The sequence below is a fragment of the Eptesicus fuscus genome, chromosome 11 (genome assembly GCF_027574615.1).
Source record: "Eptesicus fuscus isolate TK198812 chromosome 11, DD_ASM_mEF_20220401, whole genome shotgun sequence".
Classification (NCBI taxonomy): domain Eukaryota; kingdom Metazoa; phylum Chordata; class Mammalia; order Chiroptera; family Vespertilionidae; genus Eptesicus; species Eptesicus fuscus.
The window spans coordinates 36,963,297-37,251,654 of NC_072483.1; the positions used below are offsets into that span (position 1 = coordinate 36,963,297).

General features: G+C 42.1%; 1 protein-coding gene across 3 annotated transcripts; it reads right to left on the reverse strand.

Annotated features, from left to right (window-relative positions):
- Positions 1–75,886: 75,886 nt before the first annotated feature.
- Positions 75,887–204,556, reverse strand: ACVR1 (activin A receptor type 1). 3 transcript variants are annotated; one of them, XM_054723076.1, is made up of 11 exons: positions 204,360–204,556; positions 150,190–150,269; positions 130,936–131,009; positions 110,575–110,838; positions 108,200–108,411; positions 104,085–104,184; positions 100,268–100,414; positions 91,153–91,428; positions 88,272–88,469; positions 77,919–78,049; positions 75,887–76,910 (listed from the first exon to the last, which is right to left on the reverse strand). In XM_054723076.1, exons 3-11 carry the CDS (start codon positions 131,000–131,002, stop codon positions 76,776–76,778), a joined length of 1,530 nt encoding a protein of 509 aa, XP_054579051.1. In that variant the 5' UTR covers positions 131,003–131,009; positions 150,190–150,269; positions 204,360–204,556; the 3' UTR covers positions 75,887–76,775. The 3 variants fall into 3 exon arrangements, with proteins under 3 accessions (XP_054579051.1, XP_027996998.1, XP_054579050.1); XM_028141197.2 differs by having other exon boundaries at positions 149,994–150,269; XM_054723075.1 differs by lacking the exons at positions 130,936–131,009; positions 150,190–150,269; positions 204,360–204,556 and adding an exon at positions 112,069–112,117.
- Positions 204,557–288,358: the final 83,802 nt, after the last annotated feature.

The window sequence follows — 288,358 nt, forward strand, 5'->3', positions numbered from 1 at the left end:
CCCCCTGGACTGGAGATGAGAGTCAGGACGGGAGGGAAAGCCCTGCTAAGACTTTAGGAAAACTTAAGCCCTGCAGCAATGGCTTTCTGCTGGTCCGCTCTGCAGTTGGCTACAGAAAACCCACCCGTCCAGGTCTCTTGGCATTCGTTGGTAGCCCGGTGCCCTAGGGGTTTTCCAACTAGACTGAGCCTGAGACACCCCCGTGTATTCCCGCCCGGCTCGTCCCACCACCGGTCCGGCTGTGCACAGGTCTGTGGAAGGGCGCCCTCTCTGTTCAGTCCCGGAAATAACCTATGGTTCCACTGCATTGGCTACCCTTTGCTTTAGTTTCACAAACTTCATCTCTTGTCGGATGATTTCTTGCGACCCTCCCCTGTATAAAATGGCGACTCAAGCTAGATCTCCTGCGCCAGGTGATGAGGTTGAGGACTCATCCTATAGAATACTAATCTCCAGCAGCTACAATTTTCAGCAATTAAAAAATTGAGGGTAGGGGAACATTATACACAAGGATTAAGGGGAGGTGAAGAATGATTTAAAGTAATATATTAGGAACTTGTTTAAGTGCTGTTTAAATCCCTGGAGCTTATTCTGGAACTAGTGGCCCGGTGCACAGAATTCGTGTATTGGGGGTGGAGGGGGCGGTCTGTCCCTCAGCCCGACCTGCACCTTCTCGCAATCCGGGACTGCTGGCTCCTAACTGCTCACCTGCTTGCCTGCCTGATCACCCCTAACCACTCTGCCTGCCGGCCTTCTCGCCCCCAACTGCCCCCCCCCCCTTGCCGGCCTGCTCGCCCCCAACTGCCTCCCCTGACAGCCTGCTTGCCCCCAACTGCCCCCCTGTCAGCCTGCTCGCTCCCAACTGCCCTCCCCTGCTGGCCTGATTGCCCCCAACTGCCCTCCCCTCCTGGCCTGATCGCCCCTAACTGCCTCTGCCTCGGCACCGCCACCATGGCTTTGTCCAGAAGGAAGTCTGGAAGGTCTCCCAGAAGGTATCCCCGTCTAATTAGCATATTACCCTTTTATTAGTATAGATGTGTGTGCTTTCCATGTGGATTGATTGAAAATACAAAGGCAACATTACCAATTAATAAAAATTAGCCTAAATTTAATCCTATACATACATTGACGTGAATGGTATTATTTTAACCTCAACAACAACAACCAAAAACCAAGAATCCAGTACCGGTGTTATTTCTACTGTTACGGGGCAACCTTGAAAAGTGATTGTCATATAAATGAGTTGCTTCAAAGTAAGAGAGATTACTTGCTTCTTCACCTAGCTCAGCTCGAAATAACCAAGTGTTCTTTCTGAGGTCTATGAAAGACCTATGGTGGAGGGATCTATACAACTGACTTTACCATCCACGGACCCCGCAGTGTCGGGGTGGGATGATTGTTGGGCTTTGATGCCTGATGGTGACAGTCCTGAGGATGTCAACCACCACCACCACCACCTTGGCTAAATCAAAACATTCCTAAGCATTAAGAGACTTTGTTCTCATTTTATTCTGGATCCAAGTAAACAGCAAAAAAAAAAAGGAGATGTGGGACAAGCCTGAGCCCTTTCAGACACCCACAAAACAGATGCTTTAAAAAAAAAAAAAAAAGGCAACAAATTGCTAGGACACATGTTTAGTCTGACTTGGCTTGCTCATTATTTGGTAACTGTACCCTAGGTTGTAATCTATGGTTGGATGGAGAGATTTGGAGCTCAAAGAGCTGGAGGTAGAGTCCTCTATGGGCCTGCTTCCTGAAAAGTAAATGGAGCTTGCATCCCCCACCTTCTATTTCTCAGACCCATGACAGGGATTGACAAGGGCGGTGAATGTGACCACAGTGCCAAGCCATAAGGCATCAATAAACACTAATGCCAGGTATTTACTCCCCACATATTTATGTTGTCTCTTGAAAACAGTAACACCCCTGCAAGTTGGCAAGTTCTGGTCTTCCAAGAAAGCAAGGTTATTATCCAGAGAATTCTGGTGTTGAAAAACTTCAATATGTTAACAAATCCAACACTTTCCTCTTAGACTAATGGTGAATCGTGCCTATGGTATCTGCTAGCCACACGGTGTGGTCTTCAGTAGCCACATGTGGATAGTGAGCACTAGAAACATGTTAGTTCAAACTGACATGTGCTGTAAGTATGAAATACATGCTGTAATTTAAAAGCATAATACAAAATTAGAATGTAAAATATATCATTAATAATTTATATATTTTACATGTTGAATAAAAAATATTTTGAACATATTGGGTTAAATAGTGTATATTACTAAAATGAATTTCACCTATTTCTTTTTACTTTTAATATGGCTATTAGAAAAGTTTAAATTACATATGTGGTTTATATAGTATCTCAATTGGGCTGTGCTGGTCTAATGAATCCTCATTAGATAGCAAAGATCTTTGTCTTAAGCACAGTATAAAACACCAAAAGAATCATTAAGTGCCTTGACAGTCAGTATATGGCCAGCCAATGAAAGAATCATGAATTCTGGGTACGAAATTCAGTGACACAACAACAACAAAAGGTTAATATGTCAAAAATCCAAGTTCTTAATTTGTAGGAGTATTTTAAACTAGGTCTTCAAAAACAATTTCCCTCTGTCCTCTTGTGCATGTTCTTCTTCCAACATCAATACCACAGAAGCTTGGAAGATAAAGGACATTCTTGGGCAATTATAAATATTTCTCTATTCTTGAGTCCTTAAGGCCACCTTTATGGCAACCAAGAAAAGATCTTCATCCTTATAACATGTCCCAATTTTTACTTAAAAGTATAATTTATTTATACATACACACATAAATCCATGGAAATTAACTTAATCCAATATATTTTAAATGAAATATTATTAAGAAAATATTCTTTAGAGTATATTGACTAACTTCTGTTATTTAATACTAGAGGCCCGGTGCAAGAAATTCATGCATGGGGGGGGCATGTCCCTCAGCCTAGCCTGCACCCTCTCCAATCTGGGACCCTGGCTCCCAACTGCTCGCCTGCCTGCCTTCCTGATTGCCCCTAACTACTTCTGCCTGCCAGCCTGATCACCCCCTAACCACTCCCCTGCCAGCCTGATTGATGTCTAACTGCTCCCCTGCCAGCCTGTTTGCCCCCAACTTCCCTCCCCTGCAGGCCTGGTCACCCCTAACTGCCCTCCCCTGCTGGCCATCTTGTGGTGGCCATCTTGTGTCCACATGGGGGTGACCTTTGACCACATGGGGGCAGCCATCTTGTGTGTTGGAGTGATGGTCAATATGCATATTACTCTTTTATTAGGTAGGATAGAGGCCTGGTGCACGGGTGGGGGCCAGCTGGTTTGCCCTGAAGGGTGTCCCGGATCAGGGTGGGGGTTCCCTTGGGGCGTGGGGCAGCCTGGGCAAGGGGCCTGTGGTGGTTTGCAGGCCAGCCATGCCCCCCGGCGACCCAAGCGGAGGCCCTGGGATCTGGGATTTATTTATCTTCTACAATTGAAAACTTTGTAGCCTGGAGCGGAGCCAAGCCTTCTGCCCCCTCTGTGGCGGCAGCCATTTCTTTTGGGATTTATTTATCCTCTATAATTGAAACTTTGTAGCCTTAAGCGGAGGCCTGGGCCGGGCAGGGTGTGCGGAAAGCTTGGCTTCCTCCATTGCCGGGAAAACCCAAGCCTCCCTCCTGCTCTCTCCGTGGCCACAGCCATCTTGGTTGGGTTAATTTGAATACTCGCTCCTGATTGGCTGGTGGGTGTGGCTGGTGGGCATGGCTGGTGGGTGTAGCGGGTGGTGGTTAATTTGCATATTACTCTTTTATTAGATAGGATAAACAATACAAATGCATGGTTCGAGATGTGATATAACATCTTTCATATTTTGTATATGTAACAGGAAAAATTTACATTTGAGACTTTTTATTTCACTGAAAAGAAATTTACATGCTAATGTGTCACAAGATTTAACCTCCCCCCACCCTGAATCATCTATTTATACATATTCATTACCATAGCAACAATACATCATGACTCCTGGATTCTCATAATCAAAAGAAAGCTTCAACAACAAATAATCGAGGAGTTCATAACCCATCAGCAAAACAGACTTTGGGTGAGTAACTCTTACATAAGCAAGGGAATCAAAAATAGGGACCTGAGATTAAAAAGATCTGATACATTTGCAGAACAGCATTCCAAAACAATAAGGCAAATAAGTGTGTGTGATAACTGAACTTTGAAAATGACTAATCTTTGGATGTGGTTGTTTGGAAATTATTTTATCATGCAGGTTTCTTTTATTATTCATTTTTAACTTTATTTTTCAACTAGAGGCCCGGTGCACAGATTCGTGCACTAGTGGGGTCCCTAGGCCTGGCCTGCACCCTCTCACAATCTGAGGTTTGGCCCAATCCTCGCAGGCCATATAAGATCTTTGGTTAATCTCTTCCCACCCTCTCCTCTCCTCCCTTCCCTCTAAGATTCATCAGTCTGTTCCTTGTTTCTATGCCTATTCATTGAGCATCTGCCCCCTGGTGGTCAATGCATGTCATAGCTACCAGTCAATGGTCGAATGGTTGAATGATCACTTAGGCTTTTATATATAGAGATTACAGTACATTCAATATCATTTTGTATTAATTTCAGTGTACAGCATAGTGGTTGGATAATCATATATGTTACAAAGCGATCCTTCCAATATTTCCAGTACCCACCTGGGACCATACATAGTTATTAAAATATTATTGACTATTTTCCCTAAGCTGTACATTACATCCTTGTGACCATTTTGTAGCTACTAATTTGTACTTCTTAATTCCTTCAGCTTTTTCACCTAGCCCCTCTGCCTCCCTCACCTCTGGGCAACCATTGATCTATTTTCTGTATCTATGAGTCTGTTTCTATTTTGTTTGTTCATTTATTTATCATTATTCTTTCCAAAAACCCAAATGTCATGCATCTTACTTTCTTATTTAACTTTGGCATATAAACTTACCATGGAATGAGCATATGGTGAGGAGGCATACTATGATAATTTTCTATATACAATCAAGGTCTAATCTTTCATGTTACTGCATTTTTCCTTCTCTAGACTACAGCCTCCCTGAAGAAGTGCATGACACATTCATCTCCACCCAGCTCATTAGGAAATCTTGGCCTCTTCTTTTCCTTCTCCTTCTTCTTCTTTTGATTGTTAATTCTTTTTCATAAACATAGTCACATGTTCAGGGACCTTTATTGAGATTCTACCATATGTGCCTTCAATGTGCCTATATTATGGGACAGCTCAGGTCTCACATAGGGGAAAATAATGATCGCTCTGTGGACATGAATAATGGTAAATATCAAAACAGTTTCTTAGCTCATCTTAGCTTAAAGTCTTTTTTCAGTACTTAATTATCTGTTTTCCCTACCTTCCAAACTGGCTACCCCCTTCATTGATTGTCATATTCTTTTAAAACTATTAATATGGTCTTTTCACATTATTCAAACTTTATGTTTTCCCTTCCACTAACCAATGTTAGTGTGCTGGGCTGATTAGCTGCATTCAATAGGGGCTCTCCCTGTAAAAGACTGGTCAGAGAATCAGTTCCAAGTAAGCAAGCCACCACTATTGAGTCATCCCCTTAGAAGGCGCCTTTAATTATGCTGTACCAGAGGGAGGTCACAAAGAGGTGAGAGAGTTAGATGATCCAATACAAAGCCATCCCTTTCTGGATAAGTAACTCAAAAAGGATTTTTTTCAACCACAGACAAATTGACATTAGGGTTCTGATCATCTTGACTCAAGCAAAAGAGTAGTCTAAAGCTGCTGTGTCTAAAACTAGCCACTTGTGGCTATTGAGGACTTGAAATGTGACTAGTCTGATTTGATATGTACTGTAAGTGTAAGATATGCACTGGATTTCAGACTTAGTAGTCCCCTCAAAAAAAAAAGTCTATTTTTACATTAATTACATATTGAAATTATAATATTTAGATATATTGGGTTAAATAAAATATTTAATTTCACCTTTTTACATTTTTAATGCAGCTAGTAGTAAATTTAGAATTACATATGTAGCTCTTATTATATTTCTGTTGGACAATGCTCATCTCATGAATCCTCATCAGATGTTAGGAATCATTTTTCCTGGGCTTAAAACTGTAGGAAAATCAAGACCTTTCTTCCCTCACATATGTCCAACTTCAGTTATCTTTACTCTTTTCACCTCTTCAATAGCAACCATATTCAGTTCATAATAAAGTCAGATTACTTTCCTTTTGTGCTGTCCATTGTCATTTATACTCTTATTTCCATAGTCCAGGTCCATAATAACTTCATACCTGAGGTGTAATTCCAACTAACCAAATCACCTCCACAACTTGATGTTATCCCTATCATAATGTATCCTCAAGGCTGCCATCAGAACAATTTTCTACTAACATAACGCTGATTATGTTCTCCCTGCTCACACATCTTTAATGATCACCCTTTTCTGTAGAATCAACACTAAATTCTCTAACACACGGGTTCTCAAATTTTCTGATAGCATGACCCCTTTATACTTCACAAATTCTGAGGACCCTAAAGAGTTTATGTTCAGGTGGGTTATATCTATCAACATTTACCCTATTAGAAATATAAATTGAGAAATCCGTAAAACACAGGAATACACAAGCACACAATCCATTAGCCTTCAAAGTGATCAAATGACACCTCATGTTGCCTCTGAAAAACTCCATTGGACATTTGTACCAGAATGAGAGTGGAAAGACAAATTACATCGTAGTATTACTTATGGAAGTGCTTTTCACCTTTTTGACCCCTGAAAAGGTCTTGAGCACCCACAGGTTCCCTGAACCACACCTTGAGAACTACTACACTATCTCATTTCTCTACATTATTCCCAGGTGTTCTCATCCATGCCCATGATTTTTGTTTATTTCTGTGTTATGTGCTCAAGACACCTAAACCTTTGTCTATAGCCCTGACCTTGCTCCTGAACTCTGGATTCATATGCCCTACTGTCATCTCTACCTATGTAACCTGCTCCCCAATCCTGCTTCTCCTCCTGTCTCACTTATCTCAGTAATTGTCACCACTCAAGCCAGATGCTTTGTTTCTCCCCACCCTTCATCTCTTCTCTTTCCCTTATCCGTCACATCCAATTAAGCAGCATTTTTCTATAGATTCCAACTTTTATAAAAATTGCTCATTTTTTTCACTTCTTCTACCTTACTGCCACTCTTCTATTCTGATCACCATCTTCTTCTATTTGAAACTAGAGGCCTGGTGATGAGATTCATGCACTCGGGAGGGTCCCTCAGCCCAGCCTGGGCCCTCTCACAGTCTGGGAGCCCTCAGCAGGGAGCCAGCCTAAGCTGTCAGTCAGACATCCTTAGTGCTGCCCTGGAGTCAGGAGAGGCTCCCACCACCGCCGCTGTGCTCACCAGCCCTGACTTCTGGCTGAGGGGCGCTCTGCCTGTGGGAGTGCACTGACCATCAGGGACAGCTCCTACGTTGAGTGTCTTCCCCCTGGTGGTCAGTGTGCATCATAGCGACTGGTCATTCTGCTGTTTGGTCAATTTGCATATCAGCCTTTTATTATATAGGATGTCAAAAGGTGCATAACTGGTCTCCTTCTCTTGAGATTCACTCCTCTCAACCTTTGCCCTGGCCTTTCAGCCAGAAGGATCTTTTTATAGCACAAATGTGGTCCTATCACTGAAAGCTATCTAAGACATATTGCCAGTTCTAGCACTGGCAGTTCTAACATCAGCATCTGAAATCAGCTTGGCACATAATAGGCACTCAATAAATACTTGTTGAATAAATGACATTTAAGACCCTCGATCAGAGGAGGAACCAAGATGGCGGCATAGTTAAACAAGTAATCTGCTGCCTCACACAACAATTTCAAAAACACAACTAAAAGACAAAAACGTCTACCACCCAGAACCACGGGAAAGCTGGCTGAGTGGAAGATTTACAGCTGAGAAGAGAAAGGAGCACAAACGCTGAAAAGCTGAGGTACGGAGGCACGCGAATCGCGCCGGCAGCGGGCGGCTGGGTGCGCGGCTTTTCTTCAACCCGCAGGGAGACAAGCTCCTGATCACTCTGAAATCCAGTTTCTGGGGACACTCGGGGGACCCAGACGCCTACGGGGAGAAGCTGGACTCTCGGCCATCGGGTCGGAAAGTGAGAGTGACTTTTTTGCAGAGGTGCGCCCAGCAATCATTGTTTACTGCGCTGGTGCGCGGGGCGCAGGGACTTGGAAACGGGAAAGGCAAAGACGGCTGATGGCAGCCATTGCCGTTGGCCACGCCCCAGCCTAGTGACGCCCTGAGACCCCGCCCAGCCCTGAGGCCCCGCCCCGCACATTCTACAAACCCGCCCAGGCTCCACACAGCGGCTTTTGCATATAAATGGCCTGTTCTGTGGCAGCTTAACCAACTACAGCTCCAGACTGCTCCAAAACCGCCCAAGCAAAGGAGGAGAAAACTAGTTCTTGCTGTAGCTCCTGCTGGGGAACACACAGTACACAAGGGTACACCAAGAGTGTCCACCTCAAGTAACTGGGAGGCTGACCCGTTGAACCAATAGGACACCTAGTAGACAAAACTACCCTACCAACTCAGGGAAGCAGAGAATATGAGAAGGCAAGGAAACAGATCACAAACCAAAGAAATGGAGGAGAATAAGTGACTGGACATAGAGTTCAAAACCACGGTTATAAGGTTTTTCAAGAATTTCATGGAAAAGGCCGATAAATTCAATGAGACCCTTGAGGATATGAAAAAGGACCAACTAGAAATTAAACATACACTGACTGAGATAAAAAATATTATACAGAGACCCAAAAGCAGACTAGAGGATTGCAAGAATCAACTCAAAGATTTGGAATACAAAGAGGCCAAGGACACTCCTCCAGAGAAGCATGAAGAGAAGAGAATTCAGAAAGTTGAAGATAGTGTAAGAAGTCTCTGGGACAACTTCAAGCGAACCAACATCAGAATTATGGGGGTACCAGAAGAAGAGAGAGAGCAAGATGCTGAAAACCTATTTGAAGAAATAATGAACGAAAACTTCCCCCACCTGATGAAAGAAATAGACTTACGAGTCCAGGAAGCGCACAGAACCCCAAACAAAAGGGATCCAAAGAGGACCACACCAAGACACATCATAATTAAAATGCCAAGAGCAAAAGACAAAGAGAGAATCTTACGAGCAGCAAGAGAAAAACAGTTAGTTACCTACAAGGGAGCTCCCATACGATTATCAGCTAATTTCTCAACAGAAACCATGCAGGCCAGACGGGAGTGGCAAGAAATATTCAAAGTGATGAATAGCAGGAACCTACAACCAAGACTACTCTACCCAGCAAAGTTATCATTTAGAATTGAAGGGCAGATAAAGAGCTTCACAGATAAGAAAAAGCTAAAGGAGTTCATCACCACCAAACCAGCATTATATGAAATGCTGAAAGGTATTCTTTAAAAAGAGGAAAAAGAAGAAGAAAGATAAAAATTATGAACAACAAATACATATATATCAACAAGTGAATCTAAAAGTCAAGGGAATTAAAAATCTGAGGAAGAGAATAAACTGGTGAACTTAATAGAATCAGAGGCATAGAATGGGAGTGGATTGATAATTCTCAGGGGGAAAGGGGTGTCTGTGTGGGGAGTATGGGAAGAGACTGGACAAAAATCATACACCTATGGATAAGGACAGCGCGGGGGGAGGTAAGGGAAGAGGGGAGGTAGGAACTGGGTGGTGGGGAGATATGTGGGGGAAAAGGAGAAACAATTGTAATCTGAACAATAAAGATTCATTAAAAAATTAAAAAAAAAAAAAAGACCCTCGATCACATGGCCCCAATTCTGCTTTTCCTAGCATTAAATTTGTTGAATAAATGAGTTAGCTCAACACAGCAGCATTTTTATAACTAAAAATTCACACCCCACACCCCTACTTTGTATTCACATTGCTAAACCAGAGACAGTGGTTTGGGTAGAAAGTGAATGATAAGAGAGAGAATAAACCTTAAAAGCGACCAAACAATGTTTGTTAAGGAACTGTCTGGCTGGACAGTGGATGATTCTGCTAGAACCTCCCAACTGCTGCATCTAAACACTAGCTCTGGCTCTCTTCACTTTAACTGCAGCTTCCAGGGAGGCTTGGGAGCTGAGCATCAGGCTTTTCTAGAGAGAGGTAGGGATTCATAAAGTAGGTAATTCTCTCCAAATGGGATCAATGTTCAAAGTGTGGGTGGTCAAAAGGAATGACAGGCTTGGATACAGAAGCCCAGGATTCTATTCAGTTTCCAGAATTTAAGCAAGTTGATTAATTTTTCTAAAGTTACAATTAGAAAGTGAGGTTTCAGACCTCCTCCAAGCCCAATTTAGCTACAACTTCACCACATTTTATGTTCTTTTGATGAAGATTGTGCAAATATAATGTTAACACTATTATTATCACAAAATGGAAATAATAATATTTTGCCATGCACAAAATCTTTGATAATATGAAATATGATAAAGATGATATAAAAGTCCTTTTAATTTTTAAAAAAGTAGAACAAATATAAGGAGCAGAGTTTAATCACTTGTATGAGAAAGAAAGAAGTTGAATGCTTAAATATAATTACAATTTACAAGGATTTACTATTGCTGATGAAATTCTTTGGAGAATACAGGATCTTTGTTTTCCTCTTCTGTCATGATGATGAATGAAGTTTATGTACGGATGTTGGTTGCCATGAGTGACCTGTTTCGTACTGGAAGAGACCACATGATTATGTTTGTTTCTTTCTATTTGCCTGTTTATTTGTCTGGCCGGGCCTTGGTTCTCCAAGTTTTTCAAAAGCAAAACATAAAACATAAAATGTACAAAATCAAAAAGATTGCAAATGACAAAGCCCTGAAAAGTGTTTATCAAAAAGTATTACTTTTGCTCACTGGCATGGCTCAGTGGCTGAGTGTCGACCTATGAACCAGGAGGTCATGGTTGGATTCCCAGTCAGGGCACATGCCCCAGTTTCAGGCTCAATCCCCAGTGGGGCGTGTGCAGGAGGCAGCCAATCAATGATGCTCTCTCATCATTGATGTTTTTAGCTCTTCCTCCCTTTCCCTTCCTCTGTAAAATCCATAAAAACATTTTTTAAAAGTCTTACTTTCTACCCCTCAGAACGAGCCACCTGTTCCTAAACTCAGAAGTCGGGGGTTCTTCTAGAACATCACAAGACAAGAAACTGAAGGGAACAATGATGAAAGCACTGCTGCCAGAAGCTCCAGAGGTACCCATTGGAAAGTGAAGACGTATGCTGGAAGATCTCAATAAAACCCAAACTCAGTTATTTCCTGCCGGATTGTCTGTGACCCAATAGCTTTGACTATCCTGTTGCCAGGTGAGGTACATATGATAAGGGTCCCCTAATAGGTCTCTGCTCTTAAAAGTTCATAATCAGTCATATAAAACCTCCCATTTTCTTTGAGATGACCTCCACATTAGAATTATTAACTATATAGCAAACCACAACATTTTGGAAGATGTGGTAAATTATTTCCTATCTACTGTGTCAAGAGAGGTAAAAGCCACAGATACCTCTACTTACAAATTCTCTGAGTTCAAATTCTTCCTAAGAAACTTTCCTCTTGTTGGAGGAAAAAGTCACCCAATACTTGATCCATCACTCAAGACCAACAGCTTATCACTTCCCACACACAGCAAACGGACTCAGAGCAGGGCCCGTTGGCCCACATTCAGCTGAAAGTAAACATGCTTTGCTCCAGGAAAAAAAGGCAAAGTGACCTCAGATCATCTTTGATATTTCTATTCTCTCTTATTTCCCACCCTTTTGCTCCCTGTCTCCTACACAAAAGTGTTCCTTGTCTCTCACCCATTCCTCCCATTCCAGTAAGAAAGGTTATGAAATCATAGCTTTATTTGTTGATAAATTATATTTCATACTGAATAAAAGTCTATCAGGTTACTTACTACAATAGCTGGCTATTTATATATTGTGGCAACTAATTATATATTGTACCATTAAGGTGTGTTTTTTTCTTTTGGAAGAAAAACTTTTTCATCTTAAATGACTTTCAGATAACAGCAATATGATTAGAAAGAAATCTGAAAACTGTGGAGAAACTCAATTTCTCAAAAGAAGATCCTACAGCTATTCCTCTAAGACAACCGGAGCCTGGCTTTGTCAATCAAGTCTGATATTTTCTGAGGTTTCAATGGAGAGAATATTGTCATGAGGGAAAGAAGTGAACAGATAATCTCCTCAATAATTAATTCTGACACCACCACATGGGAGTGGAGACATGAGAAGCACATAGAAGAAAATGTTCATCCTATAATATTCCAGTTCAAATGTAAAGCACAACTGTCCTCTAAATTCCTAGAACTGGTGTTGACACAGGGCTGGAGCATTGAAACAAACTCCATTTAAAGCTCAGATATAATGAAAAAGGAAACAAAACCAAATAAGAACATACAACTGAGCAACGTAGTTCATAAAATATCATTTGCTCATTTTATCTTGTGGTCTCCTAAAGGGCAGAAATTATCTTAACAATGGTAGTGGGGCTGACCCTGGAGAACAGTAGACATTTGCTCTTAGACCTTTTTAAAGCCCACCTTCTAAGTGTTCTATTTTTCCTCAAGAATCTTCCTCTTCTACCATGTTATTGTGAGACCCCTCTTCCCACCCATATAGATGTGGATTTACCACTTCACAAGAGAGTCATATCAGAATCCAAAGCAAAAAACAAAGACATGCACAAACACGTGCATATACATGCACACACACACACACACACACACACATACACAGAGTAGTGAGGAACCCAATCACTGCACTACCAGGTTTATCTTCATGGATGACTGACAGTCAAGTCTTCAATTAAAAGCACCAAAGGTGAATTTCTCTGAAGAGATTGTCCTGTCCCATTACCCTGGTGCCGCTATGTCTTACAAGACAAAACCCAGAAAATAAGATAGAAACAGAGAAGTGAACAACCAGTGGTCATCTCCTCTTCAAGGTCCTGGAACATGTCATGCTATAGTACAGACACTCCAGCAAGCTCTTATGTCTTTAGGAGAACAAGGGCTTTTTTTATACTCTTTCATAAACTTCAAAGGTCAAAGTAGCTGATGGCACAAGGCATAGAAGCAGATAGAAAACTTGCATTTTCTATCTTGATTGATAAGACTACTTCCACAAAGCCCCAAAGTTTCACTTAAATTTTATATTTTCTGAGTCATTAATATATCCTTAGTTTGTGTGTCAAAACACTACTACTAACAGCTGTCTTTTCTTCATTCATTCTTTCAATGGAGTGACCATTATGTGAAGAAAATGGTTCCAAACAGACCTAGATCTCGGCATCTCTTTTTTTTTTTTTTTTTTTTTTTTTTTTTTTTTTTTCAATTTAGCATTCACTTTTATTTCTGTGTTCACCTTTGCTGTGCCGCTATGGTTCTTTTTTTTTTTTTTTTTTTTAATTTCTTTATTGATTAAGGTGTCACATATTTGTCCTCATCCCCCCATTCCCATCCCACCCCTCTCCCCACGCATGCCCCAATCCCCTGTTGAACTTAACCGTTGGATAGGCTTCTATGCATGCATACAGGTCCTTTGGTTGAACTCTCCCCCTCCCTCTCCCTCCCCCTACCCTCTTCTATCTTCCCTCTGAGGCCCTATAGTCCGATCGATGCCTCCTTGCTTCTGGTTCTGTTCTTGTTCCTCAGTCTATGTTGTTCATCATTTCCTCTAGATGAACGAGATCATATGTCACTAGATATATACTAATAAGAACTGAATGTGAGACGAGCAATAATATTTATGCTGACAGGCAAATGAATCAATCTGTAGTGAGCTTCCCCCTGGACCAACAGTTCTTTTGAGACCCAATTTCGATGTCCAGTAGTTCCTTATGTGTACATGTCAGCACTGACCCCTCAGCTCTGGATGGTGGACAAATGGTGGTAACGGAGGTCCGACTCCCTCTGGTTTGGTCTCGGCCGAACCCAGGGGAACGGCGTCACCCGGACTAAGGGGCACGTGGCCTCACCCATACCCAAGGGGCGCGTGTTCTCACCCGGGCCTGGGACCCAGCCTCACCCGGATGGATCCAGGGGCGCACGGCCTCACCCGGACCCAGGATCTGGCTTCACCCGTACCCAGGGACGCTTGGCCTCTCCCAGACCCAGGGCCACTTGGGCTCACCCGGGCCTAGGTGCACGAGGCCTCACCCAGATCCAGGGACACATGGTCTCACCCGGACCCAGGATCTGGCTTCACCCGTACCCAGGGACGCTTGGCCTCTCCCAGACCCAGGGCCACTTGGGCTCACCCGGGCCTAGGTGCACGAGGCCTCACCCAGATCCAGGGACACATGGTCTCACCCGGACCCAGGGACGCTTAGCCTCTCCCAGACCCAGGGGCACGTGGCCTCACTCGGGCCTAGGTGCACGAGGCCTCACCCAGATCCAGGGACACATGGTCTCACCCGGACCCAGGGGTGCTTAGCCTCTCCCAGACCCAGGGGCACGTGGCCTCACCCGGGCCTAGGTGCATGAGGCCTCATCCGGATCCAGGGACACATGGTCTCACCCGGACCCAGGGACGCTTGGCCTCTCCCAGACCCAGGGCCACTTGGGATCACCCGGGCCTAGGTGCACGAGGCCTCATCCGGATCCAGGGACGCATGGTCTCACCCGGACCCAGGGACGCTTGGCCTCTCCCAGACCCAGGGCCACTTGGGCTCACCCGGGCCTAGGTGCACGAGGCCTCACCCGGATACTGGGACACCTGGTCTCACCCGGACCCAGGGACGCTTGGCCTCTCCCAGACCCAGGGCCACTTGGGCTCACCCGGGCCTAGGTGCACGAGGCCTCACCCGGGTCCAGGGACGCATGGTCTCACCCGGACCCAGGGACGCTTGGCCTCTCCCCGACCCAGGGCCACTTGGGCTCACCCGGGCCTAGGTGCACGAGGCCTCACCCGGATCCAGGGACACACGGTCTCACCCAGACCCAGGAACGTTTGGCCACTCCCAGACCCAGGGCCACTTGGGCTCACCCGGGCCTAGGTGCACGAGGCCTCACCCAGATCCAGGGACACATGGTCTCACCCGGACCCAGGGACGCGTGGCCTCTCCCAGACCCAGGGCCACTTGGGCTCACCCGGGCCTAGGTGCACGAGGCCTCATCCGGATCCAGGGACGCATGGTCTCACCCGGACCCAGGGGCGCTTGGCCTCCCCCAGACCCAGGGCCACTTGGGCTCACCCGGGCCTAGGTGCACGAGGCCTCACCCAGATCCAGGGACACATGGTCTCACCCGGACCCAGGGACGCTTAGCCTCTCCCAGACCCAGGGCCACTTGGGCTCGCCCGGGCCTAGGTGCACGCGGCCTCACCCGGATCCAGGGACACATGGTCTCGCCTGGACCCAGGGGTGTGTGGGCTCTCCCAGACCCAGGGGCGCTTGGCCTCGCCCGGGCACGGGATCCAGCGTCATCCGGATCCAGGGGCACTTGGCCTCACCCGGACCCGGAGTCCGGCCTCACCTGGACCCAGGGGCATGTGGCCTCACCTAGACCCAGGGACGTGAGGCCTCACTTATACCCAGAGGCTTGTGACCACACCCGAGCCCAGAGGCGCGCAACCCCGCCCGCACCCGGGTCTCAGCGGGGCCCCGTCTTCCCGATCCCAATTCCTGCCGGTCAATCCCCCCTCAGCAATTCCCCTGGCCATCCTTCCAGAGCTCCAGTATGGCTGCTTCAGAACTCGTCGGGCGGCGGCTCGGCGAAGCTCCGGTGCACCCGGTGCATGGCGGTGGGCCAGTCTGGCGTCGCTGCGTCGGCCCTTGGGTCTGCATCGGTGGCTGGTCGCCGAGCATGCGCACCTGGCCGCTTCCGGGGCGTTGAGATTCTTGACGGACTCAGAGGTCAGCAAGCGCGGAGTCTCCCACCCCATGTCTCATAGGGGTTCGTCTGTCCGTGCTTGGCTGCCAGTGGAGCCGTCCCCTCAGCCGGAGACCGCCGGGGGATCTGCGCCGATCACGTTCCAGGCCGCTGTTGTATCGCCTGAGCCTTAGTTCTTTTGTGTCGTCTGAGCCGTAGTTCTTAAAGTGTGGTCTTTGGGTCACCGGCATCAGCATCATCCCACATACCCCTCTTTTATTCTAGTTGTAGAGCATCTACTCAGCCAGCCCTATGGTGGTCTTGGATGGTGTCTGCTCTGCTCTCTTGTCGTAGTCTCAAAGTTGTTGTGGTAGGCAACAATCAGGCTTCCGCCCTATGCCTCCATCTTGGTCCTCCTTTGTATAGTTAAGTCTTGATTGTTGTTGGTGTCACTGGGGGGGCTCTCTTTGTCTATAAAGGAAGAGTTGCTGTGTAGGAGACACGTTTATGGACCGGGTCTTGGTGCAGCAAAGCTTTGGCGCTCACTGAATATTCCCGTTGAATGTGTCCCTTATGCACGTGGTTGAAATCTGGTGTCATCTCCCACAGACCACCAGATGCCCTCGTTTCTGGGTCTCCAATGGGGTGTAGATCAGCTACTGCCTTAGGCACTCAGCAAGGGTTACAGCAAAAACTGTAGTTTCTTCCTCCTGTCTGAGTGGCCCTGGAGCAGTCCGACTAGAACAGCAGATCATCTGGTCCGCTGCCAGAGGGCAGGCCACCCACATGCATAAGCCATTGCTTGGGGCGCAGGTGTGCCTGCAAGATTTGCGGGGCAGGTCTTCAAAACGTGCGGGGTGGGTCCCAGGGCGGGGCGGGGTCTCAGGGTGCCCACAGGCCATGGTGCGGCGAGCCAAGATGGCTGTGAGTCTGGTCCTTCTGCCTTCCACGTATCTAAGTCCCCTCGTTCCGCACTCCAGCGCAGCAAACACTGATTGCTGGGCGCACCTCCGCAAGAGTCCCGCCTCTCCCCGCAGGCATCTGGGTCTCCCGGGGTTCGCCAGAAGATGGGTTTCAGGGTGATGGAGAGCCAATCTCCCCTAGGTTTGGAACAAAAGCCCCTCTCCCCCGCCACCAGCCAGACCCACGCACCTCCACACCTCATCCCCTCCGATTTCGCTGGGTGCGAGGCAACAAAACAGCCCCTAACCTCCGCCGCCATCTTTTTCATACTTCCCAATCTGTACCTCTTAATCCCTTCATTTCAGTCAACTCTACTGAAGTCTAGCGCCGCTGGGAGGTGCACGGAAAGGGCGCCCGGGCCTCCATCCAGTGCGCGGTGCGCGCGTCCCGCGGAACCAGGCGCGCGAGGGCCACGCGGCTGGGACGGGCGCTGGGCGGCCGCCGAGCTCCAGGCACCGCCATCGCCGCGTTCCGGACGTCGCCGCCGCAGCGTCCCCCCAATTTATACTTCTTAATCCCTTGAAATCAGTCAACTCTACTGAAGTCTAGCGCCGCAGGGAGGTGCACGGAGAGGGCGCCCGGGCTTCCGTCCGGTGCGCGGTGCGCGCGTCCCGCGGAACCAGGCGCGCGAGGGTCGCGCGGCTGGGACGGGCGCTGGGCGGCCGCCGAGCTCCAGGCACCGCCATCACCGCGTTCCGGACGTCGCCGCTGCGGCGTCCCCCCAATTTATACTTCTTAATCCCTTGAATTCAGTCAACTCTACTGAAGTCTAGCGCCGCCGGGAGGTGCACGGAGAGGGCGCCCGGGCCTCCGTCCGGTGCGCGGGGGCTGCGCGGCGGGGACGGGTGCTGGGAGGCCGCCGGGCTCCGGGCACCGCCGCTGCGGCGGCGTCCCCAGCGTCCCGGGCCGGGTGGCCTGCGGGGGCGGCAGAGTTGCGAAAGTGAGTGAGTTTCCCAGGGTTTCGCCCGGAATGGGGTTCAGTGCAATCGGAGCCGGTGCTCAGTGCACTCCGGAGCCTTTATCTCCTTCCTGCCAGTGAACTCCGGCCAGGTCATCAGCCGCCCCCTCCTCTCCGGTTCCGTCCTCCCCGCAGGCGCGTGTGCTCGTGTCTCCGCCCGTTTCTCCATACCTCAGGTTTTTACGGCTTCCCCGACTGTCCCCGTGGCCTTCTCCTTCCCCCCAGCTGTGGGTATTTCAGTCCGCCAGCTCTCCTGTGGTTCTGGACGATGTCCGTTCTGACCTCTAGTTGTATTTTTGAAATTGTTGTGCCCGGCTGCAGGTTAGGTGTTTAACCTATGCCGCCATCTTGGTTTCTCCTCGGCATCTCTTTTTGTTAACAAAAATATAAATAAATCAACATAATTATTCAGAAATATTTACTAAATGCCTACAACATGGAATGTATTATTCCACAGTCCTATAATACACAAAAAGTTAAATTTGTTCCTGTTGTTTCAAAAAAGTGGACTTATTTTGTTGAGACCTTTGAATTATTGTCATCTTGACCATTTGATAACTGTGTAACCATGGTCAAGTTAGTCCTTGGTTCTCCATTTCCTTTCTAATGAATTCTTACTGTGAGGATTACACAAGAATTAATGTCATTTGGTGATTTAAAGTACTTGTACATTGTAAACATTTTATCAATGTAAACCCATCCTCTGCTACAGATGAGTCCAAAGTCTTCAGATCAGGACAGTGCCTTTTAGGCCACATTAAGGATTTGGGTCCTAATTTTTAAAGTAATGGGAAATCACTGAAAATTTTCAGTAAAGGGAATGGCATAATCAGACTGAAGTGTTAAAATATCACTGGAGCATCTAATGTGGAGAAAGGGCTGTGCCTAGGCACGAGTGAAATCTAGGTCAGTAGCTGGGAGAATTATTCAGTCAGCTGGGTGATGAAAATATTTTTGGCAGAAACCAATTTTGGTGGGGAAGATGGAAGGGAGAGTACTGTATTGAGAGAGAAGGGTACAGGAAAGGAGAGAAATCATTCATGGTGTTACCCAGGCTTCTGAGGTCAGCACCGGGTGGCCAAAGACGCCATTCACTCAGAGGGAACACTGAGAAGAGTCAGGTTGTATGTGTAGGAATTCCATCTCAGATATTGAGTTTGAAATGACTGAAACACCAAGTAGAGCTGAGGAGCCTGCAGTTAGAGATATAGGTCTAGGGTTTATAAGATTGATCTTGACTAGAAGAAAAAAAATGAGTTTTCTTGGTGTGCATAAGGTAATTAAAACCAAGGCTGTGGGTAAGATGTTATGGATACATGCTTTCAGAGCAGACATCCACTGCAGCTGTCTTCAGGTCTTTCCGGATGTTTTTATAGTCTGCCAGCAAAACTCACAATAGGTTCAACTGACTTAAATGTTCTTAAGAACCATGCTCAAGGGCACGGGGGCTCTTACCAATCACTTACTGTAAGTGCTTAAGAAAATCCCAAGTTCTTTCCTGAGAAATAGTTGACTCTATGTATGAATTTTACCCTGCTATATTCCCCTAACTGGAAACCATTTCCTTGTATCTTAGAAGGTGAAGGTATTAAAGAACAAATTATGCAAGATTTCAAGGCTCCGCCTCTTTTTAAGCATAGAGTGATTAAAAGAAGGAAGAAGAGAAAGTTAAGTTTTTATTTATATTCTTCTGTGTTCCATAAAACATCTTGAGATACCTTATAAGAATACATGGGAATATATACAGATATATTCAAAACAAGGGGAAATACAAGTTAGAGTAAATGGCTATAATTTAGGAAAAGGTAAAATGCAAATATGTAGCCCAAAACCCCCTACACAGATACTAAAGTTGGTGTAGATTTGAATCTGACATTTTTCAGTAAAGGGATACACTATTATGTTCTTTATTACACATAAGGAACATATTTTTTCTTCTAAAAGCAATTTATTGCCTGGGGTTTTGTTTAGAAGACACTGAAAGAGAAATTTAAAAAACACACTTAAAATATTCCTAAAGTAAATGCAGTAGTAGATTTTATACAGCTATTTTTGCTAGCATTCTTCAATTTAAGACTAGGACATAATTCCAAAAACAACTCAATAGCAGCAATTTTGTGGGGTGACAGAAGTGGAGGAAAGACGGACAGTGTGGCCCAAATATGTGGCTCTGTGATGGCCTGACTTAATCCTTTACTAAAATCTGGCAAAGTTAAATGACACTTTAGTTTTAAATGAGATAGCCTGAAGGAATCAGAGTAAAGCTCTGGATCTCCAGGATAAACAAATATTGTATGCACACACACTCTCTCACACACACACAAGGTAGCATATGAATTCAGAATGTTGTTCACTAATCCTTCAGAGCCTATGTTGAGATATGGGATCTTAAATGCTTGTTAAAATTATATGCATAAATTAGAGGTGGTACAAAGGATTGCTTAAGAATATATGCTCTGGCATCAAACAGACCTAAGTCTGATTCCAGCTGTAGAGCTTTAAGCAAGCTACTTAACTCCCCTAAAGCCTCAGTTTTCTCATCTATAAAATGGGGTCAATATTATTGTTTATTTCATAGGGTCAAAGTGAAGATTAAATGATATAAAGGGCTTAACACAATGTCTTCAACATAATAAAGAATTAATAATAGCTACTAGCCAATATTAGCTTAATTAAAAAAATAAATAATTGAAACTATTATTACCAGATATGTTGTTTCCATTTCCCATGAACAAGAACATTAGAAAAGTCATGATCAATCCACAAAATACTATGCTTATATGTGAATGCAAACTATTTCTCTAGGAAGAGTATATATAATCTTTTTCAGATTTTTAATGAAGTCCATGAATGAAAAATGTAAAGACCACTACAAAAAGGCAAACATAAGTTGGCTCTGTCCTTTGTGAAGGTACTGATTCCCAGACAGTTCCTCACACTCCATTTTGAGAGAATACTCAGGAGCTAAGAACACATATATACACTGAGTGGCCAGATTATTATGATCTCTGAACACATAATAATCTGGCCACTCAGTGTATGTCCTATATAATAAAAGACTAATATGCAAATTGTCCCCTCGACCAGGAGTTCGACCAGCAGGCAGGCTGGCCAATGGCCCAAGTCCCCTCCCCCTGGCCAGGCTGGCCTGACCCCACCCATGCACAAATTCATGCACCGGGCCTCTAACATACATACACACACACACACACACACACACACACACACACACACACTGAGTGGCCAGATTATTATGCGTTCAGAGATCATAATAATCTGGCCACTCAGTGTATGTTATATGTTGTTTTTCTAAGAATAATAATGGGTCACTAAATGTCAGTAAGCTCTTTTATTGATCTGAAACTATTCCTGACACTTCACCATTGATCTTAATGCTCCAGACCCACCCCCCTCCCCTTCCCCACACCCCACCTCCTTAGCCCTATTCCCCCACCTCCACCTCCGGATCCTTGGATGCATTAACATAAGAACTAATAGAAAACCTTCCAGGTAAATTAGCTTAAAAATCCCTCCCAAAATGCCAGCAGGCATCACTACTTCCCCAGTTTTGGGCCACTCTCTCCTTTTCCATTCCCTGAGTTATTTCACTTAATGCCTTTACTATTGTTTTTGCTTTGTTTGTTTGTTTGTTTTTTGGGGGTGTTTTTTGTTTTTTTTTTTCCTAAGCCAGACTCCCTATTTTGTCCTTTTCAAAGCTAGCATTTGCAATAAGAATTTTTGTTGTTCACCAAATAAAACAGGGTAAATATCCAATCTTAACTCTTCTCTATGATGCCTATTGCATCATGTTCAAAGAATCCTTTTTGTTTATTGCTACACATAAGACACTGTTTTATCCTTTTCCCAATTCAGGACTATGTTGGACTCGAAATAGTCTCTTTCCACACCAACAAGAATTTATTGATTGGCATGGAAATGTAAAAGCTTTAGGAATTGGAAACCTTCCAAAAGCCTTAGAAAATTGGGGCTAAAGATGAGACCTGTGGATATCAGGGTCAGTGAGCTTTGTTTTCTGAAGGTTTGGCTTGCTAATGTGTTTGTACATTTTGTGCTTCAAATAAGAGCCATCTCTAGCTCATGTCATTGCTATTTTATCTTTATTTTAGTATCATAATTTCTGTTTTTAACATTTCATGTAAATATTATAACCATGAATTTCTTAGTTCAAATAGCTATTGAATATTTGGAAAATATTCACATTGCAAACAAATCAAGCCTCCTCTGAGTGCCTACCATAAAGCACAGACGTTGATGTCGATGGTGCTTACCATCTGCTAGGGATGGGCTCTGATGCTGCTGTACATTATCTCATTTTATCCTTACCACACTCTTATAGGAACAGCTACGCTTCCCATTTTAAATGTGTGGTAAACTAAGGCTCAGAGATTTTAAGTGACTTGCCCCTGCTCCTGAGTGTAAAATTTTGATTTTTAACTCAAGTTTGTCTGACTCTCAAGCCCTTGTTTCTCTGACTAATCAAGAGGGGTTCAATTAATTTCATCAGAAACAACAATGGAACTTTATAAAATTGTGTGTTTGTGAGCCCCCGAAGCTTCTAATTCAGTAGTTTCAAGTGGAACTTGGAAAACTGGCAAGGACTCCATTAACGGTATCTATTGTTAGTTATTAGTTATGCTGCTTCAGTTTTTCTAATAGGACCAAGAACATTAGAGAACAAGTTATTGATATTCAAAACATTGTGTGAATATGCAAATGTGCATCTCTCTGGGAAATGTTCCATAACCTTGTTTAGATTCTCAATGAGGCCCTCGAATCAAGAAAGTTAAAAAACACCGGATAGAGGCAAACACAAGTCGGTGTGTTCAGTTTTTTGTTTTTTGGTTTTTTTTGATGAAGGTTTCCACGCACACCTGACTACATTTCCCCCCATTTAAGAACACCAGTGTGCTCAGAGCAGGTGCGTCTACTTTATATATTGTTACTCTAAACTCCATAGGTCACAAAATGTCTCTAAGATTTATTATTGTTCAAATTATAAATACTTGGAACCATTCATTCCATTTTTCACACAAATGCTCTTCAACTATCCCATAGCCCCTTGGAATTTCAAAGCCCATGTGATACAGATTTATAGCCAGGTTTGGGAACAACTAGTATTACTAAACTTCTTGTTGTAACATTTGTCTTACTGATTAATTCAAACCTCTTTATTAACGAGCACCAGTTAATAAAAGTTTTCCTAAAGACATATCATATGTGTATAGATACTAAAGCGGTAACAACAAATCTCAGAGGGAATTGGGGCGGGGTGTGTGTGTGTGTGTGTGTGTGGTGAAGTGGTGAAGAGATTAACCCGGGAACTTATACGCATATATGCATACCCATGGACACAGATAATAGTTTGGTGAAGACCTGGGGGGGAGTTGGGGAGAGGAGAAGCAATGGGAAAAAAAGGGGGCACCTGTAATCCTTTCAACAATAAAGATAAATTTTTAAAAAAGAACACATTTTTACAGCCATTCAAAACAGCTGAAGTTATGATGGCATAGAATTTGTAAATGAATCCCTCTATCAATTTCATTAATTTAGTAATTATTTTCTTGGAAAGTATGGCATTAACACCCACCTTCAGAGAGAGTTCTGGAATCGCTGCACCATATAGTTCACCACTCCTTCCAACAACAAAAAATAAAATTAAATAAATAGGATACAGCTTACTACCACAACTAAATTCACAACAGTTACTGCCTTTGTGCACCTTCTATCCTCTTGGCTGTCTATGAACATGAATGCCTGATCATTGGGAATGCCATCCTTAGTGTGAGATAACACATCATATAAGTACTAAGTCTTTCTTTAGATGTGATATAGCATAGACTGTTGATTACTTCTCCATCACTCATTGTCTCCTTCCTTCTGATTTGTTGGTTGCAATGAGTCTGACCCCACAGGATGAATTCTCATTGGTCTAAGTCACTCCACTTTGCCAATGATTGGTCAGCCAGTGGCATATGGCATAGCTCTTACTCATTAACAAGGAAATTGCAGGTGAGCAGTCTCGGTTTGGGGTTTGATAGATCACATTGTCATACAGAACCGAGGTCTCATGCTAGTTTAAACTCTATAAATAACATATACCCCTTCTTTTTGTTTCTTTTTTGTACCCCTTCTTAAAAAGGACTTAGTTTCCTACCATACACTAATCTGAATCTATAATTTAGCATTATTGTTTTCAGTAAAAACAGAGTTATTTGTGTCTTCTTCAAAGCTGGAATTATTCAGACATTTGATGATACCTAGTAAAACTGGTTAACTTTTTAAAATAGCTTTTAAAAACTGGTAATTTTAGCCGAAACCGGTTTGGCTCGGTGGATAGAGCATCGATCTGGGGACTGAAAGGTCCCAGGTTCGATTCCGGTCAAGGGCATGTACATTGGTTGTGGGCACATCCCCGGTAGGGGGTGTGCAGGAGGCAGCTGGTCGATGTTTCTCTCTGATCGATGTTTCTAGCTCTCTATCCCTCTCCCTTCCTCTCTGTAAAAAAATCAATAAAATATATTTTTTAAAAAAAACACCTGGTAATTTAAAAAACTGATTAATTTGATCATATACACATTATCAGTTTTTAGTGAGTATGGTTAATATGAAATAATATCTGGAAGCCTTAATAGAGGTTATTGTAGGCAAGGCAAGGTAATAGGTGTTCTGTTACATCAAACAGAACATTCTACATAGAGCTGAAGGGATGCACAATTGGTTGCCCCACAGCAATGGTACAATATTTTTTTATTTCTCCAGATTCATGAGAATCCTAAACAATCAATTTAAAAACAAGAACTTCAACAAAATGAAATGCTGCAAACAATGTTTAGAAGAATAATGTATTCACACTCTTCAGAGTGGTTATTGTTCAAATGGTGATTTTAGCAATGACTTGCAGAAGCTTGCCATTTTATACACACAAAGTCATTGAGAAGACACAGCCAGGCATGTTCCCCATGATTCACGCTGGATGATTTTTTTTTAAATGACTGTAAGCAAACTTGACTCAAAATGTATTCAATGACTAATAAAAATGCTTTACATAATCTGTCACATGTGAGGAATAGAATTTGTCTATTCACTTAGTCCAAAATATTTTGTTATTGTTCTCATTTTGTTTTGGAGCACATTCCCTTTATCTAACACATATTTTTTTACTTTAATTTTATTTTTTCAGATGTCCCCCCTCCCCTTTGCCCACCTCCACCCAGCCCCCACCTCCTCTTCCCTCTGGCAATCACCTCACTGTTGTCTGTGTTTATGGGTTATGCATATATGTTCTTTGGGCTAATCTCTTCACCTAACACTTACTTTTAAAGGCTCGAGCAAAAAGCCCTCATCTGAGAAAACATGCTATGTATTAGGTATTTGGGGGCTGAGCCAATTTGAGAACTAGGAACACCTAACCCGCAATAGAAATTGAACAATTAAACTCTTCAAGTATCTGGAATGGAAGTCAATCAGAAAACAGATTCTCTTTCTGGCTCTTGCACTAACTCCTGTGTTTAGGGGAAAACTGCTTAAACTATTACAGCAGCTAACATTTATTTACTCGTTGCAACATGATAGGAAATTTACCAAGCATTAAAAAGGGGTTTTCTCACTGAACAAACATACATATAGTTCCTATTAGGGACCTAACATTATTGACCTCATTCTTGCATCAGAAAACTGAAGCTCATAATTTACATCTACTGTAAGTTCACACAGCTAGCAAGCGTGGAGCCAGGCTTTGAACCCAGACAGTCTGATTCCAGAAATTAAGCTTAACCACACAATCTTCCCTCCTCTCCTAACCACATTTTCCTCTTATATATAATTGGAAGAGAAATATAGGGTGTCCCAAAAAAGGCATACATTTCATTTTCAAAATTGAACTACCAGCTGTTAATACAGTTTTTGGGACACTCTGTATATTAACAAGATAATTTCTAAGGCACTTTTATGCTTTAACTTATTTTTTTATCCTCGAGTGAGGATATGTTTATTAATTTTAGAGAGAAAAGGAGAGAGATAGAAACATCAAGATAGGTTGCCTCCCATATGCACACTGACTGGGGGTCGAACCTACAACCTAGGTATATGCCCCAATGGGGAATCAAACCCACAACATTTTTGGTGTATGGAACAACACTCCAACCAACTGAGCCACGTGGCCGGGGCAGCTTTAACTCATTTTTAATATCTATGTTTCCAGGTACCTTGCCCTTAAGCAAGATATAATTCAGCCAGAAAGTTGTCTTCAATACAAATATATATACTACAAGGTTATACATAATTAAAATGACAAAGTTCAACTAAATATTAATTCAGCACCATGGATGTACCAGATGCAGTTTAGTTAAATAATCGATAATATATTGTATATTTATATGTACATGAATAAAATATTCAAAATGGGAAAGCCTCTCATTTAGAGAGGAAATGGCAAGTGCAAACTGATCATTTTAATAACAGGAAACAAATGTTATGATGGAGATATTCTTAGGACACTTTGAGGAGGAAGCACAAGGCACCGAATCCATCCTGAAATAACAAGGGGAGAGAGAAAAGGTCAGACAAATCACCCTCTAGAAGATGTCCAGGCTGAGCCTTAAACAGCAAGTAGGAGGCAGCCAGCAAGGGAGCGGGCGGGGGTGAAACTGCCACAGAACACGGAACAGAATGGCCTGTGTGGGAAGCAACAAATACTTTGACGTCGCTGAAGCCTCACATATGAAGTAGAACATCGTGGAACACGAGACTAGAGAAGGGGAGGTATCACATCATGGAGAGATTTAAATACCTATTACTTTCTAAAACATAGATCCTACCCAATGGTTCATGGTCAGCAAAGAAACAATCCATGTATCACATTTCCCCTGGCCTATGCCCAAGGTAGGCATCACTCACTCATCACTAAAAGATCACCGATCTCTTCCTGCCAAATCTCATCACAATCTCATAGTCTCCTCAAACCAGTGCTCTAGGCATTCACCATTATGGGTTGGAATTTGGGTCCAAGTTGGATTCCATCTGTCCTTCCAGTTGTAGCTGATGGACAACTGGCCAGAAGCTCTTGCTGGACTCGCTGTAGATTGGAACCTTGCCATTGTCAAAAACAGGAAAACAATGAACAGAAGGCCAGTCTTAGAGGCAGATAATTCAGGAAGATTAGGGCACAAATCTCCTTTTCATGAAATTTCAAGGAAGATTAATGATGTCCTTGTGCAATGGCTTTGCCAAACAACTGCTAGTCGGTTTCCCAATCCTAATGATACCAGGGACATTTTATTCTGCCATTGTTTTTCTTATATGCTAAAGAGTCAAAGTTCAGCAGGATTGCAGCAGGGAAAGTCCATCCCAGAGGCTGACAGTACTTGCTGCAGTGCAGAATTTAGTAGGATGAGGCTGGGCGCAGTTTGTCAGCAAAATCACCTCATTATAACCCAGCTCCAGTTCTAATGAGGACCATGGCATTATCTTAAAACACGTGCTGTGGTGAAGCCAGTCTTAAACTTTGTGGTTTGTGAACAATCCTGTTACATGTCCTGATTATTTGTGATCTCATAAATAGAGAGATCCTACTATATTCTGAAAATATAAATTTTCTTAAGTGAGGTTTTTGAAGTAATCATTTCATTAAGTTTCACCATTAAATGTGACATAGTTTATAAAAATTTTTAGTTACACCATTACTCAAATACATTCTAATCATAAACCTTTTAAACAACAAAGAGGCCGAGACACACCTCGTTCTATTGCACTTCACTTTATGGTGCCTCACAGATGTTGCATTTTTTACACATTGCAAAAAGATTGTGACTGGCTTTGCTGCAATGCTCGCTTTATTGCGTGGTCTGGAAAGAAACCTGCAGTATCTCCGAGGCATGCCTGTGGGGAGAATGAGAAGTGAAAATGTCTCATACTCTCTCTCCTACCTACCGCCCACTGTGGCCACCTTCTCAAAGGATCCCATTCTTCTTATCAGAAGCTCTCTAAATTAATATTTAGATGTGCATACTTCCGGATGTTTTTTCTACATAGTTGTATTTACACTACATATTTTTGTCTGGAGGATTTCTTATCACTATATAACTTGTTCTACAACTTGCTTTTCCATATAATATGTTTGGAAAATCTTTCCTTGTCAAAATTTATGTGATGTTAGGAGCTGGGAGGCTGGGTGAAAAAGCTGAAGGTATTAGGAAGTACAAATTGGTAGGCACAAAATAGTCACAGGGATGTAAAGTACAGCATAGGAAATATAATTAACTAGAGGCGTGGTGCATGAAATTTGTGCATGGAGGGGTGATGTCCCTGAGCCCAGCCTGCACCCTCTCACAATCTGGGACCCCTCTTGGGATCGGGCCTAAACTGGCAGTTGGACATGCATCTCACAATCCAGGACTGCTAGCTCCTAACCGCTAGCCTGCCTGCCTGCCTGATCACCCCTAACCACTCTGCCTGCCTGCCTAATCACCCCTTACCACTCTGCCTGCCTGCCCAATCGCCCCTAACCACTCATGTGCCTGCCTGATCGCCCCTAACCACTCATGTGCCTGCCTGATAGCCCCTAAACGCCTCTGCCTGCCTGATCACCCCTAACCACTCTGCCTGCCTGCCTAATCGCCCCTAACCACTCATGTGCCTGCCTGATCGCCCCTAACCACTCATGTGCCTGCCTGATAGCCCCTAAACGCCTCTGCCTGCCTGCCTGATCACCCCTTACCACTCGCCTGCCTGCCTAATAGCCCCTAACCACCTCTCCCTTGGCCCCTGCCGCTGTGGCTTCATCCGGAAGGATGTTCGGAAAGTCGTTTGGCTGCCCAGTCTAATTAGCATATTATGCTTTTATTATTATAGATAATATTGTAATAACTATTACAGTGCCAAGTGGAGGGATCACTTCATAAATTATATAAATGTCTAACCACTATGCTGCACACCTGAAACTAATATAAAAGAATATGAAATGTTAGCTGTAATTGAAAAATAAAAATAAACAATGTATATGATTTTAACCATTATTTAGGATTCCATATTCACATTCCTCTACTAATGGATATTTAGGATATTTTCACTTTTTCTTTATGATGTGACAACTGATTCCCTTAATCATATATCTCAGTGCACACATGTATGTAGAAAAGGTATTTAGACATGGCATTTGCCTGTTCAAAGTGTAGGTAGAGTATCATTTTTAGATATTCCCAAATTGCATTCTACCTTGCTTTTGGCTATTATAAATATTATAATGTTTGTCTAGCTGAAGGGCAAAAATATGTCTGTTTCAATATGCATTTGAACATTTTCACATGTTTATTAACTATTTGTAACTTTTGAATTTCTATTAGGCTTTCTTCCTTTTTAATTTTTATGAAGTCTTTATGCATATAAATATTTTTTGTCAGGTTGACTATTGTCTTTTAACTTTGCCTTTGACATCCATTGTACAGAAATTCTGGAACTTTTAAACACTAAAATCAATCAATGCTTTCCTTTATGACTTCTAAAGTTTCTGAATCCCCAGGGTAATAAATATGCTCACTTTCATTTTTTATACCTGTTACTCACCAGGCCTAATGGCCTGCATTTCAATCTCATAATTAGATAAGTGTGGGTCTGCAGTCTTCTTGAAAAGCTTGGTGGACACAAGCAAGGCTCTTTAGGGCGCAGATAGCAATGTACGGTGCACAATCAGGGGACAGGCTCTTTTCTGACCTTTCAACATAATCCAGCTCTAAAATCTTGTGGCTTTGGGAGTGTGGCCTGGCCAGAAACAGCCCCTTAGACAGTGACATTTCCACTAGGTGTACCTTTGGCATCACTTAGGCTCCTCTTGACATCAGCCGAAGAAGCTATCTCAATGGGACTCTACCTTCCCAATGGACTTTGATAATAATAATAATCACAACATTATTATTCAATATTAACATCTACATAATAATGATGGTGATAAACATGCCTAACATTGGCAAGAACTTACTGTGTACCAGGATGACATGTACCATCTCACTTAATAACCCCACCAACCTTAAGATGTAGGCATTATTGCTACTATGACCATCAGCTACTCACATCTTCTGAAGGTGCCACAGCTAATAAATAGCAGAACCAGGATTTAAATCAAAGTCTGTCTCATTCCAGAAACTATGATTATAGCCAAGGAATTATCCTGCCTCATACTCAGATGGTTATGAAATAAGCCTTTGAGAATATCCAAAAAACAACTGGGGGAGACGAGTGAAGTGAGTGAGGCCCTCAAATCTGTAAATCTGTAGGGGTTTGTATCATGTAAATTGAGTGTTAAATCACTATACAGAGAGTCAAAAATTGATGCAGAAAAAGAAATAGAATAATTTCAAGATGAATATAAGATTAAAATGTGAAAAAAAATTAATCCATAAAAGTACTAAAAAGATCAAATGATCTTTTTTAAACAACTTAGAAAAGGAAATAAACTTTCTAAATGTCAAATAAAACTCAGAAACCATTAAAAATAGATGATAAATTCTACTATCTACCTAATAAAAGACTAACATGCTAATTGACTGTACCTTCCTGATGCCCACCAGCCAATCAAGAGTGATTATGCAAATTAACCCAACAAAGATGGCAGGTTAATTTGCATACGCAGGCGCCGAGCGGCCGGGGGCAGGGCGGGATGCTTGTGTCATCACCATGGAGATGATGCAGGTGTTCCACACCACCCCAGCCGCTCCGGGCCTCTGGGCAGCGTGGGAAGGCGGAAAGGCGACTCCGGCCAGAGCGAAGGCGGTGCTGGCAGCCAGGGAAAGGAAGGCCCGTTCTTGCACGAATCTTCATGCGTTGGGCTTCTAGTATAAAAATAAAAACTTTTAGCAATGCCAAAAAGACCAAAAGTCAAATGACAAATGACAACTTTGAGGAGGAGAGGGGTGGAAATTTTCAACCAACTTCACTAATTTAAAAAAATGCTAATAAATAGCATTTAATGTAAATTGTTCACATAACTCAGTAAGAAAAGTCCAAGAGTCAAATTGAGAAAAATGAAAAATAGATATTAATAGAAACTATAATACAAATGGTTCTTAAACACATGAATATGCCTCACTGATAATCTTTTAAAATAGTAAACATAATCCTAATGAGATGACAGTTTCATCTACCACTTTGCCATGATAAAAACGAGAGAGAAAGAGGGACAAAGTTAGAGTTGAAGAGAAAATGCATTATGTAAAGTAAATTATAAAAAGGTGTATTCCTTATACATTGCTGGTTGAAAAGTATATTGGTACAACCTCTCTAAAAAAAAAGGCTTGGAATTAAAAGTTTTTCAAAATAAAATTTCACATACTCTTTGTTCCAACAATTCCACACTTAAGATGCTACAGATATATGATCACCTATGAAAATGATATGCATATAAAGATATTCACTTTATTGCAATAATCAAAATGGGAAACAAGTTAATGGGAATTATTTACCACGCAATAGGGTAAATAAATTACAGTACACCAATACAGAGGAATACTCCAAAGTCAATAAAAAGAAATAGGCAGCTTGAATAGACTGACCTATTATTAAGTTAAAAAGCAAGGTACAGAAAAGCATATAGATTATGGCAGCATATGTGGGGCAAATTTTTAAAAATAAATTTTTAGTTTTCAATTGCAGTTGACATTCAATATTATATTAGTTTCATGTGTGCAACTCAGTGATTAGACATTTATATTACTTACAAAGTGGTCACCTCAATAAATCTAGTAGTCATCTGACACTATACATAGTTATTACAATCTTGTTGATTATATTCTCTATGCTGTACTTTATAACCCTATGACTATTTTGTAACTACCAATCTGTACTTCTTAATCCCTTCACCTTTATCACCCATCCCTCCCAATGCCCCTTCCATCTGGCAACTGTCAGAATGGGAAATTTTATACACACACATACACACAGAAAAATCTCTGGAAGGATTTACAATTAAAGGAAAGAAACTGAATGATCCTGAAATAGGGGTGAGAGCGATATTTATCTTTACCATATATTTATGTATCTTTTTGAGTCAAGTCTAAATGTAACCTATTAAAATAGCAATAATTAATGTTATTGGAAAATTTACAAGTATGTCTTCAATAGGAAGTACGATTATTTTAATAAGCATAAACGACGCAAAACTCTGGGGGGGGGAGGGCATGTGTGGGTGTGGGGTGGGGGGAGGTAATAGTAAGATATGTACACATATAATACCTCAATAAAAATAGTAAAAAAAAAAAAAAATGAAGATAACTTCAATGTCTATCAACAAGGAAATGCTTTTTTTTAAAGGGGATACATGGCCTAATGTGCTGCTGTTAGAAATTAATGTATTCTTTATACATGGTTGTTAACTTTTAAGGTTAAAAACATGAGTTATCATAGAATAAGTGTAATCTGGTGTCAATGTTTTTAAAACAAAAAATTACATACATGTATGTATATGCACACATATAGGTATGTTTGTGAAAGGGCCTAGAAGTTTATACTCTATGAATATCCAAAAAATAGGAGGAAGCAGTAGGTAATCATCCTTGTTTTTTATTCACTCTGTGTTTTTTGAATTGTGCAATGTCGTGTTATACTTATCATTAAATATACTAATATACTCTTCAGAATTAAAGTCATTGGTACCTTATTTGTATTTGGAGAATGGAGAAGTCAGAAACCTTGTGGTTATATAATATTGTTACTTTATTATTTTTCTCTGAGTTTCCCAGATATGTATGTTGTCTATTTGATATACTCAATATACTCAAACATTAAGAAATGTATGCAAAATAAATGAAAAATCTTTACTGACTTACCCTATGTTAACGTTGATATGCTGAAATTAACCTACAGTCCACTCTTAGACTTTAATGAAATGTTTTATATAAAGAGCTTCAAACAAAAGCTACTTGACTGAGTTAAAAATAAAAACACTAAAGCACTTTTCAAATTAAATTAAGAAAACAACCTCAATTCTAACTCAGAATTTTTTACTATGTATTTATTCTTTTGAAGCCCGGTGGCAGGCCAACTTACAGATGGTCTGGTGAGCCACAGGAAAATAACCTCGCTTAGCTCATGAATCATAAACAGTTACTCTAAATAGTTATTAATGCAACTTTTCAAGGCATCTGCCTCACCCCAAGGGATATTTTACCTAAGTTTGCATCTTGCTCAAAAGCAAAATAGGTGGATTGATGCCCTGTTTATAAATGAAGCTGCCTCATAATGAAGTCCTTTGGGTACTTCATAATCTAAATTCCTCACCACAAAGGATTAAAATTAATTCAATTTCATACAGAAATTCTGTTCTGCAATTAACAGAGTTTATAAGAAGGATCATGTTTAGTTTTTACAATTAAATACCATTGAGCTCCCTAAAATACTAGAAGACCCATACAGTCATATTTTTTACAATACCAGCCATTAATGGGCAGAAAGCATGTTTTCTACACATTTCTTAGTGTACTTGAATCTTTAATTGTATTTAACACTTATTAATCAACAATGAATTTTCCATTTTTAAGCCATGCATTTTTTAATTGACTTTATTGGGGTGACATTGGTACACAAAAACCATACAGGTTTCAATTGTACAACTCAATAAAACATCATCTGCACACTGCATCATGAGCCCATCACCCTTTGCCCATCTCCACCTACTCCCCACCCCCTTTTCCCTCAAAAGAAGTCACTTACCTTACATTGGCCTGAAGAACTAGGCCTGGGTAGGAATAAAATTCTCTAAGGACTGAAGAGGTGAATAAAGTAATATTCAAAGTTACTCAAGTATTGTTCAACTTTGTTCTAAGGATGTGATATTTAACTTTATTGTCTTAGATATAAGGAATGTATACTATATGTTTTTGCAATATAACTCATTTATATTTTGCAATATAATGTGACTCATTTATAAATAATATTAAAGAGAGTTAGTGTAATAATACTAGACTATATCCCTTCATAATTAAAGACATTGATAATGAAGTGGCTTCCATAAAGGTTAAAAATGGTTGCTATTCTATGCTACCCATGAAATATCCAGTTTAATGGGGCCTGGCAGGTAGCAATGAATATAAAAATATTCTAACAATCCTATTTTAATCTATAGGCTATCTCCATTCCTACCAAATATTTGATGGAAGAGTAAAAAGCTTTGATTTCTGCATTTTTTTCTCCTATGAAGTGGACATTCTAGAGAAGATTGCAATATGTAGAAAATAATGGCCATGCATACTATTAGAAAGATCAATGTACTGGAAATCAGGAAATATGAGTTCTAATCAAAGCTCTGTCAAGTATTGGCTGAGTGTCAAAGGAGTGTCATTTCTTCTCTGTGGTCCTTAGCTTCCTCATTTTGCAAAATAAAGGGCTAAAATTAAAAATTCCCCTAAGGTCTCACCAGGTCCAAGGCAATGGAAAAAAATGTGTAAGAGACTGTCCTCTTCAGTGATATGAACAAGTTGAGAAAATGTAGGCAAATTGTGAACTTTTTGTGCCCCGGTTTCCACCTCAGGATAATAATAAGATCTACCTCATTGGATAATTGGGAGTTATCAGGGAGTTCATATGTGTCAAGTGCTTAACACATTCTCAATAATAATGATGAAAATTCCGAAGTGATGTTAGTAGCAGTAGTTAGTGATGATGAGTTTATGAACTGAACGTTATGAGATAAGAAGGTAAGATAAAAATATTTGGATCATCTAAAAACTGTGTATAAAACCTAGAGAATACAAAAATGTGACTATATAGTAGTCAAAGGAGAAATTCAGTTGAGAAATTTTTATAATGTGTCATTTATGTTTATCCTTTTTAGGTGCCTTAGATACTTGATCACTGGGAAAATAAATCTCAAATTCTTTTAATTGCTTTAAACACAAAATTACATTAAACCTAAGCATTTGATTTCAAGTATAGGCATTAAAAAAACATCAAATGTAAGGTTTTGCAAAATTGGGCAAAAGGACTTACTGAGAGTGATACCAAATTATTCCTTGTCTTGTTCTCATCCAGGGATTTCCTTCACAGCATGCTTCTCTCACCATCATGACCCAGAGACAGATATTTTTCAGTCATTTGGCTATAAAATATTAATCTTTGAAGAGTGGGCACCTTATCCAAATGAGTTATAAAAACATGAGACGAGCATGTAGAACATGTAAGTTCAAGACATCTGCATTGTATTTCTAACTCTTCCTAATCTGTCTTACTCTGCTACCCCTGGTTCAGATTCTGAATTGCTCTGTGTCCACATATGTGACTCTTTAAAATGACTCTACAACCCTATAAATCTCCTTCGTACCTCATTCAAAGAAAAAGAGAAATTTAGAGTTGCTATCTCATCTTCAGATTCAAAGATCAACTTTTTCCTGAGGTAACTAACATATTACAGTTCTTCAAAATATTGAACTAAAGTCCTCCTAGTGCCTTTTTTTTACTTCTTCTTTTTCCCCCTCAAGACAAAAGCCATCATTGCATACAATTTTATAAATCTACTCTCAGAAATAGTCACATGCTCCTACAAAAAAAAAAAAAAAAGACTCTTTACAGGTTAACAAAGTAACCCATGTGCCAACTGGAAATGGAAGTTCTTAAGCAAAGATCCACAGTCCCCCTGACAAGATGGCAATTTCACACTGGAATTCAGTGTGCCCACTGGTTCCCCTTCTGATTCATAGGGCCTCCTTTATCATTAGTGTGGCTGTTCCCTGGAGAAGCTTCATCTGGTGACTGACAGCATGAAGCAACTTAGGAAGGCTTCCAGAGAGTACTGTTTTGCCCAAAGATAACGAAACTCTAGCTTGATGTTTTCCAACTCAAGTCCATGTCCTATTATACTGTGAGGGTGGGAGACGGAAAGCCACTCTCTTTTGGTTTGCAGAAACTTTATAGTAATTGACTGGTATAATCAACCCACTAGAGCCAATGAGAGACTAGTGGAGATGGAGCAAAAGGGTAAAGGATACAATTACTTTCAATAAAATGTATGGTGGTTCTGAAAACAGACTGTTAAACTCAATCGCTCTCTTTCGGGGAGAGTCAAATCTGATGCACAGGATTTAAACTCTCCTGTGTTGCTAAAAACACTTTTTGCACTATCCCCCAGATCAGGTGGACAAAATCAGCCCTCAGCAAAATTAGTATGGATGTGGTTGTTTTGTTTGTTTGTTTGTTTGTTTGTTTTGTCCACCTAATGGCCAAGAATTAATTTCTTTCTTTTTTTTTTTTTTAAATTACTGTTGGCTGCAAGTAGATAACCAATCATGTTAAAATTCTGTGAGATAAAAGTAAATTGGCTCAAAGTGAGGGCGTGAATGTTTCTCCTGCAAATAAGGTAAATAGACTTGGTGTATTTTGGGTACTCAAAGGTTCATTTTTACTTATTGGATGAATATTATTTTTCAAAATTTGAGATTCTCGGATCCATGCGCTGTTGTAGCTCATGAGCACGACTGCCATTGCCTGACCATTGTTCTGTGATGGCCATGTCTGCATGTCTGTCATGGGCAAAGCCCATCCCCACAGGTCCTGCTCTGCCTGGGCCATACAGCATGTATGCTCTTAAAGCCAAGTACGAACAATACAGGATATTTAAAATGACAAAAAACACAACAACTCAAATTTATAATGAAAAATAAAATCCACATCGTCCTATTTGGCATAAAGCCCCACGAGGGCAAAAACCGTGACTCCTCTACCACACTGAATACAGTGTCTGGCATTTTATATATTAGTTGCCTGAATCATTACTTGTTAACATTGGATAAATAAAGGAGATCTTTCCAACTCACCCATAACACCATGCAGCTAGGTGCAGCGGCTACAACAGCCTCTGCGAGTCTGTGTCCTGATGCATCAGTAAATTGATGGATAATATCTATCCTGCAGGGTGGCTGGAAGGAGTAACTGAAAGAAAAGGTGCTGACACAGAGCCTGGCCCAGAGCAGGTACTATTTGCTGAACTAGGATCTAGGATACTTTTTTAAAAATATGTATTTTATTGATTTTTTACAGAGAGGAAGGGAAAGGGATAGAGAGCTAGAAACATCGATGAGAGAGAAACATCGATCAGCTGCCTCCTGCACACCCCCTACTGGGGATGTGCCCGCAACCAAGGTACATGCCTCTGACCGGAATCGAACCTGGGACCCTTCAATCCATAGGCCAACGCTCTATCCACTGAGCCAAACCAGTTTCGACAGAATCTCGGATACTTTTAAATGAATTAATAGGCAAGGAAAGAGCATCAATCCCACTCATTCACAGTTTATTTGGATAAGGAAGAGAAAGTGGGCATATAGTCTCCATTCCCTAGATATAGAAACTGCAATTATAACAGCAAAGGATTTCAGGAGAACAACTTGCAACAGTCCAGAATCTTACATCTATGTATATGCTCCCTGAGCTACTGGGCACTGAGTCATTCAAGGGAACTAGGGAACATGACTGAAATCTAAGTCTGTAAACCCCCGTGGGCAGCGTCACCAACTCTGTCCAGCTCAGAGACTACTTCAAAGAGTCTATACAGACAGCTTCATGTTTCAAGGGCCTGAATATCCATCTTGAGTACCCAAGTCTCATCTGTTTCTCTTTTTTCTTTTATACACTATTTTTACTTGAACTAACTCATCCCAATCTGCATTGGGGAAATGGTAAAGTGAGATAAAGAAAAGTTTATCGAAATTAGTTGAATTTATTAACTATAGAAATGGGTTTAATCAAGGCAGAAAACCATGGTTGTTAAACCATCTCTGTCCCCTGTTAGAGCTGGGCATTGAGAGTGCCTAGGACTATTCTTCTCAGGGTGCAAAAAATACAAAGTGTACTTTTATCCAAATGAATAAGCTAATCAATTTAGAGTGTTCTTTCCTCTTTGATAAAGGAATCTGAGGCCAAGGTTAGTAAAATAAAAAATCTTGAGCAAAGCAACAACAACGAAAACAGACAAACAAAATCAGGACAATGTGTGACAGTGATGGACCCACTGATGAGATTTATTAAATTTCCCACGTTGACACACTGGAACTGCTCATTTACCACAAAAGAGAGCACACTGTGTCCATGGCTCCAGATTCTATTTTGGATTGTTTGGGGAGGGAAAACACATCTCCTGCTCTGAAGAGGAACACCATGTGCTATTGGAGACATTCACTGCCTTCCCACCTAAGTAGCTTACAGTAGGTTCTTGCTGGTATTCACATAAAAGCATTGTTTGATGGCAATCAACTTATTTCTGGTGTTGGAACAGGCACTCTCACACTGTCCCACTGCTCAATATGATTCTTACAGGGTTCCGGGAACTGTCCCCACTGTGATGTCTCAAGAGCAATAGGAAAATAGCCTTGGTTTGCATCACAATTTTTTCTCCATTGTAGAGCCATCAAAACAAATTATGGATTGCAAATAACTTTCCTTTAATTAACCGAACTTATCCCCCTGTAAACTATTAGTACCAACTGCAGACACAGGAGGAACAACTCAGAAACAGTGAGGTGGACAAAAAGAGAGTGGGTATTTTTGTCATTGCCATAAAACGGAGCACGACACATAATGGAGCACGGCAGGTAATAAAAGAGCAACTGCTTCTGACCAGCAGCACTAACCCCCATAGCTATCCTTGGGCTAAAATAATGTTCAAAGTTGGCTTCCTTCATAGTCAAAGTATGTGTATACCTAATAGTGTGATTTGCACAGAATTTGGAGTGTCCCTGATCCCAAAATATTCACCTTGTCCTAAAATATTCTCCATAGTCCTAAAATTCACTTGTTAAGGTTCTACTCCTTGAGGTTAAGAAGTATGGTTTGCCCAGTATGGTACACTAAAAGTTTGTGGGTTTGAGTCCTGGTCAGGGCACATGCCTGAGTTGTGGGTTCAATGCCAGTTAGGGTGTGTGTGGGAGGCAACCAATTGATGTTTCTTTTCTTTTTTTTTTTTTTTTACAGAGAAGAAGAGAGAGGGATAGAAAGCTAGAAACATCGATGAGAGAGAAACATCGACCAGCTGCCTCCTGCACACCCCCTACCAGGGATGTGCCCGCAACCAAGGTACATGCCCTTGACCGGAATCAAACCTGGGACCTTTCAGTCCGCAGACCGACGCTCTATCCACTGAGCCAAACCGGTTTTGGCACCAATTGATGTTTCTCTCTCTTTCTCTCTCTCTCTTCCCTGTCTCTCTAAAATCAATAAAAACATATCCTCAGGTGAGGATAAAAAAATTTAAAAAAAAAGAAGTATGGCTTGTTTTCATAGTGATACCCCTGAAATGCATAAATCTCAGGCCACCAACAAACTTTGTATACATCTTAGAGGCAATGCTTTCTCAAGAGTGAGTTCTTTGGTGAGGGTTCCCCTCAGTCTCCTGAGGCTCCTAGGTCAGCACTCCCGACTTTGACATGCATACATATCACCTGGAGATCTTGTTAAGGTACAGTTTCTGATTCAGTACCTTAACTGCAGTTGGGCCCAAGTGTTCTAATGAGTTCCTTGAGGCTGTTGCTGCTGGTGTACAGACCACACTGAAGTAGCAAACTCCTAGACCCGTGGTCGGCAAACTGCGGCTCGCGAGCCACATGCGGCTCTTTGGCCCCTTGAGTGTGACTCTTCCACAAAATACCACGGCCTGGGCGAGTCTATTTTGAAGAAGTGGCGTTAGAAGAAGTTTAAGTTTAAAAAATTTGTCTCTCAAAAGAAATTTCAATAGTTGTACTGTTGATATTTGGCTCTGTTGACTAATGAGTTTGCTGACCACTGTCCTAGACTCTTCCCAAGGTCTCCTAGGTTGGGACACAAGACCAAGGGTCAGCAAACTTTTACTGTAAAAGGTCAGATTGTCAATATTTTAGGTTTTGCAGGCCACAGGGTCTTCACTGCAAGCATTCAACTCTGCCATCACAGAAGGAGAGTTTCCACAGACGTATGTAAGCAAATAGTCATGGCTGTGTTCCAATAAAACTTTTACAAAATCAGGCAGCAGACTAGATTTGGCCCACAGGCCACAGTTCGTGAATCCCTGCGCTTCTTTCACCTAATCAAGGCAAAGAAAAATATGTTCAGGTCCTAGCTGGTTTGACTCAGTGGATAGAACATCGGCCTACAGACCAAATGATCCAGGGTTTAATTCCAGTCAAGGGAATATGCCTTGGTTGCAGGCTCCTCCCTGGCCCAGGCCCTGATCAGGGCTCATGCAGAAGGCAACCAATCAATGTGTTTCTCTCACATTGATGTTTCCCTCTCTTTCCCACTCTCCCTAAAATATCAATGAAAAAATATCTTCAGGTGAGGATTACCAAAAAGAAAGAAAGAAAGAAAGAAAGAAAGAAAGAAAGAAAGAAAGAAAGAAAGAAAGAAAGAAAGAAAGAAAGAAAGAAAGAAAAGAAAAATATGTTCGGAATGTAACCAAGAGAGCAACTGGGAAGCAAAACTATAGGTTTGGATATCCTCCTGGAAGATTTGGAATTCCCTTTAGAAGCCTTGCTAGTGTCCTAGAGAGACATGAGAAGCGGAGGTGCAAGAGCACTTACCTCCTTGCAACTTGCCATGAGCTCATTCTAGGTTTTGCTAGCAGAGTAAGGGACCTAGGGATTGGAGGGAACAAGGCAAGTTTACATCCTGAGATCTCATGCCTCAACCGCCAGCCTTTTGCAAGTACAGGTAAAATCGCACTTGAACAATTTACTGTGGCTGCCAGGAGGAGAATAGTTATTCCTGGCAGGCACTGTGATGTCCATTGCACAGATAACACAGATGGCCCTCCCCTTCGTCTTCCCATTACGCTCCTTGTACCTATCTACTCTACACGTGAGAGCCTAGATATGTGTTCCCAGAGCGATGCAAATTTAATTCCATCCTGGCACTGGCCACTTTGTACTGTACCATCTGTTTCCTTGCCTCCTTCTCCACTGGATTGGAAGCCTTTGGTGACAGGGACTAGATCTTGCTCACTGCTGTGGCTCAGGACCACACGTATAGTGCCTGATAGGTAATAGACTTCTTAAATATTTATTGACTAAAAAGAGTATGGACGGAAGAAAAGGAGATGTTTAAGGTATTTTCCTCTTCACTGTTCTTCCCGGTATGCTTTTAACACTGTATTTACTGCTTTTAGTAAAGAACAACTCTGAAAAAGTTTTTTGAAGAGGAGAAACCAAGATGGTGGCATAGGTAAACACCTAAACTGCTGCCTTGCACAACAATATCAAAACTACAACTAAAAGACAAAACAGACACCATCCAGAACCACAGGAAAGCTGGCTGAGTGGAAATTCTACAACTAGAAGGAAAGAGGAAAGCACATTGAAACTCAGAGGAGCTGCAAAAGGCTGAGGTACGAAGATGCACGCGCGGAGAGGACGGGCAGCTGACTGCACGGGCAGCTGAGTAAGCGGCTGGCTTTCTAAAGTGGGAGGGAGATGGAAGCTCCCGGCTGTGCTGGACTCCAGTCCCGGGCGAGACTCTGGGAACCCAAACTCATTCGGGGGGAATCTAGATTGTCAGGAAAAGAGAAAGCACACTGAGACTCAGGGAAACTGTGGAAGGCAGAGGTCCAGAGGCACGCGTGCGCAGAGAGGATTGACTGCTGATTGCACGGGCAGCTGAGTGTGCAGCTGGCTTTCTCAAGCGGGAGGGAGACGGAAGCTCCTGACTGTGCTGAACTCCAGTTCTGGGCGAGTTTCTGGGAAATCAAACTCATTCGGGGAGAAACTGGACTGTTTGGCAGTGGGCAAAACTCAAGGGCAGCTTTCTCTCAGAGGTGCTTGCAGCGATTACCAAGGGACACTGAGACCCAGGGGCCTCATAGGGCAGGGCTGACAGGAAGCCAAGGCTGTCTGCTCCACCCTGAGACTCTGCCCCATCCAAGCTGAGCACAGAGGCTTTTGCAAGTCTTCTCCCATAAGGGTGTCTCCAGCACAGAAGTTCTCCCAGCGTAGACACAGCTGATCTTCACAGCCAATTGACCTGGAGGTCAATTCCTCCCAGTGATATCAACAACAATCAAGACTTAACTATAACAAGGCTGTGCACACAGTCCACAAAGGGGTGCACCAAAGTGTCCACCTCAGGTAACTGGGGGAGGCTGAGCCACTGGGCCATATAGGACACCTACCACACAAAGCTATTCTACCAACTCAGGGAAGCAGAGAAAATGCGGAGACAAAGAAACAGATCACAAATGAAAGAAATGGAGGAAAGCAAATGACTGGATATAGAGTTCAAAACCACGGTTATAAGGTTTTCAAGAATTTCCTAGAAAAAGGCCGATAAATTTAGCGAGACCCTCAAGGATATAAAAAAGGACCAACTAGAAATTAAGCATACACTGACTGAAATAAAAAATATTATACAGAGACCTAACAGCAGACTAGAGGACCGCAAGAATCAAGTCAAAGATTTGAAATACAAAGAAGCAAAAAACACTTAACTGGAAAAGCAAAAAGAAAAAAGAATCCAAAAATTTGAAGATAGTGTAAGGAGCCTCTGGGACAACCTCAAGTGTACCAACATCAGAATTATGGGGGTGCCAGAAGAAGAGAGAGATCAATATACTGAAAACCTATTTGAAGAAGTAATGACTGAAAACTTCCCCCACCTGGTGAAAGAAATAGACTTACAAGTCCAGGAAGTGCACAGAACCCCAAACAAAAGGAATCCAAAGAGGACCACACCAAGACACATCACAATTAAAATGCCAAGAGCAAAAGACAAAGAGAGAATATTAAAAGCAGCAAGAGAAAAACAGTTAATTACCTACAAGGGAGCACTCATACGATTGTCAGCTGATTTCTCAACAGAAACTTTCCAGGCCAGATGGGAGTGGCAAGAAATATTCAAAGTGATGAATAGCAAGAACCTACAACCAAGATTACTCTACCCAGCAAAGCTATCATTCAGAATTGAAAGTCAGATAAAGAGCTTCACAGACAAGAAAAAGCTAAAGGAGTTCATTAACACCAAACATGTATTATATGAAATGCTGAAAGGTATCCTTTAAGAAGAGGAAGAAGAAGAAAAAGGTAAAGATAAAAATTATGAACAACAAATACATGTCTATCAGCAAGTGAATCTAAAAATCAAGTGAATAAAAAAATCTGAATAACAGAATAAACTGGTGAATATAATAGAATCAGGGGCATAGAAAGGGAGTGGACTGACAATTCTTGGGGGGAAAGGGATTTGGGGGGTGCGGGAAGAGACTGGACAAAAATCATACACCTATGGATGAGGACAGTGGGGGGGAGGTAAGGGCAGAGGGTGTGGTGGGAACTGGGTGGAGGAGAGCTAAGGGGGAGGGGGAAAGAGGAACAATTGTAATAATCTGAACAATAAAGATTTATTAAATTTAAAAAAAAGAAAGAAAAGAACAACTCTGCTAAGTGAAAGGAACCTTTGGATTCCGAGTACTGTGCTGATATTCTGTATAGGTCGTAGTATCTGGTATCAGGAACTCTGAAACCTTTTAATTGGCCAAAAAATTAACTTAGAAGAGAAGCCCAGTGGAAACTGAATATTAAATGCTACTCAGAAAGAAATACCTCAAGCAACAAAACTACTCCTTTGGTATCAGATATCATAAGCAAGGACACTCAGGCATGTTTCTAGCTTATAACCTTGGCACATTGAATCACCTCTCAATGCCTCAATTTCCTTAATTATAAAATAAAAAATTTTAATCGTGGTAGGAATGGCTAGAAGAGATTTGTGTAAAGTAACATCACATGATGACATAGTCTTCCTCTGTGTCACATCATGGCAATACCCAGTGTAAATAAGGTACCTAATAAATGGTAATTAATAATGTGGATTATGCTTTTTAAATGTGAGCATTACACCCAATGCTCATGTTTTATTTGTTTAGGAAATAATGGCTAGTTGCTCAGTGCTGATAAAATGTGGCATGGACTTTGCAAAGAAAGGAATAAGAGAAGAGAGGAAATAGAAGTAAAAGAGAAAAAAAGAGAGTGTGCTCAAAGTATATTACTACCGTCATAAAATGAATTATTGGTGGCTCTCCAATGCAGACATGTATATCCCAAGAGGTTGGCAGATTTTCTAGAGGCTACCAAGGCATCCTAGAGAATGAGGAACTCAAGAGTAGAATGTGAGCTTTCATCCTTTCTGCATGCAAAGGTTCTCATCGAGAATGGACAGGATAAGACTGCTACGTTTGACAAGGAAACATCTGGGTGTTTGTTTTAACAGATCTGTTGTGTTACTTCATGTGTAGCTATTGAGCAGCTCCCCAGAGCCTAGGCATTAGATGACAGATACTAGAGGCAATTAAAGTAGTAATTTACTAGGTAAAGTGCTGGGGCTGACCAGCAGACCCTGAGAGACGAATGAATAGATTACTCTGACACATGTTTCTGTGAAAGAGAGGCTAAGGGGCTGTTTTGCTTTAAAAGCAAACAACCTCAACTACCTGCCTCCTTAGGCTTTTATTGTCACAACAGCTTGAACTAAAATTAACTATTAGATATTATTAGTAGGGTAAGCATCCTTAAGAAAGCACATGCATCCTTTAAGCAAGGACATGTCTAAGTAATACTTGGGGCTCAGACTTATTTGGAAAAGTCAAAGCAGGGGCAGCCACCTTCAGCAAGGTCCCCCCAGAGGCCCCTGACCTTTTGGAGAATCCTCCTTACAGACATCCTAACTAAATCCCGTGCTTCCCCACAGTAAGGGATATTAGAACAGGAAATGGGAACTTTTTATAAAGCATTTTTAAAATATGTTTACTAATTTTTTAAGAAGAGGAGAAAAGGAAAAGGAAAAGGGAGAGAGAGAGGGAGAGGGAGAGGGAAAAGGAGAGGGAAAAGGAGAGAAACATCAATGTGAGAGTGCAACATTGATCAGTTGCCTCCTGCAACCCTCTACCAGGGTTTGAGCCCCCAATCTGGGTATGTGCCCTGACCAGAATGGAACCAGCAACCTTTCAATGCACAGAACAATGCCCAACCAACTGAGCCACACCAGCCAGGGTTAGAACTTGGCCTAGTGTTTTCTTCTAATTACTCATATTTTAGAAGGAAAGAGAGGTTGCATCTGAAGTACTTCAATCTACCAATTCAGCAAGCTCCAGTCCGAACAACCTTTTTTCAGCCACTAGAATAGCCGCCTTTGACATATAGGAAGGGTGAGTACTCCCACAGAGGTAACCTCACTCATAAGAAAGATTAAGAAGCCCCCAATTCCAAGAATATGTCCTTCAAATTTTAGGGGGCTTAGACACCCCCCATCTATTAAATTTATAAAGATGTTTTTCAGAAAACAGAATAACATAGGATAGGTACTTAAACATATATTCACTGAATAAACAAATATAATATGTAACAGACTGATTGAATAAATAAATGAAGAGATAAATGAATGAATAAAAGTTTAAAATATTCTGTGACCAAAGTGCAGATAGTATAACAGAATATTAGTTGTCCCAAGCTCCATTTACTCCTCTTCCTGCATACATAGCCAAGAAGCTAGGCAATATATTTCCCAGCCTTCTTGGTCACAGCTACATGTGACCATGTGACCAAGTTTGGGCCAACTTCTGTGACCTGTGCCACTTCCAAGTCATCTTTAATTTGAAGAAAAACTGTTTTCTTCGTTTTTGGCTTTTCCTCTTCCCATGAAGACACAACGTGTGACTCATCTTCAACCTCCCAGATGAGGACCACACCCAGGGGCTGGTGGAGAAGAAACATGAATCCCTGAATATCTTTGCAAACCATAACTGCCCAGCCAACCAAAACTGACCAGCTTGTCACATGAGAGAGGAATAAACTAACATCTTATTTAACCCACGGTATTCCTGGGGTCTCCTTGTTATACTAAGCTTTAACTGTAGCTAATACAACTAGCAGCAGCAGCAGTTAATGTATGGAAGTTGCTGAGGAGCATTGATGATAACCTTGACCTTCACAAGTAAAGCATCTTTCTAAGGTTCAAGGGAGACCCAAAATTAATTTATTGCAGTCTTTTCCTTCAAGTCCTCTAAAGCTTCTATGGGAAATAGAGGAAATGGATGAGGACATAAAACATGTTGAGGAATTTTGAAGAATCAGTAGCAATTTTGTAAGAGACTTTATATAAGTAATGAACATGAGAACTGAGAAAGCAATTTTGTCATATTGGGAAACTTAGGGAAGGAAGCCAGTTTGTGGAACAAAGTAATGAGTTCGATTTTCCAAATGTTAAGGTGGAAATGAGTGTTTAAGAAATGAACACATTCTAGGGTTAAGTTCCTTTGGGTAACATGTGGTTAATAGGTTTCTTAACACAGGACTTCTCAGTACCTTTAATACACTTACGTGCAAAGGGAATCCCAAGAGGGAAGACATAGCATATTATCCAAACTTAGTGATGGCAAATCATCTTCTAAGAGAAACTGTGTTGGTTCTCTTATTCTATGTTACAGTCTCTACTCAGGTTCAAATTTCAGATGCTATGGCAGTGCCATTCAAAAGGAGTGGAGCCTGGCTTTGCAAGTGATTTGATTAATTTCAATGTAGTCATATGATGGAGATTATTCTAAGATTCCAGAATCTCAGTCCTGACTGAGAGAGACCTACCACTTTGTAAAGATCAGTCCTGACATAAAGATAGCCACACTCCAGTGTTCATTGCATCTTTGTTCACAGTAGCCAAGCTCTGGCAACAATGTGAATGTACATTGATGGATGACTGGATAAAGAAAATGTGGCAAATACATACAATAGAATACAATTCAGCCTTTAAAGAGAATGCAATCCTGCCATATGCAACAACATGGGTAAACCTGAACAACATTATGCTAAGTGACATGTCAGTCATAGAAGGACAGTTATTTCATGATTCCATTTATATGAAGTATATAAAATAGTTAAACTCATAGAAACAGAGGGTAGAATGATAGCTGCTGGGGTCTCAGGGGAAAAGAAAATAAGGAGTTGCTGTACAAAGTGTAAAAGTTTTAATTATGCAAACGAGTAAGTTCTTGAAATCTGCTGTACAACATTATGCCTATAGTCAACAATGCTGTATTGTACAGTTAAAACATGTTAAGAGGAGAGATTTCTTCTGTGTTCTTTCTTTAGTAATTAAAAAAAGAAAGAAAGAAAAGAGGAGCTGTCACCACATAATAAATAATTAGATTATTTCATTTACTCAAAGTTTCATAACTCTTTCTTTGATGTTCAAAACTCTGTTAAATTAGGCAAATTCTCTTTTTATCCCATTCTTCCTTGGCTTGGCTTCTTGCTATACCTTATCTATAAAAATCTCAAAATTAAAAGAAAAATAATTTAAAGCCCACAGGTGAATCCGGGAAAATATGGAGTCAACAGCATTTAGTCAACCCTTATAAGCCAATCTCAAATATTACCTTCTCTATGAAGTTTTCCCAAGGCAGAGTAAGTCTCTCCTTCCTCTCTGTTCTTATAGTTCTGTGGCCATGAGTTATGTTAGCATTTACTACACTGAAATATTAAATTTGCAACTCCACATAGGGAGAAAATGTGTCATAACCAACCTTGTTTTCCAGAGCCTAGCACACTTGGCATATAGTAGGAGCTCAATAAATATTTGATTGCTGAAGGAAGGAAAATACTTTTAGAGGTGCTTGGAAACTTTGTGTTATTTCATATACTAGAGGCCCAGTGCACAAATTCATGCACCAGTGGAGTCCCTCAGCCTGGCCTGCAGGATCGGGCTGAAACCGGCTCTCCAACATCCCCTCGAGGGGTCCCGGATTATGAGAGGGTGCAGGCCAAGCCGAGGGACCCCACTGGTGTACGATCAGGGCTAGGGAGGGATGCAGGAGGTTGGCCAGAGAGGGACCGTGGGAGGGACCGCAGGAGGGCTCCAGGGCGTGTCTGGCCCATCTCGCTCAGTCTGGATCAGCTGGAACCCAGCAGCAAGCTAAACTACCATTCGGAGTGTCTGCCTCCTGGTGGTCAGTGCACGTCATAGCTACTGGTCGACCAGTCGACTGTCTGCCCCCTGGTGGTCAGTGCACATCATAGCAAGCCGTTTAGCGGCCTTAGCATATATGTTTTCATTGGTTGAACAGATGACTGAACAACCAGACACTTAGCATATTAGGTTTTTATTATTAGAATAAAGTAGCATCCTTAAGTTGATTGAGTGGCAACTGAAACTGACAAATATATTAAGGATTAGGCAATGGCTTATTGCTAAAGAGCAATCTGCTTTAATAGTCCTTGTATTTGTTTGGTTACCAAGCACAAATTCTTTCCAAAAAACTCACAAGTGATTTTTGAACTCATTGACATAACCCTTTTAATGTATTTCTTCATGGGTTCCCCCAAGTCCCACCCCCAACGAAAATACTTGAGGAATCTACTAATGTGCTTCTCATTTTATTTCCTACAGTACTTGACAGATTAAAGCATTTTATAATTCTGATTTCCTGTTCCATGAAGCAACCCAAATATTTGTGTTTAGCTTTGGGTTCTGAATATTTCCTTAGACCATTCTATCAAATGCCCTTCAGAGAATCATTGGGCTGTACATCTGCTACGATGCTCAAGCTCCTGGATGATCTTCTGAGCTAATTACAGCATCCTTCTCTCAGGCTTCTGAAACCTTCTCAACACATTGCTCACTACTAAATAGCCAGAGGAAGCCTAAGCAATATTTCTAATGCTGGAGATTTACATCGGTCTACCTTCCAAGTCATGTTTTCCCAATCACTACTTCTCTCATTGTTTTACATATGCCTGAGCCACAAACAAACAAAAAACCTGTATCTGGTTATCAAGGTTTTACTTGTTCTGGAATCTTCACCTTTTCCCTGCTCTTTTATCTCTTGAAAGTTTCAATGTCTCTGTTTTTTGCCTGGACTTTGAAACATTTGCATTCCTCTCTCCATGAATATGTTTTTCCTCCTGACATGAGATTCAGAATATTTTATTCTTCAACTCAGGCTTCCAGATTGGACTTCAGTATCATCGTGAGTCCCAATATATCAATGGTCATGATAGGAGCTGGGTCCCTGAGGTGTAATATATTAAGAGACACAAATTCTATTATGCAACGAACACATTGAGGAAACCTAAATTTTCCAAGACACAAAGAATAGTAGAATTACCCCTAGACTCAATTTGGTCAGCATCTCTATTTGTTAGAGTTGGGGGAAGAACAGATCTTCAAGTGTACATTTATCTTCCTTGATAAAGATATTTGGAAAAGAATACCACAAAGAGAACATTTCAGTCAAAATATTTTGGAAGCTTGAAAATGATGGACGATGTAGTAGGCCCAAGAAGCAAAATCCTGCCAAAACCGGTTTGGCTCAGTGGATAGAGCGTCGGCCTGCGGACTCAAGGGTCCCGGGTTCGATTCCGGTCAAGGCATGTACCTTGGTTGCGGGCATATCCCCAGTGGGGGGTGTGCAGGAGGCAGCTGATCGATGTTTCTCTCTCATCGATGTTTCTGGCTCTCTATCCCTCTCTCTTCCTCTCTGTAAAAAAGCCAATAAAATATATTTTTTAAAAAAGAAGCAAAATCCTAAATTTGCAGTGAGGAGAGTTGAGAAGGGATTCATTTCACACTGCAGAACCCCCAATGACTCAAGAATTAATGGTGCTAGGTATTTCCAGAGATGGTGTGTAGGTGGGGTTAAAATCAGGATGGTTGTTTCCAACTCTGTTTAAGAAACAGTCTCCAAGTTCCCCTCTTCAGCTCGGGAGAAGACCAAATGACATTATATAACAAATTCATTTCAGAAATGCATACCATTTTAAATATCAATTGATACAGATCATTATCTTAACAGAATAAGAAAAAAAACATATGATCATATTAATGGATATAAAAACAAACATTTGACAAATGTTAATATTTATCACAATAAAAATTCAGCAACAGAAAGGTACTTTTTCAGTCAAATTAAAGGCATTTCCAAACAACATACAGCTAACTTAACAGTAAGATACTAAATGCTTTTTCTCTAAGATTGGTAATAAGATAGTAGCACCTTACCAATTCTCGTTAATTGTTGTACTAGAGGTCATAGTCACTGCAATAGGCAAGAAAAACAAATAAAAGCATACATATTAGAAAATGAAAAGTAAAATTGCCTTTGTAGATTAATCATTGTCTATGTACACATACTGAAAAATCCACATAAAAAAATCTCCTGGGAGCAATAAGTGAAGTTAGCAAGGTCTCAGGAAACAATACTAATACACAAAAAACAATTGTATTCAAACATTCTAGCAATCAGCAATTAGGAGGGGAAATTCTAACAAAAATTTAAAGTAACATATAAAACATTTAGGAACAAATCTTTCATGAGTTATATGTCACTTATATATCTACACTAAAAACTAAATTTTATCACTAAGGACATTAATAAGGTCTAAATAAATGAAGAGATATGTCATGCTTGGATAGGAAAACAATATTTTTAAGATGCCAATTTTCCCCAAATAGATTCAATGTAATCCCAATGAAGATCACAGCAAGCATTTTTGTAGAAATTGGCAAGCAGATTCTAAAATTCATATAGAAATACAATGGACTTAAAGCAGCCAAAAGATTATACTGGATGAAGAAAAAAAGTCTGAGGTCTTACACACAACTGATTTTAAGAATTATTATACAGTCACAATAATTAAGAGAGTATGTTATTGGCATAACATACAGATAATGGAACAGACATAGAGCATATATATATATATATATATATATATATATATATCGTCATACAATTTTTTACAAAGGAATTCAATGGGGAAAAGAAAGACTTCCTAACAGATGGTACTAGAACTTGGTATCTATATGGGGGGAAATGAGACTTATATCTTACATTATGTGAAAGAATTAACTTGACATGGACTACAATCCTAAATGTGAAACAAAAAATATGAGAAAATCTTTGCAACCTTGGAGTTGGCAAAACTTTCTTAGGTAGGACCCAAAACGCATCATAAATAATAATTATTATAATAATAATAGATTTGCCTTCATCAAAATTTAAAACTTCTCTTTGAAAAATCATCTAAAGAAAACTTATTGCAAGATACAAATTGGGAGAAAACATTCATAATTGATATATCTAAGAAAAAGCTTACATCCAAAATACACACCAAACTTATAAAATTCAGTAATAGAAAAACAAACAACACAATTAAAAATGGCCAAAATAATGTTACACCTCTGTGTGATCTCTGCTAATGAAACTGAATTGTTTTAGTTAAGTCATTTTAGACATAACATTTATTATCACTGCGGATCCAGTTGTTGGGTATTGAGTTATCAGTCTTTGAAGAAATCAATTTTGAGCAGGTGTGGGAGGAAGGAATACATTTTCTAAAATCTTACAATGAAGCTCACAGCTAACCTTTGAATAGTAGGAGTTTTGGGTATGATATTAAAAACCTGTAATGGACTGTTAAGGGAATTACCAGACAGAGAAAGAAACATGTGAGCTTGCCAAGCAAGGCTTTTGACTTTATTCAATGATCTTAAAGGAACAAGTTACAGTTAAAGATCAAGTGGAAGATCCTGGCATTGTTGTTCCACGATTGGTGGTTGCTGCTTAGATTGCTTTGTTGAGCTATATTTTCATAAGCTTTTTAGCAGGTACATGTCAAACACTTCTCTTTCATGGTCAAGACAATGGTTACCGACAACTGATTCGTCTGTTTTATTCTGTCTTTTTTTCATGACCATATCTACTGTCTCATCTTGATTTATAAGCACAACCTAAAAAATGTACAAAAATGTGTTTTGTGGTTGTCTAGGACTAATACAGAAAATAGTGCTGTTATTTTTGGTGAAGAAAGTCAATTTTATATAGTTTATTTCAACATAAATAAAATGTGAATTTTGTTTTTAAAAATGGGCAAAATATTTTAACAAAATATTTTTACCAAAAAAAATGCAAAAGGCCATTAAAGCATGAGACAATGCTTAACAAGTTAGTCATTGGGGAAATGCAAATTAAATCACAATGAGACTTTTTCTTCACACCTTCTAGGATAGCTAAAACAAAATACTGGCAATGCCCAGTGTTGCAGAAAATGTGGGACAGCTGAAACTTGCATACTTTTTAGGTGGAATACAACATGATACTGGCATTATCTTATAAACCTAAATATACACTTAACATCTGACTCAGCGGTTCTTCTGCAGAATAAATGAAGGCATATATCCATACACAGACTTGTACATAAATGTTCATAGCAGACTTATTCACAATAGCTGACATTTAGAAACAACCAATGTCCGACACCTGGTAAGTAGAGAAACAAATTGTAATACATTCATACATAGAATACTGCATAGCAATGAAAGTACTGCACACGACATAGATAATCTCAGAAATATACAATGAGAGAGAAAAAGCCAGATCCAGAAAAGTACATACTGTAGGATTAAACTCATATGAAATTCTAGAAAAACACATACAATCAAATCTATGGTGATACAGAAAGCAGACCAATGGAGTGCTAGGAGTGCAGGGTGAGGATTCACTGGGAAGAAACACAAGGCTATCTTTTGTGGTGATGAAAATGTCCTATATCTTGATTGTAGTGGTGGATCCACATGTGTATACATTTTTCAGAACCCATCTCCTGCACAGTTAAAGTGCATCCACTTAATTACATATGAGTTATACTTTAACAACTTTGATTAAAGGACTACATTAAAATTAAAAGGGGGTGACAAATGGAGAGACAGAAAAGGAAGAGGGAAAGGAATATGTGAAATGAAAGAAAAGACCATTAAAACCAACTTAGGAAGATGAAGAAGAAAAAGAAATGGAAGGAAAGAAAAAGGTAACAGAGAGAGAACCTTAAATGAACTCTGACAGGGATCATTGCTATGGGGTTAGCACTTCACTGTTTCCCTTACTCCTAACAGCAAACTTGCACGTTAAAGATAATTGCCCTTATTTTATTGTTATGGAAACTGAGACCCTTAGAGATCAAATGCTTTTCCAAATGTTTATATTTGTCAATGGCTCCCAAACTCTTTCTACTACATGTTACTAACTTCTTTTGGAAGTCAATTTTCCTACGGTGGCTTCTCTAGATGCTGAGGTGGAGTTTACATGTGGAGTATTTATCAGAGATCAACCTCTACAGGAGGGAGAAGGAAGAAGCAGGAATAGGCAGAGGCAGAAGTCAAACTAAAGTTCTAGCCCAACAAAGTTTCTGCCAACACCAGGGGGTCACGAAAGAGTATATGACCCTCAGAGCATTCCATGGGGCATCGGCTGCCGTGCAGGTCCATGTGGGGAAAATTCTCTCCAGAGGTCACCCACCTTTCACTGAAATCATTCTGAAAGGAAAGGAGAAGGAATCCTATCGATAACTACAGTAACAAAACAGTCACTGATATGTCTTATGTGCCAGGAATGGTCCAAAGCACCGTACATGTTTTAACTCATTTAAAACTCACAACAGAAAAAAAACAAGATGGCGGCATAAGTATACACCTGTACGTGCTGCCTCTCACAACCACACCAAAACTACAACTAAAAGACAAAACGTCTATCACCCAGAACCACTGGAAAGCTGGCTGAGTAGAAGTTCTACAACTAGAAGGAAAGAGAAAAGAGCATCGAGACGTGCACAAGCGCAGAAAAGCTGAGGTACGGAGGAGCGCGAATTGGGATGGCATCTGGCGACTGGGTGCACTGTTTCTTTTTCAACCCGAAGGGAGACAAGCTCCCGATTACTCTAAACTCCAGTTTCCGGCAAGACTCTGGGGACCCAGACTCCTACAGGGAGAAGCTGGACTGTCTGCCATTGGGTCAGAAAGTGAGGGTGGCTTTCTTGCAGAGGTACGCACAGGAATCATTGTTTACTGTGCTGGGGTGTGGGACGCGGGGATGCGGAAACTCAGAGATGCAGAGACGGCTGACTGGCAGCCATCGCTGTTTGCCACGCCCTAGCCTAGTGATTCCCTGAGACCCCGCCCCGCACAATTTACAAACCCACCCAAGCTCTGCGCAGCAGCTTTTGCATATAAATGGCCTGCCCTATCGCAGCTTAACCTAACAAACTGCAGCTCTGGTCAGACAGCTCCAAAACCTCCAAACTCCAAGCAAAGAGGAGAAATCTGCAGATCTCACTGTAGCTCCTGCTGGGTGGCCTCAGACAGTAGCTGACCTGCACCCCATTGGAGATCCAGAAGCCAGTGTACCTAGTGGTCAATGTGAGACTACACCAGATTTCAACTCCTCACATCCATAAATGACACATTCAAGAGGCAGACTCGGTGAGCACCAAAGCCCCACTGAAACAAGTCCTGCCCCATAACCTAACAAACTGCAGCTCTGGTCAGACAGTTCCAAAACCTCCAAACTCAGTTCTTCCATTATAGACACAGCAGGTCCTCACAGCCAATTGGCCTGGAGGTCAATTCCTCCCAGTGTGCCAACAGCAATCAAGACTTAACTACAACAAGACTTTGCACTCAGCCCACAAAGGGGTGCACCAAGAGTGTCCACCTCAGGTGATAGGGGAGGCTGAACCACTGGTCCCTATAGGTCACCTACCACAGAAAACCATCCCATCAACACAGGGAAGCAGCCAAAATGCAGAGACAAAGAAACATGTCACGAATGAAAGAAATGGAGGAAAGCAAACTACTGGACATAGAGTTCAAAACCACATTTATAAGGTTACTCAAGAATCTTCTAAAAACCTCTGAGGAACTTAGTGAGACCTTTAAGGATCTTAATGAGAATGCCAAAAAAATGGAAAAGGACCAGTCAGAAATTAAGCATACACTGTCTGAAATAAAGAATATACAGAAATTCAACAGTAGACCAAAGGATCCCAAGAATCAAACCAAAGATTTGAAATATGAGGAAACAAAAAACACCCAATCAGAAAAACAAAAAGAAAAAAGAATCCAAAAATATGAAGGTAGTGTAAGGAGCCTCTAGGACAACTTTAAGCGTACCAACATCAGAATTATTTGGGTGCCAGAAGAAGAGAGAAAGCAAAATACTGAAAACCTATTAGAAGAAATAATGACAGAAAACTTTCCCTACCTGGTGAAAGAAATAGACTTATAAGTCCAGGAAGCACAGAGAACCCCAAACAAAAGGAATCCAAAGAGGACCACACCAAGACACATCATAATTAAAATGCCAAGGGCAAAAGACAAAGAGAGAATCTTGAAAGCAGCAAGAGAAAAACAGTTACCTACAAGGGAGTACCCATATGACTGTCAGCTGATTTCTCAACAGAAACTATGCAGGCCAGAAGGGAATGGCAAGAAATATTCAAAGTGATGAACAGCAAGAACCTACAACCAAGATTACTCTACCCAGCAAAGCTATCATTTAGAATTGAAGGTCAGATAAAGAGCTTCACAGACAAGAAAAAGCTAAAGGAGTTCATCACCACCAAACCAGGATTATATGAAATGCTGAAGGGTATTCTTTAAGAAGAGGAAGAAGAAGAAAAAGGTAAGGATAAAAATTATGAACAACAAAATGAAAACAAATACTTACCTATCAACAAGTGAATCTAAAAATCAAGTGAATAAAAAAATCTGATGAACAGAATAAACTGATGAGTATAATAGAATCAGGGACATAGAAAGGGAGTGGACTGACAATTCTCAGGGGAAGGGGGTGTGAGGGGTGCAGGAAGAGATTGGACAAAAATCTTACACTTATGGATGAAGACAGTGGCAGGGGGTAAGGGCATGGGGTGGGGTGGGGAATCAGGTGGAGGGGAGCTATGAGGGGAAAAAAGAGGAACAATTGTAATAATCTGAACAATAAAGATTTATTTAAAAAAATAAAATTAAAAAAAAACTCACAACAACCCTCTTAGGTAGACATTATTTATTATTATCTCCACTTGACATCATAGAAACCGAGGCAAAGAGAGATTGAGCTTCTAAACCAAGGCCACATAGCTGGAAACTAGAGATACTCGGACAGGATTCCACAGTCTGGTTCTAGATTATGCTTTCCCAGCATCAAAAAACACCTAGCCCTTTTATTGACATACTCGAGATATGCCTGATCAAGTGCCACATGGACTCCCACAGCTCCCTTTCAAAGAAAAGCCACCCACCAAAGTCCTCAGGTTGTTCCTCCATTTGAAATAAGAACCTTCTAATTTAACGTATCTTCCTCCTCAGGCAGTTGGTTCTGACATACTTGGCCTTGAAGACAACAGTAAGGGTTTTGCACGTAGTAGCCTCCTACAGTAGTTTAAGTTGTGAAGGAGGAGCTCTAGCTAAGCAAAGAGCCACCTTGAGGAAACTAGAGTGAATTTACTTTGAATTTGAAATGAAGGATTTGGGGTGCTGATACCCTGCTTTCACCAAGCCCAGATTGGCCTGGAACACAATCTGACTCTTGAATACTTAAAAATAGAGATAATTGAACCCCCCACGCCGTGATGTGGGGCCTTGAAATTCAGTGCTAAATTCAGTGGTGGGAGTGCTGATTTGCATTAATGTAGTCATGCCTACTTCATCAACTTAGGTAACTGATGATCATCTTAGGTACCTAAGTGTTCCTCGTAACACAATAGACTAGGAACCAAGCCAGGATCTTATTCCTAGCTCTGAGTTTAACTAGATTTATAACCTTAGACGATGTACCCAGTTTCTCTGGGCTTCAGTTCCTCATCCACGGACTTTGTGGCTTGGATTGAGTAACATCTCTTACAGTGATCCTGCAATTCTCAGAAATCAGTTAGGAAACTTAAAGAAGACTTGAATAGAAGCTAACAGGCTTCCATTGGAAAACTGTTCTTCCCTAAAATGTTTTTCTGGGGCTTGATTTATAGTTACAGGGACACAATTCACTCTTCCCACTCCATAATAAGCCTCTTACAGCAAGCAGTGTCAACATTCCTATGTGAAGACAAATGACAAGCCCCAAAGAGTCAACGTGTGGTAGGTAGAGAGGCAGCATGGGTTTTAGGAAGAGGCAGGGTTGGAAGAGAACGCTGACATAATTCTGCCGTAACTCAACTTAGTCCCCTCATTATTAAACGGGCTTGAAGGTAGCTGTCCTCCAAGTAGAAAGGGTCACAGAACAAAAAGAAAGAAGAGATGAAGAACTCTTAGAAAATACATTTTGACTATGAAATGATTTGAGTTCCAGAACAAGGTTAGGGAAGTCCAACAAGGTCCAGAGAGACCCCTCCCCCCTCTGCCTTAATGTAGCAATTAGGAGAATGCCTTCAAAAACATACCTCCTGGAGTGAGGAGGGGGAAGGAGGGAAAGGAGTGCTCGGTTCCTATTTCGTTACCTAGAGCACTCCAAACAGCAGGAAGGAACTCCAAAAACTGGCAATAGGGCTGGAAAGAAACCCTTCCAAAATGATAGAAACCACCTCTTCAATGTTCAATAATAGAGACGTGGCAGAAGAAAAGAAAAAAAAGATCCAAAGATGAAGAAGCAGGCAGCTTTGTTGGTGGTAACCCTTCCTTCAGGACTGGGTAATCCTGGAAAAGAGAAGATGCCTCAGGTGAGTAATCCCAGCCCCCAAAGGTTCACAGGCCCTTAAGCCAGGGCAGGGCCAATGTCATACATCAACCAGCCAGGGCACTGGAAGAGGAAATGCCCCAATGGCCCCCAAAGATGGAAGACGGGAGGCAACACCAGTCTCCAAATGTGCCCTGAAGATGAAAATTGATGGGACCAGGGGACACCAGAAAGGCTCTGGGGAACAAGGAGCCTCCAGTTACAGATATTGAGAGAATCAATAGAATTTCTGCTGGATATTGGAGTCAGTTATTCTGTATTGACCACTCACCCAGTCTTTCCTATATGTCCCAGAATATCCTGTCTCTTTACTTGGAAGAGACTTACTAAGTTAGGAGCATCAGTCAGTCTATTTGGACATATCATTAAGGAGGAAGTCCCTAGAAACAAGGGAGTAGATCTCCTGATGCTCCTTCAGAATGACCCAAAAGCTGCAGAAAAGTCAGAGGCTTGGGCAAGCCAACAACCAGGAGGGGAGGCTCTGGTCCGGCCCCTCTCAGTTACTTCTACCTACTTGCACTGGCATTGAGAAACAGCCCTTCAACCCCGCCACCCCTACCCCCAACGGGCAACAGATCTACAGTTTCACTTGGCATTTCCCTTTTTTCCAAACAACTCCTAAAGCTGGTGGAATCCTATCTGTCACAATCTCTGTTTCCAATAAAACTTCGAGAAAGTATGGGTCAGCAGGAGGTTGGGGCCAGCACAGGCCTCCATCCTTCCTCTGGAAGTTGACTTTGGAGGAACACTACACCGTGTCTCCACTCCACTGGGAAGTACCCAACAGCGCTTGAGCCAGCCAGATGCAATGTCCTTCCTCTTTGACTTTTAACTCCAAGAAGCAAGAGTCAGCCCTTATTAAATTTACCTTCAGGAAAAAAAACAAAAAGCCACCCTCATAAGTGATCAATTACTATTGTAGAGCAAATGCTACCACACCTGAGTATACAATTAGGAATGAATGTGTTCCAATATATCTTCATAAAAACAGACAGTGCACCATATTTGGCTTGAAGACTATAGTTTGTTTGCCTTCCCTTTATCTAAACCTTTCCTGGCCTCACAGCAGCTCTGTGACCCTAGGGGAAGTCATTTAAACATTATGAACCCCACTTGCTTCATCAGTAAATATGAAGATACTGCTACCGTCTCCACTTGTAAATATGATAAGGAAGAATCAAATTAAATAATTTACATGAAATCACTTCGTGAACTGCCTAGTGCCAGAGTAATCTTACCTTATAATAGACAAATATGCAAATTGACCGCACCTTCGCTACGCCCAAGCCACGCCCACCAACCAAGCCACGCCCATCAACCATGCCCACCAGGAAACCGTTACAGGGACGCTGGGGCCGGTGGCTTTCCGGGCGCCTGCTCCGATCGCAGGGACCGGCTGGGGTGCGGTGCGGCGGAGCCCAAGGACCGGAAAGCCGCCCGGGGCTTTCCGGGCCTTGGGCGCCAGCCGCCAGCCGGGTGCGTGCTCCGATCGGAGCAGGGACCCGGCTGGGGTGTGGTGCGGCAGAGCCCAAGGACCGGAAAGCCGCCCGGGGCTTTCCGGGCCTTGGGCGCCAGCCGCCAGCCGGGTGCGTGCTCCGATCGGAGCAGGGACCCGGCTGGGGTGCGGTGCGGCCGAGCCCAAGGACCGGAAAGCCGCCCGGGGCTTTCCGGGCCTTGGGCGCCAGCTGGGTGCGTGCTCCGATCGGAGCAGGGACCCGGCTGGGGTGCGGTGCGGCCGAGCCCAAGGACCGGAAAGCCGCCCGGGGCTTTCCGGGCCTTGGGCGCCAGCCGCCAGCCCGGTGCGTGCTCCGATCGGAGCAGGGACCCGGCTGGGGTGCGGTGCGGCCGAGCCCAAGGACCGGAAAGCCGCCCGGGGCTTTCCGGGCCTTGGGCGCCAGCCGGGTGCCTGCTCCGATGGCAGGAGCGAGCCGACCTGGGGTCTGCTTCTGCAATCGGGTTGCAGGGACGCTGGGTGCAGCTGAGCCCAAGGCCACCGCCCAGGGCCAAGCCCGGACCCTGAAAGAAGGTAGACGGCAGTGGCCACAGCCAAGGCCTGGGTCCCCGGTGCCGGCAGAAAACTGGTGCAGGCAGCCAGGTGAATGAAGGTCTATTGCACGAATCTTCGTGCAAACGGGCTACTAGTTATTTAATAATTAGTACACAAACGTTAAGGCTTAACTAACTAATATTGGGCATTTTTTCAAACTATCACCTTTGTTTTCTTTTCTTCTACCCCTCAACCCAATTAATCCCTATTCACAATCCCTCCTACACACACACACACACACACACACACACACACACACACACTGAAGCACCACATGTATAGCACAATTTTCTTATCTGCTTGGCCCTCTTTTCCCACCCACACCCACCAGGCTTGATCTTTGCTCCCTCTCAGCTGTCCCTCTTCAGATTAGACCACTAATGACAGAATAAACATCATGACTGGCCCAACTTTCTTCCTTGAAGGAGTGAAGTGTTGAGAAATGGCTCGTTCCAAGATGTCCTTGAAGCATCTTACAAAGTCCAAAAATTCAAGTGAAGTATGTGATTCTTTGTAGGGCACATTAAATTATTTCCGAGAAACTCATAGCCCAAAATAACAACCCAGATCTAGGAAACCAAGACAAGTTTGTGTTCAGAGGATGCCATGTGAAGCTACTTGTACACATTATAGTTGCATTTACAGAGTGGGAGCCATTGACAGTGCGTGAAGGCTGAGTCTGGGCCCAGAATACCACCTGTCAGTTGCTGAAATGAACAAATTAAAAGAAACAGTGGGTTTGTGGCTGGCAAACTGGCTCCCTAGGGGAAAGCAAGAAAGCAAGCCAGCCCTGTCGGTAGCATTTATCCATCTCCATGTGTAACTACTCCAACCACAGATGATATCAAGCTCCTAATGATTTAATAACCAGCTCACAAAATTGGTGATAACTTTCTAATCACTTGTTCCTGCTAGGTCTGATACATCACTGGCTCCTTGGCAATGTGGATAGGTTTACCTCTAATAGTTCCTAGAGGAATAAAGCCCCCCAATTTTCCAACAAAGGCCAGAGAAGTTCACAGGCAGTCTTTGTTCCATTTCTGGATCCTTGGTTCCAAGAAAATACACAAATATTAAGCTCTTTATTCTTCTGAATGAACTAGTTAATAAACTATTTCATCTACACACACACACATGCACACACACACACACACACACACACCTTACTACATTCTTCATGAGCTAATGACTTGCTTCTTCCCTAAGTTACACACTCCTTCTGTTCTTTTGTGCATTCCAGGAAGATTTTTGCAAAAATCTTGGTCCTTGCTATTCAGTGGGTAACCCTCAGATAAGCACCACATCACCAGAGAGCAGATTAGAACTCAGAACTTCAGAATGTCCCATAATCTAATAAATCAGAATCTTTATTTTAACTAGATTTGTCACACATCTTAAAGTTTGGAAAGTGCTGCTCTATGCTCTATCAATTTACACTTAGGAGATAGACAAAAGCCCAGAAGAGATTTGCTATTTCCCATGCCACAAAAACAAATAACTATCTTGTCCCTTTGCAGTGATAATTTGAAAAATTATACGTAGATTTTTTTTTCATTTAAGACATAAAAAGATTCCAGAATTAGTCTGACTTAAAACACGAAAACAAACGGCCCTTTGCGGAGTTGTGACAGTGTACTTTCTCTTGGGGAACTACCGAAAATAAGGCAAGCTAGAAAGATGCTCTAGTCTTGGTTCCAACCTTCCTCTTCAATCTTATGATCATCATTTAATTACATGCTGTGATAGAAAGAATAGTGCCCCTTCTCTATGACCACGTCCTAATCCCCCAAACCTGTGAATATGTAGCCTTATATTTAAAAAAAAAAGAACTTTACAGATTAAGTTAATCAAGGATTTTGAGATGGAGAGAGTACGCAGGTGTGCCCAGTAGAATCACTAGTTTCTTAAAAGAGAAAAAGGAAGGCAGGAGAGTCAGAGATGTGAACATGGGAGCAGGGGTGAGAGCAATTCAGGAGCGCAAACTTAGGAATGTGGTCTCTTAAACACTGAAAGATGGAAAAACAGCAATTCTTCCTTACGATCCTGCCAGCACCTTGATTTTGGCCCAGTGAAACCTGTTTCAGACTTCTGACCTCCAGAACTGTAAGTTAACAGATTTATGTTGTTTTAAACCCTAAACTTGTGGTCCTTTGTTAGACTAACACCCATGGCCTTCTCCTCAATTAGACTGTGAGCATGTCAAGGGCATGACTCTTTCTTCTATATTGTGGTTGACTGCAGTGCCTGGCCATTAGATTCTTCATAAAGATTTGGAGAAGAAATAAGTGAATGAGGTAGTAATCCACTCTCCTGTGGATTACTAGTGCAGCTAAACCTGACCTTGTTTTTCAGTATCTGAAACCCAGTACTGGAAGGCTATGACTTCCAGGACCATGTTGAATCGGAGTCGTCTTGTTTCTAGTCTTGGAAGAAAAGCTTTTAACCTTTCGTCATTAAGTGGGGTGCTGACAGTAAGATTGTCATAAATGACCATTATCATGTTGAGGTATATTTCTTCTATACCTAATTTAGGAATTTTTATCATGAATGGATTTGAAGTTTTGTCAAATGATTTTTCTGCATCTCTTGAGATGTTTTCTTTATTCTATTAAGATAATGTATTGTGTTAATTTTTTGCATGTTGCACCATCCTTGCATGCCAAGGATAAGTCTCACTTCATTGTGGCAAATGATCCTATCAATGTGCTGCTGCATTCTGTTTGCTAGTATTTTATTGATAATTTTTGCTTCTATTGTTATCAGGAATATTGCTCTGTAGTTTTCTTGTCTTGTGGTGTCCTTTACTGGCTTTGGTATTGCAGAATTGTTGACCTTGTGAAATAAATATTGGAGTGTTTTCCCCTCTTATATTTTATTTGAAGAGTGTGCAAAGGACTGGTGCTATTCTTTAAGTGTTTGGTAAAATTTGCCAATGAAAACATCTAGTCCTGTTTTGGTTTTTTTTTATTGGAAAAGTTTTGATTGCTCATTCAGTTTTATTACTGGTAATTAGTTGGTACAGATTTTTATTTATTTATTCCTGGTTGAGTCTTGGTAGGTTGTATGTTTTAAGAATTTATCCATTTCTCAAAGGTTACCCAGTTTGTTGGCATATAGTTGTTCATAGCATCCTCTTATAATTCTTTGCATATCTGTGGCATTGGCTGTAATGTCTCCTTTCACATTTACTAGTATAATCTGGTTGATTTGGGTCCTCTCTCTTTTTTCCTTGATTAGTCTAGCTAAAGATTTGTCAATTTTCAAAAATATTTTCAAAGAAACAACTCAGGTTTATTGATTTTTTTTTTTTCAGTTTTCCTGTTCTCTGCTTCATTTATTTCTGTACTAATCTTTATCTTCTTCCTTCTGCTAACATTACAGGGCATACTCTGTTTTTGTTCTTTATCTAGTTCCTTGAGGTGTACAGTTAAAATATTTTTGTTTTTAATGTAGGTATTTATTCCTATAAAATTCCCTCTTAGAACCATAAGTTTTATGTTGTGTTTCCATGCTCATTTGTTTTAAGATACTAGTACATTTTTATTTTCCCTTTAATTTCTTCTTTGATCCATTGGTTGTTCATGAGGGTATTGTTTAATTTCCATGTGTTTGTGAATTTTCCAGTTTTCTTTCTGTTATTGATGTCTATTTTCATACCATTGTGGTCAGAGAAGATACTTGGAACAATTTCACTTTTTGAAATTGCTAAGACTTGTTCTGTGGTCTAATATATGGTCTATCCTAGAAAAAGTTCCATGTGCACTTGAGAAAATGTATTCTGCTGTTGTGGGATAGAATGTTCTGCACATGTCTGTTAGGCCCATTTCATCTATAGTGTTGTTTAAATCATCTGCTTCTTATTGATTCTGTCTATCCATTGTTGAGAATAGAGTGTTAAAGTCCCCAGCTATTATTGTATTGCTGTTTAATTCTCCTTTTAATTCTGTTGGTTTTTGCTTTATATATTTACTTGCTTTGATACTGTGCATAAATATTTACAGTATATGTGTGTGTGTGTGTGTGTGTATTGGAGGCCCAATGCATAAAATATGTGCAAGGGGCTCCGCCCTTGCAGCAGCCCCGGCTGCCTCATGGCCCCACCCCTCTGCCCACTGGTCATTAAGGAAGGTTGTCCCAGAAGGTCATTCCGAAGGTCGTTCCACCTTTCGGTCTAATTAGCATATTAGCTCTTTATTATATAGGATATATTATATATATAATTTTCTTGAAATAATGTTTCCATCCCTTTACTCCTGGTCTATGTGTGCTATTAAGGCTAATGTGAATCTCTTGTAGGTATCATAATGTTGGATCTTGTTCTTTCATTACTCAGCCAACTATGTCTTTTGACTGGAGAATTTAATCTATTTACAGTCTCTCTTGGCTTGAAACATTTCTATTGATAAATCCTCTGATATTCGTGGTTTTTTTAAAATATATGATTTCAGAGAGGAAGGGAGAGGGAAAGAGAGATAGAAACATCAACGATGAGAGAGAATAATTGATCAGCTGCTTCCTGCACACCCCCTACTGGAGATTGATCCCACAACCCGGGCATGTTCCCTGACCAGGAATCGAACCATGACCTCCTGGTTCTTAGGTCAATGCTCAACCACTGAGCAACACTGGCCAGACTCCTCTGTTATTCTTATGTGAGTTCCCATCTGTGGAATTTCTCTCTCTTGCTGCTTTCAAAATTTGTCTTTGACTTTGGACAACTTAATTACAATGCATCTCAGTGTAGTCCTACTCAGATTTAACCTATTTGGGTCTTTGGGTTTCATGGTTTGGGGTATCCATTTTTCTCCCCAGGTTTGGGAAATGTTTAGTTATTATTGCTTTGACTATACCTTCTGTCCTTTTCTCTTTCTATTCTCTTTCTGGATTTCTACATTGTGGATATTGTTTCTTTTGATTATCACTCATAACATTTTTAGGCTTTCTTCATGGTTTTTCTTTTTTCCTTTTTATTTCTCTGACTGGGTAACTTCAAATGTCCTGTTTTCTGGGTCACTGATTCTTACTAATGCATGGTCAAGTCTTCTTTTGAAGCTCTCTATTGAGTTATTCAATTCAGTCATTGTATTTTTTAGCTCTAGAATTTGTTTCTTTTTCTTTGACTTTTTCATTTTGTTCATTCATTTTTTAGTAATTTTGTTTAGTTGTTTGTGTATTCTTGTCATTCACTAAACTTCAAGATGGTTATTCTAAATTCTTTGACATTTTATAGGCCATTTATTGGAGCTTTATTAGTTTTCTTTGCTGTCATGTATACCTGATTTTTTATGATCTGTGATTCCTTATATTGGTATCTGTGAATTTGAGTAATCAGTTTACTCTTCTAGACTTTAAAGGTTCAATCTAGCAGAGATAATTCTGAACCAATAAGCTCAGTTTGGTCTGGACATGTCCAATGATAACATCCTTGGGGGCATATGGGGCTTTATCGGGGTCTGCTATTGGATAAAGCCACTGCCCGAGCTCTTAGGTTGGGTCAGGTGCTGCTGGGAAATATTGGATAAAACTGCTTTCTTGATTCTGTGACCAAACCAGGCTGTAGAATGGAATCCCTGTCTGCTTGGATTTTCTGGTTATAACCAGGTAATATACTCAGTAGTAGGTGGGGCTATGAATTAGCTTCCTTGCCCTGGCATATGCCCCAGGGCCTGCATAATTTGTTGCTGAGGAACCACATCAGGCAAGAATATACACCGAATTCATTGGACAGATGGGGCCACTGGTTTTGTTCTGTTGATGGGGAAAGCAACAGGCTTTGCTATCTTTTCAAGTGCCACTGTGTAGGGCCATTTGATAGGCTAAACAGCTTTCTGTGTGCTGTGCTCTGGTCCCCTTGCTGGGCGGTGGAAGGCTGTATTCCACAATGGGTAAGTCTAAAAATTGTTTGCCTGTCCAGGCAGAGCAGGATAACCAACCCTAAGCCTGGAATGGCATTTTTTTTTAATGGGCTTGATTCAAGCTGACCCGTGCCCCAATGTCCCTGGCTGAACAAGTCCACTGGCTTTGCTCTGTGCATGATCAGCTGTGCCTGCCAGATTGTTCAAGTGCTGCCAGGCTATGCAACTTTTAGATGTTCTGGCCAGCCTTTCTGGTCAGGAAGGGCTAAGAGCAATACTAAGCAGTGGGCCAGGCTATCACTCAGCTTTCCAGAGACATAGAAGCATCGAACAGACTGTACAACCTCAGAGGGAAGGGAGTGGGGGTAAGAGAGCAACCAAAGGACTTTTATGCATGCATATAAGCATAACCCATGGAAACAGACAGTAGGGCATGTGCTGAGAGGGGAGGGGTCGGGGGACAGCCAGGGAGAGGTTAATGGGGGGAAAAGAAGACATATATAATACTTTAAACAATAAAGAATTTTTAAAAAAGAAAGCAGATTAAACCTAAATAAATAAATAAATAAATAAATAAAAAGGAAAAAAATCTGACTTTGTTTTGAAATATTGCAAGAGTATATAAAGTAAATAACAAGTCTTGGTGTGTGAGGAGAAATTGGCAGAGAGACTCTCAGTCAAAAGTCAGAATGTTTGTTTTCTCCTGATTCTCTCCCCTCCTTCTTCTCATTTTGCAACTCCCTTAAACATATTCCCCTGTGGCTGGCACCATTTTCTTTCCAAGCCAATTGTACATTTCTGAAAAGATAGGCATCACAGCTTGTATTCATTGTTACCCATTATTTCTCAGTGAAAGTTGCTTTACAACTACACCTGCTGCATAACAGACATTGAAGACACATTCACAAAATCAGAAAATGTTTCTGACCCTACTAAAGATGGGGGGTCATCTTCCATGAAATACTTAACACATTCCATATGAACCTATGATATTTTTTAAATCATGTGGGTTTTGTGTGAGAAAAATTATGCTCTCAGACCTTGTGTTGTTATGGGGCTTGCTGATAGCCTAAATTAATAATGATTATGGGTATGACTGCAGGCAAAAGGAGTTTCTAGAAAACTCTTCCACAAAGCAACAGGTTCTCAAACAAGCAATGCAGCAAAGACATTCCCCAGAAATCCAAAACAGATTTAGTCACCACCCTGTCTCATCGATACCACAATGACAAAGCATCACAACGCTTTACCTATATCCTATGAACTGCAACTTTATTGAGAACAGATTTACTCAAAACCCTGTTTGGACCAGTGATTAGATTTTCTACATTTTGCCTTTATCCCAAAGCTGTTCCCATTGGTTTCCATGATTCCCCACCTTGGTTGTCTCTCCTTTTGCAGTCTTTACCTTTACCTACTAGCTTCATGACTGCTTCACCTGGTTTGGTTCTATTTCTGGATATGTTCATAAACTACCATCTTCTGAGTGTTCATATTGAGTGTCTGAGTCTTACTATGCTAAGCAAGTCATTTGAAAAGCAATTATTTAGCTTCTTACAAAAGAAAAACATGTAGAACTCCTGTAGACAATTTGGACCTCTGAGAGATTTTCTTGATTTGGCAGTATTTTGTAAAAATTAGCAAATCTTTATATAACAATTCAGTATTCTGACTTACCTTGAAAAACTGGAAAATGCCGCTACACAAGTCATCATTCTTGCGTGGCAGCAATTAGCTGGACGTGAATAACAGTTGCCTCCATTGATTGGACCCATGCTTCCCCATGTGTCTCGGTCCCCCATTACTCTCTCTTGTGCTACCCTCAACCTACCTAATGCATTTAAATAAGAGCCCTGCACTATACAAAGCTGCCAAGCAAGGCAGGCACTATACAAAGATCCAGCATCACTTACCGCACACCTCCTTTGAAAGAAGGAGGGAAAATAACATTTATTACGTATCAAGCATGTTCCCAGTGATCCCTGTCATCAAATAGCTCACATTTGAGAAGAGAGACGGCCCAGGAAACAAAGAGCCCAAGTACAACAAGATGCACGCAGCCTTAGTAAAAAAATGGCTTCTTCTTTGCAATGAGCATCCCCCTAGGCACACAGTGACAGAGTGATTGCGGCAGCAAGTCTAAACGCAGACACCAGAATCTGTATTCAGGACAAACTCCAGAAACTAGAGGAAACTGTCACTGCAAGGCAGGAATGAAAACGACCTCATTTCCCCACACCTCAATGTCCTCATGTTTAAATGGGGGTCATAATGTCCTCTCATTAGATTGCTTAGCTGATATATTAGACGAGTTAGTGGTAAGCCCTTAGAGAGAGTGTTGGCACATATTAAATGGCTTACAATACTAGTCATTGTTGCGACACTTGTAACTTTTATAACTTTTATGACAAGGCTCTGAAGTAGGAGCTTGATAATGGTGGTGATGGTGAGGTGAAGGAGTGTGGGGACAGGAGACCAAGGCAGGTTTAATGACGGGAAACATATACAGGGCTCAGTGACTTCACCCGGCCTGAAGGAATTATACAGACCCTGCAGCAATGAAAAGCCCTGGCGCAGGGCTCCTGATACACTGAGAGTGCCCACCGCATGTTTGCATGGCTGTCTACATAGAACGCACAATGGCACCTGTTGTTTGATGCTTCCTAGACTGGTTCCAGGTTGCCTCTTGTTAGATGATCAGTAAACGATTATCAAAATAAGTATATATTTTTAAAGTATATGAATAATTCAGGAAGCCTTGACCTGGACTGATACCAGAGCTTTGGGACTGGCAGGGCTGAGCCTAGAGGTAAGGGGAAAGCAGCCCAGCTGGAGACCCGAATAGGTCTGTGGGCAAAGGAAATGTGGTGCCAACGGAAACAATTCCTTACTACTCACCATTGTGGGGCCATTGTGTCAACTGTGTATATTGTCCAGCCGTTAGCAATATCGACATCTTTTTCCTTAATAGATATGATCACTTTTTCACACAACCCAAGGGGCTGCTCAGGCTAACGAACCATCTTTCCTCCTAAAATTACGATCTGGGTAGGAACCTGAACATTTAAATATGAATGCATTTACTCTATGGCAAAGAAGAGACAAACCCCTTACAGAAACAAAGAGAGCAGCAAGTTTTGTCTCCTCTTCTTTGTCCTTGTCCCATTTTTGACGGGCAGAGAGGAGAGGCAGGGCCATCATGTGGCCGAGAGAGACAGAGTGAGAGGCCAGAGCGAGTCTTCAGGACAAACAACTGTGCCTGTCTGGGAACCTAGCCCACTGCTGTCAAAAGGCCATTTTTCTCCATATAAATGCTTTTGCTCAACATTGCTGCAACTCTTCTCCAATACACGCTGCCCTGTGGCATGAACTCCTCTCCCCTATTTTGAGGCTGCCAACTTCCCCTCTGGAGCCAAGAGCCTATTTGCCAGACCTGGCATCAGAGGCCAAGAAATCCTAAAAGCTGGTGGCATGGTCTCTGTGCACAGTCACGTTTCCCTTAAAAACTTTATGTATACAATAGGATTACTTACTGCCAGCGCCCGGTCTCTGCCAGGGCCCAACCCGCTCATCTTCCAAACTCCCTCTGCTATGAGGGAAGAGGGAATTTGAAACAAATTTTCTTCAAGGACATTTCTAAGAGGAAATGTCAGATACAGGTATTGGCATAAAACCAGACACATAGAGCATTGGGACAAAATAGCCCAGATATAACCCTTGTATAAACAGTATAGTCGATTAACTTATAACAAAAGAACCAAGAATATACAATGGGGAAAGGACAGTCTCTTTAATAAATGGTGTGGGGAAAAGTGGATAGGCACATGCAAAAATATTACATACATAAAAATTAACTCAAAATGGGTTAAATATTTGAATGTAAGACTTGAAACCATAAAAGAAATCATAGAGGGTAAGCTCCTTGTTATTGGTCTTGGCTATGCTTTTTTTGGATTCAACATCAAAAACAAAGGCAACAAAAGCAAAAATAAATGAGTGGGACTACACCGAGTGGCCAGATTATTATGATCTCTGAACGCATAATAATCTGGCCACTCAGTGTATATACTATATAATAAAAGGCTAATATGCAAATTGTCCCCTCGACCAGGAGTTTGACAAGCAGGCAGGCCAGCCAACCGCCCATGTCCCCTGCCCCTGGCCAGGCTGGCCGGACCCCACCCATGCACAAATTCATGCACCAGGCCTTTAATATATACATATATATATATATATATATATATATATATATATATATATATCATAATAACCTGGCCACTCAGTGTATATCAAATTAAAAAGCTTCTATATGGCAAAAGAAACCATCAACAAAATGAAAAGGCAACATTCTAAATGGGAGAAAATATTTGTATATTATATATCTGATAAGGGATAAATATATAAAATACATAAAGTAGCCAAAAACAATCCTATTAAAAAATACGCAGAGGATCTGAATAGACATTTTTCCAAAGAAGGCATAGGTATGACCAATAGATACATGAAAAGGTGCTCAACATCACTATCTGGGAAATGCAAATCAATACCATTATGAAATATCCTGTTAGATATACCCTGTTAGAATGGCTGTTTTCCAAAAGATAAGAAATGCGTTGGTGAGGATGTAGAGAAAATGGAACCCTTGTGCACTGTTGATGAGGCTATAAATTGGTACAGCCACTATGGGAAAGTGTGAAAGCACTTCAAAAACTTAAAGATTCAACTACCATATGATCCAAAAATTTTACTTCTGGGTATTTATCTAAAGAAAATGAAAACACGATCTTGAAATGTACCTCCATTTTCATTTTAGCACTATTCACAATAGTCAAGATATGGTAACAACCTAAGGAACATCCCATCCTATCCATGAATGAATGAATAAAGGAATTGTGAGATTATATATATCCTGCTGAGGATTTTTGTGTCTGTTTGCTAATTTTTTGTTGAGGATTTTTGTAATATATATATATATGTAATTCAGCCATAAACAAGAAGGAATTCCTGTCATTTGCAACAATATGAATGAACTTTGACTGTATCATGCTAAGTGAATTAAGTCAGAGAAAGACAAATATATGATCTCAATTATATGTAGAATCTAAAAAATCGCAAAACAAAAACCATACAAATGAGCTAAGAGATACAGAAAAGAGATTGGTGGTTGCCAGAGGTGGGGGATGAAGGGTGGGTGAAATGGATGAAGGGGTCAAAAGGTACAAATTTCCAATTATAAATCATGGGGATATATTGTATAGCATGGTGGTATTGTATATTTGAAAATTGCTGAGAGTAGACTATGTTGAATAAAACATATTTTTACCATTGAGTATGTTAGTTATGGGTTTGTCATATATGGTTTTTATTATGTTGAGGTATGTTCCCTCTATTCCCACTTCACTGAGTTTTTGTCATAAATGGATGCTGGATTTTGTCAAATGCTGTTTCCACATCTATTGATATGATCGTATGATTTTTATCCTTCATTTTGTTTATGTGATGTATCATAGCAATTGATTTGTGGATATTGTACCAACTTTGCATCCCAGGAATAACTCTTACTTATTCACAGTGTATGATCTTTTTAATGTATTGCTGAATTGTTTGCTAATTTTTTTGTTGAGGTTTTTTGCATCTGTGTTCATCAGGGATATTGGCCTATAATTTTCTTTTTTGTGTGTTTTTATGTCTGATTTTGGTATCAGGGTAATGCTGGCCTCATAAAATGAGTTTGGGAGTCTTTTCTCCTTATAAGTTTTTGGAAAAGTTCGAGGGTAGGTATTAATTCTTTTTTGAATGTTTGGTAAAACTCACCTGTGAAGCCATCTGGTCCAGGACTTTGTTTATTTATTTTTTATTACTGATTTAATTTTGTTAGTAATTATCAGTCTGTTCAGATTGTTTCTTCCTGAGTTAGTCTTGGAAGATTGTATGTTTCTAGAAATTCATCCATTTCTTACAAATTATATAATTGCTCTTAGCATTTTCTTATATTTCTGTTGTGTCTGTATTGTCATTTTTACTAAAGTTTGGGACTCTGCAATTCTAGGACTTGTATGTCTATTTCCTTCACCAAATTAGGGGAGTTTTCAGTCATTATTTCTTAAATAGGTTTTCAATTCCTTACTTTCTTTCTTCTTCTTCTAGGACCCTTATGATGCTAATGTTACACCTAGTGTTATCCCAGACTATCATCATCATCATCATCATCATCATCATCATCATTATTTTGCTTTCCGATAGTATATTTTCCACTACTTTGTCTTTCACATTGCTAATTCGATCCTCTGCTTCATCTAATATGCTATTCATTCCCTCTAATGTATTCTTCATCCCAGTTATTGTTCTTCATTTCTGACTAGTTGTTTTTTGTTTTGTCTTTGTTGAAGTTCTCAGTGAGTTCCTCTCTTCTTCTCCTAAGTTCATGAGTATCCTTAAAACCAGGATTTTGAACTCGTATCTGGTTGACTGCTTCTCTGCATTTCATTTACTTCTTTTCCTGGAGCTTTGTCATGTTCTTTCATTGGGGACATGTTTAACTCCTTGTTTTGGCTGAATCCCTGTGTGTGTTGTTTCTATGTATTAGGCAGATCTACTCTATCTCCCACCCTTGTCTTAGTGATCTGAGGTAGTAGGTGTTCTGTGAGGCCGGGTGGTGCAGTCTCCCATGTCACCTGAGCCAGGCTCCGGAGGTGTCCTTTGTGTGGGGGTAAGTGGACTGACCCTCAGGCTGACTGGCTGTGAGGACTTGCTGTGACTACAGCAGAAGAGCTCTCTGGTGCCAACCTAGTCTACCCTCGAGTGTGTCATTTATGGTTTGTTGGGTGGTGCTCTTATTTGGTATAAGGCTACCCACTAGGTGTGTTGGTTCTGGAGCCTCTTTGGAGGGGCTCCAGAGCAGGTCAAGATCAGCCACAGCTTTTAACTAGTTTGGGGCTACCTGGTAGTAGATACAAAGTGATATGTAATTTATTGCTGCTTATGCTGGGCTTGGAGGCACTAAGGAGAGGCTATGCTGCAAACCAAGGCTGGCTGCTACTAGTGCTAGGCTTGGGACCCTTTGGTAGGCATCACAACGTGAGCTGAGGCCAGCTGCAACTTGGGCCGAGCTTTGGCCAGTTATTTGAAGCTACGTCCCAAGTCAAGACTGACTGCCGTTTATGCCAGCCTTGTGACCAACTGATGGGAGTTACGATGTAAGTTAAGATGGGTCGCCACTTGTGCCAGGGTTGGGACCACTTAGAAAGAGGTACAGGGGATGCTGAGGCCAGCCACTACTTGTTTGGGGCTTGTTGGCCTTTGAGATATTTTGAGATAGTCCACAGCATGAAGCAAGGCAGGCAGCTTTTGTGGAGCTGCTACCAGAAGAGGTTTGGGCCAGGTGCACAAGTTGGGCGGGGTGGGATCTCAGAGAATACCAGGTGAGAAAGTGTTAGCCAGGTTAATGAAGAGCTCAGATTTGGCACCAGCTGGGCCTGCAGGGGGAGTGGAAGGAGCATTCAACAAGGGAACAATGATGCCTGCCAGCACTTCCATCCCAGAGAGCTGCCTTGATCCCTGTCCCCCCAGCCCTTGTCTTGTAGCCCTTGTCAGTCCCCATACATCCCTGGTACCTTCTGAGATGTTGCTCCTGTGATGGAGCCCAGAGGGAGTGAGTTCATGTGCGAGTCCACGAATGGGCCCTCAAGAGGATCCCTAGGTGTCCAGCAGCCCTCTGTCTCCCAGACGCAATTCCCACTGGTTTTCACATCCAAACGTTATGAGGACTCCTCTTCCTAGCACTGGTGTTCCAGCCTGGGGCTGGGACCCCTCAGTCCTCAGGGGAGACCTCTGTAGCCAAGACATCCCTCCAGATTCTTAATTGCCACACTATGATTGTGAGACCTGCCCATTCTGCATCTGCTCCCCTACCAATCTGGACATGGCTTCTTTATATCCTTAGTTACAGTGCTCTGTTCAGCTTGTCTTCATGTGGTTCTCAGTGGTAGTTGTTCTATAATGTAGCTGAGATTTCGATGTGGTTGTGGGAAGAGGCGAGCACAATGTTTACCTACCCTGCCACCTAGACCGAAAGTCATGCTTTGATATTTTTCATAGTGTTAGAGGAGATGCACTTCTGCGTTCACATGTGAAGCAGCATGCATTTTCCTTAGTGAAGGATTTGTTTACTTTGGCTGTTACAGTTCAACAGGTTGGCAATTAAAAACCGCTTTTTGTATTCCAGAAGGTGGTGCTGTAACTCAAGGTTTTGGTTTCTCTTACCTGAGCAGGCTCTCAGGGCTTCCCTCCTCTGCCAGGGCACAAAGAGAGCTGGCAGCAGCATGTTGGGAGGTGTAGACTTTGCTTCTGAGGCTTGGGAGTTCCCATAGCCCAACAGAATGATCCATGAGTTGGGGAGTCCCAGAAGTCTGTGGGTGGACCCCCTGCTGAAGTCCCAAATCTCCCTTCACCTGCCCCCGGCCCCGAGAGCCCTCCTCAGTAATTTAGGTATTGCTAGAGAGAAACAGGTCCTTCCAGCTGTAACCCATGCAGACAAGCAGTCTGTCACCTGCTACTTTCACTCTCCACCTCCTATGGCAGAGAGGTGGATGGTGTGCTTTGCAATGTCTCCTTGGGGAGGGGGGCACCTCAGTGAGCTCCCCCACCTCCAGGCTAATTTCCATCTCCCTCCTATGGCATGCCGGACTCTCCCGCCAGGTTGGTAGATCTCTACAAAATTTTTCTTGCCCGAGTGTCTGCCTAGTTTGGCATTCTCCAGGCTCCCCTTTTCCCAATCATGGCACGTGGGTGTTGGGTAGGCTCACCAAATCCTTTGGATCCATATTCAGGTGCATGGGTGGGTAAAAGTTGCCAGGAGTCCTGGTGTAATGGATGTCCAGTTACTTATAAATCAAAAAGGAGAGAAACAAGGAATGACTCATGCTGCCATGAGGCTGACACTCTAGAGAAGCTAATGTTCTGCTGCTTGATCTGGGTGCAACCAGTTTATAAAATTGATAAAAATGCATCAAGCTGTACAATTCTATATATGTATACTCTTACATATGTAATACTTCAATGAAAGTTAAATGCGAATGCGACTTCATCCTACTTTTGGGTATACAGCCAAAAGAATTGACAGCAAGAACTCAAAGAAATATTTATACACCCAATGTTCATGGCAGCATTATTCACAATAGCTAAAAAAGTGGAAGAAACCCAACTGCCCATCAACAGATGAATGGATAAACAAAATGTTGTATATACATACAAATGGAATATTATCAGCCATAAAAAGGAAGTAAATTCTAATATATGCTACAATAAGAATGAACCTTGAAGACATTATGCTAAGTGAAAAAGCTAGTCTCCCATGAAGGGACAAATACTGTATGATTCCACTCAAATGAAGTATTTAGAGTAACCTCATAGAGATAGAAAATAGACTGAGAGTTGCCAGAGACTGAGGAACAGGGACCTACTGTTTAATCAGTACAGTTTTAGTTTTGCAAGATGAAGAGTTCTGGGGATGGATAGTGAGACGGCAGCACAACCCTCAAGCTGTACATCTAAATGATTAAGATGATAAATTTTATATCTCTATTTTACCACAATTTTTTAAATACACTAGAGGCCCAGTGCACAACATAAGTGCACTGGGGAGTGGGGGGTCCCTTAGCCCGTCCTGCATCTTCTCACAGTCCAGGACACCTTGGAGGATGTCCGCCTGCCGGGGATCATGTCTAAGCTGGCAGTCAGACATCCCTCTCGCAGTCTGGGGCTCTCGCAGTTCAGGACCCCTCGCTCCTTACCACCCAGCAGGAGAGGCTCCCACCACTACTGATGCGCTCGCCAACCATGAGCCCGGCTTCTGGCTGAGCAGCACTCCCACAGGCGTACTGACCACCAGGGGCCAGTTCCTGCATTGAGCATCTGCCCCCTGGTGGTCAGTGTGAGTCATAGCAACCGGTCATTCCACCATTGGGTCAATTTGCATATTAGAGTTTTATTATATAGGATAATAATACAGGTAAATGTATTGTTAACTTACCTCTGGTGAACTTTTCAGAATCTTTACACTTCTTCCCCTTTGGGGATACTCTAAACCCAATCTTTTCAATCTCGTTGAACAGAGTTAAGTGAAAAAAGCCAACAATGGACTCTCCTCAAGCATATGGTGAGATGGGTAAGACTGCTTTCCACTCGCATATGGCCACATACTAAATAAAATGCTTTCACATCCTCCCTCCCATTTCTACTCACAACCATCTTGTTAGGAAGGCGAATCAGTCATTTTTTTGACCAAGAAAAAACATCACAGCCAAAAAAAGAAACAAACAAAATTCAAATTATCTGATACCAAATTCTAGCTGGAAACATCCTTGTAGAACCCCTCAAGTTCATTACTGGATTTGAAAGCAAATTCGGTTTATGATGATTTTCTATTGTTCCCATAAGAAAATGTTCTACATTATCTAGATCTTTTTTATACACTGAATATAATTCACTTCTTGACTTGAAAACATTTTATTTAATTTATACAAATAACTACTAAATACAAAAAGTAGATTAAAACAAAATAGTTATTTTTTTTTTTCTGGCAGAGTTTAAATGCACATAATGGATAATTCCGAAGAAAATGCATTTTCCCCACAGCGTTCAGGACTAAAATTCTACTGAAATCTTTGCTTCTAAATCAGTAATATATTCAGTGGTGTCACATGGGTAATGGCTAAATACGTTCTGCATATGAACTGAAAAAAAAAAAAAGTTACAGTCTACACACATACAAATGTGAAGCACTTAAAATGTGAATTTAACTGAGGATAAAAGAAAATGTCCATTTCAGAGTATAGTGTTAAAAACATTTCGGTAATAAAATCATAAGACCACATAAAAATAAGCTTTAACATATGCACAGAGCAGTTTTGTAAAAACTGCTATGTGCACAAGTAATAAATAATTTGCAAAGTTGTGTATAAACAATTCCTAATGTTCAGCATCATTGTAAACATCAGCACATGTGTAAAATGCAGCAAAGTCTGACATTACATTTTGTTTTGCCAAATTGAATTCCTATTATCCAAAGACAGACCAATGGAGTATGCAGCCAATGTTTTGGCAAGTTGGGTCTTTAAAATTAAGAGTAACAGTGCAAGTAAGGAATGCAAAGAATTCCTAGTGCAATAAAGAAGAGAAGCACAGGCAATATTGCTGATTAAAAATTCACCACCTCCTTGAGTTTCCCGTGGGGAGTGTCTAGGAGACTTGTGAAAGATACGCAAAGCCACTGTCTTAATGCCCAGATCTCTCTTAGGATTTCTCTGTGTTCCTCCAGTTCCCTACCTTTGCAACAGTGTCTGTCCAACATCAGTCTCTGCGGTGTGAACAGTTGTGAAATGCCCAGTTCACAGTCATTGAGCGAGGTTAGGGTGGTTTTGGTGTCTCCCCAACACACGGCTGGGTGAGATGTCTGCCTTGTCGAAGCAGCCATCTGGGGAGGGAGACAGATGGATTCTGTCTGACAACCAGTCAGGCCAGCATTAGGTCCCAGCTGGACAATGACGACGACGTCAAACCTTCCTTCTTGACACCACGAAAATGTCAACAGTCAGTTTTCAATTTGTCTAGGGAATTATCAATTTTGGTCAAAGTCTTTTTGATACGCAGAGCTGTGAGTCTTGCGGACGGGTTTTGATACCAGCATTCTTTCATCAGCTTGGCCAGAGAAGTTAATGTCTGCAGAGAGAAGGAGCAAACACCACAGTGAAAAGGTGGTTTTTTTGGGGAGGGAGAAGCTGGGCAGATGGGTTAGCTGTGTTGCAGAGCTCTAGGTCTCGTGAAGTTAAAGTGGTGTCATTGCCATCTTTCTTAAACCAATAATCGAGGCCCTGACCACTAATAAAGAAGCCACTCTTGGGTTTCATGGCATCTGTCCTTTGGACACCTAGACTACCCAATGACTTTATCAAGTCAATTACATAGGTCAGGCTAAATCCCTTGATGGTTTTATGGGTGCTACAAATGGCAATACTAACCCAGAGTTAAAACTGAAATGTGCAGCAAGGGTAATTTCTCAATGTCTTAGATTTGCTACTAAAGAGCAGAAATAAGGACTTTTAGCCCTAGCTGGTTTGGCTCAATTGATAGAGCATCAGCCTGCGGACTGAAAGGTCCCAGGTTCGATTCCAGCCAAGGGCACATGCCTGGGTTGTGGGCTCGATCCCCAGTGGGGGGCGTGCAGGAGGCAGCCGATCAATGATTCTCTCTCATCATTGATGTTTCTATCTCTCTCTCCCTCTCCCTTCCTCTCTAAAATCAATAAAATATATTAAAAAAAAAAAGAAATAAGGACTTTTAGCATTGAACAACTTATGTTTGCAATTTCAGATATGCAGAGATGGACAAAGCAAAACAGTTAAAAGCATCACTCAGTGTCTTGGTTTACACATGAAACTCCAGTCCTAGCGCTAGTGGTATAGTCACGAGACTCCCAATTTCTAAAGCTAATCAGTAATAGGAATTTTTGTGAATACTGTCAGTCGTTAGCAAGATCTATCAACTATGGCTCTTTCAAGAAAGAGACAATTTTCTGTACCTACCTAACTAGATCTAAGGCCTTCTGCATAAAATAGGGAGAGAAAGCAATAGGTAACTGAGGCAGATTACTTAAGAACCATACCAGATGAAACGCAAGAGCAAGCAAACGGCTGAGGACAGCTGTAAAACTAAGAAAGTGGTTCTTACCGGGTCTGAGAACCATCTGTTGGGTATGTTTGGCCTCTGTTGATCCACACAGACCACCTTCCTCATATCTTCAAAACTTGGGTCATTGGGAACCACATCATAGAATGGCGGCTTGTAATCTTCCACAATACCTGCACACATGGACAAGAATTGTGTTGGCTTAGCAAGAGAGTAGAGGTTTCCTCAGGGTTTTTATTGATGGTATCACATTATAATGTGACAGGAAAAGTACTGATCACCCTCCTCATCACCTTTCTCACACTTCAAGGTGATTCTGAAAGCTATAGGTATGTCTTAAAATAAGTGGAGAACAAGGCAATAAATAGATGTTACAAGAAACTGTGACTACTTCTCATGTAATTACAATTAACAGAACGCTCCGAGAGTGTATATAAACAGCTCTGTAAGATCCAAGACAAAAATTCCTTTGGTGATCAAAAAAAGACACAACATCTTTTGACATGAATCTAGTAGTTTCAGACCATAATAGAAATAAAAAGTTATCCACAAACTAGAGCTACAGGCAAATAATCCAAGAGCATTATCAAAATACACCTTTTTAGTATGATTAGGAAAAAAGTCCTTGCTATAAAATAATTCTTCCTATTGAGAGGATACAGGTAATTAATACAAATTACAAATTTCCTTATTCATTCATTGTACATGGACTGAATACATGCTAACTGCCAGATATAGATCACTGATGGCTCAATTATTTACTCTCAGATTGGAGCACAAAATGTAGAGAAGGGTAATCATTTGAGAAAAACAAGAATGACTGAAAAGGATAAACTCTTCCCTTATTCCCAAATATGAAAGTGGTTAATTTCAGCAAAATTACACCAACTGCTTATTTTTCAGAAGAAAGAGTAATTCCACAAATAGAAAAATTTTTTACTTTATCATTTGGGGATGGGGGATCCAAGACAGTTGCATAGGAAGACCCCAAATTCACCTCATCCGAGGGACACACCAAACATACACCTACATATAGAACAACAACCGAGGGCTGATTAAACAGCTTCTGCACAACAAACGAGAGAGGAACCACAAAGAGTAGGAGAGACGGAGACGTGGTCACCGTGGGAACACCACCAGAGAGGTGATCTGCAATAGGAAGAGATGTCACTGAGGGGCCAACGTGGCAGATTCACCTGCTCTGGGCACGGCAATAAAGCAGCGATTTAAAAGGTACCTTATCATTTGCAACAACATGGATGGACCTACAGGGTATTATGCTAAATAAATAAGCCAGATAGAGAAAGACAAATACCATATGATTTCAATTATAAGTGGACTCCAGAAGACAAAACAGAAAGACTCAGAGATACAGAGAACAATCTGATGGTTGCCAGAGAAAAGGTAGGTGGGTGGATGGGTGAAAAGGTGAAGGGGAAAAAGAGGTACAAACTTCCAGTTATAAAATAAACGAGTCACAGGGTTATAGCAATGTGCAGCACAGGGAATACAGTCAGTAATAGCATCACTTTGTACAGTGACAGATGGTAACTAGACAGATCGTGGTGGACACGTAGTAAGGTATATAAATGTATCACTAAGTTGTACACCTGATACTAATACAATATTGTATGTCAACTATTTGTTTAATTTTAAAAACTTCATTTTGAATTAGGAGACTGATTCTTCCCCTCATACAAATAAAAGGAAGAAAATCCTTCTATCATCAAAGGTTTCAACCATGAAAACAGTGGATTGCTTGATTTTCTGCCCTTTTCCCTTCCTCTAAGTAACTTTCGTCTATTCCTACACACTGAACAGGTTGTTGGGGGAGACAGGAGGAGGCTGTGAAGAAAGTTATGATTAAGTTTTTCTAGTTCCTACAAGCCACCTGAATAGCTTCAATTCCCTTTTCATATATCAAAGAAATTAAACTACTTAAGAAAGAGAATCCATTCTTACAAATCCCATATGAATACAAATTGTTTACACAAAAGATTAGCTATGATAAAGAGCCTCTGTTAAAGAAATACTAGATTTTTTCCTTAAACTTCACAAATTCAACTGAGTTTATTTGAAAAACGGAATGTATTCTAATTATGTAAAAATAAATTTCTAGTTGATACTATTTTCTAATTAACTTTTCCACACTGCATAACTGCACTGAAAAATTTCAGTCAATGGATTAAAAACCTTTCCTGGTAAATCATAAAGAGCTCATATTAGGCATAAACCCCTGCTCAGAGAAGACGACTGGAGCCAGCTCACCTCTAAGGCCCTACCTACTTATCTTGTAAGGATCCCAGGAAGCATTCAAACAAAAATAGTTTAATTCTTTTCATTACTCACAGACACCCCATAAAATACCTTTGGAGATGGGCCTGCAAGATAATTTAGAACTTTTCAAGGACCACATTAATTTATAGGAAACATAAGTGATATGCACTTCCCCATCTCTCAATTTTTCTAAAAGAGAATATATTTAATAATCTGGTTTAATTCTTTTTAAAAATCTAGCATAACAGCCAGCTATTTGGGGTAATTTGCCTGACTAGTTTGGAAAGGGTTATGTGATTGTGAACAGTAACACCAGTTGGATTTTCCTACTATTTAAATGCAAAAGAAAAAAGCATGGCAAGATTTTTAAAAGTGATACCTAACAATGAATTTCATTTTATAAAGCTGAGGTTTCCCCTTATGTTTCTATTTACCATATTTTAACTTTATTAAACGGCCCCATGTTTTAACAAAAGAAATCAAGTTTAAAAAGAAAGACCATCTAATTGATTATGCCTGGGACTTAGTCACGCCTCTTTCTTCAAATATGGGTCAATTGTTGATTGTTTCCATCTGACACTGGTCATGCTTCTCCGGAATAAAATACAACTGGGATTAAACTCTGGCCGCCATGTGAAACTCCCTCTGGTGAAGGAAAGCAATTATTTCAAGCAATATAAAGTACATTCTGTACCTACTAAGTGTGGGACACCACGTTAAACAGTGAGGGTGATAAAAGCGTAAGACATGTTCTTGGTTTTCAGGGAACTCAATGTCTAGTGAGGAGGAGGAGGACAAGCCCTGCTCTTTGTGGTGGTGTTTTTTAAAGTCTGAATTTTTTTTTCACTTCACTACTTACTTTATATCTTAAGAGGCAAAGGTAGATTAGAAACCATCACTATATGTTTACTTGTTGGTTCCTAACTTTACTCATACCATTCTGATCCATTAAACTGTGTGCACCAGAGGTTTTGTTTGGTCCTAGGGATACAAAAACGAAAAAGATGCGATGTGGGTGATGAGGAGCAGGAAAAGAGAAAAGAGAGATGAGAAAATAAATCAAACTAGCATTAGAGGTAGGGGCAGGGAGAAGGGGCAAGGACATGGTACTCAGAGAAGAAAACACCTGTGTGGTTTATTAAGAACCTGATAATTGGGTGTCACCGAAGTATAAGTAACCTTTCCAGAAGCTATGGCATGGGCAGACATAATAATGAGTTTTCAGAAAAGGATGAGGAAGAGAAAAAACCAAGGAAAGGGGGCACTCTAGGTATGGGGGTCAGGGGGAGTGGGGCAAAGATAAGGAGTTACAAACAACACTCATCCTCAGAGCTGGAGAGACGGAAAGGAGTCTCTGTGGCTGAAATCGGGTGCACATGGGTAGTGAAGAGTAGAGGCCAAGCTCCACCAGTGTGGTTCAGTGGTTGAGCATCCACCCACGAACCAGGAAGTCACGGTTCAATTCCTGGTCAGGGCACATGCCTGGGTTGCCAGCTGGATCCCTAGCGTGGAGGCAGCTGATCAATGATTCTCATCATTGATGTTTCTATCTCTCGCTACCTCTCTTTTCCTCTCTCTGAAATCAATAAAAACATTTTTTAAATCATGCTTATAAAATAAAAAGAGAATGAGAGAGAACAGGTCAAGGCCAGACTGTGAAATGATTTGTGTTGTTAAGATAGGAAGTCAGGTACAACTGTTCCTTGTTTCTGCCAGAAAGTGACAAACAATCTGGTAGCCAGGAAAAAAAAAAAAAAAAAAAAGTGAACTTGATGTCCTTTAAAGACACCACCCAATGAACAAACTGCCAAATCGTGAGCCAGCATGAATTCTGGAAAAGTGACTAAAAATACAAAGCACTTCAAGTGCCAAATGTGTGGTACAAACAACAAAAAGACACAGGAACGAAGAGAAGAGGAGCTCTTATGTGGGGGTCAAGGAAGGGGGAGCTGAGCCAAGCCTTGCTTTCCCATACCAAGCTGTTGGTGTGACTCAAAGGGCCACGTGAAAGAAATCAGAGGCATTATTCATTACCGACTCCCCCACAACCTTTGGCTTGTGCATCTCAATTATACAATCATTTGTTCCTGGGCGTATGTCTAATGGAAAGTTTTCTCTTTTCTGGGGCAAATATATCTTTACCAACCAATATCCCTACTATTAATTTGCTGCTTGGCTCTGGGTAAACCCCTTACTGCCATGACTCCGTTCCAACACTTCTAAAGGACAAATCTCGAAGCTGATGTTCAGATAAACAAGAAAGTCCATAGTACTTCAAAAAGCACGACCTGCCAGAGGTCTTTCCAAAATGCTAGTCTCCAGAAACAAGGCTTTCCTGATGACCCTCCCCAAGGCCTGAGACCCTCCCCAGAGCCCCCATCTCCTACCCGCTTGACAGCTGCATCGGGACCTACAGGTCTCTCTGCTTCGAGTCCTCCCCTCCACCACATGCCTCTGCCCCCAGCAATGTATCTTTAGGAGAAAACTAAGGGGAAAGCTCATTGTGTCCCCCTTCTATGCGTATGCCATCAGCGTTGCCCATGGGAAGGTTGGTGCTCATTGCCCAGTAACAACCATTCCACACCACTGCCCTCCATGTACCTGGGCATCAGCCACAGGAATTACTTACAGTTGCATCAATAGGACACCTTTACGACTCCCCACAGCTCTTCCTTTCCCTGGGATACCAATCGTCATCATTGTCTGATGTTTTTCTCATTTCCACCTGCACATTCTCCCAAGTTGGTCCACCCGAGTAGGTCCTACTCATCTCATGTATGACTCAGTTCATGCTTCTGTCTTCAGAGACCCTCCCACCTTGCTGCCAATACTCCAGGCCTCTGGCCAAGTTCAGTGTCCACCCTGTACTCGGTCATCTCCTGTGTACCTCAACCATAGTGGCTTATACTATTAATTTATAATAATGTGTTCAACTAAAATGGACTTTAAAATGGATATTTCTTGTGTTTTCTTTTTTTGCATCAGAAGGATTAGCTCAACTGCTTCCCAGAGCGTAACACTTCCCACGCATATTATAGACACTGAATACATATTAGTTAAATGAATATTGATTATATGTCCACTATCCAAACCCTTGAGGTTAGATATGCTTTCAGAATTTGGAGCTTTTTACATTCTACAATGGTAGTAAGAGGCACATACTATCTTTATGTGATATCCTAGCACAGTCAGAGGAATACCCACCCCACTGCCAAACACATTCCTGCAGTGAAATATATGAACAGTCACACTAAATGAAATAAAGGCTACAGACGGACACATGTCAATTCAGCTCAAATCTAACTCCTAAATGAGTTCAGCTCATGTGTTCTGCCAAATAAGTTATAAAAAAGTTTTGGGGTTTCAAAGCTTTGAGGATTTCTAAATTGCCAAACATAAGCTTATTAATAAGTATTGTCTAGTCCCCACCCCATACAGTTTAGCCAAGCAACATTTTTTTCTACGAGACACAAATACTTTTTGACTCATTGTAACACTCGATTCCATCACAAACTAAAGCCAGTAACAGTGAAACAAGAGTGTGTCCACACAGCCCCACTGTGGGCACTGAGAGAAACAAATGTAGTGTCGGAAGGATTAGCTCAAGAAAAGGTGGGGAAAGGGCAACCGAGCTCTGCCAGCGCACATGTGCCCTCCGTCACCCACTCGTTCCCAGGGGAGCAGTAATGATGCCCGCGGAGCACTTACCAGATGCCAGACACGCACTGGGTGCTTGACTTGTGTTATCTCATTTAATCATGAGAACTCATTAAAGTGGATACTATTGTTATCAATACTTTTTGGATGATGAAACTTATGTTAGTTATCAAGTCAGAGAGAACGATTTCAGAGCCAGTTAATGACTGTATTTCTCTGCCTCCGGTGGGCCCGGGAGAATCTGCACAACGGTACAGAGGGTGCCCCCGCAGAGGTGTCCGTGTGCCGGGCTTTGGCCCTGAGGTTGGAAACACAGCAAGGAGAGACAGAAGCACGCCACAGTGTGTGTGGCAACCAAACACGAGAAAGGAACGGACAGGTCCTGTTTTGTAAAAGCGTGTGCCTGGACCGAGGTACACTGCCTTCGCTAAAATCCCACTGTACATTCTGGTGGGAACCCCAGCACTGGATTTCCTCTGGGTCCTTGGAAGAGTCACTGGGTTATTGATAATAGTGAGGTGCCTCTGTCACAGAAATGACAAATTTATATGGCATGTAAATCACAATGAAACTTGGTGTGAAAACATACAGTAGACTGTGTGCTAAGGAGATGCTGTAGGCAAAGATGTGCTGGACAGTAAAGTTGATGGTATTTAGATTTTCAATCCATGAGCAGACGACCGCAGTATCAGAGCAACAAAACTATGGAGTTTCTGTACACAAGGCCTGCCACCGAAGGCCGCAGCTCCAGAGGAAGGACTCCTAAACTCAAGAGGGCACGTGCTGAGGGACGCTGGGAAGACGTTTCTGGTCAGACCACAGCTAAAAGGCACTAATCCGGTTACAACGTCCCCATGTATCTACTGAATCCCTACATAAAGTCCTTTCCTCACACTGCACTGAACTCAGGTAACCAGAAACCAATGTATCTGCAGGACTATCAACAGAGGAAAAGAAGAATACTGCCAGAGATGTAGCAAAAATCTAAAAAGGAAGGCTAAGACTAAGACTCTTAAGGGAGAAATAAACCCCTTAGAAGCTTGAAAGGGAACGCAAGTTTCACCTACAGTTCAGGACAAGGCACGGACATGCTGCTGGGACAGGGTCCGATGGAGTCCTGGGGCAATCTTCATTTCCTGGCTTGGGGAAACTGATTTACTGTATTCCATTTTAACACGAGATCTCAAGAGTACAGGCCCTGACCCAACAGCATCGGAACACCCTGGGGCCCTGTTCGAAAGAGAAATTCTCCATCCAAGCCTAGACCTACTAAGTCAGGAACGCTGCCGTGGGCCAGTCCTCTGTGTTTCTAGGTGATTCTGATGTACACTCCAGTTTAAGAACCACTGATCCAAGCAAACCCTGCCTTAATTCATATAAAACATTCACACGGTAAAGGTGAGAAAACTGTTTTCCTGCCTACCAATTCCAAATTCAGTGTCAAACTAAACAAGAAAAGTAAAATCCAAACAATACTATTGAGCAATTTGCATATGTGAGATGGACTGAACTCTCATTTCCTGTACAGAAACAGCATGAGGTTTATTAGGTGTAGCAAATAAATGTAAAATCCCAATAAAATTACAAAATGCAATGTAGTTTTATATTCATGGTCCACCTGAGGATCACAGTGCTCCAGGAGCACTATCTGGTCATCAGTTTTTACAACAGACTCAAGAGCTCAAAGGACACATAATTATAATGACCTTCTGAAGATAAGATATTCATATATGTAAATGAGATGTATTTTATATGCAATAATTTCAAAAATATATACTTTTAATGACAGTACCTAAAGCTGGTAAGAAAGCAAAATACGTACATCACACCCTGGGGTGAGTGGGATATTGTGAATTAGTACAACTCTTATGGAAAGCAATTTGGCAATATATAGAAACATCCATAGTCTTTGACCTATTAAGGCTACTTTTTTTCAGATTAAGAATTAATTCCCCAAATGAAAAGTTATATGAACAAAGAGTCTACTACAGGCCCCAAATGAGGAGACAGGATATCTAACAATATGGAAATAGTTTAAAAAAATATCATGTGACCATTTAAAATAAAAACAGGTCATTTAACAACATTAAAACACACATATAAATGAAAAAGATAATACAGAAGTGTATCTAGACTATGATTACAACTATGTCAAAAATATATGCATAAAAAAGTGAAAAGAAACATGAATTTTTTAATACAAGGGCATTTTTTTCTTGTTTATTTTCTACTTATTTCTTTCTATTTTGGTAGTAATAACTAAGATGTTAATATTAACAAAATAGGTTTGTTAAAAGCATGGAAGATTCTCAATTTTCAGTTTAAACATTTCTATGTATGTGCATGTATGTGCGGTGTGCATGTGAGCACATGAATATTTATGGAGAAGAGGGACTAGAGCAAAAGGAAGGAAAATAGCAAATTAGTCATGGTCAAAGGACAGTAGCTGATTTCCAATGAGACACGATATACCCTTACCTCCCCCTAAAAATCAAACCACACCACAGAACAGAAGCTTAAGCCCCAACATTTTAGGAACCAGAAAAACAGCCTAAATAATGACATAAAGGGGAGATCCAAAAACAACCAAAACATTCTCTTCTGTTCTTCATCTTTTTTTCCCCCAGAAGTAATGTTAAACATGGGACAGATCAAGCAAACCACCATTTGTTGAGCTACACTTTAAACTGATGATGTTAACTTCACACCAAACATTAATCGCAGTTGATCTTTAAAAGCCATTTGGGCCTATGCCTGAGACACAGGGACCTAGTTTGCAACGTAAGTTCTTACATAGCCCTAATCCCACGTTTCTGCCGCACTAGGCTTCCAGCTCACAGGCTGGCCTGGCACCGCTCCAGCACACACACCCCCAGCTGGACTGCCCCCATCCTGGCCCTGGAATATTAGCTCTCTCTTAGTTGGGGCAAGTTCCCCATCACATGGTTTATTATGACACCGATCCTTCTCTAAAATGTCTGTTAAGAGAAACTAATTAGAATTCGATTTTCAGTTCGAAGGAGCTCAAGAGGGGGAGGGTAAATAAAGGCGATGTGCAATTTCAGACAAAGTTCAGAACATTATAAATCAGCAAAACACTCTCTCTGTTGCAAACAATTCTCCAGGCGCTCGAATGGCACAAAATGCAAGTCAGCGATCCCACGGATTGAGAAATAATTACCAAGAAAATGTTCAAGATCCTATTTTTTTAGAAAGTACTTTAAAAGAACTGTCAGGTTACAATGCATGTGTGTTTATGTTTGATCTGAAACATTAGCTTTGATATCCTTAGAGAGTTTGTTAAAAGCAAATACTCTGCTGCTAGGGGAGGAAAAGCTATCATGAAGACATGCCTATGTTAACTACTGCACACTAAAACTACATTGTTACCCAGATCCACTTCCCTCTCAGAACCTCCCATTCTCTGGCTGTGTATTCATGAAAATTATGATTGCCCCCAAATCTCGATCCTTGCAAGAAACTATCATTGGAAGGTGGGATGGAGCACAGATGTTACAGACTTATTTCTTTCATACTTCAAATCCAAGATTCCAACAGGTCACAGGAGGGTGAAGTATCTTTTGGAAAGGAATATTAATCTAAATATATGGCACTGTCTTCTGTTTTTCTGGAACAATTTCAGATACATCCTCAGTGAAATAAGATTTCCAGTTGTGAAAGTATTTCAAGTTGTGAAGCGGTTGATTTAGTCGACATAAAAGATTCTACTATAATAACCACTTTGTGGGTAGATGGGGCATGTGCAATTTCAGAGTATATACTTAGTGCTTTCAGAATACAATGTAGTTGAAGTTAGTTCAACACTATATTTGTGGTTGATCTGGATACATGAAAGACAAGAGTAAGAGTTTATTGTAGGGGACGCAGGTAAAAATGATGGACATATGCTTCCCTAACTGCCAAGGCGACACCATTTCATAAAACTTAATTTACAAGAGTACCGGCATAACCACCCATTCGGGGCTTCCTGAAGATGAACTTCACTTATAACAGCCTGCTTCTTACAAAGGAGTGAATTCCGAGTGCATCACCTGAGCCTTTTCTCAATCATCTAAACTCAAGTAAAAATACCTAAAATAGCAGAATTCATCCACCCTTGTATTTACTTGTGCACCCTCCTCACATTAAACTTCACTTGTGAAAAGAGCAAAGAAGAAGGCAAAGTGGAAAGAAAGGCAGAATAGAAAGAAGGAGGAAGGAAGGAAGGAAATATGGACCAATCAAAAGAAAAAAAAAACAAGGAATGACTAGTCTCTTCCAGAAAACAATGATTTCCTCTTGAGTTAAAATACAATGCCATTGCGTTCCATCTACCAGTTAAATATAAATGCCAGTCGCATGACAAGGAACCATGTGGACTTAAATATCCCTTTTGCCCTTTTAAGGGCAGTAGAATCAACAGTGCTTGAAAGTGGACATTACATTAGATCAGATACCTACCGTTGCTCACCATCCGCCTGGCCACTTCCCACAAGACAAGTCCAAAAGCCCAAATATCGACTCTCTTGTAAGAATCAAAGCAGTCCACCTGGATGGTTTCATCCAGGACTTCAGGGGCCATGTAGCGCTTGGTGCCTACGCGTGGGTTATTCCCCACGTCCAGCTGATTGGTGCTCTGGGAATGCATGACCGCCAGGCCTGAAAGGAAGAAGACAACAGTGTCCATCAGCTCACGTCCTTTCTCAGAGAGAGCTGCTGGCGAAGTTTCAACCCGTCCCAATCACCACACCCTTGTGGTACCCAGGTCACTATTGCATTACACCCAGAGGATCCCCTGGGATTCCTATTGTGAGGGCTTCTATGAGAGCAGGAAAGTGACTATTGCCAGAAACACTGTGAGGCTGTTAGGTTAACATATGTATGAATGTCAGAGACAAACAATTCTAGGTAACTAATACAACAAACCTATTAGAAGAGGCTGGTGTTTAAAGTCCACAAAAAAACAGGCTCACATCTTACAGGGGAACCTCAAAGTGGCTTCACAAGAAGCAAATTATGCTCCCAAGCTCTGACCTGCTCCCGCTAGTGTGCAAACACAAATACCAAAGAGTGCGAGCCAGAGAATGTGAAGTAATTGATCACTATTACATAAAGGGCGCTCCATCCCTACAGGACTAGCTGCTCACCTGAACGACAGGTAACACTGACTAAACCCACAGGCCTTTCTCTAAAGTCACGTGTACAGAGAACATTAAACTGGATCTCATTTGAAGCACAACTTTCATGTTAAATGGTTTTGAAGCACTTTCCTAAAACCAGGACTCATTTTGGAATTCCTCAGTCAGTATGAACCTTGGCAGCATTCTTGTTTGGAAAAAAAAATTGAAAATGAATATATTTTGTAGTGTTTTTAGGGGATATATTCTGAATTATTTGGGAATAATGTTATGATGTCTGTAACTTATTTTTAAATGAATTAGCAAATATATATACAGCCACATATAGATAAACAAAATATGGCAAAATTTTAACAGTTGTTCAATCTAGGTGTTGTAGGTATGAATGATCACTATACTTTTCTTTAATATTTGTGGGTTTGAATTTTTTATAATAAAAGTTAGAAAAATAAATAGAATACTAGTATTTTTTCTAGAATACAGATATTTTTGCAATATTCATAGAGCATGATTTCTAATGAGTGATTTTCAATTTCTGGGTATAGAGTAAAAATGTATTAAAAGTGTGGTCTTATAGGCACCATCTCTTGTACTCTGGATCTACTCCCCTGAATAGACCCCTTCATACAGATTTCTGCATGAATCCATGTATCCTAAAGAAATGTAGCTGAAGAGTTAAACTTACTGCAAAACTCCCTCTACAGCCTCCCTACCAAGTCCCATAAACCAAAGCCAGTTTGTCCATCTTCCCTAGACCAATGAACTATATATAAAAGCAGCTACCAATTAAATGCTTATTATTTCCCAAATGTTTATAATTAATTTCTGAATCTTCTAAGAATCCTGTGAGGAAGACATCATTGATTTAGTAACATGAACATAGGCACACTACTATGCAAGTTTCAAATAATTCAGAAGTCCACCAAAAAACGGGCTCACATCTTACATGGGTCACATCTTACTGAGGCCCCCTTGCTAAGCCTCCCACCTTTGCATGGAGTGTAAGGAGGCCAGCTCTTAGAGCACATAAACAGGTAGCAGATGAAAAGACCTGCACAGAAATACCGGCTGAATAACTAGGAAACCCAATTACCCCGGCTCGAAAAGCCACGGCTCTGCCATTAACGTCTTTGACACCACAGCCAACACTGCCCATAGGAACCACTGGGCCACGCCCTTTCAATGCTGTCCTTAATACGTTTCTTCTCCGACTTGGAAAACATTGTAAAATTATTTCTCAACATGAAAGAAAAGACTTTAAAGGGATTCAAAACAAATAAATTTTCCTGACATGTCAAATCCTTTGTGTTTAAAAACAAACAAAAAATTAATTTTATCATTTATATAACATTGTCTACACCTCTATCAGTCTAATGATAACTACTTTGATATGAACATAAACCATTTTTTAATCCAGTTGAGTGAGGACTGTCTATAGTCCACTGAAATGAATAATCGATATTACAATTCAGTTCTCATGAGCATAGTTATTCAGCCAATATTTCAGGGTCTAAGATGAATATGTCTTCAGATACAATGACACTATAAATAAAAATAATCTTATTTACAATGAATTTAAAGCTACACCATAAGAAGAAGATATCCTAGCAGGGAAAAAAATAAATTGGTTCAGGGATATTTTTCCCTCTTGCTTGATTGATAATTTTGCTGTGGTTATAGAACAACTTTTGAAACCATTTTTAAGGCAAACTCACTCCATCTGCTATGCATGTGTACCTACTTTGTGTAAAGAGCTGTGAAATCAGAATGCAACAGTATGAGGTGATGGTCTGGGATAATGGGAAAGTCTGTGTCTCGATAAGGATTTAGGTTTTACAACATTTGTCAAAACCCTGAGATTGTATACTTAAGATTTGTGTATTTTTCATGAAATTTAAATTTTACCTATTAAAAAAAATAAATAATGAACTCTAGTGTATGATACAGTGGTGCGCACACTGAAGTCTTTGGAGAGAAGAGCTCTTTTGTCTGCAATTTACATTGAAATGTGTAAAAGATTAAGAAGGATTGATGAAATAGGGGACAGACAGATATGTGATAAAGCTTAAGAATAGTAAAATATTAATGGGAGAATCTAGGTGGCTGTGATAAAGTTGTTTACTATCTTCAATTTGTCTGCATGCTTGAAACTTTTCACAACAAAAAGTAAAAAAAGTAATTTTAAAATATTTCTAAAAATTTACCCAAATCTGCTATGCAACATTGTCCATTCTTCTTCACCAGGATGTTTTTGCTTTTCAAATCTCGATGAGCAATGGCTGGTTTCCCTTGGGTTCCAAATATCTCTATGTGCAAATGTGCAAGACCACTAGCAATGGACAGCACTATTCGCAGGCAGCTAACTGTATCCAGAGTAGTAAGCTGGAGATAGTCATACAATGATCCCATTTCATGGTAATGTGTGATTAACCACAACTGGGTACTGGAGTGTCTTGATGTCATGTCTGAAGCAATGAAACCTAGAGCGAGCAAGAACAAAATTAACAGACATGTGAGAATTCCACATTGTAATTTTTAGTATCCAGAAATAGTGACCCATATAGTAGACATCATCTATAACAGTGGTTCTCAACCTTCCTAATGCTGCGACCCTTTAATACAGTTCCTCATGTTGTGGTGACCCCCAACCATAAAATTATTTTCGTTGCTACTTCATAACTGTAATTTTTCTACTGTTATGAATTGTAATGTAAATATCTGTGTTTTCTGATGGTGTTAGGCTCTACAGCAGCGGTTCTCAACCTGTGGGTCATGACCCACAGGTTGAGAACCGCTAGCAGGGTTGCTTAAGACCATCGGAAAACACAGATATGAGGAACTGTATTAAAGGGTCGTGACATTAGGAAGGTTGAGAACCACTGATCTATAACAAAATATAATTAATCTAACAAACTACCATGAAAGAATGTTTACAGAAGCATCAACAAAGAAACATCATAGTACTTATTCCTTAAAGGGTACTGTCAATGAACAGAAAAATTTCGTATTAATTTCCCTTGTAAAATAACCCTTTAAAAAATATTTTACACTGCATTAACATTTAAGTAGAAATATTTTTTGTGCTTACCCATAATGACAGTGCCAAACTCTTTATCATACTGATATTCCAAGCACAGATTATTCATCAACTACCCAAAAAGAACAGAAAACTGGAACCTAGACATCTGTGTTCTAGTCCTGACTCTGCCCGTGATTTTCTGTGTAATATTGACAACTCATTTAGGCTCTTTGGAGTCTCTCTACTCAGTTATAAAATAAAGGGATCAGTTTATGTTAAATGATTGACAGATTCATCAAATAAAAAAAGGAGCCAAAGAAATATAACAAGCAAATGATGCTCTCTGTCAGTCACACAGGAAAACCAAGATGATAATGTTTGTTAGCTAGAAAAGAAGACAGATATGAAAAGGAAAAAATTACAACATAATGTGAAAAGTATTATAATATACTAGAGGCCTGGCACACTAAATTTGTGCACTCGCGGCGGGGGGGGGGGGGGGGTCACCTCAGCCTGGCCTAAGCTGTCAGTCGGACATCCTTAGTGCTGCTGCAGAGACGGGAGAGGCTCCCACCACCACCACTGTGCTTGCCAGCAAGGAGCCCAGCTCATGGCTTCTGGCCGAGCGGCGCTCCCACTGTGGGAGCGCACTGACCACCAGGGAGCAGCTCCTGCGTTGAGCGTCTGCCCCCTGGTGGTCAGTGTGTGTCATAGTGACTGGTCTTTCTGCTATTCGGTCAATTTGCAATTAGCCTTTTATTATATAGGATATCTGCAAAGGGCACCAGGAGCCTGGAGTAGGGAATCATAATAATTTAGACCAGATGTTCCAATAGGCCTCCATCAAAAGTAACCACTGGTCTTGAAGAGAAGTGAAATACTGACAGATGTAGATAAAGAGGTAGGAAGATGTTTTTCTAGATATTCTGTGAGGACTTTCTGAGCATAATGAAGGAACTATAGAAGTCTGAGGCACTTCCTAACCTATGGAATAAATTGTGATATGTATGCTTGTTATTTTGCTACAGAAGTGCTTTTCTAGCATTACTCTTCTCTCTATATTATATTTATCTATATACATAAAAGATTAAGTGACCGACTGTCTGTCAGTCTGACTGACCAACTGGCTGGTACATATGACACGCACTGACGATTTAAAAATAAACGTTGACTCGCGCATGCGTGATACATATAAAGCTCTCACTGGCACCAATTGTACGCATGTGCACGAATCTATGCAACAAGCCATCTATATATATAAAAGGCTGAATGACCGACCGTTCATCCATCTGACTGGTATATATGATGCGCACTGGCAATTTAAAAATAAACATTGACTCGCGCATGTACGATATTTGTCTCCGTCTGACACTGGCCTCCCATTTAAATTAATTTGAAGACAGTCCCATGATGCCAGCATTTGTGATGACTATTAATAAATCACAAGGACAAACTCTAGACAGAGTAGGATTATTCCTACCTGAACCCGTTTTCAGACATAGTCAGTTATATGTTGTTTTCTCTAGAGTTCAAAGAGCGTGTGACATTAAAGTTAAAGTTGTAAATATTTCATCACAAGGGAAATTAGTCAAGCACTCTGAAAGTGTTTTTACTCTTAATGTGGTATACAGGGAGATATTAGAATAAGTTTAATCAATTTATCAGTCATTGTTTTTATCAACGTTGTTTTTATATCATGTTTTTGTTGTTTTTTATATCATGTTTTTATATCATGCCTTTATTGTTGTTATAGTTTATTTATTAATCTATATATTATTTTCATATACTTTTTACTAATTTTCTTTCATCTCTGACACTTCTATTATAAAAAAAGGGCGAATAGTGATATTAAAATACTTCTTCTAATTAACTTCCTTTTAATGTGCACAAATCCGTGCACTGGGTCACTAGTATAATAATATTCTTCTATATATTATATAAAGAAGAATGCTATAAAAGCACTTCTGTATTTTTAATATATATTTATATGTAACATATAATATACACTATAATATACAGGGTTGATTTACAGTTGCTCATATGGAAAAACTACAATAATTAATAATAATACAAGAATAAATTGTTTCTCAAACTCACAACTGTAAGCCTACTTTTGCCTTGCCCTGTGCATTATAATATATTTTATAATATATGTATTTATTAGAATACTAGTGGCTCGATGCACGAATGAAGATTCATGTAAGAATGGGCCTTTGTTTCCCTGGCTACCGGCACCGCCTTCGCTCTGGCTGGAGCAGCCTTTCTGCTCTGGCCCAGAGCCGCCTTTCTGTCTTCCCACGCTGCCCAGAGGCCTGGAGCAGCTGGGGTGGTGTGGAATGCCTGTGTTGTCGCCATGGCAATGACGCAAGCATCCCGCCCCGTCCCCAGCCACTCTGCGCCTGTGTATGCAAATTAACCCATCATCTTTGTTGGGTTAATTTGCATACTCACTCCTGATTGGCTGGTGGGCGTTGCGAAGGTACAGTCAATTAGCATGTTACTCTTTTATTAGGTAGATATAATGTTATATATATCATATATATGAACTTTATGGATAGTAAAGTTTGGGACATATAAATAGAAGATAAAAATTTTTTAAAAGACAGATATGGCTTGAGGAAGAATTAAATATCTTGAGAAAGTATAAAGTAAGAGAAATTACATAAAATGCCTTACCATCACATAGTACATTGTGTAAAATTTACTTACTTTCAAATATATTTTTTCATGGGATTCTCCTGAATAGACCAGTAAGATAGATATATATCATTATACTCATTTTAAAAATAATGAAGTTGCTGCTGGGAAATGCCAAGAATTACAAAGCTATTAAATTGCAGCCAACCCCAGGTTTGGAGCTGGCTGCGCTGGTACACCCTACCTCACATAAGAAGCTCTGGGAACAAAGAAAGGTCTTCTATTTAATCAGCAGCATCAACAATAGAAGCAGCTATTAATTATTGAGTGCTAACAACACACCAAGTACTTGACATGCAGTCCTCCAACAACCGCATGAAGTAGGCAGATTACATCCCTGACATTCGGTGTGCTGCAAAGATTTTTAAAACATTCAATTCCTGACTTTTGAGTCAGAGGCACTGACCTCTTTCCCCTTAAATTGTCACATTAAAAAAAAAAAAAAAAATGACAACAGCCAACAGTATGCTGTGAATGCCCTATCTTGAACCATAAATATATAGGCCATATAATAGAGTTACATCTTATTGGTCATGTAGCATAATAAGGTTGTGTCTTATTGGTTAATTCTTGGTACCAGAAATCCTTATATACAAGTATAGGAACCTGATTTTTTTAAATTTTGCAGCGAAAAGGGTAGGTAATTATTATTATTGTTGTTGTTACTGTTTTTATTTTGTAAATCAATAAAAATCATACCTATTTTTTTGTCAGATTGGCAAAAAATACAGTTTTTGGTATGCCACAGAATTTTAGTAATTAGTTTATGTGTTCCATGAGACGAAAAAGGTTGAAAATCGCTGCTCTAGACCTTCAGGAAAAATAACTTTTAAATAAGCAAGATTTTAAAAAACTGTATTTCAGGTGTGAATTATATTACTCCACTTTCTTCCAAAGGCTAGAGCATTTTTATAAGATAACTAGAGCCCCAGTGCATGAATTTGTGCACTGGTCGGGTCCAGCTGGCCCGCTCCCAATGGGGGCCCACTGGGGGCAGGCCGGCTGGGGCGAGTGGTCGCGGGCATTCTGGTGGTTCCGCTGTTCAGTCAATTTGCATATTACCCTTTTATTATATAGGATTGAATTTTGAGTCAAAGCTCTTCTGTTTGGGGAGATTGAACAGGTGCCTGTAGGTTGGAACTCTGGCACAGCCACTGGATGTATTCATAACAGAGACAGAAGGTGACCAGGGCAAAAGCCTCTTAAACAGCCAAAGTCATCTTCCCAGGCTCCTCGAGAGCTAAAACCCCAAATATTGAGGGCAGTAATCAGTGCTCCTTGGGAGCCTCTCCCTGGAGACTCTCCCAGGAACCAGACATGGGCAGCTCCAATGGCTGGGGAGTGAGACCACCACACAGTGGAGCAAGGTGCTGAGTGTTCGGCCCCAGAAATGAACTCCTGGGTTCCCACACTGGTTCCGTCATTTCCAAGCTGTGTGATCTAGCACAGCTCACATAAAATTCCCGCCTTCTAAGACATGGGTAACATCATCATCTACCTTAAAGGGCTACTGTGAGAATAAAAGAGTTGGTTATTATTATATGTTAAAATAGCCCAGGATTCAATGAAAACCACAATGATTTTGTAATGGAATATCTTTTATGGACAGTTTCCTTTACTTCCCATTGATCTCCAGAAATGATGACTGATGAAAATGTTAGGCAGTACCTTTTAAGAGTATGAGAAGGTTCTGGAGATGGAGGGTGGTGACTGTCACACGACGTGCACATGCTCTGTTACACTGAGCTGTACACTTCACTTAGTATGGTAAAAATGGTAAATTTCGTGTTATGTATATTTAAATTTTTTTTTAAACAGTGTAAGATAATTCTCAACCTCTTTGGTTTTAGCAGTGAAGAAAAGAATGCGCCGAGACATACAACTTTGGCCCCAAGTCACACAGTGGGCTTCCAATGGTGCTGAGAGTAGAAACAGCTTTTCCAAGTTTCCACTACACAACAGGGCTTCCCATTATTCACTTATCTGTTGAGTTCTACACCAGTCACAGCAAAAGGAAGAGTTGAAGTCTAAACTAGTCCATTTGAAAGATACTGTTTTACAAGTTTAATTGGGAGGATAAACAATGAGGGCCCAGAGTTTTACATGTATGCATGTGTATATATATATATGTATGTATTCATGTGTGTAATTTAATTATGTATTTGGGGGAACTAGAGTTAGTAATATTCAAGGATGGGGGGAAATCATGGTCTGATATTCAAAACACAATATGCTCTTTTAATGGAGGAGAAATGATCACAAACAGCCTTAAATCTCTACATCAGAAAACTCGTAAAGCAGGGAAAGAAGTTTAACAAAAAAGTTTGTGCATTTCTACAAGCTTTCTCAATGAAAAGGCTACACAATAAGATCAATCCATTGGCTGTAATTATGATGAGGGTAGCAAGAGCTCACGAATTCAGAATTTCCGTGAATCGTTGGTAATAATAAATGGACAATGTTTTGCCCTCTGTGATCACACTAAGGAAACTTAACTTCTCTCACATGAAATCATATTGCAAATGTGACCTTCAGATTTCCCTTGTGGTTAAATCCAACCTAATAAATATTTACTGAGCACCAACTATGTGTAGTGTACTGTCCTCAGTGTTGAATGTGAAAGCAGAAACAATGGAAATAATTCTTGTCCTCATTGTAATGGAGTGGTATCGTAGGCCATTTAACTCAAGTGAATGGATAAAGTGACTATTTGCGCAGCACAGTGATATCTGGAGCACTTTGCTCAATGAGGCTGCGGGCCCCATGAGAATGAGAGGGGATGCCCAAATATGCCCTTCCTTCAATAAGTCCCAGACCCTCAGCTTCTTAGCAATGTGCATCTTCCCAGTAAGAGTAATTCTAGTGTTTAAAGCTAAATACTTCTTGTACCTCATGGCTTCTAACGCAACCAATGCTTTATCAGTTGCACAACTTCAGTCTGTTCCAGTTTCAGAGGAAAAAATGGTACACTAGGGAGCAATTTTGACGGTTGATGAATTTTCACTTCATACTCTGACTCTAGACTAAGAACCAACTCTATTAGTCTATCTAGCCAACTACAGCATAGAGTACCCAACTGTGGTTAAGAGTTAGTGCCCAGTGTGCTTCTCAGTTCTACTATTCCGTCTGCTGGGCGATGTTAATCTCTGTGTACCTCAGTTATCTCATCAGTTACAAGTGAGAAACAAGAATACCTACCTAGCTTCTTATGGTTATGATGAAGCTTACATGAGAAAACACACATAACTGCTAGTAACTAGTCATCACTATTGCTATTGCCATCATTACTGTGGTTACGCACATGCATCCAACCACAACACAAGGCAATGTGTGATAAGACTATAGCAGAGGTTCAACGTGAGGAGTGCAGAAAAGCACAATTAAATCTACTGGGAGACACTGGAAGGGCACTGCGATGTTCTGATGGAGGAAGGGGTGGTTAGAGGGTGGGACAGGACGAATGGGTGATCAAGAACAATGTGAAGAAAGGCACAGAGACTTGACTGTTCATGGCAATCCCAAGGAAGGGCAAACATTGGAAGTGGCTGCATGTGGGTATATTTGTACAGGATGCGTCAGAGAATCCTTGGACCCCAAAATAGGGAGTCTGTCATGTCAGGCCCAGAAGTCACGATTGTTGCAAGCAATGTGAGAGTCATCAGACATGTAGAGCAGAAGTATCTCAGCTCCCCAGGGGAAGACACTTCATTATAGAGAGAAGGACTGGAAAGGGGAGACCAAGAACCACAATATAAGGGAGGAGGATTAGGTGATGACTAGGGCCCCAGGGGAAAGTGAAGGGCAAAAATCAACAGCAGAAGCTGAGATAATTCTGAGCTGGAACATACCACCATACTATTGAAGCAAAGCTTTGGACAACTGTCAAACCATCATTTGCAGACAACCTGGCTCAGGTTTAATACTAAATTGACAGTATAGTCAAGCACTGCTTAACGACGGGGATACATCCTGATAAATGTGTTGTTAGGCAATTTTGTCACTGTGAGAACATCAGACAGTGTACTTAGGTGGTATAGTCTACCACACACCTAGGCTATATAGCCAGCCTCTTGCTCCCAGGCTGTAACCCTGTACAGCATGCTGTGTACTGAATACTGTCGGCAAATGTAACACAATAGCATTTGTGTATCTAAACATATCTAGACATAGAACAGGTACAGTAAAAAATGTGTTGTCAAAGATAAAATATGGTCCACCTGCATAGGGTACTTACCATGAATGTAGTTTGTAGGAGAAGAAGTTGCTCTGGGTGAGTCAGTGAGTAAGTAAATGATGAGTGAATGTGAAGGCCTAGGGCATGACTGCACACTACTGTAGACTTTATAAACACCATACACTTAAGCTACACTACATTTATAAAATGACATTAAATCAAGCACAAGAAAAAACGATGCAATCAAGAGATATGGTAAACACGGAAACTGTGAGGCTGCTGCTTGCATAACATGGCATACTGTTTTACAGTAAACTTTCTTTTTATAAGTAGAAAGCGTATACTCTAAAATAATAACAAAGTATAGCATAGTAAACACATAAACCAGTAACATAGCCATTCATTATCAAGTATTATGTACTGTGCATTACCGTTTGCGCTATACTTTTATACGACTGGCTGCACAGATTTGATTACACCAGCATCACCACAAAAATGTGAGTAATGTGTTGTGCTACAACATTTCCATAGGTACAATGTACCGGGCAACAGGAATTTTCCAGCCATTATAATCTTATGGGACGACTGTTGTATAGGGTGTCCGTCACTGACTGAAATTTATACTGCGTATGACTGTACCGGAATAGAAATAAATTCTGCAAACAGCTTTGTGTATGCCAAACCTAATCCAATAGTCACAACATGTCCAACACTATCTTCTACAGGTCAAATTCTATATGAACTTTATACCCACCAATTAAAAAGCACACCAGGTAGCATTCATCAAAGATGTATAAGTATAAACACATTTACAGAAACTTTTCAAAAAACATATACGCCAGTGGACACAAGGAATATTCTCACCCTTTATAATTCCATAGCAGTATTTTCAATGAGCTCTCCACATATTTCACAAATGTTTTTAAGCTTTAGTTTCCAAATTAAAATGTATGCTAAATCCCTCTGTAAATCTGGGCTTTAAAAAACGATGCCTAGTTTGAGGGAATGTGCATTTAATTACGATGTCCCTGGGAGCTGTGAATCTCTAGGAAATCATCCAAAGAGCTTTCTTAGTTTGATTCAAGTAATAAATATTCAACAAGGGTGTGGGATAAGCAGAACCACCGAGGAAGCCTTGAAGTGAACAATATGGGGCAAATTTCTGTTGTTTAAATAACAACCTGCAGAATAAGAGGGAACAATAACAATTTCCTTTTCATCACTGAGGGAAACTTCCAATTTCACTTCTCTGCAGATGTAAACAAGAAATTAGTGTTAAAAAATTAAATAGCATATAAACGCGCAAGATCCCTGTATCGCTCTTCAGGAGAGACTGGCAAGTTCACATGCACCCCATCAGAGAGGGCAAAGGCAAGCAAATTATTTCTTTCTAGATAAAAATAATGAGGGGAATTACCCTGGTACTTACCTAAAATATTTTCATGCCTCAGCATCACAGTGTTGTACAATTCTGTTTCCCTGAACCACGACTTCTCATCCCGGGAGGAGAAGATCTTCACAGCAACGTTCTCCCCTTGCCAGCTGCCCCTCCACACCTCACCGTACCTGCCTTTCCCTGTGGGAAGCAGCGCAGAGGTGACACTGGGCAGCACAGAGGAGATCGCCAATAAAGTTCATACCTGCAACTCTTAACCACGCCCACTGTTTACTGGGAAACCTCCAATTTAGGGGATATAAATACCAGGACCTTTTGCCTGTAAAGGTAGAACCTGCCCCTCGCAGCCACTCCATTGTAATAACAGGTTAAACATCCTCAGTATCTGCACGGCACAATTAGCTGCACATGATAAAGTTTTACATTTGAATTCCTCAATTAAAGAGTCAGAAACACATATAGTTTTTAAAAGCACATGAAAGTTAGCAAAACTTAGAAAATGGTATCGATCATTAGATTTCAGTGTGGTGTGGAAGGGCAAAAACATGTATACGGCTTTACACAGACATTTATATGTTTCAAAAAGGAGACTGTGGAGTTGGAGATGTGTTGCTCTGAAGGGTTAAAAAGGCGATCACACACAAGCACACAAAAAGCAATGCTGAGAAGGGGATCGACAAGCAGCCACTGCCATCCCTAAAGGATTTCTTGGCGGAGGATATAGTTCAAAAGAGGATTTGCAAAGTCTTAAACACGTAATCCCAGAACAGTCCTGATTTCTGACATTGGTCATGGGTATTTGCTTGTGAGACAGCCCCTGCAATGCCACCCTGGGCCACACGGAAAAGACCAAAGGGAGAAGACATTTTGCAGAATGTGGTGACTAGCTGTGATGATTCTGTTGGGTGCCTGCCCTCTCTGGCAGCAGCAACACAACCATCAGCTTGTCAACTCCATGCGTCCTCTGCCACCCTTCTCCTTAATTATAGGAAGGGGTGAGCAGGAAGGTTGGGAGGAAGAGGTAATTACCACAAGACTCTGGGGATCAACACGGGGTATAATCAAGGGGTACGTGTGCGGCACCTAGATAATCATGCAGCAGGAGATACAACTTGCAGTGCAGTGGGGCTTTCTACCCAGGCAAGTGCTGCTGGGAATCTCGGCTGGTAATAAGCAGCTGTGGCACCACCTGCACAGACAGGAAGACAGCTCTTTGCTGAACAACTAAGCCGCCAAGAACCCAAACAAGGAGAGAGAAAGCATGTCTGTCCGGGTGACTCACCTGAAACATGATCAAAACTACTCAATCTAGATTTCCTTATGACAAACAATGTCCCTACTAAATAGCAATTACCAATCCAAAAGGATGTTAAATGTGGTCAGTAAGTGGTCATTGGGAGCCCTTGTCAGGTCACACAAATAGTGTTTAGCACAAGATTAATTTTAATAAAGTCAGTTAATAAAGTCAACTGCCCAGCATCTGTAGCTCAAGATGAAGGCTGGGGGAAAGATACTACAAAATCAGCTGCTAGGAAATGATAGTCTAATCTTTTCCTGCCGTTGGTTCCCTTCCTTATCTTTGGTTGCCCTTTGTCCTCAGAGTCTCATTAGGAAGGAGAGAAAATTTTCCCAGAGAATTGCGGCCATTACTAAAAAGTTCCCTTAAAGTCTTTTTTTTTTTTTTTTCTAAAGAAAACAGAGATGAATGTCAGGATAAGTAGAGAGAATTAAAATAGAACCTACTTCAATGGTTCTCAAACTCTTACGTTGTCAATTGTTTTTTACAAATGCATCCTTATAAATATATCCCTGAAAACAGACGCAGAGTTGTCCAAAGTCCTGGCCATGGAGCCCCACAAAGAGGATCCCTAAAGGCCTCTGAAATTTAGGGGTTCACTGGTCATCGCCTGGAAAAGAACTGATCTAGTCCAGTTTCTTTGCTTTTGAACCAATAATGATAACATACTATCTAAGCAATTAATCACATACATTTTTATTTAAACTCTAGCACATGAACACGATAAGCTACTAAAAAGGCATCGCTTTTATTCAAGTCTTTAGCACTAAACCAACAAAATGCTGTATTTGAATTTACAGTATTTCAAAAATGACTGAAGAATATCTCTATAACCAGAAACAGTATATATGTTTAAAGATGCAACATTATTTTGCCCTTTGGACTCTGGGGTCAATCTCTAAGGACTGACCTTGAGACTTGCTGCCCTGTGAATGGTAAGGATGGGGATGAGATGGGGATGAGTCTCCCTTCACTGCCTTCTCACCACTAGCCAGAATCCCTGGTTCATAATCCAATAAGATGTTAACTGGTCCACAAGGACAATGCTGGTTGGATGCAATGAGCACATTGGGGACATTTTTATTTTCTCCACTGCAGAGAAGCAGTGTGAAGTGGCGTTCAGAAAGGAGTCGAGTAGCTGGAGACCTAGGGAAAAGGCAACAGGCTCCAGCTGACCGTCTGTGTGCCTGAGTTGGGACTTGCTGCTCTTACTATCCCTGTCCGTCCCCCCGTCTACTACTGGGCTTGGGGGTGTCCTGGTTTCCAGGAAAACAGCAAGAAAAGCCAGAGCACAGCAGCCAAGTGGTGGAGGGAGCCACCTCCCCCAAAGCTGCCGAGTCCAGCCCAGAGGAACCAGGAGAACCAGGAGGAGAGGACAGAGACGTTGCCAACCCATTATCACTACTGTGGTCATCTCTGCATGGCGTCTAAAGGAGAAATTAATGAAAACGATCATGTGGCTGGCAAATATCCACCACAACTAATTAAAAATGAGACTTTGAAATAAAAACATTAGGGCCCTGGCCAATGTGGCTCAGTTCGTTGGGCATCATCCCATGCACCGAAAGGTTGCCAGTTCGATTCCCTGTCAGGGCACATGCTCAATCCCCAGTAGGGGGTGTGTGCAAAGGCAGCTGATCGATGTTCTGCTCTCACATTGATCTCTCTCTCGCTCTCTCTCTCTCTCTTCTCTCTTCTCTCTCCCCCCCCTTCCCCTTCCTCTCTCTCTAAAAATCAACTTAAAAATATTTTAAAAAATTATAAAAATAAATAAAAGCATTAGGTACCATGTTGGTAGGGGGCAACCCAGCAATATATAAAACAAGCAATAAAAAAGTCTTAAATTTTGACCCAGAAATCCTAATTCTTAGGAATTTATTCTGAGGACTCAAAAGAATGAAGCAATGTGTGCAAAATCTCTCAAGTAGTACTGTTACAGAAAAGTGAACTTTCAATAGATGATTATTAAACAGTCTTTAAAAATATTAATGATGTGTGCAAAAAGGGGAAATGTGTGTGAGCTTAAAACTAAAAAAAGTGACACAAATTGTACACAATGATTACATCTACGCGTAAATATGTTTCTATATGAAAAACTGTGAGTGGCCATAGAGAAATACATATATCTTGTTTAAACAAATTATTTCCTTATTTTTAAAGGCAGGGGAAGAGTGAGAGGAATTAGAAACTTGCAACAAGCAAATTTATGGTCCTAAAGCCTACCTCGGATCATTCAATACCTACAATGAGGAGCCGCCCTATTCATTCATGTTTCAAGAATTTCCGGCATCCCAAAGGGTGTACTTACAACTGAAAGCTTTTGACTAAACATGGGCTCTACTAACTAGTGACAGGCTCCTTGGACAAGGACTTGTGCAAGTTTAGGTACTCCAACACAAGTCACACAGAGAACAGAGACAAAGCCACACCACAGGGCTACCCCCCATCTCCCGATGTTAGGAAACAAGAAACAGATTTTTCCAAGTGCCATCCTACTTCCAGGACCACAAATAACACCGCACATAACCCGCAAAGGAAGAGAAAATGAATTACCGACACACTCCAACAGTGTGATCTGGCGAGCCACTGTTCTCTGCACCAGAAAAGGAAGACCAGAGCCGCTTCCCGATGTACACGAGTGATCCAGTAAATCCTGTGGTTCGAGACAAGGAGAAAAGACACTGTTGAGAAACAGCCCTCGAATTAGAGCACGAGCATGCATAGCGTTCTAACTCCCACAGCAGCAGCAACCTGGCCACCACTGGTGTGCGTGAACAGCCGCTATCAGAAGCACTGGTTTTATTAGAAAAACCAGAAGCCCATCCTTTCCCTAATACAAGAAAGGTTTTCCTGAGGGTTATGTGGTCCTTTTATGCACCCATAGTTTTAGAATTAAACATATAAAGAAGTCGAGTGGACAAAGTCAAAGACGGGAATTAGAAAGTCTAAGCTGAGCACAGGGAGAGTAGCAGAACTAAGACCACGTGGAGCAAAAAGGAGAGAAAAGAGCTGGGCATAATTGACCATATTCTACTCTGCTTGTCAGTATCTAGCAGATATGCCAACTAAGGGGCTCTCATGAAAAATATACAAATCAGGAATAAGGAACAGATGGCGCTCAGGTTGCTTGTCACACAGAGAACAGAGACATTCAACTGGTACACTCCAGCAGAGAGGGGCTACCTGGATGGAGGTGTTACCCTTTTAAGTGAGTGAGGAGCAAAGGGGTCAAAAAAATTAACACCTTATGTGTCATTTCTTGATGGGAGTTAGCCACGACTCATAGAAAAACTAAAGCTTTCATTGGAAACATAAAACCATGCCCCAAATCTACTTCTAGCAAATAACATATTATGAAAAAGATTCCCCATTAGTTCATTCATAAATTTTTTCCTTCTTAGAAAGCAGTCAAGAAGCAGAGGTCTTTCTGTATCAGAAGTGGATTGCCTGCAATATACATTATTGAGCCCCTGGTGATGGTGGTCAGGTTGTAGTCATAGTGAGCTGACATTCCTCATCCTTTCCCAAACGTTTTAGCTGGCCTGTTAATGTGATACACTAATTTGTTTGAATTTCACCTTTTTTTTTTTTTTTTTTTTTTTTTTTTTACTTATTCTGAGTACCACTGTGAAGTATTGTTGATCAGCAAAATTACCAAAAGCTGAGTATCCAAAGGAAAAATTTAGAATCCTTAAAACCACAAAATGGATAATCAACAGGAATTGAGTATAGATGAAGGAGACTTTCACATCCCCCTAACCATCTATTTGATGTTCTTTGTTTCTCTTTATTTATTCAATATTTTGAGAGAATAATCCAGGAAATTAAACGAATATGTTATTTTTGCCATAATATATAATCCTCGTCCCCAGGATGGGGATGGGGAGGAAATCAACCAAAGATATCCAAACATCTACTTCAATTCTGGGGCCCCAAGGCTGCTTTTCAACGTGGGGGAGCTGTTTAGAAAGATGTGCTTTGTTGAATCATACATGAGCATATTGCTTAAATGAGCAAGTATGAAGACCAATAAGGACAACTTGTTTTAAATAGTGTTGTTTACTATGTTGTTATATCGCACCATACTCTCACCTAACATGGTTGAGTTGAGAAGGCTATTTTAGCATACACTCCCGTCCCTCTTTCAAAATTATAAAAACTATTTAAACAATAATGTGCACAAGATATTCCTAATATTGTCCATGGTGATTAGTTATGTTAGCTGTTCTAAGGAATGAAGTTCTGACAAATATATTTTTGAATCTTGCTTTGTTAAATCTTTGTCAGGATTCATCCGTCTATCTTCTTTTTTAAAAAAGATGTTTTATTGGTTTTAAGTGAGAGAAGAAAGGAGAAGGAGAGAGAGAGAGAGAGAGAAACATCAATGTGAGAGCGAAACATGGATCAGCTTCCACATACTCCCTCCTAGACATCAAGCCAGTAACCCAGGCATGTGCCCTGACTGGGAATCGAACCAGCAACCTTTTGGTACATGGGACAATGCCCAATCAACCAAGCCACACCAGCCTGGGCAGCCTTGTATGTTCTTGCTGCTAATTCAATAAATTTATTTAATTTCCCTCAAAATGTGAAATTAACCTCTAAGTACTTTTCTAACAAAAAACTGTAATCCTCTACTTTTTGAAATAAAATGTCCTCTCTCCTCTTTTCCCAGTTTTGCTGTACTACCATTTAAATAGGTAGGTGAGAGGAAGCTCAACAAGGGTTCTTCCCCCTTTTTTAGACCAAAAAGTACATCTGACAGGTGGCCCAGTAATGGGGAAGGCAGCGGACTGGGACGTTTCCCAGCCTGGATCTGCTATCACCCCATGTTTTAACAGCTCACCAAAAATGGTCCAGGTGTAGGACCCGAGCCACAAAGATTGTCAAGGGCAAGGCCTCTCCAGTAAAAAGGAAGTTGCAGGTCAGGCTGAACTACAGAAATGTCAAACACTTTTAAGCATGTTGTCTAGAACAGTGGTCGGCAAACTCATTAGTCAACAGAGCCAAATATCAACAGTACAACGATTGAAATTTCTTTTGAGAGCCAAATTTTTTAAAACTTAAACTTCTTCTAACGCCACTTCTTCAAAATAGACTCGCCCAGGCCGTGGTATTCTGTGGAAGAGCCACACTCAATGGGCCAAAGAGCCGCATGTGGCTCGCGAGCCACGGTTTGCCGACCACTGGTCTAGAAGATTTAACACAAGATGATCTTAAGTGACACATGATCATGGCATTAAATAACATTGACTCCCATTACAAAATGATTACCTTGATTGTCTTTCAATTCATCAGATTATGAAAGGGAACCTTGATTTGGTACGGGTATGTTTTTAACACTTCTCTAACACTCACTAGTCTGATGCCTTTTTCAGAGTAGGCAGACTCAGCATAGTATCCTTTTAGAACATTAACACTTTTCTCTTTTGCACTTTACGATAACCCATTTACAGCAAATAATTCCCTTTTCCACTTTTTAAAGTTTCTTTAAAATTAACACTTGAGCCCAGCTGGCATGGCTCAGTGGATGAGAGTCGATATATGAACTAGGAGGTCATGGTTCGATTCCCCGTCAGGGCATATGCCCAGGTTGTGGGCTCGATCCCCAGTGGGGGGGTGTGGATCAATAATTCTCTCTCATCATTGATGTTTCTATCTCTCTTACCCTCTCCCTTCCTCTCTGAAATAAATAAAAATATTTATTTTTAAAAACAATAACCCTTGAAAAACAAATTTAAATTGTAAAAAAAAAAAAAAGGAAGGCAGTCACTTTTTACTGGGATTTCCTCATTTAAAAATACACAAGAGTACTTTTAAAGCATATAAATACAATAGTTTCTAACTCTGTGCTGTTCATTAGGGTAGCTGCTAGCCACATGCTGACACTGAGCAAGTGAACTGTGCTAGTCTGAACTACTGTAGGCTGTATGTGTAAAATACATACCAGATTTTGAAATCTTAGTTTAAAAGAGGAGTAAAATATCTTATTAGTTATTCTTTATCATTATATGTTGAAATGATAACTATATATAATAGGTTAGATATACTGTTGAAATTAATATCATCTGGAGTTTTGTTTTGTTTTTACTTTTTTTAAGGTAGCTATTAGAAAATTCAAAATTACATATGTGCTGCACCTATTTCTCCTGGACATCCCTGGTTTAGCCACATGACTGCACTCCACAAGGGGGCAGCACAGGAGCGTGAAAAATTTAATAGCTTCGTTTTTGAATGTCAAATTTTAAAGTCTTAAATTACAGGGTGTTAAAAAAAAAATCTAGAAGGAAAAGTGATTTTTAATACTAAGCAAAAGGTGCTTTTTATAAAAGCACTTTTACTGCTAAAAGAAAAACGTAACTGAGGACCAACAACCCCAAGGTTCCCCTCTCACCCCCACCGCCCACATGGCCCTTTGCCCTTACGCCCCAAAATCTGCTAAAGTGAATCAATCCCACCTCTCATTTAATATAAACACAGTCTAAAATGAATGTTCTCAGATAGGGGAGACCAGGCAGGTGCCAGCGTATGCTTGCTTAGGCCGTGCACGGCCAGTGCTATGTGTGCGCACTGTCCAGTCACCAGTTACTGGTTAGCTTTCATGCTCAAAATAAGAAGGCATCCTCAGCCACCTTCATTATGGCTGGGATGCGAGGGTCACAACTCACTGCTAAAGTGCTGTCGCCAACATTGGTGGTGATGAGCCCTTCGATGGTGCCGTACTCCACATCTCTGGGATTGAGGCGTTCTTGGTTGCGCCTTTTAAATTTCCGGAGAGCGACTCCCAGTAGGCAAGCTAGAAGGCATACTGCGAACACTACGGACAGAATGATGAGGCCGACCTCCAAGGGAAAATTCTGTGTTCCAGAAAAGGATTTCTCTGGAAATGGGGGCGAAAACGGTTGTAAGGGTCACTGTTTACTTATTGTTTAATATTGATAACCAATACCCTAGCAGGTAGCTCCAGATCCTGACCACAAAGTCTCACAAGTCACAAAGTGTTAAAACTAACACACTTCCTAACACCTGGCCAATAGCCCCGTCATTTTATCTAGTATTCATTTAGACACAACTGGAAAAATTCCACTGAGAATCAACTGCATTAATGCATGTATATGAGAGTGCTTTTAAAATATAGAGTACTATACAAATCTCCGGTGCTACTCTTATTAACTTGGATTTGATCTGTACGGATATTTTATCATCAGCCCCTTGCAGACAGACATTATGCTCTACTCTCCCTAGACAGTGCTGAGTTAAGACCAAATTGCCCAATCTCTCCAACGTATCCTAGATGTTTGTTGCTGAATTCTCATTGACCTTTTTATATCATGATTTCGCCTAGGAACCTATTCCTGCATCTGTTCTTTTACTCAATGTCTTCAACATTCATTCACTCATTCAAAACATTCATTCACTGACTCTTCAGGCGTTCTCTCTTACATTATCCATCCAAATGCTCATGCACTCACTTAACACTCACACACCACTAAAGCAAATATTCTCAAAGACTTTCTACCTGCCTAGTGAATTCAATCAAATTTTCTTATTTGGATAGTGAATGTCCATAATTAAAAGATCCCAAAACAATAATTATTTCTGAATTTCAGACCTCTTCATGACATTGTCACCAAGCCTCATTCTTCCCAACATATGTGACTTACTATTTTCCATGTTCCTGGCCCCTTCAGTGATCCGATCTCAAGCCTAGTTTCCTTTATACATTTCTTTTAACTTTCCGAATCCAACTAATTTAATCAACCACTTGGCAAAATACCCCATGGCACGTATCACTTGTACTATAAAGTGTAAAACTAATTATATACAACATTAAATTATAAATATTACACCTCTCTAATTAAATTAGAAATTCCTTAAGTAAAGAAAATAACTTTTCTATTACAACTCAGAGGCTAGGAATTTTTCAAACTAGAGATATAATTTTTGTGTGAATGCAGACATTTCTTCATGTCTCCCCACTCTATTAATAACAAGTAAACTCACAAAGTTTAAGAGTACAGCTGTATTCCATCACGTAGCCTTTTAGCTGTAACCATTTAAATACCTAATCTCTCTTTTAAAAACCGTCTTTTATTATTCAAACCTATTTGCTTATCAGAATTTAACCTTTTCTGTATGCCTGAAGGTCATCACCATAATTTCAACAATTACTGTAATGTGATCGTGCATCAGTCTTTTTCATTTTTCTGTCTTCTCCCTTGCTGGCTGACATTTCCAGCAATGGATGCTCCCACTAGCTTCTCCTACTCCATTTTTTGGGTTGATTCTTCTTTTGTGAGAGCAAAATTAAATAACCATGCCTATTAAAAATGTACGATATTATTAAAAGTAAATTTGCCTTAGAGTGAATCTACACAGACTAAGGTACATTAATATTTGTAGGAACTCTGAGATAGCAATTTCAGGCTCATTTTATGGGGAAACAACTTCAGAGGAGGACTGATTTCCATTGGCTATGGAATCCACATTGAATATGACACAGAGAAGATTCCACATCAACTCCAAGGTTCGTGGGAAGTCTCACACAGCTTCATGTTTCAGTGATGGATCACTGGGAATCGGACGTGAGCGTTGAGTGAGCCTTTCTTTGTCTCCTTCCTTATAAAGAGGTTTTCCACTCAGGCACCTAAGTCTTAGGTTTCATTTTCCTCCCTACACACTCAACTCTTGACTAAGCAGAATGTTTTCAGAAATGTTGAATGGCATCCTGGCTCATTAACTGGAAAGGTATCAGGAACTGTTGTCCACCTGTGTGTAACTGCCGAGAGAGACCTGGCCAGCCAAGATGTCCTTGAGGTGGACATCGCCTTACTGACTTTCCCTATAAATGTCCATCCTCCTTTTAGATTCTACAGGTTGTGCCTTTTTCTTCTTCCCCTAGAACCATCTTCCCTGTCACCCACTGCCTCTGGTTCAAAGAGTTGGAGGAAAGCCTTGGAGCCACTCCCATCTTTAACCCCCAGAGAACCAGCACACCACCAACAAAAATCCTCGATCTAGAAACAGACAAGTGCGTGAGAACCTTTAGGGGGCAGCTGGGCCGTGATGTTCCTGTTGCACCAGTCCCCTTGGCAGCACTCCACGGCCTGGCCGGGCGATGGCGGGGTCTTACAGGTCATCTTCCCCTGCTCGTAGACCTGGAAGCAGCCTTTCTGGTAGACATGGAAGCCATCGTTTATGCTCAGTGAGGAGAAGCACTGCTGGCCTTCACAGTGGTCCTCGTTCCCACAGGAGAGGCCTTCACACACACACATGTACAGCTTGGGATTCACCTTGGGCTTCTCATCTGCAAAAGGATAGAGAGGAAGAGGGGGAGTCACTGAATGGATTATATACCCATGGGGTGGGGGGGGGGGGGGGGGGGAATAAGACAGTTTCTCCAAGATCACTGTCCACATTCTGTGGTCTTGTATCTCTCACCTGACCAACTACTAAATAATAATCACTTCTCAGTATATAAACTCATTTATATAAGCTGTGTACTCTTTTAGATTCTACTAGGCTAAAGACTGGTTATCATTTGTCCACAGGCTCCAGAAAATGAATTTCTCCCACTGTGGTTTACGTGTTATCTTCAGCCCAGTGGGCTCTCATCTCCTAATCCCTGCATCAAAATAAAATGTTTTATCAGAACATAATGCTCATCTCTTTTATTTTGTGTAAGAAAAAGGATGGTTCCTAAATATAGTGTGTCCCAAAAAATGAATACACACTTTGAATAATTATAAAGGCAGTGTTTATTAAAATACATTTCGTTTTGAACCTGGAGAATATTATGCTAGGCGAGGTAAGCCGGTCAGAGAAAGACAAGTATCACATGATCTCACTCATACGTGGAATCTAGTGAGCAAAATAACCTGATGAACAAAATAGATCCAGAGACATGGAAGCATGGAACAAACTTCTGAACCTCAGAGGGAAGGCAGGGGAGGGTGGGTGGGAAGAGATCAACCAATGAACTTGTATGCATATATGCATAACCCATGGACACAGACAATGGGGTGGTGAGGGCCTAGGGTGGGAGGAAAAAAGGGGAGATACGTAATACTTTCAACAATAAAGCTTTAAAAAAAATACATTGCGTTTTCAAAATTGAGCTATTAGCTGTTAAGTGTGTATACGTTTTTTAGGGACAACCTATATATGGCAGCTGTTAATGCCCATTCCTGCTAGTTCCACACAAATCTTCATGAACCAGTAATACAAGAAATGGTCATGTTCCTGCTGTTACCGGTCTGCTTCAGTAATATACCACAAGGTAAGAGTTTACAAGTCTAGAACTACAAACCCTTACTATCAATACTTTAAGCTAGATGCCTGGACTAATTTTTTAACAGTAATAACACTGAACATTTTACATTAATTACAATGGAAATTCATAGCTGCTTACATATTTTCAAGTGGCAGAAAAAAAGTTTGGCACCAGTTACGGAGGATGAGGGCACAAGAAGACAAAGGGAACAGAACAATGTCTGAACAATAAGGTCACAGATGGGATCCAAGGCACAGCCCGCACCTGGTGGGTCTAAGACGCAATGGAAAGAGGCAGAAATGTATCATCAGGGAAGCAGACCCAAGCAGACTCCTGTCTCTTTCTGAAACCCTCGTTCGCAGTTGCATTTTTCATATGCTCTTTCTCCCCCGGGCTCTCTTGTTAGAATGATTAGTTCAGACTTGCTGGTCACAACAGTTTCCACTAGTTACTAGCAGGGAAGGAAAGTCAAAATATAATATAAACAGCCACGTCCTAGAAGCCACTGATTAGTTAGCTGTGGCCGCGTTCACCCTAGCACTGTTCATATAAGGACATTCAGCTCTCCGAGCTCCCTGGGATGGTCGAAGGCACAGACAGTCCGCCTTCTCATCCTGAACCCTCTGCCACAGGTCTGTGAGATAACTGCTTCTTTCTTAAAATAACCGGTCGGGTGGCTGTGCTTTTAAGAGACCTTAAGGTAAGGTCTTTGAAAATGTCAAGTTCATTTACACAGATTTGCGTGGGTGTGCGCAGAGATGTGGGTTATCTCAAAAAGGGGAAAAAATGGCATTCTTAATCTTTCTTCTTCCCTCTTCAAAGTGAAAATAGTTCACTGCCCACTGAAATGTGGGTGCCTCGTCCCACAGAGTAAGTGCATGCAGACACAGACACAAGGCCTTCTATTTATAATTGACTTGCTAGTTCTTTTGAAAACCACAAGGGGCTTATCCAAGAGCAAAGACATGCCTGGAAGCAGAAAATCCAAAATAGCCGCTGACAGTATATGTATGTCACCAACTCACCCCCGAGACTCAAAAGCCCTCAGACATTTTTAATGAGCAAAAACTTTAATGAGCCAAGAGATGGTCTTTATTTTCCCTGCCTAGAGAAATCCAAGAGAAATTCCAGCACCAATTTATTTCGATGAGGATGAGAAACATATATATCTGTTGACATAATCCAGCAAAAAGTTTACACTTGCCAAAAGCGAGTTGAAAGATAATATTTCTAGGGAGTCTAGACATGCTTGCCACTCTCGAATGGCACAAAGCTGGCTGAGGGCTGCCAACTATGTTGCCCGACAGGTGATGATTCTTTGGAGGGAAACGGATGGGCAGAAGGGAGGAGGGTGTTAGTATGTCATATTGATTTGTTTGTAATCTACAGCAGGGAATTAGAAAGGCTATATTTAAAAACGGTGCAATAACGCAATTTCTGTAAATTCAAACATAAGCATCTATTTTAAAACCCTAAATGTTTTTTAAAGACTACATATATCCAAAAATACATACCTAACACATTAAAGAGGTTGTGTCTGTTAACAGTAAGTTGGGGTTGAGGGGTTAGACTTGGGAGGAAGAGGTAAAATAAAATAGGAGATTGATTAGCTGTTCATAGACTGATAATGGATTAAAGAATACAAATTACTTAACTTTCTGTACCTACGGTGCACTAGGAACAACTATAAACAAATACCATTGGCCCTCCATACCCACGGTTTCCACATGCACAGATTCAATTAACCTCGGAGAGAAATATTTGGGGGGAAAAAAAAGTTATGTTGTTGCTGATGTGTCTATACTATGTAGTTAAGCCTACAATGATCATACAGACTTTTTTTCTTGTCATTATTCCCTAAACAATACAACAACTATTTACATAGCATTTACAGTGGATTAGGTATTGTAATCGAGAGAAGACTTAAAGTGTATAGGAGGATGAGCATAGGTTGTATGCAAATACTATGCCATTTTATTAACAGACTTGGGCATCCACAGACTTGGCGGGGGCAGGGAAGGGGTGTTCTGGAACCAATCTCTGGAGGGTACCAGGGGACGGCTGTAACTCTAGACAACAGAGGGCTCACTGATCATTGATCCTATGGAAACGGATGGTCCAGAGGACCAAGTTATTAATGACACTTTGTGGTTCTAGTAAAAACTGTCAAATTAAAAAAAAACAAACAAAACATGCAATAATAATACTTTTTCTAATGTGCTCTCAGAGTGAAGTCTACTTTTAAAGTTCCAGCCCAAACTGAACTCTGCATCCACAGATGCAAGACCTTTCCAAGGCCGGTAGTTTCTAACAGGACGTGGGGACTGTCAGAGGTTTGGACTGTAACCTAAAGAATTTTGCCAGAATTGAACAGCCTCAAGTAAATATGGTCTTTAGTGAAATTCAACCCACTGTACTCACTATGGGGTCATAAACTAAGTCAAAGGGGTTCATTCATTTCTCAGTCTCCGTGAATCTTTATATTCCTACGGTGGTTGAGTATAGATGATTAGGGTTAACTACTTCTAAGTTAGTGATCCTTTTCAGTAAGATGTCAAAAAAACAACAACAGTTTTCATATCCTCCCCTTCACAATCAAGTAAAAAGAAAAAAAAAAGGAAGAAAGACAGCTGTTAATGATATGTAATTATTAACTCAAACTCAGATATAGAGGAGCCATGAGCTCAGTCCAGCAGTTAGCTCATGGGGAAATATAAAACTTTCACCAACTTCGTCCTATTTTGTTTCTCATCCACATTTCACCCTCTGAATTTGTACATTCCCATATAACTAATGAGCAGAGCCCTTTATGTATCTATTTTTCATATACAGACAAATATAAAGACCCTAGATTCATTCCTAGGAACAGAAAAATGACTACATGCGCACGCCTGCACACACGCATACACGTTGGTTAAATGCCACTTTGGCAACTTGATCCGGCAAAGTGGAATAGTCAAAGAGATGCCAAAAGGATTTTCCAAGCTAGGATTACTAATTCAACAGAGTTAAAAGCAAGGTAGCAGCATTTTCAGATCTTAATATTCACAATTCTAAGGAACACAGCTGGCCCCAGAACGCCCATGACTCACTGTTTTATAAAGTCCTGTCAACTTTTGGGAATAACCATAACATGTGTGGGCCTGTGATATTTTACTTGGGGCGGGATTGTGGTGGGAGGGGCGTAAGGGTACGAGAATTATCACAAAACTGCTCTTAGGGCCAAAGGTAAGTGTCTGCAGACCTCTCACCTCACAGACTATGATATGAATACGGTGCACAGCAAGGATAATCGCCTTCCCAGGAGGCGCCACATCTGATAGGAAGTATTTCACACCTGCCTATGCAAATAACCAGGAAGTGTCCTGGCAGAAGGCAAGTCTACTCCACCTAACTAACAATCATTTCAATAATTTAGTGATTTAAAAGTCAAGCCAGAGGTATTCCCTCTCTGAGGAGCTCGCCCACATTGTCTGTTCTAGAAGGCACCTCCCAGCATTACTCAGTGTTATGGCTGGCACCGCGTGCCCTTTGTATCTCCGGGCAAGGCCTAGCGAGCACACTCGCCTGCATCTGGCTGGGAGCAGCAGAGTTCAATGCCCCTTGGGAGGATCCAGGGCTGGCTCCCCAACCAGAGGCGCAGGCTCGGGATCGAGGGGTTCGCCACAGCCGAATCTTTGAAAAGATCTGTTTTGCTCTGGGTAATACCTCGCCATCTGGGCACACCTAGTCTCATGGCCCAATCCTAGCCTGGCAGAGGAAGAGGCAGAGCAAAGAGGGCCGTGGACTTTTCAAACTTGTCCACAGTGTGGGATCATCTTGTACCTCATAGTAAAAGCGTTCACCTGTGCGTTTTACGTGGGACTTGAGCAAACCAGGCACAACAGGACGAACTTGGACTTCTTCTCCCCAATGCTCTCCCTCTCTCCCTCGCACCTGTCTAGTCATGCTCTCCCTAATGCTTTAAGGCTTTTAAACTGATCATCATCATAAATGGTGCACAAAACCCCACATCTCCTACTAACGTCTTTGACACAACAAACAAATGAGGAAATGCAACAAGGAAACCAGCCTCTAACTGTGATCCCAGGAACAGCCTGAATTTCTTATGGGCTCACCTCAAAGTAGCACAAAAAAAAAAAAAAAAAAAAACCCCACACACATGGTTATTAGAGGGTGGTTATAAAAGTCCAACAGCTCAGAACTTTATAGGCTAAAAAAGGAACGCCAAACATCTCTGGACTCCTTCCAACAGTATCAATGATTCATTCATTCGAAATGACGGCTTATATTAGGGCTTATAGATATGGGAATCCTTCCATGGTCTCCTAATCCGGGAGTACAGTTTGGCACCTCTCCAGAATCTGAAAGCATTTGAGGTCTCTGGCATTAAACAAAGGCTTAAGGAAGGATTTTGCAATGCCAGGTAGCACTGCCAGCAAGCCAGCTCGTACGACAGAAACACAGAGGTCCGTCCGGAACGCCTCGTGAAGGGCATCTGACGGTCTGGCAGCAGGCAGGCAGGCGATGTGCTCAGGGCTGAAATACACCAAGTGCCCAAATGCTCTCATATAAATCACTCTTTTTTTTTTTTTCTGATCAGAGAAATTGATACTTGGTGAAGTTGGAAAGCCAAGGAGAAAATGTGTTCTAGGAGTTAAGAGAGAGAAGAGATAAATTTGAATGAGATCACATTATATTCAAATGACAACAAAATAATGGTTTTAGGATTTCCAAGGTTTTGAACTCATGATGCCTCCACTCCAGATGTGTTCTTCCTCAAGGTTCCCTAACTCAGCCAATGCCACCCTTATTCAGATGTACAAGCCTGATGCTCTCTGGCTTCCACTCCTCTCAAAATTGACACAATCATTCATCTGGCCTACAAAAGTCCTGGTGGACCTGATCTCTGCCTCTTCAGCCTTCCCCTAGATCTCTACAGTTCTTAGAAGGCCTCTTCCTGCCTCAGAGTCTCAGGTCCTTTAGGTATGGAATTCCCTCCACCTGGAATGCTTAGTTCCCTCCCTGCCACCCGCCACCGCCCCCCCCCCCAACTCCCTAGTTAGTTCTTCGGCTCCCCTCAGATCTTCCTTACACGTCATTTCCTCAAAGAGCCTTTGCTCACACAGCCAAATTTAAAGTAGGAACCACCTGTCCACACTCACAAACATGTGTGTACACCTGTTCAATGTCCAAGTCTTTCCTCTAGACTGTGAGCACCGTGAGGGTAGGAACCGAGCCTCCTGTGCTCACCATTACATACCCCTCAGCCGCCTCAGCACTTGGCAGGAGCACCACCAGCCTGAGGACTATTTGCTTCAGAATGAATTTTCTCTTCACAGAAAGGATTCAGAGGTGGGAAGAGACATGATGCTGGTTTTCAGAGCAGACTGAGCCCATAAAGTCTTTAAATGTCAGCAGGAGATCTTAAGGCAAGGCTTAGTCACCTAGCCAGCATGTCTGTGCAAACGACTCCCTCCGAGAGCAGCTTGCCACGGCCTCACATCTGCTCACCTACCCGGGCTCACAAGTGCGGAAAATCCATCCTTCTTGGGGTGTGCTGGGTTTTTTGTTTGCTTGTTTGTTTGCTAGAAGAAAGAGGTAAAACATAAGAGTTCCTGAAACGGGGAATTAATACATTATAGAACAGCAGGGCTCTTACAAGTGGTCCTTCCTTGGATGGTTGATTTGAGGACTTTTAGCTTCTACGATCAAAACACAGTAAGTGCCTGACTCTAGTCGGCTGACAGGGGTCACACGGGGCTCGCTGCTCGGCAGTGAAAACCATGCCCCTGGTCTTTGCTGCCGTTTCTCTCCTATTGGGAAAAGAACGGCGTGCTCAGCAGGCAGTGGGGAAGAGCGAATTACATCATTTTCCCCCTCTTGCTTTGCTGAAGGTGATAAGGATTCCGAAGTCATACTGCACTTGAACTGCTAGAGCTGAGAGAGGGAAAAAGTGCCATCTGTTTATTTTGTGTCTGGCTGACTCCCTGTCTGTGAAATAATCCCTGTAAATGAAGCCTATTGCAGCAGCCACACCTTCCATTTCAAAGCCAAAAACGCAGTCTGTGTTTAAGTGACTAACATTATGAGGTACTGACCTAAGACAATATCGGTCTGTCTTTTCCGTCTTTTTTATGATCCCCTGAATGGATCAAAGACTTGCCTTTAACCCAGATGCCGTGTCTGTGAAGCAACTCCTGAAGGGCTATGAACGTGGGGAAAAGAATGACCCCTTTCTTCATTTGTGTTTTCAAATTTCTTGAATCTGCTTCAGAAAAGCAAACAATTACAAGGCCTAATGGACATGACCTACTGAGGAATTCTTGTGGAGAGAACATACCCCCACCCCACCCCGATACTGACAATGCCCGTGTCTGAGGGGCGCTCCAGTCACGGAAAGTAATTGCACCGCAGTCTGAAGGAGGAGGGGAAATGGCCTGGTAGATTATACACATTTCATAAAGTCACTCCCTGTTCAGGTTTAGGAGGGAGCCAGGGATATGGGACCACCTACAGAATGCTCCTGGCTAGGTCTGTTCCCAGTGTGGAGAGGTGTTCCTGACCCTTTAGTTGTTCCTGCTCCAGAGAAGACTGCCTACCCAGGGTCTATATGGAAAGTTTTGGTTTTAACGGAAGCCTAAACAAGGGCTAGATGGGAAAGGACAGTAAAGAAGGAACTCGGGGCCACCCTCAGCACCCAGCGCCCACCTCTATTTCCCCTCCGGTGCCCTCCTCTAGACCTTTTTCTCGGGGACTCAGGGAACAGGCCTCCAAGGTAGCCAGTCTGTGCTCTGCTTAGCATCTGCAAGCCGCCACCACACTGCCACACCCTTTCCGGAAGCTTTCAAACCACAGAGATAAACCCTTCAAAAGATGGGCACTGCGCCAATTTGCTGAACAACTGTCTTACAGAACCAGCCTCCAGGCATTGTGGAACCCAAAAGCTAAAGGTGAAAACTGCGGAATTCCTCAAGTTCCTCCTCCCTGGCGCCCTATCCTAACCGACTCCAGAGAAAAGCACAGAGGGAACAAGGTAATTTCTAGACTATTCTCTTTCCTGCTCAATGAGGCCGCAGAGAGTAAGATACTCAAGGGTGAGAAACTGGGCAGAGCCCAAGCATCTCTCATAGTGCTATTTCCCTGTCCCCCGATTTCCCAATTCATGTCCCAGGGCCCAGGCAGAACTCCATGAAAGGCTAATGAAGAAAGGAACCCCATGCTTTCCATCCCATGAATATAAGCCCTGTGCATCTGCATTCCAGTCTTTATCACTTGACCTTTGCATGGTATATCTTCTCTCCCCTATCGGTCTAATGAATAGGATTCACAAGAATTTGTTAACTCCTAAATTTCAGACCCTTAAGAAGGCTTATTAGCCATAAACTTAAGATCCAACAGTCACCATGAGCGGGTGGAGATTGGGTCATTCTCCCCGAGCCCACAGAAAGGCTCCAGGTGTCCTTATTCATTTGCCTGTCAGCATAACCATTATTGCTTGTCTCATTTTCGGTTCTTATAAGTGTATTTCTAGTAGCACATGATCTCACTCATCTAGGGGAAATAATGAACAACATAAACTGATGAACAAAAACAGACCCGGAGACAGGGAAGCATCGATCAGGCTGTCAAACCTCAGAGGGAAGGTAGGGGAGGGTGGGGGTAACGGGGAGAGATCAACCAAAGGACTTGTATGCATGCATATAAGCCTAACCAGTGGTCACGGACAACAGGGGGGTGGGGGCATGCGTGGGGAGGGGTTTGGGATGGGAATGGGGGGATGAGGACAAATATGTGACACCTTAATCAATAGAGAAATTAAAAAAAAAAAACGAAAAAGAAAGAAAGGCTCCAGGTGTCGCCCCTGAAGGTAGACACCGAAACATTTCTTTGTGGTTCTGTGAACCAGAGCTGGCTTTTCAAACACACACTCCCTCCCCCGCACTCTCTGTGGCAGAGCACACCATTCCCAGCTTCCACAATCATCGTGGGCCTGGGCAGAAGAAAGGCAGCTAAAGCCGAGACGTGTCACGAGGCCACTGGCGGGAGAGCAAGAATATCTAAACACAAACCACGGCGAGAGCCACAGGCCAGTGTTTCCGCAGCTTCTCTGGCTCCTGGAGCTGCAGAGCACTGACGGCCTAAAGATAACCCAAGTATTTACGAAGGGTCACTTTTAAATAGTAGCTTTAATACCACCAGTCATTTCAGAAGTATTTCCTTCCAGAGTCTGCTTCCATCCCCACTGGCGTGCCAAGCATGCCCAACAATGGCAACCCGCTGAAGAGATGAAAGCCCAGAAGTAAATGGAAGGAGTCCCAAAGGGGAACAGACAGCTCCCAACACGCTGCGACTCTATTCTGTGCCCAAATTTGGACTGCTGAGAAAGAATAATTTAGCTCAGAGACACCTTGTAGAAGTGATCGACTGACAATCGTGGGGGATTAAAGAGCAAGTAGGAAATTAGTTTATCTCAATTCGTTTCTAAGCGGAGGCAGCATAAACCATGGATGGCTACCATCCAGGAGTGCTTGTAGGAAAGCCTTTCCCTCCAAGAGAAAACTCTACCTCTCAGCCTATTGGACCACAGTTTGGCTGAGCAAAGAGAACTGTGTGGATTCTTCACCACATACTGTACATACACAGCCACTGTGGCCACCCACTAACCACAGAAGCGCCAAGTAGAACAGCCCCGAAGAGCCTACTGATTTTTTTTTTCTCCCTTTTAAGCCAGAGCCAAGGTTCCCAAGATCTTCCTAAACACCATTAAAATCTACCCAGCCCCTCACCTATCCACCAAGTGAGTCCACACTGTCCTCAATGGCAGTCGGCCAGGGGCTGGTGTACAAGGGACAGGTGCTCAGTGAGCTATTTTCAGTTGCTATCAGATCAATCTGGAGCTGCACATGCTCAGTAGGCAGGCAAGTTTTGGTTGCATTTCAAACTCTGGGCAGCCAAGAGACATACACCTTTCACAGCTGCCAGGGCAACCAGCTGCCCGGTGCTCCTCCCAAGACAGGAGCAATGAAAACAGTGTAACCTGGCCAGCCAACTGCCAGTGAGCAAGCTGCACTCCCGTCTCACTGCCCGGGTTATTCCGAGCGGGGCTTATTGACACTCCATGGCAACGCAGGAACAAAGGGCCAGCGAGAGGGATTTACATGTCTCCCAAAAGTTGCTAGAAAAGTCAGCAGCTCAGACATCTGCTTTCATAATAAAAGTAGCCGTGGAGTTATTACTAGATGAGCGTTGTTTGCCGTCGCTGTTATCGTTTGTGAACCGCCTGGACCAAAGGTCTACTCTTTGAACTAAGGTTTGGGGTTTTTTTGTTTTGCTTCTTTTTGTTGTTTGCCATCACTGAATTGGAGGCCTTCGAAAATGCAGCGTGTGGGCTTCCCTGACGCAACACTGCAGGGGGACCTCATTTTTCTCATCCCTTTACCTCTCATCTTGCCATGCCCGGTGACCCACTTTCACCCACAACTCTTCCAGAACACACCAACTGCCCCTACTTAATCTTTCAAGAGCTCTCACTGCCCCCACGCACAAGACCCTGCCAAGCTATCAGGGCCTCATCTTTAACCGGAATCCCTTCTCCAGGCGGCTCGGCCGGTGGGACTTCCCAGGCAGTATCCAACATCGCCTCACTTCTCGGGGCTCGATCCCTGCCCTGCCTAACAAGTCCTTCTCAGTCATTCCTGCACTAGTCCCATGCCTGTTCATCCTTCCAGCCCGCATCTCCCTGGGCTGGTGTTCCCAACCCAGCCCACTGTGATATGGAGGCCCTTTCTGCCAATGTTCCTTGTGCCGTCCTGTGACCTTTGCCTTATCCAACAAGACTGTGACTCCTTGTCATCAGGAACCACTTCTGGTTATGCTGACATCACCAGTGCCTGCCAGTGTACTCATGCTGACTGATCAATTAGAACAAATTGTCTTAAGAAATAACAAGTGTTGGAGAGGTTGTGAAGAAAAAGGAACCCTCATGCACTGTTGGTGGGAATGGAAATTAATACAACCACTATGGAATACCAGTAGCCCATGCGCGATATCATGTGCAGTAGGTTGCCCGCCGCTTCTGCAGGAGCCAGGAGCCGCACTGCTTCCACGGGAGCCAGGAGGGACCCACGCCGATTCCTCAGGAGGCGGGAGGGAGCCGCAGTGCTTCCACGCCGGCCCCCCTGTCTCTGTCTCTGTCTCCGCTCCAGGCCTCACCTGCATGCACAACCTCCTCCTGTCAGACCCGTTACAGGGTCCCGGCCCAATTTGCATATTTCCTCTTTTTATATATATAGATAGCATGGATTTTCCTCAAAAAAACTAAGAGAGCTACCATATGGCCCAGCAATGCCTCTTCTGGGTATCTACCTGAAAATCTTGAAAAACATGATAGAAGAGGGTAAAGGGGGTCAAATATACGGTGATGAAAAGAGACTTGACTTTGGGTGGTGGGCACACAGTGCAGTAGACAAATGATGTATTATAGAATTGTATACTTGAAGCCTATATGTTAGTAATCCTATGTCACCCCAATAAGTTTAATAAAATTTTTAAAAAGAATGTAAGATTGTCTTTTAACTGAGTGTCTTCCCCCAAACTCGGAATAAATGCTTTGAAAGGATGTGCTCTCTTATCTCCTCAGCCCAGATCAGATCCTGTCTCAGAATACTATCTTTTTTATGTTACAACTAGTAGCACATTTGCAGGAAGAATCCTACAAGCGGCCGCTGCGGCTGCATGCGCTGCCACTGCCGCCGCCATTGCGGCCGCCATGCCTGTACCCGCGGGCCGCTGCCGCCCACCCTTCTCCGCCCCGCCCCGCCCCTCCCCTCCCCGCCCCACCCCGCTTCGCCCAGCCCAGGCTTTCCCTCTAGCAGCCACCTTGCTTTCCGCTTTTCCTCCCTCTTCCAAGTTGTCTTCAGTCTTCACTCCTCCCTCCCTCAGCGTATGCAAATTAACCGCTATCTTTGTTGGGTAATTTGCATACTCGCCCTGATTGGCTGGTGGGCGTGGCTTTGGCTAGTGGGCATGGTTTGGGCATAGCGAAGGTGCGGTCAATTTGCATATTACTGTTTTATTAGGTAGGATAATAATTATTATAGCCAACATCATTTATTCATTTTTTTGTCAAATATTCATTGAACACCAACTACATGCCAGACACTGTCTTAGATATTGGGAATAAAGCAATGGACACCACAAAGTCCCGGCCATACTCTAGGGCTCACTTGGCTCCTCACAACTACCCTGCTCCTGTCTCCACAGACCACGCTGGTAACAGACCCTGAGGGGTGGAGTAACACATACACAGAGAGACACAGTAAAGAAGACAAGAAAAAAAGAAAAAAAAAAAGAAGACAATAGCTCATGTGTTTGACTTTGTCTCTCCTGAAAAGGGCCTGATTCTTACACATGACCAAGAGCCCTCCCTTCAGAAGATACTCTTTGAGTAGCAACAACACCATTTAACTATCAAAAATTTACCCTAATCCTCTGCAAATCTGACATTATGAAGCACATGAACTAGGACATGATAGGAAAAATAAAGAGAAGCCATGACCGTGTAACTCTATATGGCATCTGTGGCGTTCTTCATCAAAGAAGTCAACTGCTACACTGGATTGTGGGCATTTTCCCCTGTTTTTTAATTTATAACTTTCCTGAATAAATCAGATTTTTTTTTCTCATTCAAACAGACTTAGTGTAGGTACCAGAATTCAGGAAGTAAAACAATGGCAGCAAAAAAATAAATAAAAGAGCCCATTTCATACTCCAAATCACCATTTGAATAAAAAATACTGAGTTGTGTTGTGTGTGTGTGGTTTTTTATAGGTGAATTTCACCATCCCATTCCCAAGAGGACTTCCATGTTCTTCCTCCTATTCCTTCTCTCCTTGCCACATCCCCCACATACACAGATCCTAGGTAAGTCCATGCTCTGCTCTAACCCATAACAAAGAATTAGAAGCAGCATTACCATGGATCTGCAAAACACCGCTCTGCAGAGCTCAGATTCAGCCGATTAGAACAGGCAGCAGCTGCTGCGGTGTTATGACCAAGGCTGAGAAAACACAAAGGTAAACTTCCCTCTTCCCATCAAATCCCCAGCTTCAAGAGAGAGGACTGTCAGGCCACAGGAAGTCATGAAAAATAAAAGGTCGTAGGCCAGCTTCCTCAGAAAATATACAGGTGAGCTGTCAGAGCCTTCACCTGTGGGGAGGGGGGACTTCTGGGCAGTGAGCTCTTGGGAGCAGACTGGAATAACCTTTTTAAAACTATGGGTAACGACCCATTTGTGGGTAGTGAAATCCGATCTAGTGGTTCAAGACAAGGTTTCTTCCTTCTTTTTAAATGAAATAAAACGAAATAGAACAAAAAAGAGAAGTAATAGGAGAGGACCTTAAACTTAGCAAGTGATTACTGTTTCATGAAATTTTTGTTTCATGCGTGTGCGGGTCCTAGTCTAAGATGTTTCTAAATGTAGATGCACTGGATCTAACTCTAAAATGTTTCCTACTGTGAGTCACTGTGAAGAGTTTGAAAGCCACCCTGCCCTGTGTCTCACACTATTTTGGAACTGACATGCGATCCGAGTAATTATGACTATTTCACATAATCATTATCTGTGGAAGCTCGCCTGCGGTCATGCAGGCAGCAGAGGAAAGCTTCAGAGGACAGTTAGCAGTGTTTTGAAAGCTAGAAATTAATTTTCAATATCTTTTGTTTTCCATGCTGTTTATTTCTTTCTGCTGTTTATTTCTTTTTAAGAGTTAAAGTTGCTTAAAAAGTTCCTGGACCCAATGTGCGTGTGTGTATATGTGTGAGAGAGAGGGAGAGAGAGAGAAAAAGAGAGAGAGACCAGGCTTCCTCATATCAACAAGCAATTCTCAAACACCAGCAAAGCATCTGAGAATTCAATCAGATTCCACAGGTAAAGAGCTCTGTCCCACAAGACCACTTTCCACTTCAGACGCCAGTCTCAATCAGAGATTCCCACCCCCCGCCTCCTTGGGTTCAATTAATTTTCTAGAATAGCCCACAGAACTCAAGAAAACCCATATACTCACTAGATTACTGATGTACTACAAAGGATATTAAAAGATATGAGTCAATGGCCAGATGAAAATATACACAGGGCAAGGTCCCAAACAAAGGAGCTTCTATCTGCCTGAAGTTGAGGGCCCACCAGGGTGACACACAGAAACAGTTCCCCAACATAGAAAGGCTCCAAAAAGGGACTGACAAACTGTCCTTAGGTTTTATGGAGGCTGCATTACATAATTATGACTGACTAAGTCACTGACCATTGGCAACTGATTCAACCTCAATTTCCCTCTTCCTTCCCCAGAAATCAGGGAGTGAGACCAAAAGTTCCAATAGTTTAACCACATGGTTGGCTCCTACCCCTTAGGAGTGGGTGGGATCCAAAAGTTACCTCATTAACATAACAAGAAATGCCATTCTTGCTCTCATCACTTAGGAAATTCCAAGGGGTTTCGGATCTGAGTATGAAGACAAAATATATTCTGGTCATCTAAATGATTATAAATCACAATATCACAGTTGCATGTATAACTACAAATCTCCTGCTGTGCTAGCTTTTCCATAAAGAGAAAACGGCATTCATCCTTTCGCTCTTGAGACCAAACTTTATAAAAGAAAAGCTTGGAAGCTATTGCACTGCCCACTCACTGTTGACTATAAAGAAATCATTTCATGAGCTAGGGTCCTGGACTTGTCTTCCCTTCTGTTCAATACTTGACTTGATTAAATTTTTAGAGTCCTACCCACACCCCACTGCCACTTCCTCTTACATAAATCTGCATTGAATATGAACATTTTCTAGGATCCACTGTGCTGGGGTGGGGGGGGGGGGGGGGGGGGGGGGGGACCTCGATGTGGCTTTAGTTTAACTACCCACAGAAGAAACAAACATTCCCCAGGAAGGAAAGCTAAAAGGAAGCTTTGTCACAACTCACCTTGCATCAAATAATACACCATCATTCTATTAGATAAGAAAATGTGACAATAAAGAAGTATCTTTAAAGAGTACAGCTTCATTAGATATTTATATTTTAGGTCCTAGGAGTGGCAAATAGCTCAGTACATCTCAATTATCTCCCCCAAAAAGTCTCATTTGATGATGAGTCAATGAAAAAGATTTTGTTCTGAATAAAAGGAATAAATTATAGTAATGAGAAATGAGAGCAACAAATTTAATACTGACACATTTTTCTTACATTCACTCACCCCTTCAAGAACTTTCAGAATCCCCAATAGTGAGAAATTCAAAGAAAGGCTTATTCTATTCTTCCCCCACCAGTGGCAAAGAGGGGTACCTTTATGGTCTCTAACAAAAAGTCCATTGAAGTTATCCCCATCCTCCCCTCATCGGGTAATTGGCCTGGAAAGTCTGAGTGGTGATAGCTTTGGAAATACTAAAATCTGTAAAAATTAACCAATTTTCAAGTCAACACTGAAAATTTAGGCCAAAATCTCTTGCTCAAAACTCTGCAAAGTCCAGACTCCTTTAGTGTAATAAAATCTAACGATGGCTTACAAGTTTAATAAAATGTGGGTCATCTTAGCTCTGAAATATTTCTGAAGAAGCAATATTGCATTTGAAGCACTTGTGTCATGGTCACCACCTGCAAATGCTCACAAGGACAAAGGGAAAGCCAAACGTGGAGGTGCTGGAACAAAGATGGACGTCCCCCTGGCGGCATAATAGTGGTGTTAGAGCATGATTAGTCTTATTAATGGGAAGGGAAAGGAAGGCTATATGGGTAATTAGGACTCAAGTGCTCTTCTCTGTGAGAGCAAATAAAACTCTTCCTGCAGCTAGAGTTGTATATATAATGAGCATGAAAAAGGAATACCGGTATGAGAGACAAGAGGAAAAACACAACTCAGGTGAAGCAGCCTCACCATTCGCTATTAAAAGATTTCATCTCAACCTTGTCAGCAGACTGGATTACACTGGATTCTAGCATGCACCAGATATAATGTGAATGTGGGTGTAGCTAATTTAGGGTACCAGAAAAACGCAAAATTCTGAAGAAAACTGATAATGGTTGAAACTCCTACACACTATTCCTCAAAGTATATCAGACCTTTCATTGGCTCTAGCCTTAAGCAAGAGTTTTAACCAATTCAAAAGCACATCCTCCAAAACCCTACCTCATTAGGGTCATCATGAGGATTATGGGAAATAATGCATACAAAGAAGTTAGCCCAACATTTGACACATATTAGCCACTCCCTAAATATTTACTTCTAATCATCAGAGGGGCAGTTATAGTAAAGAGTATTTTCCAAACTTATTTGGTCTTTTCTGCCCCAGAGCATTTAGGATTGCATAGAACGTGAGCAATGTTCTAAAGTACACTCATACTAGCCAAACTACCAAAATCACTGTTTGGGGCCTATTATTTGAAGAGAAAAAACTATTTCTAGACAGTATTTAAGAGGTATTTGGTAGTAACTGGGAGACAAAGGAGAAAAAGCTTGTTGTTGTTGTTGTTGTTTTAATGGGCAACAAAGAGTAACTACCACACAAAGTATATTAGAACAAAATCTCTGAGTTTCTTACTTATACCCCAAGAATGCCATCAGCTTCAATGAAGCACAGTTAATAAGGACCATCCTAGCTGCTTTGTCAATATCAAACATAGTTCTGCTTCCTTTTAAACTTGATAGTCTAAAGCTCTTCACTAGACAATGGGACTTGTAGAAAGATTTTCTGTATCTGCCCTATTATTTACCTCTTTGGTTAAGTATTTTGTACTTAACATTTGCTTTATGACTAATGTTGAGTATATTAGTGTGTATTACAATTAGGGGTTCTCAGTGGCTTTTAAAAAATTCCTAGTAAATATATAAAAACAAAGAGTCTTTTCATAGAATATGTATTTGACAGTTAAGTTGAGTTATGGAGAGAAGACAGAAAACTAAGGCAACTGCAATTATGATTAGAAGAGCCCTCTAGGTTGTAGCACTCACTGGATATTCTGTTTAAAAAAATAAAATAAAAAGCTACTGCAACTAAAGAATGTGTGTTCTTTCCCTTGCTTGTAAACATCCTAGAGATGGTGGTAGATTAAATGGCAAAACCTTAGTGGTAATCTGTTTCCATTTCAGCCAGACTAACTCGTTTCATTATATACTAGAGGCCTGGTGCATGGATTCGTGCACATGGAAAGGAAATTAATTAGAAGAAATATTTTAGAGGCTGGGGAGGGACCGCAGGAAAGATTGGCCGGTCAGGGAGGGACCATGGGAGGACTCCAGGGCACATCCAGCCTATCTCACTCAGACCCCATCGGCCAGACCCCAGCAGCAAGCTAACCTACCGGTTGGAGCATCTGCCCCTGGTGGTCAGTGCGCGTTATAGTGACTGGTTGAACAGTCGAACAAACGGTCGGACACTTAGCATATCAGGCTTTTATTATATAGGATTGTTACTGTGGCATTACAAAGACATTTGCTGGATTCTTTGGGCAACTTAAGAGCTAAAAGCAAGAAAAAGCAACCAATGGTGTGGTTGATAATATTGATCCATAAATGCCCTTTCCCCTTCTCTTTTCCTCATTCCTTCTCCACTTCTTCTCTGTTCATACTACATTTCCACCTCAATTTCTCTTCCACATTCTTTTTCTTTTAACCATGCCACATCCATGAAACCCAGAGGAACTTCTTGATATCACACAGAACTAAAGGCATAGAATTTGGAGGAACTTCATTCCATGACTTTCTTTAGTTTTTGTTGTAGTGATCAGTGTTTAGCAATTAAAAAGAGAAGGAAAATTTCTAGAAACTTTGCTATTATGTCTCCAGACATTGTCAAATGTCCCTGGGAAGGTCATATCACTGAGCTGAGAACTATTGTTAACCCATCAAATCTTCCCAGCCCATTTCTTTTTATTAATCCCTTCAACCTGGGACCCAACCTCTCTTCTGGTTAAAAACCTCTAATTCCTTTAAACTTGCCATGCAGGATCTTTATTTCATACCCTCTTGGCACTAATTAAAATCACTGCAATATTAGTGGAATGTTTTTAACAGCATTGCTTAGCACCAGAACCTACACTATAGACACCCAAATTATTTACAACACAATGTCCAATAGAAATTTAATGGAAGCCACATGATGTAATCTCACATAATGTAATATTATTGGGTAACAAAAGAAAATCTAGATGACCCTGAGCATGGCAGTAGCTTTTTAGAGGCACGATCCATAAAAAAAAATAATTACGGTAGACATTTCATTAAAATTAAAAACTTTGCTCTGTGAAAGACAATGTCAAGAGAATGAGAAGAGAAGCAAAAGACTGAGAGAAAACATATGCAAAAGGCACATCTCATCAAGGACTGTTTCCCAAAACATATAAAAACTCAAAAATAAAAAAAACAACCAACCTGATTTAAAAAATGAGCCAAAGACCTCAACAGACACATCATCAAAAAAGATACACAGATGACAAATAAGCACATGAAAAGATGCTCCACACCATATGTCATCAGGGAAATGAAAATTAAACCGACACCTATTAGAATGGCCAAAATCCAGAACGCCGACAATGCCAAACAGTGGCCGGATGTGGAGCAGCAAGAACTCTCATTCATTGCTGGTAGGGAAGCATAATGGTACTGCTACTTTGGAAGACAGGTTGTAATTTCTTACAAAACTAAACCTACTCTACCATACAATGTAGCAATCATAATCCTCGGTGTTTACCTAAAGGAGCTGAAAACTAATTCCACACAAAAATTTGCATACCAATATTCATAGCAACTTTATTCATAACTGCCAAAACCTGGAAGCAACCAATATGTTTCTTTAATAGGTCAATGAATAAACTGGTACATCCGGACAATGGAATATTATTCAGTGCTAAAAAAAAAAAAGGTGAAGCCATGAAAATATATGGAGGAACATTAAATGCCTATCAGTAAGTTAAAGAAGTCAATCTGAAAAGACTATACACTGCATGATTCCAACAATATGTCATTCTAGAAAAGGCAAAACTCTGGAGGCAGTGAAAAGATCAGTGGTTGTTAGTGCTTAACGGTAGCAGGGGAGAGGGATGAACAGGTGGAGCACAGGAAATTTTTAGAGCAGTGAAATAGTCTGTATGATACTATAATGGTGGATACATGTCATTATACATCTGCCCAAATCCATAGACTGTACACCATCAAGAGTAAACCCTAATTTAGACTATGGACTTTGGGTGATTATAATGTGTCAATATAGGTTCATCAATTATAACAAATGTACCACTTTAATGGAGGATATTAATAATGGGAGAGACTATGCATGTGGAGGTGTAGGGGTATGAGAAATCTCTGTTCATATCTTTCAATTTCACTCTGAACCTAAAAACAGCTTTAAAAAGTCATAATAAAGGGAGGGAGGAGAGGAGTGCTAAATCTGATAGGATTAAGAACAAACTTGTTTACAGTAAGCCAAACCATACACAGAACATTCATGCACCACTTACAGATGGGGATTTGTTCTGAGAAACGCATCCTTAAGTGATTTCATCATTGTGCAAATATCGTAGAGTGCATGCACACACACACGTAGATGGTATAGCCTACTACATAACTCGGCTACATGGTATAGCCTATTGCTACCAGGCTACAAGCCTGTACAGCATGTTACTGCATAAAACAATATGAGATTAAGTCACGTGAAAGAGAAAATGATGCAATGAAAAGATGTGGTAAACACAAGGTATATGGTTTTACAGCAAACTTTTTTTAATAAGTAGAAAGAGTGCACTCTACAAGAATGATAAAAAGTATAGTAAATTCATAAACCAGTAACAGAGTGTCATTTATTATCATTATCAAGTACCATGTACCGCACGTAATTGTATGTGCTAACTTTTTTACGACTGACAGTGCAGGATTGTTTACACCAGCATCTCCACAAACATGTGAGTCATATGTTGTACTATGACCTTTCAGTGGCTATGAAGTCACCAGGTGATAGGAATTTTTCATCTCCATTATAATCTTATAGAACCACCATGGCATATGTTTATCTGTCCTTGACCGAAACGTCACCATGTGGCACACGACTGTACACTTGAGCTACCCAAACAGCTGTGAGCCTCTTACCTTCCATACTTGGGGAGGGGAAAGCAATCATCATTAGCACAGGAAGAATCATCACTCCATCTACCATTGTACAACTGTGGAGGAAAAAGAGAGATATAAGTAAGACAAAAAATTTAACTGCAGGATGACAAGTTAAATTAAGCATACCACTTTCAAACTGCCATTCAAGGCCTTTCTTACAAATCCCCCTCACATATGTTGCCTTATTTCTTAGTATATTTAAACACATACCCTTTACATAGATCTAAACAAATCATCTTAAGAAGTTAATCAGATGTACCTCCTGCTGGTGGCCACTCTAAGGTGATTTTCTCTGAGTCTACCCTCTTACAAAGAACTCAACAGGGACAGGAAAAATTCTCAGCTATATAAGGCTAGGCATTCCCAAAGGATCTTAGATTTGAATTTTATCCTACCCTATTGAATGCAGAATTGGCATTAAATTAAAACCTCTGAGAAGCATGAATAGACTGTTCTTACAGTATGATAAAGATTAAGTGACTGAAATCATTCAAATTACTGTGTTTGAGCCTTACTTCCCCTTGCTCTTCATACAGGCCCATGGGGAAAAAAGCAAACCTACAACATATCCCTCATCTCTGGCAAAACAATGCTTTCCTTTATCAACCTCAAATTTAACAGAAGACAGACACAATCAAGACAGGAAGAAATCATGTAAATGTGTAATATGTAAAACTGTAACTGAGAGAAAATAAGATACCTGATAAAAATTTCAAGTTGATACTGCCCTGACACTACATTGGCAAAAGATCAATGTTATGAGGTAAAGGACTACAAAAGAGAACTTTTCCATTTGAATAAACTTGAAAAAGTTTCAGGAATATGATGACAGTTTGGTTATATGAGTTCTTTATTACAAGAAATAATTTTTAAAAATTAAACCTTTGTCTAGTTGTGATTTTCTGGATGGTAAAAAAAAGTAGAAGAAAATGGGTAAAGTTCTTTAATAAATAGGTTAGTGTGCTATCTCATTCTTACATCTTCAACGCAAAGAGCAAAAGCCTGTTGCTATGTAAGCAGTTTAGAGTGGATACCTGATTCATTTTCTTAAGATCAAAATCTGAGGTTGGTAGTCTGATTGTTCATTCCCCACACCCCCGTCCTCTCTTACCAGCCTTCATTCCAATTTGTGCATAATTGTATTTCAACCTATCCCTTCTCTATTAACAAGATGAGGGAGTAAAGGAGACGTGTTTATGTACCTTCCTTTTATACTAAAAGAACATGAAATTTGAGTGAGCCCCTTTACTGTTATTATTTCCATGCTCACATAGATCTTGTCTATAGTGAGCCCTTATTTGTGACATACAAAGTACCTCATCTTGGCCCTCAGGGCCCTCACAACCAGATTCCTCCAACACCATATCATGAACATGAACATAGTGTTGGTTCCATCTGTCTCAAATGCCCTGAGCCTCCTCTTCCACCCCTCTCCTACCCAACTGCCTCCTGCATTAATAATCTAGTTCAAAAAGCAAACACTTGGTGGAACACCTCTCTCTCAGCAGTGATTTCAACCCCCCAGTGGTCTAACACCACTCGGAATGAATTCATTATTTATGTCAGTCTCCAGCACTGGACCACTTGTCTCCAAAAGTGTACATGTACCCAATGGTCATGCAAGACAACTCATTGACTTGTGGAATTAAGATTCAAAAATATTTACCTTACAGCCCTGGCCAGGTAGATCAGTTGGTTAGAATGTTGTCCCAATACACCAAGGTTGCAGGTTCGATGCCCGGTCAGGGCACATACAAGAATCAACCAATGAATATATAAATAGGTGGAACAACAAATCAATGTCTCTATCTCTTCCTTTCTCTCTCTACAATCAATCAATAAATTTTAAAGGTATTATCTTATACTAAATGTGTTCATCTAATAGAGCCACAAATAACTTGGGCCTTTATTTGGTCTCTGTCACAATTCCTCATGACAGTCTAGTATAAGAAGTATCTTTCAGAAAGAGTGGGAGATATAATGTGAAAGTGTGAAGACTACACCCCCTTACTATCCTTTTAAGGTTCCATTTAAGTGGAATTACAGCTTGAATTGGCTAGTTATAATGAAATGAGCCCTCCCCCAATGGGATGGGTTCTAAAAACATTAAAGAAACTACAGATTAAATATGGTATTAATCTGTAAAGAAGAGAAGAGTAAGAAAATGTGAAGCTGATTTCTCCCTTCCAAGTAATTTTTCATTAATCACGTTACTAGAAAAAAGCAGTTAACATTCAGTTGAATCTGACATAAAGTTGTCTCCCCTCCTGGCCAGTGTGGCTCAATGGTTGAGCATTGACTCATGAACCAGGAGGTGGTGTTTAGATTCCAGGTCAGGCCACATGCTCAGGTTGTGGGCTCGATCTCTAGTAGGGAGCATGCAGGAGGCAGCTGACCAATGATTCTCTCTCATCATTGATGTTTCTATCATCTGTCCCTCTTCCTTCCTCTCTCTGAAATCAATAAAAACATATTTTTTAAATGTAAGAAAAAGAAGAATGCCCAATCTCAAAATAAAAAAATACGTAAAAATTGATTTACATCCAATAAATATTATAAACAATAAACATTATCCTGAGTGACTTGAGATTTTTATTAATAAGAAGTCATCACCATTAGCAGTCCCTTAAATATTTCATCTTTAATCTCTCTAAAATTTTTATTTTATGTATGTTTTATAATAGTTTTTATTTTACATAAAACTTATAACCAACATACAGAGAGTGCATGCTCAAAAAATTTTTTAACCAATGGGACATGTTATCAAAACCTTTTGAAAACTACTGGACTCTCAGTCATATCTTTGAATTCCAGTCCTTCCTTCCTACCTTTCTTCTTTTCTTCCTTCCTTCCACAACTAATGAGAGACTACTGTTTATTAGACTTTAGAAACTTAATCTATACATATAAAAGCCTAAGCGACCGAATGACCAAACGATTGTTTCACTTGTCGCTATGATGTGCACTGACCACCGGGGGGCAGCCGCTCAATGCAGGAGCTGCCCCCTGGTGGTCGGTGCACTCCCACAGTGGGAGCACCGCTCAGCTGACTGAGGGGCACCAGACACAGGGCTCACAGCTGGCGAGCGCAGCTGAGGCAGCACGAGCCTCTCCGGCCTCCAGCCAACGTGGCAGCATGCTACCGAGCAACGGTGGCGGCAGCAGGGGCAGCGGGGCCAGGATGAGCGAGAGCAGCATGGAAACTGGCAGAATGACATCCCCTCAGAGGTTCCAGATTGCAAGAGGGTGCAGGCCAGGCTGAGGGACCCCACCAGTGCACGGATGCACCGGGCCTCTAGAAAGATATAAGCATGGTCCTTACTATCACGAAACTTACTGTCTATGTTGGTAATCAAATAAACATCCAAAAGATTGTATAATTAAAAACTGAATTAAATGTAAAAATAACATGGTTAAACATGAGTGCTAACAAAACAACTTGAGACTTCCTGAAGGGTGGAGGAACGTCCCTGGGGAGGTTATATCTAAATAAGAACCAGACTAGAAAAAGGATAAGCCTGTGAGTGTGTGTGTGTGGGGGGGGGGGTGGGGGGGGAAGAAGAGAGAGAATTGAGGTGGGTAGCACCCTGTGGTTGAGACAGGTAGCATTTAAGGAAATAGACACAGCTTCCATAGAGGCCATATGGCCAGGGCAAGCAAGGTATGTCCTCAGGACTTAAGACATATTCAGAAGTACACACACACACACACACACACACACACACACACAGGCTAGGATACAGAGAGCCTAGAGAGAAGAGTTATAAAGCAAGAGGACAAAACCCAAGAAGACTGGAGGTAGGCCAGGGTCAAAACTCAGTAAGATCTGGTTAAGCCCTAGCAAGCCTTCTCCTCACCTCTCTATAGTCATTGCCCTCAAGGCCCCTTACCCTTAGTTCTCACAACTGGCCCCTCACCACCTCATTTTCCCAGGCACTGCAAGCAGCCAGCTTCCTGCCTATCTCAGGACCTTTGTGTACAAGACATTCCTGTGCTTCGGGCTCTTCTTTCAGGATCCAACCTGGCAAATTCCTACTCATCCCTCAAGTCTCACCTTAAATGTCGCTTCCTTCCAGAAGCTTGCCTACCCCCTCAGATGCCCTCATTACACTCTCATATACCACTGTGAACCTTCACTCACTGCATTTATCACAATTAATAATTACTTATTCATACCTGTGTGCTTTTGGATATCTGCTTGCCTCACTAGACTGTAAACTTGATGGTAGCAAAATCTATCATCTATTTCGTTCATTGCTACCAGAGCCAAGGAGGTGCACATTTAATACTTGTTGAATCTGCACTTCCTCTAAATTAATGAGCTCAATTTAAGTTTAAATTCTAAAGGCATAGCAATCTCTTCCAGCCCTTTCCTACGCACAGGCACATACACACCTGCAAAGAAGTGGTGGGATGAAGACATTTACCATCTCTCTAACATTAATCTGTAAAATTTGTTCTCAGGTAATAGTAAAAGTTAGAAGTTAACAAGCTTCAAATTTCAAAATCAAGAATCCTTTCACTATTAAAAAAATCTAAAAGACGATCACCATTGGCACTTTTTCCTGTGACAAAGCCAAGAAAAGTCCATGCCCCAAAATATCCCTTAACAGATCATAATTGTACAAGCAAAACTAAAATATTAATTTAGGCTCATAAGTATAGAACAGAAAAAAAAAAAAAAGGAGTCAGAAATTCAGTCCCCAAGCTAATCTACTGTTTATAGACAGAAAGCTCAAAATCTGCCAAAAATCTCTGGGGAAGAAACATCAGCATCACTTCCTGGTTGCCATTTTGCTGTGTCTGGAGTGTCTGTGCTGCTCAGTTCATTCAGCTATTAAACACAGACGGGAAAAAGGGGAAAGAATGTAAATAGCAGAATATTCTGGAATAAATGTCCTCATATTTTAATTATTAAGAAATATCAATATGCTACCATCCCAACTTTAAGCCCCAAGGGTCTATTTCTAATTTTAAAATATACTAAAAAGATAATACTGTCTTTAAAAGTAAAAAAATAAAAAAAAAAGTTAAAGTAAAAAATGTGGGTTGGCAAAAAAGAAGTACTGATAGTGGAAAAAGAGAGTGGTAATAATTCCACAGTTCAGGGATGCCCTACTCCAGTGGCTTACAAACGTTTTGGTCTCAGAATCTTTTTATACTTTTGAAAAATACTGAGGCCCCTAAGGAGCTTATCTCTGTGGGCTATGTCTATCAACATTTACTCCATTAGAAAGTAAAAGGGAATTTTTTAAATATTGTATTTCTTTTAAAATAAGAAGCATACTAGCTTATTTTTTATAAATAAAAAACAACTATACACCCCCCCCCAAAAAAAAAAACACAATAAAGAAATAAACATACTGAAAAAAGTGGCACTGTTTGGCATTTTTGCAAATCTCAATAATGTTTGGCTTAATAGAAAACAACTGGACTCTCATATATGATTCTACATTCAATCTGCTATAACATGTTGTATTGGTTGAAGTACATATAGCGAATCCAACCTTGAACATACATCACTGGAAGAAGGAGGATCTCACGGAACCCCTGAGGAAGTCACGGGAGCTCCACTTGGACCACACTTTGAGAACCATCACCTTATTCTTTATTTGATCAGTTCTTCTACCATACAGATACCACATGGTACATTTTAGGCTGAGCATTTACCCACTACCTGAGAAAAAGGCTACTGTTCCACAGGTTTAAAAATCTCATTAGCCTCTCTAACATCAAGGAAATCAACAAAATCTATGGTCAAGGAAGAAGACATTAGATTTTATTTTTAAATATAGGAATAATATTTTATGTACACAACTAAATATTTTTTAAGTGAGACATAAACCTGTCATAAGAAAGTACTCAACTGCTCATCTCACTTGGGTTCAACCAAATCCTTATGTAATGTTCTAAGGCCAAAATCCCCAACTGAAAAAATCATAGGCTACTTACTGGGGATTACAGAATATTATCTGAAAGGTTCAGAGCATGAATTTTTGTCTGCAGTATATACAATCTCCGTTCTGCTCTTGGATAATAAGGCCCTATATCCCTAGTAACTAATCTTAATACTTCAGACATAAGGACCTCCTGACTCAACTACTCTTTAAGTCAGTACCATCTCTTACAATGTCTCCGGACTACAATCTAGGGAGATAGTGTATTCCCATGATAATTCTATAAAAACAGGCATATCACCAGGGCAGAACAGAACTGCTTTCCAAATCCCATGGTATTTTTCAAACTCCATTTATAGATCAGTCTGATATCCAGTTAAGGAGCTAGCGTTTAGCTCGATTTCTAACATGTGTGGGCTTGAGACCAAGTTTGGCACTTCTTTTGCTCATCACAATTTTACAGCTGGATAAAACCACAGATACACTCCAATACATTACCCCCACACACAAAAATCACAAAGCATTTTGATATTGGTCACAAAGTAATCCAGAGTATAATGCACATTTATTGTCAACTTTTAGTACTCATATTAAGCAATCTAATTAATAATTTATCTAGGGCAAAAAATAAAGGCTATTTCTAAAACCTATACTTATGAACAGCATACAATTTGTTATCCATAATATTGCAGATGAAGGGAACGTTGTAAGATGAACCCTATGATTTTTCTCCCCTTCCTAAAATTCTACCAAATATTCATTTGTCAGGGCTGGTAACCTAAACTCATTTGGTTTGTCCATTGGTTCAAGATATAATTTACTTATTAAGTACCTATTCGTACGATAAGGACTTTCTTGATACTCTTAATTCAGCATCTAACATTCTCCGAGTTAGAAAGACTTGAAGGTCAGGTTGTACATTCACCCCTCCATGCTTTGAATGACACTATCCAGCTGAGTCCCTCACCACTGGTGGGGCTTATCACTGCTCTTCCAGGACAGTTTTTTCTTTATATCTCTTTATGCAGTCTATGCTGTACCTTCAATTAGGGGGTAAAAGGGACCTCATTCTCTTTCAATGTCAATGACAGAGGCAAAGCAGAAAAAGAATGAGAGTAATTCTGCCTTCTCCTAGTTATCTGTCAAAAATACATCCTTATCACCCCAAAGGTAGCAGCACTTACTAACCAGCCAGGCATTATGCTTAGGGATCATATGTATTATATCATTCTATCTCTCCCAGAAACGCTCTAAAGTAAATATTCATATTCACCTCGTGTCACAGATAAGAACATCTATAAAATTTTCAGGGGGCAGAGTTTTCAGTGGGTGGGTAGAAGTAATCAGAGTTCAGCTCTTAACCAACCACCACTCTCACACCTTTATCAAACTAGCTCAGCTGCTTTCGTCTGCTTGTGTCATCCTTAACATTTTATCCACACCTCGACACATTCACTTTAACCACCTTGATTTTCGTCTTAGAAAACAATCTTTAATCATGGTTATTTGGGTCACTTTTCAATCATGACCTCTTTCCATCTCTCTAAATTCAAAATTAATTTCATATACTCTGTAAACTCAGAGTTTTCCCCCTGCCCTGAAAAAAAAAAAAAAAAAGATTTTGGTGTGGAGAAAAAAATAAACCACCTTGACAATACAGCATTTCTATATCACATCCCCCACCCCCACATTTCAGTTCTCTTATAACTCACATCTCAAAATAAAAACAGAAATTAGTGTATGTCAGGCACATTTTAGAACAAATTTAGACCCAGTAAGACAAATTCTAGACATGAAACTTTGAGGGAAGGTATACTTACAATAACCACCTCCAAGTGGGACAAAAATCAGCCATTATGTGAGAACAGTTATGCCTCTTCTATGCTCAAAAGGCAGAGAGAGAGAGAGAGAGAGAGAGAGAGAGAGAGAGAGAGAGAGAGAGACAGACTAAGGGCAGCTTGCTCCACACTACCTGAGCCTTAACAGGGGTGAAAATGACATGGGCTGTCAGTTATAGCTGCAAAGAAAGGCTAAACCGAAGCCATCATACCATATAAGTTAAGTCAGGGTCTTTTCTCCAGTTCACAAATGACCTGTGAAATATTTTTAACACCACACTCTGTCTGAACTGGTGATGTGCAAGTTGCCAGGGCTCGGTTTTATATAGACTTCACTGCTGCTGGAGGGTTCTGGTGGGTGTTACTTTCAGAATATTAGCATGTAATTTGATCTTTGGTGATAGATGAATACAAATAGCTTCTTGGACAAGTCCTATAGAACTGAAATTCAGCCCCTGGATCGGTTCATCCTGTCGTTAGAAGAACTAATTACAGAGTATTTCAGGGGAGTGGGGGAAGGTTTTGACTGAGTTACACTGCAAACATCCCAGCTGTGACAAGACATGGTTTGGAAAGGAGAGGGAAAGACTGATTTTATCTGTGAAGGGCTGGGAGAAGATCAGGCTTAACGGAATAAAAGCAAGTGAACGATTTAGGTTAGGCTACCATGTAAGAAACAATGAATCCCCAGTAAATTTACTTTAATTGTCTACCGAATGAAACTGACTTTACTACACGACCAGATACGTAGATATTAACTACACTAAGCTTCTGAGATTCCAATGTTTTGGTCACCCACTCCATGCCTTACCGGTATCTCAAGGAGGGTTTTATTTCGACACGCTTGACTACATGGAAACTATCCATCGTTTTCCACTTCATTCCCTCTGTATCAAATAGCCATGGCTCTCCTGCTTTGTTTCAACTGATAGGACCCCATCATCTCCCAGCTGTTTGGTGATATTCTCCTTGGCAGCTCGGGGCTCACTCCTTGCCCTCCAGTTTTCAAACTGTGGCTGGAACCATGTTTTTTAACCTACTGGTAGGAAGGAGCCTGTTATCCTCCAGCGCCCCTCCACGCCCCTCCCCCTGCTCCCCCCCCGCCCCACACCCACACACACACACAAAACTCTTAGACATGCAACTGTTGAGTCCATTTAAAATCCCACTTCCTCCCAAAGTCCTCAGAATCGGTCTCAGCCCACTAGCTCCTTTCTAAGTATGCCTCAACTTTCCCCTTTCATCAAACAGTGCAGACTTTCCTAGTCCTCCCATTACCAGACATCATGTTTCAGGCACCGACCATCTGACACAACTGTCCCAATTCTAAGGCTACTATGATTAACCTATCGTCATTTGAAGGGGGGCAAATGTGAAAGGGACATCAGCACCAGGGAGGTATATTTCTTTTCTCTCCTTTTCTATCTCTTCCTCCAAAACCCACTCTCCCTCTTTTTTTTCTTTTTTTCTTTAATGGGAGACACTAGAGCATATTTCTGTGGAGGTGAGAAAAGCACCCTTTCTGCACCAGCCTAGCCAGGACCTTCCTTCCCATCCACACTCCACCTCCCCAGCCTCGCACCTGCATTCTTCATTGCACTTACCGCTGTGTGAAATTTGTTGTTTGTTGGTTGATTTTGATGGTGTTTCCCCACCACCTTCCTCCATGCACCAAAATATAAGCAGCATGGAAGTAAAAGCTCAGCCTTGCTCATGGCTCCATACCGAGGCCGGGCACATATTAGGCACTCAATGTAAATTAAAACGCATGTGTCTTAACTTCTCAGTCTATGCTACGCTTTGGTTTGGGTAGAAAGAGGAAGGTGAGGTTTACGGAATTTTGTACAGCCTGGCAAGGAAAATTAGCTAGGGATGGGGGGGTGAGGAGGGGGTTTCTCCATCTCCTCAATTTAATCTAGTAGCAACCAGGTATTTGAGATAAATTAAAAGATATCATTTGTAACTTGGATTTCAGTTTTCAAGGGTGTCATCCAAGAGAAGCAGCCAAACAAAAAGACGGCTGGCAGACTCCGGGTAGAGCAGACAACTCCCTGGTGGACAATATCCCATTTGGAAAGGACTCCTTGGATCTCCAGTTGCAGACACCAGCTGATCCGCCCAGAGCCATCCCCAGTGACCTCTGAGACAGCTTCTGTAGCTTGAAAATATATCTCCTACAAGTCAGAAATTGACACATTATCTCCCCCACCCCCTGTCTTCTAACAGTTATTGACGTTATTTGGAAAGCCATACTTCCATGCCTATTAATAACCTTCAGAAAGAACCCCGAGGAAGTGTCAAGAGAAAAATAGACTGGCTGATGGGAGCCAAAGACTCAATCAGAGGCTACCACTAGCAATTAATACATTTGAAGAAAAAGAAAGTTGTAACATCTTCTGTATCACATGTTATGTATTCAGGAGACTTCAAACAAAATACTTAGCTGATGAATTCAAAGAATGCTGAGTCAAGAACACTAGACTTTACAGAAAGGAACTCTTTTAAAGACCCTTTATCTATCTAAATAGAGCAGCACTAGCAACGATGCCAGGGATTTATGCCTACCAAGCTACCATTAAATGTTTATGGTTATTTACACCTTTATAAAGCTTCTCCAGGTGGCATCTTTTTAAAAAAAATTTTAAATATATTTTTATTGATTTCAGAGAGGAAGGGAGAGAGGAAAAGAGAGAGAGAGAGATCGAGAGAGAGAGAGAGAGATCAATGATGAGAGAGAATCATTGATTGGCTGCCTACTGCACGCCCCACACTGGGGATCAAGCCTAAAACCCAGGCACGTGCCCTTGACCGGAATCGAACCCGGGACCCTTCAATCTGCAGGCCAACGCTCTATCCACTGAACCAAACCAGCTAGGGCTCCACGTGACATCTTAAATAGCATCCAAATCAATCTACTCTTAACATCATGGAATAACGAATTAATATTAATCTTTAAAAAGACTTTTTTAAATTTATCTTTACTGTCGAAAGTATTGCAGATGTCTGCTTTGTTTTTGTTGTTGTTGTTTTTCCCCCATGGACCCACTCCTCCCTTCTCCGCCCTCCCTGGCCCACCTTCCTTCTGAGATTCCACAGTCTGTTCATGGTTCTATGTCTCTGGATCTGTTTTTGTTCATCAGTTTATTTTGTTCATTAGATTCCACATATGTGTGAAATCATGTGATACTTATCTTTCTCTGACTGGCTCATTTCGCTTAGCATAATGCTCTCCAGGTCCAGTAGCAAATGGTAAGAGAAACTCTTAAACCATGGTCTTTCTCCTCTCCTGTCTAGAATGTGATTAATGGAATTCTCTCACAACTTAGCTTAAAATATGTTTTTGCCAGTCGAGCACTAAAGCAGAATCAGATAATTGTGGTATGACTCAACAAACGCACAGCTGTTCATTTAAATATATCCATCGAAAGTATAAATACAATCGTGAGAAAGAAAATGAGCCATGTACACAGGGCCAGTGCAGAGTTGAACAAGCTAGCATCGAAGTGACCACGATAGAAAACGAGGAGGAGGTGGGGAGAGGAGGCAGGGAGCGGTTTCGCATAGGGGTAGAAAGAGACCAGGAAACTGATGTGACCTAACACCACCCACCCCAGCCCAAACACTAAATAACAATGACAAGGTAAAAGTAAAAGGAAATGCGCTCTACTAAGTGGGGAGAAAGAAACAAAATTTAGGAAATAGATGATGCTCCCAAGAGGCAGACATCTTAGAGGGGAGAACTGATGTATTCGATCTGTTATTAAAGACACAAGCAGCCTTGGCTGGTTTGGCTCAGTAGTTAAGAGCACAGGCCCACGGACTGAAGGGTCGTTGGTTCAATTCCCCATCAAGGGCACATACCTCAGTTGCAGGTTCAACCCCAGTCGGGGCGCATGCAGGAGGCCACCAATTGATGTGTCTCTCTCACATTCTCACATTGATGTCTGCCTCTCTTCTCTCTTCTCTCTTCTCTCTCTCTCTCTCTCTCTCTCTCTCTCTCTCTCTCTCTCTCTCCCCCCTTCTCTTCCTCTCTCCTCCTCCCTTCCTCCCTAAAAAAATAAATAAATAAATCCTCAGGTGAAGATTAATTAAAAATCTAAAACTAAACAAAGACCTCAATGCAGAGGACAACAGAAGGAGCAGTATTCTCACCTCAGCCCTCTCTCTACCACCTTCGAACTCGGGGATTATGAAATCATGAAAACATGAGAATCCCTCCAATAGTCCCAAAGCTAATAACTGAAACATACCACCCCGGACCAGGCAACCCTTTTAGAGTTGCGAGAGTAACAGTTTAACATAAAGAAGAGGAAACGCAAAGAGAAGACAGAGAATGTGAGGAGGAGCAGGGGAGCACTGATGAAGGAGAGTGGCTAGGCCAGCACTCTAGACCCCACCTGCCTTCTCTGCAGGGACCACCCGAGGCCCTGTCAGTACAGGAGAAGCAAAGGCATTGAAAAGACTAGGTGCCTCTCTTCTTTTAAAATGGAATTCAAAATAATAACAAATAAAAGGAACATCTAATTCATGATGACAGTTTCCAAGCTTTCCCTGACGACCAAAAATCAAGATCTTCCCCCAAAATAATCTCTCTGGTAGGGGTTGGGAGGAAGGGGACTTAAGTTCATGCTTAGCCTGACTACTCAGTCTTCCTACATGAAGACCATTCACATCCTCCACATTTACAGGCAAATGTGTCCTATGAGCAACAACTATTTCAACCACCACCTCCTCAGCCCCAAGTCCTCCCATATCTCTCTCTCTCCATCCTTTTACAGAAAACTTTCTAGAAAGAGCAATCTACACAGCTCCCTTCATGTTCTCCCTCTACTCCTCCTCTCCATCACTGAAACACCTCCTGCTAAGCTTTTAATTTGCCCAATTTTCAACAACCATATACACCCCCCCAAAAAAATAATAATAAATGTGGGGAGAATGGGATAACCTACCAGAGCAAAATTGTTTTTATCGCTTTTCAGGTATCATAAGTAGCACTGTGGTGGTAGCCCTGTGGCAGTGTTGAGAATACTGTGTGTATCCCATGGAAGAAAGCAAATGAGTAACTAAGACATACTCGAAAACTATCATCCCCTGCTGTTCCAGAGAAGCAGAACTCTGTGTGGAATTAAGGAGATACGGATGTAATACAAAAAAGGGTAAGTGAGAGCCTTATAAACTGAATTGGAATTGGAAGTGTTTTAATTCTCTCTCATTAAAAAGGCCTAGAAACAATGATCTACCCAGCAGCAAACACTCCTGGTGCCCAAATTGTAATGTAAAAATACTATCTCCTACTAAAAGAAAAGGTATCGGCCCAGCCGGTGTGGCTCAGTGGTTGACCTATGAACCAGGAGGTCACGGTTTGATTCTCAGTCAGGGCACATGCTGGGTTATGAACTTGATTCCCAGTGTGGGGTGTGCAGGAGGCAGCCGGTCAATGATTCTTTCATCATTGTTGTTTCTATCTCTCTCTACCTTTCCCTTCCTCTCTGAAATCAATAAAATAGAATGTATTGGACTATGAGGTTGCAATCACTGAATCCAGCCAGTGGGAACAAAGAGATCAAATGATTAGGTTCTTCAACAAACTGTAAAGAAAGGAAGGGAGTAGAAGAGGAACCTGAGGTTTAAGAGACTTAAAGACATAAAAGATGGGCAAGACTAAACTACAGTAGCTAGATATGTGCATGCGGGTAATAAAACCATAAAGAAAGGCCAGGAGGCAGTTACTATGGAAACCAGGAAAGTGGCTACTAATCAGGGGGAGAGGGGCTATGAGTGGTATGGAATATGTCAATGGACTAGGGAGGCTGCTAGCATTCTGTCTCTTGACCTGCCTGGTGGTCACAAAAACACTCACCCTACTATAATTTCACTATGCTACATATGCTTTGTGTGGATATCTGTATGTGTGTTTTATTTTACAAGAAAAATAGAAAAGGAGAACAAAGCTGTTGTCTTAAAAAGGTACAGATTAACACACGTACACACACACACACAATGAGGAAATAATAGCATTCCATATCATGAACAAATGCAAACATTTGACAGATCTGTGTTACAAAGAAGTTTATATAATAAGCTCCTGAAATATCTTTTTTTTTTACTTTCAAACAGAAAAGTTTTTTCAAGTTCCAAGTTTATTAAATTTTAAGAAAGAAATAGGCATCAGTCATAATCAGAAGTCAAAATAAACTTAACACAACATCATATAATACAATGGTCCTCCCTCTCTCCTACTTTAATTATATAAGTTTCCTGGGTCAAAGATATAGAAAGACTGGAGAGTCCAGATAATTTTTCCCAAACACTGTACACCATTATCATCACATAAGAAAAATTAACATCATAAAGATGTGAACCCTTTCTCACAAAGTACATCTACACATTTTACCCGATCCCAATAATAATATCAATAGGTTTTAAGGAGGAGGGAGTGATGACTAGATATATTTATTTAAACTGAATATGATTTTTTAAACATACATATACAAATAAATATTAAAATTCTATAGAATGGAACTACCCCTATCAAAAAGAAAAAAATCACATTAAGCTCCAAGAATTTAAAAAAACAAACAAACTGTGAACCTGGTATATGCATAGGCATGGAGATCAATGAAAGCAAATGGATATCTCAGAAATAGACCAAAATGTGCTTGGGAATTTATAATTCAAAAAGAAACCAAAGGAGAAAAGTTGGGACTATTCAGTAAAATCAGTTTCACTAGCCAATGACAGACTGCTAATTTTCTACTAAAATTCCCTCTGTTTTTTTCTTGGGCCCACGCTGACCAGCAGAGCCTGCATGCCCCACCCTCCCTGGCAGCCAGAAGCGCCCACATGACTGAAGTTCTCACCAACAGCAACAGAAGTGATGTGCGCAACTTCTGATCACTTGACCCGGACTTTCTCCTCTGTCCTTCGCACTGAGGGAACCCAGATATGGCAGCAAGCCAGCTATGCCCATGCAGATAACTACAGTGACAATTAAAGGGACCTGGGAATATGGGATGTTCTTCGGACCTGCTCTGCTCCCACTGGGACTGTTAAATGAGGAAAAACTCAACATTCATGTTCTTTGAACCAGAGCATATCTTAGTCCCTGGGTTACAGCAGCTCAGCCTTCCCTTAATTGTTAGAGCACCTGGAGAAAAACTAAGTTGCCTTCATACCTAACATTCCAGATGGATCAAAGAATTAAAACTAAAAAATAAACACACACCAAAAACACATGACACTATAAGGAACCATGAAATAGGTTTTTAACTGTAGGAATGGAAAGGGTCTTTTAACTGTGATTCAAAATCCTGAAGCCACAAAAAGTTTGATTACATATTTATCTCTATAAATCTTGTTGAACATCTTTTATTGACTGTCTCTTCCACTTAGCTCTATGGAGCAAGAATTGGGATCTGTTTTCTTTACTACTGTATAGCCTGCTGCCTAGAACAAGTGCCATGAGAGGTATTCAATAAATACTTGTTAAATGAATAAATTGGTAAACCTAAGGATACAAAATTTAAAATAATCTGCAGAGCAAAATAATTTTTATACAAAATACCAAATATAAATGTCATATATCACAAGGAGAATAAAAGGTGTGGCACTCATTTTGTTAATACATAGGAGCTCCCATGAGCGGATAATAAAAAGATTAAGAACCCAGCAGGAAAATAGACAAGGGACACAAACATAAAGGGAATAGAACAGGAAATAAAAACCGCATTCAACTTATGAAAAGATATTCTATGTCAACCAAAATAAGAAAAATGCAAATCAAAGCTACCTTCCACTGCCATTTTTCACCTCTCCATTTGGCAAAGAAAAAAAACAACCTACCAGTTTGACAACCGTACTGTGACCGGCACGGGTGTGAGGAAGCAGGGTTCTCATCCACCGCTGGTGAAATCTGAAACTTTGCGAGCTCTATGGCTAGAGCAACTTGGCAGTAAATTTCTACCAAAATTAAAATGTCCGTACCCTTTGACCTGTCAATGCCGCCACTAGAAATGGATCCTACAGATATGCCCATGAACGTGTTTGAAATGATATATGTACAAGGTTATTCCCTACAGACTTGTTAATGGAAATAAAACTGAAAATGACCTATATGGCCATCAATAATAGTACTGGTTAAGTAAATCACAGTGCAGCTCTAGCCAGTTTGCCTCAGTGGATAAAATATCAGCCCTCAGACTAAAGGGTCCTGGGTTCGATTCTGGTCACGGGCATGTAACTCGGTTGCAAGCTCAATCACTGGCCGGGTCAGGGTGCATGTGGGAGGCAACCAATCAATGTGTCTCTTTCACACTGATGTTTCTCTCTCTCTTTCTCTCTCTGTCTCTTCCGCTCTCTCCACTCTCTGTAAAACCCAATGGAAAAATATCCTTAGGTGAAGATTAACATAAACAAATCACAGTGCATCCACACAGTGGGATACTAGACATACATATAAAAAGAATGCAGTATTAACTAGGAATAACTTCCAAGAAATAGTATTTCAATGAAAAAAAAAAAAGGGGTACAAAACTACCATTACTATTTGCGTTTAGAAAAACTGCAATAATCTATAGGTTACATACTGGTATATGATGTATGATCTGAAATCTCTGGAAGAATACACAAGAAACTGGTAACAGTGGTTGCCTCTAGGAAGGGTACCTGGGCACTTGGGAGACTTATATTCCACTCCTGTCCCTTTCTAATCCTATAAATATTGATTATATTACTTTCCTAAAAATAAAAATTTTATAAAATAACAAACAACACAAATACTCATTCCCAGCCCCAGATATCTGAAAACTTCTCTGGTGAGTCCAATCATCAATTACCCCATGAAACTACTAAGCTGGACAATTTTAACCCCGTTTCATAATTAAGAATCAAAGGGTTAATTGCAATTAACTACCACCACCATCTCCTCCTCCTCCCTCAAATAAGCATACATGCAAAATGTAAGTCAGTTTCTTAATTCCATCCCTATTATTCATTACTTCCTCTTAAAACTAATTCAACCTCATGCCACCTTAAATGGGCATGAAAATATCTCAAAACGCTCCAAAGATGGTAGCCAAAACTAACAACTATGCTAATATATTAATGCAGCCCAGTGCCAAAAAACTTCCTTCCAGACTCCTGAGATGAAAATTTGACATAAGTGACACCTCAGCAGCAGCCCCAAAGCTGTGTAACATCTGCCTTAGAAAATAAAAGCTCACATCCTTAATGACTAAAAGGCCAATGTCAACAGTCATGACTTTTGTTTTTTCCTTAACGTGAGGTCTCCCCCCACCCATATCCCCCTTTAAATTACAGGCTAACGTCTCACTTGAGGACTGGTTATTATTATGTTACAGCCATATAAAAAGCACTGAGCAGTCATTACTTAGACTGAGACTCTGCTGAAAAGGAAAAATTCTCCTTAAAAGGAAAAATACCCACAACATATGAAATAGAAGGAAAAACCAAGTCATAAAACAAAATGTACAGTCACCATCAATTTTTGAACATAATTAATATGCCTAGTTTGTTTGTAGAGGAAAAGATCTGTATGTGAAAAATGTGTTTTCAAAATTATTAGCTACAGGTAAAAGAGAGAAGGAATGGAGAAAATTATATATATGTAAGTACAGGCACTTATATATATATACTAGTGGCCCGGTGCACGAAATTTGTACATGGGGGGTAGGGGGGCATCCCTCAGCCCGGCCTGCACCCTCTCCAATCTGGGACCCCTCAGGGGATGTCCGACTGCTGGTTTAGGCAAGTCGGACATCCCTCTCACAATCTGGGACCGCTGGCTCCTAACTGCTCACCTGCCTACCTAACTGATCACCCCTAACCACTCTGCCTGACGGCCTGCTCACCCCCAACTGCCCCCCCTGCCAGCCTGCTCGCCCCCAACTGCCACCCCCTGCAGACCTGATCACCCCAACTACCCCCTCTGCTGGCCTGCTCGCCCCCAACTGCCCCCCCTGCCCGCCTGCTCATCCCCAACTGTCCCCCCCTGCTGGCCTGCTCACCCCCAACTGCCCCTTCACCGGCCTGATTGCCCCCAACTGCCCCTCCTGCCAGCCTGCTTGCCCCCAACTGCCCTCCCCTCCTGGCCTGATCACCCCTTACCGCCTCTGCCTTGGCCCTGCCACGATGGCTTTGTCTAGAAGGACATCCAGAAGGTCCCCCGGAAGGTCTCCCGGTCTAATTAGCATATTACCCTTTTATTAGTATAAAAGCCTGTACTTTATACTGTTTTGTGACATTTGAAATTAAATAATCAAAAACAAACTTTTATATAAAGAACAAGGTTTTTTAAAATAATGAATTAGACTTCCCTTAAAAAGAAAGCACTTGACAGCTACTACAGTCCTTCCCCGAAAATGACAAACTAAGGAGGCTACATAGAGCAAACCTGAGTTCCTTGCTTCTGTCTACACAAGTTTCAAATCTTACCTGAGCAATCCCAAGATTTAACTCAGAGAGACACACACACCAACATTTAGCACTGAAGGCCTCCCCTCAGAAACATTTTAGACTCTAGTCTAAAGCATGTATTTGTATCACCTCCATAGCTTAACACAACCTGAACAGCATTTCATCCTGATGGCAAGACTTCTGTCCATAGATTTCAAAAGACTCCACAGGGAGCATAATATTAACATTTAGTTCGGGAAAAGGTAAAAGTATGGAGACAACATAAAGATCAGTGGTTGCCAAGGGCTGGGGTGCGGACTGAGAAATAGGTGGAGCACAGAGGATTTCCAAGGCAGTGAAACGATTCTGTATGATACAATAATGGTGGATACATGTCATTATACACTTGCCCAAACCCAGAGAATGTATACCACCCAAAGCAAACCCTAATATAAACTTTGGGCTTTGGGTGATGATGTGTCAATGTCAATGTAGGTTCATCTGTTGTAACTAATGCACCATTCTGATGTGGGCATTAATAGTGGGAGAGGTTGTGCATTATGGGGACAGGGTATATGAGAACTCTCTATACTTTTTGCTCAATTTTGCTATGAACCTAAAACTACTGTAAAACATAAAGTTTATTTAAAAGGGCAGGGGAGGGGAGAAGAGTGGCCCTGTAAGGTGAAAAGAATGGCAGAAGCATTTACATGTAGGGAAATGTTGGTAGTAGTTGAACAACTTGGCCAAAGTTGAAGAATAACTGTGCAGCTCCATTGAAAAAAAAAAGCCTACCTTCCAGGCAATGCAAGAACTAAGGCTGATTCTAAACTTTCTTATATTAGATTCATATAAACCGACGAAATGATCATTGTGGCTAAGAAATTACCGTGTAGATTTGATCTCTGCCAAGGAGCATTAAAAGAGGTGATTTGTTGAAATGGCTCTACTGCTGGTTCCAGCAATGCCGCTCTGAGAGCTCCTGGGAAAGCTGACGCAGCTACCTTAGAGCTGGTTCCGGGTCATATCTTCCTGCCGTCCTTCAAGCGCTGTGCTCTTGTTCAGAGCTTCGCTCATTAGCTCACCGGGGACGTGGGGAGGGAATCGCCTGGAATAATGAGAAATCCCCAGGAGCTCCAGTGCGATGCTCACAAGTGACTCGGGGCTGCAGAGGGGAAGAAGAAAGAAAAACAGTCTAAACAAAAGAAAACTCTGCCGTTGGGCATGGACTGGCTAAAGGAAGTGCATACTTGACGAGCCTTTCCATTGGAACCACAAAACTAAAGCTGATTTACAGTTAAAGCAAGTATGGGGAGGGGTGAAAAACACTGGCACGCATGTGAGGTCATAGATCCATACTGCTTCTCAAACAGTTTTCCACGTGACGCAAAACCAAGTAAAACCTGCAGTTGGTAAATTTCAAGCTCAAGTTCTTTTAAATCCCACGTATCCTTACAAAACAAACCAATAAAACCCAGGGCTCTGCATATATTAATTGTTATATGTAGTTGGTTTGAAAATATCAAGTTCAAGCGGTGCAGAGAATGCAGTGTAAGTCTTTTCTGGATGCCCGGCCACTTGAGAGGCGTCCCATGTACCGGGAGCAACCAGTTTCTTGTTGTCCACCCACAAACAATCTGGTTTGGGTCCATTTTCCAGCACCATTCTCAGCTGCTGATAGATCTAGTTCAAAGGCTCATGAAACAATGATGGAAAAGGAGCACACAGCGGAAGGGAAGGGGGCTCTAGATAACTAACAAAAAACAAAAAGCTTCCCAAGCTCCCTTTTCCTTTAGGAAGACTTTCAAAACATCAACATTTGCCAAAGGAAGAGGAAATTTTTATTAGAACCAAACTTTCCCATTCGAACAGTTAAGTGACACAAAACACTGAAAAAACTTACTTCTTTCGGAAAACAGTGTTGTTGGGTGTTTTTTTTTTTAACCTCAAGGAACATGTTGCCAAGAAAAATTTCACGTAAATACATCTAAGCAGAAAACAAGCCCAAAACACAGCATTCCTCAATAATTATTTGGAAGGAAAATCACGTCAACCTTGAAATTCAAGGAAATGCCTTTACAAATAATGTCAAACCTGTCCTCGCTTCGGTTTAAATTGAAGCTCACGATCAATTTGATTTTAAAATTGTAAGGTGCACTAAAAATAAGACACACAACGCCCCCCACCACCACCACCTCCATAGAAAGGTCAACCAGAAATATGACATTTTCAACAATCATTTAGTGAAGTTAAAGAGTAAAAATTCATTTACAGAATGGACATCCTTAAAAACAAATTCATCAGCTAAGCAGCATTCACAAACCTTGAGTTTCAGAACAAACTGTTGAAATCCTGGTATTTTCCAAGATGCTGGGCCAGGGAAATTTGGCAGATTCACACTGAAGTTGCTTTTCCCGCTGCCAAAGACCAACTGAATTTTAGGAGAGGGCCAGTGCTAAGTTGCCCTGCCCAGGGCCCTCCACGTCTAATTTATAGGTACGTACTGTTTAGGAGCAGGTTGAGATAAGCAAGAAAATAAGAAAATGCTGGTGCATATTTTTCTGATTCTGTTTTTAAAACCCAGGGATGGACTTTTTAAAAAATGTCAATGGTGCGTCTACTTCCCTAGCTCTACCACCTTCTCATTCTTCAAAACTATGTCCAGGTTCTCCTGCCTCTGTTCAGCCTTCTCTAACGATTCTTCTACTTTCCAGATCTTTCCACTCTAATTTCTCTGGTATCATAGCCTATATGACTCAACCTGGCATTTAATCCACTGCCTTGACCTGTGTTTATCTCAATTTATCTAAGTTATACTAGATGAGGGTCACATATTCTTCTGCTGCTGCTATATCCTTTTTCCACAGAACCTAGCATCTAGCATATAGTTGACGTTCAAGAGCTATTGGATAAAAACCATGTCTCCAAATTAAACATAATTTTGTATCTGTTTTAAAATTCATCAGCTCTCACCCCATGAATTGAAGTCAAAACCGCGGTGTCCTGCAAGGAAGAACTCAGGTTGGTAAAGTGGGAGCTCAAGTTGAGAGGAAATTCTGGTCACTTAACTCCTCAAACGTCCTCGTGAGAACCAATCTCCCCACAAATACCCTTGATGCCAGTAAGCAAGCTTGGCAGAGCCTGAAAGGTAGTGTACAGCAGTTACGTTCAAACCCCCAAGTGTGATTTTTTTAAAGACACCAATGCACCAATTAAAACCAGTGCTATAAAATAAGTATCTATACAGCAAACTCTAGCAACGTGTCACAAAACTTTCACTGAGCTGAGTTTTTTCCAAAATCTTAGCCAACTCATGTGTTTGGCTATGGAGGTTTAATTACTGGCAGCTAATCATGCCTCGTGCCCTGTGAAAATGTGACCCATAAAGGTCAGAGGCACATTCCTGGGAAGTGGTGGAGGCTGAGTGTGAGGAAGGGAAAAAGGAGAAATCCAACTCCAATTGCAGGCTTACCACAGCACTACCTTTTGTGTAATACAGTTTAAAAGAACATACCTTGAGTCATTGTCAAATGATGGGAGCTGACTAACAGGCAAGCATAAAAGGCACTTAAAATCAAACAAGTTTTTGGCAGTCAACATAGCAGCTAAGCAACAGGGGAAAAAAATTCAGGGCAAGTTCTTTCAACTTTTTAGCCACAACTGTATCCTTAGCCTCTAGAAATCATGGCTTCCAAATACTGCAAATCCTTGGCCTTTCAAGACATCACCCCTCGTATGGTGACGGATGTTAACTAGATGTATTGTGGGGATCATTTTACAATATATACAAGTATCAAATCATAATGTACACCTGACACCATACTTTCCCTTCTATCTACTTAAACCCCACAACCCAAATCAATCCTGGTGTATCTTGCTGTAGGATTACTACTAACTGAAACTACTATAGGCAGCAGCACATGCTAGCAAGCACATGGACTGAGGAAACAGCCACACCCAGTTTTCCAACCTCCTAAATGTGAGCTTCCACAAGTCATTTCACCTCTGTGTTTCAGTTTCCTTTCCCATGGAACACAATAAATACCTCCTATCTTTGAGTGTTACTAATAATGCCAGCTATCATTTAGTGAGCCCTTGGTTCTAGAACTGTGCTTAACCTCTTTCGTTTTATCCGATTTAATCCTAACAACACAAAAATTGAGAGGAAGGTAGTATATTCCCATTTGAAAGATAAGCCCAGCCGATGTGGTTCAGTGGTTGAGCATCGACCCATGAACCAAGAGGTCGCTGGTTCGATTCCCGGTCAGGGCACATGCCCTAGTTGTGGGCTTGATCCCCATTAGTGGGTACACAGGAGGCAGCCGATGGATGATGTTCCTCTCTCATTGCTGTTTCTATCTCTCTAACCCTCTCCCTCCCTCTCTCTCTAAAAATCAATAAAAACATATTTTTTTAAAAAAGATAAGAAAACAATGTTAGAAGGGTTAGGTAAAACTGTCCAAGATCATACTTTTTAAGTGGCAAATCCAAGAATCCAAGTTTTGCTAACTCTCAAATCTGTGTTCTTAATGACCAGTAAGTTAACTTCCACCTTAACTGTTTGCAAGAATTGAACTGAATGCTCATAGAAGACATTCTTTTTTAAAAAATATATATTTCTTATTGATTTCAGAGAGGAAGGGAGAGGGAGAGAGAGATAGAAACATCAATGATGAAAGAGAATCACTGATCAGCTGCCTCCTGCACAGCCCCTACTGGGGATAGAGCCTGCAACGCAGGCATGTGCCCTTGACTGGAATTGTGCCCAGGACCCTTCAGTCCACAGGCTGACGCTCTTATCCACTGAGCCAAACCAGCCAGAGCCATAGCAGACATTCTTAGTTCCCGTTCCTGTTTTCTACCTCTTAGAAAATAAGAGAAGTGCTAAAACCGTGGCAGAAAAACATACGTCCCAAACAATAACCCAAATCACCTGCACGATACTACAAATGTCCTCTTGTTCTGGCTCTAATGTAATATTGTCACAACAAAGAGTATAAAATGTTGTGTATCCTTTAAGAATAATCTACTCCAGTCACTTGGATTTGGGGGGGAAACAGGTCTGATCTATTAGTAATTCTGGAGAAATCAGCTGGTTTCCAAGCTGCCCAATCTCCCAGTGGGAAAGAAAGTAGGTCATATGCCCCAGACAACTGATAAACTCAGGGGACACCACACAGCACAAAGAACAGGGAGCGCCACTTAACGTTGGGAAAAGATAACTGCTGACCGAACCAGGAAGTTCGGAGGAGCAGGGAGATACCGCAGATCCTGTTCTCTGGGTGCTTCCAATCATAAATATAAATACGATAGGCATTAACCTTTGGGACTTGGGAATGAGAAATGAGAATTCCCAGGAATTTCTATGGAATGCCTCAAATTATAAATTTATTCTTAAAATACTTCCCAATATTTTTTACTATTATGGATATCTAAACATAATCTATATTAATAAAAGATTAATATGCTAATTAGACCAGGAGACCTTCCAGACAGCCTTCCGGACAAAACCATGGTGGCAGGGCTGAGGCAGAGGCAGTTAGGGGCCATCAGGCCAGCGTGGGGGGGGTGGGGGGTGGGGGCAAGCAGGCCAGCGGGGGGAGGGGCAGTTGGGGGTGAGCAGGCCATCAGGGAGGGCAGTTGGGGGTGATCAGGCCGGCAGGGGGCGGGGGGTCCGTTAGGGATGATCAGGGCAGCAGGAGGGGCAGTTGGGGGTGAGGAGGCCGGCGGGGGGGGGGGGGGGGCAGGAGGGAGGGAGCAGGCCGGCGGGGGGGCGGGGGGGCAGTTGGGGGCAATCAGGCCTATGGGGAGGGGGGCAGTTGGGGGCAATCAGTTTGGCAGGGGTGGGCAGTTAGGGGTGATCAGGCCAGAAGCGGGGAGCAGTTAGGGTTGATCAGGCCGGCAGGCAGAGTGGTTAGGGGCGATCAGGCAGGCAGGCAGGTGAGCAGTTAGGTGCCAGTGGTCCCGGATTGCGAGAGGGATCCCAGATTGGAGAGGGTGCAGTCCAGGCTGAGTAACACCCCCTCCCCCCCCCATGCACGAATTTCGTGCACCGGGCCACTAGTTGTTAAATAAATAAGAAAAAACTTGGTGGAACTTACAAAGAATTGTAGCCTATAACAAATATTCAAATGCCAGAAAATGCCAGTGAACAGTCCTGGGTAGTAGTCCAACAGTGGGCCCCATCCAGCCCGCAGTCTGTTTGGTAAACAAAACTTTTATGGGAACACAGCCCACTTGTGCATTTTACGTATAGTCTATAGCTGCTTTCACACTGAAACAGCAGAGCAGATAGTTGTCACAAAGTCCATATGGCTTGCAAAGCCTAAAATATTTACTCTCTGGCCCTTTAGAGAAAAAGGGTGTTGACCCCTGCAATAACCTGCATTTAGATGTACAAGCAAAGTTAATAGCACTACCCAGAGTCACATGTTGAAATGGCCATTTTAAAGACTTATTTTGTTTCAGAAACGTATTTCTTGGAATACTACTCATAGGATTTGTGTACTCTATGCTGTACATATAAACGTATTATTTTATTTGCATGGATGACTCACCAGGAGCAGCAGACAGGGCCACGTAATCTACAACATAGCAACATCAACATCTACCAGTAATCATGACCGATTCTCTCCTCTGGGCTCCCATCCTGTCCTGGATCTGGGAAATGTCAATCTTATCCTTCAACTCCATAGGTTAGCTTTCAACTTGACCTCAGTGAATTCCTCAGCTCTACAAATGACTCTGTGTTGATTATTTAATTCTCACGCGAGAATCATAATACTTTTCCCTATTTACCTGATTGATTAACTGGGTTTTTTTCAGGATTTAGAAATGCTCAAAGAAATCCTGGGAAGGAGTTCTGCATTGGAAACACTATTTTCTCGGGTATATATTTAAATATTGAGTAGGGGTCAAACTCACTAACTTTTAAAGAATGGAGGGAAAAGAGATATAGAGAGAAGGCAGGCATGATGAAGAACAAAATCTCCAGGGTCTTTTATGGAAAAGATTAAGGCCTCTCTCAAAGCCTAGAGAGAAGACCAGTTAAAGTGAACATAGGATGACAATGCGATTTCCTAATACTTTGGCCCCAGGAACAGATTTAAGGCCCAAGTATCAGAGCCCCTTTCTCCTCCAAAATTTAAATTATAATTTGGCTGAAATAAGAAGCATTCACTGTGAATTATGACAGAAGTGAGTATAATTAAGCACCACACTGTATTTCTGAAGATAACTTGCATATATATATATATATATATATATATATATATATATATATATATATATATATATAAAAAGCCTAAGCAACCTTTTGACTGGTAGCTATGACACACACTGACCACCAGGGGGCAGGTACTCAATGCACAGGCATGGAAACATGAAACAGACGATGAATCTCAGAGGGAAGGGGGAAGAGGGAGTGGGAAGAGATTAACCAAAGATCTTATATGCATACTAAAGGCCTGGTGCATGGATTCATGCACCAGTGGGATCCCTCGGCCTGGCCTGTGGGGATCAGGCTGAAACTGGCAGTCCGACATCCCCCAAGGGGTCCCGAATTGCAAGAGGGCACAGGCCTGGCCGAGGGACCCCACCAGTGCACGAATCTATGCACTGGGCCTCTCTTATGTATAATCTCAAACATCCTCATCTGAATCCATTCATCTATCCAGGCAAAGACTCATTTATTTGTCCTCGAAAGATGAAGCACAAGGATCCTGGAGAAAACTTAAGGGAACAAAGGCCGTGGGATACTATAGCACTAAGAGGGTTCTAGGCTTGAACCAAATACTCCTGGATTGATCCCAGCACTGCCAATCACTAGACATGTAATCTTGGGCCAACTGTGGGAGCCAAGTCTCTCACAGGCCAGATGGGCACCATGACTTTCTTGTAGAGCTGCCACATGTGACATACATCACATACAGTGAGTGCTAATAAGTGGGAACTATTATTATAAATGCAATAGTTAAGGAGCAATGATGAAAACTGAGAATCACAAGAGTTGAATTATTAGGTTGAATCATATAGAAAGGTCAAAATTTGACCATTTTGTCTCATAAAAATAGCAGTTTTTAAATAAATATAAAGGTCTGTGCAAGGGAAGAACATGAAAAAATAATACCCCATACTCACTGCCCCACTGGTGGCAACTTAGAAGAAATCCAGACACCAGATGGGAAGGCTCGAGACTAAAATAGAATTCCCTTTTGTCAACTCCCACTAGATAGGAGGTGTGACTTCAGGGAAAAGATTCAACAAAAGACAGACAGGGAGACAAAGAAACACACACCTCATTCCTAGGTATCCCACATAATTCACGCATTCTCTCCCTTCTCCCTTCCTGCCTTCTCCTTTTCTTATATGTCTTTCCCTACACAATGCCCAATGGTGTCTTCTGTTAACCAGTTTGGAAAGGAAGGAGCATTTCTGGTCAGCTAACGTCACCAATTGCATAGTAGACCTTGTGGAGCAGTTAGGAGCTCAATAAAGAAATTCAATGGATCTGTCACATTTTCCCCCTTATTTTTCTATCTTCCCTCATACCGTAGGTGTTAATTTTTCAAATCCTGTGAGTCCTCACCCAGTTCATGAGTCTATGGCTGCTCCATGGAGTCATGTCAACTCCTGCATGAGTTCTGAGTTTCAAGATACCCCACTAGCCCAAACCCAAGTGGCTCTACCCCAGCTGTATCTAAGACTCAAAAAGATTCTGAATGAGGAATTAGCACACCTTGTGTAGAGAGGGATGGAGAACAGGCAGAGGTAACAAAGGAGGAACAAGCCATTTCTTCCATCCTCCCAACCCACTCCTCCCAAAACAGAACCAGATTTCACTGGTAATTGGATGGTCTTTCTCAGTGTACTGGGTGCAGCTTGTATGTGTGTGGGTCCCACTCCCACTCCCACTCCGCAGCACTCCAGCTCTCCCAGGAGACACCGTGTTTTATCTGTTGTCTCACAGTACCGTGTAATGCTTGATGATTACCCTCACACAGAATGCTGTGAAGGCTTTCATCATCTAATGATCTCAAAGCACTTTGTAAGTGTTCACAGGGATGCCACCCACTGGCCCAGAACCAGATGTTCTGGTTTTTTAAAGGGGTGTCTGCATTGTTACTCCTAACCTTTACGCTGGGGTTCCTGCGTCTAAACACCCTCACCAGACCAGCAGACCCACAGATATTAGCAAAGCTTCGATGGGAGCTTCTTCACAGTAGGGACCCTGTATCCAAACTCCTGCTGCATGCCCAAAGCCGGCTCTAGCGTCACGCCAGACTTATTTAGGTATCTGTGGCATGAACGAAGCTTAAAATTACAGGGGGAAAAAACACGAAAGCATTAACAAATTCAAGCTCATAAATTTGGTCAAGAAAACTTCTTTATCAGTAAATGGCTAAGTTTCTATCCTGGACTTAAATTCAAAGCAGTGCAAAAAGTACCAAATGCTCTTATTTGAGTGGAACAGGTTAACACAAGAAACATAAAGAAATATATCAAGCATTATAGAAAAAGTACTACTTCATAAAGGCAATCTTTAGTTTAGAATGGCAATACGTTTTCTTAATACATCTGTCAACTAAACAACTACTCCAAATTAAAGTTAAGTTTTTCAAAACAGTATCTACAGAAATTTCCAGAACTATTGAAGAGGGATGCTACGAAAGAGGGGGTACTAAAACAAATGAACAGAAAACTAAAGCTCTTAAAAACCATTCCTCCAAAGCCCTCTTGCAAATATTTATGTCACTTAGCAATCTAAATAAAATTTTCACCAGATCACTTTCCCTAATTAAGGTTCAATGAGAAGAAACTGAATAAAAGGCATCAACATTATTTTTCTAACTGTTTGGTTCAATGTATTATCTGTCCACAGACATAAAGACATCTCCAGACTAGGAATGAAACTGCTTGCCTCCCATACAGAGAAAACAGGGTAACAAAACAACAACAACAACAACGACAACAACAACAAAAAACAACCGAGTAAAGTAAAAATAAATAAAAAATAAAAGTAAACAATATATTGTATGGCTTTGTTTTCTTGTTGTTGTTATTGCGTGTCTGTGTTCAGACTACATCTCCATAATCATGTCAGACAAGCCATCCATTTTATATAACGTAATTGCCAGTCCTGTAATGAGTGATCTGAAAAGTTAACCTGCAAGTTTATTGAAGAGAAAAACAGTCTCTTATTTATCTTTTTAGTTTTATAATAACATCTCTTTCATACTAGATAGTCAACAAGTATTTGCTGACTGATGAACAGTGATGTTGACTTAACATAAGATTAAAGTCAAGAATTCAGGAGATTCTGTGTCTACACTGAGGGATCAGCCTTGAGTTCTTCATACTCGGCCCTATAATCTCGATGGTATTCTCGCAGGGATTTGTCAAGGTACGATGGAGAGAACACTGAACTAATGAGTTAGACACACCCTGTTATTACAGCTCTGTGACTGGAAAGTCGCTTACCCTCTCTGGCATTCATTTTTCCGACCTATAAACTGAGAATGGTGGCCCAAGTTGCTAAGCTTCCCTCCAGCTCAAAGATCTTCTGTTTAGACATTTCTTTCACAATTTCTAGCAGGATTCCTTAAAAATTACGCTAACAGGAAAGGCTACCTCTTTAATTAAAGATGGTTTTTCCACCTACTCCTCAACTAAGGCATCCAACCCATTCATTAAGAAAAAAAAGTAAAAGTAACATTTCTCATTTTATTTAGCAATTTAGTTAGTAACTCACAGAAGTTTGCTTTCAATCTGATTTGCGTATCAATAACTTATTTGCCAACTGAAAGATAATTGAGTAAGAAAACACACAAAAAGGAGTAGAATAACCGTGGGGTCTATCAAAAACAGCCTCTCAAGCGGCATGAGAATACATCCAGTTCCCAAAGCAGGGAAACGAAGTGAACAAAACTAAAGTGAGCATGTCCACCTCACCCACCACCTCAAACCTTATGTTCTATCTCAGGCAATGGAACCACCGATGACCAATCCTACGGCGGAGACATCTACCTTCCAAAGCCCACCCCTGCCTTTGTCCCAGCCCTACCCTTTCCCAGCAGCAGCACTCCAGCTGCCTCTCCCATGATCTCCTCCATGTGCCTGCCACAATGCAGTCAATGTCCCTTGAGCTGCCTGTCCTCAGCTCAGCTGTCAATGGCTCTCCTTGGCATGTACAAATTCCCTGATTTCCATGACCCGGCCCAAGACCTCTCCAACCTCATCCAGCCATCACCCCACAGGTACCTTGACCCTAATCACACCTTACAGCTCCCTGAGGACACCACAATCTTGTTCACCTCCTGCCTCTGCACTTGCTTGCCTGAAATGCTTTCTTCCATCTGACAAATTGCTATGTTTCAGGATGAACTCAAGAATCACCTCTGATGGAAGCCTTCACTGAAATCCCCAGGCTCACACCCTGAGTTACATGTACCCTCACCTGGAATTCCAAAACTGAATGATCACAGAATCTAAAAAGTACATCTCATGTTTTTATTTATTTCACTGCCTAGTGAATCTGTGGATTCCTCAAAGTAGTATTTTTTCATCTCTGAAACATCAGGTATAGTCTTGCAAGCATAAGGTCCTTAATAAATGTTGATGGATGGATGGGTGAACCATGATAATGAATTCAAAGCATAAGAGAAACTCTCCACGGGAAATGAACAATAAAAATTATGCTAATGGGGGAAAAGGAGGCAGGCTTACCAGAATCCACTCTCAGTGTTGTCATGGCTTTTAATTCAAAGCAAAAAACAAAACAAACACACAAAAAACAACTCTCTCAAATCCTAAATTATAAAGACTAAGAGAGAAGTAAAGTGTTTCTTACAAAAAAAAAAAAAATGTGTAAACGAAACGTGTACTCTAAACCCTAGCTTCCTAATGACTTACATATGAAAACTAGGAAGTATTCCCACGCTAATACTATAGGCACAATCTTTTTCTAAATTACATATACAGAAAAGTAACTTAAAAACAACACTCAATGCCATGCTAACACTGTAATATTACTGGAAATTTCAATGTTGTCAATAAAATGTAAGAAAGAAGATGCCTCATCTTATAAGGAAAATGTTAATTTTTTTCCCAGAAAATGATCCCCAAGATTGTCACTTGGCACCAGGCCCTGATGCAATTCCCGTGGCTGGGCTCTAACTCACTGGCTTCCTTCCAGATGTCATCAGTCAAGGTGCCGGGGACCGGAGTGGGGAAAAGATGAGTTCTTCTCATGACAATGCTATCTCCTTAATGGTCTTCCCCACCCCACCAGCCCTTCTCCCAACCTCAACCTTTTTATACCACACAGTGGAAAGAAGAAACGTATAAATTGCTATATAATGTAACTCAATTTAATTTAATAAGCATAAAGAAGGTTAACAGAAAGGATGCAATGGACCAAGTTAAATATTAAGTAGGAAGATCCGAGGAATAAACTTGCCTGTTATTAGCACTCACTGGCTGGGATCACTAAGCTTACACATGAAATTGCTCAATGCATGAGTCATTTCAAATCATGACTGTACTGATTCATTTAATATGTCCTAGCAAACCTGCAATAAAATGACCTAGAAGTCTTGAGATGCAGCTGATTCTCCAATCAAAATAATGGGGGTAGCAGATATATTTTAGAAAAATCAAAAACATAAACGTGTTTAGAAAACAACTTCAAAATCCTATTGTTTTCACAATAGTAATGGGCAGAAGAATGTGAGATTTTTGAGTTTATCAAAATTGGGCATGTTTTTAAGAAAATGGTTGAGAATTTATTGCTCTGGAGGATTCCTTTGCGGTCAATCAACACCGGTATCCACTGTGGGGCTGGTCCAGGAACTCAGCTCCTGTCTCATTCAGATCACAGGATGATTGGGAGCCCAGCCTTTGACTTCAACTTCAGTGATTTTAGCTTTAAAATCAGTCTTACATGCTGATAGTTTCTTTTGGGGGTGATGAAAATGTTCTAACGGATAGTGATGACAGTGGTACAACTCTGGATTTACTAAAAGCCACTGAACTGCACACCATACAAGGGGAGTTTTGGTATATGAACTAACTCAATAAAATTATTATTTTAAAAAATAGTTAGAAAGCTCTTCTACCTTTTTCTGTACAACTTTAGCCCTTGAGTGTATGCTGTGCTGTGCCTGTTAATGACATGGACATACTGTATCCAGATTCATGTTTGTGGGAAGAGCCGGAGGCTTGGAATCACACAGTTTGGAAACTGGACCTATGTCTGTCACTTCCCAGGCTCTGGAATCTTGAGCACGTTACTGTCTGAACTCCAGTCCCCAACTATAAAACAGGCAAACACCACCCACCTAGCAGATGAGAAGACTGGGAATCTGCAAATCATCAGACAGAGGGTAACATGGCAGAAAATTAAAATGGAGCAGGCTCTAAGATGGGAAATGTTAGGTGTCGGGAGAAAATAAAAGGGAAGGTGCAAAAGCAGGAAGGATGTAGCAAGTGAAGATCCCGACGGAAGCCAGCCTACCTAGAATCAGGGCAAACCCCTCTAGAATCCTCCTTTAGGTCCCAGGATCCTTTGGGGTGGGAGTGATGAGGAGTGGGAAGGTGAGGATGAGTCCGCTCCCAGGAGCACGTGCTAGTATCCAGACTACATCATACTTAAATCTCTGGATTCCTTACTTCAGTAATTTATGCGAGTAACCACAAAGTAGAGATATTTTCTATATTTTTAATCTCAAGTATCATTAAGCACTCAGTCCACTAATGGAATTATAGCCTCTTGATTTGAGTTGCTATTAATTAGAGCACATAGTTTTGCACCAAGATTCATTTTTATAGATTAATTCTATACAATAAAACATGCCTGAAGTTGATCCTTCGCAGTCTTTTCATCACGAGCCTCAAGATTCCACACCTGTGATTAATTTATAGCAGCACAAGTTGAAACATCAGCTTTCGATCATTTTGTGATATTGCAACTCTTAAGAAGCCACTTCCCTGACAATTAATACAAACAATCTATATTTACCATCTAAACCCAAATTCCCAACTGACCCGGAATTTAATGTGAAATTAAATCTTCATCGTGGTTTTAGTAACACTATTTTCACTTAAAATGTGCTCTATTTGTCCAAGCAACAATTAAAGAGGGGGGAAAAAAAAACTCTAAAAAATACATATAATGTGTGGATATGTACATGTGTATGTACACACACACACACACACACACACATACACACAACTAGAGGCCTGGGGTCTGGCCGGCCAGCCCTGATCAGGGCTGATCAGGCAGGGCCAGCCAGGGGGAGGGGCCTCGAGCGGTTGGCCGGCCAGCCCCACCCCCTGGTCAAACTCCCAGTTGAGGGGACAATTTGCATATTAATCTTTTATTATATAGGATATAAAGATATAAACTTTATGCCACACATTGCTTGCCTTGAAAAGCAATTCAAGACGCGCTAAGAAGACTAGCAAGTTACCAGCCCTGTCCTCCCCCAGGTGGAACATGACAGCCAGCTGAATTCTGTCACTCCAAGTTCTTCCAGAGACTGATGGGTTAACTAACTAGTCTTCCTCAACTGCATGTTAAAGCGCCTGGAGACTGCTCTCCAGTGGAGCTGGGAAGTGAGCTGAATATCGCTGAGATGGGATTCTTTCAATCAGAAGACAGGACGCTGAAAGTGCAACATGAGAATAAGAAGGAAATAAAAACATTCGCAAATGCCTGTGTTTACCCTTCATGCTGTCAACAACTCTGAGAAAAATTCCACTGAGTTTCAGGTCACTAAACTCTCATCCATTTCATAAGCACTTGTCTCCCTGATTCTGCTTTTTAATTTCATAAATCCCAGAGGGAAATGATACTGTTCTGGAAGTTTAAGAATGGCTTATTTTCTAAAATTGGCAGGAAGGAAAAAGCTAGCTTCTGTTAGTTCTAATTTTGAATGCATTAAGTATTGGAGAAGGGAACTCTTCGATAATAACCTTTTTTTTTTTTTTAACATTTTAGTTGTTTCATGTGCAGCATTTTTGTTGGTTCTACCAGCATTGCTGTGCAGTCAGGTTTATTTTAAGACAACACACTCTGGCATAAATTCAACTGTGTCTCCTAGACTCCTAGAACTTTTAACCAAATTTAGACTGGTTTAGCACAACCGTGAGGTGTCCTTCCTGAGTTTTTCCACTTTGGACATATGAAGAGTGGGTCAGATACATGTCTAGAAATTATTTTATTTTAAATGTCATTTTATATAAACTTTTATAGCACGTGCGGGCGCGCTTCAACTACTCCTTCAGAGTCACAGTCAATACCTAATGCCTTCAGTTAAGGCAAAATCCAATATGTAAGGTAATTTTTGGGGGGGAAGGCAAATAAATATGAATATTCCAAGGAAGTAGGGGCATGCCAGGGTTGGGAAAAGCTTCCATAGCTTCCATAGGTGAATATGTTCTCTCTCTCGCAGGAGACGAGAGGTTCCCAAATGTAAGGTTTATTGTACATCCAACAGCAAGAAAGGTAAAGAAACTACCTTACACACATGGTTACTGCCAATTCTCAAATACTGTATGAATTCATGGATACAGTACATACACACACATATGTAACACATATTTATGAATATATATTCAATCCACATACTATACTAAAAATGCAGCTACAACCTTCAGTGAAGGCTCTAATTTTCTTTATTTTTTTTTTTTAAATTGCCCTAACCGGTTGGGCTCAGTGGAGAGAGCGTCGGCCTGCGGACTGAAAGATCCCAGGTTCGATTCCGGTCAAGGGCATGTACCTTGGTTGCGGGCACATCCCCAGTAGGAGGTGTGCAGAAGGCAGCTGATCGATGTTTCTCTCTCATCGATGTTTCTGGCTCTCTATCCCTCTCCCTTCCTCTCTGTTAAAAATCAATAAAATATATTTACAAAAAAAATTACCAGCACACCATGCCCTACCCCTGCCAAGGTATCCTCAATCACTATCATCTTACTGCTCTATGCTGTGGTTAAACCCAGAATTGGGCCCTGGCCGGAGTGGCTCACTTCACTGAGCGTTGTCCGGTGCACCCAAAGGTTGCCAGTTCGATTCCCAGTGGAGGTACGTGAGGGAAGGCAACCGATCAATGTTTCTATCTCACATAGATCTCTCTCTCTCTCTCTCTCTCTCTCTCTCTCTCTCTCTCTCTCTGTCAATAAGCATATTTTTAACAAGAAGAAGAACTGAGGCCAGACTGCCTGAGTTAGGATTCAGGCCCTGCCATTTGCTACCCTCAGAGCCTTAGGTGCATAACTTAATGTGCCCCCATTTATTTCATCTGCAAAATTAAGATTTTAAAAAGTGTGCCTGTCTCCCAGACTAATTATAAGAATTGAATGAGTGAATATATATAAAGCACTTACAATAGAACATGATATATAACCACCTTTAAAGGGTAAGCCATAACTATTATTGATGTTGCTCTTAATATCAGAAACATAATCTTGACTTTTGTGATACTCATTTCCTTCCTTTTCTTAATAGCTCTTACACTGTAACAACTACAAAATACAGTCACTTTGTCGTGCCTTTGAATTCAATTCTTTTCTCACTCTGGAAGACATAATAAAAGGCAAAAAAGGCTGTATTGCGGAATTGGATTTGAAGTATGTCAAACTTTTTTACTTCCATAATGAATAATAAATCACTTGTAATAGTCACAATGGACTGCAATCCAGCTCTGCCCCACAGCAGGACTGAAAACCAATGGTGAAAGCCAGGATCCTTCAACCAGCAAAGTTTATTGATGGACTAAAGGGAAAATTTCACATTGATGACAAGTATATAGACTCCATCCCTCCCAAGGGTTATCTATAATGAAGAGAAAACTGACACAAGTCACCACCAACCAATCAGCCAATAACACCTTTAATTTAATATAATTTATCTATTCTTTATCAATATGTATGCATATGTGAATATCTATCAAGAATACTATGGAGCCCTGGCTGGTTTGGCTCAGTGGATGGAGCGTCGGCCTGCAGACTGAGGGGTCCCGGGTTCGATTCCAGTCAAAGGCACATGCCCGCGCTGTGGGCTTGATCTCCAGTGGGGGGGTGTGCAGGAGGCAGCCAATCAATGATTCTCTCTCATCATTGATGTTTCTATCTCTCTCTCCCTCTCCTTTCCTCTCTGAAATCAATAAAAATAATATTTTTTTTAAAAAAAGAATACTACAGAATAATTTATACTATATAATCCTAACATGAAAACCCAAGTGTCGCATCTAGCACTCACTCAAGGCCTTTAAACACATGAAATTAACACAGTGATGCCCTGACATTTAGAAAAAGACAATCTGGCACAATAGTGCGAGCAGGACATGTCAAAGGCCATTCAGTATCTAATATGTATCCCCGAGGAATCACATTTCCACAGAAGAGTCTCTCTAGTTGGCCGTCTAAAGAAAAACTACACCTCATACTTAAAAAAAAATAAAATGACTAACATAAAGGCTCTATCTAAAGAGACATCGTTTTTGCCTGGATCTCACTTTTTGCCATCTTTAGTCACAAGAGAGAAGAAACCACACTTGAGATCCTGTGGCCACTGGCCACTTGGAGTGGCTGGAAGTGGCCTGCAAGAGAGAGGTCTGCAGCTAGGATCCCGGAGATCGCTCACAATCCGCAGGGAGTTGCTAAACGAAAACACGGGTTACACTAAAATCATGACTTGTTGCTCTGCCCTACTCTTGTACCCAGCGTCTTCACTTTGCGCTCCAAGCCCTCCATTTCTGGATGTAACCTGGACAAGCGTCCCTCCCAGCCAGGCCAGCACCAGGCACTCTTCTCAAGACTGACTTCCCGCAGGGCGCTTGGGCACCCATCCTTCCTCCCCTGCCCCCAGCTTTGCCCACCAGGAAATGGCGCGACCCTCTGACAGCAAGACTCTGTCCTCTTCAGCTCTGAGTCCCCATCCCCAGTAGTGTGCATGATGGAGGGCACGCACTCAAGCGAGTGTGCTGAAAAATAAAGGACTGTCTCTCCCCCTCCACAGAGACCGTCCAGGATTTAAAAGCAATGTGTGGCCAGGCCAGCATGGCACAGTGGTTGAGCATCCACCCATGAACCAAAAGGTCACTGGTTCAATTCCTGCTCAGGGCACGTGCCCCAGTTGCAGGCTCAGTCCCCAATGGGATGCGTGCAGGAGGCAGCCTATCCATGATGATGCTGTTCTCTCATCGATGTTTCTATCTCTCTATCCCTCTGCTTTCCTCTCTCTCTCTCTCTCTACAAATCAATAAAAACATATTTAAATACATAAATAAAATAAAAGCAGTGTGTGTCCCCATCCCGACCACCAGCATTCTGATGGGTCTAGGTAAAGCACAGCCCACACCTCCTCCTTGGATGTCCACTGCAATTATGGGCAAAAAATAATACACTGCTGGTTCACATCACTTGTTTCATTCCAGCTGCACCCAAGCATGGGAGGAACAGACGCTACAGCCCCGAGAACCTTAATTCCTCTAGATTTCTGTCCCTTTTACCTGAGAAAGGAAGGCTGCAGATACCAACTTTCTCATATATGGCATGTCTGTGGCACAGGACGTGGCAGAAAAGTAAACACTCAAATAGGTATCCACTCTCTCCCCCTCATACACCGAAAAGTAAAAGGTTAGAGGAATGGATTTTAACTCACAGGACACAAGTACAGGCCTTAGGTGGACAGGTCACCTCTCCTGAATTTTCAGAGCTGCCTCTCTATTCCTCTCAGCTAGCGCTTCTTTCCTTCCCTCTCCTGGCGACCTGAGGCTCACCTGGCCAGGAGACAGAGGAAGTTCCCAAAGTCAGCGGGCTGCTGCAAAGTCAGCAGAAGGCTTTACTCAGAAGTACACACAGAGTGAACATGACTTCACCAAGCCTTTGCCACTCTCCAAAAGGAGATATGAAAAAAAAAAAAAAATTTTTTTTTTTTTTTTTGCTACTAATTTTAAGCATAGAAATTCAAAGATATTTGGGGGGAAACTACAGTGTTACATCTTTGACAAGTGACTATTCTCCTGGTTCTTAACTAGAACTATCCAACTTTGACAGTAACTCTTGGATACATTTTATATAAATTAACCATTTCTGCTGTCACAAAATCAAACTAACCCAGAAAGATAGGCTTGGAAACTACCAGCCAACTTCATTCCGCAAGTAACCACCAAGCTTTAATCAGATGTGGTTCCATTTCTGGAACCTCGAGCATTAAGAAGGGCTCGTCAAGAAAAATGGGCAAAAGTAGGAAGAGGAGGAGGAGGAGGAAGGAGGAAGAGGAGGAGAACAAAAGAACCGCCCCCAAGCCAGTCACTTAACACGGACTCTTGACTGAATACTTCTGCCCCTCTTTGCAGCTGTTGTCTCCTGCAGTTGGCACGGGGCGCTGCCAGTCTGGAACCGGTTTCCAGTGAGGACAGCATTGTTTTATTGGCTACTCAGGCAGTGCACACACCATTAATGGAGTTTTTATCTCTCCATTTTCCTGTCAGTACAGAACCAGCCAGTCTGACTCTGTTATTATCATTAAGAAAGCTTTTTTTTTCCCCCCTCCCCACACACACACTCGTTAATCCAAACAACATCTGGGAACTTCAGCCGCTATCATATAAAAGGGAAACAGATTTAGAGGGAACAGGGGAAATACAGCTCCAGCCACACTGAACAACAACTAAATCCCAACCGCCAAACTTAACTTGCGCCACCAATATCTCTGAAATGCTGTTCACTTCAAAAAGGCGAAATGCTTCCCACCACATTTCTTTAGACTTCCTCTAGACCTTTGCTGTGTGTGTGTGTGTGTGTGTGGGGGGGGGGGGGGGGGGGGGGGGGCAGGGGGAGTCCATTTTGACATGTAGCTTTTAAAAATAAAAGGAAAAAATATTACTGCTTCCTAGATGGGAAGTTCAGTTGTGGAATAAGTCAAGACTATTTAGATGACTGTTAAAAGAATGCTTTTGTTTTTCCAAAAGGGAGAATAAAAAAGACCCTTTATGAGACAATACTAGTGAGTGAGTGCATCTCTAGTTTACAAACTAATAGGAAAAAATTGGCGCCACCGAACCCAGAAAATATGTCCTCCTGTAACAGACAGCTGTCTCCTCTGTAGTTTAAGTGTGCTTTTTGCTGAGATCATGCTCCGTGAGTCATGGAATCAATACAGGAAAATGCACTGAGCCAGCCACACTGCAGATTCACAAGGCAGAGCTGTGTGGCTCAAGCTACCCAGCAACCCTGTCCCTTTCCTGTCCCCAGCACATGCATCTGGGGACGATATATATGGGCTTTCTACTTCATGCCTGAACATGCCTCCATGGGCCCTCAATGTGGGTCCTTCCAGCACTGCTTCTGTATCAGCGGAACCTAAAGGTTGCATACCTCAAATGTGCTGATGTCGGGCATCGCCTCGGGCACTTCATCCCCACTCCTTTTTTCGGTTTTCTATAATGCACCAATAGCAGCTATACTTAAGTCAGAAAGGACTGACTTTCCCACAAAGGCTCCTGACCAAGTAGAAGGCACGATCAGAACATTTAAGGAAAGCCAAAATTGGAGAGTCAATGAAGGTTAATAGTTTATTTTTAATTTATCTTTTGGTTCCATTCAGCAAAAAAAAATAAAAAGGGAAAATCACTAACTGTCTGAGCCACAGGCTCCTGCTCCCTGGAAGTTGGCCGCGGAGCCCCGGGCAGTCTGTGGTTAATGACAGTCTCGGAAACCTGATCCTCGCACAGTGGGAGATTTGAGTAAGCACTGGCCTCTCTCTGGTCTCGCCTTTCCATTGTCCCACCCTGCAGGGCCAGCTGTTTCTGACAGCCAAATTGCTGCGTGCTAAGCAATGAAGGCTGTCAGAGAAGGAATTTTCATTTCTATAATGCATAGGCCTCTGTGGACAAATTAGACAGCTTATGGTGCTGGCTGCAGGATGCTGCTCCAGGCTTGAAGCGCTGCCAACACGCAGCCTTCCCTCCCCTCTCCCCAGCCCCAAGCCGACGGACAGTCACCCAAAATGAATCTGAATGGCCAGAGAGAAACAGAACACGTGTTTTCCGCGACATACAAAACATATGTCCAGAGTAGCTGTCCAGCCACAATCTTTGATGTAATGACATATGGTGGAAGCTAACAGCTAATGTCACACCATGGAGCTACCTAGCAGGGCAGCCATTAAGACCTCCTGCAATTGGATATCCTGCAGTGAGCATCCCTGGGGCATCAGCAAAATCACTGGCCCTCAGCTCCCAGGCTTACCTAGAAAACACACCCAGAATGTATCCCTTCCTGAAAGCCCAGGTGATAACCATTATGCAACAATGTAGGAGGTCCAAGAGCAAGAGACTCTATCAGGAGGACAACACCTCCCATATGTACTTCTAGAATCGTTTTGTAGGAACTGCTTGCCTCCCCAGCTTCTGTACTCACCACTCCCACCACCACCCACCCCTGACTTTGGACTGGGGCTATGCCCCCTCCTAGTCTGCCTGAACACTGGGGCTAGACCAATCAGCACACTGCATTCGACTGTGGGGTGGTATACATAGGCTGGTCAAATCAGATTGGACCACTCTGGATTTTACAGGAACTGCTAAAATAAATAAATAAATACATACATACATACATACATAAATAAATAAAAATAAGGGGGGACGAACAGGGTCCCACGGACACTGCTTGAGTCCTGGGTCAACCCAGATCAGAAACCTACCCTGCCCAGACCTCCCCAGAATGGCAGCCATTAGTGTCTTCGTCTTATTAAAACTAGTCTGGGCTGCATTTTCTGTCACTTGCACATGCAAACTAACAGATGAACCATCACTCCACCAGTTAATACAAATGCACATGTTATACTTTATCACATAAACAACAACAAAATGCTGCATTCTGGGTTCTTTCCTGTTAGAACTTACTCTTTCACTTTTCTCCTCTAATCCTTTCATGCTAATAGGAGCTAAAATATGCAAACCATCACCTGATTTTGGCCCCTTCTGCAAGGCAAGTCTCAATATCTGACCTGAATTCAAGGAGAAATGAGCTAAATTCATGATCCACGTTTTCTTTCGGTGCCATAAATCCCAACCCAACCTGGACCTTGTGGCACAGAGGAAGTGGACTCTGGTCAGTGAGTGGTCCGTCAGCACCAAGTCCATGGAGCCAACTCAGGGAAAGGCCAGGAAACCACTGCAGCCCTGCACAGAGGCGGGGGGACACCTGCTCTTCCGCTGGAGGTTCAGGTCAGACAAAGCACAAGCACCTGCAGGCTGACAGCCGCCAAGGCCATCACGCGGGCCACGTCCTGCAGCCCTCCCGGCTTTATCATTAACTACTGTCTGGCCAACAAGGGCAGGGTTTGGTTGAAGAACACCGGGGACTTGAAGGCGGGCGGCACATCCAGAACCAGGGTGGGCTCGCAGCCACTCACTACAACTATAAATATCCTCCTGGCTGCTGGCCTGACAGCAACCACAATTCCTGCTCCCCCGTTGGGAATAGAACTGCAGGCCGTTTCCCCCAAGGAAGTCAGCACAACCACGTATGGCAAACATGACGGAGTGTGCCTACGAGCTCACTCCATGCTCTGGCAAGCCATGCTTCTCACCCTCCTCTTGTCCATACTTGGCTTCCAATCCTCAAAGATCAAAGGGAGACTTTAAAGATGCAAACCACAAGAATGAGGTTGCAGTTTGGTCCTTAGGAAAAACTGTAGCGCACAAAGGCTCAAGATTGTGATAGAAGGGAGGGAGGGAAAGAACAAGGGAGGGCAGGAGATCAACTCACGCTCAACCCCTTTCCAGCATGACAATGATGAGGACTATCAAACCTTTATATTAACTCTTCTATACGAGGAAATTAGGACATAGGATGGGGGTGGAGGGAGCGTGCCCTGTCTCCTCAGGTGGGGAAAACAGAAAGAAGGACAAGAAGATCACTGAGACTGCTTAGACAAGGAAGTCATGTAAATAAATAAATGACCATATTTACCTGGATGCTTCTGAGAGACAGTGAAGTACACCGAAATTCCCAGGACTGGCTTGGGCTTAATGTCTGAAGATCCACCCTGTCCTCTGAACCCAGAGATCACCCACTACTTTGAGAAAAGTCATTCTAAATTAGGCCTTGTTCCAGCCACTGTTGAAAAACAGAAACTACCACGATCCAAACACTGAAGAGGGCCCTGAATTAAGGTCTGGGGTACCATTCATCTCCAGGGCCCAGCACGGCGCTGGCATACACTTGGTGTCCCAACATATAACTGCCCCAGCGTCAGAGTTGGAAGGCCTCCCTTCCAACCAACTGCATAGAGCGCAGAGGGTATTCTGAACCTAGCTCACTGCCTTTCCTTCCTATCATCATTCATGTACTTAACCATCAAGTACTGAGCACCCACAACCAGCCCGGCACGGTTCCGGCCACTGGAGGTACAAGGGCACCTGCAATGCAAGTCTACCTGCGGCCAGAGCACTCCACCGGGAAGTTATTTCTTTCATTCACGTAACCATGTCCCCTGCTATAAGGCCCCAGATCTGAGAAGATTCCCTCCATTGTAAGAACATATGCCCTTGTGTAAGGAATTCAACTCATAAACCAATGAACTCTAGAAAGTCTTCAACAGCCACTCACACCACCAATATTCCAGGTCACACGATGACCCTTTCTCCTCAATTTCTAGCACTTTGTGCCCTGACTTTCATTTTCAACCTGAAAACCCCAGAAATGATCTCATATGCAGAGCAGCTTAGGAGAAGTCATTTTAATCCAAAATATTGACTCTGGGCAGGGGATTGTTCTAAGGTTCATCTACTGTGATTTTTTTTTTCCCCTTTATCTGAAAACTAGCAAGGCAGTGTATGAATCCAAGGTTTCCTAGTACAAAGAATAATATATCTAATCACATCTCTATTATAAAAGCCAAGTGATACTGAATAAACCTCTCAGATTTTAATAGTCACGAAATTATTCCTATAAATACAAATTTAACACTAATTAAACCATAGTCTAAATTATATCCTTCCTTTGAGTTTGGCGGTAGAAAGCTTGAACTAATGGGAAGTGTAGCTTTAAGGAGCTGAAAAATGATGAATGCTCAGGCTCAGTAATATAGTCAATAAGTGTGTTTTTATTCATGTCATTTTCCTATCTTTCTACAAACTAATCCAATAAATACCGTACAGCCAGATAGTAATGACCGGTGTAGTCAGCACTGCATAACACAACACACTAATGTTCTGCTTACTAAATCCTGCAAGTTAGATACTTATTGTGGGTGACTTGGAAACATTCCTAAATATTGCTAGTGCCCTGGTTTTCTCTGCAAAATAAATAGTAATAGCAGCCACAATTTTTTGAACACTTCCCAGGTACCAGATACTGCTACGCTAGAGATTTGTATACATATTACCACACTTAATCCTCCCCTCCTGGATAATAATAGGAATGATTACCGATACTTTAGAAGCTCAGAGAGGTGAAGTAACTTCCCTAATGTCACAAAGCTGGAAAGTGGCAGGATGAAATTGACACCCACACTTGCCTGACACCATCACCCATTACGATACAGTCTCTGCATTCCTTTCCAGCCACAATATTATGGGAGAGGATTAACACGCGCCTTGTGGAGCAACCTTGCTATAGAATGCTGCCCCTGTAAGTGATGCTTACATTTCACAGGCTTATGAGTGATGTTAGGACTCGTGGATGTAAAAAACAAAACAAAACAAAACAAAAAAACTCCAAATGAAGGTATCATCAGCTTGAAAAGACCAGAAAGGCTGAACTCAGTCACCTTCAAAATGCTTCAGACAAAACACATCAGAGAGCAACTTAAACTATGATAGGGTTAGACTTGGCAGCATCCATTCAAAGACTGAAACTAAAAAAAAAAAAGATATTATCTGATAACCTTGAAATTCAGCCAAATGAAGGAGAGAAAATGGCTGGGGAAGCAGCCTAAGACTGTGCTGCCTGCTGAGCTGTAAAGAGCACCTGTGCTGAGGGCGGGCCAAGCAGCGCCAGCCGGCAGGGCAGGTGAAGCTCTGAGGCATCTCCACAGGGACAGCGAGGCTGGGGGCTGCCCTTGGCCCAGCCCCCCATTGTGCTGAGGGGGATCCAGTTCAGGCGCCTACAAGGACTGCCTTCTAGGTTTGTAAAACCCACTGGGAAGGATTCCGGTGGAGATAAAGACTCCCGGGAGACCGGGCACGACAAACTTCCAACTAACAGTGACGGATCTGCCAACCGGCCTCGGCCTCTCGGCTTTACCTGGCAGCCCTCCAAGCCCATGGCCCCTGCCTTCTGCCCTTCCCTGCAGAGGCTGTGCGCTGCTGTTTCAGCTCTGCAATGCCCATCAGCTCTGCTCCCTGCCAACCACTCACTCACCTTCCTGAGAAAGAAACAGCTCCCCAAAGAAAACTGCCAAAAATTAATCAACAAAAGCCTTGCAGGGAGAAAGACCACTTCCTGTCTTTCAAAACAGCACCCTCACAATCACCATGCCAGGGCGTTTACATCCCATCTTTTGCTTTATTTTTCAGCTTCGTAAGCACCGTGAGGCTAGCCAGGAGCTCGGGGCTGCAGAGCAAAGGAAACCTCTGGCCCTCAAGGGCTTATCGTCTAGAAGACGAGGCAGGAGTTATCCATTAAAGGGGAGCAGAATAGGACAGAGATGAGGGGGTGTCAAATCAGGTAGCGATGCCAGTAATGTCAAAAGGTCAAAGAAATACTCTATGGCTGCTGGCTGAGGTGGTGTAGTTGGTTGAATGGTGCACACCCTCCCCCCCCCCCCCCCAAAAAAAAAAAAAAAAGATATATCCACACCTAACTGCTAGAGCCTGTGAGTGGGGTTTTATTTGGAAAAGGGGTCTTTGCAGATGTAATTAAATATGGATCTCAAGATGAGATTGTCCTGGATTATCCGAGTGGGCCCCAAAACCATTGACAAGTGTCCTGATAAAGGGACACACAAAGGAAAACAGGAGAAGGCCATGTGACAATGGAAGCAGGGCCAGGAGCCACCCAAAGCTGGGAGAGGCTGGGAAGGACGGGAAGGACTGTCCCTGGAGCCCTCAGGGAAGCGTGGAGCCCTACACCTTGACTTAGACTTGTTCTCCCAACTGGGAAAGAAAACTTCTCTGTTGTTCTCCGCCACCACGTTTGTGTTCATTTGTTATCCAAGCCCAAGGAAACTAGTAGAGATGGTGAGAAAAACAGCTGCTGGGGGGAAGGTCTACCAAGGTGGGCCCAGGCAGGAGGAAGACACCCCACAGGGAGAGAGACAAGCTGGTGGTGGGAGAACAATGGGGAAATGCCAGCTGCTACATCAGAGATGAGAGGAAGAAAAGCTTGAAGTGTAACTTGGGGTGGAATAACGACTCGAATGTGTATCTAGGTCATATTCATTTTACTAGCTAGTAGGGGAGTCACCGAAGACATTCGAGCAAGGGAATAAAATGTACAATGTGGCATTTAAGAAAAATTAATCTAATATTAAAAAGGAAAGGGAATTAGAAGCAAATATTCAGCAGACCTTCCTTTTGTGAGGAAAGATTCGTGAAGAACAGAAAACAAGTGTCCAGAGTCTAATCCTCAGGATCTGTGAATGTTGTTACCTTAGGTGGCAAAGGCGTTTTTGCAGATGTGATTAAATTAAGGGTCTTGAGACAGGAGGATTATCCTGGATGATCCGGGTGGGCCATCAACTAAAGGGTCCTTTTAAAAGGAAGGCAGGGGGAGGTTTAAGGAAGGAGAGAAGGCAATGTGACTAATGGAAACAGAAAGAAGATGGAGGAGGGAGCCACGAGCCAAAGGAAGTGGTCTCTCTTCTCAGGAGTCTCCAGAACTAGAAGAGAATTAATCTGTGTTGTTTCCAGATACTGAGTTTTTCACGGTGTGTGACGGTGGGAACAGCAAACCACATTCCATGTTTTCTCCTCTGAAATTCAGATAAACCTTTCTTCCCCTAAATTCTTTCAGAAAGGATTTTTTGTGGATTTTCCCCCTAGCTGCTCCTGTTTTATTCTTCCAAAGTTCATGTTCAACATCCTCTGTTTTAACAATTCCTAACTCAGTTGCTTTAAACCTTTGTGCATCTTAAAACTCAACATTATTACGTACATATGCCCATACAAGGAAGGTGGAGAGAATCTTCTAACTTACCCACCCACCTCCCTCCAGAAAGGGTGCGAGAATAAGCGGTTTCGCCGAAACCAGTTTGGCTCAGTGGATAGAGCGTCAGCCTGTGGACTGAGGGGTCCCGGGTTCGATTCCAGTCAAAGGGCATGTACCTTGGTTGTGGGCACATCCCCAGTGGGGGGTGTGCAGGAGGCAGCTGATCGATGTTTCTCTCTCATCGATGTTTCTAGCTCTCTCTCCTTCTCCCTTCCTCTCTGTAAAAAATCAATAAAATATATTTTAATAAAAAAAGAATAAGTGGTTTCCTTCTGGGGTGATGAAGATGTTTTTGACTGTCATCTGTGTGATCCTTACACAGATGAATACAGATGTAAAAATGCGTTCAGCTGTATGCTTAGGATCTCTGTATTTTGTTGTATATGGGCTCTACCCCAATAAAAGCACAAAAGAGAAAAAGGGAATAAGCTGATTCCATCTCTTCTCCTCTTGAGAACAGGAAATTAGGCTTAAAGTCTACAAAGGAGAAGAAGGAAAACAACATATGTCACACCGGGGCACTGAGGTTTGTGATAAAAAGAGGTTAGATGGGCGAAGAAAAGACTGAGTATAAAGGATTTGTATATATGGTCCCCAGGAGGATTTGCAGTTAAGCCCTGAGAAAGGCCACCAAAGGAATAAACTAAAAATACAGAAACATAAGAAACGAACTAGAATACTAAGACTTTAGAAGGGGGTTCCATAGGAGAGTGCCTTTCAAAATTTTTAACCTCCAACTATAATTAAAAAAAAAAAAAATCTTACATTTCAACTTATTGCATGCATACGGTATTATAAAATTGAAAACTTTCATAAAGCAACTCTTACTCTTACAACAGGGTGGGGGTTTTTTAATCCTCACCCGAGGGTATGTTTTTATTGATTGTTTTAGAGGGGGAGGGAGAGGGGGAGGGGGGGGGGGAGGGGGAGGGGGGGGGAGGGGGAGGGGGAGGGGAGGGAGAGGGGGAGGGAGAGGGAGAGGGAGAGGGAGGAAACGGATGTGAGAAACATCAATCAGTTGCCTCCTGTACCAGGGTTGGAACCCACAACCAGGGTATGTGTTCTAACTGGGAACTGAACCCTAGACACTTTAGTGCACAGAATGATACTCAACCAACTCAGCCACACTGGCTAAGGCATGACATGTGAGTTTTCATTCCCAACTTTTATTTCCTTTTATTTCCTTTTACTCCTAATGGTGATGGTGACTCACTAAATTGACCCAGTAAATCATGGGTAGGGATTAAACTGAACAGGAAGAAGATGTTGATAATATTAAAAGGGCTAATCTCCCCTAATTTTATGACTACAGGGGAGGAAAAATACATAAAATTTACTTTACAACAGAGAGCCAATATAAAAATAGTTTGGAAACCATCTGTATTAAAAGGAAAGTTTTTAATTTTCTCATTAAAAATTTCTACTTAACCACTGCCAAGTCCCAGCCCAGCTGGGTCCCAAATTTGAGACTCAGTTAGACACCGAATGTTCAATTCAAGGAACCTACCTGCTATGAGCTAGGCAAAGGAAAACAAGATATGGCCCTCGCTTTCAAAGAGTTTATAATCCATTCATATGAAAAGAAAGGAAAATAACTACAGAAGAATATAAATAGTGATGTGTGCTATGGAAACACGGAGGAAGGAGGAGCTGGTTTGGGCCAGAGGAGGAGATAGGAGGAAGGCTGTGTGGAGAGAGAAATGGCATTTGAGCTGGGAGGGGATCACGGGAAGAGGAACTCAAACACAGCCGAGTACAGAGGAAGTCTGGCGAACAGGAGGCTGTGGCAGACTTCAAACCTGGCCCCAAAGTTACTCTCTCTTCCCCCCTAGAGGTGGACGTATAGCCTCTCTTCTTGAGGCTGGGCTCTGTAACAGCTTGACCAAAAGATTATGGTAGAAGTGACACTGTACCAGTTTCTAGGACCAAGCCTTAAGAAACGAGCCGCTTCCGTTTCCGGTCTCCTGAGACACTTACCCTTGGAACTCAGCGGCCATGCTCTGAGGAAGCTCAAAATAGCCTAGGCAGGGACCACATGTTGGTGTTTCGCTGACAGCCCCAGCTGAGCTCCCAGCCGACTGCCAGCACCACCTGCCAGCCGTGCGAGTGAATCAACCTTCAGATGGTTCTAGCCCCCAACCTTCAAGCACTCCCAGCTGAGGCCCCAGGCATTGCGGAGCACAGACCAGCTGTCCTTACTGTGCACTTTCCAAATCCCTGACTCACGACACTGTGAGCGTAATAAAATGGTTGCCGTTTCATGCCACTGAGTTTAGGGTGGTGTACTGTGCGGCTGTAGATTGACTAGCACAGTGTAGTTAGTACAAGAGGACACGGGAGAAGATAACCCTGAAGAAAAGTCAGAAGAAAGGTGCCACATGTCTTAAAAGTCAACCTACGTGGTCTTCTCTATACAACGGTGAGCCGTTGATGGGTTGAAGGTCAAGGCAATTATATGATTAGGTTGGAAGATTATATTAGCAGCAGCATTCAAGGAAATTTCCAGCAAGCTCAGAGAAACACTTGAGGTAGATGCAACACTCTTGAGTGCAGATCTCGTAACTGTCCAAACAAAATGCTTAAGAGGGAAAGATAATCTAAAATAATCTGACATTTAATCTAGTAGCAAATCCCACTGGCTCTGTCTTCAAAGTACATCCTGATTCCAACCAACCTCTTCTCATACCTCCAAGCCTGGTCTAAGCCATCAGCATCTCTCACCTAGGCCAGTGCTTATCCAACTAAATGTACCTTCCAAAACCAACCAGAGCTTTTGTAAAACACTGTCTGTCCTGTGAGTTGGGTCCACTGATCACATGTTCGGTCATGGCAACGTCAAAGTGCCATAACAGTTTCTAAACACTTCATCTCAATGTCTGTACCTATCACATTACAGATCAGGAACAAACAGTACTTGGGACAAGCACTACGGACCATTGTTTCCAAATTCCCTACACACATCAAACATTGAGATTTGGGAACAAGAAATTGAATTCCTAGAAATTTTGGAAATCAAAAATTATTTTAAAATACTTCCAACATTCTTCATTCTTTACTATTGTGAATATCTTTTAAAGGTTGCTTAGTAAATAAGAAACATTAAGTGGAGAAGTACTTACAAAAACTGAAGCACATAAAAATTACTCCGACACTGGAAAATGACAACAAACGTTAATGTATAGTAGTCAAATAACCTAGCACTATTCAAATAACATCACTTTGCAGAATCACAAGTCAAAATTTAAGGACTTGTTTTGCTTCCAAAGCTTATTATCTCTTGGCACACTAAACATAGGATTTTTATTTTTAAAATACTCTACACACAAATTTATTAATACTTATTTGTAAAGTGACTCCCTGTTAACAGTAGACAGGGCCACAAATAATCATGTATAACCTGGCAACAACAACAAGCAAGTTAAATCGTGACCACTTACTTCTCTGTGTTCCTCTCTTGATTCCCAGAATAGTCAACCTTAACCTTCTACTCCATGTGTCAGCGATTCCTGCTCTGGCTTTCAATTTGAAGTCAGTAGATTCCTTAGAGGCAATTACATCTCTATGTAAATTGTGTCTAGTGGCTACCATATGGACAATTCAGGTATCACGAATCTTAGAGTAGGAAGACTAAAAAGAGAGGAACAAGCTATCTCAGAAAATCCCAAAATTAGGGGGGAGGGGGTGGCCGGGGGGGAGGGGGAGGAATGGTCCCCAGGGAAAGGAACAAGGAAGTCGAAGTCGGCAGAGAACCAAGTCTGAAAGGACTAAGCGATCAATAGATGCTTTGAAAAATAAAAATGAGGAAATAATGAAAACAGATGAGAGACACAGGGCAAAGTCCCAGACAAATTTTGAGAACAGATTTTAAACATTTAAAAAGTAATAATCCCTGGGGACCCGAATACTAAGAGCAGGTCATATAAGATTAACCTAATTTCCTTTTTCAATAAGCTTCGGAAACTAGAAGTTCAAGGAAACATACACGTCTAGATTTTAGTGAGGCATTTGATAAAGTCTCTTATGAAAGATCCAGATGGACAAAAAAGATAAGCAGATGTATCTGTAAGTTACTGCTCTCAGAGGGTGCTGTATGTAAAGAACTCGTGTCTTCCTAAAAGTTATGGAAATGGAACCCAGCGTGTGCAACTGGCTATTGGTGTAGGTGAGACCTGGCAAACTAAAAACCGATCAAGTTCAATTTAAGGTCCTCCATGTTGTAAAGGGAATAAAAGACAAGGGAACAAGTAGACAAGAAGAATGCAAGGGAAGCGAGACCGAGCAGCAGCATCTGTAATAAAGACTCTGAGATTTTTGTTGGTAGTCAACTCAGCAAGTATCACAATGTAGCTATCTGAAATGCAGCACTTTGACAAGCCTGTATGTCAAAAAATTAGAGGAGAGAAAAATCCAGTCAGGCATATGGCAATAGGTCTAGATACCAATTCTGAAAGACTTTCAATGAAACAGAAGCATGAGGGACTGTGGGCAGGATGGTGAGGACCACTTGGAAGCTCTGGAGAGATTTTTGCTTGGATAACAGAAAATTGGGGTGAATATTATTACCGCTCTAATCAGGTAAATATAGCATTATACTCTAGTCTGTATAGCTAAAAAAGATCTATAACCAAAAAGGATAAATAGCCCTGGCCAGTGTGGCTCAGTTGGTTGAGCTCATTCCATGCACTGAGAGGTCACAGGTTCGATTCCCAGTCAGGGAACATGCCCGGGTTGTGGGATCAATTCCCAGTGGGGGGCATGCAGGAGGCAGCTGATCTATGTTTCTCTCACATCAATGTTTCTTTCTTTCTCTCTCTCTCTCTCTTTTCCTCTCCTTCCTCTCTCTCTAAAATCAATGAAAACATATTTTTTTAAAAAAGGATCAATAGAAGCTGCATTTATTAAAGACAAAATAAAAATTTTAAATAATAAAATAATAACCACCTTATAACAGTCAGAGTTGTCCAAAGGCTGAGAGAGGTCTTAGTAGATACTGCATCTCCTAACTTTGCAGAATTTCAACGAAGCCTAGGGGTTCACTCAGAGGGTACATATAATGCAGGGCAATTGCAGGCCCTGGGATGGTGGGACTAAATAACCCCTCCCAGCCCTATGACTCTCCCACTAAGAAGACCCCCAAGGAAGTTAAGGACACCCCTAAAACGCGTGCATCAGGTCCCAACCCACCTCTCAGCAACATTTAATGACGGGAGCAGCTTAGAAGGCTATGGGCAGAGAAAGAACGATGACCACAGGCTGAAGAGGTGGCGGTAGCAATGAACGCGGATTCGTTTCTTGGAATGCCTCCTTAAGAAGCAGCTTATGAAAGCTACAACATTCAAAACGCCTCTCTAATGCTACAGAAGATAGAAGCCTGTTTCCAAGCTCAAGGGGAAAAACAACCAAGAGAGTAAATTGGAGAAGGCTGAGGGAGAAGGGCAGAGAAAAAATAAGGAGCAAGGCCTTGGGAAAGGAGACGAGACTCAACCTGAAAATACTGGCACAGAGCGAGTGCCGGAGAACATGTTGAAGGCACATCTCCACGTGTACAAACACAGGTACTTAAAAGTATTCTCAAATAAAAATATAAATTAAAAAAAGTATTCTCAAATAATTATGCGAACACACAGAAGATAGGTACCGATTTTACGACAAATATCACTGTCTGCCATAGTTCCATGACCCTCTAAATGGCATTAATTCCCAGTAAATACAGTTTACAGGGAATCCCTTAAAACCACACAAACATCAATTCCTTTGAAACCGTCAAAATGTCATGGTACCAAAACTAGACAAAGCAGGGGAGGACTGTCTAACAGATTTAACCCCAGGGTATATTAGGTAATGATAATCCGGCCGTACCAAGATGCAGAATAAAAGACAATAAAAAGACTGGGCATTCATAGATTACTTTAATAAACAGTATGTCGAGATGTTTGAAAAAGTTCTCCCACAGACTTACCATAGCAGTGACATTTTAACAATAATAACTCAAAACTAGTGTTTAAGCTACAATGAATAGTTCCATGCTCAAATATTTTTCCAAACAGACCACAGCAGCCAAATGATTGTTACTTATTTGAATTACTGTAATATCCTTCCTGTTCCTAGTTTCACAATTACCCAGATAATAAAATAGATTGTATTTAGTCTGCTCAGAATGCCCTAACAAAATAGCATAGGCTGAGTGGCTTAAATAACAGAGATTTATTTTCTCACAGTTCTGGAGGCTGGGAAGTGGGACGTCCAAGATCAAGGTGCCAGCCAGTTCAGTTCCTGAGAAGGACTCTCTTCCTGGTTCACCTTCTGGCTGTGTCTTCACATGGCAGAGAGAGGGCAAGCTCTCTGGTATCTCTTCTTATAAGGACTCTACTCCTATAATAAGGATCCCACACTCAATACCTCATCTAAATCTAGTTATCTCCCAGAGACCTCATCTTCAAATACCATCCCATTGGGGGTTAGCACTTCAACACATGAATGTGAGGAGAACACACACCATTCAGTCCACAGTATAGATGGACAGATAGGAAATTTTAAAGATCATGCTCAAAAACTGCTGCCAGTGTTTGTTTCAAAATCCAAATCTAATCAGATCTTTCTCCTCCCTAAACTTCCCTACTGGCTAGCATAGTCTGGTAGTATCTTCATCATGTAGCCTCCATCCACTTTTCACATCGATCCCATATGTATCCTAAACTGTAGTTAAACTAAACTACATGCCTTCGGCCCTAGCCAGTTTGGCTCAGTGGATAGAGCATCGGCCTGCAGACCAAAGGGTCTCGGGTTCTATTCCAATCAAGGGCACGTACCTTGGTTGCAGGCTCCTCCCGGCCCCGGGCCCTGGTCAGGGCTCATGCAGGAGGCAACCAATCGATGTGTTTCTCTCACATTGAAGTTTCTCTCTGTCTTTCCCTCTCTCTTCCACTCTCCCTAAAAAAATCAATGGAAAAATATCCTCTGGTGAGGATTAACAAAAAAAATCTACACTAATAAAAGAGTAAGATGCAAATTGATCATATCTAAATCCAGCCTACCACCAGGAATGCTCAGGACCTACTCAAGAAGGCAAATAATCCCTTCCACTAATATTTACAGGGTAAAATAAGATTGTTGTTAGAGTAATAAATTTGACAGTAAAATAGTAGTCAAGTTTTCAGGCAAATTTAAATTGGCTAGTTGAAACAAGCGAATATTCTAGAAAAATTAATTGTACTGGACAAAAAGGTGTTCCTAAAGTGTTAACTAAAATTTTTGTTGGTAGTTCATCTCATGATAAAATTGTGCACCATGTAATGAACCTAAAACAGTAATATTATAGTGCAAAAAATTAAAATTTAAAAGCCATCAAGACTATATTATAAAATTTTCAAAAGCTTCCTAACATTTAAATCAAAGAAGGGGGGGACAGTAGAAGAATATCATGTAAGGAAAAATATCCTGTAAGTAAATTACATCTAGAAAATTAATACTTTAGAAAATTAATTGTAAGGCTAAAAGCAAGACACCCATGAAAAACACACAAGGTGTCAAAACAAGCCAGAGGAAAATCATTTGGGCAAAAATGATTTTTTTTGGATCCCAAGTCAAATTTATAGAAAATATTCCTTTATTAACTTTTGGTTGAGAATATGTTTGTATATTTTCAGAAAACAACTCTGAGACCATGTGGATTCCAGCAACAGAGAGGAATCGACAGGATTACTCCAGCAATTAAGACAGAAGAGAAGCAGTCCAGAAATGGAAGACGCTGACGTGGCCTTCCCATTCTAGCAGTTAGCAGCTGTGCATCACTGCAGGTTGCCCAGGACCAAACCAGAGAGGGTCGGACTTGCATTACCACCATTTGTCCACCTTCCAGAACTGAAATGCCAGTGCTGACATGTACACATAAGGAACTGTTGGACATTGAAATTGGGTCTCAAAAGAACTGTTGGCCCAGAAAGAAACTCACTACAGACTGATTCATTTGCCTGTCACCATAACCATTATTGCTTGTCTCATTTTCGGTTCTTATAAGTGTATTCCTAATAGCACATGATCTCACTCATCTACGGGAAATAATGAACAACATAGACTGATGAACAAGAACAGACCCAGAAACAAAGAGGCATGGATCAGACTGTCGGGCCTCCGAGGGAGGGTAGGGGAGAGGGTAAAGGGGAGAGATCAACCAAAGGACTTGTGTGCAAGCATATGAGCCTAACCAGCGGTTAAGGACAACAGGGGGGTGGGGGCATGTGTGGAGAGGGGTGTGGGATGGGAATGGGAGGATGAGGACAAATATGTGATACCTTAATCAATAAAGAAATTTTAAAAAAATCAATGGAAAAATATCCTCTGGTGAGGATTAACAAAAAAAATCTACACTAATAAAAGAGCAAGATGCAAATTGACCGTACCTTCGCAACGCCTACCAGCCAATCAGGAGTGAGTATGCAAATTAACCCAACAAAGATGGTGGGTTAATTTGCATTCTGCACTGCCCCAGCTGCTCCGGGCCTCTGGGCAGCATGGGAAGGTGGAAAGGCAGCTCTGGGCTGGAGTGAAGGCAGTGCAGGCAGCTAGGGGAAGGAAGGCCCATTCTTGCATGAATCTTCGTGCATCGGGCCTCTAGTAAAACATAAATAAACTACGTGCCTTTGACCTTCACACCAAATGTTCCCTACATTAGAATACCTTGCCTCTACATTGCCAGGATAATTTGCAGTGAATCTTAAAGTGTGCACTTAATTCCTCCTTAGGTCAGAACCTTCCCTACATCCTCCCCACCACACCAGGTTAGGTGTTCCTCCTCTTCTTCCTCTGACCTCATGACTGCACCTTCCACAGGCCTTGGTGATAGCATGTGGTGAGCTATACTGTAACCGCTGAGTAACGTGTCTCCCTCACCAAACTGTGAATTCTCCTTGACGCTAGCAATAGCACCTTTGGTCCCTGTTTCATCATCACATATCAGCACAGGGCCCAAAACGTCATTGGTAATAAAAATTTAAAAATTTAAAAAATAGGTAAAAACATGAATCAAATAGACCACAGAAGAGTTTGAAGAAAGAAAAAGATGGGAGCATTTTTTATTCCTCACGTTTCACATCCATGTCCCTTAGACATTTCTAGTTAGTTAGAAATCTGCACCACATTTTGACGCTTACCTTCATCGCCAGGAAAATGGAACACAATGCAGAACTAGCTGAAAGACCAAGAGCAAAGAGAAAGGGAGAGAAGGGTGGCACTTTGCCATAGAACTGGCCAATACAAAATGCACAGCAAAGTGTGTATCCACACAACAAGCTCTACACCTTCCCAATGTTATGGAGGCTACTGCCCTGTAACAGGTTTCATACTTTTGGACCCCCCTCACAAAAGAAAACTCTGACCCATTCAGCTCGCAGATGGCTGCAAACTGATTAGAGGCCCTTCCCTAGAAAAACAGCTTCAACCTGTGCCTGCTCATCAGAAGCGCCAACTTTATATACTAGAGTCAGAGCAAAACTCTGGGTGGTCTTGGGGAAAGGCTTTATACGCTGTAAAGTCCCCGCTATGAAAGCCAGCGGTCATTACCCTCCCACTTACCCTTGTGAGTGGATGGGCCTTCGGCAGGAGGGTGGCTGAATTGAGTGCAGGGAAATGACTTTATGCTCTGTCTGACTCACATTTTGCCTTTCTCTCCTCTCAAGAGAAACAAGCTCCTAATGGTACATTTTGTGATGACCAAACATTAACTCATCTGCCTAAATCTCAATGACTAAAAAGTTCCTGGCTTCATAATGAGAAAGCGGCTTGACATTTTAATGTAAATACAAGAAAGGGAGTCAAATTTTCATTCCTCTTCCTCAACTCACCGCACCCTAAAAAAACAATAAATTTTAATGTAGGCTGAAGCACAGATTCTTAGATAGGCCTCTACAAAAGCGATGACATACCACCAGCCCTAAGAAGAGGAAGAAAAGAGTGCTGTAATGCGCTTTTGTCCTGTGGCTATAATTAAGGTTGAAGAAGCCTTCTGTTTTCCCCTCTAATACATCACCAGATTTGAATGACTTCTGTGCCGTCCTCATCTCCCCTCTCTGTGCTCTCTGTTAAAAGTGTCTCCCTATCTTTCCAGTTTCCCCCGAGGGACTCCTTCCTGCTTTCAACTTTTCACGCTCACTCAAAACCTCTGGGTCTCCTGTCCTAAAACTTGCTGATTCCACTTCTTTATTCTCTTTCATCATTCCCCCTACCCAGATCCTAACACCAAATCTTCAATGATTCACAGGAAAGATGTTGTTGTTTTTTCATCGACCGTGGTCCACTAGGATAAAATGGAGAATGTGTAATCCCACATGACATCTCCCTTGATTCAAAATAAGCAGTATTTACTGCGTGCCCATTGTGTGCCATGTAGGGGCTATGAAACAAGATCAGCTTCACTGGACTGTGAGCTCCGTGAGAGGCGCGGACTCAGCGCCTGAAGTCCAGAGGGGTCTGAGACTCTTTCCTGGTAGATGCCGTCTGGTATTAAAATATAAAGAAATGTCAAAACAGAGTGACAAAAACTGTGTGTGTTTCAAATATTTGTAGACGGTAACAGGCAATATGATTAGGCTAGTCTCAAGATAATCACATGGTCCAATAATGAGACACAAGTTCACAGGTGTATGATCCGCCTTCTTTCAGCCCTGCTGGTGTACTTCTAGGCCTTAACATTCACAAGCAATGGCAAGAGCCATGGGAAGCCCCTTGTGAGTGGGAAGCCTGGGCCTATGGGCCCTCCTGCCCACCACCACCTCCCAAGGCCTCCACATAGCAGTGAGTGAAGGAGTCAATAAATAACTCCACCAAGATCACTTGGTCTCAGCCCGAAAGTAATGGACAAACTAAACTAATTGGGGGGTGGGAGGGATGCGGAAGGACATGCTCTCCACCCACACCCCTCCCCAAATATAAGGGAAGAACTATCGTGCCAGGAGACCAGGATTCCATGCTGGATCCATCACTAAGTCATTCATCATAGGCAAGGCCTCTTGCATATATTTAAACGTTAAGGTTTTTCCTCTTTTTTTTATTTTTTTCTGTAAAATGGACTAATACTATTTTCAGCCCTGTCTTCTGTAAAAGGTTATTAAGAGCTCACATAAGGATTTGGAGTTGCTCTGGAAAACTGCAAAGCCCACCACAAAGGTGAGCTGCATAAGAACAAAGGTTGAATCCTTAATCACATGCTGACTTATCACCATAAAAAAAAAAAAAAAAAACTTAAATGACATTTATAAACATATAAATTCAGAACGTGACACTGTTGTGTCCAGGGAATAATAAGGGAAGAAGGGGACAAAAGGTGAATGGCTATGATTTGAAAGTAAAGCAATTTTATGGAGCCCCATAGGACTCTGGCAATTTTTCTGTGAATATATGAATATGGATGGTAATGTTTATTCCTTGTTGAAATATTTCCCACGAGTAACCAAAAGATGACTACGCTCCAAACCTTATTCCCCAAGGTCCCACACTATCCCAGGCTTTTTCTTCAGTTAAAACTTTCTAAGAAAGAGTCTCTTGCTCTAGCCACCTCCTTCCTCACCCCACTATAACCTTGTTTCCTCCCTCCTGCTAAACTTATGCAAGCATGACTAATGACACCCTAAGCTACCCAAACAAACTGGCCTCTAGAGCTTATCTATTCGGTTCACGGACAACCATGGGACAGCTTTCCCTTTCTCTGGGTGAGTGAAGGAAGACACACTCTCTTTAGCATCCCTCCTACTCCTAGGGCTGTCCCCACTCTTCTCCTAGGGTGCTTCTCCCTGCACTCATCCTGTGGACCCAGGGGCAGATCCCCTTCTCCCCTTCTCCCAGGCAACCTAATCCCCACCTTGAACTTCACTGCCACAACTTGGAGTGACTCTCGTCAGTCTCCAGCCCTCTCTTCTGAGCTGTAACTCTTCTTCTGATTACCCATTACACAGCTCTACCTGGATATCCACAGCCTCTCAAACAAGACTTGTCAAATTGAGCCCCTCACTTCCCTGCATTCCCCACTCCTCCTCCTTCTGTCATGTGATCACCATCCATCCCTGCAATTCTCCTCCTGCCACCCCAGCTCAGATCAGTCACCACAACTCTGAACCCTCCACCAGCCTCTCCAGCCACATTTCTCACTATTTCTTGGCCATAATGTTGCTCCCCCGGCCTCTCCATGAGTTTTTCTCAAAGTGTGGAGCATGTACTACTGATGATCCCCCAAAGTGATGTTATGTGGTTCTAAAACATTTCCTTTTCCTTTCAATGATTAATGCGTTCTTCTGATGTATATTAAAATAAATCCGCAAGGGGCACATCCAGGCTGCAGTGAACAAAACGTCATGCGCGTTAGAATAACCTGAGGACCTTTAAACATGCCACCACCTAGGGGACATCCCAGACCAACTAAATCACAACCTCGTGGGGTGGGGATGGGCCTCAGCTCTGTAAACTGCTCACGTGCTTCCAATGTGCAGACATTAGAATAAACCTGAAACGGGCATTTAAGGGAAAAGGCTGACCCCTTCTAAAGAAAGTAAATAACAGTTCTATGTATGGTGAACAGAAAGGGTGCCCCAGTCACCCTGGTCTGCCCAGGACATTAGCACTGAAAGTCTGTCATCCTGGGATACCCCTCCGTCCCAGGCAAACTGGGCAGCTGGTCACCCTACTCAGAGAAGGCAGGGTCGCAAGTTCAGAAACGAGTGCTAGCATTTCCCAAAATGTGTTCAGCAAAATGCTATCCACGCTCCTCCCCAGGGCATTAACAGCTGTGTGGCTACAAATGGTTCCACTACGGAATAAACTTGAGAGACCCCAGGGATATCCCAGGATAGAGTAAGTTAATGGTTTTCCTCAATGCCAGCTTCTCAGAACGCCCAATACACTGTGGTCTTTTACTCTGTCTGAGAGAAGGATAGACTGTCTTGCATTCCTCAAAGTATTTGAGGCCGGATTTTTTGTGAAACACTTAATCAGTTAGGTTTTGAGAAATTTCTTGTAAGTGTTGCCTTCCCATACTTTGAGACAATTTCAGGAAAGTATAAATCTGATCATGTTACTTCTTCATTATCAAATCCCATGCTTTAAAATAGTCCAGACTCCTTAGCAGGCGGCCTGTCCACTTTCCCAGCTCTCCCATCTTTTCTCCCTTCTTGTGCTTCAGCCCAATGTTTCTCAAACTTGTAGAAGCATTTAAATCACCTGGGGAGAGTGTGGCACTACTGGCTCTCACTCAGGATTGGGGTAGACCTGAGACCTGCCATCTCTAGTGATGCTTGCTCCCAAACGATGCCGTCACTGGGGATCCAGGACCACACTTTTAAGTATCAGGGCTCTGGTCATGTTCAATTCTAAAGGACGCTGCCTTGCCCTAGCTGGTATGGCTCAGTGGATAGACTGTCAGCCTGGGGACCGAAGGGTCCTGGGTTCAATTCCAGGGTCAAGGGCACATACCTCGGTTGCAGGCTCAATCCCCATGCGGGAGGCAACCAATGGATGTATCTCTCTCACATTGATGTTTCTCTCTCTGTGTCTCTCCTCCTCCCTTCTGCTCTGTCTAAAAATCAAGGTATGTACATTTTGTGTATTTGAAAATGTGTCAGTGATTATAATTAGACACTTGTGCTAGATATCATATACTTTCACTACCCTTTAACTCCAAAATATCCTTGGATGAGGATTACTAGTAATGGTACATTGTGGTTTTCCTTTAAAAAATAAAATAAAGGACGCTGTCATTCCTGTAAGCCACTGTGCCTCAAAGGTGCTTTTGCCAGCGGATAACTTCCGACTCACCCTTCCAGGTGGTCAAGAGCATCATTCCCCGGAGAAGGTGGCGGCTCAGGTTTATGTCTAGAGCTCTGTTTTGCTGCTCTGCTCTGTTGCAGCTTGATTGCTTATTTCTCTGCCTCTCCCTAGGCAGCTGTCTGACAGCCTTCCTGTGCCCAGTGCCTGGCACACTGTAACTACTCAGCAAATCTGCATCGAAGGAGGCTGTGGCCACGCAAAGGAGGTAATGCATGGACTCAGCACAGGGAAGACGTTTCAAAACTAAGGCTGTTATGCAGCATCAAATCCGCTGGTTGGCGTTCTGTGGTTGGGAACTTCAACCAGAGTCATAAGTAGAATCTATGTTCACATCGCAGAGTTCAGATCACAAGGGAATAGCATCATCTGGTATTTACACACACAAAAATAAAACTCCCCGGTTTCTTGCAATGAAAACGAAACCCAGATAATCTTCTGATTAACATTTAACAGCCTAAAATCACCAGGCACAGTGGGAAATCAAACACCATTTGACCCCTAAACCTGTGTTCGTCTACTTTGTAGAGAATCCTTCTGACAATTTTAAGTTTAAACAAAGCTTTGTGAAAAGAGTACTCCAGCAGGTTTAATGTAGTCACCGCTGTCAAAATCACAGGCAATGCATCACACTCAAAAGAGCATTTGAAAATGTGTCAATAATTATAATTAGACACTTGTACTAGATCTAATATACTTTCACTACCCTTTAACTCCAACTGATGTGAAATTAAAACCAGTTTCTTAAAAGTGCAACTCGCAGATCATAATTTAATTCTAAAGCAGATATAAAACCTGTCACACTACAGAGATACAGTACATTTTACGCACGAGGAGAAAAGGCCATGATATTATAATACATCATTTTAGGTAAGGTGACCACCTTTAATACTGAAAGGGCAAAATACATTGCCGAGGTGACATAATCTTCCAATATTTACTTCAGTCCTTTGTATTTAAACATTTCTCTTCAAAATTATGTACGACTCACAAGCCCAGAGGCCATAGCTGTTAATATGTTGGTACCCTTCCCTATCGGTCTTTCCCCCCCCCCCCTCTATATCCATATGCATATAACTACAAATCTGGACTTGTACTATGTTTTATGTCTGTTTATGTTTATGGAATTGTACTATGAAACTATACATAATTTATGTATATGAAGTTGTACTGTTTTAGTGTCCTGCTTTTTCTACGCAACGTTGTCTTGTATACTTCCCATCGTCATTCATTCATTCCAAAAATGTCTGCATGCCTAAGGTAGTATATACATGTCTGCATGCCTAAGGTAGTATATACAAGGCACAGGACAGACACACACACACAAAAAAAAAAAAAAAAAAAACAGAGTCCCTGGTCTTGCCAGCATATATGGGAGTATATGCAAGGTAAATATATAAAAAAAAGAATCAAACTAGATAAACATGCCAACAAAATCCTCTTTGGGAAGGTAATTTTAAGGTAAGATCTTTCCCTGAAAATTCATGTAAAATAATATTTTTTGTGATCACATAATGTTATATGTTATAAATATATAACATGTTACATATATACAGGCTATTATAGAAAAATTGTTTCCATTTTTCTTTGCTACTCTACAGCTAGATGAATAAATTTGTACACTTAAAGAACTTTAGTAAGTGATTTTTTCTAAATGAGTAACCAAGAACTCAAAATATTTTCAGGAAAATTACATTTACATTAGCAGCCCCAAATTTCCAAGTCTTTCAAATGAAAAAATCCAGGATGCTGCTTAATTTTGAGGGACCAATTCTAAAGAAAAAATGCAGTACAGGGAATAAACATGAATTTTACACTAAATTTCATTTACTTGGGTTTGAATATTTAAGTACATCTAATTTGGTAACCACCAGAAACGCCAACCATCTTATTAAACTATACCAGGTAAATACCTCAGATCTTCCAATAATCCCTATTTGCCCTCTTCATATTACAAAATACTTTGAAAGATCAAAAGCTGACTGCTCTGGTCTGCTCCAAAGTCATAAATAAAATGTTGCTGTTTCTTAAAGACTGTCTATCATTTGCCTATTGCTTTTGGGGGGGGCTATTATAAATATAAAATTTTTCTCTAAGTCTAAAAATCCATTGCCTCTATTCTTGATCAATAATAAAATGCTGACAATATGAGTTTCTTGGCCCACTTACCACTCACTGTATTAAAAAAAAAAGAAAAGAAAAAAAGATAATCAGCCATATAAGGTCTGCTTTTAACTCAAAGCACAAACCAGACAGAGTGCTTTAAGACAATCAAAGTAAAGCTGTGGTTAGCAAGGCTTCTGAAGCCCAGGGCTCTTCACAGACTCAAAACTTTCACGAGGGAAAAAAACATCATCAAGCTCCATTTACTGGAAGGACCAAAAAGAAGGCAGATTGAAAGTGAATCAACAAATTCTCAAACTTCAGAAATAGCTTGAGCCTATGCCCTTTTTGACAGATAAGAAAAAGATAACAAAGAAAGGGTTTAAGAAAGTGACTTTCTTGGGCCACAAAACGGATTTACACCAGAGATCAAACTAGTGGCTGAGTCGTAAGGCTTGCTTTCTCGTTTCCATCACGCCACACTGCCTCTCGAATACAACTCCCAACCCCTCGTCATGGCACAACCTGTACTGTAATGAAAGATGTAAATGGCCTTTGCTTCAGCAATTTCAATTCTTGATATTTACCCCGAGACAGACAAGAGAAAGACAGATAGGTCTACATATACATCAATATATAAGTCAGTAAGAAGGTGGAGTAGTGCATGTAAGAACAGTCACTGCAACACTGTAACACAATATTACCTAAAATAGCAAGTAAAAGACTAGTTAAATGAATTGTGATACATCCGCACAATGGAGTCCCTTTAAAAAGAATAAAGAAACTGTTTATACTGATAGGAAAAACTTTCCCAGATACATTGTTAAGTGAAAACAGCCAGGTACGGAACTGAAATGTGTACAATATGTATAGGAAAAATGCATTCGTATATGTTTGCAAATGTAGAGAGCATCACAGGAAAACTATATTAATTTTAGCGATGGTTTTTCTCCAGGAAGGCAAAGTAAAAGACTGGAGGACAAAAGCTACCTTTCACTATATACTTTTCCTATCTTTCAAATCTCTTATTGAGCACATGTAACATAACATAAATATCTTTCCTACAACATAAAATATCACAATGAATAAAAATATATGATTTGAACGGAAAAAAATCATAGAAACCCATGTTAACATGCACATGTAATGAAATGAAGCTATCTATGAATTAGAAATAAAACCACCAATTTGAATTTTTATTTAAAAAAAAAAAAAGTTGTATGGCCCTGGCCAGTATGCCTAAGTGGTTAGAGCATTGGCCCACGCACAGACGGGTTGTGGGTTCAATTCCCAGTCTAGGGCACGTACCTGGGTTGTAGGTTCCATCTCCGGCCTCAGCTGGGGTGCCTGTGGGAGGCAACCAATCAATGTCTCTCTCCCCACCACCCCTCTCTCTCTCTCTTCTCTCTCTCTCTCTCTCTCCCTCCCCCACACCACTCTCTCTAAAAATCAATGGGGAAAATATCCTTGGGTGAGCATTAACAGAAAAAAAAAAAAAAAAAGTTGTGTGGCCCAAAAGACTAACATTCTAGACAAAAAAAGTCCCTGAGAACAAATGAAATGCCCTCCTGGAAGATGTACAAGCTCAATACCCACATCTGAGAAGGAGTCACTCCACCTGAGCTGAGAATGGCCTAAAACAATAAGCCCTTTAAGGATCAAAACAGAACCAAGTGGGAGAAGGGGAGCAACTTGGGGTGGACCTCACTGATTAAGTAACAATGAGTTGGAGAGAATCCCAAATAAACACGCCAAGATAAAGAAAAAAAGTCATCTGAAGTTGAAAAGGACATTCCATTCTAAACTGGCTAAAGGCAAGAATAAATGCCAGGCAGTCATTCCCCATCTCCGGGCTACAGCAACCACTTTGTCTAGCACCTGTGACACAAAAAACATCATTGTTAGAATCCCTTTCACCTAAATAGGCAAGGCTCTGCGAAATAGGCAGAAACATAAGTTACAGATGTCACCCATCAACAGTAGACCTGTCTTTGATTCTGTAGCAGATGTTTATCAGTTCCCATGTTCAAATGTCGCAGACTGTTATTGCACTCCTTTATTCAGATAAACATTTGATTATTTGCAAGATAGGGCACTTGACCCAAAAGAGTCAATACGAGACTTTGAACTGTTTGTAGCTGGTTCATTTTATCATTCAAACTTTAGCCCACTTCTTCCTATTTCCAAAAGGGACCTCTCCCCTAGATCCGATGCCCCAGTGTGGCCTTTTTTTTTTTTTTTTTTTTTGCATCCTCTCTCACAAAACTAACTGCTAATACAAAGCCACAGCTCCCATCCTTATCCACCAGGGCTCCAGTGCCACATTTTCCACGCCTCACTAGACTCAGCAAGCCCTTTTCTTTGTACTTGTTCCACCAGAAGCTCAAACTCAACACCATGCCCTATCCCAAACCAACTCCTCCTAACAACCTTCTGTTTTTGGTGTTTTGTTTTGTTTCTTTGTTTCTTAAGATCAATACCATTCTCCCAATCATCCAGGTTCCAAAGTCAGATACATTTGCTCCCCACCCATCTTTCCCTCTCTTTCAAAAAAAAAAAAAAAAAAATGATTTATTCACCCTATGGCTTCTGCAGCGCAAGGCCAAAACCCTAATTCTACCCACTCTCCTGTACCTTTAGCTCCTGGGCATCCACACTCACCACTAGACTAATTCATCTGTGACCAACAGAAGGCTATAGAAGAGGGGTCTCAAACTCATGCCGATACTAGTAGGGACAATGCAGCTAGCATGCAGGAGTAAAGCAGGCTAAAAAGGGAGAGAGGGAGAGCGGGAGGGAGGGAGGGAGGAAGGGAGGATTCCTCATGATGCTGGGGCCTCAGTGTCTGGGAGGAAACAGGAATGAGCTGGGGCTGTGGTGAACACAGCATACATGTCTCCTCAGACAGACATAATTACAAGGAGCTTCGGCAGGTTTCTGCAGGAATACGGGCCTGGTGCTGCCAGAGTTTTCAATTTTGCAGGAGCAGGTGGAAATTTGGATTTTTAGTGGGAAACTTCCCCATATTTAAATGTTGGGAACCGTTTCAAAAATATCCAACAGGGCCCAGCTATGAGGTATAGTCAGCCCCGGCACCACCAGCTATAAAGCATGATGACTTGGAACTGTTCCGCCTGGGTTATAACTTCAGACACGTGACCCTCAACATTTTCCATCACCCTTCTGAGTCTCAGTTTCTCCTTCTGTGAAACAGGCATAAAAAGAGTAGGTACCTCAAGGAGTGGGTGAGAGCATTAAAAGGAGAACGCAAGGGGCCTGACCAGAGCCTCCTTCAGATGTATTATGTATTATCTTATTGTTGCTCGTTTTAGAATCAAGTCTAAAGACATTAGCCTAGCATTCAAAATTAACCATAATTTGGCTCTAAATCTCCATTTCTAAGCTTTCTCTTACAGTGCTCCCTTTAAGATATTCGATAGGGGCTTAATCACAAGAAACAACAACAGCCTGTAATTACTGGAATCGAGAGTCTAGGTCAGTGGTCGGCAAACTCATTAGTCAACAGAGCAGCAAACCGCAGCTCGCGAGCCACAGCCGCAGTGTGCCGACCACTGCTCTATTCAGTCTTGTCACATCACAAAGAACTTCCAGGAGTTACCATATATGCTTGGGGATGGGGAGGGTGGGGGGGAGGTGAAGAAGGTGGGAAAGGTGTGCAACCTAATAACTTAAAAAGCACTGGCCACCCGACTCAGTCTACTTTGCCCCTGGAATTAGTGCAAATCGGAGACATCAATCTGCTGTTCCTTCCAGTTGTCTCAAGTCTTGATGCCTTTCCAAGAAGCTGCACCTCAAGGCACTGTGTCTGATTCTACTGATTAAAAATATGTGCAACTATGTTTTGTACAACTTGGCTCCTATACAAAAGCCAACTACTCAGACTCACTTGCCCCGTTCCCTTGTTTTGGAATGTTGCCGACTCCGCAACCTACACATGGAGATAACTCTCAAAACGATAACATCAAAATGGTATCTTTCCGAGGCCAGCCAGACAGCCACTTCCTCCAAGGTGTTGGTTGATCTTTATCTCTGGATCTTGTGACCAAGGTACTCAGCATCCTGCCACACATAGACGTGTGATTCTTCAATCTCTTACTCAAGTGTATCTGAAGTTCGACTCAGTTTTACTCAACTTGATCAATGCTGAAGACAGGAAGGACAAAGAGGGGAACAAGATGAAGGGGCAGCGGCAAGGCAGGGAAACCTCAATAAGGACCATGACAATGATGACCGCTGCCACCGATTAAGCGCTTAGTTACATCTTGCAATGCAAAGAGCTGTTTGCCTTTCTGAACGACAGGTGTATGGGGTCATCTTCGCCACCTCGCTCCTATCCTTCCGGTGTACCTGCCCTGTACAGGCACTCCTGCTGCCCCTCATTACTGAAAGCCACCATCCCATTAAAATATAATCTAAATAAACACCAGCTTACATTAATTAGCCCCACCTCTGATGCTGACTGGGATCAAGATGAGAATGAACTCTTGGAGCTGGTCCAAAGCACATATTAGTCACTTTAATCTGATTTAGAGAAACAAGCAGAGACCCCTACACAGAGAAAAGAACAATGGGGTGAGGGGGTGGTGGGGGAGCACGGGGGTGTGGACCTTCTGTAGAATGACTGAGACTCACACAAAAAGAAAAACAAAATTCTCACCCAGATTAGCAACTGTTCAATAAAAAAAATTAAGGCTGATTTCCACAATACCTAGAATAGTTTTGTTTTGTTGGGGGGGGGGGGGGGGGGGGATGGTTTCAAACTGCTGGTTAGAACCCATTAGCTAGTTGTCAAATCAATTCAGTAGACAGAGACCAAAAATTTTTTAATAAAAAACTGAATAGAAATTGGGAAGTACTGCAATATTATTAAACTTGCAATTCTGCTTTATTTTTAATATGTATGTATGTGTGTACTCAGTCGTGATGAAAAATGAATTGCTGAGAGTCAAAAATGTTTTCAAAACACTGAAACTGAACATTCATGTTTATATAATCTCTGAGACTGAGATTTTCCATTTTTTAGTAGGCCATACTCATAAAGTCAGAGAATATTTGTTCTTGCCACCTGTTGTGCACAACAGTTCAGTTCTTCAAGTTCAAAAGTGCATTAAAAAAAAAATCCGTTTGGCACACTAGTCCCTTACCATTTGCCTTATTCCCAAAAAGGAAGGTAAGGGTCACTCTAGAAAACCACCCACTTTTCCTTCCCACATATATTTCCATTTTGTGCAAGTCCCTAACTTCAAGTCACAAGTGCAAAAGCTCCAGCTTTCGGGTGGCATCTCCTAAGAGGCATTCACATACCACTTGAGGAGAGTGACAAGTGCATTGTATTTTCACCCAGAGTACAACAGCATTCATTCATAGCTCCAATAGTGGTGGCTGCAGAACTTGGTTTAAAATATCTCCTCATGCCCAGCTGGTGTAGCTCAGTGGTTGACCTCCATGGACCAGGAGGTGCGGGTTTGATTCCCGGTCAGGGCACATGCCCAGTTTGCAGGCTTGATCCCCAGTGCGGGATATGCAGGAGGCAGCTGATCAATGATAATGACTTTCTCTCATCATTGATGTTTCTATCTCTCTTTCTCCCTCTCCCTTCTTTTCTGAAATCAATAAAAATATCATAATATTCATATATATATATATATATATATATATACACACATACACATACACACACACACACACACACACACACATACATATACTCAATCCGGCCCCTGTACACCAAAAAATGCTTTTTCTCAAGTTCTTTTTATGCACATTTTTCTCAGTACCCTCTCTCTAATCGCCAAGTATCATCCCATATCTAACATCTAGTTTTGTCCAAGATCACCCCTACCTTCCTTTATACCTTCAGTGCATTTCTCATCAAAGTCAAGGTTACTTTTTAGAACTTGGATCAATAAATTTTCCATAATGGGCTAGAAAAAGAGCAAAAACTAGAGCAGTGGTCGGCAAACTCATTAGTCAACAGAGCGGCAAACCTGAACTAGAGCAATCTTATCTTCACTGGCATGCACGCTGCATGTGGCTAGCAAAGGCCCATCCTGCTTTCACAGATGAGCAAGTCTCCCAGCCATCCAGTATTCAAGATCGTGGTTGCATGCCCACTCAAATGAGCCCTTAAAACCTATCAAAAGAGGAGTTTACTTTGGATCTCAACCATTTCCAGAGAGGTTGCCCACACTGCACCCCTCACATGAGCTCTGTCTCCTTCACTGTTTTCACTGTCCACTGTTTGAGAACATGCACAACAGGAGAAAGTCCGTGAAAGGGAGTCAGTGCACCAAGTGTGTCAGTCCCAGCGACACACATCGGTTGCTGGCGCGTCGGGATATAAAACATTAGTTGAGGTATTCTTCCTAATACAGGAGGTATCATCCTTAAATCCAAATACAATCAGGAAAGGAAACACATACATATAGATCTTTGTTGAATTCACCAAGTACAAGTTACAATATTTTGTTTTAAAAGGGCTGTATAAAAAAACGTTCCTTCTACCTAGAATGTCCTTTGTCCCCGTTTCCTAAACTCCTTCCTAAGGACCACTGTGTCTGGTATCATCTTCTCTGAGACCCATTCCCTAGAGGACTGGGTTCCTTTGCTCCCCTAACGTGCAACCTTCCATTCATTCTCCCCACAATTAAAAAACGATTTATTGACTGTGTGGTCTAAGCCAGACGGTGTGTTAGGTGCAAGAGATAGACAAAAGATGAATAAGACACAGTCCTTGCCCTCAAGGAGCCCAGTGAGAGAATTTAAAAGGTTTTAAATTGGTGAAGGGGAATGAATTGTGTGGAACAAATAAATGGAGGAATAAATAACTTGAAGTCCTTGCCCTCAAAGAGATCAATCATGGCCCAGAATAAGCCGTGAAGATGACAAAACGCTAGGAAAAAAATGTCAAAAGGCAAAATCCGGGCAGCATTCTTGCTTGCAATGAGATTATTCCGAGCCCTGAAGAATTGGGCTCTCCCCAAAAGTGGGGGGAAGGGCAATGCAGAGGAACAGCAATGCCAAGCTGGGCCTTGTGATGAGAGAACTAAACTACTGGAGACACGTCAGGGCCTGTGCTAAATGGGACCGCTGACCTTGCCCCATCCTCCAAAAGAGCAACCTCCTCACAATTTGGAAAGACTAAAATGTAAAGTCCCTTTCCCAGTCGCAGAAATAAAAGCCAAGTACCCAGAGCAAACAATGAAGCAACCATAATGGGCAAAGTGGAATGTTGGTCAGAGACTAAAACCCCAAAATCAAACAACTGAGTGGTGGTGGCTCTGGAAAACAAAGTTCTCATGGATCCCAGAAGAGGCTTCCGACGTATAAACAAGCTCGGATTTCCAGAAACGCATATAAGAACACAGGAATACTATTCAGTGGTGCAGTCGGTTTGAACACTGGGGGCAGGGAAGTATTTGTTTTAACTCCGAAAAGGAAGCTGCTGGGTCTCTTATTAATTTTGGGAGCGTAAGTTCAAGCAAAACTACATCCCATCTGAACCAAAGGCCACGGTGTGCCAAGCACAACAACTTGATGAAGCTTTTCAAAAGGCGTCTTTAATTGGAATGCCCTTTCCAACGGCCAGATCCTGGTTTGGAACTTCTGATTCTTAAACGAGCATGGCAAGCGAGAGCAGTCCATGGCCAACTGCGAAAAAGAAGAGGTAAACCTTCCACTCGGTTCTTCTGAGCGCTGGAGCTGGCCACAGAAAGAAACACAAAGTTTTCCCTCCAAGAGATCAAAGAAGGCATTCTGTACCAGGAAACCCAGTTCAAATCCTCATTTCCAGGAATAAAGCCACCGTGCCCAATACTTGCTTTGGGAAAATAAAACAAGAGACTATGTGAACTCCCAATTAAAATCGCCAATGGCTTTATTTCCCAGCCTCGCCAGTTGAATGCTGTTAACAGTTTACCCAAGCGCTGCTTTAACTTAAATACCGACTCCCAGGTCTGAATAGTCACACTTACCACTGGGTAAAAGCCAAAGCATTTGAACACGTCATGACAGCATTCTTTGTCCCATCCGGAGCACTGGATGTGTAAGACAAGGTGATGCTGAGAAGTGCCAGCTCTCCCATAACCACAGTCAGAAGCCCCGCTGCAGCCCATGCTATTATTTTAGTCTCAATCCAGGAATCCCCGGCTTTTCAAAGTTCACGTTACGCCACTTTGCTTTTACAAAAGACCTACATTAGTACCTGTTTTTACTGACAGGAAGAAATCAGAAGAGGATTTTTGCTTTTATGAAAAAAAGCCCAAAAGGAAACCAGCATTTTCTTTTCAGGGAGCCCTTATAGAGGCAGCAGCACCCCGAGCGGCGATGAGTGGTACCCCCACACTCCTTTCCCAGGAACCACACTCAGTATCCCAGCATCGAACTGCCGGGGCTCTGAACTGTGTCTGTGAGCATCTATGCTTTATCTCCATTTATTCTGTGCATTCCTGCTTTTAGTATATGATAATGTTATTTTTGGTTTTCTGTGTTATTTGGTATGATTTAGTAGGTTATTTTGGGGGGTCTGGTGATACTCAAAAATTTTTCCAGATAAATGAATGGTAATTGCTTTTTTTGCTTTATGCCATGTCAGCTTAGGAAAGCTTTCATAGGAACGCTCCAATTCAGGGAGTGGGGAAAACCTGTATTGGAAGTGAGAGTGGAAGTAGGAGAAAATAGAGGGGATATGCCTCAGTCTTACTTGGGTATAACAACAATCATCTTTGCTTTAAATTATCACCTAGGGTCTTGTCAATCAGCCATTTGTTCTTATGTACCTACTTCACACAGGCACCACGCTAAGTCAGAACAGTGCAGTGAAGTATTCCCCAAGTAATCACTATGTTAATGGTTATGTTTAATTATCTTCTATAAAAATTATGTATCATGTACGTAGGTGATAAAGTCTAAAATCAAATGAGCACCCAAGAACCTACTACTGAACCCCAAACCAGAATATCACCAAAACTGTGTCATCTACCCACCTCCTCCACATTATCCCCATGTTCCAACAACACACACACACACACACACACACACACACACACACACACACCAGATAATTATCCTGAATTTGGGGGTTCAATAGGAGTAAGTGCATCTTTATCATTATCTCCTGTTCCTAATAAGTGAGTTGGCTTTCCAAATATGGCTATGATGTATTGTTTCCTCTTAAAAGATGATGTCTTTGAAAAGGTGCTTGTTGCTAAAAAAAGAAAAGAAAAAAACACCTTACAACAGAGTGAGACTTAGCATAGCTATGGTAAACTCGTGAAGACAATGCATGAATGAATGAAATTTGGCAAACGCTGGAGAAAGTGGCAAGATCATGGGTTCCAGAATCCCACCAACTCCCAATTCAAACCCCTAGTCCCCATTCACTAGTTCTACAACACTGGGCAACTCAATTGTGCCAAGCCTCAATTTATTGGAAAGGAGTAAAATAATAATAAAACATATGGTTACTGTAAAATGTAACTAAAAAGTACATGCAGAGAGTTAAGCTCTGTGCCTGGTACATACCCAGTCCCCCTCCCCCAATCATCATCTCTGTCATCAAGTTCACTCAAAGCAAGTCATCAAGGGGCTTTGTCACTGTCAATAGTTTACTTCTTCCTAAATTCTAACAACTTGTGTGCTGATGCCTTCCCATAAAAATCAATCAAGATGTAGGGATCCAACAGAACAAGCACAGAGGACAGTTCCCAGGTTCCAGCTCCTCTTTGCCGAAAATACCCTATAAGTGCATTGAGTCCATCTTCACCTCATGACCTTGAATAGCAGGATCGTTTTTCAAATCCATTTCTGCCCAGTTCCTCCCTCTCCCAAAAGGCTTACCTAGAAGCCTATCTAGCCTTACTCAATCTAGCCTTACCTAGAAGCCTATCATGATCATCAGGGGACTAGGTCAGTGCAACCTAGGGTGAGATAGAGACCTAGTCTCTCTATACTGATTCAATCGCTGTTATCTGTTCCACGGACAGGTGCAAAAATTCTGGAAAATCATTACTTTGGGGGGAAAATCACTATTAGTAGAATTAAGTTCCTCACGTCTGAAATTTACAGGCATACCTCGTTTATTGTGCTTCGTTTTATTGCGTTTCACAGCTGCTGGGTTTTTTTTTTTTTTTTACAAAGCGAAGGCAAGACCCTCCTCCTCACCTTATTGTGATACTGGGTTTGTGATGGTCTGGGAAAGAACTTGCAATACCTCCGAGTTATGCCTGTAATTACATTCCTCAGTGTGGCATACTCCTCCATCTTTACTCCACATCTTTACTATTCTTAGAGAGAACATGAAACTTACTGGATCCAAATGATCCCTCTCTCCCAAGGTACAAAAGTTGTACAACTACTACCTAAATCAAATTTTATTTAAAACCACTCTCACCATTTCAAGTGAAACTCACCTGTGTACTACTGGGAAAGAAGAGCGTGAACCTAATCTATACCCATCCCAGCCCTTGATTTTTGGCATCCCGACAATTTACTGCAACATCATTCACCACCTTGGAGTACTTTCATGAGTAACAGTACAAATGCTATTATTCAATGCACAATTCCACCAATTTAAGGCCTACACATTTCAGCTTCAAAGGACTTCTGTTGTTGTTTTTTAATTCCAGGACGGAAAACAAATACAACTGAATCACACATAGAAAGTGATTTGGTGTTAGAAACCCGATGATCCAAACCCTGTCTAGGCCTAAGATATCTTCCTGACCCGTGTCCACTCCCCGCCCCCCCATCAGTGAAATGGGTGAGGCCCATATTTCACACTTAAGCATACTGTAAAGCTGGATGGCAAACCCAGTGTCTGAGGTCAGCACAAGTCTAGTGTCTGCTGGCTGCCCAACCCTGGGCCCCTCGCCAGCCACCCACCTCCAGAGACAAGTGCCAGGGCATACTATAGTGTTTCCATTTAAGGCCCGCCACTTGGATCAGCCCATCTCTGAAATTTCTTATCACCACCTTTCCAGGAAGAATTTTTTTGGGGGGAAAGGGAGGTGGTGTCTATTTTTTGGGCTGTCTGCAGGATTCTTTAAAACCACTGGGTCATGTCTCAAATTGAAGCCTTTTTTCAAAAAATATACAAAATATGTACGAGATCAGTCCTTTCTTCTCATGTTAACTCCCAATTAACACAACTCAAAAAAAAAAAAAGAAAGAAAGAAAAGAAAATCCAATAAAAGTTAAAAAAAAAAACCATTGTATGACTTGGCTACCTCTTTCCAAAAGCCAAATGAAGCACAACTTTTTAACCAAGGCTTTTCTTCTTCTCCTAAGTGGAATGTCTTCTTCCCTAAGTTGCTTCCTCTACAGCTTCTCTCCCATGCAAGGGGCGTTCAAACCTCCAGGGGAAAGAAAGGGGGTGGGAGACGTATCTGGCACAAACTGGACAGAGCTGAGCCAGTCTAGAAGCAGACGGAAGTTAGTGAATCCGGCGGCCCCAGAGGCCCACATCTCTCCGCAGCGCGCCCAGGGTTCTAGCCTCCCTGTTCTGGTTACAGTGTTGAAGGAAGGGTTTTAAACTTGGCAAAGTACCGTGCAACATCTGTAACCACATTTGCCTTCTGGGGATCGGAAGATGAATCCCACATTCCTGGCTTTGAAGCTTTTTGAAACTGCAGCTAGGAAGAACGGAGGGAGGGAGGGAGGGAGTTGAGCAGAGTTTATTGGCTGCCTCTCCAACAGAAAATTCTTCTTGGAAGAGACGGATATTTTGAGGGTGGGGGTGTTTCGCCCATCCCTTGACTCCCTACCCGGATCAGCTAGGAAGGTGAGCCCCGTGGCGCGGAGAGACAGATCAACTTACAAGTCACAGGCGCTCACCCTGAAGGAGTTCACCACATACACAGACAGACACCCAGACACACAGACACAGACCCACTGCAAACCAGAGACCCCCCCTCCGCCCCCCACTCCATGCCTCTGCCCTCTCCCACATCCCAGCAGCAGTTCGGGCCCAGAGCCAGGCAGTTTTGCTCCGAGGCTGCTTCCCCCACCGAGCGTGGATCGAGCTTAGGGGGAGAAAAGAATGAAAGCGAGGGGGAGGCACCGCAGACGCCCACCCTCCCACCCCCAATCCGTGCCCCTTCTCCCGCTAGGCTCCCTCCTCCCTCGATCCACCCGGCTCCAGGCGCGGCCGGCGACCTGCCCTCACCTCTGGTCCCGCCGCGGCTCGGGGCTGAGCCGGGGGAGGCGGAGTGCGAGCCAGCCGGGCGCTGCAGGTCGGCGCGACGCGGGGCGCGCTGCCCCGGCGGGCGCGGGGCGGGGCGGTGCAGCCGGCGAGGGAGCCCGGAACTCTGCGGGGCCGAGGGCCGGCGGCGGCCCCGAGCGGCGTCGGCAGCGGCGCGGTGCGTGGAGCCGGGGGCTTCCCAGCCCGCGGACCGGCGAGGCTGGCCGAGGAGCAGCCCGGCAGCGGCGGCAGCGGCAGCCACCGCGGGGAAAGAGCTGAGGGAGGGCGGGGAGGCGGGGTGAAGAGGCGACGGAGGGGGAGGAGGAAGGGGAGGGGGGCGGGCGGAATAAACTTCCCGAGGCGCCGCGGCACGGGCTGGGAGGACGGCCGCGGGCGGGGCTGGCCGGCGGCGGGGGCTGGCCCGGGAGTCGGCGGGGGGAGGCGATCGCCGAGAGCAGCGAAGTTCCCCCGTGCGGAGCGGGAGGCTGCGGCGGCGGCAGCGGCTGCACGGAGCCGGAGCCGGAGCGGGAGGAGCGGGAGGAGGAGGAGAAGGAAGTGGCTGCGGAGCGCTCGGCCAATGAGTGTCTGGAGCTGTGATTAACCAGGCAGCAACACATCATTTCCTCCCGGCGCAGATCCAGGGAGCCGGGAGGGAGAGGGGAGGCGGCGGGGCGGGGCCGTCCCCGCGCCCCCTGCAGGCGCCCGGCCAGGGGCAGCCCGTCGAGCCCCGCCGAGCCTGACCCCGCCGCCCCCGGCGCACCCCGCGCTGTCTCGCCGGCCGGGAGGAGGCTGCGAGCGCACCGCCCCCTGGGCTCCTCGGAGGCGGGGAAGCTGCGGGGCAGGCCCGAGCCGGGCTCCCGCGGCCGGGGTGGGAGGAGGAGAGGCGCGCGGCGCGGGTGAGTGCCCAGGTAGGCGCGGGCGGGGCCGTCTGGACAGCTCCCGGGGCGGGCGGGCGGGCGGGCGGGCTGCCTCCCGGGCCCGGGGACTGCGGGCGGCGCTCTGCGGACGGCGCTCGGCTGGAGTCCTGCCTGTCAGCCTCAGGCTGGATTCTCGGAGAGAAGCCTCGGCATTCTCATCCAGGCCCTTCTGATCTGCCTTCAGATGCCCTTCCACTGGGCTCATTTCCTCGGAGCTTGCCATTTTCCCAGTCCGCCTCATTAGTAATAAAAAATATGCGGGGTTGAGAGGAGGGGTGGTATGGGGGGTCTGCAGGCATCTAGCCCCGTCCTAGGCGCCATGGGAGCTTCCAGTGGAAGGGAAGGAACATACCCCGCCGAAGAGAGGCTGACAACCTCGGTCCTTAGAGACACAAAAACACTCCAGTGTGCTAATATTATCCAGAGCATCAGAAAGGCACGCAAGGATCAAATTTTGCATGATGCCTGCGAGTGTAAGGAAAGCACCAAGCCTTTTTCTCTACCCTCTAGAAGCTTACAACGTACAGTCCTATCACAAAGCAAAATAAGAGCATGAAAGCCATAAATGGGAATACCATAAAGTATTTTTATTTCTAGATTCCTTTATGCAGCAGGCATTTATTGGGTGACTGCAGTGCTGCAAAGGGTTGCAAAGGAAATGGAAGATCTGGGCCCTGCAGGTCAGGAGTTTACAATCTAATTAGGAACACAAGGCATACATACATGGAACAGCTAGCAAAAGGATCCCAGGTATTACAGAAGCAAGGAGATGGAGAAGGCCGGGCACATTTTTTTTTTTTTTTCATAAGGGGAGGGCTTTTTTCCTTTGTGATTGGTGGGGATCAGGAGAGGAAATTCCAGGTCAGATCAAGCAAGAGTGCCTAGATGTACCCTTGCTCTTTAGAAAAATATAACAGGGACTGCAATGTTAGTTGGCCAGTTAGAAACGGTATGACCTTGAGCCCATTTTTAACCTAAGAAGGGGATAGAGCCTGTCTCCTGAGGCTTGTTGTGTGGTTCCAGTGAGATCACACATATGGGGAGGTTTTTCCAGCTGCTGTGTAAATGGTCCTCAGTCCTGTGCATCACAGTCTTCGTTTTACTGGCCTCTTGTTGGTAACCTTCTCTATGGTCTCCTCTAGGCTGTAAGCCCCATGAGGGCAAGGACCGGGTTTGACTGTTCACCTTGCCTAGCAGAGTGGCACATGTGGGTGCTCAATAAAGGTTTGATGAATAAATGAACTAGTGAATCCTGCTTAAACTTCCTTTTATCTGTTCCTTCAGCACTGGTTCCTTCTTATTTGTGGCTGGCTCAATGCAGAAAATCCTTTAACTCACCCTTTTGTGACTAACTTGTATTCCAGGAATCTATCTGGGAGGATTCTGGGTAGTTCTTCTGGGCTTGTAACATAAATTGATTGATGGATGGATGGAATGTGTGTGTGTGTGTGTGTGTGTGTGTGTGTGTGTGTGTGTGTGTAGCGCTGGGGGATACAGCCCTCCACACAAGCCTCATCCACACAAGGACACCGTCCTTTGGCTTTGGACACCTTAATCCAGGGTTTCTCAACCTTGGTACTAGTGACATCTTTGGCTGAGTAATTGTCGGGGGGTGCTGCCTGGTGCATGGTAAGGTGTTTTGCAGCATCCTTGACCTCTGTTCATTAGATGCAAGTGGGATGCCTTCTTTCCATAGTTCTGACAACCAAAAATGTCTCTAGACATTGCCAAATGCCTCCTGGGGGCAAAATAGTCCCCTACTGAGAACCACTGCCTTACCCTAACATATAATCCATCGATTTAACTCAGGTGGAAAATACACCACTAAAGAAACTTGGAAGAAATGCATCTTCTGTTATTCTAAGATTCTCAGATCTCCGTCATATGTTTCAAGGAGCAGGACTCCTGTTAATTAATCGCCTGCTGCATTGTGAGTTGGCATCGCTTCTGTTTTCTGCATATCCTCCTCCTTTACGCCCAGATCAACATGTTCATTTCTAAAAGTCAACAGCTTTCCAAAACTATTGGGAAATGGGGTCTTGAGCAACCTAAAAGTCCTGTACAGTATTTTCCTATAAAATATAGGGAATTTATTTTATAGAATTTTGCAGAGAGTTTCCTTGTCATGGCTAAGCTCTTAGACTTACAGACAATAACCATGGCTTCTCTGCACTCAGACGTGATACAGAATATAAATTGTAATTTTTAAAAATGATTTCATTTAAAGTATTAAGCATGCAACTACATTGAATGATTTTCTTTCATCCTGAAGCTATTTTATTTTGGGTTCTAGAGAGTTTTTCTTTTACAATGGTAGAAGAAAACATGGCTTATTAAAACCCATAAAGCAAAACTTAGCTTAGTTGTACATATCAACTTCCATCAGCAATTTGGTGGGGTGTTTGAGAGCTGTTATTGTTGTTGATGAGAATCCTGATTGATTAATGTACTGCTGTTCAACTTCTAAAGGTTTCTTGAAGAAAAATAAAGATTAATGGTTGAAGAAGTGAACAAATTCTGATTAAATCTACTCCTCAGTATGGGCACGGAGAGCTAAAAAGGGCGCTCCTAGTACTGTGTTTATGATGTGAGCAGACACTTTTGTTCAGCAAAATAAAATAATCTGTCTCGTTAAATAAAGTTATTTGAAGCACGGGTTTTATGGTTATTGTTTATGTTCAATTTTTGTATAGTGGTGTGATGGTCACAAGCATTTGGAGATTAGTTTACATCTAGTTTAGTGATTGTTCACTTTTAGGTTGAGCACTGAAGACTAGGTAGGCATTCAAACTACTTAGAAAATGGGCAGAGTTTGAGGGTTGGATGTAGTTTATGGTAAACTGATTCTACTAGTGGCCTGGTGCACAAATTTGTGCACATTGAAAGGAAATTAATTAGAGGAAATATTTTAATATCACTATTTGCCCTTTCTCTGTAATAGAAGTGTCAGAGATGAAAGAAAATTAGTGAAAATCTATATATATAAAAAGCCTAAGTGACCAAATGACCGAACGACCAGTCGACTGGTTGCTATGATGCGCACTGATCACCAGGGGGCAGATGCTCAATGCAGGAGCTGCCCCTTGGTGGCGAATGGGCGCTCAGCTGACTGACGGGCGCCAGACGCCCGACTCATGTCTGGCAAGTGCAGCTGCAGCGGCAGGAGCTTCTCCTGCCTCCATGGCAGTGCTACCGAGTGGTGGCAGCAGGCACAGTGGGGCCAGGATGAGCAGGAGTGGCATGGTGCATGGCCTGGGCTCAGGCTCCGCCCCGGCCGCCTGCTGCTTCATGCACTGTTACATCCCCTGAGGCACTTCGGGTTGTGAGAAGGTGCAGGCCAAGGCGAGGGACCCCACTGGTGCACGAATCTGTGCACCGGGCCTCTAGTAATATATAAATTGATTACTAAATAAACAATAGCAACATGATATAACAACAAACATTTTCCATGAAATTTTTACTGTCAGAATCTTCGTTTATCATTAATTTTTTTAAATATGCCGGGTATTCTGGAAAATTTATATCATTTAGACAAATTTTGCCTTTGCTACAACATCGAGTAAATTTCCCATCAGATGGTTTTTCATCAGAGAAATTTAGGGATAGGCAAAATTGACATGTAACAGTCATTCCACCACAACTGTGTTCGATAATTGCATCCTCATTTACCTCATTTTTGCTATGAAGGCAGTTCCCACCAGTATTGGTAGTACTTGTCAATGACTGTTCTTCAGACATATTCTGTTGTTGACATCGCTTTCTTTCAGCTTCAGAGGTAGGCTGTGCCAATATTTGGTCTTCAGATACATTCTGTCGACGACAGTGATGGCATCTTTCGGCTTCAGAGGTACATTGTGGCAATAGTTGGTCTTCAGACATATTCTGTTGACAATTTTGGCTTCATAATGTCAACAAAAACATGACGTCATTACCCGGTGCCCACAGCCACCGTTTCCAGGCTGGGCTGAGCTGTAGGCCGCATTTTGTGCCACGGCAGCGTTGGCTGCGATTTGGTGGGCTGTCGTTCTGGGGTGGTGGTGGGACCTGTGTCCCACTTGGGGGAAGCCGAGTGTTGCTTTGTGGGCACCATGTCCGCAGCGCCATTTCTCTGTGAGCATCACAGCACCTCCTGCATTGAGCGTCTGCCCCCAGTGGTCAGTGCACATCATAGCAACTGGTTGGACGGTCAGACACTTAGCATATTAGCCTTTTATATAGAGAGATTTTGTTAGACTGAAACTAAGACCCAGACCCTTAGGAGATCTCCATGTTCTTTAAGAAATCCATGAAATTTGTGCTTTTGCTTCAGTTATAATATTTTTCAAAGAAATTAATGTCATATTAGAGAAATTAATGACATATTCTGGATCATATGACTATCATGCAACTATGATCCTAGTACTCTTTTTGGCTATGTACCTATAAGAAATGCAATTTATTCAAATGATCTATAATAATAAAAGGGTAATATGCTAATTAGACCAGACGTCCTTCCAGACAAAGCCAGGGCTGCAAGGGACGCCCGGATTCCAGGTGCCAGAGGGAAGCTGGTGCCGGCAGCCAGGGGAAAGGAAGGCCTACTCTTGCACAAATTTCATGCATTGGGCCTCGTATTATCATAAAAATATTGAAGGCATTGCTGAGGGTCTGTGGGAATTTTTTTGCCTTTTAAAGATGTCTGTTTATTATTCAAGCATGAGAAATATTGACCCAGCTGCATCATAACTTTTCTTAGAGAAGATGAATTAAAAGGCCTTGACATCTGGAATTTGTCCTAATCCCAAGGCCCATAAAAAAAAACCAATACTATGTTCCAAAGATCAAAGTGACTGGATCAGAATAGTAGGGGGTGGAAGAGAAAATCATAACCTGAAAGGGTCACTGAAAATCCTATCAGACCTGGCACCCTTTTCCCCAAAAGGTAAACATTTAACCAGTCAGGACAGACACTTATTTATCTTCCAGTTAAACTTTCCCAGGTGTATGAATGACTCATTAATTGTTTACTTTATACAAGACTTTATTGGCCATCTACCATATTCAAGGAACTGTGGGAGCTACACTACACAGGGAGTCCTCCAACTGCCTACAGTTACTAACCACTTGGGAAAGTTAATCCAGTCACTCCTGGCACAGAAGGTTACATGCAAACCAATGCATGGCTATGGGCCAACCATGTGTTAAAAGAGGCATTACAAAACCATTGCAGAAAGGAAAGATTATTCATTAAAACGACGTTAAAGCACTTGGAAAAAAAATCCTCTCACACCTTTCCTGAAAATATTTCCAGGAGGAAAAAAAAGAGTTAAAAAATGTTTTTAATTATAAATCAATGCAAAGCAAATATAGGTAGATACTTATCTTTGGATGAGAAAAAGACTTTCTAAATAAAAGGTATAGAAAAAATAAAAAAGATTGGTCGGCTTAATTACGTAAAATTTTTTTCCTAACAATTTTTTTAAGAAACAATCAAAAGAAGGGGGCTGGGCAGGGTGGCTCAGTTGGTTGGAACGCTGTCCCACACACAGAAAGGTTGCAGGTTTGATTCTGGGTCAGGGCACATACCTAGTTTGTGGGTTCTATCCCTGGTCCAGGCGCCTATGGGAGGCAACTGATTGATGTTGCTCTCTCACATCAATATTTCTCTCTCCTTCCCTTCCTCTCTCCCTAAAATCAATAAAAACATTTTTCTAAAAAAAAAAAAGAAGGGGAGGGAGCCAAATAGTGAAGCTACTTGCAACATATACTCAAAAGGTTAAAATCTTTAGTTTACTTTTTAAAAAAAAAACTTGTACAAATCAACAAAATGTTCATTTAAATAGACGTTATGAATAGCTAAAGACAAAGGTATTACTTAGGAACATTAGGAAAAAGTTTACAAATTGAAGAAAAGGTAATGCAAACAAAACTGAGATAAAATATTTCACACAATTTGTCAGCAACTGAACATATTCTCTATTGGTATGACTGATTTTATAAAGGACATTCCGTTGCTATAGAGAATGTAACCTGGAAAACAATTTCTTGAAAATAATTAGGTGATATGTATCAAATGCCTTAAAATGTCTATACCATTGTACACTTTAATCCCATTTTAGAAAATTGTGCTGTGAAAATAGTCATCAATTACACAAAGATTTATATAAAAGGATAATTAACAATTTTGGAAATGCCAACAATAAAGCATAAGTTGAAAACAATAAAATTTGAATGCAATATTACAATTCTGTAACCCTCATAAACGCATGAATCCCTCCCCTCACATATACATACACAAAGATGAAAGACTATAAGAAAATATTCCAGGATGTGCAGTAATTATCTTTGGATCGTGGATATGGTTGACATTTATTTTCTTTCCACATGTCTGTGTGTTCCAACTTTTCTATAAAATTACTTTTATAAATAGAAATAATAAACATTATAAAAATAGAAATTCACCTATTTTATAGGGGTCTGACAATCATGGAACAAAACCTAACTAATGAAGAACGTTTATGCGTTTGTGTTTGTGAAGCGGGAGGTGAGGTGTAGAGAATGAAATTCTCATTTGGCGTGTTTGTGCTCTGCTGGCAGGTCCATTTCTTTCCGAAGAACATTTCCCAGAGGACTCGACCTTCTCTCATCCTCTGCCAGCATCTTTGTGCGCATTTCCTTGTAACCTTGAGGGCTAGATGGCCACCAGGCCTGTTCATGGTCTTGCTCACATTCTGAAGGTGTGTGAGTTTCTAATATACTGACTACGGTTAATTTGTGGATTTGTAAAAGCTAGCCCATGGATGAATGCCCACAGGGATGATCAACTTAATTTCTTCCTCAAATTAAACAAATATACTTCAAATATAATCTCGGTAAATCCAGCATTACAATGGCTTTTCATTTTTAGGGAACATTCTTTTACCAGATTGGTCCCTCTGAGCACTGGCATCATGAAGACATTTTCATGGAGAAGAAATCAAATTAATTTTCCAAATTTTTGTGTAGCCCCACTCTACCAATATCTAAAATCCAAAGACTGCATTTTTATTAACCTACTTTTTAAAATAAATTACTTTTGCTATTTTTTAAAAATATGTTTTTATTGATTCTTTAGAGAGAGGGGAAGGGAGAGGGACAGAGATAGAAACATCCATGAAAAACATCAACATGGATTGGCTGCCTCTTGCACGCCCCCTACTGGGGATGGAGCCACAACCTGACCAGGAATTGAACCAGCAATCTCTTGGTGCATGGGACAACGCTGAATCCACTGATCCACACCGGCCGAGCTTATTAACCTACTTTTGTTTAATGAAACTCCAGGGAGCAGCTGCTAAGATTAATTACATATAGCAGAGGACTTACTGTGTGACCTTAGGCAGATAACTTCAGGTTATAGAGCCTAGCTCCTCCGCAGGTATGAAGTGAGCAGTGGGTTGCATTTCAGAGGTCTTTCAGTTTGAAATTCCGCTAGTTGAGTTGGAATTCTTAAACTTGTTATCTGAAGTTGCTGATACCGCATTGGACGAGGAGCTTAAGATTTCAAGGAACTGACAGGAGGCCAGCGTGCCTGGAGTGAAAGGGACATGTGGAGAAATGGCCATAGAAGAGGACTGAGGTGGCGGGGCCCAGTCATGAGGGTCTCACAAGGACTGGGCAAGAGGAGGGATTAAAAGGTCTTAAGCAAGGGAGTGAGTGACAGCTTTGCTTAAGATCATTTATCTATACACCCAACACCTCCACATTCCTTTGTTAACAAAATGTTTCCCTAATAATTATCTTATACTTCAAATATAATAATCTTGGTAGAATTCAGCATTACAAAACACACAAGTACTAAAGGATATATTGTATAGTGAAAAGTAAGTTCCAGAAGCACCTGTTGCTCAGCCACCCAGTTCCCTCTCCCTAATGCAAGAAATTTGTAGACATATGAATGTATATGTCTATTCTCTTTTGCTTTAGCAAAGATTAGTAGCATACTGTACACTCTCCTTTGCTTTCTTTTTTTTTTATATTTTATTGATTTTTTACAGAGAGGAAGAGAGAGGGATAGAGAGTTAGAAGCATCGATGAGACAGAAACATCAATCAGCTGCCTCCTGTACACCCCCTACTGGGGATGTGCCCGCAACCAAGGTACATGCCCTTGACCGGAATCGAACCTGGGACCTTTCAGTCCGCAGGCCGACGCTCTATCCACTGAGCCAAACCGGTTTCGGCATGCTTTCTTTTTTTTAAATGAGCATTAACAGTATATCTTAAAGATTATCAGTCCCTATTGATAGTCTTTGCTATTACAACAAAGTTATTACACCCAAGTTTTGACTACTGTTATTGTGTCCCCACTCGGGGAAGCAAAGACTCATAAAACTTGAAATTTGAAAGGTACCAAAATCTCATGTAGTCCCAGCCCTACTTTTTACATGTGAAAAAGTTTGTCCCAGAAAGGTCTCCTCAAGGTCTCACAGGTGGCTATGACGCTGGATCTTCAGTCTGATTATACTTTCTGATCATGTTATACATGTTGTAATTAAATACATGTTTTAAACAGTATGCATGGTATGATCCAATGTGTATTCTTTAAACCAGTATGTATGATGCACAGAAATGAGTTTGGAAGGCTGACAGTGGTCATCTGGGGATGTGGTGATCATTATACTCTTTCTTTTTTTTATAGCAGCTTCATTGAGATATAATCCATACCACACAATTCACTCATTTAAAGTGGAAATTCAGTGGGGAAAGAGAGGAACTTTTTACTGAATATAGTTTTGTAGTTTTTTAATATGAAACATGTGAATGTATTGCCTAATACAAATTTTTAATTTAAAAAATAAAAGAGTATAAATTCAATGGCATTTAGTATATTCACAGTTGTCCAACTATTTCTGTAATCAATTTTAAAACATCACCCCCCCAAATAAAACACTATAGACATTAGCAGTCTCTCATCATAATTACACTTTTTATTCTTACGTTGTATTTTCCTGAAAGTTTTGCAGCAATTGTTACTTTTATAATAAAAATAAACAAATATAAGTTAGAAGTAAAATTAAAATAAACCAATGTTTACTATAAAAATAAATATACACCGGTAATAGAGAAAAGTATTTCAAAGATGGTAAAATCACAATTTTACTATTTCTAATAAGTAAGTAGGCATATGTATTTTAGATAATGTCCTATTGGTCTTTTCTATGCATAATCATATATATCAGTAACAGTTTTCTCATACCCTTCTTCGTTATATTGTGAACATTTTCAAGGCATTACATAGTCTCTGGGAGTACGATTTTTTTAACTGATTTAAATCTATAGATATACCATAACTTTTAGCACCATCTCATTATTTGTCCAGCTCACCACTTTGTCACTATACCTCTTATCCTTGCCAATGTGGAAATTTTAAAAATTCTGTTTTAATTTGCATTTATTTGATTGCTAATGAGGCTCTCCCTTACTCAAACATATATCAACTGCTTGTATTTTTCTAATTTTCTTTTCACTTAATGACCTTTACCTCTTTTTCCATCAGAATGTTAGTGTGATTTCTATTGATAAGAGTATAAAGAGGTTTGTTTTTTTTCTTTCCTGCTGAGCACTGAAGGTAGGAATTCCAATCTATACACACTTTTAAAGATTAACTTGGTTTTCACTTATTATTTCCCTCATGTTTTTTGCAATGGAACTGACTCCCTTTCTCCAGGGGACTCTTCAAGTCTGTGGTACCAAAGAAATTCCTATGGATGAAGGAGGGGGCAGTCTGTGAAATTCCTTATATTTTCATAAAATGCTTGTTTGTCAGTTTCATTCTAAAGCTCCAAAAATTATACTGTATTTATTATCAATAATATAAAACCTGTCTTTGATTTTCCTAAGCAGCCAGCTAAGTTATATTCCCCCAAATTCGTCCATCCCTATAAAGGGTAATGTCAACCCCGGGCCAAATGGTACGAGGGTATATATAAAAGGCATCAAGCCTCACGCCATGTCTCTCTTTGACAGACATGAGTTTTTAAGCCAGTGAACAGTCTGAACTTTAACTATGACTCAGTTCCTCCTAGTGCTCCACCGCAGAGCACAAAAGGTTACCAAATCCTTCAGTTTCCAACACAGAGATCCAATTTGGAGCGAAGGAAGTAAAGGTCTCACTTTTTAACAGCTGAAGATGTTATACTGATCACATCTAAGAAACTGGAGTTTCCAAATATGAAACACTTCAATCTCTTTTTAATGTAAAGGACCTTGGGAGGGAAAAGAAATACAAAAACAGCAAGGAAAAAAGTGTTGATGACTGATTATATCTGGATTAAAAATATATATATATATGTCCACATAACCTATTTGGTGAAAAGAGTGAGAGGAAAAGGCAATCTATTGATCTCAGTGAAGACACAGCAAAGGTGGTTACACACAACCCCTCACAGAGCTGAGATGGGCTTTCAGTTCGGAAAAGCTTACTCTTGCTGCTAGAGATCTGGGTTCCCTATTGACAAAAATTAAAATATTTTACATGTGTAGATTTGTTGACAAATCAAGTATTCATCAGAAATTCTTCCACTGTGAATTGTCTGTTTCCACTTGATTTTCAGTTATGTTTCAGGCACCAGTAACACTGAATAATCAAACAGCCTGAATTAAGTACTATTTGATTGTGAAAATTTTTTAAATTGCTTTATATTTTAGCAGTTATCACTATTCAGCCATTGAAATAGAATGGTGGGGTTTTCTGTATTGAAGGCTGGGGGTACTATTTAAAAATAAACTTCAGCCATTATGTCATTCAATTCCTTCATATTTCAACAAGCATCTCTAAAACAATGGACATTTGCTTACCCAATCATAAAGCCGTTATCACACCTAACAAAATTAGTGGATTCCTAACAAAATTAATGATTACTTGGTATGTCCAATCCCCAGTTCAGATTCTAATTGCCTAGATTTTCTCAGAAAAGGCTTTTATCAAATGAGGATGTAGACAACGGTTACGTATATCATTTGGTTGTATGGCCTTTTAGTAAGTCTCCTTTAGTTTTGGGATCAGTTCATCCTCCCTGTCTCCCCAACCTACTTATTTTTGTTATTGTTGTTGTTGTTGATGATGATGCCATTCCAGTCAGGGAATATGCCCAGGTTTCAATCCCTGGTAGGGTAAGAAAGAGGAGAGAAAAAAAGAAACATTGATGTGAAGGTGTAACATCCCTACCTTATGAGGTTACGTTTTCAGTTCAATGTTTCTCTCTTTCTCTCCCTTCCTCTCTCTCTAAAAATTTATTTTATATATGTGTGTGTGTGTGTGTGTGTGTGTGTGTGTGTGTGTATGTGTGTACATATATATACATATATATACACATATATACATATTTAAATATATATTTAAAAAGACATAGAGGCTTAAAGAATTTGAGTGAATTTCCCCAAAAGAGGTAGTTAATCAGTACAATGTAGAATTCAGGTCTTTTAATCCCATTCTAGCACACCTCTTCCCATATATCATGTTGCCATGCCGTCATTTTACAGTATTTATGATTTTAGCAATCTGGTGGTTCAGAAAATGTTTTTTTTTTGTGTGTGTGTTTTTTTAAAAAAAAACACTTATACCCTACTTCTTCGATGTTTGTTTACATTTAAAATTCCTCATATTTTCATAGTCAGGATTTAAAATTTGTAGCTTGCTTTTCCTCAATGCCTGGCCCATTGAAGTTACTCTATAAATGTTACTTTCTGAAAATATACCAAAATTAATTGAAAATATCAAGTTTTCCAAGAAGAAAAACAAAGCATAAAAATCTTATAGCAAATCAATAAAAAGTTCTAGTGCTTTCACTCAGAATTTGAAGCAAAACTAATAAAAATGCACCTACAGCAAAAATTAGAATCAACTATTAAAAACTTAGAAGATCTCAAAAACAAATTCACTTGCTGTAACCTATTTTAGTTAAACAGAGCTTATATCTTTCAATTTGTGATAAAATTAGTACATGAAATAAAGTGTGGCCATTGGTAATCTACACTGAGTGGCCAGATTATTATGATCTCTGAACGCATAATAATCTGGCCACTCAGTGTATATAAATATATATATATTAGAGGCCCGGTGCATGAATTCGTGCATGTCCTTTCGGTGCACGGGATGATGCTCAACCAACTGAGCCACACCTTTTTTAAAAAGTCAGCCAACAAAGCATTTTTAAAACCAGTTTTAGCTAATAGGGACTTTTCATCCACATGGGCTGTATGCAAACTTCCTGTCTTCTAGAATTCTGATGAGAAATAGTTGCTTTCAAACAACACAACTTCCTCACATAAAAATGACAAATTCTTGGCCACATTTTCCCCTCAGTCCTTATAAGGTTGTTAAACCAGAGGTCACAAACTCTTGGGAGTTTGTTTATTTCGGTCCTTAATATAGCTGAAGAGATTTTAAAATATTATTTGTTACAGTGGAATATCTGCATGGTTGCTGCTGATTTTTTTTTTAAAGAAAGAAAAAGCCACTTGTTTTGAAAAACATGTTTTTAAAATAATTTTATAGATTGCAGATTTTGTAAATGATCCTGTTAATTGTTGGGAGGGGGTTCCCAACCTTGTTAATGTCCCCTTAGCATTAGGCTTTTGTTCCCTCGCATTGGAATATGTCATTTTCTCCAGCAGACTGCATTTCTAGGGTATAATTGCTGTCTCGATGTAAAAGACAACTCATGTGCATAAATTTCCACTCACTGAAACAAGCCTCTGCCGCCCCTAATTTTAATGCAGATGTGATCCGGGGGGTAGAGTTGCCCTTACTTCCCCAAGCAAAACGAACAGATTACACATTAAATATTGTCTTTGGAGCCAGGTGCACAGAAACAACCAATTACCTAGACAGCTCATCAAGTCCTGATATGTTTACCACATTGTTTTTTGTTTTCTCTTTAAACATTTGGGGAATTATTCTGAGGCTTTCATTTCTCTTTAATGAACAGAATATGCTTATTAATAAAGGCCTCTTTTGTGTGACTCACTAACAGTTGACTCACAAAAGCCTTTAAAACCATGTTTGAAAGTTTCTGAACTGAACTTGAGTTCCTGAGAAGACGAAGCCCTCTTACTACAAAGAAGGACCCTGCTTCTGGTTCTTCTCTTGGCTAAATAATTAATATCTAGAAGAGACTTGAAGGAGGAGAAGGGCCGTGAGTTTGTGAAGAAGGGAGTTGGAGGGAGGGTGCTTCTGTCCCTCCTTTCGAGGCGTTTTGATTGTGCATCCTTAAAGACCTTGTATACGTGGGAATCTATCAGATTTCGGCCCTTGGTCATTAGATCATCTTGAATTTTTATGCATGTCATTACTTCTTAGGGTTTTTAATGGAAAATGCTGATGCATTCAAGACCTCTTTCAAGACTTGTTTCTGTTATTCCAAGAGACTTTTACCACTTCCTGAGGAGGGGCTGTTTTAGATTTCCACAAAGCCATTAACCTCCCAAAGAATGTGAAGCATAAATAGAGTGGTGTGGCAGCAAAGATGTAATTGGTGCAAACTCTTACGAAGGTTGGAGCAGGAGGCTTTGTGGTGGGCATGCTTGACAATGGAAGGTGATGTTTTTGGAAAGCTCGTGGAAAGGCTCAGTGGTAAATGGCCTGGAGATGGATCATGGGCTGGTGGAGTGGGGAAGCAGGCTCCAGCCCAGCCATTAAAATGTTTACCCTCCAGCCTTCCGTTGGAAGCTAGGGGGAGCTCTAAGCAAAGGAGGTGAAAATGTACAACAGGAAAAAAATCTGTGTGTGTGTGTGTGTGTGTGTGTGTGTGTGTGTGTGTGTGTGTGTGTGTATGGGAACACTGGGCAGAAACAAACTGTAAGTCTTACGTTTTTCTTTTTAATAAAACCATGTGAGACGTTTTAGAGAAGGTGAAACTTTCAGATGAAGAAGTAGAAAAAGAACTTGAAATCATCAAGAATACTGCAAGTTATTCCCGTACATTAGGGTCGAATTGGAACTGTGTGTGGCAACTTGATGTTATAGTGCAGAATTACAAGTGCACATGCCCTTTGACCTTGCAATTCCATTCTAGGAGTATTTCCTGCACATATCCTCACCCAACTGTGCAATGATGTACATACACGGTTTTCATTCTAGCACTATATGTAAAAGTCAAAGGTTGAAAACAATCTAAATGCACTAATAGGATACTAAGTCCCTAAAGTTTGACACATCCTTAGAATGGAACACTATGAATCTTTAAAAAAAAAAAAAAAAAAGGAAGTTCTTAATATATTGATATGAGCTCCTCAATATAGTAGAAACTGGATTGGGGAGAGCAAAGTTCAAAAAATTGAGTCATATGCTACCATTTGAGTTAAAAAAAAAAGAGAGACATACAACTATACTGGCTGGTATAATTGGACAAAAATTCTTGGAGTGGTGGGGGGAGTGGGTGATGGAAACAACTGAAAGACAGAGACAGGAATAAGATGTTTCACTACTCTGAATAGCAAAGAAGTTCAAAGTTTAAAAAAACAAGTTGCTAGGTCTGAAGTGAGGCAGTCCTGGTTCTGTGCACGGGTTCTAGCACTTTCTGACTCTATAACCTCCGTCTTCTTTTCTTTAAGTGGAGAAGATACTACTACCTGCCTCCTGAGGGAGCGGAGGACAGTAGATGCGGGCACACATAGGACGTGCAGTGGAGGTGGTACAGGGCCTGGGTATGTGCAGTATGTGCTGGTGGTTACCACCACGCTTCTTATTAATATTACCACCACCTTTCTCACAAATAACTGGGTATTTGGGGAAGAGAGGGGAAGGGGACAGTGGGAGTTATGGAAGTGATTACTAAACCAGAGCGTCTTCAGCTCCAAAGGGGCTGCTGAGGGAGTCAATATCACCAAAGGCACTTACAGATCACCTCTCTGCAGCTGGCACTCCTACCAGCAGAATTGACAAATAAGGACCCTCTCCTGAGTTTTATACCTTGCACCTCTCCTTCCAAGCTCTGATGGGAAACGGGAAGACACTGATTGGTCTGGCTTTGGGGCAGGAGCCCTTCGAGACTGAGGACAGCGCACTGGGGCCCAGGGATGATGGTTCATCCAACATTGGAATCAGAGGCCCATCCAAGAAAGCTTTCCACAAAAGAGCCGTAGAGAATAATCGAACCACTGCTCTGCTACAGTCCCCACACTCCTGTTTTTGTTCTGCCATATTCACTTTTATTGTTACTGAATATTCTTCTTTAAACTTGTTCACTTTTGAAAGGCAAATGCCAGGTTTAGCCTCAGCCCGTGCAAAAATGTCTGTGAAATCATGGGTATATTGTGTCATTTGTACTTTCCCCCTAATATATCAGAAGAAATTTCTTGCTTTCAAAATTTAAAGATTCCAAAATCATTCATACACACACAGAGGTGGGCTTATGGCACTTTGGCAAACCCAGTCTCTAAGGATTCTAAAATTCACATCACACATTCCATTTCATAGAGAACGAACTGGAGGCGTGAGGCAATTAACGAAACTTATTAGAGATTCTAAGCAAATGTGGAAAAACTTTAAGTCAGGTACTGGGCAACGCTGTGTCTGCTAATGACTGGGCCAGGCTGTCGATCTTATTGCTATGCAGGCAGTTTAAAGAGATTTTTAAATGCTCTCATATTTCTACACATACAGAGAATCAACTAGAGTAAAAACTTGATCGATTTAATACTCTGGTAATGATCCCAGTAACTGAGGAGGGGGCAGGGGGAAGCCAGTGAGTTTCTTTCTACTCAAATTCCATCTCATTTTTATTTTCTCTTAATGTTTTTTTGAATCCCAAGTTCCAAAACCTGTCTCCTATTATGCAGTGCAAACGAGAACAGATGGGGGAAAGTTATGTTGGAAAGGGCTTTGGAGGGCCACGGGGAAGAGAAATATGACTACCCAATGTGTCACACACCAACGTGCAGCTGCCACCAGGCCCTCCGCAGGACGCGCTGTGTATGGAACCCGGGTGGGGCTCAGGAGGCACAGGCAGGCTGCAGGGAGGGGCCACACTTACGGAACAGTCGCTTTACTTGTGTTTCCTTGAAAATATGAATAAAGAGCACAGCAGCAGCACAGCCAACAAAGGAGATCAATTCAAAGGCCAGCCTGGAAAATGGTTAGCTGTTACCCCCCAAGTTTCCTAAATGTTAACCAATAATCAATCAGCTTTGTGCCTCAGCATTTCTCAAAGTCAGCATTCAGGCCTTCTCTCCGTCCATGAGTTATTCTTCTAGAAAGGTCTTACTAGCTTACATGCATGAGGTGACCTTCCAAAAAGTATTTTTAATACTCACAGGGTGCCCGTGCATTCACTAAATTTTTCAAGGGCGAGGCACTGGACCTACCTGGTTTCAAATGACAGGTCTGCAGTTACCAACTGTAAGACTTTGGGCAAGTCACTAATTCTATGAGCCTGTGGCCCATCCTATATAATAAAGAGCTAATATGCAAATGGTCATCACACCCTCACGCCCTCACGCCCTCACACCAGAACTGCTCAGACACTCAACACTGGGAAGAAAGGAATGGGGACCAGCCAGGCACAAAAAAGCTCGCGAGAGAGGAATGGGGACCAGCCAGGCTACAGCCTGGGAGAGGGACAAGCCATCTGCCCTGTGGTCCCAGGTGCCAGCGGCTGCACCTGCACCTGTGCCTGTAGCCTGGGAGAGGGACAAGCCACCCACCCCACCATCCTGGGTGCCTGCGGCTGCAACCCAGGTAAAGCCACCTGCCCACGGTCCCCTATGGCTGTGGCCGGCTTGAGCGAAGCCAGCCCAGGTTCTGGGTGCCTGCGGCCAGCCAGAGGGAGGGAAGCCCGTGTCCCGGGTGCAGGGCAAGGCAGAGGCAGTTAGGGGTGATCAGGCCAGCAGAGGAGCAGTTAGGGGTGATCAGGCCAGCAGAGGAGCAGTTAGGGGCAATCAAGCAGGCAGGCAGAGGTGGTTAGGGGTGATCAGGCAGGCAGGCAGAGGGGTTAGGGGTGATCAGGCAGGCAGGCAGGCAGGCGAATAGTTAGGAGCCAGTGGTCGAGGCAGTCAGACATCCCCTGAGGGGTCCCGTATTGGAGAGGGTGCAGGCCGGGCTGAGGGACCCTCCCCCGCCCCCCCCAACCCCCCCAGTGCACGAATTTCATGCACCGGGCCTCTAGTCATCTATAAAACAGAGCTAACATGACTTACTTTGTGGGTTTGGGGGTTCAAGGTAATGTATATGAATGCCTGGCACAAGAACATTGCTCAATGTATGGCAACTATTATTACTGCAATTATCAGAAAGCATAGAAAATGTAGTTCTCTCTTTTATTTGAATTCAATATAAAAATACTGAAAGTGTGTGTGTATGTATGTTTGTGTCTAAGACTCCCTTAATCTATGTTGAAAGTAATTATAAGGTTAACATGGTTTAAATTCTTTGATTTAAGTGGTAATTCAGGTCATACAGATGGTATCTAGGAGCAAATGTTCATGTTGTAAGCAGTTGTGGTATTAAGTCCTGCAGGGAATTCCTCTGAAATTGCGCTTGTCTTTGTAGAGTAAGTATGCAAAGTCTTCATATCATAAAACACTGTTTTCCTTCCTAGAGCAGTTCATAATTTACTTAGATCAAAATCACTTGGGGGGGTGCTTTAAAATGCAGTTTCCTCAGCCTACCTCAGACTATATTTTCAACATCTCTAAGGTATGGAGGTCAGGGATCCTCATCTATATATAAAAGGCTAAGTGACTGTCTGACCATCCAACCGGTAGCTATGATGCACAATGATCACCAGGGGGCAGACGCTCAATGCAGGAGCTGCCAAGCTGAGGTGACTTGGCAGCTGCGGTTCTTGGGTGACACACCCGGAACCAGAGAGGAGGGAGCCCAATTCCAAAGTGTGTCACCCGAGAACCACCCTCTCGCAATCTAGGACCCCTTGGGGGATGTTGGAGAGCTGGTTTCAGCCTGATCCCCAGGCTGAGGGACCCCATGAGCCAGAGGAACCCCGCTCACTCCCCAGACACCCTTCGAGCTGCAGTGACACCCCAGTTGTGACTGGTCGGGGAGGGACCACAGGACTTTGGCTCCAGGGCCTGTTCGGCATGTCTTGCCCAGTCCCACCCCTTCAGCCACCTTCTAATTAATTTCCTTTCAATGTGTATAATCTGTGCATTGGGGCACTAGTTTTAAATAAAAATGATGGCCCTGGCTGGAGTGGCTCAGTTGTTTGGAGCATTGTTCCCTTGTGTTTCATAGTGACCAGTTAAGGCTGGACACTCCATACTCTCTTTGTCCATAGGAGGCATTAGCTTGGTTATAGTTTGTCCTATGAGGGTGGCCATATATCCCAGAGTGCCTGGGGCAACCCTGGGTTACCCAGCATAGTTAGTAATAGCACTCTTTTTCATTATCAAAAGTTCCAAGTTTTTTATATCAATCATACCATTACATTAGATCTACAGAAACTTTGATTACACATGTAGGACATGATTGAAGATTGGCAAAATGTCTAGGATATGTTATTCACTAATGTACAAAGGAACTCCTAAATACCATCAGAAACAATGAGGGCATGCTTTGGGTTGAAGTGACATGGGAATGATCAAAGAAAATTATACTCTTTCAAGTTGTTCCATAAACTGGCATCTAGAAATGAAGGGCATGGGAACACTAAGAATTTGAGACTGATTAATATCTTCTCTCTCCTCCAAGTAGTTGAGCAAAAGGCATGGGTGTTGGTATCATATAGAGTTAGATATTATTCCCCTTCCTGCTTATTAACTGTGACCTTGGGCAAATTATTCAATATCTCTGAACCTCACGTTTCTCATGTATAAAAAAGATACTAAGGCTTATTTTAGTTATGAGAATTTAGTGAAATATGTGTGTAAAGCACCTGGTACCTTGGTTGGGTGCTTAATAATGGTAGATCTGCCATTATTCTTTTTTAAAAATTATGTTTTTATTGATTTCAGAGAGAGAAACAAAGAGGGAGAGAGGGAATCATTGATCAGCTGCCTCCTGCATGTCCCCTACTGAGGATCAAGACCAAACCCTGGGCATGTGCCCTGATAGGGAATTGAACTGCAACCTCCTGGTTCACAGGTCAATGCTCAACCACTGAGCCACATTGGCCAGGCCTGCCGTTATTCTTTTCATCAGGGCCACTCTGCACTGCAGTTCTTCCAAAGGCACATGGCTTTTTTAAAATTATTATTGATTTCAGAGAGGAAGGGAGAGGGAGAGAGAGATAGAAACATCAATGATGAGAGAGAATCATTGACTGGCTGCCTCCTGCACGCCCACTACTGGGGGTCGAGCCCACAACCCGGGCTTGTGCCCTTGACTGGAATCAAACCAGGGAACTTTCAGTCCACAGGCCAAGGCTCTGTCCACTGAGCCAAACTGGCTAGGGCAGCACATGACTTTTAAAATAAAGAGTCCTTGCAAGAAGAATCATAAGGATGCTGTGGAAATGGGAATAGATTCTTTCCTTTCCTTCCTTCCTTCCTTCCTTCCTTCCTTCCTTCCTTCCTTCCTTGCCATCTTTGTTTTTTTCTATTCCCCCCCCACCCCGTTTGTTTGACAGATTCAAAGTCACAAACTCACTTTTGGATAGAAAAGAAAATAAAGGATTAAAGGGACAGTAGTGACTGAAGATTGATCAAGAAAAGCATAATTATAATCCTAGGTGAGGCAAAAAGAAAGAAAGAAGAAATGAAAGAAAAGAAGAAAAAAGGAGGAAGGGAGGGAGGAAAAGAGGGAGGAAGGGAGGAGGGAAGGAAAGAATGAAAAGCAAGAAAGAAAGAAAAAAAGAAGGAAGGAAGGAAGGAAGGAAGGAAGGAAGGAAGGAAGGAAGGAAGGAAGGAAGGAAGGAAGGGAGGAAAGAAGGAAAGAAGGAAGGAAGGAAGGAAGGGAGGGAGGAAAGAAAGGAGGAAAGGAAGGAAAAAAGAAAGAAAATAATTTCACCTGAACATAGGGGAGGAGGAGAGCATGGTGGGGTGGGCATAGTCCATTTTATGGAAAAGATATTACTGTTCATCTAACCATTGCCTTTCACCAGTCTGCCGTTTGGGTGGGCGGGATGAAGAAATACTATTCTGTTAAAACTAAAAGCTTTGAAGTGGAGACAAACACAATCTGGTAGTATTACAGAGGTATTATTCACCCTGATGACTCACTCCCTTTGGCTCCCACACAGCAGAGGCAAATAACATCAGTGACCTTGAAGATGTTGGCCAAGTATAGATCCAGCATTAAGGCCTGATTTTTCAAGTGTGTGTGTGTGTGTGTGTGTGTGTGTGTGTGTGTGTGTGTGTGTGTGTCTGTGGGGAGAGAGAGAGAGAGAGAGAGAGAGAGAGAGAGAGAGAGAGAGAGAGAGAATAGGGGAATACATGTCAAAGAGTAAGAATATAGGGTGAGCAATTCTAAAAGGCCTAAATAAAAACTCAATACTTAAACAGCTAACTTAACTAGCAAGTACTTACAAGGAAATAACCATTGTGTGAGTAGGTTTCAGATCAAATCATTGAAAGGTGGGAACATTTAAAATAGTCATTCTTAGCTAGGAGCTGAATATGGAATTTAGTACCTATTCCCGGACTCAAATTTCACTCATCATTTTAATTTATCATGACTCCCTGAATCCGGTTTTCTGAGAGTAATGTTTTCAGTGTTCCAAGCCACACACTGCTCTGTACTCAGAGACCCACAAACCACATTCAAACAGATGCAGTCCCCAGGCCTTTGCCAGCATGCAATGAGAAGCAGACCGTAATAAAAGGGTGAACCAGAACATGCAGATGTGCAGGCAGCTGCAGACATGGTAAGCAGAGTCATGGCCTTAGACCAGATGGTCCTTGTGGTCTAGTGAAAAACTGTCAACATGGAACATAGTGACAATGTCAGGTTGATAGAGATAGTTAGTTCTTGGAAGTATACATGAAAGCCTCAGTAAAACAAAAATAAAAGCGTGAGCATGCAATGATTTGAAGCTAATACCCCCAAAAAAGAACCACAAGAGTTAAATACAGAAAGGGTCTTCAGTTATGGAGTCTGCCACATGGAATAACCAGGGATGGTGGCAGAGCACAGCACTGTAACTCTGGAAGAATCTCAGGTTAGTCCTCACCTTTGTATGAACAAAGAAAGGGGTGGGTTGGAAAGGCTGTAGAAGATGGCTTAAAGGTAGACTGAAAACAACCTGGCCTCATATAGCTTGTTCATAGTGTAAGTTTCCAATAGTTTACGGTTATGTTTGGGGTCATATTTGTCCCTCTTTGTTTCCACTTTATAAAAAAGTTTTCATCTACAGCAGTGGGTCTCAACCTTCCTAATGCCGCGACCCTTTAATACAGTTCCTCATGTTGTGGTGACCCCCAACCATAAAATTGCTTTCGTTGCTACTTCATAACTGTAATTTTGCTACTGTTAATGAATCGCAATGTAAATATCTGTGTTTTCCGATGGTCTTAGGCTCTACAGTCGCGACCCACAGGTTGAGAACTGCTAGCGGGGTCACCTAAGACCATCGGAAAACACAGATATTTACATCACCATTCATAACAGTAGCAAAATTACAGTTACGAAGTAGCAACGAAAATAATTTTATGGTTGGGGGTCACCACAACATGAGGAACTGTATTAAAGGGTCGTGGCATTAGAAAGGTTGAGAACCACTGATCTACAGAGATACATATGAGTTCTAGGAAGTAAGGAGTAGTTTGCTCAGAATTCATAGCTACAATTTTTAAAACTCAGGATCTTCTCTCTGCAAGTAGCAGGGACCCAACTCAAAATCCCCAAGGAAAAAGGGGACTTGATTATTTTAACAATCCCTGTTTCCCAGATCCCAAAGACTGAAATGTAGGTGGGTCTCAGAAACAACTGGAACCACACTTACATATTATGAGCAGTCTCTGTCTCTTCCTAGTCTTTGTTTCTCCATTCATCTGCTCCGGCCTGTCCTCTTGCTGACTGCTAACCTGTGTGTGGTGCTCCTGAGTACAGCCAGGAAATACAACTGCCAACAGCTTGCACGTTCATATTCCCCCCATTTCAAAAAGCAGCAAGACTGAGCTTGAATCTGTTAGTCTAATTCCAAATTCCTGGAGAAAGACTATGATTGGCCCAGTTTGAGTCAGGTACTCACCCCTGAATGAATTAACTGTGGCCCTAGAGTCACACTGTACTAACTTAGTTCCTATCACAGCTATGGTTGTTTAGGTGTGAGGGCTTAAGAAAAGGGTGGCATTGTCCATACAAATGGTATCTGTACACCAAGATGCTTTTGGCTATAAGTAAAGATTTTTATTACCTCATATAACAAAAAGTCTTGTCTGAAATTTGGTGAGTCTGGGATTCAAGTCAACTCAATCCAATCAATATTTACTGAGTACCTACAATATGCCAGACACTGCCTTAGGTGATGGAGATGTTTGAGTGAATAAAACTGGAAAAAAAAAAAAATCCCTGCCTTCAGGGAGCTTATGTACTAAGCTTAGTAAATTCAGTGACTCAACAACATTAACAAATTCCCCGGTTCTTTGTTCTTTTAAACTCTGCCAAACCCAGTGTGTCAGCTATAACAATCTCTGACATGAAGGCTCAAGCTGAGACCCAGAGTTTTAGCAATTTACCTGAAGTCACACACCTGCCAGATGCAAGAATCATGAGTCCAGATTCTGGCCCAGTGTGCAGTGCTCCTTCTTGCCCTAGGGGTGGAGAGGGGCCTGACCTCCCTGATGCACATGGCTACCTGCTGCCTGGGTAAAAGCAGGGGTTTAAGAGCCAGGAATTGGTGGGGTATGGCTTCTAGAGAGGGAACTACCAGGATTTCTGCGCCTGCTGCATTGGGGCTTCTTGGGTCAAATGGCTCTCCAAGGCTTAGACCCCTTTATCTGGTAAGATGTCTGGTTAGATGTTCTCCCTGGGGTCATGGTTAGGAGATCAGGAGAGAACCTCAGTCAATGTGCCTGTAAGTCAGGGCTTCTATTTGCAAAGGCGTTGATCAGCACAGAAGGAAAGAGGCTGATGGCCATGTCAGTAGGCAGCTTTCCTAAATTGCAGAAGAGGAAGGTTGGGCAGAAAGCATACAAAGGCTGGAATTTAGAGATTCTGGGCTCAGTCCCTACAATAGAACAGCCAGAAAGTTCCTAAGGTGTGTGAGGGCATCATTTTGGCAGTGGTTGAGGAAAATTGTCTTCATTTCACTTTAACCAAGAAAGGTACCTTTGAATCTCAAGTTCCCAACTTTGATGTAGGTGACTACTGTTCAGTGGTAGGACCTAGAAACCTGAGGGAGAGGGGGTAGCATAAATTTAAACAGAATTTAGATAAACTTTAATAATGTAGAAGGGAGAAGAGACGTAATCATAGATAATTACTTCTATAAAATACAAACTGGAGACATATCCTAATATATAAAGAGCCAGGGTCCATAACGTCCAAAACGACTGAACAGATGACCAAACGCCAGGCTGCGTGCACAGCAGGCTCGGGTGGGCGGGAACTGGCGAGCGGGCTGAACTTCTGACCTCTTGGTCCCTCCTGGGTCGTGGGCACTGCTGTGACCCAGCACTTACTGCCGCCACCAAGGCAGGTGCAATGCAATTGGTTGGGGGTCCCCGCCATCGCCCCACGATCGCCCCGCAGAGGGAGGCCTAGGCTACCTGGATGGTAGTGGTGGGAGGGGCCTCCCTCTGTGGGGTGGTCAATCGCAGACTGCTAGAGGGTACAGGCCGGCTGAAGGATGCCCCCCCACCCCCCCACCCCCACCGCCCGAGTACATGAATTTCGTGCACTGGACCTCTTGTCCTATATAAAGAGACAACAATAAACATTCATATTAAGAGACAAGGAAATCATTGTCTCTTAATATGTGATAAATACACACACACAGGAGATTTCAATTGTGTTTGCAGTGTTTTATTTCATATACTGAGTGGTGGGTACATGGGTATGTGTTATATTATTCTCTATGCCTTTCTTTAATTTTATGAAATATTTCATTAAAAAAATAAGTTTGGCCCAGCGGCATGGCTCAGTGGTTGAGCGTTTACCTATGAAACAGAAGGTTATGGGCTTGATCCCCTATGTGCAGGAAACAGCCGATCAATGATTCTCTCTCATCATTGATGTTTCTATCTCTCTCTCCCTCTCCCTTCCTCTCTGAAATCAATAAAAATATATTTAAAAAATAAGTTTGGTGTCATTTTGTTTTGTTTTTTTTTGTTTGGTGGGTTTTTTTTGTTTGTTTTGGTTTTTTTTTGTTTTTTGTTTTTTGTTTTTGGACTCTATCATTTGTAATTGGGTGAGTTGTCATTAGTGAGCAGAGGCGGGAGAGGGGAAACTCAGTTCTGATGTCTTACTCCTTCCAGAAGGAAGAACCAGATCTTGGGTCCCTGAGCTTAGATCACCAGCAACATTCCTCAAATCTTTACAGTCGCGGTACCGCCTTCCTCCCCCTCTGTCCTGCCCCCTTGCCATTTTCCCCCTTTACATTTGGGAGCTCGGTTGCCTCCTACAATTTGCCACTGCCCCACTTGCACATATCCATTGGTATGTGTCATTGTTCCTGAGTCAACTTTGCTTTTTCAAAAACACAATATGTTATTAAACAAAATCTTTTCTCTGTTCTGAACAGCAGATGGGTGGTTGGGGGTTTTAATATAGATTGAAGAAAATAGTATACATGCTTAGTCCATTCAAAGGCTAATCACCTGCCAGGGTTTCTTGAGTCCTGCTAGTGTGAGTTTCCCCCACCCCCACCCCCAGGACCCGTTTCTGAGTCACATAATGGTAACACATTGCTATAAAAATGCTAACTTCTCTTCTGTTGTGCTTCTGCTGTTATTCAAAAACAGCCAAATGGATGTTATTGAAATCCGGTCCCAAAAAAAGGTTGAAATTGCTCCCCAGCTGGGCCTAAGACCCTGTGTGCCAAATTTCAGCCTAAAGAGAATTCTTATATTTGAGTCACTGTGTGCAGCTGAAAATATGAGGTTTGAGGTGGAAATGCTAACAGACTCTTTAACTATCATTTTGCAAACCATGTGATTATAGCACAATGCAAACCTCCTCTGGAGCAACTCCCTGGCAAAAGCAACCGAAACAAGACGTCTGGGCCCTGCAGTTCTGCCTTTACAAGCTTCTGCTGGGCTAGCAGCAGGCAGAGAAGCCTGGCGATGACACTGCCGACATTCCTATTCTTGCCGAGGTTAAAGGATGGGCCCGGTGGTGAGTTTCTGTTAACTGACGCAAGAGTGTGCGGTTCATTCCTTCACAGGGCTCCTGGGAACACGGGCCCATGGTCACCCTTGCTTGCTCTGAAAGTGTTATCGCCAACACAGCGCTTGCTTCCAACCAGACACGGATTGTTTGCCACCTCTAGTCCCATTGGCTTAGTCACACTTGCTCCCATTCCAACTTGGCAAAAATGCCCGCACTGCTTTGCCACTTGCTTCTATCATCTGGCATTTAAATGTGGGCTGAATCGCTCCTCAGTCATGTCCGGGGCCACAGAGATGCTCTGGTTCCAGGCTTCAAACACAAGTTTCAGGTGGCGAGTACCCAAATGTAGGTAGTTCCCACAGGCTGGCCCATTCAGGGACCCTTCTCAGCGTGGAAAGGCCATCGGAGCTTCTTGAGGGCAGGCCCCCAGAGTGCTGTTTCCAGAAGAGTTCCTCATCACACCTCCCACCACGCAGCCCTCCCTAGGTGCTGACAAAAAGCTTTGCTCCCAAAGCCCGGTCAAAATGTGGCTAACCTGTTTCTATCCCTTACTAGATGGTCTACTTTAGGCAAGCCATTAACCACACTGGGCCTCGGTGTCTTCATCCATAAAATGGGGATGTCACCTGCCTTCTGCCCAGGTGTAAGAACCATAGAATGTGTTTCCTACATTGCAATGCATCATACACATTTCGGGCAGTGTTATTAGCTCCAGAATCACATTATAACTTCAAAATGCTAATCTGAGTTAAAACTACTGTTGAAGTCTATAGGAATGGATGTATAGTAAAAAATCTGCTCACATTAGAAATAGCAGGCCATGAGTTCTAAGAATCAGTAAGTATTTAGCAGATGCCTCATATGTTCTTGGTTCTCTGTTAGGGGTTACAAAGGGTACACAGAAAGAGAAGACATGATCCCTAACTTTAAGAAGAATATAAGTTAGCATGAAACACACGATACTTGGTAGATAACCCAGATGCAGTCTGAGTTCAGAAGTGAAGAGGAAAGGTGAGGACTGGAGAAAGAAGGGTGGCCTCCTGGGCCAGGCATGCGGTGGACAACATTGCTTGCCCTTATCAAAGATCCCGTCTTTAGGGGATTTGATCTTCTGCCTTCCATGTGGTTTTAGCAGGTTTGCCAGTCACAACATCATGTGATTATAACAATGCAAAAACCTCCTGTGAAGCGACTTTCTGTCTACCCATGCGAGTATATGCCCCAGGCTTGGCTATCACTGCATCATATCCTTCCAGCCAGAATGATTGAACAAAGGAATGGTGTTTGACCCAAATTATGCCAATGAGTCGTTCTCCCTCCCGCCCCCCCCCACCCCCACCCCCGGAGATTACAAATAGGGGAGGAGGGAAGCTCTTTCTTGTGGGTTATGCATTAGAGGGATGATGCAAGCTTGGAGCTTTCTGGGGCCCTTTGTCAGGCCCTTTAGTCAGAAGAAGGATGTCTGTAGAAGGAGAGATTAAGTTCAAGGCGGGGTGAGGTGGAGACTGGACATGCGAAGAGGGACCTAACAGCACTGTTTGGGCCTCTGGCATCCCTGAGGCAAGCTCTTCTGTTCTTCCTGAAACCAGACTTCCATTTTGTGCCTACAGAAGCTGGGCTTGGATCTTCTTCCATTTGAACCAGGAGACATAACTCTTGGTGGAATTTGCATTGTGTATTTAAAAATAGGTAGAATTTGGATGTGCTTAGGGGAAAAGACAGGGTATTCTGGTCAAGGTCCGGAGATGAGAATGAGCATGGTTATGTTTGAGGAATCTGAGAAAATCAGCCCCAGATCAGCAGAGGGAATAAGTTGGAAAGAAGTGAATAGGTGAATTATTAAGGGAAAGGCCAGTTTGGGAGTTTCTTCGAACTAGATAATAGTTGTGGTTTGATTAAGCGGAAACAAAGAGTTTCTAAAAATAAGATCAAGGAAAACTGCATTTGTTTAAAGGCAAAAATTAAAGTCTGTTTATTAGTCTTCCCGGGCTGCCATAATAAAGAAACCACAGACTGGGTGGTTTAAGCCACAAGCATTTATTTTCCCACGGTTTTGTCAGCTAGAAGTCCATGGCCAAGGTACCAGCAAATCTGATTTCTGGTGAGAACTCGCTGCCTTGTAGATGGTCACCTCTCACCATATCCTCCTGTTCACCAGTGGGAAAAGCACAAGCGAGCTCTGGTGTCTCTTCCTCTTGTCATAAGGTCTCCCCTTCTACCAGATTAAGACCTCACCCTTATGACCTCGTTTAACCTTAATTTCCTTCTTAAAGACTCTATCTCCAAATACAGTCACATTGGGGAATGGAGCTTCACATATGAGTTTTAGGGGGACAAAATTCAGTCCATAACATATGTCAAAACTAAGAATAGGAGAAAGTGAGAGTAATGAGACTCTCCTACAGTGCTAGTGGGAGGGTAAACCGTTGCAGCTACTTAGGAGAAAAATCTGGCAAAATCTAGTCATGGAGTATCATTGCATAGCTAAGACCCAAGCAGTTGCACTCTGAGATTTGGAGTCTTTTGTGCCAGTGCACCATGAAGTGCATTCAAAAATGATTTTTAAGATTCCTAAATATGTATTATTTTTAAGAGTAAAAAAAAAATGGGAGCAACATACTGTCCATCAAAAGGAAAATAAATTTTAACACAATTAATCCTACATAGAAGAAGTGAAAAAATCTTAGAAATATATGTATCAATATGAACACATCTCAAATATAATAATGTTGAGAGAAAAATCAAGTTACTGCAGGATGTACAGAAGAGTATAACAAATCAGTCAGTTGCTGGAGCTCACCAAGTCCTTGTTCACTGACATCACATGGTAGCTTGAAAGTGGCCATGGTGGGAATATGTGCATATATTTAAATCAGGGTTTTGTTTTGGTTTTTTTCCTCCTTGGAGAGCCAGTTGTTAACATTTACCAGGATACCATTGGAGAACATTTTTATAAAATATTTAAAACACAATATACAGTAAAAACTGCATAAAAACTAGTATTTGGTATAATAGCACCCCATTTAGGACAGTGATCACTTCTTGAAAGGAAGGAAAGGAATGTGATTATGGAGAGATGTAGCGGAGGCTTCAATTGATCATTAATTTTTTTTTTCCCTAAAGGTAGGAGCAGATACATGAGTATTAGTTATTTTACACTCTGAACTTTTGTGTTTTCCTGAAACATTTAGTAAATCAATGAGAAATGGAAGCCAGTCCTCCCATATAGTCAAGTTCTGGGGACCAGGCAAGGGGAGGCACTAAGTCTCTACCCTTAAGCTCAGAAGCCAGGGGGAGATCTGAGGCTCTCAGATTTGGCCAGGAAGGTGAGACCAGATGAATCTGCAGCTTCTTTGGGGCTACACACATTTGATCCTGAGGTTCCAGAAGAAAGAGGGAGTGAATGCCAACACAATGAAGAGGTGCAATACCGGAGGAAACTCTTCCAGGTGGTTAGCATGGTCATTTCTGAATAACCCTTCAGCTCTAACTGGCCTCTGCAGTCCACCCAGCAGGTAGGGCACATTGAGCTATGGGCAGCAAGACAGAGCTTGTATTGGATAGGTGCTTGTTTCTAGTCTCCCGGGGGTTATACAAGAACTCGGTGCTCCTATAGAAAGGGGCATGTGTAGGAAATGTTAAGGGCAGATTTACAGCAGACATCCATGAGGAGATGCTTGGAGGGGATGACTTGGTTCCTAGGGGAAAGATTTTTAGCCTTTCTGTTTCGATTTCTGGCATGTTTTCATTCCTAGGTGAGGTGAACTAAAGTGCCCCACTTTAATGACGTTCCCCTCGCTCTCGAAAGCAAGTTAATAAAGCATTTATAGGCTGGCCTGGATTGTGTACCTCTGCCTGACCTCCCTCCTCCCCTTCACATTTAACGATACAGTTTGCTCAACACACCATGCTGTTTCTGCACATGCTGTTCTCTCTTCCTGGAATCCACTCTCCCACCCACAGGCCTTCTCTTCCTTTAAGCTCCTCCTGTGTGAAAACTTTCCTCCCACCCCTCCACACGAGCCGAGTGTATCTCTGTCTCCTCTGGGCCCTCCTCTTCCTAGGAGACCGTTTCTCTTTACAAACAGTACGGTAGTTACTGCTCATCTGGCCCTCTCCCCCGCGGCAGTGCTGAGCGCCTTCGTGACAAGGATCCTGTGTATTTTAACTCCCTATCCCAGGGCCTAGCATCTTCTCCTTTGCTCTTTTTTTTTTTTTCTCTTTAAAACTACCTGTTAACCCCCGTGCAGAATTCACTGGTAGGCAAAGAAGCAAGGCAAGAGGGGTGAGGATGCCAACGACTAGGAAAACAGACACTCGCTGGCACAAAAGGCATATTTCCGTTCACTTGTGGAACTTCATTTGACCTCGTGCTGTTTGTAGAAAATAAACCACCCGAAACACAAAGGCTTGAAGTGCATAGATGGCAGGGGTCAGGGATGATAAAAAAAGCTCCTAACACCTCCTTCCCCTTCTGCTGGGAACCTCTCCTGCTCCTTTTCTTGTGTCTCCCGACCTGGTCTGCAATCTCCTGAATTGTTGCCAATAGCTCGCTATTTCACGTGTGTTATGCCCTGAGTTCTGTTCTGAATACAACACTAGTAGGTTCCACTAATTAATTAAATTGTACTTCATAGACTTGGAGTCAGGGCTCTTGAATACAGCATGCAAATTTATGCAACATATGCAAATCACTCATGTTCTCAAATTCCATGAACAGAATCTGGTAGTCTTGAGATTAAAAAAAAAAAAAAAAGCCCCTGCCAAGCATCATCTCTTCTAATTATTACTTAATTCCCTCTGCCCCCACCCTTTAACATTGCACTAACACTTTCTGGCTTGGCAGAAACTGGTAGAAAAACAATTGAGAATTGGTTATAAACGGGAAGTTCCTTAAGGGCAAAGATCCTGCAAACTATTTTGATATTCTCCAGTGGCTCCTAATATACTATTGAGCACACATATTCTTTTTTATTTTTTTTCCATATTTTATTGATTTTTTTTACAGAGAGGAAGAGAGAGGGCTGGAAAGTTAGAAACATCGATGAGAGAGAAACATTGATCAGCTGCTTCCTGCACACCCACCACTGGGGATGTGCCCACAACCAAGGTACATGCCCTTGACCAGAACCGAACCCGGGACCCCTCAGTCCGCAGGCCGACGCTCCATCCACTGAGCCAAACCTTCTTGCATAGGGCACACCACCACCAGTCCTGACTGCTAAATTACAAATAATTCAGATAAACAAAAGTTGAGAGCCCTGAAAGCTTTGTAAAACGTGGCATTTAAGTGTAGGTTCAAGGAGATGATGCCCTGCACTAATACCCAGGCTATATAAATTTAAATTAATTAAAATTAAATAAAATTTAAAAATTCAGTTCTCAGAATAGCAACATTTCAGGTATCTAACAGCTGCATGTGCCTAGAGCCTTTCGTGCAGGGCAACATAGATATAGAACATATAGAAAGTTCTACTGGACAGTTCTGGTCCAGATACTTGCTACTCAAAGTCTGGTCCTTGGACCAGCAGTTTGGCATCACATGGGAGCTCCTTGGAAATGCAGGATCCCAGGCTGTACCACAGATCCGCTGCATCAGAAACTACTACGTTCTACCAAAATCCCAGTTCATTCACATGCATATCAGAGTGAGAGGCATTGTTTTAACTCTAGGATGGAAATCAGGTTCTTAAATTTTAGCACGCATCAGAATCACCTGGAGGGCTTATTCAACACAGATTGCTGGGCATCAACATGAGAGTTTCTGATTCAGTAGGTGTGTTAGGTTCCTAGGGCTGCCATAACAAATTACCACAAACTGGGTGATTTAAAACAAGAGAAGACTATTCTCTCTCTCAGTTCTGGAGGCTAACAGTCTGAAATCAAGGTGTTGGCAAGGCCATGCTCCCTCTGAAACCTTCCTTAGGTGGGAAAATTCTTCCTTGCTTCTTCTAGCTTCTGTGGTTTGCTGTCCATCTTTGGTGATTCTTTTTTTTTTTAAATCCTCACCCAGGGATATTTTTCCCCATAGGTTTTCAGAGAGACTGGGAAGGGAAGTGGAAGGAGAGAAAGAGATAGAGAGAGAGAGAGAGAGAGAGAGAGAGAGAGAGAGAGAGAGACATCGATGTGAGAGAGACATATTAATTGGTTGCCTCCTGCATGTATACCAACCAGGGCTGGGGATCAAACCTGCAACACAGGTATGTGTCTTTGACTGGAATTGAGCCAGTGAACCTTTGGTGTGCAGGCAGATGCTCTAACCACTGAGCACACTGGCCAGGGCTATTTGGTGATTCTTGACTTGAAGCTGCTTAACTCCAATCTCTGCCTCCATCACCATATAGCATTTTCCACTTGTGTATCTGTGTCTGTGTATCTGACTCTTCTTCTTATAAGAACACTAGTCATATTGCATTAATGGCCCACCCCACTCCAGTGTGACCTCATCTTAACTTAGCTAATTACATCTGCAGTGACCCTATTTCACATTTTCATGTACTGGCATTTAAGACTTTAACACAGCTTTTTGAGAGGGACACAATTCAATTCATAAGGAAAGGTCTAGGGTGGCACCTGATAATTTGCATTTCTAACAGTTTCCCAGGTGACACTGATGCTGCCCCAAGGACCACACATTGAAAACCACAAGTCTAAAATATCTACAAAACAGGGCTCCATAGAACTTAATGTTGGATTATACTATAGAAATAACTGTGTTCAACTTCCCAAATGTGCAGAATTCCATTTTAAAGCATACATGAAAGATTGTCATCCAGTCTGTGTGTGAATATATTCGATGACAGGGTTCTTATTACTAGCAGAGCAGCCTTCACAGCTATGCCTGGGAAAATTTGCACCCTTTGAACTTTCAGAATGTCTGCTATATCTAGGCATCTGATGGCAGCTGAATGTCTCAATATTGAACTCTTCCTTTCCTTTGTGTGACAGAGTTCTCAGAATCCTCTAGATGCTGGCTTGCTCCTTGAGGGCATACTTGTTGAGATTTTTAGGAATGATAATTATGCCTTCCGTTGGTTATGAATTAATTAAAAGTAGACATAGGAATCCAACAGATGAAGAGCAAAAGGTCATCCTCATTTTCAGTTAACATAGATTGGAGAGTAGAACCTGTACCTTCAGCACAATCAGCCTTCCCACTAACCCCGCCTCGTTGAATTTATCTGACACAGTCAGATGCAGAGAAGCAGGACCATTGACTCTGTGCAAGGCTTTGAGGGTAAGAGTTACAGCCATTACCACAGAAAGCCAGGCACCACCGCCAGAAGACAGGTTTTCCTGAAACTGAGAAAGGAACACTGTCTAGCGTCTCTTCCCCACGCTAACCAATCCAATGAGATCTTTCTCCTCCGGTTCCCTGTTTAGCATCCAGTCCCACAATTTCCCTTCTTTCAAAGAGAACCTGGGGATTATTTACACAAGTCCTCCTCTTCCATGTTGCCCAACTTTGCAGAAAGCTGACCCTATTCTCTCTCTTTTTTTTATGAGTTTTTAAAAAATATATTTATTGATTTTTTACAGAGAGGAAGGGAGAGGGATAGAGAGTTAGAAACATTGATGAGAGAGAAACATCAATCAGCTGTCTCCTGCACATCTCCTACTGGGGATGTGCCCACAACCAAGGTATCGAACCTGGGACCTTTCAGTCTATAGGCTGACCTCTATCCACTGAGCCAAACCGGTTAGGGCAAGCTGACCCTATTCTCAACTTAAGCCAATTATAGTGACTCTAATCCCCTTACAAGTGATTGGTTCCAGCATTTAGGCTTAAGCCATCAGTGCATGGCATTATTCTAGAGCCTGCAGTTGGACCAGGGATGAGCAAGTGACACAAATTAGCCTAATCAGACTAAAGGTGAGTACTTTTGTTCAGTAGTTGGAAGAGAGACTTTCTAATGTAGAAGCATTTTGTCCCAGGACAGATGGTAACCATTTTCTGACAATAAGAGGTGTCAGTCTGAACAAAAGCCTCCACTGAGAAGCTGAAAGAGTTCAAAGAGCAGAAAAATAGATCCCAGCCCCAATGGCAGCATGTTTGCTCTACGTTTGTATTTTTTAATTACAAAAGATACTAAATTTGTCTAAGCTAGTTATGTCAGTATTTTTGTCATTTCCAGGCAAAATAATTCTTACCAATAAAATACTCATGTATTGCTCTCAGAAGTGGCCTCATAGAAACCTGAAGAAATAGAACTAAGTCCTTACCCCCTCTCCCGACCCCGTTGCTCCACTTTAGTTCATTAATGTGGCTCTTGAAGTATGTGCACTTTACTGAAGAGATTACTCAGACACTGTGCCACCACCAAGTCCCTGGACTCAACACACACAGTACCTGCCACGGAATACACTCTCAGCAATCATGTATTGAACAAATGCAGCTGGAGACTGCATTAACATTTTTATCAGACACATAATTGTTGTCATATTAAGTTCAGATGAACTAAAGCCCCTAGAACATTTTTATATAAAATGATGTCAAAGCTGTCTGTCTCTACCCTGTAAATGAGCAATTGCATTGTATATGGAGTTTCCTTTTTAAAACTTTTTAACCTAAATAAAGGCCTTGATATTTATTGCTATTCAGCTGTATCTGGACGATTCCAACCCAGGTTGCATTCAGTTGATGTAATTTTTAATTGTGGTTCCATCATTTGTCATATCAGCTATTCTTCCTGTTTTGATATCATCTTCAATAAAAAGATATACATTCCTTCTATATCTTCATAGGAATCAAATAGCAAAATGTTGGCTGAAACTGCAGCAAGAAGAGAAGACTGACTCTAGGTTCCCTCACTGCTTGCCAAAGCAGCCACTCTATCCCTCTTCATGCATTCCTAACTTGGCCGGTAAAGTAAGAACATCTGCTCTTCCAGAAATGTCGGGATCATAACTTCTACCACTTCCGGTTCACTTCCTCTATCTCCAACCAAGCTTGGTGATTGGTGAATTTTGGAGAAGGCACTTAACATCCCTGACCAAGTTCTCACTGAGTTCTTTGAAGTTGCCTTTGTTCAGGAGCATGAACTGTCCTCCTCTACCATGCACTGAGGTGCCCCCTAGAGGGAGGCCCACAGTAATGCAGCTGTGCCCATGACTGGATGGGGAAGTTTCACTGTGTGAGGGCTGGAATATTAGAATAGAGGACAGATTGTGGGCACATAATCAACCATGTTCTCCCATCAGTTTTACTCAAAGCTAAGATATATATTTTTCTCTGTTGGCTTGATTCTTTAGTTTATTTATTCAATATTTTATAATTTAGACACATAAGAGCAATGTATTATTAATTAACTCTTCCCACAATTCAATCTTAAACAACACTCTGATTGTTCAATGACTTCAAATCCATAAAAATATATTACTATTGAAGCCTTCCACGCAATCAAGATTACAGCAGGCCTAGAATATTCCCCTAACCTGATAACTTAATAGTAAAACTAAAAAGGGACAATAAGTGAGTGGGGTATGACTTATTTTGAGCAAACTGATTATAATTTGAAGTGATTATTGTCTTAATGCAGATTGCTATAACAAATTATCATAAACTGGTGGCATAAGCAACAGAAATTTATTTCTCACAGTACTGGAGGCTGGGAAGTCTGAGATCAAGGTGCCAACATGGTCAGGATCTGGTGAGCTCTTTTTCCGGTTTGCCATCTTCTCCTTACATCCTCACCTGGGGTGACAGAGAGAGAGAAACAGTGAGTGCATGCTGCCTTTGGTGTCTCTTCTTATAAGGGCACTAATCCCATCATCGTGGCTTCACTCTCATGACCTAATCACCACCCAAAGGCCCACTCTCCACATACTATCACATTGAGAATTATGGTTTCAACATCTATGAATTTTGGTGGGAACACAAGCATTCAGTCCATAGCAATTGTTATGTTCTTTTAAGAAGTTACATATTATCTGTCTATTAGTAAAATCTAGATGAGTACTACAATGTACCAGCCTCCAAGTTACACATTTGTAGTTTCCATGATTCTTACTTTCCTCCTTCTGAAAATCAGGCTACCCCTCCATATCTTTTCTTTTGAATCCACTCCCATGAGCCACAATTCCTCTCAGATTTCTGTGGTTATTTAATGACACTTGAATTTCCCAAGGTCCAAAGACTTGAACTCATTGAAACAGCCAAGTCAACTACTACCAAGTCTTATTTCTTGGAAAAATTAAAACAAACAATGACAATTGTCACTCCAAATTTTCAACTATATATAAGAGATTCAGAGACCCACAGTCAGTAATAACTTGTTATTTTGCTGAGGAATTAGGCTCTGGCCCACTTTCAGAATTGTAAGTGACATCACCTTTCTTGGCTAGTGACAGCCTAGTCAACTGCCCCACATCCCCATCTCAAATTTTTTAAATTGCCTTTAGAGAGAGAGAGAGGAAGGAAGAGAGAGAGAGAGAGAGAGAGAGAGAGAAACATTGATTCATTGTTCCACCTATTCATGCATTCATTGGTTGGTTCTTGTATGTGCCCTGACCAGGGACCAAACCCCTGACCTTGGAGTAATGGGATGACCCTCCAACCAAATGAGCTACCCAGCCAGGGCATGTTCTGTGTTCTTACTCTTTATACCATCATGGTGATTATGACTTCTTTGTCTTTATGAAAATAATGCTGAAAAATGGGGCTATTTCCTTTTCTTGTAATTGAAGTAAAAAATATGTCTAAAAAATAAAAAGATGACTTTCTTGAATTTGAATGTTTGTGAAGATCTTGAGTCAAATGTCTCATGAATGCCTGGGGGCTCATGCACTTTGGTGGCATGATGATTAATTGAAATATTGATTTGCATTGTGCTGTCAGTATTTTTCTCTTCCATTCATTCCAAGAAGGTAGTGAGTCATCAATTGACTGAAGCTGAAGTTGTTTCAAGGTATCTTTCCTTCTTATCTTATGTGAAAGGCTGAGTATGTTGAAAAGCTTACGCTAGGAGTTCTAGAGGAAGATCAGAGAGAGAGAAGGAGAAACAGATTTTTTTTCTAAACAGAGAAGGGTTAGAATTTAATAGGTCCATGATGCCCCACACCAGGGGAAGCAGAAAGACCACAGAGGGTACAGCCTCCAGCCGCACTGAATCCCCCTGCAGCGGAGAGCACAGGCTTCTGTGGACCAATGGAGTGAGCACAGATAACAGGAAAAGACCATGTGACCTGAAGATTAGCTATTTGGTAGAAATTGCTAAGTTTCATCAATAGCTACTTTACCTCCCCTCCCTGGGCACACAGGTCAACTCTATTTCTCTGCATCTAAGTGGAGCTGAGTGACTGAGTCTGGCTGAGGAAATGTGGGCTGCAGTAACGTACACCACTTCCATGTCCGACTCTTCAGGATGCCTCATGATCTTTCCATTGCCACCTCCAATCTCTCTCTGGTCTGAGGGGCATGAACAAAGGATTGCGATGCCCAGAGCACTGCTGGAAGAGCCCGTGCCGGATGGCACCCGGATTCCTGAGTTAACGCTTGAGCAGAGCTGCCCGGATGGCTTCCTGACCAGGATGGTCACGTCACACTTTGTGTGAGTAAGAAATACACTTCTTTTAAGACACTGTGAGTTGGAGTTTTCTGTCCAATAACTAGCTTCAGTTACCCTGCCTAATTCAGATGTTTTACCCCACTTTCCCACGCAAAACAGATTCCCCCCCCCCCCCCCCTGCTCATATCGGGAGTAGAGGAAAGAAGGGACCCAAAGAATAGCTCAAATTGAATTTCTTGCCAGCTCACCGGGATCCTGAGAGTTGCATTTCATTTGATTTAAAGAAAATGCATTATTTTGAAATGAGACTTGACATTGTAGACTAAGAGCTTCACCTCATTTCTCTATCTGAACTCCCTTTTCTTTCTGGAAAAGACATAAATGGAGGAATCTGTCTTCTCTGACAAATGAGGTTCCTCAGTACACACCTTCCCGCCAACGTAGGTAGGCACTAGCTCCCTGATCCCCCACTCCCATCCTTTTGCTTCCAGCCCTCCTCAGATTTTCCAGGGGATGGGTGCAAGCCTTCGGGAACTGGAGAGCAGAGAGTAAGCCTTTTCTTTTTTTATTTCCTTTTCTTTTTCCCCCAGGTCTTTTGCTTCTTTAGTCCATTAATTCGATTGAAATTTTAACGTCAGGCTGCTCTGCTGGTCTCTAGCTAGTGCTGTCACCTGAAAAGAAACACTGCCCGCCACACGCACGCTCCTGACAGCAAGAGCCGCTCAAAGCCTCTCCACGCCTCTGTTCCGGGAATAATCCAAGGAGAGGGCTGATACCTGTGAAAGCTGAGTGCTGAGGCCCTCTCTGTCCGCGCTTCAAAAGAATAACTACCCTCCGTCTGTCTCCGTTTTGTGTTAGAGCTCTTCTTTTTCCGTGAAAAGCCCCTGCTCTCTATTCATTACAAAGAATAAAGAGCTTTTCAAGTGCGAGTTGCTAAACGCAGAAAGGCACAGAGCTATTTTTAAGAGGGTTTCAACCCTGAGCGGTTGCACCAGGCCAGCCTGCCGGCAGCCAGGTCTTCCAGGGAGGCCCAGGGCAATCTCGGCCTCTCCTCGGGAGGGCACCTGCAGGCAGGAAGCTCCTGGGGCAGAACCATTCTCGTCTCTGGCCCACAGACAGCCCTGCTGCCTTCCTACCTGGCTCCTCTAGGCAGAACCTCGCCAGGGAGTGGGGGGAGTGGTTTTTCTTCTCACCCATTTGAGGTTTGCCTGCTGCCTTAGGTTTCTCACATCCACTTCCTCCAAATAGGAAACAATCTGCTTGATTCCCATCGGGGAGCAGAGAGAGGAGGGGGGCCGTCTTTATGTCCTCTCCTATCTTCGTCAAGCCATATGCAACTGGCAGCCACCGCGCTTCTCTCTGTGGGAAGAGGATAATCAGGGCTGGATTCCCGAATGCAAGGAGGCACATGCAGAGTCACCTGCCTCCTGTCCATCAGGACCGAATTGTTGTGGCCGGGGTCAGTTTAGAGTTCTCCGGGACCCCGTGCGCTTTAGGAGTGGGGAGGGGCTTTCCGATTCAGAGTCAGAGGACCTGAGTTCAAGTCTCACCTCTCGGAGCCTCTGCTCCCTTCGTTTAACATGAGGGTAACACTCCCATCCTGTCAGGGGTGCTGTGGGGAGGATCCCCCTCCTCATGTGGGTCTGGAAAGGTTTGTCAGGCCCGTGGTGCCACACGCTCGCTCACCATTGATCTGAAGGCTGGTGAGATATGTGCTCTTACTCTTTCGAGAGCAGAAAGTGGTTGTGCTGGATGACAGAGGGGATATTGACAATTTGATAGAAACTATTAATGATTCAGGATGATGGAGATTATTTTTCTATCCTCCTATTCTGTTAAGCTTCTCCACCAGAAAAAAAAGGGGGGAGGGGGACATGGAATTAAAATTATTCCATTGTTTTCGTAGCTTTGGTGAGTAAAAGACATGCATGTATAATGAAAATGGTGAGAAGGAAGAAAAATGATCAACAAATGTCATACAAAGAATGGCTAAAGGAAATAGAAAAACTTACAAGAAACCATGTGCTATAGAGTATAGAGGTACAGAGCTTACAGGGATATATATTAAAAAAAAAAACTTAGGAGAAAATAATAGCCAGAAAATATATAGGCAAAATGGAATGATCAGATCTAAGGGAAAAGATTGTGCACATATATGCAGCCCATAAGGTTATACTGTTACAAAGATGGGGCCACCAACTAGGCTCTGAGCTTCCAGGAGGCCAAAGCAAAAAGGGATCTATGATGTTACCAAATTTATATCTTTCCTGAGGAACCCCCTACAGCTACCAATTCCTCATCCTTTTTTATCATAAGCCTCATAAGCATGGGTATTTATCTTCAGGAAGAGAATACTTAGGGAGTTTTATTATGGCATTCTTCAAGTATTTGATGGGCTGCCAAATAGAAAAAGGAAAGATTGCTTTGGGTAATTCCAGATCACAAAACTAGAATCAACGAGTGTAAGTTAAGAGGAACAGATTTTGGTTAAAAATAAAGAACTTTCTAACAATTAGAGTTGTCCATAAATGGAATGAGCTGTCTGGCAAAGAAGTGAGCTCCCTGTTACTGGAAGTGATCAAACAGAGGCTGGCTTACCATCTGTTAAGGATAAAAAGGATTTGTGCATAATGAGAGAATTATGCAACAACATAATACAAGGCTCTTTGTGGCAGTTTTATTTATAATAGTAGGAAAGAAAATAGAACCGAGCTAAGTGTCCAACAAGAGGGTAGTCAGATTATTTATGGTACTCTCCTAGGATTTATCTTTTTTACAGATGTTAAAAATAAAAAAAATGACATGGGAAATGCTTAAAATCTATTACTAAGTTTAAAAAACAGGCTACTAAAATATAGTATAAAGGAAATGTATGTTTGGAAAAATAACACTACAGAGGACATTCATGAAACATTAATAGTGATTACCATTCGTGTTGAACTATGGGTGATTTTCCTCCTCTGGGCTTCTGAGGGTTTTCCAAGTTTTCTACTTCGAGTACTTACCACTAGGTAATTAGGAAAAAAAGTAGTAAAAAGAAAAAACTCTAAAAGAGTCTCTTATTAACTTGTAGATTAAACTAGATGATCCCTATAGTTTTTCAAACCTAAGATTCTAGAATTTTTATTTTAAATTCAGGTTGATTATTTTTCTCTTATAAAATAATGTTTTTTAAAAAGATTTTAATCAAATATAAACACCTCTCCACTAAAAAAATATTAGTTTAAATAATAAGGTTTCAATATAATCGAATGCATTTCTGACTGCTATAGTCATTTTCATCTGAAGTCTTTTATTGGAAATACTAAAGGCCTGATGCATGAAAATTCGAGCAAGAGTAAGCCTTCCTTCCCCCAGCTGCCGGCACCGGCTTCCCTCTGGCACCTGGGACCCAGGCTTCCCTCTTCTGGCACCAGCAGGCACCCAGGACCCAGGTGGCTTCCCTCCGGCCCCGGCTTCATCAGGCATGATGTCCGGAAGATGTTCAATCTAATTAGCATATTACCCTTTTATTATTATAGATGTGGGATGTAAATTTAAAAGTTAGCACATTAGCCTGGCTGGTGTGCATCAATAGTTGAACATTGATTTATAAACCAGGAGGTCACGGTTTGATTCCCAGTTAAGACACATGCCCACGTTGAAGGCTCAATCCCCAGAAGGGGGCATGCAGGAGGCAGCCAATCAATGATTCTCTCTCATCATTGATGTACCTATCTCTATCTTCCTCTCTGAAATTAATAAAAATATGTTTAAAAATAAATAAGTAAAAGTTAGCACAGCGGAGTAGAAAGAGCTTAAGAATTGGAATCAGAAACCCCTGGGTCTCAAATTTTGGCTCTACTGCATACCAGTTCCTCAACTTGAATATGGAATAATAACAACAGTAAAATTTGTACATGATCCACTACGTGCCAGTCACTGCTTACATGCTTTATATGCAATGGAATCCTTAAAGCAATCCTCTGAGGTGAATTCGATTCTCTTTATTTTTAAGATGATAAAACTAAAGCACCGAGAACTACAATATTTTGTCAAGGTCAGACAGCTAGAAAGGATGGCAACCTTAGGCAGTACACCCATCCAACCTCAGGATCCATGGTGTTAACCACTGTACTGCACTGCCTTAGAGAGCTGTGGACAGATTGATTAAATGAACACACACAAAGGATCTAGCAGAAAAGTGGGCAGTCAGTGTGTGAGGTTTCTCCTAACCTTTTCCAAAGCTGTGGGAAAGACTTGTGGTTATCTTCCCTAGGACTGCATTCAACCAGCAGGGCAGTGTGGCTCTGTGGTGGGTTGTCTCTGTTATCCCTGGCACTCATGTCAAACTCGGGGTATTAGAACTCATGTCCCACAGGACTCCATTCTGGGACCAATTCTTTAATATTTCATCAATGATTTACATGGGTAGAACAGAAAATAAGCTTCTAAAGCTGACAGATGATACATGCTGTTAGCAGATGACACCCATCGTCAGTTAGGAAGGCTAGCATCCAGGACAGGATTAGAATTCCACATGGCCTGGCAAGATGGAGAAGAGGTGGAGGCAAGAAGAGTGAACTTCATTAGTAACTAGCACAGAGTAATACATTTATTAAGAGGGACACTTTATACCGGCACGGCAAGGCCAGTGACTAACAATGAATGATTGTTGCTGGAGACAGTTAACGGTTAAAGTTTCTCACAAGGTGGAAATAAGACAGAAAGTCAAGTACGATTCTGGAAATGTACTAAAAAGAAAAGACTATTTGGGGAAAATCAGTTTTTCCATTATAGGTCATATTTTCAAAAGTCTTTTTTGAATGCTGTGTTTTTTTTCCTGGACATCTTGGAAAAGACACATGGAAAACAAAAGAAATCTTTATGATTGCAACATACAACCTGAGGAGATAGTGAAAGAACTGAGATCTTTCATTGAAGAAGACAAGTCAATTTAAGAATTGTGTTCTTTGCAGCATCTATGTGCCAACATTTGTGGTTTGTGCTAGATGCTAGGAAACAGAGAACCAAGACCTGGTGTCTGCCCTTGAGAAGCTCAAAGATAAGAGGATAATCACTTTTAAGTTTATAGAGGCTATTATTTCGATCTCTGGTATATGTGTAATTCCTGGCTAATTTCTATACATCTTCCTCTTATCGCCTCTTCATTCCCTTCTTCCCTCATTTCTTCTTTTCTTTTTCTTCCCTTTCCTAAATGTTAGGTCTGTGATTAGAGCCCACTAGCATGGCAGGGTTAGCCAGGTATATTCAGTGAAGTCCCCTTTGAGATTTTGCCACTATACCCAGCCCCTCTCTTCTATTATGGATGATATAATAGATTTCAAGGCAATTCTATAAAACATATCTTTCATCCTCTATATACTCCAATAAAATTGCAGGCAATGAAGCAAGGCTGGGAGAGAGAAAATAGGTTTTTAGATGATAACTAGATCAGTTTCATTGGAGACAATGCTGGAGTAGATATATTCTAAATTTTTAATATTAAGGAATTTGAACTTTCTCTGGTTGATGACAGAAAGTCAATAAAAGTTTATGAGAAAGGAAGTGATGAGATATAGGGTTTTAGGAAGAGTAACTTGGTGGTAAGTTGTTAGGGAATGACTGGAGGCAAGGATCCTGTTGGAAGGTGGTTATTAAGCTATAAATAATAAGAACCAGCATTAGGCAATAGAACTAGAAAAGGCAGAAGATATGTGGAAGTGAGAGACACTGTAAAGGAAAAAATCAGTAAGACTTGGTGCCTAACTAAACCCAAGCATCAAAGGAAAGAGAGGAATTGAAAATAACCCATAGGTAATAGAAGAGGTGTTTGGGAAATGAAAATGTCATTAACCAAAATGGAGCTATGGGAAAGTGAAGGTAGTTTGTGGTAAGGGATCATGATGAGTTCAGGACTAGACAGGTTGTCTTTCTGTTGATAAAATCTATATCTCTATATATAAAAGCCTAAGCAACCATCGCAACCGAACGGATGACCGAACAGGCTGTGTGGGGCGACTAGGCCGGCAGGGGGGTTAGTGAGGGGCGACCAAATGACTGAGCAGCAGGCAGCATGGGGCGACCAGGCCCACAGGGGGGTTAGTGAGGGGCAACCAAATGACCGAGCAGCAGGCTGCATGGGGTGACCAGGCTGGCAGGGGGTTAGAGAGGGTCCCGGATTGTAAGAGGGATGTCCCCAGGATCAGGCCTAAACCAGCAGTCAGATATCCCCTGAGGGGTCCCGGGTTGGAGAGGGTGCACCTGGGCTGAGGGGACCCCCCCCCCCCATGCACAAATTTTTTGCACCGGGCCTCTAGTATATATAAAAAAACCTAAGAGACCGTTACGACCGGTCAACAGAACAACTGGTGGACCAGTTGCTATGACACATACTGGCCACCAGAGGGCAGACAGTCAATGCAAGAGCTGCCCCCTGGTGGTCAGTGCACTCCCACAGACAACCTCCCGCAGTTGGCCAACCTCCCATGGTCCCTCTCCCCGGTTGGCAGGCCCGGATCGGCTGGCCAGGGTAAGGGAATGGGACTGGGCAAGATGGCCCTGACCGGCGAGGCTAAGGAAACCCACCCGTGCATTAATTTGTGCACCAGGCCTCTAGTCTATACTAATAGTAGAGGAATATGCAAATTGTCCAGGTCACCGTCACAGTAATAATAACGACCGAACAGCAGGCTGGCAGGTTGCATGGGGCGAAAGGCCAGCAGGGGAGTCAGTGAGGGATAACCGAATGACTGAACAGCAGGCTGCGTGGGATGACCAGGCTGACAGGGGGGACAGTAAGGGGCAACCAGGCCAGTGTGTGGGGGGGGGGCAGTTAGGGGCGACCAGGCCAGCAGAGGGGGGTAGTTGGGGGCAATCAGGTCAGCAGGCAGAGGTGGTTAAGGGTGATCAGGCTGGCAGGGGGGGCAGTTAGGAGCAATCAGGCAGGCAAGCAGGTGAGCAGTTAGGAGCCAGCAGTCCTGGATTGTGAGAGGGATGTCCAACTGCCAGTTTAAAAAACCGGCAGTCGGACATCCCCTGAGGGGTCCTGGATTGGAGAGGGTGCAGGCTGGGCTGAGCCCCCCCCCCCTTGCACGAATTTTGTGCACCGGGCCTCTAGTATATACATAAAAGCCACATATCCAACTGGAAGCCAGAAATAGATTTCCTAGGAGATCATCATCACAGTGGTAATAGTGTATTTTGGACACCTCCACCTGTATATCCCACTCCACATGCCTAAGACTGAACTCTACTGTCATTCACAAACACAAATTAAGCACTGATTAATTAATTTTCTTTTAAACTCCTGGGCTACCAAACTCAGAGTCATTTCTAGTACCTTCATCTCCCACCCTTCCTGCTCCCACAAGCAACTAGTCACTGAAACCATTGATTCTAAGAGCAAATATGTTGTTTATCAGTTCCTATAGTCATAGTTAATGCTTGCATGCTTTGTTCCTTTAACTATCACACAGGTGTTTTTAAACAGGTTTTCTCATAACACAAGTCTATATTTTTCTACTGCTTTTACAGAATGAAAGTCAAGGTCTTCCAGGAATAAACATACCTGTCCAGCATAATCACTGGCAATATCTAGACACACCCAGCCTGAAAGCCCCACCTGCTTCCTTGCCCTTCTTTAATGATACCAGGCATTTTTGTACCTGAGGCGCCTCTAATGATGCTGTACCATTATTTTGAAATAACTTTTCCCATTTAAGGAGAATATCTTTCAAGTTCTGAGTCACATGCTAGTCCCATTGTGAGGGCTTTGAGGGCTTCTCTGACTTCCTATTGCTTGTCTCTCTTTCCTCATGATACTTTTTTTTAAAGCAAGAGCCTGAACCAGAAAGGTGGGAGTAGACATGGGAAGAAGCAAAGGTTCTAATTAAAATATAGACAAAGAATTATGGAGGAAGAGAGACACAGAGAAAGGACAAGTTGAAGATAAAGGGACAGTCTTGGCCAGCCCTGGTTGGGGAGAATTATGATGTACAAGAAAAAAAGATTAATTTGGCATTGAGCATGTTTGGGTTGAGATAGCAGCAATGAACCCAAATTGAGCTCATAATTGAAAACACTCACAGAAATGAAAAGGATGGTTGGGGCTAGAAAAATGTATTTGGAGATTATATGCAAATGATGCATGGAGACAGAAGAATAGAGGAGGTCTCCTAAAGGAGGTCTCCAGACAAGAGGCTGTTCCAAGACCTGTCTGAAGACAGAGCGGGAAACAGGACCACTTTCTGAGATGAGAGGAGGAAGTCCGACTAGCAAAAACACCAAAGACTGGCCACCAAGGTGAAACTCCATAGTTTAGTTTTCCTAAAATGTACATTTTTGTCTTTAAACTTTAATGGGAAACTTCCCATTTCTGAGATGTTATTTCTGATTTGAGGAAAGTGCTGATTCTCTGCTCAAATTGGTTCCCTTTTGATTGTAACTCTTGATAACCAGCAGTGTGAGAATCAGTCTTTGCTCTTTCAAAAAAGGTATCCCATTCTTGTGTGTGGGTATCTAACCCAAACCAACAACAACCTAATATTAGGCTGTAGAATTTAAAGGGAAGTAGTTTAGTAGGGGCTGGTTTTCACATGGTTTGATAACATATTAGTGAGGGAGGGGGAAAGGGCCTGGAATAAGATGTCTTAAAATGGATTCAATTTGACCAAATCACAGCTTTTGAAAAAAGGGGGTTCTTTGTTGTTTTTGGAGAAATTTATTGAAATAAAAATATTATTTAAAAAATACATGTTTGTTGCAAAAAGTAATTCAAGCAGTCTACAAGTACAGAAGTAAATATAAAAGCCCACCACAGTAAACATTTTGGCATATGTTAGCCTTTTAGGCTTTTTAGAAGAGATACACAATCATATCTGCATATATCTTTTCTATTCGTGACTTGCCCAACTTCCACCATCTCATTCCCTCTAAAAATAACAGGCTCTAGCAATTAACAGTTACATTAATAAGGTTACGTTTGTCAGCACATCCACACACATTCCATTTCACACGAGTTATATCCTGGATCCTCACTCTGCCGTTCAGAAGTAGGCAGGGTGGGATTGTTTGTGTCATTTTATAGACCATTTCATTTGTCCAAACTCTCAAAGCTACTTGAGCTGAAGAAGTTTTGATTGCACTTGGTTCCTGCATACCAAACAACAAGTTTATTTCCTACACCACACTGTTTCCCACGGGGAATTCCACATCCAGGTCTCCCCAGCCTCAGTTAAAGTGCCCTACAGAGTAGTTAGCTCAAAACTTAAATTAGGAAGCAATTTTGAATATCATGATGCACTTGCCTAGTAGTTTTCTTTTGAAGAGAAAAGGGTGGTTTTTCCAGCTTGATCTGCCAAGTATCTGGATCACACCATGAAGTGACGAAAATGGAAAGTAAAAACAAACAAACAAACAAAAAAAAAGTGCTATGGAACCCCACAATGAAATCTTTATATATAATCTAGATAATAAATAATGCTGGCAAGGGGCACATCCATTATTGGACAACATGCTGTTAAAAAAAAGAAAAAGAAAAAAAGACAGCAGGCCCCAAATGGAGTTGCTCCTGCTGAGTCCCATGGCACCAAACTGAGACCTAACAATTTAGGTACAGTTCTGACTTGCCCAGAAAGGCATTAAACCAGTCGATCAGGAATCACCTCATCAGCAGTAGTTAGGTGACCTGCCTGAGAGACCCTTGCCATCCCCTAAAGGAAAGTAACCATGCACAAAAAGTCTTTCATTTTGTTCACCTCATCAGAGCTCCTTTCTATCTGCTAGATTGGATTGCCAGATTAAATTATTTTTGCTCAAATGAACTCAAAATTTTTAATATTACCCAGGCCACATGGCTGGATTGGTTTAGAGTGTCATCCTATATACCAAAAAGGTTGTGGGTTTGATTCCGGTCAGGGCACATACCTAAGGTGTGGGTTTGATCCCTAGTTCGGGCACAAATGGAAAGCAACTGACTGATGTTTCTCTCTCACATCAATATTTCTCTCTTTCTCCTTTCCTTTCTGTCTAAAAACAATAAACATATCTTCAATTGACATTTAAATATATTTTTTTAAATATTATGACAGTTTTAATAAAGGAAAATTTGAGGGAGAGATCCAAGTTTTAGTGTATCGGAATGAGCATTACTATATTTCACTTCTAAGAAATACATTTTCCCCCACATTTTAATACTTGGAAATGGGCATTCATCTTACAAATCCGTAGGCCTTTGATTTGGTAGAGAGCAGTAAATGGACATTCATTGAAACAAAATTCTTGTCTAAACTCCTGCATTTCCCCATCTTGGGCAGATCATTTAACTTTCCAGTATTGTGAACACGAGGGAACACATATAAAGCTCACTACAGACTACACAGGAGGTGCTCTTAATAATAAGTAATGTTTTTTGAGGGTTTACCCAGTTCCAATTACTGTTCTTAGAACATTGAGAGAATTTTCTTATTTAATCCTCACAGTGACTCTCTTAGGAAAGTCCTATAAATACTCTAGTTTTATAGAAGAGATTTAGAAAGTTCAGATAAAAATAGTTATAGGTTAGCCCTAACCAGTTTGGCTCAGTGGATAGAGCGTCGGCCTGCGGACTGAAAGGTCCCAGGTTTGAATCCGGTCAAGGGCATGTACCTTGGTTGCAGGCACATCCCCAGTAGGAGGTGTGCAGGAGGCAGCTGATCGATGTTTCTCTCTCATCAATGTTTCCTACTCTCTATCCTTCTCCCTTCCTCTCTGTAAAAAAGCAATAAAATATATTTAAAAAAATAGTTATAGGTTAAAAACTGGTTATGGCAAAGCTGGGAGTTAAACAAGGAAGTACAAGTCCAGAAGTTTCCCAACTACCCCCAATACTGTTGACCTACTTGTTACCTATAATTTCACATCATCATCTTTTCCTCTTCCTTTTCCATTCCTTTATGGATTATTAGCTGATTTTGATTTTTTATAAACTCAGATACCTTCAGGATTATAAACACTGAAACTGGTGAGGTATGGCAAACATTAGGAATGTGATTCTCAGCCTGTACACACACATATATACACACACACACGCACATACACACACATGCGCACACACACACCACCAGACTGACCTTTGGATTGCCTTTTGCACAGTGGCAAAACAATTAAACAACACATCAATTAAACCAAAAAAGAAAAAAAAAAAAAAAAAAAATCCCAACAACCTTATATGGGCTCTTTAAAAAGTAAAGCAAATTAAATTTATTAGAAATTGTGGTGTCCAAAAAAATGTGTTAACTCGAGCTACCAGTTTAGGGGACTTCCATTAAGTTTCCAAGTAATAATATACATTCAGGTAGATTTCAGAAATATCTGTACAAACTTTTAAAAAAGCTGAAGGACAATACTGAAGAGGAGGGAAGGTCGCCTGGAATGTAGCTATCACTTTGTAGAGAGCAGGTGTTTTGCTGTTTTAGGGAGAGGTGGCAAAGTTATACTCAGAAATGGATTTTGTCTTTGTCAGCAATTTATTTAACACAGGTTTGTTTGGGGAATTATAAAAATTTCATAAGACAGTAGCATACAAGATAATATCTCTTAATAAGCCAAATTAAAAAAAAAATACTCCATGGCAATAATAGGTTCATTATGCCATTTTTCCAGGCAGTGGTGGTAAAGGAATAAAGTCCAAATTTATAGGTGTACCTTCTATAAAAGTTTGGTTTCTTGGAGAACTGGCTTAACCAACAAGGGGCTGAGTATCAGCTGCCACAAAAATACTAGAATCCCTTGTTGCTAAAATATGAGGCGAGGAAACGCAGCTGCCGGAGTTGACGGGCAGAATGAGTCCTTGAAGGGCCATGCTCAGCGTACTGACACTGTCTGTGCGGAGTGCTGCAGACAGGGGCTAATGTCCCAAGGCCCCTCACAGAAGTAGGTCAGCCAAGTGTGCCTTGCCGAGACCCAAACTCTTGAAGAGTCCTCACAAACTCTCAGTGTTTATGTTATAGGTACAAGTTTTGTGTGCTTGATGCTTCAAAGGGCAGGGCAATATTCAATAATTCAGAGTTTGGAGCAAGGAAAGACTTATTTAAGGAGAAGGTCCAGCTCAAGAAGATGGGAGAACTCATTCTTAAATCCATCTTGAGAGAACTCAAATTCAGGCATCTTGAATGTCAAAGGAAGGGAGGATGAGTGAGGCAAGAGGTGGGGACTGTAAACAGCCTGTCCCAAAAGGAAGCCAAGGAAAAGCTTGGAATTCCTAAACCCCTTTGTTTCTGGCCCATCCGTGGACCACCACATCTGAGTCCAGTTCTGGAGACTCCTGTACTTGGTGCATATCTCCCCACCTATCCTAACAAAGGGGTGTTTGAGCCTCCAACAGAATTCCTCTGGTTAATTAGCATTCTGTAGCAGGAGCTAGTAGTCTGATGGCCATCAGAAAAAGTAAGCATTTCACTGTGTTACAATAGCCTTGCCATAGCTGCTTTTCTCCACATGTTCTTACCAATAAGCCTGCTGCAGGGCCCCTAGGCAGCTGAGCTGCTTAGTGCTTATCAATGACATCATATGATGACATCCTCACAAAACTTACTTCATCCTTATATTAAAACTAGAGGCCCGATGCACGAAATTCGTGCAAGGGGCTGGGCCCTGGCCCTTGCAGCACCCCCTTTGTCCATCCAGAAGGTCGTCGGGATGGTCATTCAGTTGTTTGGTCTAATTAGCATATTAGCTCTTTATTACATAGGATAACTTTACTTCTGAAAACAACATTTTTTTTGTCTTTGTCATAAACAAGAGAATTAAAACAATTTCACTTAAATCATAAACAAGTTGATATGGGAATTTTTGGACTGGACCACGCAGTGTTCCCCTGGGCAGGATGGCTTCCCCAGGATCTTTGTCTGTCGGAGTCGAAGAATGAAACCACAGTTGGAAGATGGTATAGCAAAGGTAGGAATTTATTGAAGAACAAGCACAAACCCCCTGCCCCCCTGCCCCCTCCCCCCCACCCCCCCCCACCCCCCCTCACGGTGGGGAGGGGGAAAGAATCCCAATGAGTTCCTTTTTCCCAGTTTATAAAGGCTGCATTTTTTGTGCCTTGATATCCCCTCTGATTGGCTACTATTCCGCTTTGATTTGGTCACTATAGCAACTCCTGAGCTCAAAGGTCAAACCTCACATGGGACATGTGATGCCCTCCTCCCTCATTGTTCTCCCATTCCCTCTGGGCTTTCTTCCTCCTTCTTTATTTTGTAAATATAGACCTTTGGTTACTCCCAGTTCCCTTGTCTTCTGGAAATGTAACTGCAGCTTCTCCCAACTTCCCTGTATTATGGAAATGTAACATTTTGCAACTCTGTAGCCCTGTGTTTTTTCCATGGACCCCCCTTAATTTCAAAAATTCCCTAAATTTGCCAATTTCACCTCTAAAAATTTCTGTTTCAAAGTGGATTTGAAATCATATTAAAACAATATACAACAGGAGGTCTCCAATATGAGATTTGTGTAATGCCCAGTGTTCAGAATCCCCAAAAACCCCCCAGGAAGGAGCCAAGACCCGCTGTAACTGCAAGAGAACCTTTATTCGTGCTAGCACGAGCTCTCATCTCCAGCGCTCACCGGGGACCAAGAGAGCTTCTCTCGCCAACACCAAGGCTTTAAGGGGGTCTCAAGCAGTGGCAGGGAGAGTGTTTATGATTGGTCAGGGGTAGGGTGAGGGGTCCAGTTACACAAAGGCACACTGGGCAGCTTGCTTAAGGTGGACTGAGTCCACCTCTCTACATTCCTATTGGCAGGTTCATGCAATTGTTACATTCTCGCGGTTTTCTAAGAAAAAGGAGTTATATACATAGTGACACAGGGTGGAGGGTACAGTACATTTTGTGCTGTCCTGCTCTGCCCTTTCATTCCCCCCTTGTCTTGGGACACCCGGCTCAATCATGAGACGGTTTGTATTTTTACTTTGTCTTTTACTTCTGGTTAAGGCCTTTAGTACTACAGTCCCCAACAGTACTGTCCACAGTGAATTCCAGTTCTTCTCCTGCAGGTGTTGAGTTTCCTCCTGGCCTGCGTGGAGCCCAGGCTAGGGATCTCACGGGTGAGGCCGCTGGCTGCCAGGATCTAGGCCGTTTCCTGGTGCAGGAGCTGGGAGTGGTGTAGCCAGGTCTGGACGCCGTCTACTTCAACAGCCGTGGGCGTGCTCAGGATAACAGTGTAGCATCCCTTCCAGGTTGGGGTGAGTCCTTGGGCAGTGAACTTCTTTACCTATACCGAGTCCTTGGGCTGGAAGGGTTGTACAGGAACAAGCTTATGGGTGGCTTTCTGGGTATACTGCACAGCCTGTAAGGACTTGAGTAAGGGAATGGTTATGAATTCCAGCTTTCAGTTTCTTCCTGTCCCTGGAAAGGAAGCGGCAGGGGGAGGTCTATCATATATGATCTCTAAAAGGGGGAAACCCCTACCGGTAGGGGGTACACCTGGCCCATAAGAGGGTGAAGGGTAGGAGGTTGGTCCAGTTTTCACCGGTTTCTAGGGTAAATTCAGTTAAATTCTTTTTTTGAGTCTCGCGCATGGCTGTCCTAAGGCTTGAGCTATATTTTGAGATATCTGGCTACAAAAGGCGGGGCTGTTATCTGATCCTATGACTACTGGCAGCCTGAATCTAGGTATAATCTCCTGGAGTAATCTCTTGACAATTATAGAGGCAGTTTCTGTCCTAGTGGGGTATGCTTCAACCCAACCCGAGAAGGTGTCTATGAGAGCTAGCAGATACTTATACCCTGACGCTAGTGGCTTAATCTCTGTGAAATCCACCTCCCATGCTCTCCTGGGGAATTTCCGTGGGGCCCGAATTCTCAGGGGGACCCTCTTACCTTGCACAGACATTACTTCTAGTGACTATGCTTTTAATTATTTTATCTAAGAGTACCTGCCTTGTAGAACTTCAGAAGTCTTGGTGACGCCAAGTGGGTAGCCTGGTATAACTGGGTAACTAATGTCCAACCTATAGCTTCTGGGACCAACAGTCTGTCATCTGGTAGGGTACACCAACCATCCGGTTCTTTAATGGCTTGCTTCTGTTCTGCCAATTCCTCCTCTTGTTTGGTGTAGGAGGGGGTCTGCATAGGTCTAGGTACGGCAGGGTTACTAAAACTTGTAAAGGCCCCACTGGTTTTTGGGCGGCTTCCTTGGCAGTTTGGTCTGAGGCTCTATTTCCTCTGGCTTCAATTGTCTTCCCTTTCTGATGTCCTTTGCAGTGCACTATTGCAACTGCCCTTGAGAGCCAGATGACCTTTAATGTGGCTAAAATATTTTCCTTATTTTTAATTTCCTTTTTTACTGCAGTTGGTAACCCTCTTTTCTGGTGGATGGCACTGTGTTCCTATTGGAGGGCCTGGATTAAGGCCAAAAGCTCGACCTTTTGTGCTATGGTTCCCCTATTTAGGGACTGCGCCCAAATGGTGCGGTTCAGGGTGACTACTGCTGCCCCTGCACATCGGATGCCATCCTGAACATAACTGCTCCCAACCGTGAACAGTACCTTGTCTGGTGATGATAGTGGGGCATCTTTCAGGTCTGGACGAGCCGTTTGTACTGCGTCTGTTACCTCTGTGCAGTCATGAATGGGTTCCTCTGGCTCATAATCTGGAAGCTCTGGAAGCAGGCTGGCAGGGTTGATGGCCAGTGTCTTATGGAACCGGATGCAGGGCTGGTCCAGGAGAAGAGCTTGGCACTGGGTGATCCTGGTGTTTGACATCTATCTCTCCAGGGTACCTCGAAGGAGGGCCTCCACACCATGGGGTATTATTAGGGCTAGTTCCTGGCCCAGAGTTTGCTTATCTGCCTTCTTTACCAGCGATGCTGTGGTGGCTACTGCCCAGAGGCACGCTGGCCACCCTGCTGCCACGGGGTCTAGTCTCTTAGACAGACAGGCTACAGGTCTCTTCCAGGGACCTAGAGTCTGAGTGAGAACCCTTTTGGCAATGCCTCTTACCTCACTCACGTGGAGGTGGAAGGGCTTCGTGACGTCTGGCAAGGCTAGGGCAGGTGCTGAGATGAGAGCCTTCTTTAGCTCCTCAAAGGCCCATTGTTCTACTTTGGTCTAGTTCAGTGGCTGCGTTCCCCCAGTACTTGAGTCTAGAGGTTTAGCAATCCCTATGAGCCCCAGTATCCATAGGTTGTAGTATCCAACTGCCCCTAATAATTCCCGCTTCATCCCCCGCAAAGGATATGATGGCAGTCCAAATAGTTTCTATAGGAGGTCACGTCTGCACAGGGGGTACGGGCATGACCAGAAATGAATGAGTTACCGTGTTCTTTCCGAGGTCCATAGTCCTTTTTGATGTCTAAGGAAAACAGGCAATTTGTCCGGTGGCTTCCTGGACTGCTGTCTTCTTAGAGGTTACGGGTCCCATCGGCCCTGTCAAGACTGAATAGGCTGTTCCAGTGTCCACCAGGAAACTAACAGGTTTGCCCCCCACTTGTAAGGTTACCCTGGAGGCTTAATGGAAAGGAACCCCGGTCCTGTCAGTCCTTTTCTTCTAAGTTAAAGACCCTTGGAGTCTGAGTCTCCCCTTTCTGCTTCTCTAGCTAACTTGCCAGGACATTTTCTCTTCCTGTGCCTCTCCTTCTTACATTAAGCATACTAATTCCTTCCTATTTGCTGCTGGCTTTTTCTTCTTTCTAATATTTCTCTGTTCTTCTTCTTACTAATTATAAACTTTTATAAATTTTATAATTTTAAATTAGTCTCTAAACTTTTTTTTATGTCTTTCAAAAATGTATAATTATGCCTCAAATCTTTTATTACTTTAAAATATTTAGAAAAGGCAGAGGGAGAAGGGAGCAGGCTCAGCCGCTTGAATTTCAAACTGTTATATTTTTCCTATAGATAAGAATCTCAGATTCTGATAAGCCTGGAATGGGGAATTTCTAGCTGCCGCCTTTAAGCCCCCTAACAGAACACGGTGAAAAGTGTCCAAGGAGTTGCCGAGGGTTCTTGGGTCTCATTGGGGCGGAGGGGGTCACAAGGGAATTTCCCTCCTTGTTGCTGCCTCTAGCCACTTAAAACAATCCCTGGAGGGGAGGGACACCGGGTGGGCGGAGGCAGGGAGCGCGGCACGGGTCCCACCGAGGCGTTTTCATCTGGCAGCCCACTCTCTGTTCCCACTGGGAAAAGTGCTTGCCTCCTGCTAACGAAGGTGGTGTGGGGGAACCGGTGACCCCTACACTGTAATCAGACTCCCTGACCTTTCTGAAAAGCCACTCTGCTTGAGTGTGTTTCTATTAAAAATTACTGATTTCAAAATTATAACTTAAGAGTTGCCACATACACACAAGGACCAAGTGGCCTATAAAATATTTTCCTTTTCTTTTAAAGGTTTTACAATGTACAATAATCATATCAAACTTAATGGCCAATTGAGACAAACACTTCTGAGACCGTTCCTCCACCACTGATTAAGACTGGGTGGTGGCGGGTGTCAGAAATAAGATTCATTTAGGTTTTGAGCTTGCTGGGCAGACTTGGTGACTTTGCCAGCTCCAGCTTCCTTCTTATAGTTAATTTTAGAATGTGGTCCCTGCTTTAAATCTCTTTGGATTACAATTGTTATAACTTTATATCTTCACATTAATAAATATAGACAGAAATGTTGTTAGGCAGGCCGATTCCCCCTCTGACAGAGAGAAAACACCCCTGGGAAAAAAGAATCCCAGTGGCCACTCGGGGGGATTGCTACCTGTCAGAGCACTCAGCCTTAAACAAATTAAATGTGTTGTTGTTTTTTTTCTTCTATATATGAACAAATAATTATAACCAGGCAGACAACAAAATATCAAACAAACATCTGTCCTTATATCATTTCAGTAAATAAGTATTCTTATATTCTTGGGATCTAAGCAGATAACAGGAACACTGCCTCTAAGTCCCCTGATGGGGGCCTCCCTTTCTTATCATCGCTTTTTCTGGCTTCTGCCATAGGCCAGTGGGCGGGACCAGTGTGTTGAAGGAAAAATCATCCAGCAGTCCGGCTCAGGGAGGGACAGGTTACACATGGAGTGTTGTTTCAGGAGAGGCAAAACCTTGATAAAAGCTCCGTAATTCAATCACACAGTCAAAGGTTAAACTGGAAGGGAAGAACCACTCAATGTCCTCTAAGAGGATTTTAACAAACTGATAACAAACTGACAAAACCTTGACAAATCAAAATTCAATAAATAATATATACATAGAGGGCCCAATTATGACAGAAAATATAAGACAAAAAGACAAAACAAACAGTCCTGATACCAACATGACAAAACACAAAACAAACACCTGTTGAGAGGGAGAGCCTCCAGCCCCTTCCGGGGGGTCCCTCTCTCCTCTCGCAGGAGGGAGAGCCTCCAGCCCCTTCCGGGGGGTCCCTCTCTCCTCTCGCAGGAGAAGATTTCTTGTGAGCTTAAAGCCTGGGTGGCCTCCTGAAAGAAAAGATTTTTAATCCAGTTACAGATGCTATTAGAATCAGGATGAGAGAGGAAGGGAAAGTCCAGGTTATGTCCTCTCTGAGGATCCTAATAACTGAAAACAGTAAGTTAAACAAACGGTTAACGGGGTCTATAAAGAGTTAATAGTAACTTCAGCCTTAGTTCTACGTTGGACTATGATGTCACAGGCCTGTAAATCTTTCCGCCCTGTGAAGTTGTTAGCTGGGAGTCTCCGAGCACCAAAAGAGATAAGGAAGCTGTAAATAAAAGTTCCTTTGTTCTTTGAAATGTTATAAATGGATACTTTTAAATCAACCTTAGAACTTTAAAATTCAATTTAATACAGTAAATTCACAAATCAGAGCAAACTGAAACCTTCATTTATACAAACAGAGGAATTTTTATCATCTAAGTGGGCTGATTCCCTCTCTGACGGAGAACAAAGGACTCTGAAAAAGGTGTCTCAGCAGCTGCTAAAGACCTTTGTATTCCGCCACAGCAGGTCCGCCCTATCTTTAAATAAATTAAACAGCAGAAAGAGATAACAAATATTTTCACATTTATATTTATATACCAAACAGTCCGAGTTTTTGACTCCTACTAGATATTTACCAGAGTTTAAACAGACACCTGATTAATTTGTCTGAGGAAGCTCTATGGCCTTCGGGGGTGGGGGGGAGATTAAGCTCCCCTTTCCACTCACTTGGAGTGGACTGAGTCTGTCCCATAATGTCCGTCAAGAGAGTCCACAAAACAAAACAAAAACAAATCAACACACACAAACAGAGGATCCTTAAGAAAATCCTTCCAACGCGAGTCCGTTGGAGCAGAACCAGAAGCGTGGACGACGGCCTCACGCCGACCGGCGGGAGCGACCCACCTCGTCCCAGAAACTGAGGGGCATACACATCCCTCCTGAAAGAGGATCGAGACGTCTCCCGATGCCTCTTGCCCGTGATCCTTCAGCAGCGCGTCCGCCTAGATCGCTTCGGGCACTGCCAGAAATTCAGATTTGAGCTCACACAAGAGACAAAGGACAAACAGACACCTACCGTGGCCAGTCAGGTTCTCCGGGTTTGGGGGTCCCTCGGAGGGCTTGGGGATCCCGGACGAGCCCCCAAATGTAATGCCCAGTGTTCAGAATCCCCAAAAACCCCCCAGGAAGGAGCCAAGACCCGCTGTAACTGCAAGAGAACCTTTATTCGTGCTAGCACGAGCTCTCATCTCCAGCGCTCACCGGGGACCAAGAGAGCTTCTCTCGCCAACACCAAGGCTTTAAGGGGGTCTCAAGCAGTGGGCAGGGAGAGTGTTTATGATTGGTCAGGGGTAGGGTGAGGGGTCCAGTTACACAAAGGCACACTGGGCAGCTTGCTTAAGGTGGACTGAGTCCACCTCTCTACATTCCTATTGGCAGGTTCATGCAATTGTTACATTCTCGCGGTTTTCTAAGAAAAAGGAGTTATATACATAGTGACACAGGGTGGAGGGTACAGTACATTTTGTGCTGTCCTGCTCTGCCCTTTCATTTGTATTGAGCATCTCCTATCAAATATGTTACTTCTTGGTACACACCTGGACTTGGTTCTAGGACCCCATCCCACCTCCCCCAACCCCTAGATACTAATGTCTGAGGATGCTCAAGTCCCTTGCAAAATGACATAGTATTTGCATATAACTTATGCACATCCTCCCATATACGTTAAATCAAATCTAGATTGCATATAATACCTAATACAATGTAAATGCTAGGTAAAAATTTGTTATACTGTATTGTTTAGGGAATAATGAAAGAAAAAATGCCTGTACATGTTCAAGACAAACACAACCATTATAGTCCCAAACACACATTAGCAACAAACTGACAGTGTATTTTCCATCTGTGGTTGTGAGATAGCGTTATGTGGCAAAATGCCTGTAACTGATAAGGGCTACAGGGAATGTGAAGGAGATAGTAAGACCAATCAAAAACAGATTTTGGCTTAGGATTCCCAGAGACCAGCTCAATCCAACAAGGCTACTAATTTCACTTTATGGTAACCCCTAGCCTCATTATATGCTCATTGTAAGACATTGGCATACTAAATGACACACCCCTCAGGACATGATAGAAGATGGAAAGCCCATATATGGAAACAAAATCACCAGTGGGGCTGGGGCTCCTAGGAGAAGTCTTTCCCAGAAAAATTCTAAATATTGCTCCCTCTCATTGAATGCCCTACCACTCAATTAAATGAGCCTCAATTAAAGAAGTAAATCCCACTCGGGAGGGGCTGCCCTGTCTGTGGAGTAGCCCACTGTTTCACTTTAAGCTCTGTGCTGGCTCACTTTGAATTCTTTCAGCGAGAAGCCAAGAACCCACAGTGAGTCACGGACACTCAGGTCCCCAGAACCCCTGAACTCCCGCATCAGCTCCTTGAATCCACAGATTTGAAATTTTCGAATTATGATGGGCCCACTCTAGTAGTACCTTCTCTTGTCTCATGCATCTTTCTTTACCTTACAGCATTCTGTGGAGGAGGGATAGAGGTCCCATTTCCAGATTACCCAGTTAGACTCTGCAGACTGAATGATTGTCCAAGACCTCCCAAGCCTCAGCTTTTCCAGTACATTCTGCTGGCTCAGAGGTCGATGTATCATGAAACCAAAGAGGAAACTCAGGTTTGACAAAAAGCTCCGAATCTCACTTTATTCATAGTTTTGTGCTCTCTCTCTCTCTCTCTTTTTTTTAAAGTTTTTAAAAATATATATTTTTATTGATTTCAAAAATGAAGGCAGAGAGAGAGAGAGAGAGAGAGAGAGAGAGAGAGAGAGAGATCAATGATGAGGGAATCATTGATTGGCTGCCTCCTGAGCACCCCCCTCCCCTCCTTACTGGGGCTCGAGCCCACAACCCAGGCATGTGCCCTGACCAGGAATTGAACTGTGACCTCCTGTTTCATAGGTCAACACCCAACCTCTGAGCCACGCTGGCTGAGATGTGCTTTCTTTCTTAAAGAATTCCCTCCAAATTTTATAAATGTCATGCTCCTCCAAAACCTGGATGGGAGTCAAGACTGAATAAAAGTCAACTTGATCAATTCAACCTCTGACTCCAGCCCCTTCCAGGGGGAGAGAACACCACCCACGAGGATCTCTGGTCAACCCCAGACCTGGGGACTTCACACAGCCTGCACTTCGCCTGGGGGCCTCCCTGGAAACTCAGCATTTAACTCCCGCACTCGCTCACCAGCTCACCACGCACAAATGCTTGGAGGGCAAAGTTGTCAACATTTTTACAACTTTGGTTTTTCTATTAATTGTAAAGTTGGCCCCAGCCAGCAGGAAATGAGATGCAAAAGAAAGGAGAGTGGATCCCTTCCAGACCTCTACAACTCTCAGATTATGCTAAACCAGGAGCAAAAACCCTCTTTAGCATTTCAAAGGGAAGGCAATTGTATTACTAAGCCTCACTCAACCGCCTCCAGACTTTTCTCAGCCAGAGAACAAAGGGAATAAAGCAAACAGCACTTCACACCCTTATTCACTGGAGGTTGAAAGGGACCTCCCACTATATAAACGTCCTTCTAAAGGTCAGTTTGGGAGTGCATTGAGGAGGTGGGCACCGGCCCAGGGCACACAATGTTTACCACCACCCTCTGGCGGGCGGCTTCTGTTTTCCTTTCAGCACGTGCATGGGGTACATCTGTCAGAATTGGACATTTTCATCTCTGATTAGTTTTTGCTGGTGGTCAAGTTATACTTTCTTGGCCCTCCTCAGTTGTTTTTCATATTTTTTTTTCTTAATGTTTTTATTGATTTCAGAGAGGAAGGGAGAGGGAAAGATAGAAATATCAGTGATGAGACAGAATCATTGATCGGTTGCCTCCTGCCTGCCCCACACTGAGGATTGAGCCCGCAACTTGGGCATGTGCCCTGACCAGGAATCAAACCAGGGCCTCCTGGTTCATAGGTCGATGCTCAACCACTGAGCCATGCTGGCCGGGCTATTTTTTATATTTTTTATTCCATTTGAGCTAAGAAAGGAGGGCTACCCTGAGCCAGGACAACTCCCTGGAGATGATCATTCATTCATACTCATCATGTTGATAGATATTCTTTGAGTGTATAACATATCAAGCTCTGTGCTGGGCACTGGGCTGGGCCCTGGAAGGATGGGACAATGTACTAGCTGGTGTGGTCTCAGAGCTTCACTTCAATGGGGGGAGACTGACGCTGAACAATGAAACACACACTCCGTTATTTAAGTGCAACCATGAAGGCGCTCAGTGTGCAAGGAGAGCACGGTATGACAGCGGCTGTAAAAGAGGGGACTTCTTTGAGAAAGTGAAGGAGTGGGAGTTAGCCATGTGCCAGGGCAGATAAGATCATGCTGGGTATAGGGGGGCAGGAAGCAAAAAGTCACCGACCTGGGGAAAATACGGCCTGGCACAGGAACTGGAAGAAAACTAATGTGCCTGGAACCCAGAGGGGAAGTTAGAATGGAGTCGGGCACCATGCAGAAGTGTTAGGGGCAGAAAAAGAATGTTGGGGACTATCTATCATTATAAGAAATATTAATATGCTTTGTTAACCATGATTGTTTTTGTTTTTTTTTTTATATATATTTTATTGATTTTTTACAGAGAGGAAGGGAGAGGGATAGAGAGTTAGGAACATCGATGAGAGAGAAACATCCATCAGCTGCCTCCTGCACACCTCCTACTGGGGATGTGCCCACAACCAAGGTACATGCCCTTGACTGGAATCGAACCCAGGACCCTCAGTCCCCTCAGTCCCCAGGCCGATGCTCTAGCCACTGAGCAACACCGGTCAGGGCACCATGATTGTTTTGTTCTAATTAAAGAAAACATATTCTGACCTGGCTGGGAGCTAAGAGTTAACCTTGGAATGCAGTCTATTCTCATCCAAAAGCTGCCTATTAATCATGGAATGATTAACAACCTTGTTGCTGCTCTTTGCAACCCCTTTCTTCTTTCTTTTGCCTACTTCCCCACGTAATCTTTGTCCTTCCATCTATCCCATAGAAGCAGCTGGCTTATGGGTGGGTGGAAAGCATACTTTCGTGGATGACCCTCTGCTCTCCCATTCTGCCGGCATTATTGGAATAAACGCTCATACATATTCAACCCAGTCTCTGCTTAACTGGCTCAAGTAGTGACAGGCAGTCAGGGCCCATTTGACGTCCGGTTTCAGAAAGGGAACTTCCTTAGGGCTCTTAGTATTCTGTAGGCTTTTGTCGTCTATCTCCAAAGCAATGGAGAGTTCGTTATAGGCATTTAATGAAGGAAGTGACTTAGGAGTTTTCCTGTGTAGAGAAAGAGTTTTAGGATCCAAGAGACTGATGCAAGGAGATGAGTTAATAAGACCTATCAAAAGCCAAGATGAGATGTTCTCAAATTTTCATGAATTGCCTGGGGATCCATCAAAATGCAGATTCTCATTGAGAAGTAGGGTCTGAGATCCGCATTTAAAATCCCACACGGCTGGCCCACACCACAAACACTTTGGTAACAGTTTTAAATCAAGGTGTTTGCAATGGAGATGAAGAAAAGCAGACATGTTTGAGAGCTGTTGTGTGGGAAGTCTCACAGGTCTCTGACACAGGCAACTCGGTGGAAGGGGTTGGTGTCCACTGAGGCAAGAGGCAACAGAAAAGAAAGAGCAAGTTTGGGGGACGTGAAAAACTCAGCTTGGACATGTTGAGTTTGCTATGTCTTAGGAATTTCTAAGTAGGCTGTGGTACATATGGATCTGAAGCTCAAGAAAGAGGAAGGAAGCTGGAGACACAATTTTAGGAGTTATCAATATGTAAATGATAGCAGAAGCTATGAAAATGGATGCTATCAGCCTAAGGAGAGAGTATACAGCAGGGGACACTAACCCAAATGTGTCCTGTTGGCCATCTGTTGGTCTTCTCTTAAGTATCCTGGGAAGATAAGTAGCCCAAGATGAAAGGAGTGTGTGACAACTGAAGGGGGAGGAGAAGCCAGAAGAAAAAAAAAAATCTGAGAAGAAAAGGTCAGAAAGATAAAAGAAAAAAAACAAGTTGCTACCCAACAGACATTGCCTTTTTTTTTTTGCTGACAGAGCAGGTTTTAGACACAGAGATGGCTTGAGGTGAGGGAAGGCAAACCCTCCCTGTAGCCCCAGTAGATGAGTTGTGGTTGATCTAAACCACACAGAATAACCTCATTTCACTCTGCTTGAAGATTGGGCCAAGAGTGGGCTCTGACCAATGAGACATAAAAGGACAAAGGTTGGGTTGAGTGGGGATTCAAAGAACGCGTTTTTCTTTCCTATAAAAAGGGACAAGAACAAATAAAGAGCTTCATGGCACCACTACATCCCCTCCCCGCCCCCTTCCCCCACACTTTTTTTCCTGCTCTGAACTGAGACATGGTGTCAGAGCAACGTCAGTCATCCTAGGGTTGAGATGAAATGAAATAAGGGTGAAAACTCAACAGCTAAGAATGGTGAAATTAAAAATGGAAAATGTCCATGTTGCTGACAACACAGCTGAGCCGCTTAACTGCTCTGCCATCCCCTCCTTTACTAAATGAGATGATAAATGCCCATACTGCTTAAGTCACTTGAAGGGATTCTGTCACTTGAAGCTGAATGTATTTCTAACTGTTAATTAGTGTGTATTGTATAGTGGCATTGTATGATGTAGATATGGTGTTAAGTAGACATGGTTCAGGTAGATACAGTGTTTTTGTGCTTTTTGAGTATTTCCTCACCTGTAAAATGGAGATAATAATTGCATCTGTTCCAAGAACTCTCATATACTTTTGGTGGGAGTGTAAATTAGTGAAGGTGCTTTGTAATTTGGCAGGATTTACCAAAACTGAAAATGAATGAAGCCTAAGGCCCAGCAATTCCACTTCTAGGTAAATCTTAGAGACTCTTAGTACCCAATGCATTGAAAGACATATACAAAATTATTCATTGAAGCACTTTTTGTAGAAAATAATTAGCAACAGTCTAGATATCCACCAGGTTTGAAAACACATAGTAAGCTATAGTATATCAATATGATAGTATACAATGGAACAGTTTAAACAGATGAACTAGCTCTCGCTATATATATATCAACATGGATGGATCTCAGAAACATAATGCTGAATAAAAAAAGCAAATTGCAGAGTGGGACATGCAGTATGATCCATTTATATATATTTTAAAAGCAGACACTACACTGAATATTTTTGTGGATCTGTAAGTCTATGGAAAATAGATTGGAAGAGCAGACATTAGATACTCTCAGGAATGAGGGATAAAGAAGATAAGAAAAAATAGGGGTCACGTCTAGACAGATGATTATATCATGCCAGTAAGAGAAAGGAATGACTGATTGAACCAATTCAGTCCTGTGCATCTGCAGCTCAACCTTAGAAACAAAATAAAACAAAATATAATGGTATCACTCTTCCTGGATTAAGTGACATAATAGCCCAGTGTCTGGCACATAGTAAGGGCTTAACAAATGGTGGTCATCATCATTATTGTTTTGCCCACCTGCTGGGTTCTGCCTTTTGCTTTCTATAAGCTCCTTCTGGTACAATAATCTTAGAAGATGGGCAGTTTAGTTGGGTACTTTTCTCTGCACCTAAGTTTCCGATTATCCTTTATTGATTTGAGGGCTGTAAAAGCAAAAGTCTTGGTTTGGGCCAGGTCTTGATATGCTCGAAGGCTACTCTAATGGTTTTTGTGTTGTTTTTTTAAAGTGCTCAACGCATACCCAGTGGCAGCCCCAACCCACCATTCTCCCAATAAGCACAAAGAGAGGAAACCTCACTAGTGTATAAGCTCTTGCATTTTACATAAGAAGCTTATTTGATCTGGACAAGATTGAGCAAAAAGGGAAATTTATTGGTGCATGTGAACACTGGGGAATTTCAAGAGAAAGAACTGGCTTCAATCAACTTTTTCAACTGGCTCGGAATTTTCACTGCCGTGCACCTACCTACTTCTCTCCCACAGCTGAGGGTCTGTGGCTTGCAGTGTTCACTTCCAGGTGCCAATTATTGAACCGGTTCCTCAAGTAACTGAAAGAAGCTCTGACTCACCTGGATGGAAAGAGAAATTTATGGGAAGCATCCTCTATAGCTCACAGAGTTCAAGGAAATGCTGAGAGCCAGATCTTGGGAAGAAAAGGAAGAAAGAAGCTATAGGATCTTAGTAAAAAATACATCCTCTTTCTTTAGGTCATGCCATGGGAATAATCCAGCACCATCCACATAGAGTCCCTCTGTCATTCTCCCTGAAGAAGTGTCTGATTGGCTTAGTTGGGACAGAGGGGGGAGACCTATGATTGACAGTCTTATTAAAACCACATAGAGTGGGGAACGAGCAGTCCCCCCAAAGACAAACTGCTTCTGATATAAGGGGTAGGATGCTGGCCCAGCAAAACCAACACTACTACACAACTAAAGGTAGTTTGCATCTTTTTAGAGTTCCAAAGGTCACAGATGAAAATATATGATATTATAGCTTCACTATTCATTTGTTTAGTGACTTGGGGAGCTTAAATTCATGACTCTATCTTTTCCTTCTTCTATATTTGCAAAATGAGGTTCACGACACATACTCCTTTCTTATATCTACAGATGTAAGTTTCAATAAATCAATAATAACTTTGAGCTCGAAAGGGTCTCAGATCTCTTAAGGGAGTGATTCTCAACCTTGGCTTGGCTGCACATAAAAATACTTGGGATATTATTTTAAAACTAGAGGCCCGGTGCACAAAATTTGTGCACAGGTGTGTGTGGGGGTTCCCCTCAGCCCAACCTGCAGCCTCTCCAATCTGGGACCCCTCAGGGGATGTCGACTGCCGGTTTAGGCCCGATCCGCAGGGGCAGTCGGACATCCCTCTCACAATCCAGGACCACTGGCTCCTAACTGCTCACCTGCCTGCCTGCCTGATCGCAACTAACTGCCCCCCCCTGCTGGCCTGGTCACCCCCAACTGCCCCCCCCCCCCCGTGGGCCTGGTAGCCCACACAGCCTGCTGCTCAGTCATTTGGTCGCCCCTCACTAACCCCCCTGACGGCCTGGTCGCCCCACACAGCCTGTTTGGTTGTTTCGGATGCAATGGTCGCTTAGCCTTTTATATATATAGATGAGCACACCCAGAGATTCTGATTTAATTAGTCTGGGAGGGAGAGCTTTGGCATCAGTGTTTTTAAAAAAGTTCCCCAGGTGGCCGGGCCAGTGTGACTCAGTGGGTGAGTGTCTACCTATGAACCAGGAGGTCAGGGTTTGATTCCCAGTCAGGGCACATGCCTGGGTTTTGGGCTCAGTCTCCTGTGGGAGCCATGCAGGAGGCAGCTGATCAATGATTCTCTCATCATTGAAGTTTCTATCATTCCCTCTCCAGGTGATTCCAATGGGATAGACTTAGAGGGATAGTTTGCTCTTAATCCACTGTCCTCCTATAGAAAGTCCCTCGGTATCTTCGAGGGGTGGCTGTTCAGGTTGTTTTACTGATTCCAGAGAGGGGAATATCTTTGTCTGCTCAGGCTGTGATAACCAAACACTGTAGGTTAGGTGGCTTAAACAACAGAAATGTGTTTTCTCACAGTCTGGAAGCGGGAAAGACCAAGATCAAGGTTCTGGCAGGAAACAGTTCCTGGTAAGAGCTCTCTTGCTGACTTGCAGACCTCGTCACTCTGTCCTCCCATGGAAGAGTGGGAGCAAGCTCTCTGGTGTTCTTAAACAGACACTGATCCTATTGGATCAAGGCTTCACACTTAGAACTTCATTTAATCTTAATTCCTTTGATAAAGACCCTATCTGCAAATACAGTCACATTGGGGTTTGGGGTTTGAACATGAATTTTGAGGGAGGTTGCAGCTCATTGGGCTGTAAAGTGACTCAAATTGTTAGAAAGCTCTTCTTCCTATTAAACCCAAACCTTTCCCTTCCTAACATCTTTCTACGTCTTAGTCTTCATTCTGCAGAAAGAGCTAAGAGAAACGGGAGGCAACTAACACAACAACTATTTTGCTAGGTATTTTGCATACTTTGTACCTCTCAAGCCTCCGGAAAATACAGTGAGGAAGGTGTCATTATCCCCAATTTACAGACCCGAAGACTGATGTTAGGGTGGATAAATCATCTGCCTAAAAGCATAAAGCTGATAGGTAGCAAAGTGAGAATTCAAACCCAAGCCTTTCCGCTTCCTAAATATGTGCTCTTTCTAGCATGATGCTGCCGGAGTCATCCCTCCTACTCAAAAATCCCTCCAATATGTGAAGGTCAAGTTGCCTCATAGGCTTGAAAGCTGTGTCTGACTCCTGAGAACATGGCTTGTGCATACAAATGCTGCTTCTGCTACAGCTTATGTGTTTGGTTATCTTTCCCTTTCTCCCCTTGATTTCATTCTTTCATTATCTACATTTTATCTTAGCTTTGACTTATTTCTGCCACCTCATACTCTTATTTTTCCTCAGTGTCCTTTCTGGAATTTCTTCATTGTACAAACTAGTATAGACCAAACTTTTGCATGTCTAAGAATCATACTGAAATATTCTGATTCCGAGATGAGGTGGGGCCCAAGGATGTGCATTTTGAATGCTCTCTCAGGGGACAATGTTGCAGCTGGTTGGTAGACTGCACTTGGAATGTGCTTGTATAGATCAGCTCTTCAGCCTTTCCAGCGAGCTGAACTGTAGAGAGGGCTACACATGCCTGTTTACTTTCTCCTCTGCAGGGAAGATCAACTTGCAGTTCCAGGACCTACAATTATGACTGGCGCCAATAGAAAAGTTTGAAGAAGCTAGAATCTTTAGGTCATGGGAGCAGAGAACCCCTTTTCTGCCTACTATCCTTTCCCCCTTTTTCTGGAACAGCACTTCTCTTTTATTTTTAGAAAGTGCTTTTAGTTCATTCAGTGTGATCCTGGTGGGTCTGTCAATCATGTGGTTCCACGTATTCCAACATAGGCAGTGGGCATAGGAGTCAGGAGAGCAGGTCGAGATGGGCGCACCGTTTCCCTGGACTCAGTGATTGGTCTAGCTTGTTGTTCTGCAAATGGCTCACGAAGGGCCAGTAAAAAGCTTTTTTCAGCCTGGCCAGTGTGGCTCAGTGGTTGAGCATTGACCTATGAGCCAGGTGGTCACAGTTCCATTCCCAGTCAGGGCACATGCCTCTCATCATTGATTCTATCTCTCTCTCTCCCTCTTCCTTCTTCTCTGAAATCAACTTTTTTTTAAAGGATACTTTTTCAGAACTGCCACCAAAGCTGGGAGAAGGGGATCTGTCCTTGCAGTTGCCGGGTGTTGGTGATGCTGTGGCCATCACATGAGGTAGCCTACCTGCAGGTAAAGCTAACACAGAGGAAAGTAGATCCAGAAGATGAAGAGAGAAAGGGACAAATGTTGATGGCCTTGCATCTAGCTTTGTTGAAGTCTGTTTCCCTCTTAGAGTGCCCATCCCCTTGAGTCAATGTATACTGCTTGGTTTAAACTTGAGTTGAGTTTTGCTTCTTGCAACCAGGCTTACACTATGAAACGTGTCTATCTTGTGCAACACTGCATCCCCAATGCTTAGCAATCAATACCTGCTCACAAAACACCCACCAAAGGAATAAACAGAGACTTCTCACTGTACAATTACTTTTCTGGGTCTCAGAATTTGGCTAAAACACCACAACACTTTCTGGTAATTTCATGTGGAAACTGCTTTGGAATCTTTTTTCTTTTTTAAATTCTTGGGCTGTAGCAGATACTGGGATGAGACAGTGGTTAAGAATCTTGACTCTGGATTGGGCAGAATTGGGTTCAAATGATGGCTTTACAACTTGCTACTAAGTTGGAAACTCCCTGAGGTTCAATATTTTCCCATCAGTAAAAATGAGGGCAACATTATTTATGAAGCAATTATCACTCTGGTCTGCTCCATTCCTCTTCCTCACTCCTTTTTTCATAGCTGGACCTGCTCCTCTAGAAAAAGTCAGATGAACTCTGCTTGGAATTCAAATTGAGAGTGAAAACCCATGGAGCTGGAAGGCAGTTTAGATAGAGTCATCTAACAGTGCCCTAGACAGAGAAAAGAACCAAGCACTGAGCCACGGAGCTGTCCTTTCTGTTGTGCTTAACCCTGTTTGTGCAGCTCTGCTGACTCACGAGCCAGTCCAGTGGCCTTCCCATAAATCTCTTTTGTTTGTGTAGAATACAGTCAAAGAGCCTTAACGAACCAATCCACCTCAAAAGTCAGCTTTGAGAATTAAATATGATGATATATGTGAGGTAATTTGCTCATACTGGGAATATAATAAGTGCTTCATAAATGTTAGCTAGTATATGGCTCCAGTTTGACTTCCTATGTATTGGATCCTATGTGGTTAAACAGATCCCTGTTTATTACCCAGAAGTCAGCTATGTGAGGTGCCCATGTGAGAAGCAGCTTGTCTGTGAACTGGAGCCTGTACACCAGTATCTATTCTTATGTCTTTAATGCGGGTAAAATTCAGATGGAGAGATTCTGATTCAGTAGGTGAGGGGTGGGGGTGGGGTATCTAGAGCTCAAATTTGAAACCACCAACTATTTTCTCTATCCATGGTATCTTCATCTATATGGGGTGTCTCTTCTGATTGGCGGATACATAAAACTGCCATTGTTTCTCAATTTTTGGTTCTAGAAGCAGATTACTCTTTGAAAACCCAGAGCTTTCTTCTTCTTCTTCTTTTTTTAATGTGTGTGCGTGTGTATCACATGTTTTAAGTCAATTCATTTGTAGCAGGCCCCCAAAATGTCAGGCCTGAATCCCTGAAACTTGTAAATATTAACTTGTAAGGAGAAAGGATCTTGAGATGGAGTAGCTGATGGGCCCTAAATGCCACCACAAGTGTCCATATAAGAGAGAGGCTGAGGGAAATTCCACTCACACACAGAGGAGAAGGCAATGTGAAGACAGGGGCAGAATGGCAGTGATGGGGCTCCAAGCCAAGGAATACTGACAGCCACAGAAATGGAAAGAATCAAGGAAAGGATTCTCCCCTAAAGCCTCTGGTGGTCGTGGTGGTGGTGTGTGTGCGGTGAGGAGGGGGGTATGGACCTGCTGATGCCTTGATTTCTGCCTAGTGAAACTGATTTTGAATTTTGGCCTGCAGAACTGTGAGGGAATACGTTTCTGTTGTTTGAAGCCACCAAATTTCTGATAATTTGTTACAGCAGCTTCAGGAAGCTAATACACCATCCTAATAAATACATTTGTCAAATGTATTGAAAATCTGCCTAATGAAATGCTGCAGAGATAGGAATTTTATTCTATTTATAAACGATTTGGCTTTTCTATCCTGCTAATTTGCCAATAAGCAGAGAAGTGTCGTTAATGCACAGATTCAGCTCCTCCCCTGGCATCACTCAGAGACCACCCCCAGTGAAGCACCCTTCTGTGACAGGCACACGGGTTGATCAGCTTCTGATGCAGTTTCCATTGCTCCCCGATCTGAGTTGCAATCTCAAAACCCTTAAGCCCCTTCTGAAGAAGAAATAAAAGAATGTGGCTGAGCGCAGGTAATAAGCCCTTTCCCCCTCATTTCTACCTTCTCTGGGAGCAGGAAACTGGCCCATTGCACAATGGCCTTAGTCCATTTCTTCCCTCCCTTTGGGATGGGGTCAAGTGAGGTCAAACCTCATGGGGGGAAATCAAGAACAATGCTGAAGTCTTCTGCCTTCTTTCAGACCTCTTCCCCTCAGGCAATGATCATTTTAATTTTTCTAATACTTTAAAGTAATGTACCAATGTTTGTAAAAACAAATGCAGACAACATGGAGGACTGCATAATAAATAGTTTACGTTCCTCTCTACATCTTCCCATTTTACTTCCTCCCATGTTTAACCACTGTTAAAAGTTTGATGTTTCCTTTCACACATTTCTTTAAATACTTGTGCACTCATTCTCATGTAAATAGACATACAGGGTGTTTTTTTTTTTTTTAAAGTGATAACAATAATAGGAAAAGGTTAAATGCCAAATCAAAGCAACTCTGCTATGCCAAGATCAGGATCAGGGTTATGAAAAATAGAACCCTGACACTTGAGCTGGGAACATCTGGGTAGATCATTAGGATTTTGAACTCCGGATTTCTCTGAATCCTGGCCTGCAGAAGTCATCACCCCTCTGCACTAAAAGCTAGCACTCTTCCCTTGTCTGAAGACAATGCAGAGCCTTTCCTTGCAGGGTAGCATGAGTCTGCTCCCATTTCCCTTCCTGGTCTTTAAGTCTATAACAAGGGTCAAATTCCAACAGGACACTGCTGGATATGTGCTGGCCTGATGAAAAAGGAAAGAGACTCTATTCAAAGGAGTCACATCCCCTAACTAGAATGTATTGGCAGGAGCTGGGAGAGCATTACAGGACTGCAATCTGAGGTTTCTCCATCAATCAGGCTGGTATAATATACTAGGGGCCTAGTGCACGAATTCGTGCACCTTGAAAGATGGGCCACAAGGCTGTGGTGGGCACAGGGGCAGGTCTCGGCCCATCCTCCATGCCCCCAACTGGCCCTTATGCCATGACCCCCTGTCCCCTGTCTGCTGGCAGTCCCGCTCCCACCACCACCGCTCCCATGTGCTGATGGTGCAGAGTGATTGGGGCCAGTGCCAGCAGTGGGTGCAAGCGGGGCTGGTGCCATCAGTGGGTGCGAGCTCCAGGTGGGACCGTGGAGCGTGGGACCAAAGAATTTTCAATAACCACCAGAGGCTCACCCCAATGACAGTGACTGGTGCCCTACCTTGGTCTGGCGCCCCTGCTCACCTGCTCCACCATCCCACCATGGCCGAAGCCCACCATGTTCCACGCTCTACCACCTGCTGCCAATGCCCACCATGTTCCACATGCGATCCGTGCAGGCTCCCCGCTGGTGGCCTTGGGCTCTGCCACACCCAGCGTCCCTGCTACGGATCGTAGGAGCCGACCCCCTGGTCGTTGCCTGCGATCTGTGCAGGCTCCCCGCTGGTGCCCAAGGCCGGGAAAGCCTCCGCCTGAGGCTTTCCCGGCCTTGGGCTCCGCCACACACCAACGTCCCTGCAACGGTTTCCTGGTGGGCGTGGCTTGTGGGCGTGGCTTGTGGGTGTAGTGAAGGTACGGTCAATTTGCATATTACTCTATTATTAGGTAGGATTGGATAAAGGAGAGTTTATTGATTTGTGGGCACTCTCAAAATATAAAATCCTGTCAAGGATCCAAAGAGATGGTGCAAATTCACCACTAGTATGGATCCTAGAAGTATGGAAAAAAGGATGGCTCACGCTAAATTAATTTAAGATGCCAGAGTTATGGTGGTAGACAGTGGAGAAAGGGATTATAAGGTTTAGGGAAATGAGCATGCTGAAGTGGATACACAAGCATACCTCAGAGATATCACAGGTTCAGTTCCAGACCACTGCAACAAAGAGAGTTTTGCAATAAAGTGAGTTGTAATCTTTTTGCTGGTGGAGGGTCTTGCCTTCAATTGGTAAAACACACACCATCTGTAAAGCTCAATAAAGTGAAGTACAATGAAACGAGGTATGCCTGTATAAGTAAGGCTGGGAGAGACACTAGGTGATTACATACAATGGGAAGGACTAGTGGATACATCATTACCAAGACCATAAATAATGCACTGGTGAGAGTGGACCAGCATCATTAAAAAGTTTAGTAATGGATCTCCTTTATAAGACAGGATTAACAGTAGGAGAGGCCATTACAGAATTAGGCCCAATGATAATATGGGGATGTTAGGACTCCAAAATAATGTAGAGTAGGCAGTGACACTTAACTGCCAGAAGTAAGGTGGATGCAACTTTATTAATAAGTAGCAGAGTCATCTGATAGCCAAGGGGAGTGGGATCATTTAACCTGCAGAAAGTAATGGAGGTGACTAATGGAACACAGTATCCCTAAGGGCCAAAAAGATGGGCATCCAACAAGGGTATGACTCAGCTTGTATTGTCAGAAGAAACACAAAATGGATGGTCACTAGACTGAGGGAAATTATGTTATGATCCCTTGCTCAGCTACTGGACCTGAATTAGCTTTCAGGTACAGAACCCATTGACTGAAGAGTCACTTATAATTAGGTATCCCAAACATTTTAGAAACTGGGAAAATAAGTTCTTATCTGATGCTGATAATCAATAACCTAAAAAAATCACCATGGTCTCCCTGTTGGAATGTGGGCTTATGGAGTCTTGATCAAGGTCCTGCTTACAGTAAACCTACTGGATCTGTTGATCCACCCAGCAGTCATTTTCATAATCTCCAAATATGTAATTGGGGTTGACCTATGTATTAGTTGATACAACTCCAACATTGAGTTCCTGGCCTTTGGAGGAAGGGCTCTAATAATGGGGAAGTCCAAGTAGAAGCCTTTGAAGATACTCCTTCATCCCCCAATCTCATCCAAGGACCAAGACCCATATCAGAATCCCAAGGTAGATGGCAAGAATTAGTGCAGCCTTTAAGGATACAAAGGATGTAGGGATGAGGAACTCTATCATAGCTCCATTTAATTTGCCAATCTGGCCAAATAGATCTTGGAAAATGATAGTTCAGTGCAAACTTAAACAAACTGCCCCCTAATAGCAGCTATGTACTAGATATGATTAATATCTTTGCTAGAGCAGACTAACATGATTTCAGGTACATGATATATGGCCACTGACTTGGCAAATGATTTGTTTTATCCTATCTAATAAGGAGGGAATATGCTAATTGACCATCACTCCACCACAAAGATGGCTGCACCCACAGCTGAGGCCAAGTTTCCATAAGGAGCCTTAATGAGCAATTAGCAGGGACCTGAGGCTACGCCCTCCTCCGCCCCCATGGGGCTTGACAGGGGACCTCAGGCCACACCCCCCACCCTGGCGTCAGGCTGAGGGACCTCAGGCCGCACCCCCTGCCCCAGTGCCAGGCCAGGAGACCTGAGGCCACGCCCCCCACCCAGCGGGGCTTGACAGGGGACCTCAAAGTGCGCTTCCCATCCTGGTGCTGGGTTAGGGGACCTCAGGCTGCACCCCCCACCCCAGCACCAGGCCAGGGGACCTGAGGCTGCGCCCCCCTGCCTGGCTGGGCTTGACAGGGGACCTCAGGCCATGCCCTCCACCCAGTGGGGCTTGATGGGGGACCTCAAGGTGCACCCCCAGTGCTGGGTCGGGGGAACTCAGGCCGCACCCCTGCCCAGTGGGGCTTGACGGGGGACCTGAGGCTGCGCCCCCCTCTCGGTGCTGGGCCGGGGGAACCCAGGTTGCGCCCCCCTACCCACCTGGCAGGGCTTGATGGGGGACCTCAGACCATGTCCCCCACCCAGCGGGGCTTGACAGGGGATCTCAGGCCATGTCCCCCACCTGGCGGGGCTTGACAGAAGACCTCAAGGCATGCCCCCCGCCCCCGTCTGGGCTGGGGGACCTCAGGCCATTCCCCCTGGTCTGGTGCCGGGCCAGGGGACCTGAGGCTATGCACCCTGCCTGGCAGGGCTTGACAAGGGTGGGACTGGCTGGGTCTGGATCTAGCCCAATTGGGGCGGGGGGGGGGGGGCAGCCGGGTCTGGGTCTCACGTGATTTTGAGGTGCATGTGGGTGGGAAGGGACTTGACTCTGGGTCCTGTGGTGTGCCCCAGACTCTGACAGGAGGAAGGTTTTCATATACATTTTACTAATTTTCTTTCATCTCTGACACTTCTATTATAGAGAAAGGGCGGCAACAATATTTTTTTTTTAATATATTTTTATTGATTTTTCACAGAGAGGAAGAGAGAGGGATAGAGAGTTAGAAACATCGATGGGAGAGAAACATCGATCAGCTGCCTCCTGCACATCCCCCACTGGGGATGTGCCCGCAACCAAGGTACATGCCCTTGACCGGAATCGAACCTGGGACCCTTCAGTCCGCAGGCCGACGCTCCATCCACTGAGCCAAACCGGTTTCGGCAACAATATTAAATTATTTCCTCTAATTAAGCCCCCTTTAATGTGCACAAATTTCGTGCACTGGGTCACTAGTATTCTAATAAAATATGGCATCAGGAACAGTTTGCATTTATATAGAGTGGGTAATAATATATATTTACTAGAGGCCCAGTGCATGAAATTTATGCACTGGTAGGGTCCCTAGAGGCTGCCAGCTGCTGGCCAGGCACTCCCTCCCTTCCTCTGGCCACCTGCCACTGCTGCCACCATGGCCAGGGCCTCCCTCCCTTCCCCTGGCTGGCCCCGCTCCCTGGTTGAACTCCTGGATGAACTCCTGGTCGAGGGGATAACTTGCATACTACGCTTTTATTATATAGGATGATTTTGTCCCAAAGCTATGTTGACTTTTTGCTTTTTATAAGAATACTAGAGGCCCAGTGCATGGATTCGTGCACATTGAAAGGAAGTTAATTAGAAGAAATATTTTAGAGGCCGGGGAGGGATTGAGGGTAATTGGTCAGCTGGGGAGGGACTGCAGGAGGGCTCTAGGGCATGTCTGGCCCATTTCACCCAGTCTTGATTGGCTGGACCCCAGCAGCAAGCTAACCTACTGGTCAGAGAGTCTGCCTCCTGGTGGTCAGTGCACGTCATTGCTACTGGTCGAACAGTTGGACACTTATGGTAGCATATTAGGCATATATATATAATTCAAAGAGATGTGGGCCATCCAGACAACCCTTAGAACTTCATACTGACCCATTACATCAATGATATTATATTAATTGGGGCTAATGGATAAGAAGTGGTTAGCACAGTGGGAAACTAAGTAAGACACACATGCTCCATGGGAGATAAACACTATAAAGAATCGAAGCCCTGACATATAAGTAAAAAATTTCAGGCATATCTTCCAAAGTAAAAGACAATCATTATATCTTGTATCTCTGACTACAAAGAAGGAACTCCTATGCTTGACAGATTGCTCTCAGTTCTAAAGAGAACATATTCCACACTAGAGAATACTTCTCCAGCACATATACCAGGTGATGAGAAATGTTGTCAGCTTTGAGTAGATCACAGTACAAATCAGAATTCTGCCTCAAACCCTGGTTGTAGTACAAGCAGCCCTGCTGTTTGGGCTATAGACTCTGGAGTTCCTATGGTATCAGAGATATCAGAGGCAGGAAAAGATGCAATGCGGTGCCCAGGCTTATGGCAAACCCTACTAGGAAAATAACAGTGCAGAATCCTGAGATTCTGGTACAAGGAGAATTATATACTTAAAAAATAAACACCCAACTTCTGGCCATTGGCCATTGGTAGAGAAGAAATGCCTGACCACAGACACAAAACGACCACGCCTCAGAACTGCCTATCAAGAACTGGGTTTGCATGGAGCACTCAAGTCATAAGGTTGCTTGAGCTCTGTAGCCGTTTGTTGTAAGATGAGCATGGGAAGGGCTAGAGAACAACAACTTACACAGCCTGTAGTCCAGATGGTCATGACCTTCACCACTGTGCTCCAGGGCCTCTTGCTCACCTCACTATGATCATATCAGGAATCTCTTATCACCAGCTGATGTACTCCAAGCTTGGTTTTCAAATAGAACAGCTCAGTATGTGGGTGCTGGAAAACAGAAGTAGCTGCACTGCAGCCTCATTCTGAAGTGCCTTTGAACAACCGTAGTGAGGGAAAATTCCCCTAACGGGCAGAGAGTTGGGTGATGCACATGTTTGCCCACTTTTTGTGAAAGAAGTGGCCTGAGATGACAATATATCCAGACTAAAAGGCAAGCCACAGTCTGTTAGAAAATATTCATAATGACTTGTATTCCGAATATAAAAAAGCTCCTACAAATCAGTATCAAAAGAAAACAACCCAACTTAAAAAAATATGGACAAGTCTGAAAATACACCTTAAGAAAGAAGATACACGAATAGCCAATAAACATGAAAAGGCACTCAACTTCATTAATCATCAGGAAAATGCAAGTTAACACCACAATGATATACTATTACACATTCATTGGAAGGGTTAAAACTAAAAAGACTAACCAAACCAGATGTTTGTGAGGATGTAGAGCAATTGGAACTTCGTACACTGCTGATGGGAATGTAAACTTTACAAACACTTTTCAACTGTTTGGCAGTTTCTTATAATGTTAAGCGCACATTTTAATTCCAAGAGAAATGCAAACATATGTGTACACAAAAACTTGTACATGGAATATGCATAGCAGCATTATCAATAGTAGCCAAGAAGTGGAAAGAACCCAGATGTTCATCAACTCTTGAATGGATACACAAAATGTGTTATATCCATAGAATGGAATATTATTCAGCCATAGAAAGAAATGAAGTACTGGTACACACTACAACATAGATGGGCCTTGAAAATATTATGCTACAGAGAGAAGCCTGACACCCAGGCTACATACTGTATGGTACCATTTCTATGGTATATATCTAGAATGGAAAATCAATACAAACAAAAAGTAGATTAGTGGTTGTCAGGGGCTATGAGGGGTGGGGTGGGAATGACATTTAATGGGTATGAGTTCTTTTGGGAGTAATGAAAATGTTCTAGAATTTTATAGTGGTATGCTTGCACAAGTATACTAAACACCATTGAATTGTACATTTTATTTTTTTAATTGTACACTTCAAATAGGTGCATAGTATGGTGTGTGAGTTATATCTCAATAAAGTTGTTATAAAAATAAAAAACAAACATACATATAATATATTAATCACAAGCAGTGCCACCATCCCGAGATTACCACTGCCAGCACCTTCTGTGCATTACCAAACTCACTTCTGTGCATCATACGTGCTTATTTAAAGAATAAAAGTTGGATCATACCTAGCATACTATGCAAAAAGTATTTTGAACTACAACATACATGGCTTTGAAATTTTAAAGTAATATCAGACCACAGAGTAATTACCTTGTACCCGATCTTAGAGGGGAAATTTTCAGTCTTTTTCATTAAAGATGATGTTAGCAATGGGGTTTTTGTAGATGCCTTTTATCAAATTGAAAAAGCTCCACTCAGTTCTAATTTGTTGAGTGTGTGTGTGTTTTTATCATGAAGGGGTGTCAGATTATGCCAAATGCTGTTTCTGCATCTATTGAAATGATCATGTGTGTTTTTTTCCCCTTTTATTCTATTAATGTAATATACTGATTGATTTTTGTACATGGGACCAACAACCTTGCACCCCCAGAATAAATCCCATTTGATAATGGTATAAAGTCTTTTTATGTTTCGGTGGATTCAGTTGGACAGTATTTGGTTGAGGAGTGTGCTTCTATTTTATAAGGATATTGTTCTGTAGTTTTCTCTTCTTATGATGTCTTTCTCCTGTTTTGATATCAGGGAAATACAGGCCTCAACTAATGAATCAGGAAGTGTTCCCTCCTTTTATATTATTTGCAAAAGTTGATGAGAATTTGGTATTAAATCTTCTTTAAATGTTTGGTAGCATTTACCAGTGAGGCCATGTAGTCCTGGGCTTTTCTTTGCTGAAAGTTCTTTGATTATTAACTTAAGCTATTTACTTGTTATGTATCTTTTCAGATTTTCTTTTTCTTTGTCAATCAGCTTTGGTAGTTTCTATGTTTCTGGGAATGTGCTAACTTCATCTGAGTTATCTACTTTGCTGGCCTACATTTTTTCAGTGTATGTCTTATGTCTTAATCGCCTCAGGCTGCCATAACAAAATGCCATAGACTGCGTGGCTTAAACAGCAGAAATTTATTTCACAGTTCTGGAGGCTGAAAAGTCCAAGATCAAGGTGTTGGTTGATCTGGTTCCTGGTGAGAACTCACTTCCTAGCTTGCAGACAGCTGCATTCTCATATATTCTCACCTGGCCTTTCCTCAGTGCCTACCCGGTGGAGAGAGAGACAGAGATCTCTAGCTCTCTTCCTCTCCTTCTAAGGTCATTAATTCCATTATGAGGGTCCCATCCTCATGACCTAACCTAACCCCAATTAGCTCTCAAAGGCTACAACATGTAAAATTGGGAGGGAGAGAGATCTTTCTCTTCTTTTAAAGTATCCAATCTCATCATGAGAATTCCCCCCTCATGACTTAATCTAGCCCCAATTAACCTCCCAAAGGCCCCATCTCCAAATACCATCGAATTGTGTGCTAGGCCTTTGTGTGAATTTGGGGGGAGGGGACACACAAGCATTCAGTCTATAATACCTTATAATCTTTTTATATTTGTAAGGTTGGAGTAAAGCCCCTTCTTTCATTGCTGATTTTAGTAATTTTAGTCCTCTCTCTCTCTCTCTCTCTCTCTCTCTCTCTCTCTCTCTCTCTCTCTCTCTCTCTCTCTGGCTTGATTAGACTAGCTAAAGATTTGTCAATTTTGCCCTACCAGTTTGGCTCAATGGATAGAGAGTTGGCCCTCAGACTGAAGGATCTCAGGTCTGATTCTGGCCAAAGGCATGTACCTTGGTTGCAGGCTCAATAACCAGTAGGGGGCGTGCAGGAGACAGCTGATCGATGTTTCTAACACTCCCTCTACCTTCCTCTCTGTAAAATCAATAAAATACTTTTTAAAAAAAGAAAGATTTGTCAATTTTGTGCATCTTTTCAACAAACCAGCTTTGGCTTTGTTGATTTTTCTATTGTGTTTTTTTAAATTCACTATTCCATTTATTTCCACTCTAACTTATAATATTTTCTTATTTCATCTTGCTTTGGGTTTGGTTTGTTCTTGTTTTCATTGTTTCTTAAGGTAGAATGCTAGGTTATCGATTTGAGATCTTTCTTCTTTTTAAAATATAGGCATTTACAGGTATAAATTCCTTCTGGGCATATTTTTATTGTATCCCATAAGAATTAGTATATTGTATTTTTATTTTCATTTACCTCAGAGTATTTTCTAGTTCCTATTGTGATGTCCTATTGACCCTGTGATTGTTTATGACTACATTTAATTTCCATATATTTGTGAATTTGCCAAATTTCCTTCTGTTAGTCCTATTTTTATTTCACTGTGGTTGGAGTGCACATTTTATAGGATTTCCATCTTTAAAATTTATTGACACTTGTTTTATGTACTTAAGAAGAATGTGCATTCTTTAGTTGTTTAATGGGATGTTCTTTAGGTTTCTGTTAATTAAATTATAGTATTGTTTAAATCTTTTATTTCCTTGGTGATTTTTCTGTCTAGTTGTTCTATCCATTATTGAAAGTGCGATATTGACATTTCCAATTATTATTGTTGAGTTGCCTATTTTCCCCTTCAATTCTGTTTGTTTGTGCTTCATGCTGTGGGAAGCCCACTTCATGAAGTGGAGGAGGCCATGTGAAGGACTGACTTCTAGCTGTGATCCCAACCACGAGTTAGCACAAGCTGCCAGCCATGTGAACGAGCCCTAGTGGATGTTCCAGTTCAGTCAAGCCTTCAGGTGACCACAGCTGCAGCCAAGGCCCTGCAGAATAGAAATATCCACCAATCCTCATCAACCCACATAATCATGACAGGTAATAAATGGTGCCTGCAGTTTTAAATGACACAATTTTGGGGCTATTTTTTTACTCAACAATTATAACCTATTTTATTACTATTTTGTAACATTTATGAAAGATCATGTCCTCTTGGGGTATTGCAGGTGTACATTGCCATGGGTTAAATGACCAGAACTGGAGACAACGATTTTAATAAGTTGACAACTATTTAATAAGTGAAAGAGAGATGCTATTTAGAATTGTTTGTGTAAGAAGGTCTGTATTTGACAATGGTGTTATGTTGGTTTTTAATATAAATAATTGAAAATGGTAGCCCGGCCAATGTGGCTCAGTGTTTGAGCATTGACCCATAAACCAAGAGGTCACTGGTTGCAGGCTTGATCTTCCGGTAGGGTGCATGCAAGAGGCAGCCAATCGATGTTTCTTTCTCATCATTGATGTTTCTATCTCTTTATTCCTCTCTCTTCTTCTCTCTCTAAAATCAATAAACACATATTTTAAAATATATATTTAAAATTTTTAAATGATATCTAAGAAAGTGCTAGTATAAGCAGAAAACAATGAAGATACAGAAGAAAGACAGGTTAATAGATGGGAAGAGTTTCCTGATGAGATGGAAGAAAATGTTATCTTATTCAGGCTCTCCCAGGAAGGATCTGACCCGTTCATTAGACATGATCCAATATAGAAGCTCTCATGGATGGACTCTCATATTCTGCCTCCTTGGCAGTCATCCTATGAACAGCTGCTTTGGGTACAACACGAGTTCTTTTTCTAATTGTCTATGGCTAGGGTCTTAAGTTGTATTTGTTAGGATACTTTTGGGTTACAAGTAACAGAAAATAGATTTCAAAGTGGCTGAAACATGGTAAATCTGAAGTTTGAGGGTTGATTAATTCAGCACTCAACCACATCATTGAGATACCATGTTCTTTCCTTAATTCTGCTCTGTCATCTTCAGACTTTTGTCTTGTCTTAGGTTGGCTCCTGTAATTATCCCAAGACAGCCCCAGGGTCCCATTCAGAAGGCAATGTCTAGGGGCAGAAATTAGAGGTTTCTCATTGCATGTCTCCTTCCCAGAAGTCCCCTAGCCCAGTGGTGGGCAAACTCATTAGTCAACAGAGCCAAATATCAACAGTACAACGATTGAAATTTCTTTTGAGAGCCAAATTTTTTAAACTTAAACTTCTTCTAACACCACTTCTTCAAAATGGACTCGCCCAGGCCATGATATTTTGTGGAAGAGCCACACTCAAGGGGCCAAAGAGTCGCAGTTTGCCGACCACGGCCCTAGCCAACTTTTCCTCTATTGGTTAGAATCTCATTAAATGGCCAGTCAACAACAAAGGTGATTTTAGGCAGCTTATTTAAACTTTCTGAGCCTCAGTTTTCTCATCTGTGGGATGGAAAGCACAGTACCTATCTCAAGATTATTGTAAGGAGTAAAAGAGAGCATTCTATCAAGTTGGTAGCACAGGGCTTAGCTCAGAGCTCTCCTTTCATCTATTCCATCCTCCATTCTGCGTGGAGAGTTTCTTTTCTTAGAAGCAAACTTGAGGCTCTCCTCCCACTTGAATATACCACAATCAGCTTAAAATAAACTTGATTTTAAAAGTTGCCTCTGGTGCTGGAGTCAACTTTTCTGAAGGCACTCAAAAGAGAAAAAAAAAATTGTATTTCTTTTAGAAAAGACAAAGGGTGGATGGATAACTAACAGTTCTGCTCCACAGGACCACCAATGTGTAAGAAACTCCTTGGGTTGCCTTGCCTCTGGGGGTGTGAGGATTCCTGGGTGTTGGGCAGAAACCAAGGTGTCAGAGTTTCTTGTGTAGGGTAAGAGGAATCTAGTGCACAGGGTAGGAATCCAGGACACAGATGGAGTACAGGTGCTGATGTATGGTTTGGGTGATAAAGTGGGTGAACACTCAGAGTGATTTATTTGTATCCCAACTGTATCCCTCATACAATGGCCCTCGGCTCCACCAGCGCCCTGAGTCTGAGTCAGAATAATAAATCATAAAATTCCTTGAGCTCCAAAGAGTGTGCTAACACGAATACCGAATAGTATTTGTGTTATCATGTTACTGAGTAAAAAAATAAGTATCTTGCATTTTCATATGCACTGTGCTTTCTCAAGAAACAATTCAATTTCCCATGTAGACTCTCCTTTTGCTGATCTCAATAGACACAGTGCCATCTACTGAAAATAAAGCACCAATAGCCACGGCACCCCGAGGGATTCCCAGGAGAGCCCCCCTCTCTGTGGGCTCCCTGTCTCACCCCCCTCCCAGATGGACTGGAGGGAGTGGGTGGAATACACAGGCTGTTCTCCTGTCACAAACTGTAATGCATCTGTTCTCTGGTGCTTTCCGTGAGCAGCAAGAGTAAGACGTTCCCGTAGGGGCCCGAGGAGCCCCACCAGAAACTTAATAGTGTCCGTGAAAGGTCTTTAGGCTATCCTCCTGCCTTCAACCAGGTGTAAACTTAAGCTGTCCTATATAGACAAGGCATGCTTTTATATTAAAATATTATAAGAATTATTGAAATGTCTTCTTTTGGGAAATTATGTTTATTTTCATGTACTAGTGTAGCAATGTACTAAAGTCCTTTTATCTTTCTGCAACATAGATAAGAGATTACTGACAGAATCTTGGAACATTGTTATCAATGTTTGGGATTTATGAATAACCAAGGTTTCTAAGAAATTCACTTCTGCCAAATTCCACATTCCAGTTAATGATGTCCTGTCCAGGTCACAGTGCCTCTCGGTTTCAGAAATGGAGAAACGAAAGGAAGACTGTTGCTGATATTTAGACATCTCATGAGCAATAACATGGAAAACAGAAGCTCTTTCAAATGCACAGCGTTCTGTAGGTCGTACTCAACTCTTGCCCTCTCCGCTTCCCACTGCACCACTCTTCCTCCTGAGCGATCCTGGCTCATTCTGGTGGGTAGCCCCACAGGGACCATTTATAAATTAAAACTCTGGTTCGAATGGATTCCGATTTGGTGTTTGGTAGTCAGACCTGGCATCCCTTCCAAATTTGGCTCCATTTTCCCGATTGCATTTGCTGCTCATTCTTTCTGCTTTCTTTTTATTAGATTTTCCAAAGCAAAATTTCCCACAGTTAAGTCTGTGGTCTGGTAATTTATCACAAATATTTTTGAAATTGCCTCATTAAAAGGGGGCATTTCAAGCTGAAACCTAAGAGTCTGTTACCACAGTAACCACCACCAACTACTCAGAAGTGCCTGCTTACAGCAGAGAGGTGAGGGTTGCTGTTGACAGGAGAAGATCGAAGGCAGGCGACTAGAGACTATGGGCAACAGGAAAGGCCTGTGGACTGATGTGCAATGTTCGAGCTTGACTTGGATATCCTCCTATGCAATAAGACAAAGCTGAATTCTCTACATCATGCAGTTTAGGAAATTTGGGAATTGGAAGTCCTTTCACAATCAGATTACTGAGGGGAGTTAAGATTCAAAATTTATAACTTGAAACTAACTTGATCACACTTTAAGTGTTCTAGAGCCAGTCATTTACCTCTCTGTGCCTCCAATAATCAATTTAAAAAATGGGGAAGGAGGTGGGGAGAGGATGAATTGTGTAAAGGGGGCCAAATATGTGGTAATTTATTAGGGAAACTAGACTTTTGGTGATGAGCATGCAATAGAATGTATGGATATTGAATTACAATGCTGTACACTTGAGATTTATATAATGTTGTTATTAACCAACTAGAGGGCCAATGCACGAAATTCATGCAAGAGTTGGCCGTCCTTCCCCTGGCTGCTGGCACCAGCTTCCCTCTGGCACCTGGGACCCGGGCTTCCCTCACAGCCCTGGCTTCATCCGGAAGGTCGTCCAGAAGGACATCTGACCTAATTAGCATATTACGCTTTTATTATTATAAATGTTACCTCAAAATATTCCCGTTACCAGGTTATTAGAGAGGCAATAAAAGTGAAGCCTCTTTGTAAACAAGGTGCTACATCTATGCAGGCTAATGCCCGTGATTTGAACCTACAATTGTTCTCTAGAATCTCTTCTGGATCGCCATCAGTCAACCTTCTCACTCAAAGAAAAGACAGCGCCTCCAATAGAGAGAAGCGTCACACTAATCTTATTGATTGCTTTTTCCAAGCCAGGATTCTCCAGGCTTGCCATCATTCACAGGGCCTGTACAGGAGTACACACTGGCTGTTCTGGAAGTGCTGCAAAGGTGGTTATAAAAAAAACAAAGTATATTAGATAAGTAATGAAGGTTACAAGGAGTAGAAGGTATATTGCTTCACCTTCTGTTTTCATTGCCTTTTCAGCTGCAATTCCGGGTAGAATGTTAAAGAGACAATCAGGAGTGGCAACAAGGTGTATTAAAAAAGGGAGAAATGTCAGGTCAGGTAATATATATGAGAAATGTCGGAAGATCTACGTTTAAAAAGTAGTTATATGCTTGGGAGTATTTTGTATGCATTGCTTTCTTGGTAGAACTATGATGCATTAAATCAATAGATTAGACAAATATGACAGAAGGAAAAAATACATCTTGATG

What these genes read in the sequence shown, in the direction of transcription:
- ACVR1 (XM_054723076.1), bottom strand. Translation starts at nt 131,002, where the DNA reads ATGGTAGATGGAGTGATGATTCTTCCTGTGCTAATGATGATTGCTTTC. An exon ending in GGCCCAGCTGCCCCCTAAAG is followed by an intron (nt 108,412 to 110,574) that starts GTTCTCACGCAC and finishes CCCCATTTCCAG; the next exon opens with AGAAATCCTTTTCTGGAACA. An exon ending in ACAGATGGTTCTCAGACCCG is followed by an intron (nt 76,911 to 77,918) that starts GTAAGAACCACT and finishes TTCTCTCTGCAG; the next exon opens with ACATTAACTTCTCTGGCCAA.